At 44.7% G+C, this 261892-nt stretch overlaps 3 protein-coding genes and 2 long non-coding RNA genes across 5 annotated transcripts; 2 read left to right on the top strand and 3 right to left on the bottom strand.

Annotated features, from left to right (window-relative positions):
• Positions 1-20879: 20879 nt before the first annotated feature.
• Positions 20880-171007, bottom strand: LOC135317031 (uncharacterized). Its single transcript, XR_010376177.1, has 5 exons — positions 170719-171007; positions 169583-169722; positions 62116-62208; positions 61489-61598; positions 20880-22640 (listed from the first exon to the last, which is right to left on the bottom strand). It is a non-coding gene; the product is annotated as an uncharacterized LOC135317031 (long non-coding RNA).
• Positions 69860-99835, top strand: ADAM28 (ADAM metallopeptidase domain 28). Its single transcript, XM_064472582.1, has 24 exons — positions 69860-70040; positions 78900-79000; positions 79644-79720; positions 81605-81683; positions 83444-83520; positions 84572-84767; positions 85219-85281; positions 85675-85746; positions 86303-86472; positions 87234-87318; positions 88535-88665; positions 89471-89648; positions 90179-90268; positions 90720-90915; positions 91605-91707; positions 92280-92436; positions 93095-93175; positions 93778-93856; positions 94777-94867; positions 95213-95312; positions 95596-95661; positions 95985-96062; positions 97024-97086; positions 97175-99835. The coding sequence occupies exons 1-24, from the start codon at positions 69989-69991 to the stop codon at positions 97205-97207; spliced, it is 2418 nt and encodes an 805-aa protein (XP_064328652.1). The 5' UTR covers positions 69860-69988; the 3' UTR covers positions 97208-99835.
• Positions 171008-203875: 32868 nt separating the features above from the next.
• LOC135317090 (uncharacterized) lies at positions 203876-211108 on the bottom strand. The gene is made up of 3 exons (XR_010376201.1): positions 210734-211108; positions 210089-210156; positions 203876-207295 (listed from the first exon to the last, which is right to left on the bottom strand). It is a non-coding gene; the product is annotated as an uncharacterized LOC135317090 (long non-coding RNA).
• Positions 211109-211448: 340 nt separating this feature from the next.
• NEFM (neurofilament medium chain) lies at positions 211449-216311 on the top strand. The gene is made up of 3 exons (XM_064472631.1): positions 211449-212557; positions 212827-212951; positions 214208-216311. Exons 1-3 carry the CDS (start codon positions 211496-211498, stop codon positions 215724-215726), a joined length of 2706 nt encoding a protein of 901 aa, XP_064328701.1. The 5' UTR covers positions 211449-211495; the 3' UTR covers positions 215727-216311.
• A 5649-nt stretch (positions 216312-221960) lies between these two features.
• NEFL (neurofilament light chain) lies at positions 221961-226651 on the bottom strand. Its single transcript, XM_064472640.1, has 4 exons — positions 225508-226651; positions 224841-224965; positions 223589-223908; positions 221961-222549 (listed from the first exon to the last, which is right to left on the bottom strand). The coding sequence occupies exons 1-4, from the start codon at positions 226564-226566 to the stop codon at positions 222371-222373; spliced, it is 1683 nt and encodes a 560-aa protein (XP_064328710.1). The 5' UTR covers positions 226567-226651; the 3' UTR covers positions 221961-222370.
• Positions 226652-261892: the final 35241 nt, after the last annotated feature.

Raw genomic sequence — 261892 nt, 5'->3', positions numbered from 1 at the left:
TCATTTAGGAAGACACAATGCTGAGATTGCTGGAGCTACACTTCCACAAATCCTTCTGGAAATGCAATTCAAAGCCCATTGTGGTCAAGGCCCCATCCACTGAAGGCCACTCTCTTCAGCCAGCCCCGCGTTAGCCCAGAGGTGCAACGAGAATCTGAACCGGCGCTCCGTTAAAGGGCTTTAAAGCCCCAAGTGGCACCTTGTTTCCTGACCTCTATTCATCCTGATGCTCGCGTGCGTTAAAGCGCTCAGCACCTGCCCAGCCAACCCTGTCCTCCTTAGTGCAGTGCTGGAAACAGGGGCTGTTCTCTGTCGTTGGCAGACCTCGTGGGGAAGCTGTCAGTACAGGCTGTTTCCAATTTCTGCACTTTGTGCAAGACTTTCTACTCCAGTGTATCCAGCTTGGGTTGAGAAGACAGATGTTAGCCACAGAGCCTCCTTTTTGTGGTTTCCTGAATGCTTTGGTTTAAGACTCCTTTTCCTCCTTCCCCCCAATAGATGCAATTTTATTCTGGAGATACAGAAATTTGCAGTGCAAGCTTGTTAAAATACCAGATGGTTTTGGTGGTGATGGTGGCAGAGCCGAACAGATACTTACAGGCTTGACTGAAGTTTTCCCAGCTAAAGCCTGCCACAAATATGCAGTTGCCTTCCTGTGAGAGCGATCTAAACAGGACTGGACGTGTGGATCTGGCCACTGAACGGCCCGGGCAAACAGAGGGCTCATTCACTGGTCAATCACAAACAGGAATAACATCCTTGGTTGCCCACTTCTCATCTGTGTTTACTCTCCAGTTCTCTCGCAGCCATAGGGGAGGTGATGGACAGATCCAAACCTCACTGAAATGAAGAGGAATCATTGCCTGGATTTCACTGGCCTTTGGGTTAGGACACGGTGTTCTTTTTAACCAGCTATTTTATGCTGTTTCCCACCTTAACCTTAAGAATCCAGCACATCCTTAAAAGAGGTTGTTTTCATGAAAATAACAACCCCAAGCTCCAGGTGGGATTTGTCTGTCACGTGGATCTACAGACGTGCCAGGCTTTAGCCATATCCACCCTCACATCACCCAGGCTAAGGCTATGAACGCCCTGCTGCCTGGAATTGCCTCCCAGACAGGCCTGAGGTCAAACCCGCTCCCTAGCCTCATCGCTTACCGGCTGCTCACCTTCGGATCTGGTTCTGGGGTGTCTCAGCTGCTACCCCTGAGTGGAAAAGCCTCAGCAACCCCTGTGCACAGGTCCCCAGATTCTACTTGTGGTCATGAGTAGTTGGAGTGAGCGTTGTCACATCATGTCCTCCTGCAGATTCTCCCAGCTTAGCTCCTCCTAAACATAAAAAGGACGCACAGAGACAGAGTTATGGCAAAGCAAACTGCCAGCAAAGACAGAGACTGTATGGGTCACTGGGTGTGCAGAACCCCACTCCTGTGCTTTCTATTGCCACTAAAATGCAGACACGACCATAGAAACTTGGCAGACAAAGGAGGAGTCCGATGACATATCGTTTGCAACGAGGAGTAGTAATAGTGTAGAACTGAAGAGCATTTCTAACAAAGCAAGCCCTGCAAGGCAACATGATGAAAGCTGTGTCAGGTGAAGCTACAGGCTGGCCTTAGGCATTTTGACTAATGCAAAGGTGAAGACATGTACTTGTCTTTTTGACCCCGTTCCTTTAAGTCCCATCCAGCTGTGCCGATAAAGATGATTTATGGAACATTGCATTACTAATATCACTTACCTCATATTCCAAGAGAAGATACTGGGCTATCTGCAGCCTTTTTTTCATACCTGAGCACTGTATCTCTCAAACAGATGAAGTAATGGGGATGTTGAGGCTGATGGGTATGTGCAGTGGGCAGCGGCTGACTCTGGGAAGTATAGAAAAAGCAGTAATACCAGAGCACAGGCTGCAATTTTGTACTTTGATTCAAAATATTTTATCAAAAACTCAGGAACTGCCTGGAACGAGTAGAGCAAATGAGTTTGTCACCACTTGCACTGCTTAGTAACAGCACTTCAGGAAGATTAGAGGTTTGATCCTCTTTACCATGAAATGCCTTCCATGTTCCTCTGTTTTCAAGAGCTATGTTTTCAGTGATGATGAAACCAAGCATTACTGAGCAAAAGAAAACAGAGTGATTATGGAGCAGGACTGTCTACTCTGGGTCTTGCGCAAGTACGAATAAAATCTGAACATCTGCTACATTAACCCTGACCACTGTGCAGGCACTTTAAATGAGACAGACGTCACGTCTTGCTCGAGCACTGCGATACGTACGATGAACTGAGCGTAGGATGAAAGACATCAGACAACTCTGACTCCTCAACACAAGTGAGGTGGGCCAGAAAGGCCTGTTTAATTCTTTTGTATTAAACATCAAGCGAAGTGCCACTTATATATCACACTGACAGAAATTAATTACAGCTTCCTCCAGCATGATCATAAAAGAATCTAAATCACAACAAGGTCCCATCTTACAAAGCGACTTTATGTTCCACGTGTGATGTTACAAATTACTTCAAGTGACAGTATGTCAAAGTGGTAATTAATTTGATGAGTTTAAATTACATTCTATAGAGGAAGAAACCATGTTCTTACACATCAGAAATTTTTATATACTATCTCCTATGGGAAAAGCCTCATATAAAAAGAAACCTAGTCGTGTCTGGCTTTTATTATTTATTGAACAATGCTCCATTGATTCACAGATCCTCTCCAGACAGCTCATAAACAAGGCCTGTAGTGCAAAGTTTAGACAAGGACAAAGATTTCTGAACTCTTAAGCATAACACAAAGCTCTGTGATTACCCACACCGGAAGGAATGGACAGAGCTGGAATTTATAAGAGAGAAATACAAGAAACGCAAAGACACTTTGCTGAAGAAAGTCAGATTTCTATGAAAACTGCAGTTTCGTGTTTTTTTCCCCTCTGTAGCACGCTTTTGGGTACACTTGTTCCAGAAGTATTTCTACTGAACTCATTAACTACTAGTTCCTCCAAAACTTCTTGCCCCAAGGAACACCCAGCAGATTTATTTTGGGCAAGCACACATTTTTCTCAGGCCTTTGGTTGAAAGATTTACCTACTTAAAATGCATACTAACGAGGAAAGTTTCGTGTAGTTTGGGATTTACTAGTTTGTATAAAAAAAGGCCATGGTTAGAGCAAAAGGCTACCTAGACCACCATCCTGTTTCACTGCGGCCTGTGGTGCTGCCGAAAGTTTAAAATGGTATTTATTTCCACCAGAGCGTCTCCCCGGCAGCTCGAAGGAAAGCAAAGTGTGGACACGCCAAAGCCAATGTCATCGAAGGCATCTTAAAATCACACCCTTGCTTGCCTGGGTGCGTGGTGGGGGCTGGCTGCACCTCCCTTTCTCAAAGGGGCCTTAAGAAGATAACTGTCCCAAGTTGGTGCTCATATCTGGGGCTCCCACACTTGCCATATAGAATCTCTTAAATCGGCTCAGTTGCTTGGAAGCCAGTCCAGCTCCTAAACCCAATGGAACAACTTCAGTGGCAGTCACCTCTCCTTCTATCCAGCTGTTAAATCGTTTAAAGGCAGCTAAAGCTACATTCAATTCGCTCCCATTACCGTCACTTCCCATGTAAGCAACTGCTGAAGCTCGCTCCCTTCCCAGTGAAAGGAGAGGTGGGGTCCGTGGGATCATGTTCTCAGCAGAGAATCTCAGTATTAAAACATCATCCACCCTACGAAAAGGGTTGAGAACCCCTTGGCCTCCGTGATCCCTGAAGGAGCGTTTCCAGGGCTGTCAGAGGGGCTCCCTCTGTTATTGCAGGCAGTCCTGTCCTACCCTGGCTCTCGTTCTTGTTGATGATTGTCATTTCTAATCTTTTGGCAACACACACAGTCAAAAAAAAAAAAACAACAAACCCAACAGAAAAACTGTTCCTCTGAGTTGGCTGCATCTCAGCTTCCTGGCTTGAGGGATGAACTGCTCTGCCCCAGATCCAGCTCTTCTTAATATCCAAAATATGCTGCAAGAAAGGTCATTGGAAGGGAGTGGGCTAATTCAAGGCACAATTGTATCACACTTAAAAAATCCTGAGCCTGATGAACCTATTTTCCACCTGATGAGCAGTACCCTGAGGTTGGGCAAGTATTCCAGTCCTACGGAGGATTCAATACAGAGACCTCATAAGCTTAATGACATTTAATTCACATGTCACAATTAAGACTTAATATTCGGTTTTTTTCTAGGCCACTGATATTTTCTGCCTTGCTTTCTGTTCCAGCCTGGGTTTTTCACCCTCTGGTGTCACCTAGAGACGTGCTCAGCTGGCACGAACGAACACACGCCCGCTGACTCTCACGGCGTTACCCACCACGAGACCCTGGCTGACAAACACGGCTCGTTGAAATGGAAGCTCCTGCCTGACGGACACAAGGCGCACAGGGACTGAGAGGAATTCGGTTTAATTACTTTGTTGCATAAGTTTCCTACTTCTGGTCTGGGCTTCTAATCAGAAGCAAATACATTCCTTTTGAAATCTCAGTAGTTCCTGTGAAATCCAGAAGGTGATGCCTGTATATGACACTGAGAAGTCTGGTGTCATCTTCATTTTCAGACCAGCCAAAGTTATACCTGTACATGCTGGGCTATGAAAGATACACTTAGAATCAGCAGGAACTTCGCTTCATGCCCCGACAGATCCAGAAGAGACTTTTTTAAAGCCTTCAGGCCCACAGATTTCTTTCATATCAAGTAATAGCGTCAGTGTGTGATGATATTTGAACCCAGAGCATCTATTTCATTTCCTTTCAAATGCAAAATGGATTGTGGTCGTATCTCTAATTGATGCAATTATAAAAACTTCCTAGTTATCCATTGGTTTAGCATTATTGTGCCTCCCTTTGGAAATGGTTTCAGTTACATTTCCATCACTTGATTCAGAATATTCTGGTTTCTCAGCTAAAACTATAACATTGAATCCTACCAGAGTCTCTAGAATTCACATTAGCATCTGGGTTGTGTTTGGGTTTTGGCTTTCCTTAATAGAATAGCAAATAGCAGCTGGGAGGAGAAAGAAAATCATTGGGATTCATCTCTTGCTTCAAGACAATGAAGTTACATAATAAAATAGGAGAAACCCGTGTGATTTAGCAGGCAAGTTGAGAGAAGTGGAAAATCAGTTTTGCTGCTAAAAACTGTGCAGAAGGCCAGAGGCAGATACAACAAACACAGCAGCGCATGTGGTGTCACGCCTTTGGGTCCACTCGCTGACTTAGGCCTATGGACGTACATCAGCCAAAGATCTCCCCCATCGTTGCTGACTCGTTGTTACTGATTGAAGCTGAGACGCATCCCTCGCTTTTCCTACTCGTGACATGGGCCATGGCACCGTGTCCAGGCCCCTTTTCTCCCTCACCAAGGACAGCCTCTCTCTGTCTCTCCTGTCCCATGCAGATTTGGCGAGAGCCCCAGTAAAGGGATCAACACCAAGGGGAGGAGGAGGGAGAAATTCCTCTGCTGTAGCAAGAAGATATTTTCCAGTTTGGGAAACACTATCCTTTCTGGAGAAAACTGTTGTCCAATAGAGACTATAAAGACACTTGTAAATCCCAGAGCAGAGAACTCAACCATGAGCTTATTATTTTTAAGAAGCCGTGGATGGCCTCTTATGGCTCCTGCCTAATATTATCCCTAGGAGGATCATCTTCCATCATGTGGGATTAAAACTGGAGGGTTTTTATGCTGCAGCAACATAAATACCTAGGACACAACTAGAATGGGTATATGTTTTCTATCCTCACATCTACTAATTTGTCTTAGTAGGAAACAACTTCCACTGAGACCGGAAACTGAGCGTTTGGGTTTTCTTAAGATTTTCTTTCAAAAGGCAAAAAAAGCAGATCACAGAAACCAAATATTTAAGAGGAATACTGTCAGCTGCACTCCTTTAAAATTCAAGAAGGAGAACTATGTCCCTATAGTTAAAACAGACAGCCAGCACACAGCAATTGTGAGCTGAAACACCAACACCGGGAAAACAGGACGTCCCGGCAGCCTTTGACGAATGCAAGGTCCAAAACCCCACCGAACAGCCTTCCCCGGACCACAGTCTGAGGAGGGAGATGGGGATTCCTGCCGGAGAACAAGTCGCGTTGGCACCGCGCAGAGAAATGCAAGTCTTTAATTTGGGGGACCGGGCGTATGGCAGTTACCGCACGTGGGGGACACTAAAACCTAATCTGTTAACCATACGCTTGGCGACAGCCCCGGTGAGAATGTTCGGAGCCTGTGTGTAGGTATGAGCGAGTGCGTGTGGTCTTTGCCTCCCATCCAGAGGTGACTGCGACACCTCCAACCAGAAACACTTCTCTCCCAACAAGGGGAATTTGCCACCTACCAGCTCCCGTTTTCTGCTCCTCTTCAGAGCGTTTGTTGCTCTCTTTGTGGAGTTTAAGTTGCAAAGTTTGTATTTGCCCAGCTACTTTGATGCCCGGAGGTGTAATCCTTCTTGGAGCGGTATCCATGGCAAAATTCCAGTTCCTTTAGGTGAAATATGTATTTATGCAGGGAGCTTAAATGAATCGTTTAAAGCTACAAGAAAAGGAGTTAATTAGGACATACAGGGCTTGTGTTGACTAGCTGGTTTTAATCCTTTCAGTGTAGAAAGGATAATACGTAATGGGAATTTTTCATTTAGTTTTTTAAAGCTTTGAAAAATGTTAGAATAGTGATGCTATTAGTGCCATTCCACCGTCCAAAAAGAAAAAAAAAAGTCATCTCCATTTCTACTGCTAAAATAAAACAATCTGCTGCTGGAACGAAGCTATATTTAGGGGCATAATCTGTTATAAGGACTTAAGCTAACATCTAACAAAGGAGTCTGGGAAGGAAATTCCCTGAAGGTAGGTTATTTTGGAGCTGCTCGCTGCAGAACATGCTTTCTTTCAAGGCATCTGGTACCAGCCATTACAGGGGAGAGCTCACGAGAGCAATTGGACTAATGAAGCAGTGTGGCCCTTTCTCTCTTCTATTTAAATGTTTAGCTGCCTGGGCAGACCTTGAGAGACTGAAGGACTTTGCTCATGTGCATCACACTCTAAGATGAAGGTTTGTTTAGCTCACACGTGAAGCTGCTGCGTGGCTTGAGCGTGCCTGGCGCTTGTTATCAAGCCTCTATCATGCTAAATGTCCTGCAGCACCAAACTTTCCATGGAAGGCTTTTGCGACTGAACCTTTCTCATGCACTGAACCCAGTGCCCTCCCCAGAAGAATGGCTTTTATGGGCACTGCTCCTTTCACCTTCAGGACTGTGCATCTGGAGATATAGCAAGTTAAGAATTTCCTTATTGCATATTAATGCCCTTTAATGTGCTTTGAACCTTTCCATTTTAATTACATTAGTTGCCATTCTATTTAAAGTCCCTACAATCTGGTTACTCTTATTCAAATCAGGTTTCCGATTCTCCACACTTAGCTGATGTTTTTCCGCTTTGCTAAATGCGGAGCTCTTTTTCCTGCGACCTTAAAATCAGCATTAGCACCTTGCAAAGGACAAACAGGAAAAGACGACCCCCCGCTTCTTTGCAACCACAGGACCCGATCTTATTCCCGCTCAAGCAAAGCAGGCGAGCAAACAATTTTTCCCTCCTACATTTTTCTAATTTTCATTTTTTCCTGCTATGCAGTCACCCTTCCGAATGGGTGAAACTGAGGCAAGGGTAGGTCAATAAGCGGGTGGGAGCTAGCACAGCCATCTATCCGTGCCTCAGTTTCCCAGCGGCAGCACCTAAGATTACGGATCACTGGAGTTTTATCCTGCTGCTCTAACGGTGAAGCTGTATTGGACTTGGTAGAAGAAAATGCAATTAAATAGGATCAGCTGCAATTAAGCAGGATCAAAATAGTTCCCCTCCCTTTTAAACAAGCAAATTAAGCGCAAATTTCTTGCATGTGCCCATTTATCAGCTGTTTCTATGGTAACACTTGTTTTTCTTAATACTGTGTCTCATTTGTATCATGGTAACACCCTGTAATCCTGGTCCCATTGTCCTGGGTTTAGTGGAAATGTGCATAAGAAACAGCCCTTTAGTCTAAAGATCTTACTGTCTACTTACAGACTTTGACATTGGTTAACTTAAACTGATACAAAATTACAATGGTCACTATTATTTTGGTTGCAGCGGCTTATCCCAGCATAGGCTAAATATGCTCCTTCCTGGCTTGAACTGAACTGAAACAAATTTGATTGAAGTTGAAGAATCAATGTTTACTCAGCAATTTGCAACCCTTTAGCTAAACTAGTTTAAAATCACAACTTCAATAAACCACTTTAAATCCCTTGAGTGGAGTGAGGCTATTCCTCACTGTCAGGAACTTTGTGGGTTTTTGTATTGAAATGCCTCTTTTGGTGTTAATTCCAGCAGTCATAAGACCCTGTTATTTTTACCTGGATGCAGCTAAAAAATATCTGCCACTGAAGGGCTGCACCATCCTCTCCGATCTGCTCATTCCCACAGCATTCCAGTTACATTTTCCTGCTCTTTGTTACAAACCTTGCCTTTGTTGCAGGCTGCTGGGGCTGTTTTGTGGCGTGTGGGGAATGCCCCGAGATGCTGCAGAGCCGTCTCCGCCGGGAGCTGTCGCACGGCTGCGTACGGGCTGCGTGTCGCCGACTCTCGTGGTTGATCCTGTCCGGTCACCGTGAAGGGAAAACTACCTGCCCCCTGAAAAAAAGAGGATTTTGCATGGAGGAAAAGTGTCTGCTGAACTACTATTCTTCTTTCTCTTTCAGAGGCAAAAGGATGTCAAAGGATCTCTGCAGAACTCTTGTAAAGCTGGGCTGTCGTTCTTTGGAAATACGGGTCCTACTGACTCGCCCACCCAGCCCGCAAGCCAGAGCGGCAACCACTGCCTCCAAGATGACCTTCCCTGAAAATCTCTCAGACCCCTTGAAACACACAGGGATACCTGCCTATGTCCTAAGGACGCACCTCGTTAATGCTTAAAGGTGTCTAATCTGCTCTACACCTCCTGAAGATTAACGGAGGATTGAAGGCCACGTCCATTGATGTTTCCTGTTAGCATCTCTCAGTGAAATTAATATCACAACAAAGACTACACGGATGCTTTCAAATGACAATTAATTATATTCAGAGACCAGAAATAGCAACGTGCTATTTCTACTGTAGGCTGCCTTTGATCTGCTCGAGCGCACGCACAGAAGTTTGAGAAGTCTCTGACAAGCAACCTGCACCTACAAACTTCTCATGAGAGGGGTTGAGCGTCTCCTAGCAAAGTCCAGAGACCGGTTTTGCAGCCTAAGACTGCCTGCGTGGGTAAAGATTTGCAGAATCAGGCCCTTCGTGGCCTCTGCTCCCTGCTTAATTTGCTGTTATTTGTTTAGCTCCTGTGCAACAGAGGTTTCCTTAGCAACCGCTGGATCCTTTTACAAGTCATTGTTAATGACACGCATTGACGTCGGCTGTGTGCGAGGATGCTAAAAAGGATGGCACCCAATAAAACATAACCTTGGTGATTACCCAGTTTCCTTAAGTAAACACCGCTATTCCATCAGGACCTTGCTAGAGGGACTTCTCTTTTGAACAATAATGTATGTTGCCTTTAGCATTACCAACGGGAGCCTTTTTAAAGCTTGCAAAGGTCAATAGGAAAATCTCTTGTCCTTTTCTCTTTGTGCCTAATGCCAACACTTACTGGCATGGGTCTGGCCAGGAGAGAGGCAATTGCTCTCTAGACCTTCTTGCTTCTAAAGACTGAGATCCAATTTCCTGCGCAGAGAAAATATCACTTTGTTGTTACGTGGTGGGAGGCAGCGGCGCTCCGGGCCCCGCTCTCGGCGTTCCCCACACACTTCCCGCCTGACGGCCTGCGAATCGGGCAGGCTCGGGCTCCCCAGAGCGGGGACGCCGGCTGCTCCCCGTTACAAAGCAAGCAAAACCGGGGGCTCCTTGCCTCTGCAGATCCTCTGCGCTGAAGAAGCTGCAGAGAAGAGATCAGGTGCAGAATAAAGCTCCCCGACAGGGTGAAAACCGTAAAGTTTTCTTTGCTGGCAGCGTCCCCCCTCCAACCCCACATAACATCTGGTACTGAAGAAAGGATGGGACATGATTAACTAATTTTATTACTGAGTTCGTTAATGCTTTTCTGAAGAGACTGGCCAGAGGCAAAGGAAAAGGTGGCTCAGAGCCACTGTCCGACATGGATTAATAGGAGCTTGTGCATGTAGCTGATTTCTGTGGGAGAAGTGGGTAGAGTACTCTACGGTGAGTTCATGTGGCCAGTACTAGACTCTCACTGGTACCGGAGCGAGCTAGTTTAAAGCTTGCCTGCATCTGTTTTATTCATCTAGAATGCTGACAGGCCCTGAAATGGAATTTGGAGGTTTTCCCATGGAAAATTATGACTTTGCATCAAAACCTGATTATTTTCCAGTTTGTGATTATTATTATTTTACAAAAAGTTGACGCTATTTGTTTGCAGATAAAACTGGATTTGCTGTTTTCTGGTGAAAATATGAAAAAAATTGAGGCAAACATGCTTTCTGTGAATGTTTTCAATTTAGTTTGAAAACTCAAGTTTATATAAGAAAATGAGAGGAGAAAGTTTCAAAAGAATTTTCTACCAGTCCCAAAGCCTAAACATCTCTGGTTTAGCACATTACGTGGGTGGGGTACAGCTTGATTTGAAACCGGATCCAGGTTAGGAGACCGGGCTGCGCCTCTCTTTTCACTTTCCCCCCTAAATCTAGGGGTGCGCAGATCTGGGGCTTGGTTCAGGCTTACCTCAGAAGGAATTTCATCCACGGGCTAATTACATGCAACATCCTCTCGCTTTTCCCTCCAAATTCAACAGAATTTTGGATTCAGTGGGAAGGAGGTTTTAGCTGTTATCTCAATAAAGTCTTGGTAAGCTGCACACTAACACCAGGCTTGGGTAGGTAAGGAAGGTAGTGGAGAGACGGGCTCTAACTTATCCGAGCTGAGAATCTCACCAGCATCCCTGGTGATTAATGGCTAAAACCCAGCTCAAACCCAGCAGCATTTGTCTTAATTTCAAGTTCGGGAATACCAAACGATGCTAAAACTGGAGAAGGACAGTGACTGTAACCTCAAAATGAGAGCAGCGCTCTTGAACAAAATTTGCAATTGCAATCAGATTTTATCTTGGGCTGCAATTATTTTCAGATGAGTGGTAACCACTAATACTGCAAGGACCAACAACATTCCCTTCTAATTCTTAACTACCCAGTGTATAGTTTTAGCATTTCCAATTATTTTTTGAAAGCGACCAAAAAATTCATAAAGAACAAAAGAGATTTTATTGGCTTGGGAAAAATTACACGGGCCAAACCAGTTCTTACGTCCAGGCAGCGCCTTTCTGCTGCCACAGCGCAAGTTGCCTAAAGCCGGCATTACCTGGTACCGCCCAAATGCTGCACAGTGTCCATCAAGCAAGTACAGGCGAAACGGCCCAGAAACAAGCATTCCTCTGGCTATACGTGGGTGTGCTGATCGCACAAGGAGCTTTTGAGGCGCTAGGATAGAAGAGAAGTTGGTCTGGATGAGTTGGCCTGCTCTTGCACCGCAGGTAAAGATTCAAGTATGTCTGCAGAAATGCAGGAAAGCCTAGAACCGAGAGGCAGGAAAAGCCTGTAATGAATCCATTATTTACTTTTCTTTTTTTCTTGTTTTCCATTTTTTCTTTGCTTGCCCCCACAGAGAAGAGACCTAAGTTCTACTTGCAGTTTTGCCTCATGACGTTGGATATGGCCTTTCACTGCTCTGTCTTAGTTTCCCATGTATAAAGTGGGGATATTCATAGCAGCAGGGTCAGAAGGGAGCTCCAGGTCAACTTCCAGTACCCTCTTCCAAGACGGGAGCAGTTTTGTCCATGTCATTTCCAAAAGCAGTTTTTGTTAGGCCTGTTCATAAGGACTGCCTGGGCTGGAAATTGCTCTTGAAAAACAATAAATTCTCTGTAAACCTATATGAAGTTCACACTCTTTTGAAAACTCGGTTTCTTTATCGCCAGGATGTTTTTCCTAGTATTTAACCTGAGTCACTCTTGCTGCAGCATAAACCTGCCCCTTCTCGCTTTGTGCACTGTGGCTTTGCTGAACAAAGCTCTGGCCTTACCAAACGAAGGTCTATAGCAGCAATTTGTTTAAGGACTTTAAATGCAATGTCAAACACCTTGAAAAGTACTTGTAGGAAGCAGTATCGAAGTATTATCATTACTATTATTATTTTTTCATCAAAAGGCAGCTTTCTCTAAAAACATTCCAAGGGTACGCGAACAAACAACATGCCAAATTTAAGGGATTTGAGCGCGCTGCTCCCAGAACTGGCAAACAAAAGCCATTCAGCGTCAGAGCAGGATGTGATTAGAGACCGATGGCATCTCTATGACCACAAACTTAATGGGACCTTTAGCTCTCACTGTGGAGCAAAGCTACCCACGACGATGAATTCCGATTTCTTCTACCTTGCAGCGTCAGAGCAATTTTTGAGCAGGTTAGTGCCTTGTCGTTAACCTCTGGCAGGAAATAGGCCGCCAGGCTCAGGGACAGAGCGTGGACAATTTCTACTCTAGTTATAAGGCAGCAGTTTTCATGAGTGCTAACCACTCTGTACAGTGTGAAGCGATGGAGAAACAGGTTCTTTTGGAGATAAGTCACTGGTAAAGCTTCTTTGAGTTACTGCTCAGTGTGATACAAAAGAGGACTACATGGCTGTGCTCTAAACCCCTAAATCCCTTGCTCTTACCCACGGGTTTAAAAGCACACACTTTCCACTGTCTAGAAGTTATAAGGAAATAAAAAATAGGGTGCTATTTCAGTCAAAACATGTAAATAAGCACATAAAGTTGATAGTAACCAAGCTTAGCAGCTGAATATCTCGTGAAAATCCTGCTCATGGCTTTCTAGTCCTGCATTAGCTGTTGGTGATCATATTCTGTAAAACATACACAGCGGCGAAACCGCGCCTGGCTAATCTGCCCAAGCAATCTTGCCCCTCTCTCGCTCAAGGGGATTTTATGAGAATTTTCTTTGGATTCTTAGAGAAGACCCTTAAAAGGATGTATAAAAAGGCTGTTAGAAAATTCACTGTTTAGTTGTAATAATAAACACAACTTTAGGGAAGAGTCATAAAAATGTTTAGCCAAAATAATGATTGACAATGTGTGTGTGCATGGGGGGAAGTAGGGTAAACATCCATTACAGTATTTGTTATTTGGAGAGATGTTAGCTGGAACAGTTTCAGACCAAAATATCTGAAGAAGCAAGATTCTTTCTAGGCAGGATGTTTATAACAACTCTGGGCCTGACGGCTGTGTCCACTGCCCATCCCTCCGTCTGTATACACCCATGCTTTGTTTTCTGTCGCCACTACTGCGTCACCCTCCTGGTGCCTCGCCGCATCATCCCCTTATTCTTTTTCCTCCCCTTCTTAATCAGTCTCTAATTAAAATCCTGCTGCTTTCTCAGTGCACACAGTCCCCCAGTTCCCAGCCCCGGCTATTTGTTGGCAGGCCCGACAAACCAAGCACTGCAGCCCCATGCCATTTAGACCTGCCCCCGTACCTTGCGGTCTCTCTCCTCCTCTATCTTTCCTCCTCCTTTTTTGACCCTTCCATTACCATACTCATCTTTGACCTCTCTCCACCTCCCCCACTATTTTCTACCCTTTCCATGTTTTCACTCTCCTCAGACTCGTTCCACAGTTGCTCCGTGCCGCAGACCCTGCCTGCTTCAGCTTCTGCACTCTCCTTCACCTCAGCCCTTTTACCCCTCTGCCTCCTGTTTCATGACTGGATATGAAAACACTGGAGCCTGGTATCCAAAACAGATCAATGAGAAGAGACAGAAATCCCACTCAAATAGACTAACCCGAATGGACTTCCCAGCTGACTGCTGAGAAAGTGCATCTGAGCTGTTGACTCAGCCCCCACCCCCGCCTTGCTCTTTCCTGGGGGCCTGGGAGCCGGCGCAGGGGGGGACGCTGGCCCAGAGCCATGCCAGCAACTTGTTCGAATTAAAGTCTCATCCATTTACTTTGGTTACTCCGCTCCTGGCTCCCGGAGGCGAGGGAGGGGATGCACACAGAAAGGCAGCGATGCTTTGCTTTGCTAGCCTTTGCCTTCTGATTTATTTTCTTTATTTTTTTGTCCCTTTAAACTCTTGTTTTAAAGAAAGGCCTCATGTGTCATTTGGGACCTGGCACGGCTCTTGGACAGGGAGGCAGGATGGGAAGAAGGCTGCACTGGAAAGGAAGAAAAGGGCTCTGATTCAGCAGAGCAGGTCTATTACTCAAAGGGCTCCCACTCTTTGAAAGGGCAGGCTTTTACAATGTTATCATTATTACAAATGAGGCGAGCGAAGGAAATCACTGACATGATAAAGACGGGAATGAAAACAGACAGAAGAACACAGGCAGCAGAGAAACCTTGCTGCAGCACCTCTGGCAAAAGTCCTTGACTTAGGCAGAAGGTCTGGGATCCCAGAACTTCAGAATATGAACCATCCCCATAGCCCGTAACGCCCTCCCAGCCTGGCAGAGCCCCCCTGCAGAGGTACCCCCACGCTTGGCTCCGAGAGCTGCCGCTGTGGGACACGAGGGCCAACCTGGAACATCGGCTGACCCTCCCGACACAAGGGCAGGGGGAGTGTTTTGCCTCTAAGAGATGCCCCGGCAACTTCTTCAGCCCTCTGCTTAGGGACCTTGTGATTCGGGAGCTTAATAAATCTGAGCATGTTAACGTGATTAAAAGAAGCTGCAAGGCTGAAGCGGCAGCGAAGAGGGAGATGTGAACAATGCGCTGGTTGATTAATGCTGTGATGAAGTGGGGAGATGGAAGACAGTTTTTCTGGCACCGGCCAAGTCGCAACAAGTGGAAGTTGTGCACATTCTTCTGTCCTCAACTGTGGGGAAAGACCGACCAGCAGCACCGCGTCGAAGAAAGCGTCTGTAGTCGTTTTGGCTGCTCCCAGTGGACCCACAGAGACGCCGGCACAAATCTTTCTTTCTACACGAGTTAATCTCCGCTTCAGTTCCATCTGCCCAATGCGAAAGGGGCCAGGCTCACGTGCTCAGGGGGTTTTAGGTATCTTTTGGAATGGTCTACATCAGGTTAAGCGATGCTACTAAGGGGTAGCTGAAGTTGTTGAAAGCTCAGCTGTCTCTATCGGGTTGATTTTTATCCTTACAAAAAGTGAAAGCAAGCAACATACTCTAAAACTACAAAGTGCTTCACCCAAGGCAGTTTGCAAGTAGGCTAATATTTAGTTCAACGAGCTGATGCACCAGAAACAGTTTCCTTTAAAAAAAAGTCACAATTCCTTGAGATATATTAGAAATTATAGTCTGAAAATATCGTGCACAACCCAAGGTTTTTGTGTCCTCTAAACCTGTACCTTGAAATTTCTCCTTAGTAGCTTATTTAGTTATTTCATTTACTTTCGTTTAAATGAGTTTTGAACGTATTTTTAAGGAAGTGTATTATCCTTATCCTAAATATCTGTAATTGGTTTACAGAAAAATGCTTGAGATTTCTCATCAGTTATGCACATAATTACCGGTCTTAGAGAAAATTGAGAGTTTAGTTCCTTTGTAAGACAGTAACATGCAAAAGGGGAAAAAAATAAGGGAAAGCAGAGATCATTTGGAATTAATTAGAGTCTGGCACAATGCAAAATATTCCATAAAATTAACCTGGGAACTGAAAACAGCAACTACTGATCTGCAATGTTACTGAACCTGAAAATCTAGTTTGCTTACGAACCACTGTAAAATTCCACTGTCTTCATCATCAGACGTTATTTACATGGAAAAAAAAAAGGCTATTACGGGGGTTTGGTCGTCCAGCTCCACGTCACAAGTTCTAGGCTCTGGCTCTTTAGTCGTTTCCAGTTACTTCTCCCCTCTGTTCCCCAACATCCCTCTACGATAAATTACATTAACTGCAATATTTGTTTGAACTTCTGTACGAAACCTGGAACGCCTTTCTGCGGCGCAATCGCTAACCGGGCTTCACCCAGTTCGTCCCTCCAGATGCTGTGCTACACCTCCCACCCTCTCAGTGCTGAGTTTAGTACAACATACTTTAAGATGCCCGATGGGGTTCATCAAAACCATGAGAGAAATGTCCAGTGCCTAAGAAACTGCCCTCAGCCAGAGGAGCATTATGTACCTGTGTCCCTAATACAGGCATTTCGCTTCAGAGCCTAAGAGTTATTAACATGGAACTTGAGCAACATTATTAAAGGACTCTTCTGAGGTACGGCCGGCAGAATATTGGGTGTAGGAGAAGATTGAACTCGGCTGGGTACATAGCCCCCACAAGGAGCTGGGATCCTGGTTATCTTTCCAAATATTGCCCTTGGGGCTTTTTTCTTTCTCATGTTTTTTATGTTTGTAGAGCACCGGACGAACATCTTTCTGACACTTTCAGTATTTTATTTCAACTTGCCGGCAGAAGCGTTCTGTGAGCTGTACCAGCGCACCATTAATTTCTGGGAATCACAGGAAGTTTTATGTCACAGACACTTCTTAATTCCCTTTTGCTTTTCTGACCTTCTGAGCAGCTTTGCCATTAGAGGAACAAGAGAGGGCTTTCAAGCAAAACCATTGCTTAACGCCCTCTCGTTATTTTTTCGAAGATAATTACCATCGGTAGTCAATATTTAACAACCTGACACAGCCTGAATGTGTCCAAAAGCTTACCATATCCACAAGAAGGTGGTATTAAAACCAGTTTCCATATAGGCTCAAAAGAACCAAATTCAGCCAACTTAACCTAGCATGAGGATTTTCTTTGAGGCCATATGAAAATCTTATTTCTGAATCTTTGGGGTTTTACTCTGCTAAAGGGGAGTTTGCCACCTCTGCTGGGGATCTGCGAAAGGACCAACGCTGAGGTCCAACCCAACCTCAAATGTCCTATAAGCATTCCAGCCCTCTCTTTATTTGTAAGAGTTAATTAACCATGTATTACAGTATTTATGTGTTACAGGATTCAGGCGCAGACATTTTACTGCGTGTTTGCCTAGCGCTGTCCCGCTGCAGTACTGGGCCTTGTTAGCATCACTGCAATAAAACTAAATAATTAGTAAAGCCTGTAATAATGGAAAAGCATCATTCAAAACAGCCTCTAAACAAGACAGTGGTTGAACAATTTAGACTCTCCAGTCGTCTAATGTATACCACAGAGCCTAGTGACTGGAGCCAGATTTATTAGTCTTCGAATGACAGTCCGTAAGTGAAGATGGTTAAAAAGCAAGAAACCATTGCGATAGTCACCGCAGCTTAGGGAAGATGACCTATGAATCACTTTGTGGGAAGTCCACACTGGTTCCCTAATAAAAATGTACATTGAAATAGCTAAACAGAAGGCCGGTTGTCTAGGCTAGTTCTACTGCAAGAGTTTCATAATGAATTCAAGCCTGACGTTCCCCTGTTACATGTTGACATGAATGATAGCTTTGATGGTAAGTACGGAGCGAGGAAGCGAAGCGGCTCCAACGTCGGGTGGGCAGCATGCCTTCCGTGGAACGGTTTGCAGCGGCCTGTGCAGACAGCGGTTCGAAAGCGTGGTTAGAGTCCTGCGGTCTTTAGTCAGGCAACGTTCAATAATGACGCTGCCATTAATAATATTTGGTCGTCTTTTTTTCCAACAGGCCGATAAAACCTGACTACTTCTACATCCCTCACATTCTGTCCCCACTCAGATTTTGTTGCTCTCCAAGCTCATAACCTGAGCTGACCGAAAACCCATTTGAGACTCCAAACTTCTACTTTATAGAGGTATATGCACCCGTTTCTTCTGCACTTCTGTTTCAGAGCATTGCGTGGAGACTTGGGGGATCTGGGTTGTCACCCATGATTTTTGGCAAGCGACTTCCTCATCTTCTGCCTGTTTTTCTATTTGTGGAAAGGAACTAATAATTCTTCCTCTGTCATACTACTTCCCTGGCCTATTTAGGTTTCTTGGAGAAGAGTAGGCTCTCGCAAATTGTTTATGCAGTGCCTAGCGTGAGTGAGCCAAGATCTTGACTGGGACCTATAGAATGTACCATAAATATATACAACAAGCTTACTCCAACTATATTCTACATCTGCTCTTTAAGGGCTCAGCCTTCATCTTCAGTGCGGATTTTATTCTGGTAAAGACAAGCATAAGCAAATGTATGCAAATAAACTTGTTATGTGCAATAAAATTTGACATCCTCAAACATCCTACGGCCATCGTATGCATGTTACTGAAGGACAGCTGCTATTTGTTCAGCTTCTTTTCCTCATCCTCGAGAAAAAGGCATATCGGCTTGATCTATGGGTTATGAGAAAAAATGCTCCCATCAGTTCCGAGGTTTACAGAAAAGAAAGAAAAAGTGAGCTTTTCTCTAACTAGTATTTGAGCTGTCACAGCTACAATATAAGAAAATGCCAACAACAGGCAAATACATTTATAAATAAAAATACCCTTTCAGTTAAAAAGGTGTATTTTTATGTTTGACTGTGAAGACAGAGATAGACAGCTACACGTACAGAAATAGAGAGACAAAGACATAACGATGTGCGCATGTTCGTGGTTGTATCTATCTGTCAAGGTTACATACCTATGAGCATTTTTATAGGAAATTTGCAGCTCCTCTCCAACCCCAAAGGTATGCACGTGGTAGGAAGTGGATCATTTTTTTGTTTGGGAAGGGGGGGTTAAACATGAAAGGACGTGTTTCCTTGCATGTTCCTCATGCCACATGAGCGGCCAACAATGACAGTCAACAACATGTCCAAGTTGTTATTTGAGATATTTTCTAAACCACAAAATAAGTGGATTACTAACCAAAAAATCACAACTCCTGCCAAAGCACATTTTTAAAAAACACAAAATGAAAAAAAGAAAAAAGAATCAAGTAGATTTAACCCATGGAAAAAAAAAAAGAGGAAAAAAAGAAAGAATAAAATAAGTGTAGAGCAATTGAGAGAGAGGTTAATCTGGTGGGTAAATTAAGGTGTCAGGAAGAGCAATTTTTCTTCCCTGCTCTGCCAGAGGATTCACAAACCGAGTCAACTAAACTCTCCAGTGCTTCCCTTTTACCATCTCTGAAACAGGGACGGGAGAACTTTGCAACCTCACAGTGCTGCTTTAGGTCTTAATTTGCCTGAAGCAAACTGAGCCTCACAATCTGGATGGTAAACTCTTCAACCACTCAGTGCTTGAGCAACACCAGGAAGATAAGGAGGTAAATGTGTTCTTGGGTTGTAATTAGCAAGATTAAGGAAAGAGGGGTAACAGTTATTCTGGGTTACATAACAGTACTAGTATTAAAGAAATACTGGCTTGATTCTCAGCCGGTGGAAAGGATGCTGTGTCGCTGCCAACAGAGCTGTGCTGGTTTATACCAAAAGCAGTACTTCCCTTCACGAGCAGTAGCATCGATCTTAAAGTTATTTCCAGTGTAAGGGCTGACCGGTGCAAGGGAATCGGAGTCCAGCTGGTTGTATTATAGTAGCTATTGGGAAATATTTTATACCCAGGTTATGGTTCATTGCCTATATTTTAAAGAACTGTGATTAGCTTGGCCTCCAAAGTTTGTTCATGTTAATTCCTAACATGTTTCATATTACTTTAACCGTGAAATATGAAATATGGCCATATGTGTTGTTCAGTAAAATTCTTCAGCGACTAGTTCATGCCACGTGCCCCTCCATCAGCTGGGTTCGGGTGGGATGTCAGTCAGAGCTGCTAATTCGCAGTAACTCGAAAGGGATAACACTGACGCTCACACAATGTCACTCTTGCCTCGATTTTCTATGAATTCCATGCTGTGATCCAGATTTGATGATTTTAAAAGGCCATTTCTCGTCTCTGACATCTATGATCCTCTGACATTTAAACAAAAGGCAATCATCCCACGACTTCAGTTATGAACAACTGGAACCTTGCCATTCACAATATTACCCTCATCTTTCCACTGACGCGGTAAAGACTGCCTGCGTGCTTGAAAGGAGTGTCTAAGCAGGATAAATCCATAGTGCTGATCAGTAAAAAGTGAGGCACAGCTTCAGCCAAAGGCTAACACAGGAACGGCACAGTTGCTTCATCTACAGCTTGTGGCCGATAATCATTAGAGCCAACTGCAGACTGTTAGAAATAGTTTGTAAAAATCAAAACTCTTAGTGGGAAGCGGTCAGCTAGGGACAATATCCTCCTTCTAAACAAGTGTGGAAAAGCAGGCTATTATTTACACCAAAGTGCATTTAAACTTTCATCATATGCAAGAGCTCCACTGGGGGGAGTGGGCTGGGCGTTAAAATAACCCCCAGATTAGAACATCAAAACCCACCTATACAAAGAGAGAGACAGACCTTCCAAAATTACTCCAGCAAAGTAATGAACAAATTATTCAGCACTCAACTTTTTGCCTCACCTTTGGAAGAGGAAAGAACTTCTACAGCTTTGCAACTCTCCTAGGACCAAACAACTGCCTTCTGCTTTTGCCACTACCACCAGCAGTACTGCCCCAGTGCTCGCCGAGTTCCCAGAACGCCCGTGTCAGAGGGGATGAGACGGTGGAGATGGACTCCATAGATCCAATTCCTCATGCAGTGGATGGTGATTCATGTGCAGATTATCCAGCTATGAGCTAAGCCTGCTCGTGGTGCTTGGGGACACGGTTTAGTGGTGGACTTGGCAGTGTTAGGTTAACGATTGCACTCGAAGATCTTAAAGGTCTTTTCCAACCTAAACGATTCTATGATTCTATAACTGTTCTCTCTCCCTGGGGTACTCCCCTCCCTTATCCCAAGAGATCTGCTATGCCCACGATTATTTCTGTTCTGAATTGTAATTTGTCAAAAAGGAGAACAAAAGACACAGCAGGTCACTCGCAGAAAGGAAGGAATATATTGTCATCATCAAACAATCAAGAATAATGAAAAAGGTCATAAAAACATACATAAGGCCAACAGTTCAGCTAGTGGAAGTAACGGAGCTCCACTGGCAACACTGGTTCATAAACTTTAACTGCATGATGCACTTAGACACCACTTGAAGCAGTGGACAGCAATTTGCAGACGAACAATCTGTGAATAGAAATAGACGAAAAACAAATCCCAAAGCCCAGCCAAATCTAGCAGATACATTACTTTCAGTGCATGGTTTTCTGTGATTTATTCCCCAGCCTCTAGTTGATGAAATACTCCTTTTCAATACGTTCTTATTTTCCTCTTTATTGCACAACTGTTTCAAAGTATTGCAAAGCTCCAAGGACTGCTAGGGCTACTGGCTAGATTTAGTTATTAAACTGTTCCCTGAGTCCTACATCATTAAACTGACAACTCCAGATGGCACAGACCAAATGCCATTCACTTCAGCTGCCTGCTCCGTGGCCTACAGGGAGGTCCTACAGAACCAGCGTAGGGACTGCAAAATGCAAGTGTCTGGTGTTTTATTGGCACCTTAGCCAGCACGAAGACATCAGTGGCCCCTCTTCTCTACCCCCCTCTTTCCCCGTGGGTTCCCTCGGGATCAGCAGTGGAGCAAAACAGCGTCAGGTGCCATCAATGTCCTCACCACTGGTTTTCGAGGCCTGGCATGCCTGTTCGCTGAAAGCCAAATCTCGAGGCATTTAGTCTTACAAACCCTTCCACTCCCATCCTCCACCCCTTCTGCTGAGGGTTTTCCATATGTAAGAGCTAAGATATGAAGGAGAGAGGACTTGAGAAGTTGGCTCCGGACGCACGGAGAATTCTTGTCTCCAGGACTGTCAGCACTAACATGCACTCATTATTATTTTGATGTTGAATATTTTTCCAAGCCAAATTGCTGCTTTCAAAGCTGACTAAAAGTTCTTCCCTGGGATGAATTTGTCCCCATTTATTTATTGCATAACCAGCCCTCGAAAAAAATTCAGAAAGGTTGAGTGTGAGGCAGGCTTGTGCCGCTTACACACATGGGATATTCCCTTTATATTAGTCACTGAACAGATGTGTCTTGTCATATGATGCATGAAATAGCATTGGAAAGAAAAAGCAAATTAACTCATCCCTCTAAATTGGAGAAGTTCCATGAGAATTTGCTCACCCAGGCATCAGCTCTACCTATTTATCCTTTATCATTAAGAACACAGAGGCAGAAAAGAAATAGCCGATGAACCTATTAAAGCGTAGCTGTCCCTTCCAAGCAAGACATCAGTTGGATTTCATTTGGAAATCAGGCTAAAGCGTTTCTTTTTTGTGAAAAAGTTCTTGTGACGGTAGTTATTTCAGTTCCCTTTTTCAGTCTCGGAAATGATTTTGGGAGGTGGCAAGTTAAATTTAGGTATTTCTTTCCCTGGGTGGTGCCGATACACAGGAAAGCTGTAAAAGAGGTAGAAGGAGTAACCAGAGCACTGCAGTTTTACAGCACTTAGCCTGCCGTCCTCTAGTTTAGTAAGAGTAACAGAAGCATCAAACCCCCATATTTTGCAGGACAGATGAAACTCATACGTTGCAAAAGCCGTTCGTTGATAGCTGTCCAAGCTCTGCCTTAACATTTCCCTTCAGACCGCGCATGACGTATATCGCCCTGGTGTTTCAGTTGGCGGTGCGGGATCCCTCTAACCTTCTTCGGGCTGAGCGTTCAGAGAGATTGGTTGTGATTCCTGGCAGAAATGAAAATGAGAAACAGCTCCTAGTTAGTCTGGTGAAGTTGTTTAAATCCATAATGCAAACCAAGAGAGAGACTGTTTTTATTTGCAAGCAGTTCTGTTGAACAGGAACAGCAGGGTAACCCCCTGACAGAAGACAAGTGTTGGTGCTACTATTAGAAGCTGAAGAGTTGAAATGCTAATTCGATTTCCACTGATGGAAAAACACAGGAGCCGTAATAAATGCAATACAGATCTAAGTAAGTCTACAGAGTGCTGGTTACGATACCGGCGTCTAGATCATTGGTGGGAGCCATAGTTTTATTTCATATGTAAAAACACAAGAGTGCCCTGTGTTTGAGAGCAGCCATAAGCACACATGGCAACTCACTTCAGAGGCAGCTGGGGCTCAGATCCAGCCCTGACTCACCCAGTGCGTGCTCTTCATTGCAAGTGGAAGAAACTTCGCAGGACCAACCAATTCTTCAGATGCGATTTATCTAGAAAGAATGAAGGGAGCACCACACCTTACAAAAGGAGTTTGGTGTTGAATCTGCAGATCACAATCTCTTTAAAATCGTGGAGAAATTCTCCTCCCCATGTCGCGCTTCCGTGTGCCCCCTCGCAAACGCAACGCTCTTTGTCATTAAGCCACTACAACTGCACTCCGCTTAAAAACGTGCAATGTTTCCTATTACGTGTAAAACCTCAACAAATGCCTTTTGTTGGAGGTCTTTCGGTTATTTTCTTCTCCCTAATGAAACAAGAATGTCCTGCTTGCTAGGCAGCATCCTTTCCTTTCTGAGAATTCAGGCTGTAATAGATTTCCATTTAAAAATTACAGATTCATATAACAGCCTGGCTGGGACAGCGTGCATTTACCATGTCTCCTTCAGGTTAAAAACTTAGGAAATCTGGCTTTCAGCACATATGAGAACATAATGGAAAACATTTTTATTACGTTTCTGCTCTGGTTTCAAATCTTTTCTTAATTTAACTTCCTTGTCTGAAAAACACAATTTTTGAATTTTCTGGTTTCAGTTTTTCAAACCGAACAGAGATTTCTTGTTCCAGAACTTGAGTAATTTACTTGAGAAATGTTAATTTCCACTAAAACAAATTTGTAAAACTTTTACTGTTAAATCAAAGCAAGATATAGCAAAATGCTTGAAATATAGCGTTTCAAGTGCCCAATCCACACTTTTTAATTTCAGTTTTTTTCCCTTTTTTCCTTTCAAATGGCCAATTTATGAGCTGCTGCTTTTTTGTCCCAGAGAAGAATATAAGTGTTGAAATCATGAAGGAGTGGGAAAACTGTGACCTACAAATTAGAGGTCATTTATTGAGGGTAGCCCTTCCTTTCTACACCCCAATATTTCTCCCTCTTACATCAGAGCAAAATAATTATCCTTCAAAACCTGCTACACTCTGGAGAGTGCGAGGTGCAGCCCTAAACCTGCGCACTGGAGACATGGCTGTGGACCAGAGTCAGCTTATGCCGCTCTTTGAAATCTTTAAATAAGCTGATGCAGACCCAGGCTCCCCTGAAGCACGACGCAGGGGCCCATCTGGCCTTCATAGTTTGAGATTAAAATGGGTTGGAACAGTTCTCCAAGGCCAAGTCTTTTATATGGCATGAGCAAAAAATGACCGACCCGTTTTGGGTGGCGCTGGATGGAAGAATAAAGATTCTGGCAAAATGTCCTTTTAACAATGAAGGACAGCCGCTGACAGCCGTTTACAGCCCTGGCTGTGCATGCCTGCATGCAAGCTGATTTTTTTGTAAGCTGGAAGTGCTTTGGGACTGAAAGAATTTGTCAGAAATGGAAGACAGATCTGAGTCTAGTCTATTGGTTCTTCCTATCCTACTGTACCCTGAAGCATACGGCTGATCCGCGGGTGGCAGGTGAACAGGATTTCAGGTCCCAAAGCTGTTTCTGAATTTTTTTGCTAGGAATTGCTCTCTGGCCTTGCTTATCCTGACCAGAAACAAGACTGACTTAACCAGCATCACTACCATGGATCCAGGCGGAATCAGAATCGAGAACCTTTATCCTAACATATTTAATGCTGAAACACAAGCTCCCATTAGCCTTGGTGGAAACAAGACGGGAGACCTAGTTTTTACCCTTGTGTCTTCGGTGCTGTATGCTTTGTCCCTCGCTACCCAGCTGAAGCATCCTCCAACACAGTTAAAGCCAGGCTAAGTGCAAGATATCAGTCATATCACATATAACTCCAGATTTATGAAAGCTTATCTATTTATTCTAAACAAACTCTTCTGTCAAGATAATTAGTCAGAGCATCCATCTCCTTATCGGCTGAAGGTGAAAATATACCTTTAGTAGTTTGTAACTCAATAACCCCAAAATCTTAGATGAGTTTCAGTGGGCCAGCTTTTCTGCTGGCGCAAGTCACCATCACATCATCATCCTATGGGGAGAATTTGTTCCAGATTCCCTTAATTACCTTCTTCTGCCTTCTTGCTCGTCCAGTAACGATGCCCCAATCACGTCTGCCTGGTGCAGTAGCATGACAGACCTGTGGCTGTTCTGTATCACTGGAGACATTACACTCCAGGCTTTGCACAGAATACAGATAATGCACTGGTCTTATTTCTTATTCTAGGGTGGATGGTTGGTGTAATTGAAGAATAGATTTATACAGAAGACAGTAAAATCCACTGCAGATAGCCGGATGCTGCTGCTGATAATTGCCAGGTGTATAAGAACTGCAGAACTACAGGGCTGCCTGGAGCAAGAAACACGAATTGGTTACTTGCGGGGCAGACCGCTCGCAAGGGCCGCGGGGCTGTAAGCTGGCGTGCATAAAGCAACAAACCCCATAGAAATGACCCTCACTGTAAGCCAGAGATTATTCAGTTTTCAGAGGGAACACAAACCCCCCTCAAGTTCTGGGAACAGTCCCACCGCTGTCCCTCAAGCGAGTGATCAGAGCACACAGACGACTAATTCTCCTTGAACTCTCAAGGACAGCTTGCTCAGCAAAACGATAGACTCCGCTAGGTCACGGTAACCAACAGGCCGGAGCTCGAAGGCTGCCTGTGTCTGTAAGTGCAGCCACAAGAAGAATTTCTCAATGGAAAGACGCTCATGTGAGTGAGCTGTATTAACGAGTCTGCAACTGATTAACCGTGTGACTTCATTTCACCACACTCGTTCCTCTCCCGTGTTGTACCTATCTCGCAAACCAGAGTGCTCCCTCTCTTGTTACATAATGCCTTCTGCGGCAGGGGTTTTGTTTTTCCTGGGAACTCTAGAAGAGATTTATAAACAATAATAAAGTGGAAGAAATGTGTTTTGAATAGCTTGGTGTTTTGTCACATGCAAATTCCTAAATAACGTGGTGGTAAATAATTATGTATATATGTTTGTTTACATACGCTGACTTCAAAGCAATTCACAATTAATTTAGCTAAACTTTCCAGCAACTGATTTATACTCGCTGGCTTTTCTTAAATTTGTTTGGGAAATCTCAATCTATTTTTTGTGGTTAAGTGTTCATTTAAGCTCTTTTCTTCCACTGGCACTAATTAGTACCCTGGTCATTAGTCCTACGTGAGACATAGAACAAAAAAAATGAAGACTGAGGACTTGCTTCAACATTAATGCATTCCAAGTTTGCGGTGTAAGGCATCTTGCCTCCCCGTGGGTTCCTACCATATTGTGTAGCTCAGAAATGGATACCAACAGCCCTTACGTGCTCAGTGACTGGTTGGTGCAGGGAATCCTTGGAAAGCGAGATAGGAATTCGGGCTGCATTGCAGCCAACAGAGCAACGTATGGATGAATCAAACTGTGAAGTTTCAAGCCTAAAGGTCACCGCTCGAACACACCGTTAGGCCATGGCAGTAAACCGTTCCCCTTCTTTGTACGAGCAGATAACTCTGGCCATGTGGCTACACCCATCGACTTTCACCTCAAGAGTTGCCTTCACCTCCTACTTCCTCTCTGTGACTCCCTAACTCATCATTTCAAAGGACTGCTCAAATTTCCCAGCCTTGAGCTATAGCCAGACCAGTCAGGTGTAGGATGATCTTGGACTAGACTTGTTTCTCCAGCCCAAGCTGGTGCGAAACAATTCACCACCGGGAAAAAGATGGAGAGCAGCCCGGTCCTTTCCCAGCACAGACGGATTGGCTGGAGCGGGCAGCAAAACGGGGGCAGAGGCCAGAGCTCTGCACCATGAATTCCCCGGGACCATATGTCAGAGCAGCTCCGAGGCCATTTTAACTATATACGCAGAACCCGTGAGCATTAACAAAGGTTCTGGTGGCAATGAGGTGATGTGGGGCTGAGGTAAACCCACAGAGTTTGGTCCTGGACTATATTCCTTTTAAAAATAGGAGGAGGTTACAAAACATAACAATCACAGAAGCTTCTTTTCCTCCCATCCCCACTTCTGGTATGAATAATCGTGTGGCAAGATAAGTGGGCGAAGTATTACAAGATGACGTTTCTGTTGACCGTGATTATAAACAACAACAGAAAAGAAATGTAAGACCTCTTGGTTAATTTTTCCCATTATAAAACCACTTGGTATTTCAAATGAATCTGCCAGGGAAATGCTTGTTTTAAAGTTCCACTGATGTAGCTACAAATCATCTCATTTGTAAATGTTGGTTATTGGTGGTGGGAAGGGGACGCAGAGGAGGGAGAGATGATCTTGTTTACTTTATGGGCTGCACATCCAGCCTGGCCGAGGGCTCTAGAGCAGTGGTTTTCTTGCCGAGACACTGGCTCCTTACATGTGAGATGCACACTGGGGCAGGGTCCCACCGGGGGAGAGAGGATGCCGTCTCCAGCATGCATTACGACTGCGATTCTCAAGCCCTGGCATGTACAAGCCTGCAGTGGTATCTGTGTGAATTTGCTGTTCACTGCTGCTGCTGCTCAAGAGATGAAAACACACATTAGCCTTAATAGCACTCTGGGAATATTTAATCCCAGGAGAGGTGAAGGGATAGGACCATGTATTTATTTGTTTTAGGCTTTTTTAAAATGCCTATGGTAAAAAACATCTGGACTGTTGAATAGAGACAGCCAGACACAGCCTGAAATGGGCTTGAGATACCAGCCATTCTCATAACCCACAGAGAAACGGGCAAAAGAAAATCTGATCCACAAACAACAATTAACAAAGGACATCGGTTAAAATGACCTAGAACTGGCTGATCTGCTGGGGAAGACGCACGCCTAGAGCTCCATTACACTAACTGTACTTTTTAATATGCTGGGGCATATGGTGTCTTTAAAATGGACACCAATTTTCTTACCCTGTATCCAGAGGCAATACTATAAAAGAGGCTTGGCAGATTTCAGATAACTCCTCATGTCTCCACTACTTCAGCCGAACAATTCCTGGGTCTGCAGTGTAAAAGAGAGCTAACAGCTGTTTTGATGTGGTCAAGATGAAATTCTGTGTATTGAATTCAAACCTGCAATGAGGTGTTTAAGGGCACAGAAGAGGATGTTCTGCTTGGGAATGCAGGAACTTGAAGTCTGCCAGAAATAAGCTACCATTCATCTGCATTAGAGGTTCTGATTCAAAATGGAGCTTTTCCAAGCTCCATGTTTAAGCAGCAGTCAGGCTAAGATGTTTGTCCCAGACAACATGATGTTTTCTTTTCCCTTCTCCTCTTGATAATGTATCCAGCATCAAGACAGACAGGGGAATTCAACCAATGCCATCCAGTAATCCTGACTAATACTATTCTCTCATTACTAGGCAATGGGAAAAGTCAGAGAGACCTTGAGGTTTCAGTCTCAGACCAAACTCAGAAATTGGACAAGGATTAAAACCAAATCCAGTTATGGAAATAGTCCAGGACTCATTCATTAACTACCACTAGATCGGAGTATGCTTTATGGGTGCAATTATTATCTTTGTGGAGGGCCAACAAAGGACTGAAATCACATCTAGCTCCTAACACACAGCCCTTATATGCCCTGCGTTTGCAGAAGGGATGGGTGAAGGGCAGGAGGGCAGAAGTGTAAACACAAGTTTCAGAGGAGTAAATAGGTTCTGCAGGCTTGAAACCCTGGGAGCTTTCCGCTGGGGTGTCTGGTTTTCATATTCAGGCCTGCTTGGATTGCATGCCTATAGCTCATTAGCTGCCTTGTGGATCAAGTTAAAAAGCATATTGTTTTCAGAGCAAACTATAAAATTAGTGATGTCGTATAAAAGGAAATCACTCAAACTGGACCTCTGTCCTTGACGTCCTATCTGTAAAGAGAATGTTGCCTTTTGCAAACCCAAAGCAAGCACTGAGAAGGGAAGGAAGTCCCTTTAATCCTCAGTCCAGGCAACTGGACAAATTAAAAATGGCAAATAATCTGACAGCTTTGTTTTAAGGATCTTAAACGTCAGGCACTGCCTGGTCCTTTAATCAATGGCATTTTGAAGTAATGAGTTCTATGGGATTAAAACCTGACTCTTACACTTCGTTCCCTTTGGACTGAACGTGCTTGTAACCGAAGTACTCACACATTGTCCCTACCATAAACCACAAAATCACACAGAAGACACCCCGTTGGACAGAAAACCTGACTCCTGCTTACGACACTCCTCTGGACCTCAGAGGTACCTCAGCACAGCAGGTGACCAGTCAAGGTCATCCTGGGAGACCTAATGTACTACTGGGTACTGTCGCACACTCTTAGCAGTGTTTGCTGGACGAATACCTCTAAGCCACAGAGAAGAGTTCAGCTATAATTCAGATTATTATTCAGACACTGGAGAGGAGAGCATGTGCCCAAAGGACACCTGTGAATTTTCATATGCTCTGCTGTAACGGGATCCACTGATTTGCTTAAGATACAGCAATGCTTACATAGCCTCAAGCATAAAACAGGTCTTCATTTTAAGAGGTCCTAGATTAACAGGAGGTTCATGGCATGACAGATGGCAGAGGACAGGAGTCTTCAGAGGCAAAGCATGGACATTTTCGGAAAATGGAGTGATTCAAGGTGGATGCTTTAGCCTGACATTAGATAATCTTTCCCAATGTAACAGAAATTTTTCAGTCACAGTTAATCCACAGTGACTGCAAAGATCCTCAGCTGACAAACGACGCCCTGAGGACATACCTTTGTTGCTGCAGACCAAGAAGACTCAATGCAAAAGGGTGACTGATGGGTTATACAGGCTAGGAGTTTGAATATTCATCTCGGATGCAAATGGTGTAGGTTCAAGCTCCTCGTGTATTTCAGGCAAAAGAGGGATGTGGTTTTTCTACATCCCAGGTGATCTAGGCCCTGAGCTATTTTTATTTTGGAACCCCTCTCAGTTTTTTCCATAAAATACATCAGAAGTTCTCAGTTTCATCCTGTTGCAACACAGAATAAGTTTGAAATCTTAAAAAATTTTGCAGACCAGGAAAGCTATTTCCTCCCCAGCTCTATTTCTAGATGTGCTCTGTGTATCCAGATAGAAATCTGGAAGGGGGATCTCAGCACAACAGCTCTAAGTCTGGTTATATTCAGACAAGTGGCACTGTTTAGGGCCATTCATACTTATTTTTCAGTAATTCCAGATCCCCTTGGTTTAGTTTACAAAACAGATAGCAATTTCATCACATCCTCCTCGTCAGAGCAAGCATTGCTCAAGCAGAACAGCCATCCTTCCATCTCTATTGTTACTAAATGAGAGCGTTTGATGATCAAAACTTTGCTGACGCTGTTTGTCAGAGAGGCATGAACTAGAACAGCCTTGGGGGGTTCTCTCTCAAGCGAAGCTGGCTTTGCAGGGCTGGTGGGAGAGAAAGCTTCTTTTGAGAAGAAAGGCCTTGACCTTGCAAATACAGAAGCGTGCAAGTAGCTCTTCTCCTAGAGCCAGCCAGCCAGCTGTTGGGCTGAGACCACTGTCCATCAGACCGAACACCAGTGCACAAGTGTTTCCTTGTGTTTTTCTGTCTGCTTGTATCCGTCTGCCATCCATTGTTGTAGCTAAACTCCCTGGCGTGGAGGCCACTGCCTTGATTTATGTTCGTAAAGTACATAGTGCATTGAATTCATGCTCTGCAGTGGGGACTAGCAAAGGCAGCCACTGTATAAACCAAATACCGATGCAGTGGGCATCCTACAGAAATTCGCAGTACTACTCACATAAGTAAAGCTCCCGATGCACTCTGAGTGTTGGAGCAGGGACTGAAACATAAAGCAGCAACAGAGAGCAGGCAGTGGTGTCTCCTGAGAAGGTGCCATTTTTGTGCCATTGCTTCCTGTTAGGCTCCTGCCGACCATTCACAGACTTTCAAAGTTGATGGTCCAGCTCACTTTCTTTCCTTTTGGAGGCAGAGAGTATGCCTCCAAATTCTGTTGCTGTAATGCCACTGGGAAAAAGCTGGGAAATAAATACTTGTCTAAGTATAGTAGATAAGATGTAACAGTTAGGCAAGACGTAGGACAGATCAACGACCAGATTTCTTGGAAAGGTTTACCAGCTCTCAAAAGTGTACAGATAGCCCCAGACTGAAGGAAGGAACTGCCTTACTGATTTTTTTTCTCCGATTTTGGCACAGCCCCAGTATTCTTTCTCTAGTACTCTTGGAAAGGCACATGAAGACCTAAAGCCCGAATGCCATTCTTCAGATTGAACCACCTGGGCACAGCACTTCTGCTCTCTTGGCTGAGTCAGCAACCAGCACCTTTGTGAGCTCTGTTGGTGAGGTGTGTTATGATGGGCTCCGATTCCTTCTACATGCTTGAATTGGGACACTGTACTTTAAAACCAGAACAGTATATATCCCACACATTGACCTCAGTTCTAACAGAAGCCCTACCAGATCATCAGAAAGCTGATTTTTTGTTTTTTAGAAATGGAGGGAAAAAAGAGACAAAGACAACGCATATATTTCAGCATTTGGTTCTGATCCTGCAAGAGGTACACGTGCTTTAAATTAATCCCGGTAAATACACGGCACAATTCATTTAGCAAAGGTAAGGACACGGAGAAACATCTCCAGTTCTACAGGATGCCAAGTCCTGCCTCCAGAAGCAAGAGAAAGATTCGAGAAAGGGCTGCAGTGCACATTTAGTGAACGAAGCTCAAACAGCCACTGGAAGCCGGATACCCGTGTACGTTACTGAGTATTTACAGCCCTCATACGACTGAGCCCAAGGTACCGCGACAAGGGCCGACGATCCCACAAAGGTAGAGGGAGATTTGCCACCTCACGAAATTTCAAACCCCCGATTTATCAGCAGCGTATGTTAGGAATCACGCTGCCGCGCAGCGTTAATTTCAAACAAGTGGTGTGTTCACTTTTGGTTTGTGATTATTTTTAGCCCCTTGGGCTCTTTTTAGGTTTCAATTAAATGTCACTAGGTAATTAGCTAACAGATAAAGTCAGCTGTTAGGGCCAGTAAATGAAAAAAACATATGTTAGATCCTGAATGAATGGAAAGCTTTCTCCTTGGCAGATACTTTTCAGGGACTTTTTTTTTTTAAGGTCAACTTTTTCTGCTCCTATTATAGGAGAAGAGCTTTGAAAACATAAATTAATTTTATGATGTATCTTCTCCGCTCCTTCCATATTCATGGGGAAGAAACACGCATATGCAAGTGTATGTAAAAGCGATCACAATAGCTCTACACCAAAACTTTTTTTTTACCCTTAAGTAAATGTTTAAAAAGTTCCAGAGCTGAACAACTCCAAAATCAAATTTACAACTTCCCTTCCTCAAAGCCAAAGGAAGCGGGGAATTCTTTAAAGGCTCTGTTTGACAGAGTAGAATATTTCAGCTTGTTTTAGGACATATTACAGGAGGTAATTTTGACTGCAAATTATTTCAGCCATACTTTATATTACAGTTGCACGTATAAGTGGTTTGCAGAAGGTTAATAACCGAAGATGAGCCCGTTAAAGACAACAATATGCATCGCATGTTAAGAACACATCCCTTCAAGATGTTATTAACGATCATAAACACATTGCTGAAAGCTTTGCTAGTAGGCGTAGGTAATTAATTGCCTTATGGGATTAAGCCTTTAAAAGTAGTTGATCAATTGTCAGCATTCCTTTAACTCTATAAGCTCTCTGTAAGTCGAACCTCAATACTGAGCGTTACCAGGCTCTAGATGACAAATATCCACTGTAAGCATTGAGCCTGCAGAGGCTCACAAGGGTACAGCATTAATTGCTGTATTTTTGTAACTCAAAATAGCAGAGCTATGATAGCCACGTTAAAGCCTGTGGCTGGATGCCGTACTAAGGCGATGCGGCACGGGAGCATCCATTTCCCGTGGAATGCAATCAAGTGCAATCAGAGAACGCGAGCAAGCTTCCCTGAAGCAACACACACGAATCAAGGTTTGCAGATATATAATCCACCAAAAACACAAAGCAGGAAAGCCATTATTTAGAACTATTTAAGCCTGTGAAACCAGTACGTAACTGTACAGCGCACCTTTTTCTTTGGTAGCAAACACAGTCAATTCCTAGCGGGTAGAATATAAAGGGCATAAAACCAGAAATAATGTTTGAACACAACATTCTCCTAGGCCTGCTGGCAAATGTGGGATCAGATGTTTGGCTGGTTCTGGCAAGGATTTCTACTCCTACAGCCATAGCTTTAGTAAATCTCATACCACCCCTTTTTATCGCATTCAGGCCTCTCTTAGGTTCTCAGCCTTCTTCTCTGGCCCAGGGCTCTTAAAACTGTGGCTTGAGTGAAGGCCTCAATAGCCTCTCATTTGATCTGAGATGATGGAGTAGAGCAGCAAAAGCTACAAGGAATCATCCAGCTCTTGGGAAGCAGAGCAAAATCCATCTTTAAATCACGTATCACCTCACGCTGCAAAGCTTTCCAGGAGAAGCCTAATAGTGTCCCATGAAAAGCTCTGACTTGGGAAACCGGCTCTGAGCGATCCCACACTAGCCAGGTTTCAACAGAACTGGGACCTTCATGGAGGAGGCTTTGTCCGTCCCTAACTCTATGACAGTTTGCTCCTTTGAAGGACACAACATAAGCTCCCGGACTAAAGCTTGCCTCTCATGACTCCCAGGAACTGGGCCCTAACTGCACAGTCGGATTCCTCAAGAGTTGGCGTCTTCGATAAGAAACACGTACATTTAAGAATAGCACTGAACGCTGGGGCTCAGCTATGTGGTTTAGGTCTTACTGTGATGATAAATCACTGTCTGAGCTTCACAAGTGTCACTGATCAGTGAAAGCAGATGGAGGACACAAAACCAGCCGACCGAGGACCAATTACAGAGGGAAGGAGAACCCGTTGGTCTCCAAAGAAGGTCAGGCAATTCTGGAGAGGAGTTTAGTACAGGGATTTTTTTAGTCTGCAGTGCGTTAGTTATTAAGAAATTGGTTCACAAATTTACACGTGGCCTCATTACACTGGAAAAAAATTTAAATACTCAGATCTTTTTGCAAGTGCGTGTAAAAATATTCTACCACCTACAGCGAAGAAAGCTAAGACAGCAGTAGATTTAAAATAAACAAGACAGTGCGAGAACATCTCGCAGACTGCTGTCTTTGTTCCAACTACATGTCTCTATCTGAAATAGCCACTGTTATTAGCCAAAGCCATTGCAAATAAAAGGGAAGTTTTATAGCCACACTAATAAATGCTGAACAAATTTTACTGTCTCTCTTTAAGGTTTGTGATAAATTATAGCGCGTAGAGCCCACGACTGGGAATGAGAACCGTGACTTCTCTCAGATACGTGCTACCTCACCCATCTGTACAAACAGTTGCGACAACATTTGCACTCTCAGCAACTTTGCAGACCTCGGGACTGAGTGCACCTGACGCGTCTGAATCACTCGCAGTTATTAAGCCATGCTGCATCCATTAATGATGGAGAAGAGAGGGGCTGACGCTCAGCTAGTAAAACAGCTGCAGGGAGGGCCACAGAAGCAGCGGAGGTCAAACCACGGTGCTTCCTGCATACGGCTCCAATTAACGAACAGGGACACCTACAGCTACTCGGGCTGAAGGCAGGTTAGCAGATGTCCTTCCCGTACAGCTCGGCTCGTTCGTAAGCGAGGAAAGGAAGGTGGGAGAAGGAGCACTGACCTTGCGCTGGCTGTCCCAGGCAGTAAACTGTGGCCATTCGAAAGCAGCTCTGCAGTGAGTCGAGACGACCATGCAGTGAGGTAGGAACGCTAATGGAGAGACAGAGGAAAGGAAGGACCCACGCCAGTGCCCCAAGATAAGCTGTTGCTGCTCATACAGTAAAGCCTCGAGCCATTGCTTACAGCAAGCAGGACTTCTGAATCTTGGGCCATATGAAGCTCTCTCAATTTAAGACAGTAAGCCAAAACACTCTCAGCGTCAGCGATGTTTTATCCCATTCAAGCCTAAAGAGTCAACATCTGTTCAGAGGCTGCCTTTGTCCCCTGGGTATACTGCTAGTTTTAAGGAAATTAATACCGTGGCTGTCTGGCGAGCAGAACATATACAGTGTGTCAAGGGAATATTGTTTAATTCCAGCTAATGCGTTGGGTTGGTGTTTTTTAGTGTTAACATGGTGTTAAATGGTTGGGTCATTCAGACTGGCTGCCTAAAACACATCTTGGTAGAGTATCAGATCCCACATAGATCCTCTTCACTATATGCCATTACATCAACATGAGCTTGTTCCAGTTAGAGCTGTCAAAAAGACGGGAACGCAGTCAATGGATAAACTGAGGAGGAAAAGACAATCATGTGACTTCACTGGTGATCTCACTTAGCCCTTTCAAATGACAGTGAAAGCAAGCTACGGATTTTATCTCAGCCACAGGGATCAAAAATAATGTCATACTTTGCATGTTGAGACCTTCTGAAAGGGTAACAGAGAAACCAATTACTTCCATAGACTTTGGCTTCCGGGGTAATAGGCCGGTGAGGGAGAATCTGATTTCATAATTAGAGCTGGTTCTAATAACGGATGTGGGACTACATATTGTATCGCCTTCCTTTAAATCTCTGCATTTTGGAAGAGGGAGAATTAACACTTCCTTACATGGTCTCCTGCGTCCAGCCCTGCAAACGCACAAACTGAACTTCCAAAACACCGAATCTGTGCTTTCACTAGGGAACAGCAAGGGCATCTCTGTAAAACTGCGTCAGGTAACTTACATTCACATCCAGAGGTAAAAACTTTGCAAAAAAAAGGGGTTTAATAAGTGTTAGCTCATTGATTTCAAGGGTACTGGGATTCAGGGGCATGCTGCTGCTTTCTCCAGAACAATTCCAGCGAGAAGGGCACAGGTTTCAAAACCCTCCTCAGTTTCAGGAAAGGAAACCCTTTTTATATATCTTCATTGCTCCTGAAAGAAGGGGGATTCATGCAGATATTAATAGCAGTTACAGCTTGGCGATCAAAACTAACTTCAGATTATGTTAAAAAACATTACTCTAATTCCTCAAATGTCTGACTGTAGAAATTTCCTGGCAGTGTAAGCAGCAATCATTACATACACATTTACAGTAAATCTGTGCCTGCTCTAGTCCTAATCTAAAACTGATGGGTAGAATTATTTTTAGTTTAACCTTGGTATTTTGCTAAAAGGAATGCAAATGTCATTGCTAAAGGAGAAAAGGAAAAAGAGAGAGAGACAGAAATAACAACTTGGTGGAAAATTAAAGCACAGAGTTGACTATGACCCCAGCAATTAGACGTACACAGGTAATTGATCTTTAGTTGCCTGGGTTCTAATGTCAGAAAAGTGACATTTTTGACTCTCCCGTAACGAAGCCTTGGTGCGGGTAATGTTCCAGCAGCCCAGATAGGAATCACCAAGGTAGACGTTTAAAGCAAACTGCATTTTCTTTATCTAGATTTAAAATCTACTACTAGAGTACTATTATTTTATTTATTTCCTTCCTCCCTTCCACCCAGATACTTGCTGCGTGGATAAGCATTTGCTTCCAGTTCCAGCACAGAAGCGACCAAGTTCATTTTGCTTCCACGAGGGAAGCCGGCAACAGCAAATCCATATCCTAGACTGTTATGAACATCAGCACTGATTCCAGTATCAGGCCAGTATATATATGCATTCATACTCTCCTGGGTTCAGTAGTCTTTTTCCTCTTGTCTTGCTCCATACAGGGCTAACAGACTAGATGCCCCCATTGCTTTTTGTCTTTTGTGCTCATTCACACCAGTGTAGCAGGATTCAAATGCACTTTCCTCATATCTATTTTGTGCTGGTAATAAAGAGTGAATTTTGTCTTCAGGCATAGTACGAAGTGCAGGCAACAGCTATTTTGTACAGCCAGGCGTAACCATGAAAATTCTCTTCTAGATTTCCTTTTTCAACATCTGTAACCAGCCACAGAAATACCCCACTGTTTAACATGGATTTAGACAGATAAATCAGTACATTAACTTGAAGTTATAAGTCAAAGCTATAGCACAAGTCACTGAGCCACATCCAAAACCAAGGGAAATTTTGTGTCCAGTTCTGGGCCCCCCAGTTCAAGAAGGGCAGGGAACCGCTGGAGCAAGGCCAGCGCAGAGCTGCCAAGGGGATCAGGGGCTGGAGCATCTCCCTTGTGAGGAAAGGCTGAGAGACCTGGGCTTGTTCAGCCTGGAGAAGAGAAGGCTGAGGGGGATCTCATCAGTGCTTATCAATATCTGAAGGGTGGGTGTCAGGAGGATGGGGCCGGGCTCTTTTCAGCGGTGCCCAACACCAGGCCAAGGGGCCACGGGCACAAGCTGGAACACGGGAAGCTCCCCCTGAACATGAGGAAAAACCCCTTCCCTGTGCGGGTGCCAGAGCAGGGGCACAGGCTGCCCAGAGGGGCTGTGGGGTCCCTTCCCTGGAGACATTCACCCCCCGCCTGGACGCGGCCCTGTGCCCCTGCTCTGGGGGTGCCTGCTCCAGCGGGGGTGGGACGGGGTGATCTCCAGGGGTCCCTCCCAGCCCCCACCAGTCTGGGATTCTGTGAAATTCCAAGTCTGAACATTAACCTGACCTAACCATGCATCTCCCCTGTGCCGAGTGTGGGACTGGAGACCTGCACAGGTCCTTCCCACCTGAACTCTCTGTGATTCTTAAGCTGAGGATGCTCTAGGGCACTTGATAACCTTTGAGTTGTAAAAAAAAAAAAAAGAAAAGCTTTGGTCTTGCATTAGCGTTCTCTGCTCACCACCACCCCACTCCCAAATTTCACCAAAAAACCCCAAAACAAACATTTTTTCCCTTAATTTAAAATGTCTCTTTTTTTCCAAGGGAAATCTAATAAAAAACATGTTTCGTTGACTGAACAGAATACTCTGGTGTGTAAACAATGAAGATTCTTGTGTGAAAGTCAATTTTGTCCAGCTTCTAGGAATTCCACAGGGATAAAATTAGAACGACCTGTACGCAGACTCGGAGGGATGAATCCTGAAGTCAGTGTTAGCAACAGCCACCACAGAACTGGAACCACAGCAATTTCCCCGTGCTTTTCTTCCTCCCAGACTCAAAGGTCTGACAGTCGCTCACAAGCTACATCACAGACTGGTCTGCTCTCAGAGGTGCAATGGTTATAATACCTACCAGCCGTCAGCCGCGATGCCGACCGAGCCTGCCTGGCCACGTCTGAGGACGGAGCCTGTGTGCATAATTCACTCTATTACCAGAACAGCTTTGAACGTACAAATGAAGTGAACGGCTTTCCTAATCATTGCTCCTCATTTTGTCTTACGTTAACGCCGTGTTATTGATGGGCACACTACGGTATTCTGCTTTTTCATGGCATCAGCTCCGCTGAATGAAATGGCAACGCTCTGCTCTTGCTGTCGCTATCGAGGATGGCTGTAACACTTTGAAGCAATGCTCATGCTCCGAGCATTTCCCACTCTTTTCACCCTTTTACTTTGGTTTCTGCCCATTTCCTTTGGGTTTTTTTTTTTTCTCCTTCCTACTGCCTGTGTAGGATAGTATATCCCTCCCCAGTTTCCTCTCTGTCACTTCCTCGACAAACCTCCACAGCTACGTTTTCGAGACTATTAGTTTAGATGAGACCACATGTCCTGCTTTTCAGCTGGTGAAAATCCGGTTGTGCTGGCTTCACTGGAGCAACGCTGATTTACGTGGGTTGATGATCTGGCTGTATATATTAAGTGTATATTTATCCACGATGTTTTCAGCCTTCCATTCCTCATTCATTCAAACTCAGCTGGCTCTTTCAGGTTGGTAATAGCGTTCGTCTCCCTTCTGCGTTGTGTCTCTCGCAAATGAGCCAGCTGGAAAGCGCACCATCCGCTGTGCAGAAAGATTATGCTCCAAGGTTATACATTGCAGCGTGATGGGTGAGTTCCTGAAGGCTTCAGAGTGCAGGATCAGACCAGTTGACAACAAAAAATATCACAGAAACCTGGTTGCTAAAGCACAGCAAGAATATCTGTTCTGTGAGAGAAGTGCTGGACAGAGACACAGAAATAAGCTTTTGCATCTGTTTGAGCTCTACATATAGGGGCAGGGATGAGATAGCCACATGCAGAGGCTTCTAATTAACGTGTTTGATCTCCAGACTCCAGCTGTGAATTCTCCTTCCTTAATTCTCCAACTGGGAAATTGCTGCAGCACACTGCAAATTTTAGCAAAGAATCTGTCCCGGATCTAGATATAATGATTTTGGCCATTTCTTTGACAAGTAGGAAGAGGGCCCCCTTCCCAGACATGGGACCTCTGGATCATAAGCCATAAACTCTCTCTCTTGCCCCATTAATGCACCTCCTCTATCCATATGCAGGAAGTTTACTGAAAACAGGAGACCAAAGGAATAACCACAAGAGTACCCACAATCATTTAAACGTCATTTGTTTCGGTAGAGTAAAAGTGCCCACTCCCATCCTAAGCTCGACATCTTCTCAGCTAACAGAAATCGGGGATGTCTATTAACCTCTAAGCTGTGCAAATTTAGTTAGCCGAGGAATTGCCCCCTTGAGTCTTGAAAATCGAGGCCTTCTCTATTCCAGCTCTTTCATATTTCATATAAGTGGATACCACATTACCCACCGGAGATCCACAAGAGCTCTTCTTCGGTGTATTGCGCTTGACAATTACCTATGTAAGCTACATTTGATCTGCCTCTAAATTTTGTTTTCCTATGCAGAAGGCTAGATCTCTTCCCCAGCTCATTTCATAATTTTGAATCCCAATTCATCCCCATCCTCTGGGAAGAATGCATTTTTTGCAATACCTATGTTGTAACTTTCTAGAGCACATGCTTCCAATTTGAGCATTATTTTCCAAAGCTCCTAGCACTTAACCACAAAAGTTCTTCATTTATTTTCCTTTTTATTCTCCATTTAATCCATCCTCTTATTTTATGCTTTGGATCATCTTTATATCTTACATTATGGCCTCTAGTATAAAAGCTTTTTGTTTTAACTAAGTACTTAAAACCCACAGAGGAGTATAAAAATTATACTGGGGGATTTAGACAGAACTACCCTTTCCTCTCCTCATTTACTTCCCATTTTTCACCCCCTCCCAATCCCAAATTCTAAAGCAGAAGGGACACTTCAGAAGAGCTCTAACAGTTTTAAACCAGCATTTGAAGGGGGAAAAACTGTACCAGAATCTAGGTGCTGCCACTAATTTTCTGAGTGACTTTGGCTAAGTCATCTTCCCTGTGCTTCAATGTCCTTTGGGAATGGGAATGCTTTGTCCTTGTCAGTCAAATACACTGGGTTGGGTGGCAAAGAACCTTAGGCAAGAGATTCTTTACTCCTCAAAGTTACAAGGACCCCCCTATTAGTGTAGGCAGATTAGGGGCTGCCAGGGTGGATAATGTATAACAAGACGTTTTTCTCTGGCCTGAGAAGAGCACGTCTTGAGACATGAGGTTAAAGAAACCTTGCAGTATGAATGCCACGCTAGCTATACCAGCTCTGCAGCTAAGTTTAATGCGCAACAGGGGCCCAGGTCAGATGCACAGGGGAAGAGGGAAAGCCTGAGGACCCATGAGCCAAGGCCTCCCCAACATATGATGGGAAACCAGAAGCTTACCTCTCTGTGTCTCCCTCCCTCACCCGTAACGCTGCAAACATCCAAGCTTCCTGAGACCAGCCTACCCCTTCCAGCACACGAATGGGAACCCCATTTCTGAAAGCTCTGCCGGCACCTGTGAACACGACCCCTAAGATTCAGCCAATTGCTTTCCCTGTGTAACTGCAACTCAAATCTCTTCTTCAGCTGTGACCAGTTTAGGGCCAATTCTTGAGCGATTGAGGACTACAGGCATTTTGCCATCAACCAAAAGCTGGCTTTGATATTCTTTACCATCCATACTGCTCACCCTAGGGACGGTAAATGAATAATTGTCAGTTGATCTGAAAGCTGGGCCAGGCGCTCTCTCTGTGGTGTATTTGCTTAAAGGGGATGGGACAGCTTAGGAGCAGCAAGCACAGGGTTTTACTTCAGCTGTCCTGCAGCAATTTCTACCTGTCCTAAATGATGGAGCAATTTCTAGCCCCTTCACGCAAGGGTTTATAATTAGGGGCAAAGCAGGAAAGCAGCAATGCTTCACATGGCTCTCTGTAGTGCCCAGGAAGCACAGAATGACTCTACAAGAGTGTACGATACCCCAGATTTTTTGGCTTACTGCACTGTCCAGTATCTAGGCCTGGGCTAGTCCTACAGTCAGCGCACGGTGATAGTACCTAGTCAATCCCAAAGCAAAGGCGGGATAGAGCCCGTTTTCTTGCTCTAGCACATGGAAGACTGCACAGTTTCAGAACTGCAGTTAACTAGTTATTTCAGGCATGGACACACCTTGCTAATCCTTAAACTGGGAAAAAAGCCTGTGCGGCTCCAATGTGGCTCCCCAACCAAACACGTCTTGCGGGACCACGGCTCTACAGAGTGAGTACGAAATTAATCTTGGTCGTATTTGTGCCTTCAGGGGACAGGGCGTTCTCATTTCCATACACAGCAGTGCAAGTGTTTGCTGCTTCTTTGGGGGGAGAAAAAAAAATAAGGGAAAACAAAAAACAGAACAATAAAGCAAATGAATTACAGCATACTTTAGCAGGCTTCAAATAACAAACATGACCCCATTTGTATGAATATGATTCCATCTCCAAGTTTGTAAGTATTTCCCTGGTATGTAAATCATAACAAGATGGAGACTCCTGGACCTGTGGATTTACGATGAAACCTGCATTCAGCTACTCCGCAGTTTAAGACGTGATTTCAGCACTGGCACTTGTACCAGCTTTAGCTTCCAGCTGAGGTATCTGTGCATAACCAATCTTTTAAGAGGCATGGGCCTGAAGGTAACATTTCCCTGAAACTTTCTGGTACAAAACAGTCGTTTGGACAAATCAATGAACAGCCTGGCCAAAAGATTCTCAAATCCCTCCTCCTCTTACACAAGCTCTTTCTTTTAAAGCTTGTCACTTTATCTGTTGTCATAGTAAAGACTCAAAGTTACAAGCTCTGAGTCAGACAGCTTATTAATAACAAGTGAAGGACAGCACAGCACAGATTTCATTAGGCAGACTTCATTTAGCAAACAAAGTAAGATGCCAGGGTCCCAGAGGGCGTATCCAGACCATGCTGGAGAATACAGTATTCCCCCTCCACCGCCACAGGCACGCTCAGATCAGACCAGAGCAACGTCTGACTGCAGAGAGCACAGGAATGGACGTTACACTGGCGCAGAAGTCCCTATGCTCAGGCTGGAAATTAGCTGCAGACCAGCCCTAACTGGTACTGTTGCGGTGTCAACCACAGCATAGAAGAGCTTTCAATAGGGAGATGCTACCTGAAAGCAAAATAAACTGCTTCTACTAAATTAGAAAAAGATGTCCAACCAAACTGCACAGAAGCCTGAATATACCTTTTTCTTGCTCACAGTCAGAGGGGGTGGCTTCTGGGACTCAAGGCACAAGAATTACTAAGCAGAGTTTACTCCAGGCCAAGGCTACAAACAGAATCAGTATAAAGTGTACCTAGCAGGGCCTCAGCACGTTAGAAAGTTTGGCCTTCACTGAGATGCCCCAAAGGACCTACATTTTCCTAAAAAACATTGTCTTAACTCCCACTGGGACTGTTAAAAAAATCCATGGAACAGTGCTGGTGTCAGGCTGGAATATAAACAGCTCCAAGGCAAAGCCACCACTGACATGATCTTGACAAGCGGTCCTGGCTTATGACAGTCTGTAGGATTACGACACGTGGGGAAGGGACGGGGCCTTGCAGACTGAAGTCCTCTTCAGTCGCAGCTGAGGTGCATCGTCTACAGCAAGTCAGCACGGTGGAAAGCGGTCCTGCGTCGGCCGTCACTGAATTGGTACCATCTAGTTCATGGCATTTTCCATGAAGCCACTGACTGCCATCAGTGGGGATGTGTTTTAGACAGGCATTTTTTACACCTGCAGCAACAGGGACCTGCTTGGTAGCCCCACCCTTCAGCTTTGCGCTGCTATCCTGGTCTCCGCTGTTTTGCCAAAGCCAGCCCGTCACAGCAGTACAAAGCTAGGCAAACACTTCTGCTCCTTGCAAGTCTCACGATCAATTACTGTGAACTATACCATGTATTTAATAAAATCTTGGCCCTGTTGTTACCAGAATCCATCCTGCCACTCACACAAGAACTTGGGGGTAGACGAGCAGGATTCATCTTGCACTGTTTTGTCAGGGATTTAATCTCTGGATTCAATGCATTAGATAGAGCAAAGACGCAGGCTATCCGTAATTTTAAAGCCCGATGACCTTTAACGATGAGAAATACTGAGAGGAAAAACGTGAACCCTGACAAATTCATAACTACAGCACAGCGGAAAGGAACGTATTCTTTTAACATATGAAAAAACATCATGCATGACACGTCTATTTTCTTTTCAGTCCCATAGCTGTTATGAATTATATACCGCGTAGTCAGTCGTTGTTTGTTCTTGTGCCTTTTTGTGTCTGTGGGTACTCTGGCTGTTCTAAAATGTTCTTTATCGTTGATCGTGTAATTGTATGAAACACCGCTTGTTTTGCCTCTCCAGAATCCTGCTGTAGCACTGCGTTCCTGTACTACTGGCACGCTGTCGGCGAGAGCTCAGAGATAGGGTTTTGCTGTTAACCAGCATCATCCACACAACAAGCACAAAGCCCTTTATCATCCAACTTGAAGAAAAATGGCATTTTGAATTAGCTCCTACTAGCATTACATACGCAGGTCAGGGAGAAGAGATGTTATAAATATTCCTCATAGCCCTCCAGATTACTTACAAAGGAAACAATCAGGTTTGCCAACTTCCAGTCCCCAACTCCAGCCACCTCTGTTATGGGGACAGCAAACAGCAATGGGTCGTTACTGGCATGATGGCTGTGGACTGGCAGGGTGTGTTGTCTGTTGGTGCTATCGCTTTGGGATGCGGATAAAAGGAACCAGGCTGCAGCCCTCAGTGAGCTGAGAAAGGTCACTTCATCCTGAAAGCAAAAGCAAATGTGTGCGCCACCTTATCTCCAAGTGCAATCACAAAACAACATCAGATGTCAGCAAAGAGCTCAAAAACTCATGGAATCTAGCAAATAATAATAAAAAAAGAATTCCTTTTAATATGGAAAAGTTACCCCCAGTGTCTCTAATGAAGCTAAAGATGAAGAAATCCCATCCTTCCATGAAATTTGCCAGCATATTCATAAAACACTGTTTATTTTTAGTCAGTTGAAAGCTTTCTTTTCTTTATATTTTCCTCATTCAGCAGCAGGCCACATACCAAAGCTGAGGTTTTGTTTAGAGGGAAAAATAAAAACAAGCCACAGGAAGAGGTTCACAGATCCCAGGCTACTTTCCGTGCAAGGGCACTGCCTCCGACACAGCCCTCCTGCAGCCGCCCAGCGAAGGGCCCGGCCTCCTTAAAGAGGGGTTTCTTTTGCTCCTAAAGATCCCTGTTGCCTCCCGCGTCCCCAGGCCCTGCGACGGTGGAGGGTCTGCGATAAGGGTTGCAGGAAACCAGCCCGCGGTGGTTGCAAACGTTGATGGGGCTTTTTATCCGGATGGGCCGGGGGCTGGAGCACGAGAAGGAGACGAGAGCGAGTCCCAGCCCTCCCCACTTCAGTGCGGGAGCGTGGCAAACATGCAGGAGGCATTTCTTTCCAGTGGGTCTGCTGCTGCTCAGGTCAGAGACAGAACTGGTCTCCTCGTGAGAGCCCGCCATCGTTAAAAGTGGGTATCGCGGCTTGGAGGTGTATCTCAGCATGACGCTTTTTTCCCTGAATACTTTTAGATAATCTCCCAGATAAGTCTGAGTTCCCTTCGAGATGCTCTATGAGGCTTCATGGGTATATTTAGAAGTTGCCATTGGCTTTTGCTCCTTTTCATATTTGAACATCTGATGAAGACACTGAAGACAAAGGTGGTTTGGTTTTTTTTTCTTTCCTGAGAGCAATGTATTTGGCTCCCTCCTGTGGGCACCGGCATTGCTGATCTCCCAAAGCATCTGATTTAAACAAGACAATAATACCAGCTAATGCTACAGCTGAACCCACCCTTCCCCTGAAAGAGTCCTGCGCTCACTTGGCCAACAAAGATTTTCCCAAGATTAAGCATTCCCCGCAATGCCATAGAAATGTCCAAATGGCACACAGCTGTTTTGAGACAAGAACTGTGCAGGAATGAACTCTTCTGTTTAAAGTATATGAGAGGTGGCTTGATGCTATATTCCCTATTCCCTGGGTGAATGCAGGTAAGCAGTTTAGTGGCTTCAGATTTTATTATACAGTCTTCTATCACCACTCTGCGTGAGTCCAGCTCGGTACCTTCCAGGATTATTTCCTGTTCAGGATCCAACTACTGAATGGAATAAACTCAGGAAGTTTTAACTCTGTTTGTTAGCTGTTCTTAATAATCGCTTAAACAAACAAACAAAAAAACCAACAACCCAGGAACATGAGCAAATTTTTCTGAACTCAGCCTGGATATTCTCAATGTGGGTCCAAACCAACACCACCAGCTCAGCTGGGAAAGGGAGCTCCTCTCCCCAGAACTAGCAACTGAAGTTTCTGTTCTGTTCTTTCTACAAAAACATCCCACAGAGCAAAAACTCTAGGCCACTGCAAGGCTAATGTATCATGAAAACCATAGAAAAACAACAACTTAATACTGTCTCTGTATTGCTTAATCCTTAAAAATGTTTTGGGTGGTTTTTTTTTTTTTTGTTTGGTCTTTTTTCCCCGGGATTAGTTGCTTGAGCTGTTTTAGTTGCCAGCTAATTTCTTTGCAAGCACAAAAATAATAAGTATGCAGGTAACAGCATTTGCCATGTGATTTAGTCCGCTCGCCCTCGGGCTTCTCTGGAGAGCTCCCTCCAAACCTCATCCCTTTTCTTGTATGTCAGTAATTTGTTATAGGAGACTTAGTGTGCCCAGTTCCAGATTCCTGGTTTCTATAGCGACAGGGGGATTTGGGGTGCATATGAGGTATAATCGGTATTGTTTTACAGAAGATTTCGCTTAGAACAGTTGCCAAGACGTAAATAGCTAACGCCATTTGAGGTTCTAGGATGTTTGAATGAGTCTGGGAAATTCAGCTCCTATGGAGAGCCTCAACCTTGTGGAACTGAAACAGCATTTCATGGAGGTTTTCTGTGACATTCTGGATAGCATAAACTATCTTTGCCTGGGCAGCTAAGTCTCACCTGAGCAGCCTTTCCCTGAGCGAGCTGGGAGGACTGGCCCAAGATTTTTGTTCACGAAAAGCTGAGATGCTTCATCTGCCTGTGGGGGAGCTCAGGAAGGAGGGAAGTGGGGACCTATTTTCCTCTTGCAAGTTTTCCCAGGCCATGCCTCCATAGCACTGTGACACTCGACGAAACAGCAGTCTGGAGTGGTTTCTGGGGAAGAAATGAGGGCTGACTCTGAAAGCTCAGTAATTTTTCTTCCCTGCTCACTAGCTTCCTCTCACAAACCGGGACTGAAGTCACGACTTGCAACACGTAGCTGTTTTCATATGGATAAATGCTTTATCAACTTTCTGCTGGAAAAGCTCTGCTTACTGCAGGATTCTCAGAACAAGACCTGCAGAGGGACCAGCCTCAACTGGGAACTCGGAAGATGGAAAATGCCGAGATCGCTCTCGAGCTGCAGCACTGCTACGGCACTCAACATCACCGCGAGCACAGCCCAACAGGCTCCCGAGGGGCACAAAAGCCTCGCCCCTAACATATCTACATCACGCCACTGGAAACCAGCTCCAGGGGAGCACGTTTGCAGCCATTTACACTGCTCTGATTCCCTGTAAAACCTGGTCCCTGCAGCAGTCAGGAAGTTTTTTTATCCCTTCCTTAAAAAAGTGGGGTTTTGCTCCTGAGATGGGGAACAGAGAACAGCAAGTACCCAGAGAGAAGAGGCAGAAGAGCCTGAGCAGCTCTGGAAATGCAGAGAAGGACCAACTCCAGGTGAACGCCGCAGCTGAGAGGGGTCCTGGCACCCCGCAAGCTGGGAAGGCTCCTGGGGGACTGTGGTCCAGGCCGGGAGTATTACTGCTGCCCTCTCCCGTTCCTTCACTGCCAAAACAAGCCTGAGTGTGCCTGGATTAGCCTCTCAGATTACCAACGCCAGACCAGCGCCTCGCTGCAACGCCACCACCCACGCCCGCATCATTCCTCTTATAACACAACACCCAGGAATCAACAGCACAGTCTGATTGCTGTGATTTTATGAGGGTAGGAGGCTCACCTGCCTCTACCTCAGACCCCTCAGAGAGGGGAAGGAAAGCAGGTCCTTCAAGCCTCCAGTCTTGCCTAACAGTCCAGTAAGGCTTTGTGTCTCCAGGGCTGTCCTGCCATGCTGAAGCGCCCATGCTCTGCTCTGCACAGCTCTAGGTCCCGCTTTAAACTCACGGACAGTTCAGGGAATCAGATCTGGAGTGAACCTGGGTCTCCCAGACAAGCTGGGAGACGTCTGCTCCTTATGACACTCAGGCAGTCCCTCCTATTGCATTCCCTCCCATTTAAATGGAAATGAGATGAGACAATACTGATCGCTATAAAATAACAAGTGAAGCAGAAAGCCAGACCGCCCTGCCCTGTTGCGAAGTTAATGCTTTGCCAATTCATCAGTCACCTGGGTTGTTAATTATTGACCTGTTGCTGCAAAGACACCTACTGTACAGCTACAACACAGCCAGACGTCTCCCGTGACCTTCACCCCCACGAAGGCCAAGGCTTCCCGTGCAGTTCTCTTGTGTCCGAGCAGAGCAACCACGGCAGCTTTCCTGGGCGCTGCCCCGGCAGCCCCGCTCGGACGCTGCGCTCGGGCAGCCCGGGCCAGGGGGTTAACCACTTCAAACAATGGAGCCTGGCATCACTTGGCCGGACACATGACGAATGAGTAATTCACGAGTTCACGCAGGTAGTGATTTACAGTCTGGATTTGAGCTGGAATATTGCTAGAGGGGGAGTGTGGAGCTTTCAAGTAAAGAGCCGAGTGACTCACTTTCTCGGTATTTGTTTTCTTGCACTGCCTTTGCTCCCCATGCCTCATGCACGATCTCGCAACCAAGCCTTGCTCTCCAGTAAAACAGCTGAACTTTCCCTTACACCAGATCAGTAGTTTTAAAATTAATCAGCAAGCCTCAGTCACACTGCGGGTCACAAGTGCCTCTTTGTGCAGGTATAATCAGGTAGCACCACAGCAAACACTGCGGGCAATATCCCTGGGGCACTCGCACTGATTTCAACAGCCTTGTGCCGCTGATGCCAGCCAAGGATCTGCCCCTCCACAGGAGCCGTTCTTTCATGTGGATGGGGTGGGGAGAAGCAGCAGAACAGAATATGAATTCAAGTGTGCTGGGTGTATAAGAATCGGTAAGAGCATGATCTCCACTCCCTTGATTTAAAACTAGCACTTGAAAAATAAGCAAGAGAGAAGTCACAAAAATGCCCCTCCTGAAAACCTAGAGCTCCTGACCAGAAGCTGGTTCCTTCCAACGATGCTTGACATTACAAGAGCTCACAAAGATACCCTGAAGTACAAGGACCTCACCGGCCACAGATTCGCCTGGGATGGCTTTTGTCTCCGTGGCAGAAGAGTACATTGACAACACAACCATGTTTCAGGTAGTTGTTGGCATCTGGAATGAGGGCCACAGTGCTACATCCTTAGTTTCTAGTATCTGTGTCTGACCCCACAGCAATTTTCCCAGGAATACAATTCTCAAGCCTCTGTTCTCTTTGAAACAAGAAGTCAGAAGGCCCCATGCAATAATGCAAACGGTAGCTCGGTACCCTTCACTTTTAGGTGTATCATTATAATAATGAGCAGCCAAAGTTACACCTATTTGTTTTACACAGAACTATCAAGAGTCACTTAAGAATAACTGAATAAGTTTATAGAAATTCTTATCTATGAACACTGGTCTCCTGCAGGTTCTTTTGAAGAGATTGTGTTCTCATCGAAGCCAGTGTCTGGGGAAGGGAGAGCAGACTGAATATGAAATGGAAGCAGACTTTCTCCAGATGTGGCAGACGCAGCTTCCAGTTCTTGCTGGAAACTGAAGCTATTTCGGAACATCATTCTTTATTTATGGCATTTATTATTTATTGCCTTTATCTTGCATGTGTAGAGCAAGCAGAAAATCTCCTCCAAATGCACCACACTCCAGTGAGCTCTGGATGGCAGCAACACACAGCATAGGAGCATTGGCCCCAGTGCTGCAGGTGTTTCCCATCCTTTGCCCGAGTGCCAGGACAGGTACCCCAGCATGAGTGCAGCTGAGAGACGGCTTCGTCTTGCCTCTGTGATTCCTGATGGCTTTGGCACTTCCTGAACAACCTGTCTAGCATCATGAGGAATGGCATCTAGAGGGGCAACGGAGAGCCTGTTTTTCCCCTGCTCTGCAAATCTACTGGAAAAACAAGTCCACTCATGAACTTTGCACATGCACTATCAAAAGCAGTCATGTACCCAGCCTTCACACCCCAGCTGCACAGGCATGATCGCCCAAAAAAGAGCTTTTCAAGCCACCTCTAAGAGTACAAGCTCCAAGTCTCACCTTCCAACCACATCACCCGTCCCTAACCTGTCAAATAAAACTGAACGCTGGCATGCACAGGTCTTGTACTGTAATCACACAGCTAACTGCTCAACAGGAATAGTCTCTGCTTTAATACCTTTCATTCCTCAAGGGAGTTGAACCAAATCTGGCTAATATAGAGTTTGACTTTAAGTGTGCTTTCCACACATGTTTTTCAAACGTAGTTCAACAGCGGTTCCTGGGAATGCTTATAGAGCATGGGATTATAAGCACTCAGCAGTTCCCTATCTGGCTCTGGTCACAAACATCAGGTAATAAAACTGAATAAGAAATGACATAATAGTAGTGCCTCCAGTGAGGATAAACTCCTGTTACACTGTGATAAAGTTTATATCAAAGCTCTCTGATACGCTTAGGTTGCTTGAAGGTAAAACCCACTCTCCATGAAACTATTTAAGCTCTGCTCTTATGTAACAGTCAAAATTTTGCCCTTAGCAAATGAATCCATCTCTCCCTGCTTGAAATATGTTAATGAGAAGTGACCTTTTGAGAGTGCTTTAAATCTCCCTTAGTAATGTGAAACCCAGGAGCACACTGGGAAGTTAAGAACAAACTTATCTAACATCAATTGTACTTGCTTAGTTTCCAAAAAGCAGCTGGTTCCAAGTTGTCACAGCAATCGGACTGGAAGGGCCCGCGGTGCTTGGGCTTCTTTTTTTTTTTTGACAGAACTGATGCACTTGTCTCTAAACCTGAGGGCACAAATACCACTTTCAGAGTGAGTCATCTTGGAGTAAACAGAAATGTTGCTACAGACCTGAGTAGGCGCTATCACGTTTTGTTTTGCAGGAGTTTTATAGATAATGCTCAAAAGTCTTAGGAAAAGCTTTGAGAGAGTCTCTCTTGCATCTTCCTTCTCCTCCCTCATCCTTCCTCTCTCCTGCCTATTCTATTTCGAGTAGTCACAGAGCATTTCCTGGTGTTGCCTTTTTATCCTCTCAGCCTTGCAATTGGTAGAGCTTAGTGTACTCTTGCACTTGTGGAGTTTAGCGTCAGAAATTCTGATAGGTAAGAGTGAGGTGTGAATGTAAATGTGCTTCTGGGAAACCACCAGAAAAAAAATAATAAGCAAGAGTTAAAAAACTGGCATCCGTTGAGAACTAAGGATACAATTGAGTGCAATTAATGCTGGCAAACATCAAGGACGGTATTTTCTGCATCAAGAACACAGCACAGACGAAGAGTCAGCAGAAGACCTGTGCTTCTTATTGAAGGACAGGAGGATGGCAAGAAGAGAATTGTACATACCGTACCTCTTTCCTGCTACCCTAACAGGAAAATATGGTGTAGCTGTAAGATACCCAAAATGAGGAAACAAGAGACAATTGCCTAAGATGTAGGGAGGGTAAAGTAAACAAGGTTCTTCTTGTCCTGATAACTGCTGACTTCAAAAAGGTATTAAAAGACCTATTCAAAACCCAATTCACTGTCACCATTCAGGAGGAACACAGCAGATGGAATGGGGATGCAGGAGCTGGCATCCCTTGCTCTCCATGCTGCCGCGACCAATCCTGCCCGGACTACTCGGGCATGCACATATGGGTGGTTTTGACTCTGTAGGTATGAGAAGGCGGATAGATACGACTTAGAAAAGTCAAGTAAAATATATGTCTCCTTTCCTTTCCATCAGGTCTTTCACTGAATTTTTCAGACATGAATTCCTACACATTTATTTGGGTTGAGTGCTTTGATGACGCAAATATAGAGTCATTGGCTTGTAACAACTGAACGGCGTTAGTCAGCGATGCGAAACCTGGCAAAGCAGAGACCGACAGGCTGCTCAGCAATAAATCCTTATCTTAAGCACTTTTAAAAAAAATGTTTAGAGCTACGGAGAGCAGGGGACTGGCTTTGTTCACACTCTTCAATCACTTCTGCATCTTACTCTCCACTTTCCCTCTGTTTTTCTTTGTCGTGGTACATACCGAACAAAATCACATATGAAAGGAAAGTTGCAATCCGGAGACCCTTCCAAACTCTCAAAATATTTTAGAGGGTAGACTGTGGTTTTGCAAAACTGTTCTCTGAAGTGCTTGAGTACCGTTGAAATTCCCGAACGACAACAGTTTCTGAGGGTAACATTTCTGACAGTGTGGTGTGACTGAAAAGCCTAAAATTCTAGTGCCACTTTGGGGAAAGAGAAGGATGATGTGGCCTCTGAATCAACCATAAAAGTTCCCCTTCTTCCCTCCCCCTCAGTCAGTACAACCTGGTTTGCACTTCCTTGGCGTTAGGCACTGCGTTCCCAGGGACTCTTTGAGGAACATGAGCCTAAAAGCTTTACCAAGGTGTGTGAGCCTACACGGCAGACTGAGTCCAGAGTCCAGTTAGAGACCTTGGTGCTACCTTTAACCTCATCAGCTTGGATACCAACAGAAACCAAACCCTCAGGGAGCCTGGAGCATGATCTGTGCCCATCTTCACTCCCAAATCCCGCCTGGTACTTGCCTCTGGATTCCATCACCAATGCCAGCCCTGGCGCACCCGCAGTCCATCCCCAGCCCTGTCAATAGCACTGTTAACACCTCCAGTAAATAGCTTTGCTCTTCTGTTTTCCACCTTGTGAAATACATCTAACAATATTTATGCAGCTTTTCAAAACGCTTGGACAGGCTTATGCAATTAATCACAAAGGTACTTTTACTAAACTACTAATTCAAGAAGCGCAGCGTGAGCATTCTGGTGTTACAGCAAGAGCAAGCATGTCCTTAAAAGGTGCAGTGTGGTAACAAAGGCTCACATTTGGAGTCTTCTGGGTAGAACAGCAAGTTTGGTCCTCAGCTGATTGCTCTTGGCTAAAAAACCCGGTCCCATGAGTGAGTAGTTCAGAAGTGCTCACCGAAAATTATCACAGGATGGGGGATTAAACATACATTCCTGAACAGAAGAAGAAAATCCTTTTTCTTTTCTTTTTTGTCCTAGAAATTAGAGCTTTCTGTAGCAAGATGGTGAATACCTTCTCCGCGTGCACATGCAAGGAAACCTGCTTGGCTCCGTGCACCTACAAGCACAGGCGCGTGTCCCCCCGCATGTCCCCAAAGCCCACTCACGCTGCACCCCCTGTAACGCGGTATGGCAGCGGCTGTTACCGATGCAGAGCGAAGGAGGACATGACTGCAATTCACGGCCACTTTATTTCCTCTTGCAGAGTGGTGCAGAAAGGCTGGGTTCGTATGAGAAGCGGAGAGCTGTGTGAATGAGTAAGCGAGGAAACGCGTGTTCATGTACACATCATTGCGTGTGAGCGAGAAGTTGGAAGGAAGTGCTCAGGAAACGCATCCCAGCCAAAAATTTGCCTATTTGCCTATAAAAATATGCCTATTTGCCCAGGAACCGCTGTTACCATACAGGCAGGTGTATCTCTGGGCAGTGTTTATGAGGACAAGTCAGCAAGCACAGGCTACCAAACTGTAACAAGAAGCTCTTCTACGGCTTCACCCCCTACACTCGTTCCACCTGTTGTCTACAGCTTTGGAAGAATAAAGTGTCTCGGCTTACTTTAAAAGGGAACGTGGGGATTAAACTGGAGTTTAAGATTTTTCACAGAAAGAATGACAGATTCATTGTATTGACCTCTATGGCAAGACTTTAATTTCCTGCCAGCACCTTTTGAAGGGAATATGGATCAAATGAGACTCTAACAAGTGCAAACAACAATGACGTGCCAGAGATCTTGTAGGCTAAACTTTTTGCAAATGCTGATATTGTAGAAATTTGCTTTCATGACATTCATTGACAGGGCAGATTTTCTGAAATGTGCTAAATAGATTTCAAATTTTTAAAATAACATCTTCTAAGGGTCAGATTTGCTCTAATTCGGATAGGGAGATACATGGCAGCTGTGGACATGTTGTAAGCTATGTTCCATGCCCAGAATAATTTCCCATCAAATTTCATTTAGACAGGGCAATTTACTGAACAAATTGCAGAATAAACAGACCTGTTTGGAGAATCTGTTATCTTGGCAATTGTCTTAGTGACCTGGCTCTTAATTTCTTCCTCCCATCAGAAGCTGGCTGCCAGTCCGAGGGGTTTTTGTCAATGAGAATTGACAGTAAAACCTACCCTGCAGTGAAAGAGAGGCCTCTAGAACAGCTACAGGTCTGGCGGGCTCCGTGTACTGCCTGTCTGCTGTCCCATGCCACCTTCAGAGGGCCACAGAAATGATCCGAGGCCGGGCTGGGAGAGCTGGGGTTGTTCAGCTGGAGAAGAGAAGGCTGCGGGGAGACCTTATTGTGGCCTCCCAGTGCTTAAAGGGAGACCATTGGAAAGATGAGCGGAATCTCTTTAGCAAGGCCTGTTGTGACAGGTCAAGGGGTGATGGTTTTGAACTAAAGGAGGGGAGATTTAGACTGGATACAAGGAAAAAAATTTTTACAGCGAGGGTGGTGACACACTGGCCCAGGTTGCCCAGAGAGGTGGTCAATGCCCCATCCCTGGAAACACTCAAGGCCAGGCTGGACGGGGCTCTGAGCAACCTGATCGAGTTGAAAATGTCCCTGCTCACTGCAGGGGGTTGGACTAGATGGGCTCTAAAGGTCCCTTCCCACCCAAACCATCCTGTGAGTCTATGATCTGTACCTGGTGCTTGCCCTTACACCGCACACTCGTGGGCAGGGATGGCCTCGCAGGTCAGAGAGGGCGTCCTGCAGCACCCCCCGGGGTGCCAGTCCCAGCTTCCAAGATGGCAAGTGGGTGAAGATGATTAATACTGCAAAACAAGCCATGATCTGCAGGGCATTTTTCTGCCCTAACCAGCTTAAAAAGGACAAGGAGCAGAGGATCTCACTCCAGAGATGTTCCTGCTTTGTCTATGGGGCACCCTGCCATCTATTTACTATCCAAATATCACCGCGAGTGCAAGATTTTCTCACACACTTCACAGGAAATCTTTTGTTTAAATTTCGCTGCTGTTAATTGAGATACTGAACGCAGCATTTCGCACGGTGCGTTAGAGTATCTGTTCTTCTAAGAGGAGGACTATCCAGGATGAAGATGGGTTGCCAGAGTACAGGATTACATAGAATTAGACAGCAACAACAACAAAAAGCATATTATGTGAGATTAGAAGTAGATGACTAGCTGTGGGCTCTCCCCCCTGCCCAGCCCCTGTATGTTCTTGCATGGTCAAAGAATAATGGCATAAAAAAGTCAACTCTTAATTCAGCTTGGAACTGCTCCCTTGAAGCAGCAACGTCCTGCGAGCTCTGGTCCGAACCAGACAGACACCGAGGCAGGAGCTGTCGACTGCACCAACCTCCTCCTACCGCACCAACCTCCTCCCGCCGCGCCAACCTCCTCCCGCCGCGCCAACCTCCTCCTACAGAACCAACCTCCTCCCGCCATGCCAACCTCCTCCCGCCGCGCCAACCTCCTCCCACCACGCCAACCTCCTCCTACAGAACCAACCTCCTCCCGCCGCGCCAACCTCCTCCCGCCGCGCCAACCTCCTCCCACCACGCCAACCTCCTCCCACCACGCCAACCTCCTCCTACAGAACCAACCTCCTCCCGCCGCGCCAACCTCCTCCCACCACGCCAACCTCCTCCTACCGCGCCAACCACCTCCCAAAGCACCAACCTCCTCCCACCGCACCAACCTCCTCCCACCGCACCAACCTCCTCCCGCCGCACCAACCTCCTCCCGCCGCGCCAACCTCCTCCCGCCGCGCCAACCTCCTCCCACCGCGCCAACCTCCTCCCGCCGCACCAACCTCCTCCCACCGCACCAACCTCCTCCTACCACGCCAACCTCCTCCTGCCGCGCCAACCTGCTCCTACCGCACAAACCTCCTCCCGCCGCGCCAACCTCCTCCCGCCGCACCAACCTCCTCCTACAGCACCAACCTCCTCCCGCCGCACCAACCTCCTCCTGCCGCGCCAACCTGCTCCTACCGCACCAACCTCCTGCCGCCGCACCAACCTCCTCCCGCCGCAACAACCTCCTCCCGTCGCGCCAACCTCCTCCTGCCGCGCCAACCTCCTCCTACAGAACCAACCTCCTCCCGCCGTGCCAACCTCCTCCCGCCGCGTCAACCTCCTCCTACCGCACCAACCTCCTCCTACAGCACCAACCTCCTCCTACCGCGCCAACCACCTCCCACAGCACCAACCTCCTCCCGCCGCACCAACCTCCTCCCGCCGCGCCAACCTCCTCCCGCCGCGCCAACCTCCTCCCGCCGCACCAACCTCCTCCTGCCGCGCCAACCTGCTCCTACCGCACCAACCTCCTCCCGCCGCGCCAACCTCCTCCCGCCGCACCAACCTCCTCGCGCCGCACCAACCTCCTCCTGCCGCGCCAACCTGCTCCTACCGCACCAACCTCCTCCTACAGCACCAACCGCCTCCCACCGCGCCAACCTCCTCCCACCGCGCCAACCTCCTCCCACGGCGCCAACCTCCTCCCACCGCGCCAACCTCCTCCCGCCGCGCCAACCTCCTCCCGCCGCGCCAACCTCCTCCTGCTGCGCCAACCTCCTCCTGCCACGCCAACCTCCTCCCACCGCACCAACCTCCTCCCGCCGCACCAACCTCCTCCTACAGCACCAACCGCCTCCCACCGCACCAACCTCCTCCTACAGCACCAACCGCCTCCCACCGCACCAACCTCCTCCCACCGCACCAACCTCCTCCGGCCGCACCAACCTCCTCCCGCCGCGCCAACCTCCTCCTGCCGCACCAACCTCCTCCTACCGCACCAACCTCCTCCTACAGCACCAACCTCATCCTGCCGCACCAACCTCCTCCTACCGCGCCAACCTCCTCCCACCACGCCAACCTCCTCCTACCATGCCAACCTCCTCCTACAGCACCAACCGCCTCCCACCACACCAACCTCCTCCTACAGCACCAACCGCCTCCCACCGCACCAACCTCCTCCTACCGCGCCAACCTCCTCCCGCCGCGCCAACCTCCTCCCACCGCACCAACCTCCTCCTACCGTACCAACCGCCTCCCACCGCACCAACCTCCTCCTACAGCACCAACCGCCTCCCACTGCACCAACCTCCTCCTACAGCACCAACCGCCTCCCACCGCACCACCCTCCTCCTACAGCACCAACCGCCTCCTACCGCACCAACCTCCTCCTACTGCGCCAACCGCCTCCCACCATACCAACCTCCTCCTACCGTACCAACCGCCTCCCACCGCACCAACCTCCTCCTACAGCACCAACCTCCTCCCGCCGCACCAACCTCCTCCTACAGCACCAACCGCCTCCTACCGCACCAACCTCCTCCTACAGCGCCAACCGCCTCCCACCACACCAACCTCCTCCTACAGCACCAACCGCCTCCCACCGCACCAACCTCCTCCTACCGCGCCAACCTCCTCCTACAGCACCAACCTCATCCTGCCGCACCAACCTCCTCCCACTGCACCAACCTCCTCCTACCGCGCCAACCTCCTCCCACCACGCCAACCTCCTCCTACCATGCCAACCTCCTCCTACAGCACCAACCGCCTCCCACCACACCAACCTCCTCCTACAGCACCAACCGCCTCCCACCGCACCAACCTCCTCCTACCGCGCCAACCTCCTCCTACCGCACCAACCTCCTCCCACCGCACCAACCTCCTCCTACCGTACCAACCGCCTCCCACCGCACCAACCTCCTCCTGCCGCACCAACCTCCTCCTACAGCACCAACCGCCTCCCACTGCACCAACCTCCTCCTACAGAACCAACCGCCTCCCACCGCACCACCCTCCTCCTACAGCACCAACTGCCTCCTACCGCACCAACCTCCTCCTACTGCGCCAACCGCCTCCCACCACACCAACCTCCTCCTACCGTACCAACCGCCTCCCACCGCACCAACCTCCTCCTACAGCACCAACCTCCTCCCACTGCACCAACCTCCTCCTACAGCACCAACCGCCTCCCACCGCACCAACCTCCTCCTACAGCACCAACCGCCTCCTACCGCACCAACCTCCTCCTACCGCGCCAACCGCCTCCCACCACACCAACCTCCTCCTACAGCACCAACCGCCTCCCACCGCGCCAACCTCCTCCTACCGTACCAACCGCCTCCCACCGCGCCAACCTCCTCCCACCGCGCCAACCTCCTCCCGCCGCACCAACCTCCTCCTGCCGCACCAACCTCCTCCCACCGCGCCAACCTCCTCCTACAGCACCAACCGCCTCCCACCGCGCCAACCTCCTCCCGCCGCGCCAACCTCCTCCCGCCGCGCCAACCTCCTCCCGCCACGCCAACCTCCTCCCGCCGCACCAACCTCCTCCTGCCGCGCCAACCTGCTCCCACCGCACCAACCTCCTCCTACCGCACCAACCTCCTCCCACAGCACCAACCTCCTCCTACAGCACCAACCTCCTCCCACCACACCAACCTCCTCCTACCGCACCAACCTCCTCCTGCCGCACCAACCTCCTCCCGCCGCACCAACCTCCTCCTACCGCACCAACCTCCTCCCACCGCACCAACCTCCTCCTACCGCACCAACCTCCTCCTACAGCACCAACCTCCTCCCGCCGCACCAACCTCCTCCCGCCGCACCAACCTCCTCCTACCGCGCCAACCGCCTCCTACCGCGCCAACCTCCTCCTATAGCACCAACCGCCTCCCACCACACCAACCTCCTCCTACAGCACCAACTGCCTCCCACCGCACCAACCTCCTCCTACCGCGCCAACCTCCTCCTACCGTACCAACCGCCTCCCACCGCACCAACCTCCTCCTACAGCACCAACCGCCTCCCACCGCACCAACCTCCTCCTACAGCACCAACCGCCTCCCACCGCACCAACCTCCTCCTACAGCACCAACCGCCTCCTACCACACCAACCTCCTCCTACTGCGCCAACCTCCTCCCACCACGCCAACCTCCTCCTACAGCACCAACCTCCTCCTGCCGCGCCAACCTCCTCCTGCCGCACCAACCTCCTCCTACCGCACCAACCGCCTCCTGCCGCACCAACCTCCTCCCACCGCACCAACCTCCTCCTACAGCACCAACCGCCTCCCGCCACACCAACTGCCTCCTACCACCACACCAACCTGCTCCCGCCGCACCAACCTGCTCCCTCCGCACCAACCGCCTCGTAGCAGTAATTAAAAAACCTCCAAAAAGTAGAAACCAGAGACTTTTAGAGAGGCATATGTGAACTACATATCTGGCCTTCACAGAAAGAAATGGGAGGACGGGTGCTTAAAAATCCTAGGATCTTTTCAAAATATGGGTCTAAATCACCCGGGGAAGACCCTATCTTTTCCATGAGCCACTTTGCTTTACTCCCCCCAGCTCTTCCACTCTGACCCCTCTTCAGGTGTCGAGCTGGGTTTTTTTTTCTTTTCAAATGCAATATTAATGAAAGGGTATATATACTAATTAAGTTAGGTCATAGAAGTTATTTGTCTAGTAGAGAGGCAGAATCCATTCCAATTCAATAAAACATAATTTCATTTTATAGTTTTTCCACTTTTATTCATGCCCCTATTGGACTCATCCTAGAATCTTTTGTAAAATTGGGTGTCTTTAGTATGAATAAACATTATAAAATTTTCTTATTCAATTTGTTACTCCGTTCTATAGCTGACAAGAGTCCTTAAAAGTTCCAGTGTTCATTTAGTAAAATACTTGGGCAACTGTATCCCAAATATTTTACCCCTGAAATCTTGTAATGTTTCTTTCTCATGAATTTTGTTTTACTCTTTCATGGCACTGGTGAGCTTGGAAATACTGCAAAATCAGCCTTTCTTCGGGCGTTCTGGGACATTTTGCACAGAACTATCCAAGGCCAGGATGCTCAGAAGAAAACAAGATCTTTTAAAAAATGTTTTCCTGAAGCTTTATGAAACTTCAAAAAAAAAAAAAAGTCTGGCTCCAGATTAGTATCTTAGCAAGCTTCAAGGTTACTGTGCCCTTCCCTAATTTTTACGATTGAAAACAAAAAGAGGAAAAAAAAGCCCCATTAATTTTCCTAGGCATCAGATCAGAGCTCAAAAATATCTACCAGACTTATTTTAAGAAAGGAACTTGGAAATGTGTAACTAAACCCACTAGAGAAATTGCCACACACACAAAAGCAGTGATTACATGGGGTATTGACTTAAAGATTTTGTAATCTCCTCTGCGCCTGTGCACGTTCTTCTCCTCTCTTATCTACATGCAGACACACAAATCAAGACTGCAAACGCTCACATAATGAAGACGCAGATGAGGGGACACGTGTTTAAACGCACTGCAGAATTTAAGGGTTTTTTTAGTTCGTTTTAATATTTTTTCCTGCGTTTGCGCACAGGAGTCGAAGCCCACGGCTCTACACCCGAAGGATACGATACCAGCACGAATGACACACGGGCTGCCTGTGAAAGATGAGCGCTGGATGTTCTTCCCCGGCTGCACGAAGCCATTAAATGCCTCAGGTTAGGGACAGTGGTGCCCGCAGCTGGTGGCACACAGGGAACAGGTATAACAACTCTTGTGCAAAGTGCATGGGTCTTTCTCCCACTACTTCTTTAAAGTGATGCAAATTTAAAGCCATCGCCCTGTTTGAATGGAGTTGAGGCAGTGGAAAAGGAATTGCTGAGGTTCTGTCTCTCATTTATATTAACGTCTTTATGCCTGTATTTGAATGGTATTAGCAAATACCTAAGTATCTCTGCCACTATTTGCTAACCTAAGTAATTGCTAACAGCACATTAATATAGTGCAGGGATTTGGGGAAGCTTTACTGATACTATCAGTGCTGTCAGAGCCTCAAATAAATGAGGTGAGCAAGAGTGGCAGCTTACAAAAAGTCAACCCAAGCCAAGAGCTGTAATAGCACAAGGAAAGACCACGACAAGAGCCACTCTACGGCAACAGCCGCTCAGCGTTAACCTTGGAACTACCGCCGTTGTGAACACAAAGTATTTCAGACAGTGCCGATGAGCTGCGCTAAGCTGGAGCGCACATTACTGCTGTTTGCTATCTTCCCTCTGAAATATTATACCAAGTCTGTTCTTTAAAAATAGTTTTCATTGTTTTCTGAGGATTAAAACACCAACAATAACAGGAAAGCGTGGATTAGCAACTCAAAATAGTCAGCTAATAAATGTGCGGTATTCTGTAAAAAAATTGACTAACTTTCAATTAAATGCATTTGGAAGTTTGTTTTACTTGATTTAATTTTCAGAATTTTACCTTTTGCAGGTAATAATTTGAAAGGACCTTTTCTATTTAATGTACCTGTGTACGTTTGCGTTGGCACTCAGCAAATGTACTCTTTAAACAGGATGGTTAAAAACTTCTCCTGTACAAATGTAATTTTAAAGCAGTCTTTACTTTGCCTCCAATTAAAATACTCAAACAGGCCAAAAGTCACACGGAAACCAGGAAAAGACGGTAAATAAGTTTTGGCTGAATGACATCAATTTAAGCCTGGCTGTGTTCCAACTCAGAAAGAAAAATAAATGCAAGTCAGTAAGTTTTGAATTAGCTAATGTTTACAGGCTGAGTGTGGACAGGTTAGGACAGCGGGCTGACCTGTTGCTTCCATTTGGAGATGCGGCTGTGGAGAGCGAACGCAAGAGTTTGCCAACCTGCCAGGCCCCAGCCACCGAAAGTGCCATTCACAGGGTTGGCTCCTGCCTCTTGTAGCCCTCCTGTGTCTCCTGTCCTGGCAGCTTTAGAGCAACAACCTACCTACTCTATGGCAGATGCAGTTTTTCTTCCAGATACCCAACTCCCTTATCCCTCCTTCACCAGTTTGCCCCACCTTAGTGGATTAAAACCCTGATGCAGAAAAATATATCTGCAGTAAGAGGCACACCTTAGAGCAGGATGAAACTAGAAGGCACTCTCTGTATGGGAATCACAGCCAGTTCCCTATCATATGACTTCATGGGGCAGGTACTTACCTGGGACAGACGAAACTCAAGAGGTCTGGTGTTTGTCTTGTAGTCTCACTTTTTTTTTCTGGCTGATTTGGATCTGGAAACGTTCCAGCACCGTATGGCCACAGGCTTATCTGATTGAAGACAACAGTGCGTGGAGTGAGCAAACAGCCACACTGGGCCTTGCCTTTGTTCCTTCTCTTCTATGCTCAGTGCCTGTCCTTCTCACGGAGCACGTGGAGGGTGGCTGGAGAAACACGATCCACACAAAAGTGCCTGATCACAAGATGAGGGAAGCTGGTAGGCAGGGATCACTTTGTACAGACCTGTATTTTAGGTCCGGAAACTCCCTTTTTAGACCTGACCCCTCCATGACCAAAGCACCGCAGCTCTGCTCGTTTATACCCAGTCAAGGACTATTTGGAATTCTTTTTTTTTTTTTAACTTTAGAAAGAGCTTACTCCGAGCTATTCAGAAGCAACACAGCATCGTTAGTGGAGGCTCTAGGCTACTTTGCTGCTGAGAAGACTGAGACTTAAAAGATCTGAAATCGGTTCTTTATGTCACTAGACTTCCTATGAGACTCCTTAGTCCCAAACTCTCCAAAGCGCTACTTCTGTAAAGCAGGATTAAATACATGCTTTAATTCACCTTTTGTCTTTTGATGACTTGCAGTCTCTTTGGAAAAGCGAATGGCTCAGATCAGGACTGCCAACTCCAAGCATTCAAAACCATCAGCCAGGCCTAAAAAAATAACAGAGAGACCAGGAGATTAAAAAAAAACAAACACCAAACCAATGCATTTGGAGTTCTTTTTATTTGCTTTCTCAGTTTTACATTGCTCAGGTTCATGTTTTCAAGCATTTCTCTAGATCCCTGAGACCTAGAAAACTGCTTTCCTTTTAATTAAAAGAATAATAACAGAAAGCTGAGACTGAACTATTCACATGACTCCAGGGATCAAGACTTTAGGGAAAGCAGTAAGTGTACTGAGACTCATCACGAAACCACATGAGCTGGCAGGCGCTCTGTGCCTCATGACTACCAGGAGCAGGCCCCAGCAAACACAGCCATTTATCATTTCTAGCTTGCTATTGTTAGAAGTGGCTCTCCCGTCTCAGAAGAAAGATGCATCTTCATATATCACAGAAGGCTTCCAGCACTGTCCTCACCGCTTGCACTGAGGAGCAATGGTTTTCAGGCCCCTAGTTTGCTGTGGCTCCAGTGGAGTCATCCCAGTGCAAATACCATTGAGGGGGCACATTGGACCATTCAGTACCAGGATTGGAAGTAAGACCCTTCACACATCCCACCCAAAGGGACCAGAAATCACCAGGACGGTACAGCACTTCAACTTGATGATCCTAGAGGTCTTTTCTAACCTTAATGATTCTATGATTCTGTGCTCATACCTAAGAAAACGCTCAGGTACTGCTTGAGAGCAGCTGAAGTATGCAGAGCAGTTTAGGTAAGTAAAATGATGTGATATGAATAAGTGCCAAGGCAGAAGAGATATCTATTTTGAAGGAAAAAGTGTAGTTGAATCCACTGATCTATCCTGTCACACTGACTCGCAGCTGCCTATTGTCAGCAATGCTGAATAAGCACTTTCAAGGCCCGTTTAATGAAGACAACATGAGAAGCAACGAAACACGTTCAAGCATCGCAATTCCCTGTAGCCGAAGTATCCAAAGATGCTCCAGCTCATCAGTGGGGTGTGTGGTTTTTTGTTTTTTGCTTTTCTCATAGTTGCTTACATCAAAACAATATAAAAAACCAAGATGACCAACATCTTGCCCTGAGTCCAAACACTGTCCGTATTCTCTCACAAGGTGTGACAGCTCACTGCAAAGCTGCAGCTCAGTTTCACACAATCCCGAAGATACAGGTCTGGTCCAGAAGGTTGCCACCAGGCTGGATGGACACCTGCAGCAAACCACCCAATTTGCACATCCCAGCTTTCCCTACCTGTAAGATGGGGAAACATTGACCTCATTGACAAAGTGTTTTACGACCTACTGATGAAAAGCATTATATAAAAGAAAGGTACGATTAGACTGTTAAGGTCTGATTCTTATCTATAAGAAGGAGGTGTAAGAGGGTCTTAACTGCATTTGCACCTGCGCAATGGCCCTTTGATCTTGAAAGGATAGTGTCAAAGAATATCGGGGCCACTTGCAGCCATGTCTGTTGCTTCAGAGCCCGGCTTAAAAGAAGATTAGTAAAGCCACAGATCATTTTAGAAGGCTGCAGTTCAGAGGGAGTGGGGAGAATTGTCTCCTCACCCTTGTGGGTAGCGACCATCTCCGAGAGGACGGCTTTTCCGAAGGCTCCAGAGCTAACCGAGGGAATAGCAGAAAGCCACTGCTGCTGTTCTCATAGGCTGAGACTCACAAGTAGCTGGAAGCAAAAGGAGGAAGTGGTTAACATAGGAAAGAAAAGGCAAACGTTACTTTGGAATCATACATCACAGCAAGCATTTCCATGAGGAAGTCAGCAGAAGACGACACACAGCTCCTTCTCACCAGCCTCCCTTCTCGGTGGTCTCTTAAGAGCGTGCACATATGGCTATTATTAGTTATCACAAGGTAAGGTACAGCGTAAACCTGCCGCTCACTCCCTCCTCAGCTACCCCTGCACACACGCTTTCATCTCAGCGTGAAAGAATGTGCCCGTTCGCTGCAGGTCAAGGTCTCTCCCTGTGCAATAAAACATGCCTGTGGGGTTTGCTGCAGAGCACCTGCCATGCACTTATTTCCACACATCTGTTCTCTTTGTTTGGACTAAGCGGGTTGGGAAATGGCTTCAGCTACCCTGCATTCGTGTGAAGCGGGGACACATCTAACTGCTCACTGTTATGCTGCTGAGGTCACGGAGAACGGGATAATTTCAAAAGGTCATTAATGTGTTTGATTTTTGACTGCTTTATATCCTTTGAAGACGTTTCTCATATTCATCAGGAGAATACAAAATCTACATGTTGGAGGTCGGAGCAGTCTAAAGGTGTTTTGGGGGCAGTTCTCTGAAAGGATCAAGGCCTGAAAAAGCTAAAGGCAGCTACTGAAACTGAACAGCAAACCCCACATGTCTTTTGAGACAGTAGACGGGGCCAAGAAGATGTCTTAGGCTAGAGAGGAGCTGCAGCTGCTATAAAAGCCAAGGCTGTTTATAATATGAAGTCTTTATCACATAAGGATGTTAACTGGGGTGAAAAGAGGCTGCTGTGCTAGACATGGCTCCCTGATGTAGACACAATTGTACTTGTAGGGCTTGTTTTACTCAAGCAGAAGGTACCTTTACTCTGCTGGTCCAAAGCACAGCTTGGCTGGTGGATAGCTCTGTCCACACTGGGAGCTCTTTGTCAGTAACTACATCAAGTTCCCTATGCCAGGAAAAATCTCCTGCTGCAGAGGTAGCTCAGGTCGGACAGTTGCTTCTTTGTTCATATTCTTGCCTCAAGCAAAGAGGTAAGATGGCTCAGTAAAATGTTCTCTATGTTCTCTACGTGTGTGGGAAGCAATTGGAGTCCTTTAGACTGGAGACACCATGACAGGTCATCCAGGTAAAATAGCTCTGCTTCCCCTTTCTTGTTTGCCAGAGAAAAGCTGCCTGTCTTGCCAGCTCTCCCCGAACTCCCCATGAGGGAAAGGACTTGAGCTGAAAGGCCTGATTGTGGCAGAGCCGGCAGGACAGCAGGCAGGGCAGGCAGGTGCGAGACCTTCCATGGGCAATGCGGGGGTGAAGGAGGGTGAGGACGGGCAGAGACGAAGCTCAGTTCATGGAGGTCTAAGGTGTCGAACCATTCTTGTCGTGCACAGACATCACCTTGCACAGCTCTAACACAGCCTAGTAGGTCTCCCCAGAGCCTTGGGTGGTGCCTCCTTCCTCCTAAAAGCCAGCTCTAAGAATTGAGACACTCTTTGCCCTCATGCACAGCAAGCAGAGCCCCGGATGGATGCCAGCCAGCAAAGAATCGTGTTAGATACCACGTCGCGGTAATCCATACAGGATTCCTCTGGCCCTTGGCAAAATTGAGCCACACCTCGCCTACAAACAACACAACAAACAACACCTTGAAAAAACAGGAACTAAGACCACAGTGCTTAATTCACAATGATCTGCATTGTCACTCGTGGTGTACAGATGGAGAACATTAAACACCTCGTACGTGTGCACACAATTGCACAACACGTGGCACAGCCAGCATCGGGGCTGCATGTTTTCTGAGAAGCATTAACCTTCAAAAAGTCACCCTAAATCATGTTAAGAAGTTAAGAGAAGCTAGTGGTTCTTGAGATATATATCGACTATACTTTCAATTAACTACCTACTGCCTGCATTAGCTTGCTACTGTATATATGACATCACATTGGTGCCGGAGAATTAAGCAAAATGCAACTCACAAAGAGGGATGTAGAAGGAAGATGAAGTAATCATTTTTTGTCTTATATTTTGAAGAAAAGGGAAGTAAAGAAGGAAGCAACATACTTGTAACATACCGTATATGTCTATAATCTTCTCCAAGGCAAAAAGGGTGACAGAAATGTAAAAAGTTTGTAATGAGGTTTCATTAGTCAGAATCAGATGACAGTCTGTGATTTGATTAGAGCCACATCAAAAATAACTCAGCTGGTGCTAAATCAGTTTCGATCACAGTTTAGGCGAAGAAATTCTACTTTATATCAAACCCTGGCAACACAAAAGTAGCCAAGTGCTGCACATAAGCTGAGGGGCAGGTAACTAATAGCTAGAAGGGAGGTAACTTTTCCAAACACTCTGAACAGGTCTAAAGCATCCGCCTGATTATATCCTTCCACAGAAACCCAGGAAATCAGGAGGACAAAACTTTGAAGACAGATAGCTGAGGAAAAGAAGCCTAATTCACTTTGGGAATGTGTGAGACAACAGAGGCAAGCGCAAGAAAAAGCTTTATGTAAAGAGTAGGTTTTAAAGAGGAACTGTTGAGCTGATCCAAGGGCCCTGGAAAGCAATAGAAGGTCTTCTGTTGACTTCAATGGGTTTTGGATCAGCTCTGGAAATGGAGGGGAAGGGCCTGGGGCTGGCACGGAGAGGCAGGCTGTGGGGAGACTGGAATGCAGCTGCGAATAGACGGAGGAAGCAAACAGGAGCGTAGGCCTGGAACGCAGATGCAAAAGCCACATGGTTTGGTTTGTATGTCAGAGAAAAATAACCTGCAGGCTGGCTTGGGTTAAAGCTTGGGGAAAAGAAAATGGAGGTCAGCGGAAGGCAGGTTACTATTTGAGCTGAACCAACAGACCTGTGGTTGGTTTGATGGCAGCTGCATGTGAAATAGCCCATTCCTCCCCTGAACGTGCTCCCAGGAGGAACAGGATGCAGTCGCTGTGCTGACACTGTCCCAGGGTTAGATGGGGGAAAGCAGAAGAGGACAAATGGACATGGAAGTTATTAAATGTTGAGACAAACTGGTCATCCAGTTTTACCACCACCCGCCCCCAAGTATGAAAACTTCTGTCTCAGACATTGCACAATTGTTAAGGGGTTTCAAAAAGTCAGAAGCAGCTTTCCTGTCAGCTGAGACCTCACAGATACCTCTTTGACCACCTCTGGGGGAAGAAGCTACAAACATGCTGTTACAGAATCAGTGAAGCAAGGGCAAAACCATCAAATGCTTCCCAGCTCACAAAAGGAAATGACATCCAATTCCCTTTCAAGTCTCCCCAAGACCTTCACCACATCCCATTCCCTTCTTAACGCCAGCTCTTTGTTGGGGTCTTGTGTCTACTCATAAGTAACTCCCTTACATACTGTTTGAAAGTACACCTTATTAAGTACATTAGCTTGGGAGATTGGTGGGGTCGTACATGGTTTTGAAGTGCGTCACGCAGAGAGAGTGAGCTGAGATAAATGCTTGGATAGCAGCCACTCATTTTTAAAACCAGTTGTTCGCAGTTATTTTTCTTATTTATTTTTGTAATGCAAAGATGTAGTCCAAGAATGCACTGCTTATTTCCCTTCATGTAGCATTTAAAATACTAAATTGTCTACCTTTTAGGCTAAGCTTTACCTTTACAGAACTAAAAAGACACCGACATAAATTAAATGACCCAGCTCCCCTCTGATGCTCGCTTTGACTGAAATGAACACCTCGACAGGGACACATCCAAATCCTTCACAACTACGCTTCATGAATTCTTTGCCTGAAGTGCTCTTTCATAACCTGGGATGGCAACACAGTTTGGCGTGGTATGTGACTTTTCTTACAGAAAATAAGCTCGCTCTGTCTCCAAGCTATAACGTCCCAAAGAAGTTGCTACCAAGAAGCATTCCTGTCCCAGGAGCGTCAGGTTGCAGCTCTGGCCTGGGAAGGCTCAGCTCCCAAGGCACGCAGCGAGACAGAAGGACCATCTAGAAAGGTGCCCTTTATCAGAGCACAGTGCTAGCTAAAATTAGTGGTGTTACGATAGCAGGTGGGAGATTAATATTGATCCAGGTTATGATAACGTTGCTGCAGCTCACCAGGACTCCTGGGCTCCAGTCCTGCAGCTGAGAAGAGGTTTGAGGGTAGTTACCAGGACCCTGGCAGACAGATGCCCTTTTCCTCTCTCAGGCACTCTTCCCGCCACTAAATCCTGCTCCAGGGGCTCTCAAACACTTGCAGACACCGTTCAAGCCCACCATTACTCATGAAGAACGCAGTGTTTGCACTAGCACATCTTGGAGCAGGCTTGGAGGCCAGACAATATGTCTGGTCTACACTTAGTCCTATGAAGAAGTATTTTACACTTCCATATCCCCTGTAAAAACATCTTGCTTCTACCAAAGCAGAGCACGCTCTTCAACGGACCAGAATAAATTATTTGTAAAATGCAAATGCTGGAGGAAGACCCGAGCGCTAAACGTCCAGAAAAGCTGCACGTAGGGTTTGCATGTGCCTCCAGCCCGGCGTCTCTCAGAGCAACTGAAGCCAAAGCAACATGCCTGGGCTGCCCTGCTCTCACAGGGGACGAGATGAAGTTATTCTGCACTCAGCCTCCATCACGTACCCCACCGCGAAGCGGCGCGAAGGGATGTGAAGCTCTCCTGCTTCTGTTCAGCAGCGGTTTACGTCCGTTTTAAAATCGCTTTGCCTCACTGTAAATGGCTAAACAAAATAAGGACACACAGATGATCAGGCTCATCGTAGAATCGAGTTTTACTATTACGTTACCAGTTCTGCGCCGAAGCTGATCATTGCAATCATATTGCACAAAAGTTGTTTTTAATTAGTACCATTTCTATCCTTAAAGAAAGCTCAGAGCCCATTTGTTGGTAGCTCCCCATCTGTCCCAGATGTCTGGAGATTCAGCAAAATCTAAGGGGAAGGTATTTACAATTTCAGCACTGAATGTTCAATTGACTCAAAGTTTCAAATTATTCAATTGTTCAAATTGTTCAAGATTCCAACGTCCAAAAAATCAGAACTTTTCAACACACACCTGAGACTTGAGGGAGAAATATTCATCCAATAAAACTTGTATTAGAAGTGTAAACTTTTGTTACTTAGTTATGGCAGTGAGATTTCCCCTGTAGAATTACATAGATATATTTATTTATGAATGCAATACATTTTTGTATATATATATATATATACTGGATAATATGTATTGCTAATGTAAACATATATTCCTATACTACAGTACAGAGCACAATCCAGTCTAGTTCTATGTACTCCATCATACCTGTTCCAACATATGAGAAGTTCAACCCCCTCAAAGCGGTTCTATATGGGTAGCTGAGGCCCCCAGAAGCAGACAGTATTCTTTTCTTACAACTGGCTAAGTCAGTGCGATAAGCTTCTAGCATAGATTTTTAGAGTATTATTAGACAGATACCACCTTGATTGCTCATTTGTCTGCAGCCCCTTTTATCACATCATCACATGAAACCTCAAGCAAACATTACTAATATAGATGGAAGGGGCAGAAAAGGACCTACCCAGTGTTTATATTCTAGATATGATTCACAGATTCAGAATTACATGTACATTTACCCGCTCTCTAAACCCTTCCCTTCTGTACGGATTAAAGGGTAATCAGCAAGAACTGAAAGACACATTTAGCACCAGCCGTGAGTATGTGTTTTACCTTAAAGCTCTTGAAAATTTTCCCATTCCTGGAGCCACTGGTGGTTCCCACTGTTTCTCTTGTAGCTTTTCACCAGCCAGACTATGAAAACAAAACATTAGGGCCAGTCCAATCTCCCTCATTATTTATTTATTTATTTCTATTTTTCCTGATGAACAGTTTTTCAAAGAAGCAATCAATATATCACAATTCGTGTGACATTAACTAACCCGCAGGAACTTCCGCTTGCTGTAACAGACTGTGACTTCAAAATTGTGCAACACCTTTAGCAAACACTTCCTCATATAGGAACAAGAATAAAGTTGAACAACTCACTCGCTCTCGTTCACTGCCCCAGAGAGGACTGCTCAAAGCCGCGGCAGCCTGGGAACCCGGCTTGGCCAGACCACGGAGACCACTGCTAGACAAGCGCAACTGAGATGGCTTACGCACTTCTTCTTTCTGTTGTTTTGCTACATTTTCTCCAACAAGGTATGGCTTTTTTATTTTATTTTATCCTTTATCAGTGGTTGCTATGGATAACTTTATACAGCTTTTATGGATTTTTAATCATTAACATGTAGATAATACTGAAGAACAGTAAATTAAAGCCATTGAAAAAAATGGTATTGCTGAAGTTAGGGATGTTTGCTGTTTTCTCTTTCTGTTCCAAGCCATTATCTAAACTTCTCTAGTTAGAGAATTATTTACTTGTCTGAAAACTGGCCATAGATCGCCTGAAGACCCAGAACCGGTCACTTTTGTGAGCCAGCAGGAAAGTACTTCCCCTGCAAGTGAGCTGATAATTTATCCAGTTGGGACAACTTATTACACTGACAGCATTTTGGCCATAAAAGAAAAGACTTTTATTTGAATTCAATTAATGACATTACCTGAATAAAAATAGGCAGCACCCTTATGATCTGTGTGATACTTCAGGTCATAAGTGTTCACATGGCTTAACCTTAACAGACCACGCTTTTTTTTCCACGTGCATTGTTTCTTTCAATTCCCATAAACCAGGAACAGATTTTTTCAGAGCTTGGCATGCACGAGCATGTTTTATATACCAGGTTTTATATACCTAATCAGACGTGCAGTTTGTATTCGGGCAGGTATCTTTATGATTTCATTAGTTGTACAGAATAACCGGAAATGTGCACAGCACTAATGCTTAAGGTGTTACAAGTATTCTTTCTTGACAAAACCAAACCTTCGTTGTCAGCGAAATCCCCACCAACAATTTTTCTTCCTGGTTTAGGCTCTTGAAAAAGTACATAACTATTTGTTCCTTATTAGCACTTTTTTCTAGCTGTTGTATGAGGCCAAGGAATTTCTTTTCTCCTTAAAGCCACTGACTCAAGACAATGCCTGAAGCAAGACAAAGACAATATACTGCATTGATTAAAAAAAACTACCTCTAAGAAACAATTTGTTCCAGAACAAAACTAACCCGTTTTCCTCGAAATGCTGTTTGTATCACACTGCAGGAAAAGGGAAAGCTTAGTTCTGAGTCTCGATTCAAATCTAGCCTAAGCTTGAACCACCTGGGCTACAGCTGACACTGTAAAGAGTCAGCAACAGGGAGTGGATAAATAAAATCAGAGCAGAGAACTCTGTTTGAGAGGTCTACGATATTGCTGTGATCGTTACCTAAGAACATACTTTAAGCTCATGGAAAGGCTAAACCTGCCAAGCAAAAGATTTTTTAAAAGTAAACATGATTAATTGCTTAAAATATAAAGCATCACTGCAAATCACAGACACAGACTTGCACTTGGTATTTGCAAACAGCATGTGCTCGGGTAGTTACTGTGCGTTGTGTAACGGCTCAGCTGATGTCAGGTAACATCTTAGGGCTCATTACCATTATACCAGCACGCCTTTCTCTGCAGCGCTCAGCTTTGTCAAGATGCCACCAAGTTTATTCTGCAATTATTTTTGGAAGGCGTTTAATCAAATGAAGCAGTTATGAAGAATTAATCTGTTTATTTTACTGGAACAATTTGCATGAGGATGTGCTCTGTTGTTCCAGATATAGAAAATTACAGTACTTGGATGCCCCACTGTAGCTTCTTCTACGGGAGAACTTATCTTGGGCCGCATATCTCCGGGACACAGGGCTCTACCCACCCTGGGGACAGTGATGCACAGACATCAATATGATGGATACAAAATGTCCGTTTATTTAGCTGCGTCACACGCTTATATAGCTCTTGCGCTACCTGTTCCTGCCACTCCTATGGGGAGGAGTCTATCTTTCCGTCACATCCCGTAATCTTCCGGTCGCCGATCCCTGTCTATTCCCCTACATCTCCCCCTCCCCATGCTACTAAAATTCTACAAAGCTACTTGCGTAAGCGAATACATATTGCGGTCAGGTCTATATTCATGTAACTCTCGCAGGCGCTCTTTGATTTGTCTTATAACACAGCATAACAATGGTAGCCCACAAGTAACCATGGTTACTACACACAACAAGATCCCCCCAGTTATTACTATCCAGTTCCAGTTTATATCTCTCTTTTGCTGCCCTTTCCCAGTGTCGCTCTCGTTGCAATATTGCTTGCGATCTTGTCAAGGAGCTCATTTCTTTTCCCAATGGTACAGCTAGCATGAGGATCCATGTCAGCAGACCCTGCAAAGAGACAACTCAGAAAGGGATTATTCACTGCACATCCTTGCACAGTTCTGCTTTCACACACTTTGCAGGCACCCATTCTATGCGCCCTTCATTCTCAACCGCGGCGTAGCCCCTCCCCAGGCATCTCAGTTTCCATCCTCTCTCCCATTGCTCACTGCCTGGGAACCTTACTCGTACCTGTGGATAGCGCTCGCCGGCTTGAGCTTTGCCAAAGTGCTTCTCCACTGCTGTAACTTGCTCCTGCCCGCGTATAAAATGATTAAGCGAATATAATGCACGCATTAAAATAGTTTGCTGAGCTGCTACGGGTATAGTTCCCTTATACCCCTCCCCCTCCCCAAGCTGTATTATTTTTGCTTTCAAGGTGCGATGAGCGCGTTCTACTATTGCCTGCCCTGTGCTATTGTAAGCAATGCCGTGTTTCAATACAATATTCCAAGCCTTACACCATTCTTGGGTATTTCGAGCGCGAAAGCATGGGCCATTATCTGTTTTTATCTCGGTAGGCTTTCCAAGCCACGCCATCACCGTGGTCCAATGCGTAGTCAAGTGCGTTGCGGTCTGCTTCCGATGTTGAGTAGCCATGATGACTCCACTATAAGTATCAATTGTAACTGCCAGGTGCTTTCCGGGGGCCAACTGTGGGCATTCAGTAAAGTCAGTCTGCCAGATGGAATTTGCTTCCAGTCCTCGAGGGTTGACTCCTGCCTCCCACAATGGCGAGTGCTGACAGTAAGGACAGGTGGCTACTACTTCTCTCGCTGCTCTTATTGAGATGCTACACTCCTTTGCCAAGGCTTTAGCACCCAGGTGCAGTTGTTCATGCAGTTTCTTTGCCTCTGCCAAGGTCCAGACTCCCGCGGCTGCCTCATCAGCCATGCGATTCCCCTCAATCAGTGGTCCAGGCCCTGTCTGATGACTGCGAATGTGAATTACTGTCACCGTTGCTCCTCGCTGTGATAAAGCAATCTCTAGCATCAAGGCAATTTCCGTGTGCGGTACACCCTCTCGTTTCATGGACATGACTAACTTATACACATATAAGGAGTCTGTGCACACATTTATATGCCGACCTATATCCTTTTGCAGGGCCATCTCTAGCGCTTTCGCCTCCAGCCACTGCACACTTCTACCTTGCTCCTCATACGTCTGTCGCATCCAACTATTCTCTTCCTTCCACACTACCGCTGCTCTGTTTGTCTTTGAGGAAGCATCTGTGAAATATGTTGGTCCTGGGTGAGGGGTATCCAAAACTCTACTATCCACACTCAAATCTACCACTTTGGCTGTTTCGGCCCACCTCTGTACCGTGCCTGTGAGTATTTTCCCTGGGTATGAGTATACTGCCAATTGGATATCTTCTTCACTCTCTACCACCTTCTGCCACTTCTCCCCATTCCACGGCACTGTCAGCTTATCCGGCTCTTTCCCAAAAATTACCTTGCTTTCCCGTCGCAGACGCCAAATCATTCCCCCGGCTACCTTAACTTTTGTGGAGAATGCATCCTTGGGAACCTTCTGATATACCCATCGCAGTGGTTTTTCCTCCCCTGCTCGTATTTGATATAGCAATCCTAACCCTCCACAGGCGGTCAGAACCCAACCCGCAATTAATTCCTCCTGGGGGTCCCACCGCCATACTCCTTCCTTTTGCATTCGACGTTCTATCATCTGCAACTGCTGGACTGCCTCAGCGTCTAAACTCCTGGGCTCCCATGGGTCGGTCCCTTTCAGCAACGCATAGAAAGGTTGCATCTCCTCACCGGTGACGCGCACGAATGTCCGCAACCACTGCAGTGCTCCTACCAGCTTCTGGACATCGTGTAAATTTTTAACCTTAGGTGTAAGTTTAATAGGCTGAGCTCGTATGGAATCCCCTTCTATTCTAGCACCCAGAAATCCACACACTGGTCCTCGCTGTACTTTTGCCTCAGCTATCTTGAGGCCCTGTTCCGCAAGGCCCCTTTGGGTGTCTGAAAAGACTTGTTCACACAGCGCCTCGGTGGGCGCAGCTATGAGGACGTCATCCATGTAGTGGATCATGTAGATTCTCTCCTGATACTGCTGCCTTACTCGCTGCAGTGCAGAAGCCACATACCTCTGGCAGATCGCTGGAGAGTTTTTCATCCCCTGCGGAAGTACTGTCCACTGCCATCTACTACCTGGGTCTGCGCGGTTCACCGCGGGCAGAGTAAAGGCAAATCTCTTTCTATCATCTGGATGTAGCGGAATGCTGAAGAAGCAGTCTTTGATATCTAAAACAATGACTCGCCATCCTTTCGGGACAGCACTCAGATCTGGTAGGCCAGGTTGGAGAGGCCCCATGTCCTCCATTTGCTGATTTACTGCTCTAAGGTCATGCAGCATCCTCCATTGGTTTTTATCTTTCTTTCTTATAGCAAATATAGGGGTGTTCCACGGGCTCATCGAGGGCTCTAAGTGCCCTGCTTCGTGCTCTCGTTTTACTATAGCTCTTACAGCCTCTGTTTTCTCTGTTGTCAGGGGCCACTGCTCCACCCAGACGGGCTGTTCGGTTTTCCACACTAACTTGTGCTGATGAAGCCTCTCTGAGGCAGTGGCCCTTATGATAAATTTTTCAACCCGATCCCCATCTGGGCAAGGGCGTCTCGCCCTAACAAGGGGCTTGCTACCCCATCTGCTACTAGTATGGTCACTACAGCCGTGAGGAGCTTCCCTGCATCCTCGTCCATGACTTCGAGTTTCACAGGGCAAGTACTTGTTCTCGTCTGTTGTTCTCCTCCTACCCCTATTATACGTTTTCCCATGGCGAGGGGCCAAGTTGATGGCCACCGTTTGAGTGACATTATGGTGACATCTGCCCCGGTATCCACTAACATTCCCAGGCATATTCGTGCTGGGTAACTCGGTTCTTGCGGGGTAATCATCACTGCTGCCATGGGTCTCTCATCACAGCCTATGACCAAGGCCACGCGGGGGCTGTAACCTGCAAATCTTGCCCCCCTGCGTGACGGTTCACTCCCTCTTGGCTCGCTACGGTGGGCCAAGCTCCTGGCGTTGGCACCGTGATGGGGGTCATTTGACTCATAGGAGGCACGAATCCCCCTATCTTCGCCCTCCCTTGGCCGTTTCCCGGCCTCGTAGTTGGACAATCTCTTGCCAGGTGTCCTGGCTTCCCACACACCCAGCACCTCCCTACTGGGCGTGCTCCTCCTCCATTACGTCCTCCCCTTTCCGCTAGCGGGCACCCAGCTTTAAAGTGCCCTCGCCGGCCACACAAGTGACATATCGGCCCCACCCCGGCTGCTTGCACCATCACCCTTTCTTCACTTCCACAGTCAGTGTTCTGGCAGACGTGCGCTCCCGCACCGCCATGCTGGTTCAACGCCTCCTGGCGCAAGACATGCCTGATGGTTTCACCCAATGATGCCCCCACCGCCAGGGTGCGGAGGATATCCTGTGTTTGCGGATTTGCCTGACTTCGGAGGCAATCCATAAGGACTGCCTCCCTGGCTGCTGATGGCAAGTCTGATTCCATAATAGCTTTTTGCAACCTATCACAAAACGTTGTAAATGGCTCTGCTAGACCTTGCTGTATCTTTTGCCAAGGTTCTGCTTTTTTCTCATACCTGCCCACTTCACTATACGCTTTGCGGGAACTCTCCGTTACCGCTTGTAGCTCCCTGCCCCTTAATTCTGCTGCTTGCAACTGCGAGGTTTCCAGCCCACGACTTCTGCCAGTGAGCCGGTCAAGGGTGGTCCCCCGCAGCGGGTGGCTCGGAATTGCCACCGCTTGCTGTACAAGGGCATGGCAAGCACTGTGCATTGCCTCCTTCCAAAGTATGTACATTGTGGGAGCTAATATTGCTTTCGCCAACTGCTTAGCATCAGAGGGGGTCAATGGCGCTGCATGCGCAGCGTCCAGCAGCAATCTTACTCCTTCATCTTTCAGCCCCTTTTCTTTAATTTCTTGCCATAAAGTTCGCACTAGTTTGGCATCTATCGGCGTCCACTCCACTCCTCCTCCTGGAGCTAATCGGACAGGGAAGATCCCGGGCATCTCTATCCTTACTCCATCGAGGCTACAATCTCTAACTATCAGCCGCCAGTTAGGTAACTCAACTGATTGTCGCTGGGGTGCACCCCTCGTTAAAAATCCTGGCTGCAGCCGAGCTACTTCCCCTAGTGCGCGCATAAACTGCCGCAGCTGCCGCAGCACTTCCTCCGGAGACCCCTCCGGAGCTGCAGCGTCCCGGACCTCCCCTGTTGACGGTCCCTCTCCTCCCTCCTTCTGATTGGTCCTCCGAGTCCCTGCTGTTTTATGCGTCTTTTTTGCGCGCCGCTGGCAAGCTGCTCTCTCTTCCCACATATGGGCATCGGTTTCTCCCCCAATTTCTGATTCGCTGCTACTCGAAGTTGTTCTATACTCCCCCTGCCCTCCCCTCCACGCATCCCAATCCCCCTCCTCGTCCGACTCCCATCTCAAGGGTTGCCCCGGGAGCCAGTCTCGAGGGTCGGGCAGAGGGCTGTGCCGCTGCCGGCGCTGCTTCCGGCGCTGGTCATCTTCCTCCTTCCGCTTCGTCACTCCCGCTGCGTCTGCTGCCACGTCACCCTCCCCGCGCGCGGCCTCCCGCGCCCGTACCAAATCATCCCAGGGGTATGGGGGGGGCGTTCCAAGGGTCCTGCTGGCTCAACAGGGAACACCGCTACTTCCCGATCCACCTCTTTGGGAGCCTCAGACTGAGTCGCTGGCCAGGCTACTCCGTCCGAACTCTCCCCTTCTTTTCCATCCCCCGCGATGCTTGCCCCTGTCTGCGTCCCCACCGCCCCTCCTGGGTCTCTTTCCGGGCTACTGTCGCCCGTAACACCGTGCAGGCACCGCCGCGCCTGCCGCCACGTCTCCTGATCATCCCGAGCTTTCAATAGTAATCCGTGTATTTTTCCCCAGACCTGTATGTAGTGGGGTTTCCCCATCATAGCCCTTTCGGCTAACTCCTCTTTAATCCTCACCCACTTATCCGTATCAAATATGTCTGCGGGACCTCGTATGAGCCCCTGCGTAATCATCCATTGGATGGCCTTTGAGGTAGGCGTCTTCGATATCGAAGTACCATATTCCTTCCCCAATCCCTTCAGTACCTTCACGACTGAATCCATGGCGCGCCCGCCGACCTGCGGCTCCCCGTCCCGCCCCTGCGTGCCCCAAGCTCTCTTTCCCCCCGGCGAACCTGCCAAGCCTCCCCGCTAATCACGTCGGGGTCACCACTTGTAGCTTCTTCTACGGGAGAACTTATCTTGGGCCGCATATCTCCGGGACACAGGGCTCTACCCACCCTGGGGACAGTGATGCACAGACATCAATATGATGGATACAAAATGTCCGTTTATTTAGCTGCGTCACACGCTTATATAGCTCTTGCGCTACCTGTTCCTGCCACTCCTATGGGGAGGAGTCTATCTTTCCGTCACATCCCGTAATCTTCCGGTCGCCGATCCCTGTCTATTCCCCTACACCCCACTCCCGTAAAAATCTGGCCTTGAGGCAGACAATTAAAATGGGAGTTGCACCCTCCCTTTGTTGTTTGTGGTTTGGGCTTTTTTTCCAAATACAGGCTCTTGTGCTTGGTGCTGAGCCCTCAAGAATTTGCCAATTCAGATGAAATGACCTTTTGTAGGAGATTAAAGAGCTTTGGAGGAATATAAAAGCTGCTGTTGCTTTATTGGAGACTAACACATCCCTCGTAGGACCCTGTTTCCCCAAATGCTGTGCACCAGCTGCTATTATTAACTTTGGATGATGCAACGGGTGCTGACCACCCCTGCAAGTCAGGCCGCAAATTGACTTTTGTCAAGGTTCACCCAGGCTCAGAAGCAGAAAAGAAAAAGAAACACTTTTCATCAGCACTGTATCTCCTCCACAAGCTCCTCATAGCCACTGCAGAGACACAACACACCTTACGAGTAAGACGAGTAAAAAGGGCTTTGCGAGTCAAGGAATCATATGGATTCCTTACCACCTTCAAGGTTTTCCTACTTTATCGTCTAGCTCCTATTATTTCACGTAGCCTTGTTCAAACACCTTCTTCAGTCCTTCTGCTCTCACAAGTACGTAACCACCCTCGGTCTGATTCAATAGGTAAGAGTGTGTCTATTAAAGTACCCTCACAGGTATTTACCTGGGAAGACCAGCTGGAAAGCTTTCTAAGGCAGAAATCCAGGCTTGTTCTAGACTTGTGGTGAATTGTATAAGTTTATTTGCTTACCCAGAGGCAGTCTTAACTTGTATGTAGTCATGTGATAAGGTTTGGAGATCACTAATGTCACAGAACCGTGTGATTTAATTCATGTCATCCGCAAAACGCGAAGGCATGGGCTGCACCTCGCACAGCTGCCCTAGCGCATTGGTGCTCGAAACCTCTGACTGGTGCCGGGGAAAGAAATCCAAAGCGAATTGCATAAAATATTTTGACACCTGGAAATAGCCAGGTACGTGACCTCATCTGAAATCCAGCCTGTAACAAACCTCGTGCTAGGTCACGGCATGGGAGTGACTGCTTAGCAGCCCAGACGAGCACATGCCAGGGCCGGTGCAGAGAATACATGAGACACAAGTGGTGCAACAGATCAATGACTGAACAGCCCAAAAGAATCAGTCCTGACAGACACGAAATACGGTGTTTAGTAAGTTAATACTGTGTTTTCATAAATATACATCTGTCTCTCCCTAGGGATCACGAGCAAGAAATTACCTGGAGTTGAGCAGTATGAGATAGTTTATGCACGGAAACTGCACACAGTACATAAAAGAGATGTAGAAAGAAACAATGAGGTATTGAAAGACATAACTTCATGTTTGGGTTTTTTTTGCTGGGAGATGGGGAAGGTTTTCTGGAGTCAGAGTACCCTTGGTTTTCGAGGGTAAGAGAATTTGGAGCCAGACGCTTGATCTTGCAAAATGAAATGAAAGAGAAAACCTGGAAGAGTGATCCCAGGCCTGGTAGAGGCAGGCTGTGAGGCGTGCTCAGTGGCACCTCTGGGCCCTCAGCGGGTCTTCTGTACTCGTAGCTCTGCAGAGATGTACGTCTTGATGCTACTCGGATTTTGAATAACCTATAGACATTTTAATTCAAAGTAAATTAAATCAAATGCTTATAACTAAGCATGCTCTTTCATACTTCAATATTTCATACTTTCATACTTCATATTTCAATTTAAGCATCCGCTTCAGCACTTTCCCAAATGTGCAGGGTATGTGCTTATGGTTCTAGAAATACATTTGCAAAGTTAAATTTGTTCCTCTAATTAAAAAATATCAAACAGAGTGACCTCCTGCTTGTTCTGTAAGTGCCAGAGTACTTATTTTTGATGGGAAGAGGAGGAAAAGAATGCAGTTGGCAAGTCAGTAGCAGCCGGCTCATAGTGAGGCCAGGAATTGTAACAGTCCATATTCTAACACTTAAATCTGTTTACAGACAAAATACGATGACACAATGGAGTATGGAATCAAAGCCAATGGAGAGGAAGTCATACTGCACCTACAAAAAAATAAGTAGGTTCAATTCAACCTTTTTCTTGAGCTTTATTCCTCCCTGTAAATGGCTCTGTAGGGCACTCGGGGTACAAAGACACAGGACTCAGGCTCCTGTAAGACAGAAGTATTTGGGCAAATACCACTTTCCAATGACAGAAGAGGGGAGAGAAAGCACCGTGTCACTATTTTGGTAATGTGAAATAGCTACAGAGGCGTGTGACACTACCACGGTGGAATGACTTGCCTATACTGCTAACTCTCTTCTCCCATTTATTTCCTAAATGGCTAAATCCACCCAAAATTTAATGCTTGCATATTATTTCACAAGTTTTCTGTGCCCGTGGATAGTCTATGGGTTACAATCAGTTCTTCGATGCTGGTAGAAACTACAGAGAAGAGCAAGAGAAATATCCATGAAATGGGGCGCTCGGTCTTGGCCCCTTACGCTTTTCAAAAACGGAAAATAGCGATAAGAAATGCAATAACCCTTAATAATTTGGCCAGCACTCGCTACATTAACACTACTGTTGTTGGACTTTGAGTAGTCTAATACTAACTGGCAGTGACAAAATGCTTTATGGGAACTGAAAGCAAGGAGAGCTCACCTCAGCTGAAGAGATTAGTGGCATTTAAACAGGCCATGCAGAGGGTACAGAGAAGCAGCGGGCTTTGTTGCAGAGCAAAGAGTACAAAGAAAAGCCCAAAACTGTACAGAGCAACACAGATAAAGCACAGCTGTGATATTCTGCTCGCTGGCTTCACCATAATATTTAACACGGGATCAAACAAGTCTGCTTTAACAGGTACTTTTCTAATGGCTGTGTAAATACAATCGTACTATAATCAGTTCATGTTTAATATAGTCTATAATTAACTGTTTGCCCCTGTTTTAGTCTAATCTAAATATTTGGAGGTGGGGAAGGGAAATTATATTGTATTAAATCCCACTCTTTTAAAAAAAAAAAAATTGGATTGTGGCCATCTGGGGTTGTTGCGCAAACAGAAGTGAACGTAGGCTTGCTTTGCTGCTAGCTTTACTAAGACTACAGCCCTGGCTTGAAGTTCAACATCTGCTTAGTGCTCTGCTGCATAGGAGCCCGAGTGCGCAGAGCCTTGCAGGATCTGGCCTTCCGCAGCAAATCACAAATGTGCATGCTAGTAAGATACCCAAAGGTACCTTTCACAGTGGTGGAAGAAACACAGTCATTTGTTCCATAGTCACGATGTCCTTCTCTGAAGGTTCAGGAACACGTATGTGTCCAAAAATAGCATTTTATGTAGACAGAGAAGAAAAAACAAGTTCCGATAGAATGATTACAAAGATGAGAACTTGCACTAGTGAAGTTATAATAAAGCCGTGAGCAAAAGAATTGGACAAATATATGTTAGCGTGATCTTGGCACATGACCTCTGAGTGTGTGCACGTGTACGCGCACGTGTATGCACGGGCACACGTGAAACCGATGAGGCGGCTGTTCCACTGACCCAGATCTTTCCTGTTTGCAGTCAGTGGGGGTGAGCTGGGAAGGGAACAGAACGGTACCACTTCACGCACACCGTGGAGTGGTGGATACGTCTGCACAAAGTGGAGGTCAAAAAAGGATCAATACTGCATGTGTAATTATACGTTTACTTTTCAGATCTACTAAGAGATTAGTTGATGCCAATGAAATATGTAGACTTGAATGGCTTACTTGTTTTAAAAACATCCCTTTGTTTGAATAAAGATTACGAACAGGCAGAATTCCCCACCCAGTAGCTTTGCCTCCCTATTTTTTTCGATACTAATAATAACCTGAGCAATCATTTGAATTCCCTACATACTTTGCGTGTTATGCAATTGCCTCATTTTTAGATGACTACAATTTATTTTGAATAATAATTGCCCTTGACTCTTTGCAGGCACCTATTAGCTAGCGACTACACTGAAACAGTTTATTCTGATGACGGTCGACAAATAACAACAAGTCCTCACATCAAGGTAATAAAAAAAGGTTTCCTTCCCTCGTACTTGCAGTCTCGAGGAGGTCCGTGTGAGATTCGTGGGTCCATGAAATAATACAACATATCAGGCAGAAAGAAAAGATTTAAAATCTTTTAAAAGGTTTTAAAAGGTTTTAAATCTTTTAAAAGGTTCTAAGCACCATAATTTAGCATGCCTCCGGAGGGACAGGGAAGATGTGACCCGTGACTTTGGCAGAGCTACACTGATTTACACCTTTTGAGAACCAGATGACTACTTTTCACCTTAGAGGCTGATGAACACGTCCTCTGAGCTGAGTTTCTGTCTTTTGTCAGGAAAGGGAGTGGAGCCAGGGCCATTCCAGCGCCTTCTACCTTCTGACTTTGCCTGTTCTGTGCAGCTCCCCAGCTTGCTTTTACAGCCTAATCTCAGTGAGATCATAGATTCAGATAAAGACACATTTCCTCACTGGCTCACATTACCACCCACGCTCACAGCAAATGCACTGCAGGTTACCCCAGGTGGTTTCTCTGAGCCATGACAAATCAGTTATTCAGATCCAGACACAAACGAAGTCACTGTAGAAGTTATTTTTTAATTAACTGCATACTCAAGGGTCTTATCTTCAACAAAGCTCTCACCTGAAGCCCTCTGTCCAATGTCACGCTGTGTGTTTTAAAACACGTAATTTGGAATACGAAGCCTAATATTCTTTGTCTGGAGGGATTAGCAGGAACAGCAGGATTGGGAGTGAAATAAATGTGCATAAAGAATTCTGGGTTGGGGTTTTTTTTGTGGAAAAAGATGCCATTTCTGATTGCTCCCATTACTTTCACTCCCCGAGCGGATCCTGTGAAAAGCAAATAGCACTTACGCCTGGTTAAAGACGATCTCAAAGGGGCCTGCCTGTACAGCCTGCTGAATAAGGAATTCCTACACTGTGGATACTTTATTATCATCTTTGGTGGTGTTTCTCTTGTATCCTCAAAAGATGGAGAGCAATTCTCCACCTCCTTCTCTAGTAATTTTCCCTTTGTTGGTGTCTTTTTCACTGTGAGAAAGTTGGCATGTTGTGATGGAAGGAAGACAAATAAACAATCAAGTGAAGCCAAACATGAGGCAAGAAAAGGCACAGTGCATGCAGGTTTGAATACTGTCATAGACCTCTCAAGAAATCTATTAAGGAAATGCTACGGGTAAAATTTTCCACAATACCTCGGTGACTTTGAAGTCTCTTTGAACACAGAAGTGTTCATTAGACCTCAGATCCTTAAGTCAATTAAGTCATGAAAATTTTTCCCCTAATCATATGTCTTAATATAATACAGGCTTTTTAATCTCATTGAAGTTAAAGCATTTAATTGTTGGGTTAATATAAAGGGTGTTTCCCTGAAATTTGCCCACAATAAAATAATTCGGCATGGACCTTAGCTCAGCAGAGCACATCAGTATACGCTTAATTCTGAGCGGCAAATATGCATATTCTTATTTTCATGTACTCTTTGTATTGACCACAGCACACCGCGATTGGGCTTGTCACGATCTGCATCACCCTGCGCTGAAGGCAATGGCAGCACCGCAGCAAACGGGGAGACGGTCAGCAGCTCTCCTCATCATAAGAATCTCCTCTAACGGGAGATTGCCTCAGACAGCAGGGTTTGCAGTAGCTTGTAGCCAGAACTGTAGCTATGTCTCCTGAAATCACCGGGTCTAGGCCAACTCCTTGCAGCCAGCGAGACGTGGCCTCGTTTGACAATGTATTCTTTCCTTCTGAACAGGATCACTGTTACTATCAAGGTTACGTTCGGAATGATGCTGATTCCACAGCAAGCATCAGCACCTGCAGTGGTTTACGGTAAGACAGACGTTTAGTTCCCAAATGGTACCAATGGCAGAATATTCGTACTCTTTCAGGATAAATTTTCCAATTTGAATAGAACCAGGATATAAATAAGTGGTGTTATCTTTTATTCATGCTTACAAAGAGCCTAATTTACAGGAAAAAAAAGGGGGGGGGGGGGGGAAGAAAGGAGAAAAAAGGTACCTTTCTACTCCAGTTTCAGAGTTCATAAACTGGAAGCTAAAGGAACAACTATATCAATAAATTTGTATGACTAATTCCATATTAGATCAGGTCATAAGTCACAGCATTTGGTGGGGCTTACAGCAAACGCTTGGGGTTGATGCTAAGCTGTAGGAAGCTCCGCTGACGCTTCAGGAGAAGGCTATGGTATTTTCAGTGCTGCAGCAGTTACAGGGTCAGAAAGTTCAAGCTGTTGCATGAAAAGCTCGGTTAAAAGAACCTGCTCGTTTGCTATCACTGAAGACACAGTGGCACAGCATTAAATGGCAAGAGGGGGGCTGCTAAGTCTGAGAAGCTGCAGCACAACATTTTCCCAATGGTTAGCGGGGTTTTGCCAAAAACGCAGACTTTCTTTGTGAACACTTCTTGCCCAGCCTGCAAGTTTACATGTTAACACAAAATGCTTATTTTGACGTTTGCTGCTCAAAATGATTCAAAACTCTTAATCCTTTCAGTAGTTCAGCTTTTCATCTCAATTAAAGATGAAAACATCTTTGAATTCCCCACTGAACTGAAATTCACTTTTCAATCACCTCTGTTAGCCCAAAACCCCAAAATTTAAATCTGATTCCTAAACCAGTTTCTTTTTGACTGACAGTCTCCTACTCAGAGACCTCACCTGACCAGCCGGATCTTCCGACTGACTCAGCAGCTTTGATTTCTGCCTTTGAATTGTTGTACACTCTGCTTGCATGCTGACAAACTGCTCCATCGCATCAGGGTGTGCAACGGTCTGTACGCTTGGGCTAAATGCTCTTAGAGATAATGTTGCTGTCTTAGCTCAGTCCTGTGGATTTAAAAGATGACACTCTAATTTTCGTAGTGGATATTTTGAGACCCGTGGTCAGAAGTACCTTATTGAACCCTTGGGAACTTCAGATAGAGACGAACATGCGGTCTATAAGTATGAGAAACTCGAACAAAAGTCCATAAAAACCTGTGGTGTTATCAATAATACCTGGGAAGAGGATACAGACGACCCCTTAAATGACATCTTCAGATCCAGCAACAGTCCAGAAGTAAGTACATGCTTAAACAACAGTCCAGTAAGTACATGTCAGAAAAGAAATTGAGGCCGTAGGAGAACCCTGTGAGTAGCGTAAGTCCCGCTTTGCCCGGTGGCACCTCCAGAAAAGAAGCGATCACAAACAGTGAAGCATAATTCGGTCTTAAAACCCAGTGCAAAATCTCACAGATCTGAGATTTCAGAGTCACCAGCTTAGTAGAGCTGTCCTGCATGTGCTAATAGGTGCTCACATGCACCTTTAAACATGTAAACCCTCCTTATATCTAGCCCACCTTTCATCATTTTAATATCTAGCCCACCTTTCATCATCTTAAAACAAAGCAGTCCCATTCTAAATGACTTGGCTAAAGAAATACCCTTGTTAACTAACGCATGGGTTTGAAATTGCAGAGGTTGAGCCTGAAACAGGCCTTAGAAGTCATTTAAATGTATCTTTTCCTCAGATAAAGGCATACCTGAAAGCAAAAAAGTATCTGGAACTTTACGTAGTTGCAGACAATGCTTTGGTGAGTACCGAAATGACGGCTTCTCATTTGACCAGCTAAAGGTGAGCTTTCCAAAGTAGGTCCTACTCATACCCCTGGGCTCCTGCGACAACTGCAGCGCTGCACTGTCTCTCACCGCTGACTTGGGCTGGGCGTAGGATTTCCTAATGTCGATTGATTTTGGAAATCCCACCTGTAGCTAATGGGGATTCAGAAACCACCACACAGGGCCCGTCTTCTTTAAAAGGGCCTGATCTTGAAATACGTTCTCTGATAAAACAGTACATTGAAAAAATAATAATGAGGAGAACAGGAATGGCATGGTTTGCAAAGCAATCTTCTGTGGGATAGTTCTTTTCTGATAAATCACTTTTCCGCTCTCCTTTTCCTTACATACTATATTTACTTTTTTAGTATAAGAAGTATAAGGAAGATGTTAAAACTGTAAGACAAAGGATATTTGGAATGGTCAATTACATCAACACGGTAAGAGCGACTACAGCAAAGTGAAATCAAAGTTATTTACCATTTCCTTCTTCTGCAAACTTAATGAATTTTCATTACTGCATGTAGAATGAAAACTGAACTTCAGTGTAATTCATGAAACAAATTTAACACATCTGCCCATATTATCCTGTTCTTTGTCCGCAGATAAGAGATTTCTATAAATTAAATTGTTGTCAAAGGAAGATTTATACTTTATTTCTTTAACAGCTGTTGAAGGGAAGGACTGAAATCCTTCAAAAAGAATGAACTGATTTTCCATTCTTGCTTTCTTTCGCAAGTCAGATTTCTTCCGAAATATTGCTGGAATTTTCAAGTATTTTAAAATCATTTTTATAATTGGTTTAAATCTGGGCGGAAATAAGATTTCATGTTGTGTTTTGTCTTTTCAATTCGAAGTGTGGAAAAGCTTAAATTCAGGTCTGGAGTGGACTATACTGAGAGTGACAAAAGCGAACCAGTTACCAGGATAAGTGTTTGTTTCCACAGTCTTCGTAACGTACTTTGGTTTTACAGCAACGCTCTCTCTCTGCTGCAGGTTTATAAGGCCATAAATATCTACGTGGCTTTAATTGGCCTCGAAATCTGGACAGATGGTGATAAATGCCTCCTGAGTCATGCTGCGGGATTCACCCTGGACAGTTTCTCAAAGTGGCGTGTATCTGATTTATTAAAGAGGAAGAGAAATGACAATGCTCAGCTAATCACGTGCGTACCAGCCTGTGTCCTATTTGCTTTCCAAGTATGTTAAAGGAATCTGTTGTTTAAAAATTGGTCACCAACCCATCAGAGACGCTGTCTATACTGAACTGGATTTCATGCTTTCCAATACCAGATTGCACTAATTCTAGGACAAAAAGATAAATGCATGCTCTTGTTTCTTGCTTTTATTTTCTTGGTGGAGCACGATTACCTGCTAGGACATCGTAGCTAACCTTCCTGTCCAAATCCCTGCAAAACCAGGCAACGCAGACTTTTGCTACACCTCAGTCCCTGCTTTTCCCTGCTCTGGTCACAGGACAGTTACGCGTCCCGAAGACTGCAGCACAGTCTAACAACCTAAGGAGCCACGACATGAAGTTTAACAGCTGGGAAATGCATGTTGCCAAACTAAACCGGCACTCACTTCACTGTTCTGGCTCACGTTCAATGGCCCTGATTCATCCAAGCACTTTGCTGCATTTACAGCACTTCATCAAGCTCTTTACACTCAAACAGATGCTTTAAGTCTGAAGAACAGCAACACAATTTAAGTAAAAATTTAAAATGAAAAGTGTATTCAATTGTTTTCTGATTCACCGTGATCTTAAGCATGTCCTCAAATATTGTATTAAGTCAGGGATGCAAACCAGAGCTGGAAACGAGCACATGCTCAAAGCCTTCAGCCAGGCTGAGAAAGCAGAATTCACTTCAGATCTGCTTCCCGGTCACATCATTGCATTTCACTCTGCCTTTCTTCTTCCTTACAGAGGCTACGACTTTGAGGGGTCGACGATTGGATTAGCCTTTCTAAAATCCATATGCAGTGATGTATATTCTGCAGGTATTATTGAGGTCTGACCTATTTTTATTTTATTTTTTTAAAGGCTTTTCTATGTTTTTTACTCAACCAGCAAAGAACATTTATGAAAATTACCGGGTGTACGACACTTTCAGTTCTCTGTCTGGTTCATATCATTATTTTATTAGACTGTAGAAATTCACAGTCAGAGATTTTAGTTTAAATGAAGCGCAGAAGGTAAAGAAAGCATACCCGAAGCATGGTATCTGTGTTATCCAAATGCCAACATCAAACTCGGACACCTGCGTTTGGAATACAGGCCCCAGGAGAGTCAAGGGAGAGAAATATGTGATTTTGTGCCTCTACCTTAAGGTTCCCTGTTTTGAACAGGGAATTGGTTCTGACTGTCATAATGCACATCATCAGTTTAACCACTCAATTAGACCTGCCTAAACTTCAGCCTAAGCAGGAACATCTAAAACTTTACCAACAACGCCAGGAACTCAGCTGCTGCACCCAGCTTCAGAGGCCAGGCTTGTTGGTAAGAGGAATAACCCACACGAAATTCCAGCTTTCCCACACCACAGGAAATCCTAGGAAGATCATAAAACCAGAATGCTTTTCAATGGGCAGGGATGCACTTTGTAGCAGCACGATTTGCAACGCCGTGCTGGAAGAGCACGACCAGTACACTGGGAGTCGTGCTCTGTGCGTCTCCACTGCTACCTGCTCTTTATACACCTGGGCTTCGCTCAAAAGAGCAGGACTTTTCCCTTCCTCCCTCCCACCAAGCAGCGCAAAGCACCAAGCTAAGAGTGCAGCACCTGCCTTTCCCTCCTGGGCACGCACAGCACCCTACGCCATCGTTACCTCGGTGTAATGAGTAGTAATCATATCGCACCCGCGTAATCACCCTAAGCACAGAGACAGCTATCCGGAGAGAGGATTAAGAATTTCAGATGTTCAGTTCCCCTTAGCACTCGGTCGTTACTTGGCAGCCTAACTTCCTCATGGTTATTTAAAAATTAATTCTACCCATTTACTCATGTTCGCTTGTGATATCAACTCATTGCTGTTATAATATCATCCAGCATAAACTGTGGAATAGACGCAGGCATGGATTGAATGACATAGCTCGATCCTTATGTAGCAGCGAGGATAATTTCACCTGAAGAAAAATCATCCTATTTCTTAGCCACATGGCTTCTCTGATGTTCCTACTTGCTCTAAAATACTCATAGAAGTAACAGCCTGTTCTTATCTCTGCAGGACCATAACAGAAACGAAATTGCAGTTGCAGCCACCATGGCGCATGAGATGGGACACAACCTCGGCATGAGCCATGACACCAAAGCCTGCGCATGCAGTGGTAAAGTTTGCATCATGACAGACACTGTCAGGTACGAGTTTGGACAAAAAGGCGAGGGTGTTAATGCACGGGGTGGTTAACGATGGGCTTTGAGTAAGCTGCCAGTTTCCAAAATGGAGTAGTAATTATTTTTGTTCTCTGAGATTATTCCATTCAAATTATCAAAAAGTAGAGAAAAATGAAGACATTCTAGGCCCTTGCAAGATATTCCCAGGCGGATACAGCCTCCCTCCCCCAAAACACCCCAAACCAACCCAAATCTTCCATCACTTTTGGATAACATTAGCTTTTCATGTGTGCTGGGGGCCTTCACAGTAAACCATAATTTCTTCCTTACAATGACAAGAGCATGAAACTGCAGCGGTGTCTCAGACAACAGAGCTTCCCCAAAATTTACCAAAGGCTTATTTTTGTTCTCTGCTCTAAAGATACCTCCTATGAAAACTGCACAAAGTGCTTTCACCTTCAGTATCACCCATTAGATAGGCCTTTAGGTCAATTTTCCTCTCTAGATGAACACCCTGAGCCTCTGCTGAACAGCTCCCTGGAAAACTCCTAATACCTGGAGCATCCGGGCACAAATTGTGTAGACCAGGCTTAAATCTTTGAGATGGGGGATTTATTATATGCAGTGTTTACATTGTTTCCACTTTTTTTTTTCCTCTGCTATAAGTAGGAGATGGCCATTGTATTTATTAATATATATCTCTCTTTGGGAAAATGGTTGCACCCATTGGTTTGGGGGAAAGTCACTTGATTAATTTCTCTTATAAAGGGTATTGCTTCTCCTCGCCTATGCCGATCCTAACGCAAATCCTCCTGCTTTCCCAATACAGTTCTATCATCCCCGAGAAATTCAGCTCTTGCAGCCTCCAAAGTTTCGAGAAGTACATGCTGAGCGACATGCCAAAATGCTTAACAAACATCCCAGACATAAACAGCATCGTAGCTCCTCCATCCTGTGGAAATGGCTTTGTGGAAAAAGGAGAGGAATGCGACTGTGGTACTCCTGAGGTATCTGCATAACCGGGGATAAAATAATACTTGGAAGAGGCAAAGAGCTTTTTTCGGGCTGTACAGTAGTTGGCTTCCATTAGTTTCTGAGGCGGTCAGTTCACAACTAGCTGAAATACTTCCGTAGAAACTGTGGGCATCAAATTGCTGATCTGCAATGTAGTCATCCCTATAAAGCACACGCCAAATGGTGGGAAAGATGACTGCATGGTTTGTCATGCAGACGGAGGAACTGAGAATGGGGAAAAACCATACGTACACAACTATCTCACAGCAGAAATAAGCATGCTCCCCGCGCAACTTCTATCAGCATTTTCATAATCAAACACGCTGCATGTTCTTTATGCACTTACTCACAAAGGCTGGCATGGCTTCTAGTGCAAACGGTTTGCAGAGCAGCAAAGCGCAGGTCCAGGACATCCTTCCCACCCTCGATACCCAAGTACAGGGTGGGTCGCTGAGAAGGCGCTAGAGAGGGGCCCAAACCCTGCAGCAGCGCACCGGAGCTCTGACGGCTGGTTCTGTCACAGGAGTGCACAAACGACTGCTGCGACCCCCAGACGTGCAAACTGACGGCAGGTTCCATGTGCGCACACGGAGAGTGCTGTGAAAACTGCCAAGTAAGACTCCCTTTAATCTCCAGCTTCTTATATTTCCCAGGGTGGTTTTGGTTTCTTTTGGTTTTTGCCTGTGAGAAACCAGCAACAGACCTTCCAAAAGAACCAATCCCCTTTACTTGCAGTTACTGACATAGTACTGCAACAACAAGCGCGCTTTGTCCATCCCAAACTGCACCACAACTATCAAATCACTAACTTTTCAACATCCTGGAGAAATAAGCATTTTAATTACCCATTTTCTCCTCGAAAGAAAAGCTGAGGCACAACCAGGCAAAAATCTCATCAACTGACATAACCAGCTTTGCATTAGATACGATCTGGCCCCTCATGCAACTTGTACAGCGAGGATGAGATTTGTCTCCCCTAATTTTAGCCCTCTAGTTCAGTGTGGTTTTCAAACGGCATGGAAGAGTGGTGTGTTAACTGTGGCATTGCCTTCCTCCCGCATCAGTATAAAAAACCAGGAGCTATTTGCCGAGCCGTTAAGCACGACTGTGACCTGGCCGAGATGTGCACCGGCTTATCTGCACATTGCCCAGCGGATCGATTCCGTATGAACGGACATCCCTGCAACTACGGCGAAGGCTATTGCTACATGGGAAGTTGTCCCACCCGAGCAAAGCAGTGCAAAGCTGCTTTTGGACCTCGTGAGTACAAGTTGGCACTGAAAAAAATCAAATTGCCCAGGTCAAAGGAGAGAGGCAGAGGCAGGCTTTGTCTGCCAGCAAGTCATCAAAGACCTTTCATAAATCAGGAACAGCATGTCTATATAAATGAGTTTCAGTTTGTAGCATGCACTTTATTATTTTTATAATTGATACTGTAAGAGACTATAATCATGTGAGCTGAAGCCCAGAGCATACGATACAGTGTGCTTCTAGAGAAATGGGAAGTGGTAAGCCCGTTTCTCTTGCACGATGTTTTTAAGATAAGTTTGGAATGGAGCTGGGTGACTACTCCTTGCTTCATAAGAAGAGGAAATGTCTATATTCTAAATTAATGTCTAAATTTAGCATGTCTTTTACATTTCTGAAGGTCTGTGGTGGCTCACCCTCTCCCCGGTCCTAAACCATGCCCAGTTCTAACTATGCCCCTTCTCTTAGGCAAGGTCTATAGGTTTGTACTAGATAAAGAGAGAACACACAGGGTAGGTTCCGGTCTGTGGACACAATAACATTGCAGAATTAATGCATGAAGTGCCAGAGAGAGTAGTTTAAGCCCATGGGTAACTTCACTGGGAAAGGCCATTTCCTAACCAGGTAAAGGAAATTGAGTACTATTAGTTTTCACAGACAGAGAACCTAAACTAATCCCATTGCATTTTCCTCTTTCACAGAGGCTACTGAGAGTGCAGCTTCCTGTTACCGGATGAACGAGAAAGGGGTGTATTATGGATACTGCAGACGAGACAGAGGTAGTCACGTCCCGTGTAAAAAAAAGTAAGCACTGTGTTACAGAATTTGCTGGGATTTGGGAAGAGAGACCATCCTTATGCAAATGAAGAGACAGCAGCAAAGAGCGCTGTTTTTGATGGCATATATGCCCATGTGTCCCTTCTTTTTGTTCAGTTCGAATGTTTGGGTAAAGACAATTCTGAGAAAACCAGTTTCCAAATCATGAGATCCATCTGAGAAAGAGCAAGTGTGTACATATATACATGCGGGCCTGCTTCTGAGGATGGCTGCGTGTGCGTGTGTGGCTAAGTACAGAGAAGGGATTTTTGGACAGGGAACCCTGAACCTCAGGCGAGCATCAGAAGCTCAGGACGGATCAGTTAAATACTCATTTCTACAAAGTATTGTGGGCTCCCTAATAAGCTCAAGAGGAATTAAGAACCTGCCACCTTCTGCTCACAAACTGACCTGAAAACACCACAAACCAAAATTCCTTTCTGCAGCTGTTTCTTTAGAGTTCCTCTATGGACACAACAAATTCAAGCTGGAGGAGAGACCAGCTCAGATAGTTTTGTTGTGCCATGTCGTTGTTCTAGCACCTCTTGTTCTCCTTCCAGAGACATAATGTGCGGGAAGTTGTTCTGTACTGGGGGGAACGAGATGCCTCGGGATGGGAGCCTGGTGGCTTTTCAGTCTTGCAAAGCAAGCTTTCCTAGAAATGGAGAAGCAGACCCAGGGATGATTCTTGATGGAACAAAGTGCGGGAATGGGATGGTTAGTAAAGAAAAGTTTTTCTCCTTATTTTTTTTTCTGCTCTTTCAGTCTGGCTTCCATCATTAGCTCTTTTATGAGACAAGAAAGATTTTAACCAGGGAAGACCAAGGTGGGCACTAAACTTCTGCTGATCTGGTTTGCCATACCTTCTGCCTTACATCTATTGCAAAGCAGCAGCAAAGCGAACAGGAACTGCTACCATTCCAACTTCCTTATGCTTGACTGTCGTCTTATTTTTCAGTGACACAAATATATGTGGCAGCAGAAACATACCTTTGTATGAAGGTTTAAAAACTTATATATCTATTACTATTTTAAATTATTTCCATCATGGATGTGTTAGGCATCACTGAGCGCTACGCCTCATCTCTTTGCTCTATATTTCTCCTTGGGGGGGGTGCAGGGAGGATGAAGGATTGAAGAGGCGTGGAAAGCAGTGACGTCTGTCCATCTTTGTCACTCGCCTTTACTGCAAAACAGCCAAAGGTTGAATGAAGAATTATATCTACATACCAAACTCCTAACGTAGGTTTATGCGATCTGCAGACCTCTTTCTATACCTCCTTTTACTCTTCATCACTTTACACAACAATGTGCAAGCTCTGCGTGTTTGGAAAGCTATCGATCACTTTGGTAACCTTTGCCCTGTGCGTTGCAGGTGTGCATCAGTGGAGAATGTGTTTATGCTGAACATGTCTTTAGATCAACCAACTGCTCTGCCAAGTGTACTGGACATGCTGTAAGAGATGAACATTTGATGCTATTAACTTAACAAAAACCCCAAGAGAATTGTGCATATCAGCTACAGGCCTTATTGATGATAGTATTTAAGTCTTTGGGACAGGAATTTGCAAAAGCCGTGGAGTTAGGAGCTTCCTACATTTTTAGGAAAGCAAACCTAACCTGATACAACATCAATATTTTTGCCAAGGAGGTCACAGGAGATGATCATGATTCTGAGTCTGGCCCTGCCTCTCAGCCACGGTATCACAGCTATCCTCTTTCAGGTCACCTTCTGTTTTGGGAAGATAACTGTGCTCATCTGACCTGAGCGGTCAGAGACGTACAGATGTAAAGAGCAACTCCCCTGCTCTGTGCCTTGTACCGTAGCTTTCACTGCAGAAACACCTGCAAAAGGCACACGATAGCAGGCGGTCAGGCCTATCCTTTACTGCTACTCTCTGTGCTAAATTTTTCGTCCAAGTGAAATGAGAGGGCGTTTCCAGACCTAGCTTTGATAAGCTTACCAGGACCCTGATCCAGAGCCACTGAAGTTTTATGACATCACAGCTTCACTCATATTTCCAACCTGAAGATATTCCTGGCTTTGTGCTTCCTTAGGTGTGTGACCACGAGTTGCAATGCCAGTGTGAAGAAGGATGGGCACCACCAACCTGTGGCAGCTCAACAGCAGTTACCAGTAAGTGCTGCATGGTCACCCACTGAGTACTGGAATCCGTGGGCTGAAATGAGCTGCTTTAACTCCACTGAAAGAGCCCTAACTTGCGCCAGGTGCCAGACCGTCCCATTGCAAATACTGCGTATCTAGGTCTCCGAATTCCACGCATCTTTAAGTCGCTGCAGCTTGTATGAATGACTAGAGCAAGCTCTTCTTCTTTCCAACCCGACAGAAGCGATACACCCGAGAGATTATTTAGAGTAGCAGGCTTTTCCTTTCTCCATCCTGAGATAACAAGCACACCATATTAGCTCACTGTCAAATTTGAGTGGAGGCAAACTCCCAGAGGTTTTGCTGTGAGGGAGACGGGCAAGTTCATTTCTTTATCATCTGCATGGAGCTGGCCTTTAACTGCTCTGCCTCTGAGGGAAAATACTTGCTGTACAGATTTCCGTGTGTTTGGGAGAAAGAAATTATAAGCCTTTGTTATTAAATATTTTTGCTCCCTCTCCACACTCACTAGAACACTGTCAGCTCTCAACATTATGGCTTGGTTTAGGCTTTAAAATAGCTTTATTGAAGGAAAACTGTGAAGCCTTAGTTGATACAATGCCTGTGCCCAGTTTTGGGTAACACCCTTGGAGAAAGAGGAGAGGAATGACAATGAAATGATCCTTGAGGATGGATGGTAAGGGCTAGGTTTGCTTAGCCCAAGGACAGGGCAGGCAATAACCAGTCTTCAAATATTGCAAAAATGGCAGGAATATATTCCTTTCCATCACCATTTCTGGCAGGACAAGCAGCCACAAACTTGAGCAATAGCGACGAAAATAGGGTCTTGCCTTGATAAAAAAGTTGCTTTGCCAGTGGTTGTGATGGGAAACCACTCAGTAATAGTGGATCTTTTAAGCAACAGCAACTTGCGTTCTCTCACCCTACAGGCTTCGCTATTGTTGCCGGAGTGCTGGTTGTCCTCGCTGTCACAGCAGCTGCAGCAGTGTTACTTATCCGCTTCCGAGTATTCAAGAAGAGGTAAAATGCTTGCCCCCATTGAGGAAAAATCCAACCTAAAGCCAAGCAACTTCTGGATAAGTTTTAAGCTGGGGTTTTCAAAGCGGGTGGAATGAAAGCCAAGGAAGTTGGTCCATGACCTTTGTTGAGCTGTTTCAGAAAACCCATAGATGAGAACAGACTTAAGACTTGAAACTAGCTCTCAAGATTGATCCTAAATTATTAAAATAAGGGGGGAAAAGAAAGGAATAAAGAAAGGACTTGGCTATATAACACACCAACAGGAGTAAGGCAGACATTAAACTTCAGCAGGTTTTTTTACTTCAGTCAGGGTAAGATTTACAGTTATATGTAATATTTGCACAGCTGCCAGACCAGAAGGGGACCTGGAGCCACAAACCAAGTCTTTGTGGATCAAGAACAAAGGCACAGAGAACACCACGGCCTGGCTGGACCTGACCAGAAGGTAAGAGTGGGGAGGTGCTGGGTCAGCTGAAGTTTCCCTGGGACTGTGACCGAGGGGTTGAAACATCAAAACTCATCAGCCAAAGTGCTCTACACTTCCAGGAGGGCTTCAAAATGCTTGTCTAGGGCTGAGAGGAGAGTGCTGTGAATCCCAGCATGATGAGGGAGTAGGGAAAGCACATGGCACTAGGACCCCAAGTAATCTGCCTGCAGCTTCTTAGGGGCATGTAAAGATAATACACAAGATAAGGGCTCCACCCAATTTAACCGTTCCCTGTTTTCAGCTGAATGACAAGAAACTTCTCCTTCCCGTGCCTCCACCGCAGGAGAACAAACCACAGCTCCAGAGCGTAAGTACTTCTAGAGAATTTCGTTGCTTTCATGTTGGCTTTAGGGAAGAGAGCACTTTCCAGTTCCCGCTGTGCTGGACCACAATGACAATCTGATTCCAAAGGCTGGGGAAATCACTGCACTCCCGATAAGGCCCTGCATGTTCTCTCAGGGCCAGATAGCATAAAGCAACCCTGCTTCTGAAATGAATATATCCTTTTACCCCTATTAATGCACTTTTTATATAGACCACAAGCCTGCACCTTCCCACAGGAAGGTGTGGAGGCACACATATGCAATATGTATATAGGGTCAATATGTTTTACATTCTCTTCTTTTACAGCCTGTTGTAAGGCCAAAAGGTCCCCCACCTCCTGTTCCTGCCACCAAACCAGCCTCCTCTCACACAGAACAGATTTTTGTAAGTATAACCCTGCAACTTTTCCCATCTTTCATCTGAGTTGCAAATGACTATCAGCTGCCAATTATTATTTTCAGTTTCTGACTACGATTAAAAAAAAACAACAGACATTCAAACCACATATTTTTTAGGGTAGGAGCCATGTAATCCTAAACTGTACAAGATACTCTTAATCTGTGCCAAGGAGTCCTGCACCCATGACAAGCACATCTCATTAGCCATAGCACATGGAGCCCAAACCAACAGGCATTTCAGGTGCAAACACAATGCAAATGAAGAGCACTTTGCTACTGCAGACAGCTGCAATGGGCCCTGTATTGTGGAGATCTGGTAGTCCTCCCTAAAGATGCCACCTGTGAGGGGTTCTCCATCAATGTGTGCACATACATATATATTTTTTTTTAATTCTTAAAAAAATTGGAAACCAGAAGAATACAAGTATTTGCCATTAATAAACCCAAAGCATCCTACTTAAATGAAAATATCTCCCTCAGATATTCACCATCTCGGCATTTGAGCCCCTGCCCACCTGATACAAGGCTGTAAAAACCTTCACACTAACAACCTGATGGCATAGTACTGCCTGTGTAAAGAATGATGGATCAGGACTAAATAAGAAGATTTTAAAACCCCACATATCAGCTTGATTATAAACACACATGCGCCTTGAGCTTTACCTTCCTAAGCAGTCTATTGGAGCATGGATACTTGAGATACCGATGCATTTACACATTGAGAATAGCTCACTGGTCTTCTGAAACAGGAGGTCTATACCCCTTCCTGTTTGTATTATTGTGTCTTCTTGTATGTGAACAGAATTATCTAATGCACCCCTAGTTTTTCCACTGGGAGAATGCTGTAGCAAATATATGAGATAACAGTAGCGGCTGAGCTCTGAGGGGGTTCTGCAGCTGCTCAGACAGGGAAGGCTAATGACATTTAAACTACATTTTTGTTACAGGCACCAGAGAGAAAACCTGCTCATCTCCCAGTTCCCAAAGGCAGACCTCCACCTCCACCAAAGGTAACCCGAGTTCAAATGCCGACAGCAATTCTTTAGTTTGTTGAAACTGCACCAGGCACACTGATTTGTTGAACTCTTTTTCACATAGGCTTTAAAACCTCCGGTTAATCCCAGAGTGTGAAGCTTCTGAAGAAGGGCTGATCAAGATACCTGAAATTTTCAGGGACAATTTGTTTGTCCCCTGATTCCTCCACTTTTGGCAAAGGCAACCAAGATAGTCTTCCTGTTCTCTTTAAAAAAAGAACAACTGATTGACAGCTGCTTTAAAAGAAAAAGGCTGGATTTCAAACAGCGAGGAACTCTTCGGTGATGACATCAAGCTACTGTCCAAAAGGAAACGAAGCAGAATCGCTACTTGCACTGAGGTGTAGACCAGGAGTAAGTGATGAAGGCTGCTTAACACATCCTAACTCCGAGGCCACTGCTGAAGGATGTGGCCGCACTGGGATGCCCTGCATCTATACCGCTTTTCTGGGTACAGACCTGAGAAGATCAGGGAAAGTATGGCTACTGTATATTTGTAAATTGTAAACTTTTTCTACATTCGTGGCTCTTTGCCAGCCCTCTCTTCAGCAACAGACCAGATCTCCTCCTTCATGTGCAAGCTGCAAGTTCTGGAAAAAGAAAAAAAACCTTCCTGCCCTTTGGAGCAAAGTTTGTGTCCTCAAGGCCTGAACTAGCCTTGGAATAATCAGATCACACACTGGAAATGCATCAATTCTGGAAAGATCCTTCTGGATCAGACCCTGTCATTAATCCTTAGATTACCTGCTAAACAAGATTCCTCTGTTGAGTAGGTAGAACTGGAGATACGCTCAAAAGCAAAGCACACAGGAGTCAAACCACTTGCTGCTTGCAAGCGCTCCCAGAGCTCTGGCTGTGCCAGTTTAGGAGAGCTCCAGCTGCCATCATTGCCCTCAGACAGAAAAATTTAGAAAAGCACAGTCAACAAAATCCTTAATCATTTATTTCATTTGCCCCTCAGCTCCAGAAATAATCCGAGTCTTTCTCCCTTCCAGGATATACACACCTTGGTGTTTTCATTTAATTGCTCTTGCACCGGGGCGTGTTATTGTAAAGTTGCTAATGAGAACTAGGCTGGGCACAGGGGTTTGTTATTGTGGGACAGCATCGCAGCGTGAGGCTTAGCACGCGGGTTTACTACTGAGGGGTTCTTCATTCGTTCTGGCCTGCTGGCATCAGTGTTGTTGACACTATCGGCCTGCTGGCGTAGATCTGCATGATACTGTTGGCATTGATGTTAATGATACTGTGAGGGTGCTGGCACTGATGCTATTGTTAGCGTTGGCACCGATATTGTTCATGCGATCAGCATTAATATTTTAAGCTAAAGCACACAGAAGTGTTTTTCAAGGAACAAAAATTTTACCAGAAAAAAAAAAAAGGAAAAAGGAAAAAAGAGAAACAAAATCGTCCTGAACCCAAAGTACTCAAGATTTTATAGAGGTTCCAGTTTGAACTGGATTTGAGTTTGGACCAGGATCAAAATTAGAACACAGATCCAAACCGATTACGCTGTGACTCAGGAAGGCAGTTTCCAGCCCTTGGGCACAGTGGCTTTGCTCAAGAAGACCACATGGCTGCCAAACTACCAAAACAAGCTCTGGGGCCTCGGGCCAGCGTTGTGCGTACTAACCTCTACCTGTACTTGGTGCTGGCCAGGGCCTGTTTAGAACTTTTTTGAAAAGCCCAACCCTCAGAGGGCCTGAAACCTTCTACTCAGGCTCACGAACCAGCTCACACTTACTGAAATCCTGGTCCACGTAATCTTGTTCGGATACTGAACACATAACTGCACAGTTACTTTTCAAACGCGGAGCCTTGTCATTTACAGTGACCGTTACTGCAGCTGCGTGCTGCAGATCCATCATCTCCCATACAGAAATGCATATTAAAAAACCCCAATTTCTTCTTTTGGCCTAGGTTTGCTTTGAGGTTGCCAATCGAGTACTGTACGCTCTGCAAAACACAGATGTGATGTAATTACAGTCTTCAGTTTGAGGAGTGAGGTGGGTTTTTTGTTTTAGGAGAGATTTTATTGGAAGAGCATAGCTTTCTTCCACTTTGGATAATTACTTCTTTATTTGAGCCAGTGTCGGGATTTAACCCCAGCCAGTGACTGAGCCCCCCGCGGCCGTTTGCTCACTCCCCACAGTGGGATGGGGGAGAGAATTGGAAGGGTAAAAGTAAGAAAACTTGTGGGCTGAGATAAGAACAGTTTAGTAATTGAAGTAAAATAAAATAGTAGTAATAATAATAGAATATACAGAGCAAGTGATGTACGATGCAATTGCTCCCCACCCCTCCAGCTGATGCCCAGCCAGTCCCCAAGCACTTGCCCCCCAACCAGCTTTCCCCCAGCTCTATGCGCTGAGCATGACCCATGCGGTGTGGGACATCCCTGGGGCCAGTTGGGGTCACTGTCCCGGCCGTGCCCCCCCAGCCCCTCGCTGGTGGGGTGGGGTGAGGGGCAGAAGAGGCCTTGGCTTTGTGCATGAAACCATCCCTGGGTTATCAGCACTGCTTCCAGCACCAATCCAAACACAGCCCCGCACCAGCTACTGTGATAAAATTAACTCTCTCCCAGCCAAAACCAGTACAGCCAGAAATGTATTTTAATCTATCTGTATTTGATTATGGTGCAAAGATTCAGAAATTATTTTTTATGAACTGTAATTAACATATTTACAAATATTTCTATATTAGAAGTGTTCTGTTTAAACTGGAAGTAGTTGGTTTGTTTTTTAGAGATCATCATTTGCACATGAAACACATGACAATAGTGTAAAGTGGAATCATTTATAAGGTTGCCAACTCCCTGAAGCTCCTGGTTTGGGCCAAAAAGGTCATTCACAGGTATTGCCAAACCCTGCCAAGTCAGTCAGTAAAGCTGAATTAAATTTATAATACAGATTGACAAAACACTACATCACAATTTTTCTGCCACCTTAAAATCTGTTCCTTTATGGTTTCCAACCTTTCCCACCTTGTGAGCACTCAAGAATTTTCCATGGATACAGAGATTTGAAACAAGCTGAAGTCTGGAGAATTCCTGCTTCTTAATTAACTTTCTAAGATTCAACTCCCAAACCATGGGGCTTGGGCTCACTTTCTCCTGCAGAAAACCAGCGGTTCTGTTTGACCTGTCTAGGCTCAAACCTCCTTAATAACTGAACACTTTCAGTAAGCAAAGCCTGCACCCCAGCGCCCAAGCAGCGCGAGAGTGCTGTACTGAGACCGAGCATCCATCTGCAGCAGCGACTTGCAGTAGAAACTTAAGAAAAGTATATAAGAGCACACAGCAGTTTATGACTTAGAGCTTTTCTTGGCCCCAGCATGCAGAGGAGAGGTGATGGCATCTCCTGCGATGAAGCACATGTTCTGTCATTCCAGCTGGGCCTTGCACAAAAGGGCTCGTCTGTAGGTACAACCCATCGTTCCGTTATGCAAACGTGACATCTACTGTTAAAATGCCTCTATTGCAGGAGGAAAGCAAACCCAAGAAAACTAAAGACATCTTCAGCATCCCAATTGTCAAGACCCTGCAGCATGCAGCCCCAGAGGGGTAATACATCATCAGATGCATTTCCCTCCACAGCCTCATGCTTTTCACCGAATTGCAATAGTTTGATCCAGCATGACTTGCCACACGCACGGTCCAGCAGAGCAGCAAGGCCACCTGCTGGCATCACATAGTTAAATACAGAAGGGATTTTGGCACAGTGCAGTCACCACCAGTGAACTGACACTGACTGAATTTGCATTTGCTATGCAGGAGCCATGTGCCAGACCCTTGTCTTGCTCCTGGCCCAAAAGCAACGCAGTTTACAACTGTTTTTGGGGTGGTTTCTTTTTAGTACGAGTGAGCAGTTGCTCCTCCATCTCCCTTTACCCCATGGGAAAACAAAAATGTCTTTTTTTTTTTATTTGCTTCTTTTCAATCTCTGAATTTACCACCCTCTTCCATCCCTCTTTTCCCTCCCTCCATCTGCCTCTGAGGGATGGTGCTACCAAGAGAGCAAACCTTTTCCTCTTTGCACCCCCAAACCAATCTTCACTGTGAACAGTTTTGGGGTGTTCTTGAAAATAAGGCACACACCCGACCATCACAACAGACCAGTTTCCTCAGTAGTTCCTACCTGTCCCTCTGAACCGTCCACTTTGCTGTGCAGATTCAACACTGGCCATTAGAGGGCAATGGGGCATGGAAAAGAAGTTTCTCTCGCTTGCTATCGGATGACTGCCATCACCTCGAATGCATCAATTCTGAATTTACTGCATCCTCTGACCTTGGGCTATAGATTCAGGAGACATTAACAAGGACTCCATCAGCCAGGAAGAGTGGGGAGATTGGAGCACATTCAGATTTTCAGACACAGAGGCACCAGAAAGCTAATAAATAGGCCAAAGCCAACCCTTCAATTATGACACAATAGGCAGTACATGCTTGAAGCTCTACACAGCAAGAGGCAGTTCTAATTGATTCAGGTTTTACTGACCAGAAAACAAAATGTTTTCTACCAGCCCTTACTAAAATTAATAATAAATGTCACTTGTAACTTGAAATTAAGAATTTTCTTCCCCTTTTGCTTCCTTATGCGAGTAGATCTTTCGTAGCCTCGTAGTACTGCATAAATCATTACCATCTTAACAAATAAGTGAATAAAAGGCCACAGGTTGAACCCGCTGATGTGCAAATCAGTGAAAATTCATGGAAATATTGAAGATTTCCTAGCTGACAGACCCTAAGAATTCAGACCTTACTGTCTGTCTACCACCCAAGTGGGCCTAATGGCTCTCCAGCACTACAAAACAAATGGCTCCAACCATGACGGCCTTTGCCACCGGCTGATAATATCACTAAACGTGAACCTCAGCCATCAGCTACTTAGTGTTATTTACCAGTGGCTGAGAAGTGCCAGTCTTTAATCATCAGTTTATTGATAACTTCCCGAGTACGGCACTGCTGGATGCTTCTAATCTTCCTCTGGTGCCGAGGAAATGGGAGGCCCTGGGAAGAGAGCAGGGGTGTCTGCCAGGCTGCCAGCAATTGCCCTGGCCCCCGGATGACTTTAAAGCAATCTTCAGAAAAGTGGCACAGAAATGAACAGGCTGTTACTGACATTAGATCCATAAATAATTCCACATAATGCATGTCCCCAGCCTTTAGAAGGTCTAGGGAAAAAAAAAGTAGAGGCTGAAATATTGATCGATGTGTCTGCAAGAGCTATTAAAAAAGGCAAAGCAGTTTCCATGGGATTGGTCTAAGCCACTGCGCCCAGGTCCACACGGAAACCTTGGTCACACGCCTGACAAAACAGATCTGAGTGCACAGCACTAAGCAACAGGATAAATGAAAAGAATAACACAGCTTCAGCAGGACTTCAGCAAGGGAGGCATCTCCCTTCAGCAGTCACAAATCATTGAGAAAGACTGGAGAACCTCCCTAGCAAGCCTCAGTACAGGTGAGGACAGAGCTCAGGCGCGCTTACTCTGTGCTGCGGATACAGAACAGATCTCTCTCTTACATCTGTTCATGCATGGAGAGAGAAACGAGCTGCTCTCTGCCATACACTGAAGCTATATTTTCATGTCCTTAAGTGCACTGGAGTAATGCATTTTCCATGTTACTTTTTGCAGCTATCACTGAGAGACGTGTCCCTGAATCCCATTGGTGGATGCATCCCGTTAAAGTGCTCCAGTGAATTGCTAAACATGTTTTATAAATTAGCTCATCTAAAAATCCCTGCTCCCAACCCCATTCTGTGATGAGGCTTCATAACCCAAGAGAGGAGTTGAACAGAGGAGAAAAAAAACCCCAAAACCACAGCGTAGTCTCGCAGTCAACATACTTGAAATAGATGAACATGATTCACCCCCTTCAGAGACGCCGATGGAGCACCTACATGCTTTGCTGCAGGCGTCTAACTCTGGTACAAGTCCACCCCTCTCCATTCTCTGCTTATGCTGCCTTCGCTCCCAACAGACACACCTGAGAAAAGCAAGAAAATTCCCACTGCCTAGGTGACATTGCTCATGCAGCTTTGAGCCAGATTTCAAGGCAACACTCCGTCTTTGATCCTCAGACAGCACTACGGGATTGACTCCCACAGCAGTGGTCAGATTTCTTGGCACTTGGCAGCTGCAATCAAGGGTTGGCTTTTCAGAAGTTTAGCATCTTACACACACCCTGCACATTAAGCTCACTCACCTAGAAATTCAATTCCAGCCTTAAGTTCCTTGTGCTTCAGCTTTCATGTTCAAAATAAGGACACTGGCTCCTCTTTCCTCTCCCCATCCGCCTCATCTCTCAGAACTCAGAGGCCCTCACTCACCTCTGCTGGCTGCGGAGGGGATGCCCAACCCCATTTTTGGGCTGAGCCCATTGGGATCACTTATCTAACCTCCATGTGGTTTGTACCTGTGTGGATCCCCACTCTCTTTTTTTGTGCGTTTATAGCAGCCCACACAAAGGGGGCTGTGCTGGTCTTTTCTAGGCTTTAATAGCAAGAATGACTTGCAGTAACAACACTAAAGCACATACTAAAATCCTCTGACGCTGCCACCTCTCTTAACACACAATCTACTGACACACCGCTCTGCTGGGATTGATTTGTGTTTGACAGTCCCAATGCTGAAGCCCTGCAAAGGAAAAAAAAGTCACCCTGCACAGGTCCAAATACACTGCAGCAGCCCAACACCCAGAAAACGGGAGAGGGAGAAACCGCCGTGGGACCCTGGGCGTGACTCATCCGGCAATCACCGGACCTCCGGATAACTGTAATTTGCTGTGAATTTTTCATGCTAGAATCAGCTGTGTGCTGCAGGCACATAGCTGAATGGAAAATAAACCTGAAATATTAATGACCCACTGCAGAGTGCAGGCAGGAAGAGATCTACAAATGAGGACAGGGAACCTTAGATGGCCGTGTGGAACTGCTCCCTTTTGGTCCAAAACACAGGTGGATTAAAACGAACAGGCGCAGTCCCAGAGGCACTGGGAAGGAGAAGCGCTGGATTCCAGGTTTTGGGGTGTCAGCAGCTGGTCTGCGTACCATGCTGGGAACCCGGGTTAGCTAAACCTTCCAGCTTGTCACTGGAGCTTCTTGGCCTGGATTAGCACACCGCGTGCCAAAAGTAGTCTCCTGCCTAACCGCAGGTCTGAGCAGCACAAGTCACAAGGTGGCCAAAGCCCACAGGAAATGAGAAGGGGAGCGGGATCTAATTGTGCACTTATCGCTATACCTCGGCAGCTGTCTAGACGTTATAAACCAGCAGACAGACTTCCCCCTCTCACTGATAAGACCTGACCCAAAACTCTTCAAACTTAACCAGAGCGGAAACACAAGATCTCTGTCAGAAATGAGCAAGAGCTCTAATTCATAACAACATCTTGTTTTTTGTTTCCCTTGACTGATTACGTTACTAATTTCACACCTATTCCTTATTCATGTCACCATTTCCTTGCCTTAAAAGCCATCCTGACATAGGGTTAGAGTCATTTACTTAATCACTGCCATCATTATGAATGCTGCAATCAAAAGAATAGTGCCTTCTCATTACTTATTTAAAATGTGCTAAGCAGCATAGATGTTTGTGAGATATATGCCAAATTATGCCCAACAGAAGGGGTGGGGGGAAGCAGTTACATATATGCATCTTCTGAGCATCTACCCCACGACATGTAGGAGTAGCACAGAAAACTCCAATGTTAGTTTAAAAAATTCATGGGCCAGCCAGCAGTTGCCTCTGTACACCAGAAATAAACCTGTTAGAAAGTGTGACTAGGAATGAAAATAAGTGGCAACATTCAGCCTGCTGAGCTTACGCATCATGTCTTGTTAGGGAAGCCATGATGCGATCCTGGGCAGCGGAAACTGTCTCAAAGTTGCACAGCATCATTCACTTGGATTGATTTTGACATGTTTAGCAAACTGTACTTATGCGAGCCGTATCTCAGGAGCTGCAGTAGAAGGCAGATAGTGGGAGGTTTTGCAAAAGCTGGGGATTTGGACCACCCTTGCTCTGTAAAGTGAGAGCTGCCGGTGCTCGACCCTGCTGTGAAGAGTGGGTGGTGCCATGGGTCCTGTCACTGTGAATCTCGGAGGAAAGAAAACCCCAGCTGGCAATGCTAACGCTGCTCATTTTCCAGCGAGCTGTGGCTGTTGCTAAGGGCAGATCCCATCCCCTTCAGCCAGGGTTTGCCTTGCAAATCCACCCAATTTTGGAGCAGGTCTAATTTAAGACCTTGACTTGACCCATCTTCCTACCTGGAAGTGGTAGCTGCCGACAGGTAATTGGCACCTGTCTGTTCTCTGGCAAATTTTCCTCTCCCTGTGCAGGATTCAACCTTTGACCGCTCTCTGGAGCCCACAGACCAGGCTGTGCCCTCCCCACACACAAGTGAATTTTAAACTGACACACTGCGATACAGGAATCGTTGACCTGGAACAGCACAGGGCTCCCTGCGAGCTGCAGTGTTCCCCACAGTGGGGTGGCAGGAGACAGCCCCAGCTGCGCAGGCTGCTGTGCTGCTCCCCAGCTCCCCGCCGCAGCCGGGCAAGGGCCTCCTCTCCCTCCCCAGCTCCGCTGGAGGGGCCTCGTCCTCCTCGCAGCCGGTGGGACCCGCCTGCCAGGCACCAGCTCAGCCCAGCTCACCCAAGGGCGAGAACACACCGAGACACGCTTGGTGCTGTCTCTGCTCGTGGAACAAAGCAAGAAGTACTGCTCTTATTATTTTTAAGTATTACTCTGTTCTGGGGAGTGCTGTGTATCCTCAGGGTTTGAAAGACTCAAAGGTGCTTTGTGTATTCATGTGGAATATGTATTAATATTTATGTATGAATAGGTGTAGACTGAACAGAATGCTGTGTTCATCCATAGAATACTTTGATACATGAAGGTAAAGGCTGCTGCGCGTGTTAACTGCAACAAACGTGTATAACTGCTATAGAGGCACACGTGCCTATAGAAAGCATGTGGAACTGCACATGATAGCACAGCACACTGCCATCTCTATGTAGAGAGAGATTAATTTAGAAAATATTTAACGTAACACGGAATCTTCATTTCAGAATGTTTTTATAGTTTTGGGTCAACCTTATTTCTTTATCACATGTATTATTCAAGATGTTCATTCCTCCTTTACAGCCAGCTACTGTTCCTTCCAGCCAATCCTTTGAATTCTGGCCAGTGTGTTTTGCATACGATGTTTTTAAAACCCCTTCAACAGAATTTGTTTTAAATTATTCTGTATTTGATTTCTCTGAAAAACAAAAATCTATAATCAATTCTAAACCTGCTGAGTAACTGAAGTAATCGGTACATTTAAGAGAATGGTCAGGAGGTTTTCTTTACTTATTTTCCCGATGCATTGGCTCACTATATTCAGCTGGACAAAACTTACTCCATCTTGTAGTATTTCTGAAATTAATTTTTTTCCAGTGAAAAAATGGTCCTTTTTTCAACATGATTTTTGAGGCATTTTTCAACTGTTGCAGACTTTCTCTGTTTTGAAGGGAGAATAAGACCAGTTTTATTCCCAGTTTCCCAGGGTCCTGTATTTCCCTCTCCTTGGTGTCTATATTTCTGCTTTATCATTCTTTTATACAAAGAAAAGAAAAGGAAGGAGAAGGGAGCAGAGAAAAAATAGAACAAAATGACCTCTTTCCCTCCTCCCCCAAATGATCACTTTTCACTAGATCAGTTGGAAAACTCTAAATATTTTTATGGTGAAGTTTTAAAAAACTACATTTCTTAAGTCTTTTCCAACCAGATCTAGAAACTCTCTAGCACGGGTCTGGTTTGGCATTATGAACAGGTCAGGGAGGAAAAACTGATCTGGTGTTAAGCCACGAACCCACTAGTGGAAAACCCGCGCTGGGTGTCCATCTCTGCCCCACGTTACCGGGACTCCAGTGACACCAGTGCCCTTGAATCTTAATGTGTGCTTAGTTTTAAGCACATACTTGATCTTATAAGAAAGTCTTGTCATTCTCTATAGCATCATTGCTATCACTTCTCTTACATTTTTTTGCTTATCTTACAGAGCACCTTCAGCTGCGACTGTACCCTGCCAAGCCCATGGTCTTCCTCACAGCCAGGAAGGCTCCATCAGAAGTGGAATAAGCCATACCCAGACACACCATTATCTCCAGAGCCACCACGAACAGGCAGAGAACATGAGGGAAAACAGAAGCATTTTGGTACACATCAACATACGACTTCAACCGTAACCAGAAATACTTGCAGTGTTATTCTTGTTTCTTCCCTGGCAGTATCTGCAGCCCGGTTTGATCCCTGCTGAAGTCAGTGGCCACGTTTCCATAGATTTAACGTGCCCTTCACAAACCCTCTCTGCCCCAACCAAAGCATTCATCCTGTTTTCTGTTTTTACTGTAACACTAAAATTTCATTGTCTGACTGAGCCTGTGTCGAACTGCCTGATGGACAATAAATATAATCACACTTAAGTTAATGGGCAGGACACCAAACCCCAAAGCTTTTATTTTCATTAAACATCATTAGATGTGGCATGTCTTTTATCAAATCTGTCTCCGATAGTCACTTTATTAAAAAGTCCATCAACCCCAGACTGCATAATGTAATCTGCAAGGACAGAGTGAATTTATATTAAATGCATTAGCAGGTGGGGGCACAGACTCTTGATAAAAACATATTCGACAACCCTCTTTAGAAAGGATCTTGAAAGGATGTGCAAAAGGAAGAGAAATTAATAATACACACACACTTTGAATTGTTTTGCAAACAGTAAGAAGAAATGACCTATTTTAGCTAAAAAAAAAAAAAGCAAACTATAAAGTCTTCCAAAACCCAAATCAAAGGTATTTAGATGAACATGGTAGCTAAACACGCAGATGTCTCTGAATGTCTGACCACAGTACACAGGTTATAAGCAGCTTCCAATTGTGCAAACTACCAGGCATCGACAGGCACAATCCAGGATGCCAAGGGTTTCTCAGGATGGCTACACGAGTTACACAAAACGATCATTGCACTGAAAATTCGCTTACCCTCACCATGCTACGCTAGCTTTAGGAGCTGTGGTTGGGGCATACGAAACATGAGAAGTTTTGTTTACCTTAGACTATACTCATGTTTTGAGCGTTTCATTTCAGGACATATAAAGGCACAGTTTTCAAGGCTGCCTGTACTCCGATGGCACTGATCTGAAACACTTTGGCTGGGGTTAAGGGTGTTCAGGCAATAGAAACTCCTCCTGAATGATGCAGCTCATTTTCTACACACCTTTGTGACTCCAAAAAGCTGAAACCTGACTTCTTGCAGCTTTAGACTGCCTAGGTCTGCATGATTGTTAGTCTGTTCACATACAGAGCGAAAGCCAGGAGAGAGAGCAGGAGAATCTGACCTTCTACTCCTGAACTCCCATAGGCAGCAGCAGACTCTTGGCTGTGAGATTTTAAGACTAGACCAAAGCTTTATTTATTTCCCTGTGCAGCTTTAAATTCTGCACCTTTGTGTTCAGTTTAAAAGCCTTGGGTGCAGGTAAGGTAACATCTCTTTGCAAGCACCCCATCTAACCCCAGCTTGGAAGAGAACACGAGCTGCAACATCCTGAGCGCAGCTTCTTTCTCTGCACAAGCCAGCTTGTCATCTTCCACTCACGCTGATGGTAGGTTTTGCCAGGAGGCAGCTCTGCCTCACACGTAAACCTTGTGAGACCTCAGTCCATCACGCTGGTGCCACGAATCAGTGGAGCACATCACTCCCAAAGCGAGGGAGCTCAGGCTGTGCTGCAAAGAGCTCTCCTGCAAAGAGCCCCTGAGGCTTTAGCAGGAAGGAAGCTCTCTGCACGCGGATGTCACCCAAATGGTATCAAGACTGACCTTTAGGCAAGCTGGACTCGCCACCGCTCCAACTTTTCAGCATTTGACCGATCCAGCAACCTCAGGAACTTCAGTAGCTGATGACCGCTCCAACGAGTGCAGGGAGATGTGATCTCGCCCTGCACTGAGCTCCACACGGGCTGGATATCAACCTGAAAGTCACAGCTGCACCGCTATAACTCATGTCTAAGAAGCAAAACCACATCTTTGTGTTAAAATGATAAAGAATAAACTTCCAGCACAGAGCTGGTCTGTACTTAGATGACTTGGTGCCTGGGCTAAAGAGCTTGCATCTGCCTGAGTTTGCCCACATCTGACACAGGCAAAGGTTGGCCTGTCCATACACTTCAGCATGCTGAAGTGCAGCGTTTGCTCCGTGAGCCACTGATTGCGCTTGTGACTATAGACGGGTTGTCAGGAAGATATCTCCATTCAAAAAATGCAATTAAATGGCATCAATCTCTTTTCACCAGTGACTTACTTTGTATTGTCGAATATTTTAGTTAAAAAGAAAATATGAGATAGATTTTGCTACAGAATTACATTGTATTTCCTTCTTTGGCAAAAAGCAACCCCCTCATCTTTCCCTGTCAGTTTGCCAAAAAAAAAAATAATCCAAACCCAGCAACTCAAGAATTCAAAGCACACTCATGTCACAGTTTTTAATCTTTGAAAAATCAGGTTTGTAAGTGGATAAGGATAATCTGTGCCAACTTTGATTTACCTGACAAGCCATTTGCTGTTTAAAAACAGGAATGTTTTCACAGGAACCTGTGAACCAACCCTCTTTAGGGAGCCCTTGCTGACTAACACAGCAGCACACAAGGCTGTTCCTTGGTCTGAGGAGGAGAGACAGCTCCTCATGCAAGACACAAGTACGACCCCATAGCACACAGAAAACTTGCTGGACTGCGTAAGGAGGGATGTCTCCCTTTGGTTAAGACTAACCTTTGCAGTCTGCTGTGCATGGCCTCTTAGGAAGGATGCTCTTATCTAGAGAATACGGTTCCTGTCCCACCATGAAAATTCAATTAAAACAGTATCACAAGGATATTATCACAAAACTTTCAGATCTTCAACTTATTCCACTCGAAGAAATAAAACACCCCAGCATTGCCTTTCTCAGTCACACGTGACAGCAACGTGGGCTTCTTCACACACAAGCTGGAACCTAATCGAGACCGCAAGCTCTAGAAATTAAGCGATGATTTAGTGAGAAAAAACTATCAAAACCCATTTTAGTCCTAAACTGTTATGTCCTATGAACACCAGTGGAAACTGGCTGTGTGAAGAGAGGAGTAGAAACTACTGTGCATCCTGGCAGATTGAGTTACGAAAGAACACCTCAAAAATGGAATAGCATGTGCTGAAGAAATCAGACTATTGCTCACTTCTGCATTGTCTGAGGAGTTCATGGGATTTACAAACCACTTTGAAAACATTAACTAATCCTCCAAATATGCCTGCACAGTCAGCATGTCAGAGTTTAGTGTTGCAGCCTTCCAGATGGGGAAAGCGAGGCAGCAACTTCATGCAATCTTTCCAAAATTGCGAGAGAAGCAGCTGTCACAGACAAAATGGGAGCTTGTTAAAACCCAGGTTTGTATAACTTTGCCCTGTGCAGCCTGAGGAAGCAACCTTTCACTGCCAATTAAACCTGTGCTCCCCAGACCATCTCCTCTCCTCTTCCATATAATACAGTCCCAAATTCTTGGTCCTTTGGCCCATGGGAAATAAGGGACTATTCCCAAATCTACCCACCTGGTAAGAGCAGGAAGGCTGCTATTTGCTGTCGCTCACTTTCTGGGTTTGATTTAGGGTTATTAACATTAGCCTCTGAGAAAAAAACCCTTTCGTTTGCGAGAAAGAAGTGCCAAGTTGGGAATTTGCCTGGTGTTGTGTTCACCTTGGAGGACACAACAAGAGGGTGCGTTTCAGTAAGGTCAGCTCTTTGGAGAAATGCTGAACTGCACAGTAGCAGTGGCGTGACCTTTCGGGCCATCAGTTAAATAACCTCAAGCTGCCCATACTGTCACTTAAGGGGGTCATTTTCTGTGACATCAGCTTTCGAACAAGGTATTGGTGGTATTTCCTTGTCTGGAAAAAAAAAAAAAGAACTCAGGTCTCACTGTAGAGTTGATCCAAAAATGACATAAAATCAGTAGAAAAGACTGCAGTAGATTTTTGATTGGACTCTGACAGAGCAACAGAACGAGTATTGTTTTCTAATCAGTTACCCTAGGGAGCTGCTAGCATTCATTTATTTTGTATGATATTAGTAAGATATTAGTAAGTGATCTTAACTGCAGGCATTAGTAAATATTATGAGTTTAATAATGATGTATTTAAATTAAACTCCAAAACGTGTGCCTTTTTGATCCGCAGCATGCTCTTGCAACAGAAGCCTTGTAAGTAAGTAAACACGTGTAAAACTCAAGCTGTAAATATGGCCATATGGACAGAAGGGAAGAGCGCTCTGCAGCGCACGCGGAGGTACTGTGCCGTTGTGCGGAACCCCGAGGCATCATCGCAGTTAGAGCTAAGCTAAGGGTGTCACGCTGCAGGGAGCCAGCCTCAGAGGTTTTAACAATAAGTGCAAAAGCACCCTCTTGGTGACCTCTCTTTGTCAATGCGCTTCAGGACGGGCTTAGTTCACAAAGCTACGTACATGCTTAAGTGCTCTGCTGACGACAGAAAGATGGCCAAGCATGAGGCCAGCTTTAGCTGCAGTTCCCTGTTTATTACAGTCTTCATTCAGACTGGCAATCATCCCCAGGAACAGCCTTACAGCCTGCACAGGACTAGATCCTCTCAAAGACAGCCCAGTGTCAAATCAGCAGCAGGTCTCGCTGATGTAGCCTGCATCATTTCTGAGGGCCTCCGACTAAATGAAACTCCTGCTGTTATTCAAATCTAGGACTGCACATGCCAACTGTATTTTTGCATAACAGGACTCACTTGACTACAGAATCTATTTCGCAGCTTGCATAACCTTACTACATTAGTGCCTGATTTGATGTGACTTCCTTCCACCTTCTCACTGATTACATTGTCAGAGAGAGGAGTATGAGTAGCTGAAGAATCCTGGGATGAGGGAGTTGCTCCAGCAAAATCAGTCAGATCAGGGACACCTGAAAACAGAGGTTTCACAGGCAGCCTTACACCTCTCTCTTGGCAGATGTTTCAACTTCTACAGAAATAACACATCAGTCACAGGAGGAAAGAAAGGGCTCCAAACAGGTGGTTTATAAGTATAAGGTTTGTCAGTGTAGATCGAGCCTCAGTCCTCGAAGGAGGTTGTAGCCAAAAATACTATAAAGTTCAGGTCATCCAGAGAGAAATATTAAATCCAGTAGGTTAGAAACCTGTGCAAAGCCGTGCATGGGGATAGCGAGGGATCATTCCAGTGCAAAGAACTACTTAATTTCCTGAAGCATCCAGTCATCATATATAGCGTGACTGATCACACTCAGGAAAACAAGTACATTTAATTTCACACAGCAATGAATCCCACAGATTCACTACACAGTATTTAAAATACAGCCCTTTGTCTGACATGATGTTCCACCCACGCATCTCAGTGACATTCTGTCGTGTTGCTGTCAGCGTGTCGGTAAGGTGGGAGCCGCTACCTCGAGCAAATTACCCAGCCTGGGACGTTGCCACGTGCAATGGCCAAGCCCTGCGTCCCTGGAAGCTGCGAGGAGCCCTGCTGCAGGCAGCGATGGAGTAACACGCTGACAAGGCAAAATCCTCTTCCAGTTCCTGATCGTTTTGCAGCCAGCACACCTGGGTTTGAATTCCACGCAGCAGTCCAAACTTAAAATCTTTGTATTATTTTAATTCCAGGTATGTTCATTATTTAAAATAAATGTCCATTCTGCAAGCAGCACTTGATCTCTACAGTACCTTGAGGCAAATCTCAGCAGAAGGACAACCGATGCCTAATAAATCCTACACATCAACAACTTCAGTTTTGGCAAAGCCAGAGATGTTAAAGTGCAGATATATTGGAGCTAATTCTCAGTAGTTCAGTGAGATGAGGAGAGAGAATAATTGCTATTATCCTACAAGTACGTCTGTAACAAATAGGCTGAGTGTACATCCTATAAATCTTAATAGGAAGGTTTATCGCTAATGAAATGCCTGCTGCAGAAGGGGCACGCATACACCTTAGGCTGCTCCGGGTCTGAGATCAAATGTCCCCTCCTTAAATCCAACACCTTAAGCCTCTTTATTAATGTCTCAAAATAACATGATTGATGAGGGCCCTTCCACAACAGGTATTGGAAACCACTGAGAACAGCGGCTGCTTCATTTCAAAGAATTAATCTTTCTGAAATTTATCATGTTAGGTGTCAGAGCTGGAGATGTTTCTGCTGCTCAAAGGTTGCGTGGTTCGCCCTCTGTTCCCTCTCAGAAAACAGTTTCACCTTTTAAACGGGATTTTTTTATAAGAAAGAGTGATGCAGAACAAATAGGACAAAAGCGTTTCTTGTCATATAATTCAGGACTTGAAGTGAAATCTCTGATTATTTCACAAGATTATACGAGTATTATAATTTAATAAACAAAAAGTAGGTTCCAGATAACCAAGCAACCCCTTAAGACCATCTAAGATAATTTTCTTTTCAAGGCACCCAGGGAGAGACAGGATCTCAAGGCAATCTTGTCCTTCCTATATGCAGTAAAAGAATAAAAAAAGGGGGGGGGGGGGGGGGAACCTACAATGTGACCTCAAGGTACACACCTCTTATGTTAACCTCAGTATCTGCTTTATTTTCAGAAAGGCTGACTCTGCAGAAACCTTTGTTGAAACATTCCCAGAGGGTATTGTAGATTACACTGGGACAGCTGAAGTGTCCCGCTGCCAAGACAAGCAATTAAGAAAAACTAACAGAAAGAAGGGGAAAAGCAGCATCAAGAAACTTTGTGTCAAGGTTAAAAATAATGGATGGATTAAATGGAACTACACTCCAATTACTTCATTTAGAGAATTTATGGTATTTGATTTCACAGTGCAGAATGATAAATGAAGAATTACACAGATAAACACAGCAGGCTTATTTTCCCATAATATTTGTTTTGTTTTACACATTAATCACAAGCACGTGGACACTTCAGCTGACAAATGGAAGCCTTTCCCAACAGTTCTATTTAAAAGACCCGCTTAATTGGCAGCAATTTAACTGCAAACCTCTTTCGATTTTAAAAGCCACTTGCTGCTTTGCTTACAGCATAAAGGCAACCTGTAGTATATGAATGGTCTGGAATTGCTTCCCCTGACCCATAAAAGCCTGCTGGCCTCTTATTAGACAGTGAGATCTCATTTCCCCCCACCCAAAATGGGCACCTGAGTCCCATGAGCAGTGCCTCCGGGCAGAGAGTGCAGCCTGCACAGCCTGATGGACAGGGAACGCATCTATTCACCATGGCAGCACAGGGTAATAAAACAAAAGGCCCTTGTGTCTCTACAGCAGACAGCCTGTGTGACTGGAAATAAGTCACTTAGTGGATTATATGCTCTTTTCCTTGTCTGTGAAATGAGAAATACCCCAGCCACCTTCACTCGCCCTCTGACAGAGGTGAGAAGGGCTTTACGGATGTTGGGGTTGTAAATGCAAAGCACCGGTTGCAAATATTGTTCAGTTCCCTGAAACTGCTTGACGGCACGACTCCTTTTTAATCCTGGCTGCCTCTTCCATGAACACGCCCTTTTCCTTGGGCTCCCTCGTTCTCTCCCTCCAACCACATCCTAACCTTGAAAACTGACGGAGGCCAGTTTAGTTTTGAATTGAAACTTCTGAAGTCGATGTAGTATCTTGGCATAGATTCAGTGTCTGATGAGCCAGTACCCTCAGATACTCCTCATCTCATTGCATTTCTCCCACTACGTCTTGCAAGGCAGAGGGATAGCGATGCTCCAGCTAACTGATGGCATCAGCATTTGTCCCTCACACCAACAGGACAAATGATATCATATTTTCACGGTCTGACCTCCCTAAACTACTTACTATTCTCAAATACAGCATTTTCTTCTCCCAGAAGAGGCAGAGAGGGGAGAAACCTACTGATGCCAAACCATGCATTAATGTAAAATACTCTGCTTTATAAACAGAAGATACAGATGTAAATTAATTCTGAATAATATATCATAAATAATGGATTTTTCTTCCCTGAATTTTCTTTCTTCTGCATTGCAGTTGAATCCTTGCTAGAACCCATTACATTGCTGCCTGCAACTCCAGGCAGCCCATTCCAGCTGTTCATTTAATTAATGATATTCTCAATGGGATCTAGAAAAAATGCATTTTAATTAGAGGTCAATTGTGAACAACCAAGTATTAATTCTGAAAAATACACAAAAATATTTTAAGTTCAGGAATCGTCTATACTATATATTCCCAAAAGCTTAAGAACAGTGAGGTCTACAGGACAAAAAACAAAAATAAAAAAAAAAAAATCAGCATTTGCCTTCTAAAAGCTCTTCTGTAAGTAGGGACTGACCATCGCTGCCCCTCTGCGCAGGGCTGGCGGTCCTACCGAGTGAAAGTGCTCTGCAGCAACCGTACGGACTAATCTCACAGACACAATTCCAAAATGAGTCTCCGTGTGTTCATTAAATCTTTACACACTGAGTCTCTACATAAATAGTTCCTCCTAGATTAGACTTCTTTCCTGTTTCATCCTTCATGCGCACATCATATTTACATCAATATTTACTATTCTGGAAATAAATGCTCATGAGGATTATACTAAAAGCCACAATACTAAAGACATTGAAAGGCATGGAAAAATACGTGGGAGAAAACAAACATGGAAGGCTGGTTATGACAAGAGTTTGGATTGTATAAAAGGTGATATTGGGTAAAAATTTAAAGACTGAAATTTATTTTTAAGATTATTTTGGTTTTTAATTTTCAATGTGGATCTGTATATATTGTGAAAGTATGCTTTTATGTCTCTGTGTGTATATATATATACACACAAAATACTCAATTATATATACAATGCTATAAAGATACTATCACCTATTTTCCAGTAAACTGGGAAATTGGTCAGGCGAATTAGGTGATCCCATTGCACCCCTGGCTCTGCCTTTTACCAGCCCCACCTACCCTTGGCTTGCCTTTGTGCCCCCAAAGGCGATGGCCACCTTTACCTTCTCCTTAGCGTACCCAGACACACTGGGATGAGAAACGCTATACGCGGTTTATCTTGCGTAGTTGCAGTGCAAAAACAGATTTATCAAATACACCTTAAATAGGAGCATAGCCTCTATTATTAACAAAACCCCCAGTCCCCCCCTCAGTTATTTCCAGACAATTCACAAACTACGAGAAATACAAATGGGGGTCAAGCACTAGCACCGGACGGACACTGTCACGTCTTCCCTGCATGCACGTGAGATGCGGAGCCAAGGAGCCCTCAGGTGCCAAATTTCTGTCTCCCTGACCAGGGTAAAGCAAACCAGACAGAAGAGCCTCGGTCTTCCGTCTCCTTCACCGTTTATACTGGCACCACACCTAGAGGAGGCTGGCAAGGGACTGCACAAAGCTATTCTACCGACTCACAGAGAGCGAGAGTCGCTGCCATGCAGAAGTCAAGCTGATGAGGGAGCTGACCTTTCTCCTCCCCACTCGAGGGGCAAAGAGCTCAAACAAACCTCAATTAGCACAAAGCGATGCCCGTGCTGCTGACAGAGCAGTGACGCTGTACAGCCTTGCAAAGACAGGGTGATAGCACACACTGAACTCAGCAGAACACCAACGCAGGGGTCCCCTTCTGCCCCGCGTCACCAGAAAACAGATCTGCTTTGGCAGCCAGCACACACGCTCGACACTGAGACGCTCAGGTATCGATGGCCCAACTGTCTGTCTCCTGCAGATGCTTCTGGACTTGCAGCTGCCCTTTGGTTTTTATTTTTTAAATGGATGTTTTCTGTCAGACATGCTAATGGTTTATGCTGGGGTCAAACCACTACTGGACTTCCCTGTCAAATTGTTCCAAGCTGTCTTGCCATCAGCTCGGGCAAATACACAGGAGCAGGAGAGTGTTCAGTGTTAAATCAACATATCATTGATTATCTGGGTGGTTTTTATCATTTTCCTCTTGATACATGACAAAATGGGCTGTCATAGATGTCGGTATCTTCAGCAAAAATATCTGCAATAGAGGACCAGGTCACTGAACGAGGGCTTGGGTTACCAGATTCAGCCCTAGATTTTCAATCCTTACATTTGCATTACTAGGCGCTTTGGCCCAGCACCGACACAGATAAGAGACAGGCTCCCTTTAAGGTCAGTGAGAAGCGTCCTGGTAAGTTTGCGGGACAGGATGCATGGCCAAAAAATGCATAAGCAAGTTGTAGGAGATACTTTCTAGTGCCTTTCCTCTGGGAGACTGCGACACCCTTCGCTCAGTGCCAACTACCTCACACTCACCTGTCGCAGCACACGGCAAAACCCACATCTTCGCCTACCCAGTTATGACCAGCTCCTGCGCTCCAAGCCTTAGTTCCAAAGTAACTGAGCCAAAATGCTTCAAGTCTCACTGGTTTTCTGTGAAACAGAGTTGCTTAAACTATATGTTAAGATGAAGCAGCGCTGGACAGACCGAGCAGGGTGAGAACTCATCCTTTCGGAGCAGGTTTTGGCAAGCAACTCGCAGGAGCAGAGCTTTGCGAGGCAAAGCAGATGGAATCCAGCAAGTCTAATTTCACCTTACCGATTTTCTGCGAAGGGTGGTATAGGTGGGGAAGAATAAGAGGTACTAATTTAATTCACAAAACACGATCGAAAATTATCCTTCGAATGTTTTGTCTTTCGTAGAGAACAAGATAGTAATTCACTGCAATTGATGATACTGGGAAACTTAAGGAACCTGTTCTGACAGCTAGAACCATTCTACCAATTCATTAGAGTTTGTCTGAACCCGGATCCAGATAAGGGAATACTGCCTGGGTGGCCGGTTTCCTTTCAGGTTGACAGATTGAATGAAAGAATTTAAATACCAGGTTCTGTTTTTACTGATTATTTGGTTTAACATTCAAATTTACTCTCACTGGGCTCTTTAGAGAAAGGAGGCAATTTTAGATTATATTCTATAAGCAATAAAAGATTATTTACTTGTCTATTTTTCTAAACTGCTTTAAATACATTAATGCGGTACAACTGGATAATACTAGACACATTTGTAAAGTGAGGGAATGTCACCTGAAGGGTAACAGCAGTAAATTTGCTATATGGGCCACATCAAGAAACTTAGAAAATCTTTGCCGTCTCCCAAATAAGCGTCTCTAAATCAGTAGGAGTCAAGAGAAATAAACTCCATTTATTGAGCTAGAACTATCTGAAAATATTAGTTATCTCAGTCCATAAATGACAAGCCAGCAAGGTGAAAGCCACATACAACCACACTGACAGCTATTTTCTCTCTCAGACACAGGAACCTCTAGTCTTTAAAACAAACCTATGCGAGATACGACACAGCAATGACTTTTACTCCAAAGCTTCATGCAGCTACCCACTCTATTTGCATGAAGTTAAACGATGGAACTTCACTACTATGACTGCAGAGATGTCTATGTATTGAACTACGCTTTAGACCAGCAGGAAACCAAATCCGCATGTTGCAGCACATTAGCAGCACAGCACACAGCTTTGGCCTACTTTTGGGTAATCTTGACAAGCTCTTGAAGGTTGAAGAGAACTGTGTTAGACAGAAGGTCCAGCCTTATGTACAAGAAGAGATGAATAATAAGTATTGGCACTGTGGCAAGAGAAAGTCTCTGTTGCAGGAACTAAACAGTTGCATATCGCAATGTTGTCAAATACATTAAGTTACTCCGTAAAAGTTCTCTCACTTGTGAGCAATCTGGCAATTTGTTAAAATTACCACGCAAAGTTGACCTAACACATGTTCAGGCTGTGAAATCACATATACCTCCCCTCTTTAAATTTAATTCTTATAAAGCAATTTCACTACAAATTCAATTAATCCTACTGGCTAAATATCAACCTGGGAGTCCCTGCCACATGAAGAGAGGAGTATTTCACTAGGCAAGCTAGGGCTTCGGCTAGTGTTGGCTCTGAGTATGTCTTCGTTACAGTACCACGTAGCAACAACCCATTTCTAACAAAGTTATAGCAGTGATCAGAAACCACTGCACTCTGGAGAAGCTACATGTGTCTAATAAGTTTGTGCTTTCAAAGCTAGCTCAGCTATCCCTGCTTGGCTGCACTGCATATTGTGCTGCGCAGGCAATAGCCCCTCTGTCAGCAGAGATGCAGGAAAAACAACCACCCCTGCTAGGAAGGGGAGACTGAGCCTCCAAGATGAGTTGAGCCATTGGGACAAGCAGATGCAACTCTGTTGAAGACAACGGTAGCAGGCCTGCAAATATCAGCGGGGGATTTTGTCACTATGTTGGCTTTTTTTGGTTTTGTTAAAAGATGGAGCAGTTTCCCTACTGGGGCAAAAGTACATGAAAGACAGGTTTTCTTTGCAGAAACAAGTAGCACGTTTTGAAGATGTGGGTGAATTAGACAACTTTCCATAGCATTTTTTCATTACAAAAAGAGTTGAAAACATCCTCTGCAGTGAACATTTAAACTGAGTGGGTTATGAGACAGCTTGCTCCCTACTACAAATGAAGTCCTCTAAATTGGAAGGTTACTCAGCTAAAATATCAGTTTAATTCAGGGGTATGGCTTGCAATTTTTATGCACAGCCCTGCTTCTTGGAGAGATACTGCAGCAAAATATCAGGCATAGATAGATATCAATTGATTAATGCTCTGCTTCTGCAGCTAATTTTAGCATATGGTAAACTGTGGCAAATACATTAGGGATATTTATGAAACAAAGCATTACAAACAAAGGCTTAGTGTATTTACAGAGTAAACAGTACATGGCGTGGGGAAAGCAGCCTGTCAGGCACTGAAAGAGGCAGGTAGGTTAGCACAAAGTTACTCAATAGCAATGCTGAAAATCAAATTATAGCCAGAAATGAAAGCAGTTCTATTCCTAGCAGAAACTGCTGCATAAATGTACTTCCGCGTTCAGATCTGCAATCAATTTTTTTCACTTTTTATTCTAGTACCTCTTTGGCCACCCCAAGAACATTTCCCATTCTCACCCGTGCCAGCAGTTCTCTTCTCATGACTTCAAGACAGACCAGCCCACAGTCTTTTATTTTTTTCATTATTAGAAAGTGCTATCTTGAGTTCAAACTCTTCTTTCCAATGCTTCTTACTGATGCTTGGATTTCATTACAAGTATTTACATCAAACAATAATCCTAAATTATACCTCCTACTTCCCAGCAGTTCTGGGGCAACTAACACTCACGCAAGATCATTTTTCCCTCTGATCTTGCCAGATTTTCAATGTGCACACATTTAACAATAGGACAGCAGTCCATTAGGGATGGAGTTAAAACGACTGCCATTAGTTATTTATTGATTTATTATACAGAGTAGCAGGGTGTGAGAAATAGACTTTTTGCTTTTCACTGGCCCATAAAATTGCAGTAATAATCTAAAACAACATTGCTTGAAGCTTTTATATGTTCCTCAGCTATTCTGAAGCAGAGAATCTTCCCCATCTCATTTTGTCAATGAGCAGTTTAAAAGACGGTGTATTCATTTGTTATCCACTTAACAGCTGCCAATGCTGAGTAAGAATATACATGAATATATATGTATCCTAAAATGACCAGAGAAATCACTCCCGCTATCAGAGGCAACGCAGGGCACAACTGAAAAGATTACTAAGACTACCTCCTACTATTGAATTACATTTGTCATTACTCACCACTAAAGAGCCTGTCACTTTTTAATATTAATACAAGAAACCCGACTTCAATGCTGGTTGAAATCTGTGCCACTGACAAACTAAATGAAAGCTCCTTTATTATTTACCTTTATTATTTCAAGATCCTTTCTTAAACAACCACTTCAGGTGTTGCCTCACCTATCCTGTCAAAGTTTATTCATTGCTATTTTTCATCTCTGTTAGCCCAGGGGAGTTTTAAAATCATGCCCTAGTGAAAACATCATTATTAGACATCCCCAGTACTTAACATGCATTTTATGGGCCATGAAAGTTGCATAAAGCAGTACAAGCAAAATTAATGTTGAACATGTTGATAACGTGGCTATGAAGAACATCAAACACTTAATCATGCGATTAATAATTATACCAAGCACATCATAAGATAGCACAGCATTTATAATATCTCCCTGAACTAAATGCAGATCTCCCCTGTGTTCACTGTTTTTATCTTCCAAGACTTTAAGAGAAAATTCTTCCCCGTGCAGAGGGTTCACGCAATGCCCACGGGCCCCCGAGTCTCACTTTTTCATCTGCATTCACTGGGGTCCCCAGTCCATCTCAAGAGCTTTTTTCAGCACCAGTTCCTCCCCAGCCCAATTCTGTTGAAGTCAAAGCTTTCCCAATTCAGACAAACCAAGGAGCTGGGCATCTAGGGAGCACGGAAGCACTGAAAGTTTGCAGCAGAGCACCTCAGCGCACACAACTAAGCCAGCTGCAGTCATGAAGTACCACCTTACGGCCCTCCACAAAGCTTATCCTGAAATAAGCCAGATAATTCAACTGGAGGCGAGGATACAAGATCTCGCAAGATCATGTCTGCGCAGGTTTTGTAGGCTGCCTCAGCTGCAACAAGTGTCCCCATAAAACAAAACACGAAAATCTCATGCAGATGGGCAGCAATGCCTCCTCCCCAGGCTTACAAACTAAACTGATTTTGTTAAGCATAACAGGTCCATGGTTTTACAAAATATCTAATACTGGCTTGCATCCCGAGTTACCTAGACTCCCCTTGGGTCCTGAACGAGTCCTGATGGAAGCTCCAATTTCAAAATGCAAAGTTAACTGGACTGAGCAGCAGGTCACACGTGCTCATACAGTCACTTGAGGAAGAAAATGGTCATTCAGTACATTATTAGAGTGCCCCAAAGATAAACTTGCTCAGGACACAAAGGAATTCAACAGATTCTGAGGTAGCCAATTCATTAAGTATTCCTGGAGGTTTTCCAAGTTTATCAGAAAAAAAAAAAGTGAGGACAAGCTCATTCAAAGACAAACCCTGGCTGAAGTTTAAGATGTTATCATCATTTACTTCCTTAATGAGACAATATTTGTCTGGAAAGAACACAAAATTCCAGGCAGCCTGAATTTCTCTGCAAGTGGCTTTTAAATCAGTCACTGTAACAAGAGACTGAATGTCAGTGTTCAGTGAACCCTCTGGGCAGCCCTTGCATGTACACAGTGCGCCGGGCCTGGAGCTGTAGAAATCGGCCTGACCTCAAGCACACTGCTTTACCCTCCTGGAGGCTGGGTTTCACAGCCTTGGCTCTCCACTACATTGCATTGGTATAATTCGGAGTCATGCCTGCCGAGCCCAACGATCGTGAGAGCAGCTAGACCCATCTTGACCAATAAAAATATGAGAATTCAGCCAGAAGGGGAGGAGGGGAAGGAAATCATTAACTCAGCTATTCAGTTAATAGTTAAGGGAGCTCAGCCACAGCACAGTGGTTCTTGCCTACCCATATTCAAGAGAAATCATTCCCAATACTTCATTACAGATGGATCATTACATTACACATTACATGTATCATGTGTGGATTCCAGCTGGCATTTAACCTCGCTGAAATACCTATATCCCTTCACATTGCCTTTTTCCAACCTTTTTTTTTTTTTTGATGCAGTAGGTTTGCTTTTGATCTTTGATTTTGTTGAGATTCAAATTAATCCACTGGGCTCCAATCTAAAAGACAGCATTAAGACAAATGTAATTGTGTGCACAGACAGTTCAAGGATCAGAAACCATGTAATCTTGTTACATTAACTTTACAAGGTCAAGGGCTGATAATCATTAAACCAAAAGTCCTAGACCAGACAACCCCAGATCTACCCCCGATCATTTCATGGACTTTGGCTCTGACTTTTAAACAGGTAATGTATTGAGTTTAGTGTTGGTTAAGGCTCACATAGGCTCACATTGGTTTGCCTTCAACATGACAACCAAAGTATTTAAGTGGCAGTGCTGTTTTAAGATGATTTGATATTGCCCTTGAATCTACAATGCAGAGGCCAGACTTTACATCAGCTGCTTCAGTGGAACACGCTTCTTACGAACACTGCATTGCTGAAATCAGAGTGTAACCACAAATTAATGGCACTTCCAAAGCAATCCGCCACCCTGAGACACTGCTGTTGTGTGACTAAATCTTTAGAATCACAGAAAGGTTCGAAAAGACCTCTAGGATCATCAAGTCCAACACCCCCAGGCCTCTTAAACCATGCCCCCAAGTGCCACGGCTATATATTGTTTGAACCCCCCCAGGGATGGTGACTCCCCCACCTCTCTGGGCAGCCTGTGCCAGGGCCCAACTGCTCTTGCAGGAAAGACATTTTCCCTCATCTCCAACCTAAACCTGCCCTGACGCAGTTTGAGGCCGTTTCCTCTCGTCCTGCCACTGGTGACTTGGGAGCAGAGACCAGCCCCCCCCTCACTCCAGCCCCTCTCAGGCAGCTGCAGAGAGCGAGAAGGGCTCCCCTCAGCCCCCTCTTCTCCAGGCTAAACCCCCCCAGCCGCCCCTCAGCACACTTGTGCTCCAGACCCTGCCCCAGCCCCTCTGCCCTTCTCTGGACACGCTCCAGCACCTCAAGGCTCTTCTTGTCCCGAGGGGCCCAAACCTGAGCCCAGCATTCGAGGTGAAGTAACAAGCCCCAGCCTCTCCCTGCACCCTGTGCTGCTCAGGGCTTGAACCTTTTCCTTTCAACCCTCTACCTGCTCAGTCCAGCAGCTGTCTGGGGCAGGCACATGTCTGCACAGTGACCAGTGTACCTGGGGTCCTGCTGCTTGCTATTTATTCTGGCCTGACTGTAAAAGCATTAGCTCTACTAGAGTTAGCAGAGCTACCTGATAAGGGACTAACCCCAGAGAGAAATATTTTCTTCCAAACTGAATTATTTTCTGCTCTAAAAATGCAAATAAATTATATGCTCAAACTCTTCCTGGTTGAAATAAGAAAACAAGAAACCCCCACTCTCTTCTATTGAGTGACAGAAGCAATAGCAGCCCCAGCTGGATGCTGTCATTGAGCATAACTTCCCTCCTTCCACTGCAGAGCATCAGGGCAGCTTATTAGGAATATGGCCAGGACGGCCACATTACCTGATGTGCTACTCTGCTCACCTTCTGGATTCATCTACCAGCCCTCAGGGTCTGGGGCACCTTACTGTCCTTCAGATTGTGTGTGAGCACATCTAGCTGCCTGTAGTGTTGTCAGGGTTTGGGGCTTTCCTAATTGCATTCTGTCGGTAGAGGTGATCTCTAGGCCAAAGAAAGAAGAGTCTTACGGATTTCAGGGTCATTTTTTTATTGTAAAACTCTTCCTGTTCTTATTAAACAGTTCTTGAAATCAAATGAGTAAAGTCTGGAGTTGGGAGCTGGAGGACAGCGCTAAAATCTTGCACAGAATCTGGGATTCCTTTGGCATAATTGCCAGTTCTAGGCTCTGTGGTTGTCTTCGCTTTGTTTGTAGTGAGCAAGCTCTGGGTATAAAAGCCGTTTTTTTCTTCTCTCTGCTAGCTCACTCAGCTCTAGATTTAGTTATAATTCCAAATACGAACTTAAGAGGGAGGCTGAGTACATAAAAAACCTCAAAGATCCTGGGATGAGATGGTTGCTAATTCCCATCTGTGTACCATGTATGCTCAGAACACATCTGCAAACTAGGAGCACTGCCTTCAAATGGTTTTGAAATGTCAATCTTCAATTCCTGCTGCACCTTGGCTTTGCCAAATACAACTCACAGGGGCAAAACCGACTAAATTAATGTTCCATTATTGTCAGGGAAGCATCGACTGACCTGCCAGAGCTTGGGAAGGGCTCATACGAACGAGTTCTGTGCCTTGGAACATAGAAGCAGCTTAGCAGAGGGTATAATTGTAGCTGCAGCACACTAATTGGGAGAAAATTACCCATTACTAGTTAATAATATAATCAGGTCCTTAATGCTGTATCTGTCCGTATGGTATCTTCTTCAGGCATATTCAGCCCAATGGCATTTAACACTGCAAACTGCTTTGCATGCTTTGCATTCATAAGAGGAAGGTGCTTTAATTAATGAAGTTTCAGAATACGAAATGGAAAAAGAATTAATAGCAACACAGCAATAAAAGCAAATACAAACACTTCCCAGCATGGCTCAAAGCCCCAGGTGAGTCCAGGCACTTTAGTCTAATTGCATCTATTAAGCAGGTGCTGCAAAATTACATAATCTGTATTCATTGTAGGTCAAATTCACCAAAAGCCTGGGAGCCCCGTGACTCTTAAGTCATGGTGTGAAGCCTTAAAGGGCAAAACTAAAAGATAGGGATTGTTGCAAGGATCACCAGTTTTACCACCTTTCTACCTCTCCTCAGCGGCGAGACACATTCACCTGTATGCAGGATTAATGGCTTCATTTTCAAGTCTCATGTGTTTGGCACTATGCAGCTACCCGTGCTTCGCACACGCATGATTAGTCAGGAGATGCAGAGGAACCACGTTGCTGTTCTGCAGTTGTTGCACAGCAACTGACACAGCCTTGTCATGCTGCTAGCTCAGATTCCTGCCTCATCCTCATCCCAAAACTATCTCTTTCCCTCTCCTAGTACCCTGATCTGACACAGCTACACTTCCATTCAGAAGTAACACTTACACTGATGCCCTTGCCCTTGTGCAAGCTTTCCCAGACCAGTTATTGCTATCAAGTTATGCAGCTAACCCTTACATTTCAATATAGGAATCTCAGTTTTTTTCTGGAGGACTCAAAGTCATTAAAGACAGATTTCCTGTTTGATCTAGGTATGCATACATCTACACTACATCAATGTGGCAACTTTTGCTCTCCTGCATTTCCATTACTGGCATGTAATGTGCAACGCGCTGCAAGAAAAATATGCTAATGCAAGTCTCTTACAGACAATCATGTCCAAGGCTTTTATTCCCCCCTCCCTGGATCCATAATCAGAAAAAAAGAGGTTGGAAGAAAAGTATTAGCATAATTTTTACTGATCTTTAACTGCCATCTTTTTCATGTCATAATGGAATTTCCAGAAGAGGGAAAAAAAGGAAGAATAAAGTTAGCGTATTGCATTTATAAAAGCAGAGAAACTTAAAAATATTTGTCTTATAGGACAGAAAGGTTATGCTTTTTAGAAGGATACTTAACATTTTTTTTACTCTGTCCTTCCATGGAGCTCTCTATTCCAATATACTTCAGGACTTAGAATTACGTCCCAATTTGCTCTCTAAATGTCATTTTTACTGCATTCAAGCACTGGAAGCTGTTCAATTCAGGAAAATAATAAAAGAAAGTACTTATAGTCATCTCTAGCAGAAGATAAAGTCTGCAACTGAGTGCTCAAAGACAGACCGTTTTGCCCACGGGAAGCTAATGGGACTCTGCAGGGGAACAAAGGTTCCCCTGGACAGTAATCCAAGCACGTCACCATTCGAGTGGCAGAAAGGCACTGGCCTGGCCTGGCCTTTGATTAAGAAACAGCCGTCCCATCTGGCTTTGATTTATTATTTATCCCGTCATCAGCATCGCAGCATTTCTCGCTGCAGCTTAAATCTGGCTCTGCTATTGTGCATCTAGCAGCAGGAAAGGATACCGGAATACCTCCCTAGATAATCAGTACTGCTAAAATACAACAGATTAAGCCATACTTGTTTCCCAGACTGACAGGAAGAAGTCACCCAGGTTTTCCTGGATGGTCTGGGCACGAGCATGCTTAAGTTTGCTGCACCCAGATTCAGGCACACCCGTATTTAAGGTCACCAGAAATGCAGACATCTCGTGCAGCTTATTGAAAGGACACAGGTATTCATCAGGTGAGACGTGTGGGTGGTCGGCTACAATCAAGACTTTCTGTACTGGAAAATAATGGTTTGTGATTAGGAGGGAAACGTTACCTAGACTGTGCAAAAGCTCCCTGTGAAAAAGTGGATTTTCTTCTAACAGGGAGTGTGACTTGGGCACTAGATGTGACCTGTACTTCCAGAACCTCCACTGATCTGCATCATGACCCTGAGCAAATCCCACTTCTTTCTGCATCAGCTCCCTTCCTTTCCCAGTCTCTGCTGGGAGCTCTACTTAAGCCATAAGCTCTCAGGCATAATGCCTCTACCTTAGTCCATTTTTTGATGGCCCACAGTGAAAGTATAACACGAGTTCCTATTCTATAGAGAATATAGAAATCTTTAAGGTTTCTATCTCACTTCAAAACAAGTTGCTAGGGAACACGAATATTCCCTGCTGCTTTAACAACATCCTGAGGGATAAATTTTCTCCCAAGGTACAATGTGCTAAATTAAGGTTAATTCCAGTGAATTACACTGATGTATAATTGGTCTTAGAATTGGGGAGCTCGAGTTTAGTTTTACCCTAGGATACATCAGGCATAAATCCACTGAGGCCAGCATAATTAGAGTTTTGTAAAAATAGCGCAAGGATGTACAAGTCAGTGCCTGAGGTTGTGAAAATCCCAGGAAATTGGAGAATTCGGAACTATGTCTTAGTACACAGATCTCAAGGGGAAAAAATTAAAATGCAGGCAGGGCCTGCTTGGCAGACAGGGGACAGCAGCAATAAGTGGCATTTTGGTATAGATTTGCCAATTCAGGGCAAGTTCATTTATAGAAGTAGACAGAGCAATTCTGTGAAGCTGGTGGAGTAGCTCTCAATAGAGAGCAAGGAAACCGAGCGCTGGATCTGGCCACCGGTTCTGCTGCTGAGAGCTCTGATCAGATAACACAGTTTCATTTTTCTGCTCTGCATCATCATCAGCTTTCAGCTTCCTTCCTCTTCCATCCCTCTGTGAGGCTTCTGAATTCCAGTCAATACTGCATTAGCAAATATACATTATTAGATTATATACATCCTCTACACACGAGGCAGGGGAGGCTTTTCTGTTGTAGAGAATGGCATTCTGACAAGACTGTCTGTAGAGGCATTTTAACATTTCTTAGAATTGCCATTTGAGAATAATTTTTTCCTAGTACAAAGAGGCGGAGGAAAGAAAAACAACTGCAGCACTGTTGATTGTGGGCATAATCTGCAGGCTGATGTCAGATCTGCTCATGCTGACCTAGATGTCCCAGTGGACTCTCTAATTCACGCTGCAGATACTGCAGAGATATGGGTGGGGTTTTCTATATGGGGAAAAAAAAATATCTGCTGTAGGATGAAGAGATTTAAAGATATAACCACACCACTGCCCAGTCAGAGAGCTCCGGGGTCTGCTGTGCCTTTGAAGAAATTTGTTACACTTGTATTACACAGATTAATTTGAAAAATCATTCTAGAGACTGCTTTTTTACTTCTGTTTCATATAGTTCAAATTGGTAGCATTTAGCAAACAAGAAATACAACAGAGCATGCAAACCTGGTGTAGCAATGCCATACATTCACCATTCACCTTCTGCTACAAGCTGAAGAAACAGAACCCAACCTCACTACAGTGCCTTCCATTTTCACGCATTTTTAGTAGGGTTTTTTGTTTGTTTTAAAACAGATGAGGCTTATGCAACCATGCTGTGTGTGACCATAACCCTAAAGCTGGCAGGTCACCCTGTCAGACACTGAAGTCTATGCTCCCTAAAATATCCTAGGCCAGGACTGGCAACTTATGATTAACCCGCAATTTTTCTCATGTTATTGGCTTAAAATCTTTCTGTACTTGGGGATATGGAAATCCATGGAGCACTCAGTTCCTCGAGTGCAAAGCACCCCTGGGTCCTCCCCGTTGCAGGAGCATTGCTCTCCTGCCATCTTGCCTGGATTCTCCGTGGGCCCAACTGCACAGGTTAATCGCCACACCTCAAACCCCAGACTCTTTAGATCAAAACTAATTGTGAGTCCGTTAAATCCATTGACCAGTTGGCAGGTTTGGCAAAAGGTGCTTATTCCTACAAGTTTTCAACTTGATTTTGGGCAGAGATGAAAGATCATATGCCTACGCTGAGAGACTGGCCACAGGCACAAGCGCAACCCGTATGAGATGTTGCAGAGCCTGCATAAAGGCACAGCCAGGAACACAACGGGAGGGAAACGGCCTTCCTTAGCTAACCAAAAACTTGCATTTTTTTCATGTAGTAATGAACATGTTTCCCAAAGCGTCCTATGAAAGCTGAACACAAGTTCTAGATTCCTTCAGCAGACTGGCATACCTCTTCAGGCCCTTCAGAATAATAACCCCAAACCCTCAAACAACCTCAGTCTTGCTTAAGCTTAACTACTCAGCAAAAACCCTGCCTGACACTCAGTCCTCAGGTGCTGAGCCACAGTCAGTGTTATCTAGAGCAATTATTGGAACATAAAACTAGGTGCACTTCTACACTGCATAAATATTCCTGAGATTGATCACAGGTGAGCGTCAAATTTAATCTCACAAAATTCAAACTTCTTCACAAAGCTAAAATTGATTTGTGAGCAACTTCTCAATATTTTTTTTGCCTTGTCAATATTATTTGCTAGTCTTAAAAGTTCTTCCCCTTCCAATACCTGGACAGGGTATTTGTATCCCTTTTTATCCTCAAATTTCCTGGGTTAAGTAAGCAGGGACTTGACTAGCACAGTTTAAGATTTAAGCTTTCCATAGAATAGGATCTCCATTCCTATGATTTACCTCAGAGTCCTTTTCTGAACCTTCTCCTCTTGGTCTGTGGAGTGAAGTGAAAGCAGCATACCATGAATACCAGTGGCTGCAGGGCACGACCCAGAATTTGTCATCACAAAGTCCCACCAGTTTCAAAAGGCACTGAATGAAGCTCTTGGAACCCTCTAGAAACTCGACTGCCAGACACAAAGACATTGCCAGTAAAGATATGAGAAGGTAAGCCCTTCTTATTTGGGCAATAGCAAGTTCCCCTTTCTCATTCCCTGGACTGATGTTCTGGTCAGGACTGTGTCTCTCCTTTGACTTTTCCACTGGCACTACACACCATGGAACCAGCAGTGATTACACCAATGCAAAGCAGAAATACAGCGCTGCCTTCAGAATAGCAGCAGCCAGCACTGAGCCGGGGTTTCATTTTACCAGACAAACAGAATATTACTCGCTGACACTCAGGACTGATCCGAGCCCACAAGAATTCCTTGGCAGGACTGTGCAGTGCTAATAACTGTGCGGTGCTAATTATAACAACTAATGGGCTGACACCACACTGCCTTTGTGTTCAAATTAAATTCTACCTCCACGTTGGTCTTTAGCGCATAAAAATGGCATGCGCCATTGAAAACACAATGGTATAGTTTATTGTGATAGAGGCTTTTTCTTCTTCCACTGCAGAAAAGAGATCCTGCTGGAGTACTGCAGGTACAGAACACGGTCAGAATAAACCAAGCTGTTTGTCCAGCCTGTTCACTTTCTGCCATCAGACTAGGAGATTAAAAAAAGCAGAGCTTAGCCATTATTGCAGTTAATGCAGCTGAAGTGATCACTCGCTGCCTCTAGGATTGAACAGGGTTATTTGTGATGTCTGGGTATCCAGAGCCTTATGGAGTGTTGTTTCATTCCTTTATAGCTAAATAATGGTAATAAAAAAACCTACCTCATGTTTGTTGTAAAGTAGCTGATCACTGATTTTGTGTGTGTGAAAAAACTGGGCAGACAGATGAAAAACAGTATGCTTGCTTTTTTTCCCTAGGTGCAGCTAAACCCCGCTTTGCCAAGAGAAATTATTTTTAAAAATTGCAATGCAATGTCCCAATCATCCCCATGTTCTATCCAGTGTGCAAATTACCATCAAAAACATATGGTAGGAACAGATGGGAGGGAACTTCCTGTAAGCCACAGGAGAGAGAGGGGAAAAAAACCAAAGGATAAAAAAATGAAAACCACTTATTGACAATTTACACTTACAACCTGCTTAAAAAGAAAGATATAGGGAGTGGGCAAGACGGCATCCATGTATGGATGTGCAAGCAGAAGTTACAGTTGTGTATGAGACAGGAGGGTGGACAGACTCAGTGAACAGTGCAGTGAAACCCAGTCACAGGCAGACTGGAATTTGATCTTGCACGACGCAGAAGACTTGGGGATTTCGCTGTCTTCACTAGAAGCAGAGCTCTCATACCTGCAGCCTTAACTTCTACTAAAGCAGCTGACATAATTCTTATACTAACGTAATCAGCTGCCTCCCACCATTGTATTTTCCACCTTAGGTTGCTTTTGCTGGACCTAAACTTCAGTTGCGTAAAAAATATTGGGCTCATCTTGACAGATGTCTCATCCCTTCTGTTGGCTAACGTTGTAAAAATTGCAAAGCATGAGACTGCGGATCTGATAGCCCAAAACTGGTCACGGAACAAACTAAATTATGCAAGATCTCAGGCAAGCCCCTCCACGCTCTGGACAGGACAAGTGCCAGATCTCAAGGACACAGTCTAGGACCACTTCTCACTCTCCAGGAGGTTTTATAATGATCTCAGGGAGTGGGAAGGAGCAAAAACTGATGTAACGAGAAAGAAGGTGACTTACCCAAGTGCTAGCGTTGGGAATGAACACAAGATACCCTTATATCTGAAGTCACACTGCTCTAATCATCGAGTTATAGTGCCTCCGATTCATTTACTCGTGCACCCAAATTAGCAAAACAGCATTGGATCCAAGGACTGACATATTACTTAACAATAAGTGCATCTTATAAATAGGTATTCTAAAGATACGTGCATGACAGACTCCCTCCCTCAATCTTACCACAAGGGAAAATAAGGTTTAAGATCATCTACCCAGGAGCCTTTCCGTGTATTGTGTCTTCATTTTGGCAGCTCTCATCCAAGAGCGCATTACATCATCTGGCTGGATCCTTTCGCCGTCAGTATGGGAGCAAGCATCCCATAGATCTGGAAGTCTGCAATAGCTCTTAACAGTGCCTCTGAATATGCAGTCTGTTCCCTCAGACTAAAATTAATAGCCTTATTGGCAGGATGACTCAGGGAGCTGTAGTTAGGCTTGTCTCGTCTCCCTGCATTTGCAATGAGATTTCCCTGATTTATTTTATCTGCAGTAATTAAGGCAGCCTTCTCCCTCACTACCACTACACTGTGAAGATTTAAAAATAACACAAGAAACAGCAGTAGGCTAGACAAACGGATCAGCAAGAAAATTGCTCTCTGGGCAGTTAAAATTCCACCTTAATATACATAGAGCAATTTCTGCGGCTTAGGAGCCCTCCTTGCCTTTGAAAGAGCACAGCAAAGCTCGGTATGCTGGGGCAAGGAGGCTGGCTAGAGCCCAGCCCTGCAAGTGGAACTAGCCCCAAGCAGCACTGCTTTTATTTTGGGGTAGCAGTCCTCAGTGTCATGTTAGACAAGGCTGCTGTGCCAGCAGTACCAAAGACTGAGCCCTTTATGCAACAATTGCAATATCAACAAGAAAGCTGCAAGGTGTCTTCTGCAAAGAGATACTCATAGGTTGTCAATTCTGCAGTATTACTAGAGTTTTGTCCTTGCAGGGGAAGAGTCGCTCCCTCTGAGGCAGCTTGATGCTGGGAAACCAGAGTTGCCACTGCAGCAGCTGCTGATTTGCTTTGTGCTTTGGGGAAAATCCCTTTCTCACCCTTGCAGCCCTGCCTGGAATACGAAACGCAGCACTAGCGTGACCAAGCTGCCTGCCTCCCCCGCACACACACCCATTCAGAATAAGGCTGCTCAGGTGCAGTTTCCACTGCCCAGAGCCTTATTAGGAGGAACGTGCTTCAGCTTAGACCAGCCCGGAGACAAAATGGGCTCCCCTCCACAGACTTCTAAGAACAACGACGGAAGGTAAAACAGTGCAAGATCCCCAACCAAAGAGCACTGCAGTTGTGCTAAATTTTACGCTGTGCTTAATCCCAGCAGTAAATTTAACCCCCCACATGCTTTCTGGGCCACAGAACCATACGCAATTCAGCGATGGTCTCACAGCCCCAAGGCGATACATTATAGATGATCCTGCTGCACCGAAGCTTTGGCAAAGCTCTGCAGGGCTGGATCCCATGAGGAAGAACAGGCATGCTTCTGCCTATTTTGCCTTGGAGATGGGCTCATATAGCCTTTTCCCCATTAGTTCCTGCCTTCCGTTACTTTCTTGACTCTAAAAACTATTTCAGGCACTTAACAACTCGGCTAATTATGGGAAAGAACCACATCGCAATCTCTTGTGCTAATGAAGGATTTTGTAATTTTCTGGAACTCTGCTGTGAATGCTGCAGTATCCACTGCCTGTCTAGTATATAAAAAAAAAAACGTCTTCCTGGATAAGTACTGACTGAAACATGCACCTGCTTAATGCTGCTAGTCAAGGTCAGGCAGACTGTAATAAAAGTATAATCACCAGGAACTAAACAATAAGTACAAAATGGAACACCGTAGACTCACAAATAACATTGCCTCTTACACTCTGCTCTGCCTGACTGATATTTCATATCCCAGAATAAAACATATTCAGTTCTCCAAGGGAAAACGGCACTTAGAATGCTTGCCTTAATTTTCATACTGACTTCACAGATATATCCAAAGTGTCTCCAGGAAATAAAAGATTTATAAGGTTCATTGCAAACTCCTCCAGTCTGTGGAACTGATTCTTCACTGCTCTGCAGCTTGTGTTGTCGTTTACACCAAAGCAATGTGCCATTCCACTAATTCAGTTCCCCTCTGCTCCCTCCCTACACGGGCTGAACAATTTGTAGATTAGAAGGACAGCGGCGGCGGCACCTCCTGACTCCGTCGGCTTCACCACAGCAGTTTCGATTTTTAACAACCTTTTGACTCTCCATGTTCCCTTCAAAGATGCACACCCCATTTATGTGACAGACGCGGCTGAAAGCCTGCATGCAGCAAGTCAGAGGAGAGACAGCTTCACACCGTTTCCACTTGTCCTGACTCAGCACCAAGCACTTTTCGCTCCATTTATTGGGCATAGCACTGAAGTGCAGTTTTAAGTACTGTATTAGCTACATTGGCCATCAGTTCTCTCGCTTCAAGGCAGAGTTGTCAGGAAGGAAATGCCCACCTTAATAGAATGACATACAAAAAGTGATAGTCAGTGCCTGAAGGTCTGTGTGTCTCCAAATCAGAAGCAGCAAGCCGGGTGCCCAAGTGGGGTTTGACCCTGGCTTGATCGTTCCTCTGTGGCCAGAATGGTTCTGTCTGTCTACACATGGAGCCATACCAGAATTCAAAGCCCGCGCTTCTATTCTAAACACTCGCTGCGCCCCTACAGCAGAAAGCAATTGGGAACTAAAATAGGAACTGCATAATAAATAGCTGAGTGAAATTATTTCAATAAAAGGGTTCATAACAAAGAGCTCTGGGTTGTATTTCATTAGTCATCAACTAAATATGGATTAAAGTAGTGGCAAACTAAAGGTTGCCCAGTATGCCATCAAGCAATCTCACAGGCTGCTAGAGGATTATTGTTATTATTATCCTTTCATTACAGTAATTAGTTTGATACATAGAATAATTCAATATCTGCACGTGGAAGTTAAGTGCCTGCTTTTACTATTTCTCCTCTTCTCTCTTGCTCTACAGGTAGCTCTACTTGTTAATTTATAGATTAAGAAGTCCAAAATTATCACAATGCATTTTGTCCAGAAAACTGTTTGATTTGCAGTACGTCTCTCAGATGATTTGCCATCTTTTAGAAACACAGATTCAGCTACAACGTTTCCTAACCGCTAAAGCTGTTGCCTCTGGCAGCTTCCCATCCCTACCACATCAGCAGAGCCCAGATAACACCAAGAATTTGGTCACCCAGAGCCACAGGAATTAAAGCCAGCAGAGATGGAGAGGGGGAGGGAGCAGGGGATACAGGTGCTTAAAGACTTGGAGCGTGCATTTTCAGTGAAACAACATGAATATACCGAGGTCACTTCTAGTTTATTACTTTCCATCAGAAAATACTCCTCTGCTGGTACAAACTGACGAAAGCCCCTTGTGTTCCGTGGAGCTATACTATTGACGCCAGTCAAAGTTACACTTGTCTATATTTAGCCACTACAAGACGCAAAAGTAGTAGGTAAGGGAGCTAGGAGATTTATACCCAGCCATCTGCAAAGCATCATGCAATTTTTATAACATCGATCCAAAGCTCTGAGTTCCCTTTAGTACCCTTCCCCCAAGCTCAAAATTCTTCCAGGCTTTATAGTCTTTTTAATTTGTACACTGCAAAAGCACAAATGCTTTCCATGAAAGTTGTACCACATGGATTAACATTTCCTAAGATCACTAATGATGACGTGAAGCATGGCCCCAAACTCAAGGGAACAACAGCCTCGAGTCCTTATTTCCAATTCCCATTACAAACCTTAATTTAGTTTCCTGGAATCTTTTTCTTCCTCCCAACCCTGATGAATAGCAGGACTTAGCCCACTTACTGAAAAATATGTCACTGTAGCTCATGCCACTCTGAAACCTCTGATGGCAGCATTAATCTCTGTATGCACAGGAGAGAGATCTGATGATGAACTAATCTGCTGAAAAGTGAAGCAGACACACTGGGCTGTGAAAAGGTACCCCTTAAATCAATGGAATTATGGGGCCAGATCTTGAGACCTAGGGATACCTTTCAAATCCCATTGACTTAAAAGGCATTTGAAGGCACTCTGCACTTTTTAAGAGTAGCTTTATGAAAGGCCGATGGGTAATAAACAAGTAACTCCCCGCTGCCAGTGCTGTGGAGTTCACATAGCAATGCTCTGTTTAAATAAGAATTATGCACTAGCCAGAAGTTAATGGTTGGTATATAGAGCTTAGGACCATGCCTGCATTATTTTATCCAAATACAACATTAGTGTTAATTGGCATAGCTGCACTGACTTCAGTTGTACAGTGCCAATTAACCCCAGCTGATGTTCTGGCACCCACATGCTGGGATCCAAGCAGGTGAAAGAAATAAGAGTTAGGGTTGTCTGATCCGCATTTGAAAATACACCTTTCAGTTTAAGACTTTGGACCTGTAAAAATAGAGGTTTGTGGGACAAAATGACTTTGAAGTAATTGAAAGGGAAGATTTGTGCCTCCAATTTAGACTCATGCATTTGAAAAACAGCCTTGTTTATATTTGGGACTAAAGTAAATCAAGGGAAAGTTATTCATGGCATTTTGTTTTGTTTCTTTTCCCCAGCCAAATGAAATTAAACCTAAAAGTCATATTTATTTACAGTATATGCTTATCTACAATATCTATTTATTATAACAATTGCATCAGAGCTTATAGAGCAACAAATCTAGCACATTATTAAAGCCTACAGGTTGGCAATTTCCATAAGCAAATACCATACCAACACACACTGCAGTGACATTCATCTGGGTTGTCACTAGACTCAAACTAGAAGGACCCCTATGTATCGCCAGCCTTCACAAAAGCCGATGAGAGAGGAAGCCTGTAAAACAGAACACAAAAGATAGAGCTCCAGCAGCGCTGCTGGGTAAAGTGCAATATCATGGCCCCCATTAAGAAATACCTGCTGGTTTGTTTCTTATCTGTCTGAAAATAGACGCTTTGGGGATTGGGTAGCTAGCAGAAATCCCCTTTGACCGTTCAGTCCATACCATGCCTGAAAAAGCTGTCTTTCTGGGGGTACTGATGAATGACTTTTTTGAAAAGTGGGCATCAGATCATCTCAGAGAGACTACTAGGAGGCTGTTAAGGACATACTGGAAACATGAAAACCGCACCCCAAACTGTCAGCCATAAATAGAGTGAAATCCTATTTTGCAGAACGCTGGGCACCACAGGGAGGGGGGCGAGTGCCGAGGTCGGGTGCTTACATTCCACAACAACCAGATGAGGGAGGAAGTATTGTTACGCTTAGAATACAGAGGGGGAAATGGAACACACGAGACAACAGATAAAAAAGGATTTAAGTACTAAAAGCTCACTGAATTTCCTTTAGATTACTCTGAAAAATTCTTGGCTACTGATTTAAAGTCTAGGCAAGCTCAAGGCTGAACAAAACACAAACTTACATTTGCGCCGATACCCAGTATTTGCCTCTACCTCACACAGTACAATTCAGACATGATCCTGGACTACGAAGCATGGCTGATTACGATGTTACTGAATTTTCTTTGCCATTTACCTCTTAAATAAAGCTGTTTGTTACACAGCCTTGCCAAATAGCTTCACATACGTTTTGTCTCTTCTGGTGGGATGTATGCCAGAGTTTATCTTACATGGTATTCAAAAAACCTAAAGCGAACAGACTGCATTTGAAACGCAAAACAAAGCCAGATTAAGCCTTGATTTCTTTCCTTTAAGATACGGTTTGCCCTACAGGCCACTAATTCACTGCGAATTGCAGCTACATACGGTGTTGTGTGAGCCATCCAGTAAGAACCCTCACAGCAGTGCATTTGAACCGAGCCTCTGCTTGCTCTGTTTCAGAGCACCTCCAGGAATCCATGATTTTAATCCCCTAATGTAACTGCTGTCACATTTTACCAGTAAATTTGATTGATTGCATTTGTTTTGCTTCAATGAGCTCTCAGATGTGATAAAGAGATCTAAAAAGACTAACTAAACATTTATAATTCATTCAGAGCATACACACATACCTAGTACCTGCAGGGCTATGCAGTTTTGGAAATGCACACAGAGAAATCGATACACAGAATTAAGATTCACAACCTATGCAGACCTTCACATATGATCACAGTAAGAAAAAAACGCTACAATTACTTCCTCTTGAAATAGACTGGAGGATCAGGATCCATTTCTTAAATACATGCTGATTGCTGTCAGATGCTGCTTCCCTGTTAGACTCAGGTGAGCATGAGGGAGTTTCCACATGTGGCATCCTCCAATTTCGTGCCCGTCTTTGACCACAATTAGAGCTTTTTATCAAGAAAAACACAGACCTGCAGTGGGGAAATAGATATATTATTCCTAGGTGAAAATATCAGTAAAGGATTCAACAGTGGGCTTTAGGGCAGATCTCTACAGCAGTAGTTAGCACACACACACAAAAAATTCACAAATAAGTCGGTTAATTTATGGCAGCATACGCAACTTTCCCTTCTTTATGGTAATTTAATCAATACAGAAACATTTGAACAATTTTTTCAATGATCAGGTCATCAGCAGAATGCCCATGAACAGCCACCTGGCATTTATTTTATCAAAAGGAAATAGCTATTATTAAAAAAAAAAATATAGTACATGACAGATCCTTACGGCGCCAGAACTAAACGAGAATGATTGAGTACGTATGGGCATAGAGGGCAACTGCTAGAAGGAGATAATTAGGTATTGCGGCACTCTAATCTGGGGGGAGTCCATTTTCCTTCTCCACGGAGGAGCAGCCTCCATTGCTCATCAAATTAGTAAATTCCATTAAGTATTTCCAACTGCTGGTGAACTAGTAACGATGAGACTTATCAAAGATAGCCCGTTTTCTCCAAGACAGCCAGGATCAGTCAGATGAGCACCAGCTAACCTGCTTTTCTGCAACGTCCCCAGTTTGCCAGCCCCCTGAGTTCCTGCATCTGTCTCAGGGTTACGGCCACATGGCACACGCTCTGCCCCATTTCTTCTTTACTAGTACAAATACAGACACTGGCACAGATACACTTGCACAGGTGAAAATCACAAGGCAATCTTCAGGACAACCACCATGCCAGGCTCCCTCCCTATGTCTCTCCTATCAGTAAGCAAAAGGGAGTTTCCTCCCCAGTGAAAGAAAATGAGCTACCGCACATCTACTGCGGGATAAGTATGTGCACAGAATAGCTGACACTACAGATTTACCCCACATAACCTGCTCATGCACATAAGCCCGAAGCCCTTGAGGCCCACGAAGATAATGCATTAACGTATGGGAGTCTTGTTAGGAGCCTGCGGCTGGGACACATGCCCCTATCAATTATACATCCCCAGCGCCGAGCAGGCACCAGATGCAGAGGTTTCTCAAGTGTCCGTGCTGAGCATCCGCACACAGATTTGCTGCCTACAGGGGACAGAAGCCCAGCGCAGCGTTTTCTACCTGAGCAATTTTACTTCACCTATGCAAACATGCCCTGCTGCTGTAAAACATAAATATTTTACTGCATAAATGAGTCAGAGCTCTAGGAAGAGGCAGTCACGCAATATGTCAGAGCCACTTAATCCAGACAGGCCTGCCTTTACCCTAGGAAACCCTGCTTGCTTTTTAAGTGTCAAAGTTTGATTTTTCAATGTATTTGCATATTTTCTCAAGTTTGACTTGTGTAACCTGAGCCCTTAAGTTAAGCGAACTTTAAGAGACAAACCCCACCAGATGTGTTGTCCACGCGTGCAGCCCTCATTGCCAGCGAGCTGGGATACCCCACAGTAACAAAGGGATTAGGGGTTCAGGGAAGAGCTACTTGCATTCTACAGATGAGGAACTGGCACAAGAAAATGATGAAGGGAAAACCAAGGCCCAGAATAAGCCAAAGTCATCACTGATTCAGCTACAGAGCCAAGAACATAGACTTGGCAAGAAGAACCAGATCTATACTAGGAGGAGACCTTCCAAGTCAAATTTCCATTTGCGTTATTAATAAAAAAAAAAAGCCCTCTTAGCAAACAACTAGAAGAAAAATTCATTCCATCCTCTAGCAGAGTAAAATCTAATCAAGTTACACAAGGTGACATCTCCAAAAGCCAAGCATTTGATTACGAGGATGGGTGTTTAATTAAAAGGGCTGTGTACTGCATCCGTAAAGCTGCAGCTCGAGGAAGAAGCTTCTGATTAGATCTCTGTGGTCAAAATAACCTTTGCTGACATCTCTTCCAGGGCAAGCAGAAACAGGTCCATCACGGAAATAGTGGGAAAGGGCAGTGCATTTAGGAATCTCTTAGCCTCGGTTCCGCTTGTAAAGCCTTGGAAATCTCCTCTCATAAACCAAGTTAAGTAAGCAAGTGGGCAGTATCTGGTTTTGTTTGTTTGGGTTTTTCATTCATAAGCAACATGGAGTGTCCTATAGTAACGCCTGTAATTATAACCCCCAGATGTCCAGGGCTTAAGATGATATTAACTACTGTACTGGTGTTGGGGTTTAACCCCAACCGACAACTCAGCCCCACATAGCTGCTTGCTCACTCCCCGCTGGTGGGATGGGGGAGAGAATTGGAAGAATAAAAGTGAGAAAACTCATGGGTTAAGATAAAAACAGTTTAATAGGTAAAGCAGAAGCCACGCACGAACACAGGAAAACAAGAAATTCCTTCACTGCTTCCCCTCAGCAGGCAGGCATTCAGGCATCCCTAGGAAAGAAGGGCCCCATCATGCCTAATAGTGACTTGGGAAGACAAACACCACCACTCTGTACATCCCCCCTTCCTCCTCCTTCCCGCAGCTCTATGCGCTGAGCATGACCCATGCGGTGTGGGACATCCCTGGGGCCAGCTGGGGTCACTGTCCCGGCCGTGCCCCCCCAGCCCCTCGCTGGTGGGGTGGGGTGAGGGGCAGAAAAGGCCTTGGCTCTGTGCATGGAACCATCCCTGGGTTATCAGCACTGCTTCCAGCACCAATCCAAACACAGCCCGATAGCAGCCACTATGAAGAAAATTAACTCTATCCCGGCCAAACCCAGCACATTTTTCACCCCTGGTGGCCCATACAGGCATCAAACCCACTACCTTGGCATTAGCACAAACCTCAAAACCTGTCTGTACCTGCCGTTCCCTTCTCACGTTCAATGTTTCTTTCACCTCTGATGATGCTCACAAAGGCAACTGTCTTACACCATCACAGTGCGGCGATACCCACAGGCCAGAAGATAGCATGATGGAGGGAGGCAAATATTAAACTCAAAAGCAGCAAGCAATGAAGCCATGAAAACACAGGTTTATGATGCTGTTATTTCACGCCACCGTGCATCTAACGCTCCTAGAAAAAGTGCTATAGTTTTATAAGATAGGGAATAATTATGGCAAAGACATCTTACTGTTTCCAACTCAGAAGAAGGAGAACCAGACCTATTTTATACTCCCACACACAGCGAGCTCCTTGCCTGAGCAGGGGAAGATGACAAACTCACCAGGACTGTGAGCTTGCCCCTACTTGGGCAGTTGGCAAGTACCTTTGCCATGGCCCCGGCAGTGCCTTGTCAGCATAAAAGGACACAGAAAAGAGGACAAAGCAAAGGATGGGAGGCACCTAGCAACAACAGCATTAGGACAAGGTTTGCGCAGGTCTGCCTGCTGTGGATGGGTATCTGATCCCTCAGGGTAAGAAATCAAAGGCAGCCAAATGTGGCACCAGCCATATTCCTGTCAGCTATAGAAAGTCATGTGCTTTAATCAGACTTCCCAAAAGATTACTTTTCCATAGGAGAACTGCAAACCTTTTGATCAAAAAAAAAAAAAAAGCAATAACAGTCCTAAGGAAAAAGCTGGGAGCTAACTCAGCTATACATCATCTGTGACATCTTGACCTAAATAAGACGTCCCCTGTAGAGTTAACGAGGATATAATTTTATCATGTACAGAGACACAAAAGTGAGGCTTTCAGAGATCCAGAAATGACTGTCCCCAGGCTAGGCTGATGCTAATGCAGGAAGCATTCTTCATTGACTGTATTATTTTAGATAACACTGAGCTTCAGTGATGAACCCCCCCAAACATTGAGACTAAAGGCAACATTTCATCTGGAAGTAAACTACCAGAATATTTTTCAATCAGAAATGAGTGTTAACCAGGATAGCAGAATTCATCCTTCATCCTTATTCACAGGGCTGCTGGGTCCTTTAGAAGCGGACAAAGCAAGCAGCTTCTGGCTGCCCCTGGAGAGCGGGGCAGTGACGGTGCCCGTGCTCGGCACGGGTGAGGCCAGTTTTGGACCCCTCGGGACAAGGACATTGAGCGGCTGGAGCGTGTCCAGAGAAGGGCAGAGGGGCTGGGGCAGGGTCTGGAGCACAAGTGTGCTGGGGGGCGGCTGAGGGGGCTGGGGGGGTTTAGCCTGGAGAAGAGGGGGCTGAGGGGAGCCCTTCTCGCTCTCTGCAGCTGCCTGAGAGGGGCTGGAGTGAGGGGGGGGCTGGTCTCTGCTCCCAAGTCACCAGTGACAGGACGAGAGGAACCAGCCTCAAACTGCATCAGGGGAGGTTTAGGTTGGGTATGAGAGAAAATGTCTTTCCTGCAAGAACAGTCGGGCACTGGCACAGGCTGCCCAGAGAAGTGGGGGAGTCACCGTCCCTGGGGGGTTCAAACAATGTGCAGCCGTGGCACTTGGGGGCATGGTTTAAGAGGCCTGGGGTGGTGGGTTGATGGTTGGACTTGATGATCCTAGAGGTCTTTTCCAACCTTAATGATTCTGTGATTCTAAGAGCCCCATGTAGTTACTGCTACAACACAGCCCTGACATCACGTCGGCATACCACGGTACAGCACGCGCTCAGCAGGCTCCCAGCTTTACCATACACGCTCCTCTATGATCTCAAGTGAGCACTAGACCTGTGAAGTGGAAATAATAATCCTGCTTTGGTAAGCAATTTGGGACCTTCTGATCTTAGCTGAGGCAGGAGTGCCTACAGTTAGAAGTAAAAATTACTTTCTTGACGTGTTTTTATTTCAAATAACAAAGAGAAAAATATCCTGATTCTTAACAAACAATACTCTTTAATATTTTAAAAGTAAAAGTTGATCAAAATGACACATTTTGAAAAATGAGTGGTGGAAGCAACTTTTGATAAAAAAATACTTTGAAATGAAATTTCGATTCAACTCTAGCTGAAGCTTTCATATTCTAAAGTTACTGAAGCAACAAGCCCCAAAATAGCGGTGTGGGAAGCACAGCAGTGAACCCCCAGAGCAGTTCCTGCTGTCTGCTTCACAATCTCAATTAAAGACCTTGCCCCAGGACTTCAGGAGCTGGTACTCTGAGTACTTTCACATACACAGTTTACAGGATTAAATAATAAGATTAATGGACATGTCTTTGTCTAGGAAAATGTAATCTGCAACATTGACTGAAACAAGCAATAACAGCATTTTTGCAAGCACGCAAAGTAAAATGCAATTAGAAAGTAATTGGCTGTAGTTCAAAATTAATAATTGTTTGAATGAACACATTATAAATACAATGTCTAATCAAATCCAAAGGACATTATTTAGCATGAAAAGTAACTACAGAAACATCTTTGAAAGCATTAATATTTTGCAGCAGCCTGACTCAGACTATGAAGCTAATCTTTGTCTCAAAATTCCAATTTTTTTTTAATACATGGGGGTGTTGTGGGTTGTTTGCTTTGTCTTTCTTTAAAGATAATTAGACAGAATTGCTTAGGTCTCATCAGTTGTACCCAAGCGGAAATTATATAAATTTTGAAAACAACATTTTCTTTCATTACAGCTCTTGATCCTAACAGCGGTTTAAATGAAGACAAAGGAAAAGAAACCAAGGAGAAGGAAGTGAAGAAGGTTTTGTTCACATTCTGTTTTCTTCTCACGTTTCAGGCATTGCTTAGAACAGCACAGGGACCTGCCTTGGACTTACTTCACAGTTGAAGCTTTCCTGGCAAACAGCTGATTACATGAAGGAAGTGCAGCTGGAAGAGGGCACGAAACGTGCTTCTGGAGAGACAAGGGTGAAGGTGCCACTGGGATATCAAGTAGGTCTGCTAACGCTGGCTTGATTCGAGTGGGAGATCCGAGGTGGGTGAGGGCATGTGATACCTCTGACCAAATCACCAGGGCTGACCCCTCACCAGGCAGACTGGCAGAGAATCACCCAGCAGAGAAAAAAGATACAGCATTCCCAGGCTGCACTGCATGTACGACAGATAACGACCCTTTGCTTCTATTATTATCACGCCTTTGCTTTGTAGAGATGAAAGTGCAGCCTTTGCATTTAGTGTGTCCAAGCCTTTTCCCTGAATTGGGACTCTCAGGGGTGGTCGGGTGGGGCTCACTCATTTAATGGAAAACAAAATCACAGCACAATTAGCACAATACCTTGCAGCCGCAAATACTAAGAGAAACATCTCTGCATGAAATCTGAAAAATCCTTGTAATTACTAATGCATCTTTACTATTTGCTAATGATGACAGGATCTCTTCTGGAAAGACAATTTATTCCGCCAACTATACATTAAGGCACCGAGAAGAGCAAAATGCCATGTCATCGCTTTTCAGTCACGCATATGAAGGTGAAATTGGAGCATAAACCTGAATGGTGATACACTCCCTGTGTTCCACCCCATATATTCTGAACTGCAGGACCCCCATTCCCGCTCAACCCTCGTCACCAAATCTCTCTCTAGAGGCATTGCTTGTGACCTTAAACTCTGTAAGCTCTATTATCCAAAGGTCAGCAAATCTAACTGATATTTCATCATACACTGAGACACTGTAGATTCTAATCATAATTTGAGGAGAGTGATTTTTCATTTTTCAAATGATGCAATGAAATAAATCAGCGAGCATGTCTCTGCAGTGAAAAAATACTATAATTTAGCTGTTTCTATAAATCCTACTTTAATTCTCTTAAGTGACTCATCCTAACTGGGAGCACCCATGGATCTCATCTTCCCAAATCACTCTGGTGTTTTCAGAAATCCTCAAAACAAAAAGGATAAGTCACTTGTCTAAATCCATCTCCTACTCTTCTGCAGGCTTCCACTATGATCACAAGCACAGCAAGCCATGTCTTCACCACAGGGCATTGCTGCAGCTGAGATATTTGGTATCCCATGCCTCCAAATCAGGGTACGGGAGGCAGCACGACCTGCCCTTGCCTTACACAAGACTTGCACTTCACAACACAACCCTGCACTGACAGAGGGAGGAGGCAGCGCCTGCAGCATTGAAGGAGCGCAGCGCCAACCCCAAGGGAGGAGGTGGCAGCAGTGGGGAACAGGACAGCTATTTGGAGGAAGGATGCAGAATTTAGCAGGCAATGCAGGAGCAAGCTGTGATTTTTTTTGGAAAGTTTATTTAAATTAGATTTAACTATCTCTATCTCGGTTCTGAAGCTGGGCAGTCATTTGATACCCAGAAGGAGGAAATTGTGTTTTAACCATCTAATTACAATGAGTGGAGAAGTCACGCAATTAATTTAAGAGAAAATGCAAAGCAGATTTACCACCGGATGTCCTATGTAGCCATTAGCATCCCAGAACAATATTTAGTTAAAGGAGTTTAATAAAGGCTAATGCCATGATTAATGCACATGTAGCCTGCCTTTCGGCTGTGCTGGGATAAAGAAACAGTTTATAGATCATATAACAAATCACCTCTTAAAGACACAGCAACATGCATTACTTCACAAAATACCGTAGGGTGACTCTGCTTTTCTTCTTATTCTGCAATTCTGCTTCTGCAGCTTTAGCTCCTCATGCATTTTTAAAAGCTTCCGTCCTTCTCCTTCTGTGCTCCACATGTCTCCAAAATTACTTTCCAAATGCAGTTAACAAGTGTGTTAATTAAATTATGATTTCAGATAGTTTTTGAATATTTGTTCAGATATATAAAACCAGAAGGTTGCATGTGGCCCCTAAACTATCACCTCTAGTCTCTTTGCACTGCTTTCACTTTCCCAAGTCTCACAAAACATGAGCCAGAACAATTCATTTTCAGGAGGTGTAAACTGGTGCTATCCTGCAGCATAGTAGAACTGTACTCGCTTCTGCCAGCTGAAGCCTGACCGCTAAACCCACTGAAGAAAAACAGGAGGCTTCCACATGCATCAAGTCCCAGCTTCATTTGTTGCGTACCAGCAGCTACCCTGCCCTTGAACGCTTAACGCGGGATGCAAGTCTCTGCAGCTTGGCACACGAGAACAGAATTTCACTAAGTATTTCCCCTTTTGACCCGGGCACAGGAAGCGTATCCCCCTCTCTACTCTCCTTAGTCATATTAGCAAAGGCAGAATCTAATCTTCTGCCTGCCCTGTGGCAAAGCATGCCAAAATCCTGTTATTAAAAAAAGCAAAGAGAAGGGACATAAAGGCAGCTTTACATATTTCATTTACAATGCGATGTGCTGAATATGGAAGAATCACAGATACTACTCCAAGGCACAAGCGAGTTGTATTACACTGACCGTCGCAGAGCAAAGAAAGGAAACAAGAAGCTCCAGCCTCTTTATTCCAAGCCAACATCAGTCCATGCTTCAGACTTGTTTTACCTTACTGTGAAATCATTCACAGCCCTAAGGATCTTTAATTTCTCCTTCTAATTTATGATGCTGGCTGCAAAAGCAGAAATGTACAAAAGTGTTCAAATACTATAATAGCTACTGCTATGTTGACTTTAAACAGGGTCAATTTTCCTGCCACACCCACGGCAGCCTCCTTTGGGGATAAGAGGGATAGTTTCCTTCAGGGTCTGAAGGTAGGAAATCTTTTTTTGCTAAAGATAATCCAGGTCCTGAAGTGCAACAGTTACAATCTGCAGGCACTAAAAAAAATTATCATTGTTTGGAAATAGCTCCTATTTGCTCACCTAACTTCAGATACTTTTCCACTCTTCAAGTAGTTTCCTGTATTGCAAAAGAAAATCTGGCCAGCTTAACTTGGGCACATACTTCGGTTCTTTGGGTTTCAGTGGGACAAAGTTAAGCACAGGCTTATTTGATTCAGCCAGCTCTCAAAGCTGTGTAATTTCCCTCTGTAGCTACTGTTGGGAGAATGACTCATGCAAGAAGAAAACTAATTTTCCCATGTCTTCATTTCTTCTAGTTTGATATGAAAGGTTTTTCTCTTTAATTAAGGAAAAAAGAGCGTTTTACAGCTGTCTTGCAAGATCACATTGCTCTTATGTACTCACCTTTGATTTTTTTTTTCTTTGACAGAAGAAACAAGAGAATATTCAGGATTAAGTTACATCCTTTTTTACTCACACACTCAAGGCTTAAGAACAATTAATCAGTCTACAACCATGCTTAGGAAAGATTACAAAGAACTGGACAAACATTAATGAATTTTGCTTTACAGCAGTGCTGGATTACCTGGGAAAGAGGAAAAAAAAGAAAAAAATAGTTTATTCAAGAGCACAGTGCATATAAAAATGAGGTCTCTCAACCTAAGATTTGTATCAAGAGTGCCCTTCCCTGCTGCTCAGGCATCAGATGTTACTGGTGCTCAAAACACACAGCTGGAGCCAGACCAACCTCCATATAGCCATCTCCCTGCAGATCTGAGTTTCAGCTGCACGTACCCAACGAGCTGCCTGACCCTGTGAACGGATAGGCATCCTTCTGAAAATACAGAGACATTAAAGGCTTGCCTTTTTCCTTGGTTATTAACCATGTGGGAGGGTCAGTGTATAACCGGTTTATTGATTTATAGGAGTTTCAGCACAGCTCCGAGGAAGCTGTGAGCCAGCTGTGTTCTCCTCCACTTCTGTGCTGTGCAAGCCTTTATTGGAGCAAATTAAATACCACCCCTGCTGTAACGTACAGGCTGCTGTGCTTGCACAACCGTTGATTCTTGGCCAATACCCATGGCTTGGCCTGGCAAGAATAAAGGCAAGATCTGCGACAGCGTCAGCTGAACAGCCAGGGCTTTATAGCTAGGGGCAAAACCAAGTCATACCCCCTGTGATTTGGAAAGAGAAAGGGACTTCAAAAACGCCCACACCAGTGCGTTATACATTCGCTCTTTGCCAGGCTCTTGTCCTTCACAAACCACAGCTGAAAAAAGCATGAGTGCACACTATATGCCCTGAATAAAGGCATTAAGCACATGCTTACCTTTAAGCAAATGAGTAGTCCCAATGAAATGGTTTCACTTAAATCAATGACTCCTAATACAATGGTCTAGTTTTCATTACTCTCACTCATTATTGTATGTAATGTGGTTAAAATCCCAAACAAAACAATGAGCTTCTGCATCATTGTGCTGATAAGAACTGTCACCATTAATCCCAAACGGTCCTCATGAAAAATAGATATAATCTTTGATGCTGGTCTTGCATGCCGGTCAGAGCGCCGTTTTAAGGCTGTGGGAGAATTCTGTATTTCAGTAGGGTTTTGTGCAGGACCACAGTTTTCACAGTGGTGCTGTGGGAGATGTGCACAGAGCTAGCTTGTCTGCGCAAGGCAGCATTTCACCCTCACCATACCTGGAGTGTCTGCCAGCCTCCATTCACACCCAGGACTACAGACAACACAAGACCTCAAATGTTTATAGGCTGAAGAAACTAGAACACAAGAGGAGAAAATAAGAGACTACACAGCATGTCAGGGTGAGGCCGGGAGCTGAACTTAGGTTCTAGCTCCCAATTTTCTGCACACGCTTGAAAGCCTGTGTTTGACACCTGTTACATATAACAAAACACAGTCAGTAAAAACAAAAAGGTAGTTCTGTGTTTCACAGAAATAACTAATCCTGGTGGGTTTCGTCTACATTATCACTGTTTTTCCTGAAAGTAGCATTTTTCTGAGCCCATTTATAAAAATATTTATGGCCTTTCTCAGCCATTCTCTTGAGAATTCCTAAGACTGTGACATTGGCATTTATTAACTATTTAAAGAGTTCACTTCAGCTTTGTATTTTGAGTGAATAAGCATTTTTATCCAAGAAAAAAATAAGCCATGGGAGCAGTCTCACTGCCACAGCTTGGCTCCCTGGTTAGGCAGCCACTGGACTAGCAGCGAGGCTCTACGTTACACGAGCCATTGGTGATAAGAAACAGGTACTGTTCATCATCAGTTACTGACTAACAGTCTGTTGGTGATGTGATAACAGATCAGTTATAGCACCTCTTCCTGCACTGCCATCTCCGTATTGCACATTTTGAGCTTTGTAAGCTTGGAGAAGCTGCCCAGAACCTTGTCTGCTCTCTCCAGGTCTAGCACCAGGCTGCAGCTTGAACATCAGTTCCTGCTGAAAGGCATCTGATGTATGGAATTAGTTTCTTGGCCTCACTCCAGTCTTGGAATGGTAAATGCTTTAATCCACAAAAGCCACTACAATAATTGGCACCTTTGTGTTGGTGGAGAGCACATCGACCAAGCTAAGTCACCTCCTTTTTTCCCTCCTAAAGGTCATCCAGAAAAAGAGCTGCTGGGGAACAGCCTGGGAGAACAGCACAGGGGACCTTGCTCCCTGCCTGCACCCAGCTGGAGAACGGAGGTATTGCCAGCCCAAAACCCTTCATCCACCTTCCCCCGTTTTCCCTTGTCCAGCCATGTCTGCTCTTCAGGCACCCCAAACACAGGGGAAAGATGTAGCTCTCAGGCATCTTCTATACACTAAATTACAAACTGCCATTGGTTTAAAGCTGACTGACACCAAAACAATGCTGAAGCACAAGCATTCAGCAGAACTTGAGTTGTCTCTGCTTTTTGAGGTTACCGTGCAGTTTGCATGTAGGGCTATCTCTTGTTGCTATTATTTATAGTAGCTGTACAAGGACATTGTGGGCAGTTACTGCAGGAAATTATCAATATTTCCTCCAGTCTTCTAATAAACCCTCCTCATCTCATGCACACGCACACGCTCCCTGCTGTGCTGAGTTTTTGCAGTGACAATAGCCTCAATTAGCTGCAGCAGTGCCCCATACTTTTTTTTTGGTTGATGCATTGATCCCAGCAGAATTCTGGTAAAACAAGAATGATTCCATTTATGGATAATAAGTAGCCAGTTAAAGATGAGCCCTTTTTTTTTGCCTCCAGCAAAGATATCTGTTCCTAGATAGTGGCCTGATTCAATATATAGAGTGGCTCTGTGATAGGCCCCTGTAGGCTGATAGCAAAAAATCAATCCCGTTATCTAGCTTGTGATGCTACTTTGCATCATTTCACCCTATCAAAACACTACTATTTCAGCTGAATATTCATGGATGCTTCGCTCCATGTGTAATATACTCCATTGTCAACTGAAAAGGTATAACCCTCTCACCAGAAAGCAAATGCGTTTCTGTTTCAGGAAGGAAGGCTACAGATACTAAGAGCAGCACGCACTTTGGCAAGATATCATACAAGCCCACGGAGCTTAGCCTTCAGGCAGTGCCAGCTGCTGAATGAGAAACCAGACGCAGCGCTCCCTGCCTGGGAGGCCATAAGGTGAGAAGCAAATGTCAGAGCAATCTCCCCAAAGCCAGATCTGAACGCCTGCTGGTTGCGTGGGGAATCTATATCTAGAGCTCAACAATGAGCTCAGGTGCTCATGTTTAAGGTCCAGCATACCCTTCGGGTGCCTGCTAAAGACAAAATTTCATCTGGCCACTTTTGCAAACCAGGAGGCAAAATGTAACACTCAGTATATCCAGCGTGGGATTGTACCTCAGAACTTATTCAATATCACATGGAGATGTAACACTCTTTGACAGGACAAAAAATAAGCTTTTTGTGAAAACCTAGCAGAGAAATTACTGTGACAAACCACATCAGGGAAAAAAATCTTCTGTGGAATATAATTGCATTCTTTGCATTAGGATGAAAGCCTACTTCCAAGCAATGAACTATCTGCTTTGATAGCAGAGTCAGAAGCAGAAATTGTCTAGTGACAAAAATTATTTAATACAAGGAGCAAATTTCTGTGTCTCTCCTGCTAACAACGCACATATGCAGTAAGTGGCAGTCATGAGACCGATGTAAACCTGTTGAAGAATCAGCGAGTAAAATTTTTAAAAGCTCTTCGGTCACTTGGTACTGCAAGAACAATACTCAAAGCTATTTTGTAGCAGGTTGGGCCTTTATAAAAGTTAGGGAAGAAATTTCGCATTTACCAAGGCAAACACACACAGACAGACAGCTTCTGAGTCAGAAGTATGCTTTATGTTACTGTAGAGCAGGTAAGGTTGTGTGAAACAACCTAGCTTAACATGCTTTAGATAAACATACTTTAGAGCTGAAGCCTCACTGGATGGCATCAAAACTTTAAAGAGTAGATTTCCAAAGATGCAGGGAGAGTTTAAACATTTTCCACCAAAAGCCAATGAAGTCAGGGAGAAATTAAAAAATAAAAGTTCTTACAAGTACCACTACGTACCAAGGGAGAACAGAGCAGCACAATGGGACCTGAGGCAAACGTGCCTTCAAAAAACCCCTTTTGTCCCTACATGACAGGGGTAGATTTATAGTGAAATAACTCATGAAAACTTTATCCCTTGTCTGATGCAAAGGCCTGGTCTTATTGAAGAGACTACCTACAAAGAAAGCAAGAGGCAGCCTTACCCATAGCCCTGCTTTTAGTGTATGAGTGCTTAGCCCAGCCATGGGCATACCCACTGAAGAGCCCGTGCACAGCCAGAGACACTGGAACAACACACAGGGTCACAAAAATGGTGCTCAAGTCAGAGCAGCTATTTTATAACTTTCAGATATTTCGTTGCATCAGGGTTTGTTCAGCAGCGTAGTATGAAATCAGCAAGAAGAGGTTTTCATTTTATTTCTGAGCATGGAAGGACATGGGAGTTATCCTGTACTAATCAACCCCAACCTACACATAACAGGTTTTTTTACATGATTTTCAAAGAATCCAATTTGTTTTCCAGAAAATAAGCCCGTTTGTGATAGTTAATAGGTATTGTTTTGTCAGCTCTCAAATGCATGCGAGATTTAGCTGGGCAAAATGCCAAGTACTGATGCTTCCACGCAAAGTCATCTATTTAGCACAGCGATGAAGAACTTACTGATGCTCCTGAACTTTGCTTTTTTTTTTTTTTAATTGTTATATTTGTGGGGGGTTTTGGGGGTTGTTTTTTTTTTTTAATCAATTTCTCAAGTCTGTCTCTGTTCTTCCTCCAGATTCATGACAGAAAACTGAACTCTGTTCACAATGTGTAAAACTGGTGTGACAGATTGGAGTAGCAGAACGGTGGAATTGCCATTTGGAGCTGTAAAGTAACATTTATTTTCAGCTGACTCCGACCTTTCCGTAGTTAAGCCTTCCTTCCTCTGTTTTTAATACACAGTGCTGAGCTTTTACCATCAATAATGCAAAAGGTGTGAATAAAGCAGAAACTGGCAAAGAATGGCCAAAAAGTAATTAAGTAAATCTGCAGATTTACGGCACCTCTGCCACTCACACATCACCTTTTACAACCACTTCATTGTAATAGGCCAAAATATATTAAAAAATTGTTCTCAAGTATAGTTTAGTGAGAAGAGGTGCTGAAGCTGGACAAAGCAAGCCTGAGATTAAGGGTAATTAGGACAAGCAGAAAAGACAAAGTGGAGAGACTGGAGTTTCACTCAAGATCTTTTCCAAATCCATTTTAAGAAATGGTGGAACAACTTGCAGAGCAGTTTGCAATCAACATCGTCTCCCATATGTCCTTATCAGGGTTCAACAACTATGCTGTTATGAGAGCAAGAGCTTCTATTCATAAATATCACCACTAAGAGGGATTATTATGAGCATCTAGTTACTAAGATCACATCTTTTCAGCCTCTAGAGAGATCAAAACATCCATTTCAGTTCAGACAGCTCAGGAACGAAGCTGATCTTCGCAGAAGGAAAAGCACCAGAACTCAACAACTCTTGTAGGTTAGGTCCCTTTTGGAAATTAATTCTAAAAAAACCCACATATTAGCAAAGTCTCCTTCAAAATTGTTCTTGGCTGAATTATTCTGGTTTAAATTCAAATAGATTATTTGTTCAGATCTATTCTGAAATAACTCTTCTGTCAGATTCACATCCCAACTTGCTCCAGGATAACCCCTTTATAACAAGCTCTTGGAACATTTCTTTAGCAAAAATGCACATGCTTTGCATTCAAATATAGTAAATTATATTCTTTTCCTACAACACAAGTAAAATTCTCCCCCAATATGAAGATTCAAGATCTTCACTGGATCCACAGCACTGGATGGCATGTATATAAAGCAGTTTTCCATAAGAGCTATGCACATGAAGTAGTCCCTGCCCTTTCTTAACTCAGATTCTCCCCTAACAATGCTTTCATAAACCTTCAGAACTTCCACATTTCTCATCAGGAAGCAGTGTAATCTTCATTAAGAAAGGGGTGTGCTACTTTCTACAGCAAAGTCATGTTTCCTCCAAAGCCACTGCTAAGTAATTAATAACAACTGTGTGTATCAGGGAAGAAGGCTAAAATATTTCAATTAACTATATTACTTGAAAAAAAAATCTTGCGTGAATGAAGAAATTTCTACGCTGAGCCAATTCTGCCAATGCAGCAGATTTCTGCATTCCTCACCCTTACAAGCAATTATCTGATTGCAATGCCCTTGGCTTGACCGTTGCTTTTCTCTGCTTAGTGTTGGACAATGACCAAACTCCTCAGCCCAGTGCTACGCAGCCCCTCGTTGCCTGTGTGCCTATTATGATTCCCTGTAGCCACGGCTTGATGTACAGTCACCACAGATCCAGGATGCTTGCCCTAGAGACTTGAACTGCTGTCCTAAAACAAGACAACAGCAAAGGTGAAACTGATAAAAAGAAAAACTATGATAACTCAGCAGGATCCTGAAGATGTAGCTGTAAAAATGGATAGCAAAGCCGTTCAGATTTACATCAGTCACACAGGTTTTAGAGTGGACATGACCCCTACCCGCCTCAGGAATAGAATAGAGAAGCATCAGGAAGCAGCTTTTCCTGAGAGCAAGTCGTTGCACAGATATTCCTGAAAGGACTTTTTCCACTTTTTGCTGAAGCAGCAGATAGTGACCACAGTCAGAGAAGGGTATTGGACTAACTGAATCACCGCTTTGATCAATATGGTAATTCCTATCTGGCTACTCACTTTACCCAAGGTGAGTGCTAATGGGTCCACACAGCATTTTTTGATATCTTGGAAGTGACAGATATCATGGTTCATCAATTCAGTAATTTTATCAGGAGTGCCAGTGAAACAAATGCTTTCAAGAACAAACAGCCATCTGCTGTCTGTCAAGAAATTATCTAAATGTAAAACACGACTAAAATGAAATAGATTTTTTTTAAAATCTGCCTTAAATTTTATACCTCCTTGCACAATGACCTAGATTTGTAGTATAAAGAAAAAAAATACATACGCATAGTACCAATTGACCTAAGTATGTCCATTTCTACTCCCAACAGAAAAAGGTATATGTATTTGGACAATGAGCATACAACATTTCTGCTGGAATAACTAATTGAAAATTTCAGTGGAAGTAGAGAAGTTAAAGAGACACTCGTACGATTAAGGAGTTGCAGGATTTGGCTCAGATTGTAAGGGACTGATTTACAGCTGATTAAAGCCAATAGAAATATTTCATATGCCTATAGTGGCGTTCAAATGGACTGTCAAAGCAGCCTCCTTTACTGAGATAGGCCAGACACTTTCCCATAATTTTGTCATCTCTTTAGACTAATGAGGGATGATGCTGAAAAGGAATTAATATTTCTCTTGCCACTTTGATTCCTAATTATTGAGAGTTGTGCCAGGTTTATACATGGGAGCAGAGCAGGAAGCATAGTACCTGTATCTTTATTAAAAATGGTATTGAATTCAGCCATTTTGTACTGAAGATGTTCATCCATGTTTATGGAACATTAAGAATATATATATGAAGGGATACCATACGATTAGTCCTGAAGTGCAGTACCGAGTAACCATATTCTATACATAAATATATAAATATGTATGTGCCTGCATATTGCATGCTACACTGAAGCTGCAGCACCAGAGTCAGCATACTATACAACACAAACAGCATATTTGGACACTTTATTGGAAAACACTTCTCTTAAGGGATGGGAGATAATGGGACATGATGTGGGAATAAGGCTTTGGGAAGCCTGTATTGATTCAGCCTGGCTATCTCCAGGAGCTATCCATGTAATCTTATTACTGCATTAAGAGCTACATTCTTTTTTGCATTGGGATAAGTCTACATACGTTACGGAAGTCATGTGGGAGACAGAGAAAGTCTATGGTATATTATAATGTGCTTAGACCTTAATGTTCCAGAAGATGATTAGCTACAGTCACTCATTCTCATTAACAAGGGAATTTATGACAGTATCTTCTTTGAATCATGCCACCCTTTCCTCATCTCCCTCAGGCTCACCATTATCATTTTACAACACTTTCTGCATCATCTTTAGATTTCAGTTGCTGAAGCTAACTGGATGGGAGGGAACCTAAGATCATGCTTTGACATATCAGAGGAAATGACAGCCGGGAAAATAAGTCACATAACAGGGAGGAGAAGGAAAAAAAACCAAATGAAGTTTAAGACTACTATCTTTTCAGCCACAAGCAGAGTTCAGTAGGTACAAACAGGAACCTCCAGACAATCATATGAGATTTTATACTGACTGACTTAGAATAGATTTTAGTGGAATATACATCTTTTCTGGCATCTAAGAAGGAATGCACCATATCATTCCAAATGCCCTTAGATCTCCTTCCAAATTAGGACCTGTACAAATACAGCCTTTTCATTTTTGCCCTGTAGCTAGAGACCAACTAGATACACAGAGATGTCTACGAACTGCAGAACACTGTTTCCCAGTTCCCTCTGAATGGCCATTACGTTCCAGACATGATAATTGAAGTTTAAATCAAACTCAACATAAAATAGTCCCAGAGTGTTATAAGGACCTCCTGGAGGTGTTGGGGGGGAAAGCAGCTTGGAACAGTGCTAATAAAATGCTTTGGGCATAACATTACCTTCATTGTGCCCTTGAAGGTCACTGGCTATCACTCATGAGCATAGCTTCTGTTCCCATTAACTAAATTCTATTCCTCAGGCCAGATGACTACAGATTATCACCTTGCAGAGCAAACTTTGGCCCGATTTCTACTTCCTTCAGCTTTTTTATCTCCCAGGGGAATTTTCGCTGCCTACCCCTCGAGGCTGTGCAAATAAGCTCCAAAACATGTGGCAGAAACCCCATAATATTCTCTCACCTTCCAATGAGAAATGTTTCGCTGATGGCAGCTTGCCTCAGCTGAGAAACCTTTGCAAATTACTATTTCAACCCTCAGGAAATCTCTGATCCCGAGTGTTTCACCACATCGCTTAATAAAAGCATCTTCCTGACAAGAAAATAGAATACCAATATCTACAATTTTACTGGATTATCTGAAATCTCCAAAATTTAGCTAGGGTCAGAGATTTATCCCATTTTCACAAGGAAGTAGTGACAGACTGGGAAAAAACTGTTGCCATAGTTATTTAAAGATTCCCTGAACAGCTCCTTTTCTATACAGTAAATGAAAACTCAGTGTAGAGACATGACTGAATATCTCCAAGAGAGTTTTAAAAGATGCTAAACAACAGTTAAAGTTTAACCAACCATCCCATTTATAATCTGCTTTTGCTTCACCAATAGTTAAGGTCGGTGCAGGGATGCTGACTTGGTGCTTTTTTCCAGAGAATAATGTTGCTAACTTTAAGAAAACAAGAGGGCAGATTAATTCGTCACACCTCTTAATTCCACTATAGAGTTTTTCAGTTATACACCTATGACGCAGGGCTGAAAACAAATGCAGAATCAGCAGAGAAAGAGGCTTGGATGTAAAATGCATGTTGAGGGTGTTGTACAGAGGCTTGTACACTGAAGTACAAGTCTGGTTTTGGGATTGCTACAAAAACAAATGGGAAATCATTAACAATGGGCTGAAAGGGCAGTGTCTATTTCACATAGGATGAAGATGGATTATATTTTATGGGCACAAAGGAAAAAACATATGGGTTCAGTTTGAAAGGCTCTATTTATTCTAAGGGAAGAGAAGAAGAAAAAAACAAACCCCAAACCACCACAAAACAAAGAGCCAGAGCAAGAATCTTCTTGAAATAGCACAGTATAAATCCTGGGGACAACACACTGCACCAATTCTGCCTCGCACAAGGTAGCTGTCCTGGAGGAAGGAGCTTGCATGGAAGCGCTGTACAGTGCCACAGCACCCCAACACGTGGATAACATGAGCAGACCACACTGTTGAGGGCTTTTCGACTCACTGCCCTGCCCAGATGAGCAAGCAGAGCACAAAGATCCACTACATAGTAAGCAGAGGACCATTTTGACCATGAGGATATTGATCCCTGTTACTGGTACTCTACCAAAGCAGACCTAGTTTGTCATCTAGGGGATGACAGAGACAGCAGAGCCTTGGGTAGTTCCTCACAGCCTACTTGCACCTCTTTCCTAGCACCCCTTTCTCAGCATCTAAAAACCGCATTTCTACTTCCAGCTCTTTCTACACCCAGCACAATGTGCTGTGAGAAGGATTGATAGAGTGCCATCTACTGTTACAATTTGAACTCTTCCTGCAGTTAAAGCAAACTGAGAAATAAAACTAAAATCAGGAAGCGCCCCAAAGCAAGAATCAGCTGGGCTGGGCAAGGTCCAGAAACGCATGCCACAGGCAGCTCAGCACACAGGTGATGGCATTCTCTCACCACCTCGAGTGCACATGAGGTAACAGCCGAGGAAGACTATCTTTTGTGGCAGGGACTAAAAAACAGAAATGAGTAAGTGGGGTGCTGGTTTGTGGTAGGAAAAGGGAAGCTCTGGGCAAAGAATCTGTTTCCCAAACCCAGCCTATTTAGGGTTTCTTTCAGCATGAAGTTTCCCAGGCCTCACCACTGAGGTTGCCCCATCTGAGAGGTACCGTCCTTGCCCAGGTAAAGGGCTAAAGCTTGTACTGGGTGGGAGTGGTACAGGTGGCTCGGAGTCAAAGACACACTTGTCAAACTCAGAAAGCAGAAGTCAAACTAGGAACGGGTCTCAGAACTGCCCAGATCACCAGTCCTTCATTACCTGAGCAGCTCTGTCCATCACTTGAGTGCACCTCTCACTGAGATGGAAAGAGGGACAGAGGTACGAGACAAGCTCAAACTAGAAAGATCCATTCCCTAATATACATCAAGGCACCGATACACCTCCAAAAGCCTAAACAGGTGACGCACATTTGATATAGTTTTCATACATACATGGGTAAGTTTCCAATGGGTTAAACAGTGCCCTTATCTTCCAGAAGCATGCCATGTCAGAAACAACAGCAGAGCACATAGTCAGGTATTGTGCAGACAGCCCAAGACAGACCACTTGTACAACAGCTGCTTATGCCGTTTTGGTGCTCTGAGACTAGACAAAGCTTGTATAATTCCCATCCACTGTCTGGTCCCTTGCATTACCTCCTTTGCTCCCACTTAGGGACAAGACAGAGGAGCAGTTTAGTCATAAACAGTTAAGCACTTAGAGCAATGATGAGCCATATCGCCAAAAATGGACACCTTGGCCCAACATGAACCGCTTTCAGCATAAGAAGGGATTAGAAGCCATGCATGAAGACACTGTTCTCCTCCGATTCCTATTAAAGCTGCTTCACATCTCACTCAAATGTGCTCCATTTAATCAAATGGGAGGTAAATTATACTCTGCTGCCAGCCTCAATCTGAAAATTATTTACGTGGCAAGATACACAGCTAAGGCTCTGAATATAAGAGGTCACAATTTTAATTGCCATATCTATGTGCTGACAAAATGCTTATTTCCTGACATTATTCTGAGGAAAACAGAATTATTTGCTAAGTATGAGAGAATCCATGCCAGCGGGACTTTCAACATCCTCCTTCTACCAGACCTCACTCTTTCTGTAAGAGGAGAGAAAAAGCAGCGTTACGGTTCCCAGAGCTTTGAGAAGTATAACTGGGAATTTGGCTTTAATTCTGTGTATTGATTTGTGCATTAGTATGCCATTATCTCCACAATATACGATAGTTGAAATCTAGACAAAGTTCAAATTTATTGCTGGGGTTTTTTTTTTATCTTGTTAAATCACTCTTATTGTTTCTTCCATCTCCAGAGATACCTAATGAACAACCTTCAAGTCAGTCATTAAGTCTTCCAGTCAGGAAAAATGTTAACTGTGCAAAAAGCAGATTTTTTTTTAATATCATAATGTTATAAATCTTAATAGCCTTAAACGGTTTTGATCTTCAGGGTCCTTTGCCATTAATTTCAGATTGGCTTTGAAATGCTCAGGAGTTCTGAAGATCAAGAAGCTGCACATGTAAGGAAGCCATGGGATGTTTTCATGGGAAGGATCACTTATTCCTAAAGTAGCATTTTGGAAATACCACTGTCATGATTGACCAGCAACACACAAGAAAAGTATTCAGACTTAAAATCCAAAAAGGAAGTTTCAAAGGCTTCACAGTATAAGTAGAGAAGTATCAACATCAGGACTGATTTACACCACCTTAGGACATGCCCCCTAGTATTTTAGGTACAGATCATATGTAATTGTTTCTAAGTCACCCTAGACATTGAATATGGCACTTCGGTTCTGCGCTTTCTGCAGGTTCTAGTAAGTGAGCCTAATTCATTACAGGTTCATCTAACTGCAGATTACTCAGCCTTCGGCAAAGGGAAACAATATCGTTTCGGGCCGTTCTTTGATATCAGTCTTTCCTACCTCTACAGCCTCCGGTATGATTTTGGTCATTTCTTTTTAAGTAAATCTGTCTTTAGACTAAATGCAGCGAACTTTCTGAAAGGACACTGAGTTTTGCAAGAGGCAGAAAAAGTGTATTAGATGGATTGCGACTGTCAGCTGAAGGCTTTTCTACTCCAGTTCAAGGTTTCTGTTGAATAGCAAAAGCCTTCAATAAACCTTGGATCAAGAGCTCACATATGCATCTAGGTATATCATCAGTTATTTCACTGAATTTACAAAACCACATAGGAAACTAATTCCTGCAGCCTTTACTGGCAAGTCTAAGTACCATTATCATTTGGCACCTTTAAAAAAACAGGACTGTCTCTGTTGATTTCCTCATCTAGAGTTGCTGAAGTGCTTTACAGGTGACCTCAAACGGCCATGAAATAGTCCATTTATTCAGATAAATGGATCCAAAGAGCAGCACAAGATTCACATGCAAGACACCTGTCAAAAGCCTGCCCATTCCTCCTCCAGTTTGACAGGGGTTTCTGATCACAGACATATCCCTTATGATAAACACTACCTGGGAGGTCAGGAAAAATGCCAGTCACGTCCATGAACCTCAAATATTAGCATAGGCATAGGATTTCTCATTTTATACACCCAGGAGACTTGATTACCATGCCCCTTTGTTTTCATCTCCATTTTTAATCTCTGCTATAAAATAACCAGATTCATAAAATGACCAGGTAAATTCTATACTATGACCACCTATAAAAGAAGCATCTTACAAAACAGAGGGAATTTTGCAGTGGGCTGTAACCTGCACAAATTCCAAGGCCCTGGTGATTGTGCCTATACTTGCCTATTTTCCTGACTATAGGTTACAATGCAATCTCAAACAAGCTAGGCCTGAAACGCGAAGCTCAATTCATAAACTGATAAAGTCCCAGCCTGGACTATCTTGTAGTTCAATTCTTTGTTCAACCAGCTCCTAGTTTCCCTGTCACTAAACCCTTAGTCGTGTCTTGGTTAACAACACAAGATCCTTGAGCTCTGTCATTTTACAAGCAATGCTGTTTTAATCCCAGATTTCCACACTAGTTGAATATTCCTCTATTTCACCTAAACTCCCACAGCAGGTCAATGACAGACCAAGATGCAACCCGTTCTTCTGCTCCACATTTGGGATTGCATCACCTTTTAACAGCAAAGCCAAAGTCAACATCCTCTCCAAGCACCTCCCCTCTGCTATTTATAAACAGTCTAATACCTTAATACCTCCCTGTGCATCTCAGTCAAATCCCTGGGATGCCATGACACTGCCTTTGGAACAGCTCTGTGTAGCACTACAGCAATCTGATTTTCTCACATCACACCCCAAGAGCTGCACTGAAACTCTCAGATTTCTATATCCTCATTAAACACCTTGGCAGGGTGGGAAGAAGCAGGTCAGCTACCTAAACACAATTCAACAGCTTCCAGGCTCTCCACGACGCTGAACGGCTAAAGCTACTCAGACCAAGCAGAGCGCTGCACTGTTCGGCGCTACAGTGCCTGAAAGCCTACCAAGGATCAGCTCCTCCTCGTTTTGTACCTGATTCCTCCTCAGTGGGGAACAGCTGGACACACTTTTCTGGTTTATGCAGCACATTGTAATTAGGCATTAACATCTATTAGCAAAATCTAACCCTGATGAGCCAGTGGGCAAAAGTCTTCCCAATTTTACTTCAGCTCCAATATCAACTTCTCTGAACAGTTTTTTCCATATCACTATGTAGTTGAAACAAAGTCTAGGCCTCATCTCTCAGACACTTGAACACAGCCTTGCTGAAGCCCGCGGCATTTGCACTGAGCTCTACCCGGTTCCCACCACAAGCTATGAAGACCTATACACAGAAGCTTTTTCTTTATTGCCTCTTTATTTACCATGCAGTTTTAATATTAGTGCAATGGCATACAAAACACAGCCGGGTCTGCCTGTGCACCAGCATAAATTATAATACAAGATACAGGCTATCAGACAAACCCCGCTTATGATTGTCTACCTCTAACTTTTACCCTAATCCCTGATGCTACAGCTTCATCAATCCCCAGAGCCAACCTACCCTAAAAATCAAGCTTATTTGGGTCCTGCCTCTCAACAACAACACAGAAATAGCTTACGCAAAACAGATGAGAACAAAGCATTCAAGCTGCAGCAGATTTGGGTGCACAGAGGCAGCAAAGATTTGCATTTATCCCTGCAAACCACGTAAAACCTCGATGCACTGGGCATCCCTTCCTTTTCCCCTTATGTGCTGTATCTTAAAAATACTTCTACAGATAAACAGCGTCTCCTTATAGCTATTGTACTTTTCAGACAATCTCAACACGAAAAGTTTTCCTTCAGGTAAAGATGTGCGCCTTTGGTTTTTCTAGAACACAGCAATTCAGCACGAGAAAGTATCAGTTGGCTAACGCCCAGCAATCCAAGAGTTACAGATGAATGCAGCACTCAGTTGGGGCAGGCTGGTGCATCTATGCATCTATGCACAGGCAATCAGAATAGTGCCAAAAAAGGGCTGCACAAACTATTGATGCATTGCAGATAAAATGTAGATCAGCCGAGCTGTTTTGGCAGCAAGCCTGTTGGAGTGGAGAGCAGGAGTTCTGTCTCTGGTGTGGAAACACATATGTTCCTGCTTCTCCTCCCTTCCTTGTCCCACACGGCCAACATTTTTTAAAATACCAAAGATTGGCTTTAGAAAGTACCTGGATACAAGTACCCTATAGCCTTTTTACAGGGCTCAGACTTTTTGGATATTCAATCCAGCTTTCCTATCATATTAATGTAAATATTCCATCTTTAGAAGATATATAATCACTTAATTAGACAACACTCCATTATACCACCTATATAGCAGCTAGTTGTGTACTTCAGGAGACGGCATATCTTTAGCCCTATTGCAGCACAGGAAAACTAAGACAAAGGAATACAAGTGACACTACAGTCCCCTCCAGGGTGCCAGGTCAAACATAGCCTGAACATGCTGTCATTGACTTCAGAGGCAAAATTTGTTGATATTAATAGAAAGAAGGTCACAGGAAACAGCTAAGAGAACAGGTAACACAGCTCACACCAGTTTTTCCTCTGGATCACATTGCCTCCCTAACTAGAGCAAAGCCACTCGGTAAGAAAGTGAATACAAATTTAGCTTCTCCAGCATTGCTTGACTTGAGATGAAGACAACTTCTAGCATCTTTTCAAGCCCTGCTGGCCCTAGGGAATATTGCTGCAACTCCACAGCACCTGGCACGAGCAAGCAGCTTAGCGTGAAGTCATGTTTGACTTACGCTTTTATAAATCAGGCTGAAGCAGTCTTATTCATACTGCTTCGGCTCAGGGTAATTTCTTTCTGAATGCACTTTGCTTCCCTAACATGCAGACCTGAGTAGAGCTTGAAAATTTAATTTCAAGGGCTTCTCTGCGTTCTTTCTACCCCAATGGATCCAAATATTCAAAATACTGTTACTTTCAAAGGACAGTGCTGTCCATCAAGACTCTAGACTCAGTCCTGAGCATAGTGGAGAGGTTCTAGAGCTGCTGAAATGTTTCATATTACTATATTACCGTTAGCTTTTTCTTCTTTACTTACCACTCATGCTTCTTATGTGTTTTTTACTACTTGTTCAGACAAAAAAACACATGAAACCTCAGTAGTCTTGCAAGATTTCAAGTTTAAGATAATTAATTTTTCCCTAGAAAACATCAATGTTCCCTACTGTTCGCGAATTAATTCAGTCAAATTCTGAATCCAGACCCACACCTAGAGGTCAACTCTGCATTTCGTATGTAGCACCACAACGCACTGAAACAAAACTGATGATCTGAAAATAGACATCCTTTTAATTTGTAGCCAGAAATGTTTTCTCAGAGAAAGAAACCGTACCTAGTCTCCTCACTTTATACTTGCTTTCTTGCCTTATGAAAGCAAATGAGAAAGACTGAGAATTTGAGAAAACCAGATCTACCATTTAAAAAAAAAAATCCCTTCCATTTTGTGACATTTGTCAGAGCTATTGTTTCATATGATCCGCAAACTCACAACTAGAGGCACTCAGATTTCAAAGATTACTGTGAGTAACTGGCAAATTCTGAATTTGGCAACGTGTGATGGTGGGGAGGTTTTTTGCCTAGTGTTTAGATCTCACATTCTGCAGCACAAGTTAATAATGACAGCAGAAGAAATGTTCACTAGCACTTTTTGATTTGTTCAAATTCTGAGCTCTATTTTGCATGCAGAGGATTTATAGCAATTGACTCATCCTGCTATAATACCCCAAGCTCAGCGGTAGCCTTGACTCATTAAAACCTTCAGGATTCAGCTCCTGCTCCTCCCCATGCTACCACAAATGCTCTGCTCCATGGATTTGATTCTATTTGTGTGATGTTCTAACTCAAGTTCACTTTGAAAATGTAAAAATTGCAACGTCAACCCTTCTGTCTGCCTTTTCCATGCAATACCTTGTGCCAGATTCCCTTACCTACTGTCATAAAGAGAATTTCGAGCGTTATTTATGTGGATTCCTTGACACCAGCCAACTTGATACAAAGGTTTCTTGCAGTGTTCAAGCCTAGCATGAGCACACAAGACTGAGATCAGATCGAAGGCAAAAGAAACCCCAACACATCAGCAAAATGGGCTTTCTTTGAAATCACTTTAAACTGGCTGAACATCATCTTGCTGTAATGGCAATCAATAAAACCCTATCTCCCAATCCTGGCATCACAGGGTAATAAAATGTAACCAGCAGAGAGATGTAACAGAACTGTAAAGTCATGCTGCTGCAATACGTTAAATTACATAATATTGCTAGTCTAACACAACTTCTCTTTAAAAACTCCCTTTTACCCAAAGGTTGGTTCTATCCATGGCATGAAAAACTTATCTCCTAATTGCGCTGCTCGGACAAGCTTTTCTACACGAGGGTATTTCAGCTGCCAAGTCTTCAGGTGCTCCTGCTACACCAGAGGATGGGCTAGTAACCGCACTGCGGGGGCACTGGGCACTGTGTAGCGCTGAAGACTCAATTCTCATCACAATAAGGCCTTTTTCACTGCTAAACTGCTGAGAAAGGACTCTTGGTCAACAGAAACAATTGCTCTCCCCAAGAAAGGCCAGGCTAAACAGGTCAGAGAATTACAGGTGTGGTGGGTGGGACGAGTGGAAGATTATGAGGTCCATTTTACAGATAAAAAAAGTAGACTAAAGCCCACAGCAATTAAACTACATTGGCTCTGAACTGCCACTGATCTCCTGAGTTTGATAACCAAAGAGTTCATGCCCCAAAATATAAAACTCTCTAGGCACCGCAATCTCATTGAAAGCCATGGAAGACAGAAATCTCTCTGGGACAGTTTTATACATCTAGATTTAAGTTGCTCAGGATCACAAAGGAAGTTTCTAGCAGAGCTGATACCTGATGCTTAATTCCAGTGCTGCCTGTTTTAGGGATTTGATGTATATTTGATGTACATTTGATGATGTACATTTGCTTTTGTATCCTAAAATCCCAATTCCTGATGATGTCTGGAAAAAAGGAATAAAAGTCTAGCCTTCATTATTGGACTTCAGTTCTGTACGAAGACTCAAGTCATCTGATGTACAGTGCACATTAGGGAAATTTGCCATTTATCCCTGGGAAACAGCAACACGAATACTGCTAGAAAATGGATACTTAGAAGACTTAGAGGAACAAAGGCAGTAAGGCAGGAGTTAAACCAATTTTTCAGAAGGCTTTATTAGTTCTGACGTGTCCCTATCCTCCTCTCCATATCTCTGTAGGCTCGTCATCTCGTCTCTGTGACTGCCTTTCAGCCAAGTACAAGCGTACGGCCAACGAGCCATTTCAGCTGTGTGTCACAAGTGTTGTGGGTGCTCAGCTTCCTGCCTGCTCCGTGAACACTCCCCACACTGCAGTAAGTGTCTTTCATACCTGCTGAAAGTTGTGCGCTGCAAACTGGGAACACAGTGAAAAATATGGCAAGAAACAGCGCTGGCTGCAGCTAGTATATGTCCAGTGCCAGAGTAGTTCTTCAAACATGTCCATGAGTCTGTATTTATTCTCCTGGCTACCCAAATTAACCTTCTGTCCTGGAGATGAATCAGCAGTGAAAAGCAGCGCAGCTCCTAACTGAACTTCTGCACTGAGGGCTCAATTGTGACAAGGAGTAGGTGAGAAAGGGGCAAGGGGTAGACAGCTTTGTATTTCATCCAATATTTGCTGGCCAGTGTAGAAACAAAATGTACATGAGACAGCTGCAGTGTGTTGCTGGTATTAATCAGTATTAAATTTCCACTCCCCTGCAGGAGCGGGGAGAAAGCTAGAGAGAACATTGATTATAGTAGACAGATACACCCCATTTTTAAGGATGGCCCAGGAATTGGCTATAAGCTATTGAAATCCAGTACTGGTTCCTTGGAGGAGATGATTCTGACTTTGTAGCAGCTGAGGATTTTCCCCAAAGAGACATATCGGTTGGGAGCAGCTGGTATGTACCTGTGCCTGTTAACACTGCTGGAAATGTGTCTTTAAAATATGCTGTCATGGTTTAGCCCCAGCCAGCAACCAAGCACCACACAACCCCCCTCAATCCCCCTTCCCCCCGCCTGGCGGGCTGGGGAGAGAATCTGAAGAGCAAGAATAAGAAAACTTGTGGGTTAAAAACGGATTATTATTATTAATTAAAATGAAAACAAAGAGAAAGAGAGAAACAAAACCCAGGAAAAACAAGTGATGCAACTGCTCACCACCTGCCAACCGATGCCCAACCTGCCCCGAGCAGTGATTGCTGCCCCCCCAGCCAACTCCCCCCAGTTTATATACTGAGCACAATGCCATACAGTATAGAATATCCCTTTGGCCAGCTGGGGTCAGCTCCCCTGGCTGTGCCCCCCCCCAACTTATTGTGCCCCTGGCAGGGCATGGGAAGCTGAAAAGTCCTTGACCAGTGTAAGCGCTACTTGGCAACAACTAAAACATCCCTGTGTTATCAACATTATTCCCATACTAAATCCAAAACATGGCACTATCTCAGCTACTAGAAAGAAAATAAACTCTATCCCAGCTAAAACCAGGACACATGCCTAGTCAATAACACTGGTTTTGGTTTGATTCAAGCTCTTCTTTACCAGTGACTGAATACACAATACAGAATAAACCCCAGGCTTTTGTGTTAGTCAATATACTACTTTCAGCTCTGACAGAAAGAACAGTTTTCCTCCTCAGATTCTCCCTCACCCCACCAGAAAAACCAGTGCTTTGGTAATTTGCCCAAATTATACAATTTCTGTCATCTTGTTTTATACTTTCTTACAAATGATTTCTGGTTGTTTAGATCACTTTAGAAGAACACGTGCATTTGAGAATGAGAATTTTGAACTACCCATCTCAAGTTATTTCATCAGCTTTTTACCAGCATTAACACATTCTGGCCCAGATCCTCTCAAATGTATTAGGAGACCAAATCAATTTAAGAAGAGGGTATTCTGCTACCTCATGTCCTTCCAACTCCTTCAGGGAAAATGGGATCTGTAAAAAACTTATTGCAGGATTTTTCCACTATCATTTTGTAGATCAAAGGCTCTCCTCTTCCTCATTTTTCTGTGCCTTTTGTATCAAAAGAAGCCTTCCCACACTCAAAAAAAAAGCAAAACTGTTCTGCAGGGCCACATCAGAATTGCTGATAGCCATTCTTAACCACTCTAGCCCTTTGCAAGGCATCTCATTACAGAGCCAGAGGCCAAGCACAAGATCTGGCATTCATAGCCTGAACAGAATTACACACAACATAACACGTACAATCGTAACAACGTATTGACCACTGCTAGTAGTCAGTGAAGCTACTCAAGCCCACTTAGCTCAGCTCCACATTCTCTACCTGATGCGTTGAGGCAACCTATTCTCCCAGTACGTGTTTAAGCCCTTAGTTCTCTGTTCCCTGATCACACGAGGACATGGGGTTATTTTTCATTTTTAAAGGGCTTTGATAAACTCTGTATGGTAAGCCTCAAAACACCTGCATGGTTAGGCAGACAGGTCGTGAGGTCCCTGTTCAATATTGCACTTGCATATTGCTAAAACTTTTTGCCCAAAGAAATGTCCAAGGTAAACTTTCTTGGCAGGGAAAATATTCTGTGTGCTAGTGAGAAAAATAATTCTAAAAGGAGTTGCTCAGCCACCCAAAATACAATATTAAAAGGAAAACAGACCAAATTACAGCATAGCAATATGACTACACTACTTAAAATATATTCAATTGTGCTTTCAGGATAATAGCCACAAGAAATAAAAACACCCAAGTTCCCTTAATTCTGTTTTAGGCCAACGCCTTTTCACAAAGTACATCCCTATAAAACCAGTGGTAAATGCAGTGAAGCTGATCCTGCAACACAGCCTACAAAATATCTATCGATGCAGTCTGAAGTGTGCCCCAAGGAGATGAAACTACCATTACCCTGCATTGCGCTGAGCTGAAATCCTTCAGAACAAAGGATTACACCAAAGGACCGAGGTTCATTGTGGGAAACCCACCCTTTGTCTGTCATATAACCACCCTGTCCACTGGTTTTCCCTTTCTGAAACACAATTATTGTCACGTATCACACAAGAGGCATAATGAATATTCATAGAGCTCGCTCAGACCTCTGGTGAAGCAGTTATTGCTGTATCATAATCAGTTTTGCAATTCCCTGGAGCAAAGATGGAATTTCAGATCATGCTAATAATCAACCTTAAAAAGCCTTGTCCAGCCCTATTGGGAAATGGTGCATTTCCACTGTGCTGAAACATGATGGATTCAGATCGCATTTAAATTGTCGCAGCTCATGTGTGATTCCCAGTTTCTACAGTAGGAGTGAGAAGAATCAACCCCACAGATACAGCTAATTATAAGACTAAATAAGTGAATTTCACATTAAAGTCTGAGCAAGCCTCTGTTTTACAGTTCACAATGTACAGATAAGAATTCCTGCCACAAGAACCAGGAGGAAAAATACATCACACCATCCCCATCTTATTATTACTTCAGTCTTTTCAGCCTGTGATGACAGCTTAGAGGTATCTCCACTTCTTGTTAACTAGAACTTTGGCTAACATTTGAGAAAAACCATAGGAGCTATCAGGTAGATATTCATCTGACACAAACTGGTGGTGCTCTCTCTGCCAGTGGACCAGTCACACCAGTCGTGGATTACCTCCTGGCATCAACACAAGTACTCTCCAGGGCAGGAGGCCCCCAAATGATGCTTTAGGTAGCGTCAAGTAGTAAATCTAACAAAGGGGATGATAGGCTAACCTGCTAGACATGCCCACATTGAAACCATCCTCCCCACAAAAAGGATCTGAAGTCACAGATATTGTATGCTTACAGGGGCACAGCTGTTCCCTTTCACAGCTTCACCCTCCTATGCACAGATTAACCTGCTCCTGCTCTCCTGACAGACAGGCAGCCAGCTCAGGATAGCAATTGCATGGATACCTTTTGCAATACCCCAAAAATACCTCTTGCTGAGCCAAACAGGGCATGGTGCAAAAGCATTGCCAGTTTGGCCAACTTACACACATTATGTGATTTAGGACTGTCTAATTTTGATGTTCCGACTTCAGATGCCTTTGAAAACTCAATAGATTAACAGAAATAAGTCAACACTAGCTGAAGACCTCCCTTCCTCACTGCCTGCTTCATAAAATTGAATGACAGAGGCAAAGCGAGAGGTGAGGAAGAAGAGATGGCACCTGCCTGTTGAGTAGCCCCATAAATGCTCCTGGTTGCTCTGATCAGACTTGGAGTCAAGCAGCTCTGTTTGGAAGGAAGTCCTCTGCTCAGCAGAGACCAGTGAGTCAGAAGCGTAGGCTGTGCTGCCTTAGCAAAACTGAGCTCTGAGGAGAATAACAATGGGCTTTCACTCATCTTCCTTCCTGTACCTAATTAGAGCATCAAAGGAAAACCCACTGTGCCTGCATCCCTGCCCTTCTCCCATTACCCCTCAGGCCAGACACCTGCTTAGTGCTGTTCTGCACAAGACGCCACCTGCAGAATTATTTCATTACTTTTTTAGACAACTGATACATATCCCTCCAGGACCAGAATACTCCTAACAACTGAATGTCTCGAAACACCCTCCAGGGGTTAGCTGTAGCAGTGAGAGTAAATAAACTCGATAGACAGGGAGTGAGATAGTGCCTTATGCCACTGGGTCCCCGAGAACATCATCAAGTTGCAGTTCACAACAGCCAGGAAAAGAGCACACACTTACGTTCCAGCTGCAGACAGGCAGTGGGAAGGCTGGAAGAGTGTTTTCCCCCATCTCACCTCTCTGTATCCAGTCTGCTCACAAGTCACCACTCCAGTAACATCCGCAGGGGTAAAGCCAGCTCTTTTCAGAGAGCTTTCATACTGGGGAACAAATGGAAACCCAGTGAGGTTGGACTTATGCTAGGCCCTTGAAGAGACTATAGCTTACACTCTTCTGCCTCTAGGCAACCAGTAATGCAATCAAAGTAATTACATCAAAGCAGGGAGGATAGACGCTGCTATCCATTTTCAAGCGTTTTCTGTTCACACAAAGAAGAACATTCAGGGAAAAGGCTAGTTCTTCAAAGCTGACCCAAGGTATGACCAAAAGGAAGTCAGGTCAAACAAATTAGGACAGTCCTCCTCCCCTATCTTATTTCCTTGTTTAGAAATTAAGGGGCAATTAAAGCCTTAAATAGCTCTTTATTAATCCCAGGGGGACGGGTGGGGCTGTTGAAATCACTGGGCCCCAATGCAGATAAATTAATTTATGGCAGCTGAGGCTCTGGCCCTTGGTTACTGTAGTTCCTAAAACACTCAAAACAGATAAGCTGGCTGTATTGTAACTTGTCTTCAAAATGACAAACCTGTTTCCCCCGCAAAATGAAATGAATCCAGGAAGATCAATCAGCAGAACATTTTCTATCAAACCAGTAACACCTTCTATGTAGTGTATCTGGCTGCAGCCATCTTTGAATAAATTACCAACCTGGATCTTAAATGCAATGTCTGCCTTTCAGTCCATTTAATTAAAGGCATGGTATATTTTTTAAGCTAGTCAAAAGTGATTTTGACAGCTCTAGTAACGAATGCTTTCCAGATGGAGGCATGCCTTACCAGTTATAAATAGAGCAGCCTCATCGGGGTGGGCAACACAGAGCCAGGGGCCTGATGAAGAGTTTTTCTTAACTATCATCTTGCCTGGAATCATACCCAAGGTAACGCTGTTTTATTAAAGACAACAAAAGTGCTGGAGTCCCAGAGACAGAGTAGGGACGAGGCAGCGCACAGCTCTCCCGCTCACTGCCACCTCCCCAGCAGCTCTGCCAGGCCCGGCTCTAGCAGACCCTGACCTGCTCAACGCCTCAGAACACCTACCGTAAGGCTTTCAAACACACCGCCGCCCGCAGACCAACACCCGGGCCGGCAGCGGGGTCTGCCGGGCCCCCGTGAGGAGAGGCCGGGGCCGGGTGCGGCCGGTTCGGGGCCGGCCCTGCCGCAGGCCGCAGCCGAGCCCGGCAGCGATGGCGGCGGCGGCTCTGCGAGGGCGCGAAGGGCTGCCGGGAGGTGCGAGGGAAGAAGTGTGAGGGGAAAAGCGTGAGGAGCAGCCCTGGGAATAGCGGGGTGAGAGAAGGGGGTGCTCCGGGCGCCAGCGTGCCCTTGGCAATGTTGCAGTCCCTGGAGAGGAGCAGGGAAAGCTGAGGAGGAGGAGGGAGAGGCAGAGAGGGGCTGTACGAGCTGGCTGCAGCCGCCCTCCCTGTTAGGGAAGAAACAAAGTCAAGCCTGAAAGGTGGAGGGGAAGGTATTTTAGTGTGTGTCTTTGCTTCTCACCGTCTCCAAATCTATTTTAACTAGCAATAAAGTACATTAATAAATAAAGTGGAGTGTTGTACCTGTGGCGGTGATCTGTCAGTGATCTTCCTGTCTTGATCTCAATCTGCAAGTTTTTTCATCTTATTTTCTCCCCTCCTCCTGTCGCTGGCACGCAGTCCTCAGCGGCAAGCATAAGACTGCAGCGACCCTTCATCTCACACCTTGCCTTCCTCTGTGTTCCCCGTTCGCTATCTGGCACTAGGTAAGGTCTCTAGGAAAATCTTTCATGTGATTATTGGATTGCAAAACCCTTTGGCTGAGAACATTGCAGCTGACTTGATCAGTTTAACGTCCACATCAATTTCAAAACAAACTTAAAAGCACATTAATCCTCTTGTATCATGGATTTTTTTGCAAGCTGCCAGCTCCAATACCTTGTTTATATGAGGCCTTTGCTAATTTATCCCAGATAGGAAAAAAAACCCCATCGAATTTCATAGGTGGTAAAACACACATCAATCTGTTTTACTTTTGTTATTAAAAAAACCCCCAAACTCCTAGACATTTCACGATCACAGAAATTAGATAAATTATCTCTATTTCCCCATATCTTTAGAAGCAACACTGGGCATACAAATGAAGGAAGCTTTAAGATATTTATTTCTAGTAAGAGATTTTTTTTCTAATACTCTTAATTACAAAAGCATTTATGTCATCAGCTTTGCTGGATCTTTAGATCCTATGGTTGGGGTGGCTCATCCCAACTCACCTCCTATACCCAGATCTCAGGGACTACAAGTTGCTCTCATGAGCTTCAATTTAAGATGGAACTAAACCCTGAAATATGAGATTTACTATTCTTTCCAAAGCATTTCTCAAACCTCACTATAGCAGTCTAGATACATAATTTCATTTCCTCTGGTCCAGCCTATCCCTGCTTTGAATCTATGTAACAAAAAATATTCCAGTCCCCTTTCCAGATCCCATCCAGTCTTCATATACTCCTCTACTTCTGAGTAAAATTTCTGAGGACAGATGTATTGCTTTTGAAATGCACAACTATGCACCAGTGACATACACCTTTAAAGCATCTGTTCCTGCTGAAGCTGATCCTGGAGTCCTAACAGAAGGTTTTTAATCTCCACCCACAACTTCTTAAAATATTTAATTTGAATGTTACTGCTGGCAAAGAGTTCTTTGAAAAGTTACATCCCGTTTTGGTGCCTGATAAGGCTCAAATCTTTTGAAAAACTAGCCCTGGTGAAGAAAGTTTGAAAACAAATTTGGCTCTTCATGCATAATCTAACTCTTATTGAAGCATTCAACACCTCAGTGACACCAAGACCTGGCCATGGTGGAGAAGGTAGCAGTCCCCTGCTGTGGATGTGCGGAATATCTGTCACATCAAGTCAAGGCTTTGTCCTCTTGATGGTGTTTTTTTGCCTGTATGTTTTTCATAGGCTTTATATTTAGTCTCCCTCTACTTCATGCCTGACTTGCTCTGATATTTTTAGACACTCTTACACAGATAACCTGGGAGAAAAACGCAAAGGAAGAGGTTAAAAAAAAGGTTCATTTAACAGTGCCCTTAAAATCCTTGAATTCTACCCAGGGAGGAACAAATAAGGTAAATGCATTAGGGCTTTGCTGGTGAGAGATACCGCCCAGTCTTTTATAACAAAATGTTGTAATAAAACTATAACATTGGGAAATAATTTGCCTTAAGGTTCATGTATTTCAACTGCTTCAATAAGCAATTGAGTTTAGGTGGGTGAAGTTTTATGGCTCTAATAAGAAAAACTAGTTTTCTAGCACTGCTAAGCACTGGAGACTTGCATTAGCTTTTTATAAAGAACATAAACATTGTAAAAATCTTTGCACCAAATTCTACACAGGAAAAAAAGAGGCTTCCAATAGATGTGCTTTAAAATGGCCTGTTTGTGGGATTTTGATATAATTTATTTACGTTTTAGTTATACTTTCAGGTTAGGTATAAAAAAGAATCTCTAGGCTTTCCAAGAAAGCCTAACATCATATTTTTCTAGATCTCTTTTTCTGTATTTCCATACCTTTTATCCTCAAAATTCCTCATATAGCCGTGAGACCCCCAACGAGACCAGGATCCCACTAGGACAGAGTCAGCTGTGCAGATACTGCACTGTGTGAGTGTCCGACTCCACGTGACCAGAAAAGACAATGATAGAACTACCGGCTACTAAGGGGAAAAGCCAAAGCTGGTCCTACTACAGTGATTTTGGCTTGTGTATAGGGTTTTCTTAAAGAAGTCATTTATCCCAGTCTGCATAACACCACAAACTTCAGAGAGCCCAGTTCTGAACAGAAGGGAAAAACCAGCAGGTCCTGAACTGGTATCAATCGCTGTGCTGCTGGTTGCAGTGCTGCTGGATTTGCACCAGCTGCACATGCACAAACCAGCATCCCTCAGCAGAGCTCCCCCAGTCTGTGGCTGCTGAGCGGCAGCCCCTCAATGCCCCACTTCTCTCCCCAGAGCACACCACCATTCAAGATAGATGTTAGGGTACACAGGAGCTACCAGCGTGAGCATGTCTGAGTGTGCACTGGGGAAACTGGCTGCAAGGGCGAGGAGAAGCACCAGTTATCAGTCACTTACCTCTCTCTTGCAGGCATTAATAATGCTAACAGGGTTGATGGCTTTCTGCCTGTCCACTAGCAGCTAAGTGGAGAGGTATCAGAAAATCTAGGTCATAAATAACCTTTACTTATGCCTTTTCTTTAAGACTATTTGAACAGGACATACTGGTATACTCCTTTATCTGGGGAACTATACCTGTGAAAAAATATAGTTCCTGTAAAGTCTCTGGAATATCAGCTTTACTTCTTTACAAAATGAGGACGCCTGATTCTTCTTACTTTATTCTCTGGTTAAAAGGACACCAGTTTTTATTAAGGCTGCACAAGTTGGGACAGTGTAAGTTTGCAGGAAAACAGCTGACGATTTGAAATTCTAGTAGTTTCTTAAGAACAATTCAACTGCAGCACAAATATCACTCAGTTTTTCAGTGTTGAGTAATGCTGGTTGTTTTATCTGGCTTCAATAGATATGCCGGCACTGTAAGAATAAACAGCCAGAACAGGCATTCCTGCCTTAGCAGGACTTTGAAAACTTCTAGCTGTTTTCAATCATTTATATTTCAGCAGCAATTAGGTTTCCAGATCCACTCAAAATTATCTGGCAATTATCTGGCATATTAGCACAATTATAGTTTTAATGTCCATACACCAAACATCAGTTTAAAAAGTGGGATTTCTAGCACTAAATCTTCCAGATTTGTAGAACTCAATCTTCAGGATAGACTCCACTATTGAGAAAGAAAAAAAAAAAAATTCAGTCATAAAGCAAGAGTTAAGTTTTATTCCTTTAAAATTTCAGGCTCAACACAATTACTCATGTCAGATAATATTAGTGTCTTTAGGACTTGTTTTTGTGATAGCTTTTTTCAGCTTACGTTGGTATTTTCCTTTTTCTGACAAATATTTGGTCTTTTGTGCACATTTAAAGTTACAGGTTGCTAGAAAAAAGCAAAGCAAGATTTATTCCTACCTGTGCCACCAGTTTTCTCTACAGCACTCCATGGCACTTACAGAAACTATTCACCATTATCAGTATACTGTAACAGCCTCAAAATTGGTAGTAAATAGGGTGTTTAGGACCAGCATTAGCAAATGCTGCAGTGGTTTTGCAGAGGGTGATATACAGGAAACATTAAGCATGTTCAGCTGGTAAAGCATCATGACTACTGACACCACACCAAAACCCGGGAGCTCTAGATCTGGCCCTTGGGTCAGGCTTATAAGCATAACCACATCAACAAGCATGAATTAAGCACAGCTCCAGTGCAACATATGGTGTTACTTCAGACACGAGGCAGCAAACACTGTTATACCCCAGGGCAAGGAAGAAGGAATAGACGTTTTTTACAGAGGAAAAATCTGTGAAACTCAAACGCCTCCTCTGGCGGCTGCCATCTTGCTGGAGCAAACACACCGGCTCAGGCTTTAAGCTTTAGCTAAAAGCATGGTCTAGTCCTGCTTGTTTAAAATTTGCAGCAGTCTGTTTTCTGTCTTCATCCTCCTTTTCTGCCATTCTGTATGCACACTGCTGACTTTTACCTTGTTACATTACTCTATATTCAGTCTTGCAGTTTCCTCCCTCCGTAAACTCCTACAAATCACATTCTGCTTTCTCAACCAGAGCTATACTTAGCAACAGACACAGGGTTTTTCTTCATCTCATGGTTCAAAAGGTTTATTTTTCCTTCCTATGAATTGTATCCTGGCTCTGAAGATTTATCAGGCCTGAGTCACCCATAACACACTTATCACATTGCTGCGTTCTCTGCAAAGACACTCAGGGTAATAGCAGTCCAGCCCATACATAGCTTTGGTGATAACTCTTCAAGCAGCAGAATATTAGTGTCTGTGTCGGCATCCGCTGGAAAACAATTGCAAAATACTTGTGACTTCACAGGAGTACAAATACGAATCCTTCACTAGTGTTACTTGCTCAGCACCTTTTTTTTGTTTTTCTCCTGTTAATCTAATAGCCTTTGGTGTTAATCTTGTGTTGCCAAGACAGGAAACACTCATGTATTTAGAACGCTCATTTTTGGCATTTCTTCTGAGTGCCAGCTCCCAGAGGCACCATTTGCCTCTTATCACTGTAAATAATTTTCTGCTCCTCACCGTTCCTTTCAAGGACTTTTATTTCCCCTGCATCAGACACAGATCAATCTAGTGGCAGCTAATGTCTGGTTATAGGAAAGTCTGATATTGAAAGCCTTGAAGTGACTTGTAAAAAACACCCTGTTCTTTCTCCTCTGTTTCTTGCCCACCAGCACTCAACCTTCCACTCCAGACAATAACTCCACTCTGGTTTTCTCCTACCGCGGACAGGCCGTTTCAGTTCGTACCCTACTTGAGTAGCAGCAAGGTAGCACTTGGGTTTGTTCCACTGTCACTAAAGTGGTCAAGCATGTGATTTTCATGCATGCAGCACTACCCAGAAGTTCAGCTAAGCTGGGACAGCACTACATACTGCATCTTTACATAGATATCGATCACTTTTGGGGAAGAGCAATAATTTTACTATGCTAAATTGAGGTTGTTCGCCCCTAATTGCCTTCCTCTCTGAAGTTTGCTCCACTGACCTCCCCAGCTCCCCCTCCTGCTCAGTCAGAAACGGCTTCCTTTGCAAAACAAATAGATAGCTTTTGTGACAACGTTTATAATTTTAAAAAACCTAATTTCATTGCTTCTTTGATTGAAAATACAGTTGCATTTCTATTACCCCTTCCATCTGTCAAAGGCCATTAGCTGGAAATTTCATCATAATTCCTTGCATAGTTCATGAAATTAATTTCTTTTTATGGTCCTGCAGCCTGAACATTTCTATTGTAGTTATGCAAGACAAAGAAAAACCATTTTAAATAATCTCTTTCCTATCTCACTGCAAGAGAATGCAGTTCTGCTACATCCATTCCTTTTGCCTCCTGAACACTCCCAGTTTACTGGAGCTATAAGTGAGTTTTGCAGTCAGGTCTCTGTTTTTGCTGGAACAGTGTAGAGCCCAGACTCCAAACAGCAGGTCCCACACAGCTTGTGATTTAAATAACCTACCAGCTCTTTCCCAGGGGTATGGATTATACTACCACGGTCCTTAGGTCCTAGAAGCTTTGCCTCACCTGTCAGTACCCCAAATTCTCAGGAATAAGAGGGTCTGGATGACCAATTCTAGCATTTCCTCAAAGCTAGATTTCTAGTAAATGCTGTGCACTGCTCCTAAAAGCCCCGTGAGTTATATGTAACCAAGAATGAACACACTCTTATTTTTGCTGATTCCTAAGCAGGTCTCATCTAGACACATCAGAAAACTCCTGGGCCCCTTAAATAACACTTCAGCCCCCAAATATTTTTAAATGGAAATACCTAACCACTGAGAAAGAGTTTTAAATTGTTACACCAATTACAGCAAGTGTAGGGGTAACATCTCTGAAGGAAAACTAAGCTATTTAACAAGAAAAATCAATAGTACTTCCTGCCTTGCTTTGCTATCTCATTTACTTTGCTGTAATTTTCTCGAGCACTACCAGCCCAGTCACTTTTAATCAGATTTCCAGGCTGAAGCACTCCAGGAGTTTAACTTGGAAGCCAAGGTTATCTTAAACAATGCACAGTTCCACGGCTGCTTCGGCATTGTTCAATGACTACTCCAGTGACGCGCGTCGCTTGCCGTACACAGCAAAGGCAGTCTTGCCAGTCCCTGCAAAAGTGGTTCCAGCTCCGAGAACCTGTATGTGCTATACACGTGAGATACCTCAGACATCAGGTTGTTCCATTCGATTATAGCGTGCAAGTAAACAGGTAATGAGGCAGGACACGAGGATTTTGCTCTGGTTGAGCCAGTTCTTTAAGATGAGGAAGCAGAAAGGTCACCCTCGCGGTGCTCTCAGCAGATGCGCAGTCATCTATGTGCTTTTCCCTTTCCTCTGCAACCCCGTGGAAGATGCGGTACAGCGTACAGAAGCACCGTCGCTGGAAGCTTCCCCAAGACACCTTCTCCCCTTGGGTTTTTGCATTAGCGGAGTGGTGGCACCGAGTGTTTTCAGAGAGAATCTGAAATAGAACATTGTTATTAAGGACACCAGAGCTTTTGAATAAAACTTAAGACATCAGGATCTGTGTGAACTAACTACAGTTCCTGCAATTCATATATTTTACAGAAGAATTCTGCCTGCCAGGTGCCTGATATGTTTTTAGAACTTGGTTTCACATAGCAGAGGCTGAAAACAGTCACCAGACTTCAAGAAGGGTTTTTCCAGTAGTGAGAGCTTCTCTGAAGACTTCAGTACATGCTGAATTCCATACACTAAGATTTCTTCAATCTGCTCAAGTATTAAAAATACAATATCCAAGGCTGCTCCAGTTTATTTTCCAGCTGAGAGCTTTCAGAGGCTCATTGTTTCTGCGTGTGGTTTTATGGGAGTGTTTGGAGTTGCATGGTTGTGAGCAGGCTTTGATGGCTTTTGGTGCTATTACTGTCCTGTTCTGAGGCTATTACAGTGGCCAGAGACAAACAAGATATATGGACCATGCCAGTCCCCACATCCCTGTACAGAAGTTTAGAAAGCCACTCCCCTGTTTGGTTTAAATCACTGAGTTCACATGGCCCCTGATTAGAGTGACAGGTAGGAGGAATTGAAGGAAGAAATCAAAATAGGGTCTAACCCCACCCCAGTGTTGCAGCTTAGAATCCTCTAGTTCTTATCTCCACCTCCAGAAGTCGTAGTAGTGTCCAGATGAGTGACCTGTTTCAATTCTTCTTTACCTGCACAGTACCTGTTAAATTCTACATTGTCTCGCTGACACCTCTGGATGACAGCAACGTGAACTCCCTTGAACAGCTCACGCCTGACATTGTTAGCAGATTTGCTAAGTGGCAAGGGACAGGGCTATTTGTCATGCAGAGTTTACTTCTGTTCTTTTATTATTGACATGTTATCTGCTTGCCACGGTGAAGCATCGTTCAGAAATGCATTTAATATACATGCCTTGACTTGCCCTTCTTGCTCTTTCCTAGAAGAATTTTCCTGCTGCCTAGTATTTTCCTGCTGCTTATACATGCCACTCACAGTTCTTGCAGAAGGGAAGATCAAATCCATCCAGAAACAAAGCAACTCCATATTGCCTTCTGGCAGTATGGATTTATTCCATCAAATACTTATTTCTATGTCAACACTCAAGCCCACATGAGACCCTGCTTCAGTCTGAGTTGTCCAGGACATCTTGGCCATATTTGAAGTTTCTGATTGACAAGATTAAGATTTGCACTAGAAATTTGAGTGCCCATAATGTGTAGGGAAGCATGAAGCAGTCACCATTTGGACTAGAGTGTCTGGGACTTTGAAGGCTTCATTTTTACCTTGGCATAAACTAAAAGCTACATGTTTTAGCTACACTTTAGCTACTACTAATTAGAAATACACTGCAGCACAAAAATACAATTACTATAATGGACTGTATTACATTACCTGTCCCGTCTTTGGTGTTAACAGGTTTTTCCAGAAGAGTAGGCATTGCTGAGTCTCTTGCAGAGATCAAGGACTATGTATCTCCTCAAGTTATTTCTGAAGTTACATGTTCTGAGACTCCAGAATGCTCAAAACTGCATAGTATTTCCTATTTTGACAAGGGGAAAAGCTGCAGTTGCACAAATAACCTTTGAAAAATGGTGCAATAATGAATTAGCCTGGATTGGCTCCCGTATTCTGCATTTGACCTCAGTTTGTAGGTAGAGGACAGAAGATAACGAAATCACTAATAGCATCCAGATACACAGCACTACTTGAGATAAACATCACAACAGAATGCTTCTGTTTGCCTCAAAATTAATTCATTCCTTACCTAACAAACTAGGAAACAGTCCTGTCTCAAGGCTTATCCCTTAGACTGCTGACTGAAGAGTTTCTGTTTTTCCACATGCCATTAACATAAGTATATAAAGCTCTTTCCTGGGGGAAGAAGCATTTGTTTGCTGAGAAGTAGCAGAAACAGCCAGAAAAGATCAATTTTACACTTCAGGATTTATAAATGAAGTAAAGAAATCCTTCCTGAAGGCCATGTCAAATGAAGACATCAACTGTAAGTCAGTTGAAGCAAGCCACAAACTAAAAATAGACTGCCTTATGAATTGGTATGTTTGAGAGTTCAACTGTCACTGCAGGCGCCAGATGTGACATACACTGTCATGAGGAAAGAATAAACCAAGGCTGCAGTTCCATTCATTGTTCTGAACAATAATGCAGCAGCCTAATTTGATGTATATTTGATTTGCTAATGAGAAAGGTCTGGTCCGTCAAGTGAGACAAATCCTATTGATGCTTGAATTTTGAACAGTACGTGCCTTAGGCCAAGCACCGATGCCCAAGCTAGGGCAGATCAGTGTTCAGACGTACAAAGCATTTTCACCTGACTGCAGCCTTTGCAGATCCATGAAGGTAGGTGCCCAAGCATGGCTAGATCGCTAGTGTTAATTTACCACCTTTTTCTTAGGCTGGAGGTTCATCTGAGAACCAAGACCAGCAACTATACATGAACATTTCGCATACAGCGAGTCAAGCAAACAGAGAAACACCTCATCCATCCTTTGAATCCATCCATCCATCAGTATAATCAGGAAGACAAACTGATGGATGATCCAGAAATAAAAAACCCCATCTTTTATCAGCTTGCCTCAAGCTTGATATTTTTAGCTTTTTTTCATAGCTACTAATCTTTCCTGACAAGAAGCTTTTGATCAACTGCTTAGACAACAGAAAGCCCTAATTTGCAGTACCAGCAGTAAAGCTGTCTGTTCTGGAGAACCAATGCTTCCAAACACTCCTGTACGATATCCTTGCTGAGATGGTGATAAAGGAAGGGCTGGCTTGTGAAATTCCCTTAGCTTGCCTTGCTAAAGGGCCACATCCATCAGTTGTGATCACAGTTGTGGCTTTTTAACTTTGAACTAGTGCTAAGCATAATTAAGGATGGAAATCAATGCAAGTTATCCTGCTAGCATGAAATAAAGTTACTTTTCAGCAAGCTCCCCTAGAACAATAGCATGCATGGACAGAGCAGGGGCAAAAGTAATTTGGATACTGTAAACAAAATATTATTTACCACCAGACCCTCAGCTGATACCATCTCGGACCACCCTGCCAAGCTGAAGCGCAGAAACAAATTATCATTGCAGCAAGGCAATCCCTGAGCTCTTGGCTTCAAAAAAAATCCCACCTTTCATCCCCCGCCCGAAAATACTTGAAAGATTTATGAAGCAGTCTCCTGAAGATTCTCTTAAACTGAAGAAATGGGGTAAATCTCTGGATAGACAGGTTGCTTGTGTGTGCCAAGCATCTGTTTAGGGATCATTTATTTTTAGATGACTGCTAGTCCCAGGCAGGACCCATTTTAGATCACACTGCGAATAACCACCTCTAATCTCCCATGGCTACTTTTTAATATCTTTCCAGGATATTGAGCAGGAAGCCATGTCAATCGCTCCTGCAATAAGTTAGTGCACGAAGATACGGAGCAGGTAGAAAGAAAGCATTATCAGATAAATTAGAGCAACTTCATTCAACCTTCAGGACATCTCACCTGAGGTGAGCACCAGGGGCTGAGAATATAAGGCATCATCACAAAGGTATCAGCAGTCTTAAACTTCACAGCCGCTCTGTCAGGGCAACAGCAAGCCAAAGCTCGAGGAAAGCTTGGGTTCAGCCTCAAACCCAGTGACTTTATACTTACGCAGATCTTGCTTTGTCACCCCTCATTTACTGAAGCCTGATCAGACTGTGATTACATTACCACATTTCAGAGGTTTACGGCTCCCACCACCCCAGCACGGCGAGCCTCCGTTTGCAGGCTGATAGCCCACAGCAATGCAAGTGAGATAAAGCCAACCTCCTTCTCAACAAGCTGCACCGTGCGCACATGGAAGTCACCATCTCTCAGGAAAAGGGCAGAAGCTCATTAAAATATGCTAACAAGGTCTTCTGACTTCAGCTTTAATCTAGGAAGGAAGTTGCTTCTGTTTTCTCAGTTTCCCTTAGAGTTAGTTGCTCCTGCCTGGGAAAGTATTTGATTGATTATAGTATCTTTCTTCCACCATCTTTTAATTTCTTAATGTTTGATTTCTGTCTTCGTAAAGAGAGAAAAGCCAAGTTAAAACAGACAGCAAGCATTTCCCCTGTGACCTATGAAAGAAAGCTTAATTAACACTTTGAAATCCCTCACATATCTCAAAATCTCTCAGCACTCATGGGTAGGCTGCTGCTCACAGCTGCCTTAAACACAGGCTTGTGAGTTGATTGTTACAGCTGAAATTAGTATTAATGTGTCTGTTAGTAAGAGCATCCCAATCCCCCTTATAACTAAGCCAGCACTGTCAGCACATTTACTAGGGCTAATGCAGTTAGAAGCAGAGGAAGTCTTGGGCCAGGAAAGCAAAATAAAAACAGAAGTCTCTGGGTTTTGGCATAAAATCAGAATTGGTGGCGATCAATTTTTGGGCCCTTAAGAAGCCCATGCCCCCAGCATTTGGCAGGATGAGTTATTACACAAGCTCTTAAGCCCATAGCTCCATTATCCCCTCTCCTCCTGCTACAAAAAAATCAGAGATGACCATTAGCTGCTACCTGGGCACTGCTTGTTTCTAAGCCTTGCCCTTGATGATAACCCCCAAGGTTATGAGTATCACCAAACTAGAGATCAGGCTAAACATTGGAAGCTAGACTTCAAAATTTACACTTCAAAATTTTACAAATTTTACAAAATTTTACAAATGAAGCTAGACTTCAAAATTTTACAAAAATTAGCCACAGATTACCCAGAGTCACTAACTCACCCAAACAGCCCAAGGCACAAAGGCAGCTCCTTCCTTGCCAGCAAAACCCTCAGGGACACTTCACAGTTAGTGCCTCCGACACTGCACAGCGCTGCCTAAAAATATAGGCTGCTTTAAGGCAACGTAGCTATTCTCAGGCAACAAACACAGAGAATGACCTTAGAAACAGCTTGACCACTCTCACAGATTGTGCGGTGTCCTCAAAAAACCCCAGAGCTCCTGAGGCCACAAAACCAAACAAGCCCCCACCTCTGCCGGGGATTAAATACCCCGAGGGCAAGGTGTGGCTGAGCGAGATTGGCGGGGAGGGGGGGTGCCGGCAATGTAGGGCCGGGCAAGAATAAATGCAGGTGGTGATGTAGGATGGGTCAGGTGTATCTGTCCTGGCGCCGGGATGGGGCCAAACATTCAGGTGCTAAAAATTGTATGGTTCATTTGAAGATGGGGTTGCAGTTTTTATCCTGAAAGGATTATGAAAGTAAACCATAAAGAATATCAAGTACTTTATAGGAACACTTTTAAATTGCTTTAAAATATAAGTGTCCTTTATATATCTTAGAGTCAAAATTGAAATTTTGATCCTGGAGCAGGTTTTTTATCAAGGCCAGAAGTTCATCTATGATCTGAACCTCCTCAGAAGCGAGCTTTGTTCTCTTTGCCATCTCTAACCACTTTTTTTAAAGCTTTCATGGCTCAGTCAAAACACATTGTATTTTAAGCCAGACCAAACAAGAGAGGAGATAGAAAAAGCTACATTCAGGAAGTGGCATTCATACAAATAAGTAAACAGAGGAGACTGCAGCTGACTTTCTGTTTTATTTCCTTTTGATTAGTTTAGAAAACAAAATAAACACAGTATGTACAAAGCAATACAGGCTTTGTAAATCTCTTTTCATTCCAACGGTGTATAGCAAAGTGTGTCCCATTTTCCTTTGTTATACTGCATCCTCATGGACTTAAAACTTGGATACAATAAACAAATCTACTCAGAACTGAAACCTGAATCTTGGCAGACAGGAAAGATCAGTTTAATATTAAAATGAAGGATTTTGGCTTGCTGGAAGAAGAGCAGTGCAGACAGAATAGGAGCGTCTTTAGCTTGATTTGCATTTCAACAGTCCTGAAATGAAATGTTTTCAAAGTTGCCTTTTCCAGATGATGATTATCATGAATTCATCATGGAATAGATATCCAAGGCTTCTCCCCAGAGTTAGGATGAGTCTGAGTCTGTAAAGAGACTGAAATTCAACTGAAAGACACCTGGAATAATGAATTAAGTGCAAGGAGCACTTGAGGCTTTCTGGCAATTTCACATTCCTGTTCAGGGGGTGGCTGACCCGGCCCTACGCTGACCCCATAGTGCATTAAAAGCCCACCAAGGACTAGAGTTTTGTCTCCAACAGCCAGAAAAGTGCATCTTCACAGGCAGCCCCCAACTCTCTGCATCCCTTCTGCTTTTCGCCCTGTTCATTTCTCCGTTTCATCTCCAGAAAAAGGTTTGAGCCTCATCCCCCTTGCCAGATAAATCCATTTCTTAGAAAGTCCCTGGGCTCTCATTCCAGCTTTCCAGTTGAATTTGTGTGGGTTGAAACCAGGTTCTTCAGATTATTCTAGCTTCTGGTCTTTCTGTGACTCGCAGATTTGTCCATCATAAGAATGGCTGTTGGGCGATGAACGGTATTAATAGAAGCAAATGATTTTACAAGTTTCAAAAAGTGCCATAAATCTAACCCTCGGAGCTAAATTTTCATAGCAGTCACAGCACAGTTACAGCTGGGAACGCGACTGTAAAAATGAACCCTCTTTCCTCAATGGGTTTCTTCACAGAGGATGAAATTAATACCAGCATCTCTCAGCAGAGAGCTTGAGTGAGGTTCTGTAACACGCGGCCCTTAAATTGCGGCCGGGGTCCTGATCACCCCTGTTCGACAGCCCCTGTTGTTTCTGGGCTCACGCTGTGGTTGGTGCTCTGCAAGCGCAGACCAACCTCTGGCCGCTCATCACCTGCAAACACAGACCCACGAACAAGCTCCTGATGGTGACGCCTTACTGCCGGCCAGCGCTAGTCCGTGTGGGTTTTCTTACGCTTCGGTGCCTTGTGCGAAAAGAGAAGCAATTTGCCTCTCTTTTATGGTATAACCCCCCAAATTACCACCAGGAAAAGGCCCACCACAGGCAGCTGCAGCCCCTGAGCACGGCCTGAGCCGCCGGCAGGCTCAGAGAAAGGGCCGCACGGAAATTAAGTGGCAGCGTGGGTCAGCACACGCATCACTAGCACTGCACAGGGATTGTTCTGCAGACACTTCAGCAAGAAATAACAGCTTGGATTTTTGTCTCCTGAACAGGAGCGACACTCTGGTGTCTAACCCTTGATGCTTCTACTTACAACTCAATTTTCAAGATGTCTTGTGTGTACCAAAATACATCCAACTGCTTTTTATTCGTCGCCTGAATTCAACACATCAGACAAGTCAAGAGCTGGGAAATAAATTGCTGAAACATCCTTGCAGCTTGAAAGCTGTAGCATTTTTACGTTCAACTTCATTTCATGGAGACAATAAATACTTTCCTCTTCCCATCAATCCTCTGTTGAAAAGCGAAGCTGATGCTCCATTAATCACTAGTGTGATGGTTAGTCCTCGGGAAAGCTAACAGTTCTCTCCCTGTTATAATCACTGAAACATCAGGGGACAAATGGCTAATTGGGAGGTTTTTACCAAATAGTAGAAACCGCTAAGCGGCTGGCTGCCAACTACAACTCTAATTCCACCTGAAAGTGGTGTTGTTCGCAAAGCTGGTTTTGAACAGCAAAGAATTTGAACTAACAAATTAAGAAATAGGAATTCAGTAGGAGACTGGCTGGGCGAGGAGCCTGGTCTGGAAATCACAGCCTCCCGCAGCCTGGCTACGGCTTCCAGCAAGTTAGCGCTGCTGACGGGAGTTTCCTCGGCTCCTGGTCCCAGAATGTTTTCCAGGTGGGGTGGAGTGCTTGCGGACAGAACGGCTGACGCGCAGGAAGGGGATCTGCCTTCCCCAAGGTCAGAGAAGGAGCAGAGGATGCCCAGGCACCTGCAGCAGATGCCAAGTACGATTAGGGCTTTTCCTTACTTCAGGACGGGCGCTGAATTACTCCAGGCACCTGTTTTGAATAAGTGATTTCCTTTTGCTCTCGCGTGATGAGCAGAACGAGTACAACCACGCGGGGCTCCTGGGAAGGTGCAGGGAGATGGCTTCAGCACACGCTTTTGCCGTGTTCAAGACCGAGCAGAATTGCAAGGGATTTTTGTTTAGTTTTGTTGGAAGTGCCGTCTTTGAGGCCAGATCGCCCTGGTGGCATTTACTCTTTGCCCTTCGTTTTGGTTATTCTGTGACTGAGCAGTTCTCTACCAGCCATGAGTCTCATGGGGACCCACGGATGCTCCCGAATTTGTACAACACCAGTTTGGGATTTGAGACATTTGGAACACCCCCACCCCCACCCCCCACAAGATGCCGTTTGCTCCATGTAGGAACTTTCCCTGTTCTGCCACATGCTGACATTTCTTACGCTCCAGATTTTCAGCACAGCGTTTTTTGTCACTTTGCTTCAAAAGAGCTCGTATCCCAGTGGCGCTAAATGCGGGCGGTTTGGGAAGCTTTGTCATCAGAAATGCTCAGAAAACAGCACAGAAAACCCCGCTGTCGACTGATGCAGCAAGAGGGACAAGTGGGAAACCTGTGTCGCCTTCAGAGACGTCCCGCTCAGTGTCACCTGCTCCCCCAGCTGCAGGCAAGCGCGGGTCCACCCTCATCTGCTTATTTTCTGGCTTTACAAAAACCAAAAAGCAGCGCAGCAAGCTGCAGTTTGACCTTCAAGATTCCACTGTGGTTGGGACCGAGGTGAACAGTTACTTTGATTGAACGTCAGTCTTTCCCATTAGGTTTTCCACGCGAGGCACGCACAGACTAAGCAATTCTTGTCTATAGAGTTCAAGGTGCCTCTGACCCGCCTTCTTTCTTACAAAATCAGAGGTATTTTTGCACACAAAAGAAAATAAGGAACACAAAGCCTGACTCAAACACTTTCTAATCTCTTTATTCCTATACCGGTTGGAACCCATTGCCTGTAGAAAACAGACCGGTAAGAGGCCCCTTTCTGTTGGAAGCCTAAAATGCAAAGCTGCAGATGAACAGGTTTCATACATTTTTCTCCTTTTTTTTTATGTGTGATATGGAAAAAATAGATGCAGGCTCCAAAGTACAGATCACATTTTTTCATGATAGGTATGAACTCGCTGCACTTTTATACTCACTTTCTGTTCCTGACAGCAATCCCTGTATTTTCAACAACCAGAGCCAAAATTAGGCTGTACGTTTTGCAAACGCATTTATTTTGTCGTGCTGTGTATGCTCCCCATGCTGAAGGCTGAATCCAGCTTGCATTAATATTTATGAAAAATCTCATACTGATGTCAGAAATACCTGGACCAAGCACTGGGTTTCTTGACAGAAGAGGTTTGCATTTATGTGACCTCAATAATAGGAAGTGTATTATAGTGTTTACGCCACATCATACACGAATAGAAATACAGGATTCCTCTGTGCAGCTGCACATACCTGAGCCTGTCTAATGAAAAGGAATATTAAAATATGAACATCATTTCTGGTGATTAACATTTAGAACCAAGTAAAAATTTAGATTACCAAAGGATATGGATTTAATATGTAAAGTTGGCAGTTAATTTAACTTGGCAGAAAGCTGTATGAGAACCGCGACTGGCATTTGAAATCTTTTACCTTGACTTATTTCTTTTACGTTCTTACAAGGCATGAATCTATGAAGCAAAATTTTAAAACAGAAAAGTCATTTAGGAGGAACTTTAATGCTTTATTTTAAATGGGTTTTGTAATAATAAAAAAGAAAACACATTTTGAACAGAAAATTTGGAACGTTTCACCCTGTGTGTTTTATTCATTTATTTTTATCTACATGGGCTTTCAGGGAAGCTGAGGTTTCTGGGAGCAAGCAGCTCTCCAGAAAAACTAGCGAACACGGAGATGATGTCTGGGAAGAAAGCATCCCATAAAAACCCCTGTGTGATTTTTTAAAAAAACATGTTCTAAGCGGGAAATGTGAGGTTTAAGTCAAACTAGACTATTTTAAAAGCCAGTGGATGAAACCAGCCACGGTAAATGCCTCTGGGTGCAGTGTTGCCTCCACTGCAGTGCTTTGGAGTGGCAGGAAAATGCCCCCCCTGAAAAATTTCCTTAGGGCCGTGAAAGCCAGGCGCAGGTGGCTGTGGTCGCAGGCCACGCCGTCCCCCAGCAGCCACGGTGCGTACCGCTGGGCGGCACCGGCCAGCCGACCCAGGCGCCGGGCAAAGGGGGGACCCGCTACCAGCTCCCCAGGGCAGCCCCCGCCGCTCGCCCTGCCCTGGGAGCCAGCGGCAATTCCCAAATTCGGCTGACTCCCCCGGACGTGAGCGTGGGAGGAGGCTCGAGTGCCTGATCAATATTCTTAGTCATAGCTGGGTTATTTAATTATCTGGGGATGGGCTTGGTTTAAACCAGATTTTCCAACTCAGGCTATTAAAAAGCTTTTCCTATAAATATCCCTGCTGCACATGAAGACCCAGGGGAGGGTCCCTGCACTCTCATAATCTAATTTGTGGGAGTGGGAGTCGAGCAAAGAAATGCATCTGAGCAGGAAGCTTTTCAGCCTGAAAGCCACCTTGAACCCCCCCTACACTCAAAAGGCTCCATTTAGCCCCAGCCTGCAGAGAAGGTGCCTCCTTTTCCAGGCTCCTCCAGGCCAGGCGCCGCCGGTGAGCGTGAGAGCGGCGATCCATCTCCCCTCGGGAATGTGGCCCCCAGTATGGGGTTGCCTGGAAGGCTGTCAAGAGCCACTTTGGCTAATTGCAATCCTGGCTTAAAAGCATTGAGGGTGCAAAGCAACAGCAGCCTAATGCAGGACCAAAGGTTAATGCACAATTACACGAAAGCATTTAATCTTACAGAAAAGGAAAGGTGCATTTATTTATTTATTTGCTTGGTTTTGTCCCTTTAAAAGGAAAAATCTGCTCCACGAGCAAGTAACAGCACATGAAAATGGAAACACCCCCTTTCTCCCAAGCTCCTGTGTTCCCTGGCAGATGCCTCTGCTCTTTCTGCAGTGTCCTTGGTGGCGTTAGAGCCGCGTCTCCCATCGCAGGGCACGCTGATGCAGCCCGGAGCAGACGTTGCCTCACCAGGCTGTGCCCCATGCCCGGGGGGTCCCTGCGGAGCCCAGCGCTCCCGTCAGGCCCTGTCCCTGGACAGCATACAAAAAAAAAAAGCAAATGGCAATCAGCTAGCAGGTTGCAGCACAGAAGAGACTGAACTATTTTGATTAATGAGAGCTGATGCACATCCAGCCCCACTTTCTCACTGAGTGATGCACAATAAAGAAAACTCCCTGCCAACGACATGTCGGGGCAGGAGGGGGAGTGAGAATAATACATCAACTCAGCAGCAAGATTCAGAAAGGGCAGCACACCTAAAGAGCAGGCGAGACCTTTAATAACAGAGATTTTTTTCCTGTGCAGGAGGTTTTTTGCTTTCGTGACAGCCAACGCCAGGAAGGCGGCAGGGAGCCGAGGGAAGTTTGCTCCTGGGTGAGATCTGATGGATGATGAACAATGCTGGCTGCAGCCAGCGGCTCTTTTGGGGGCCTGCCACCAGCTGGGCAGTGACGTCTGAGCTGCAGCTCCTAAGTAGCAGCTTGGCTGCTGCTCTCCTTAAGGAGTTTATGTGTGCAGAGCCTGATCCAAAAATTAAGACTCACCGAGACTGGCAGCTCACAGAATTTGGTCCATGTGGGCTTGTTCTTCCCCTGACATAAAACTGGGAAGTCCTTGGAACTGTAATTGATTTGCAAACCAAAGTTGATTTGCACCAGCTAAGCATCTGCTACCTCCAGCAGATCTGCCTTCAGAGGAACTGGTCAAATTTATGCTTTCAGGGAATCTGACCCTAAATACATTGGGGGTTTCTGAGGTGGCAGTCGTTCCCTGGTATCAGGGCACCGGTCCGCCTCCTGCATTCATCTTAAACCTCACCTGCTGAGCCCATCTGCTCCAGACATCAAGATCAATATTGTCAGTGAATAGCATTGAGATTTGCAGACAAAACCGTGCAGTCAATCAAAAAGTTTGCAGGATTGGTTTTTCCCCACCCCTTGGCTGCTGAAGCGCCCGGAGGGTGTTAGCGATGGCTAAAAGCACTGACCTCTCACTTCTGCACAGCTGTTGTTACAGTGTGAGTAGCCTTACTCACCTCCCAGAGGGCCAGGGAGCCGTATCGCATCAAGGCACTGCCTTGGCAGCGCTGGGCGGGGGGACCCAGGAGTTGGAGGTGGGAGGAACGGCTTTCTCAGACCTCTCGAGATCAGTTTTTAGTAAAAGATGGCACCCAGGGGTACAGCCAGGGCGAACCTTCTCTGACCAAAAAAGCGGCGAAGTTTGAAGAACAGAAAATTCCACGTGGTGCTCAGCACCTGCTGGGAAAGGAGATGCAGATGGTACAAGCCGGGCTGTTGAAGTGAGACAGAAACCCTCTGTTGCCTTGAATTCAATCTTGCGCCTGTTTCATCCTCTGCCCTCACTCACCGGTCATTGATTTGTGCCCCAGAGTTTGTCTGAGCCGCTGCCAGCCCTGGAGCCTTCCCGCAGCCGCGTTTTTGTTGCGGTCAGCGTGCTGCGGATGACTAAGATATTTCTGATTAATGGGAGGGGGTAGAGTCTGCCCAAGAAAGCAATAAAACACTGAGCCAGGAAAGCAAGTTTTGGCCTGACACATGCTGTAATATTTCAAGTGGTGATAATCTACAGGAATGTGATATACTGTAAACCTGTGATGGGCTGTGTAGGGAACTCATAAAAGCAAGTAGGATTCAGTGCCTTCCAGGTCATCTGGGCTCCAACACTCTCTAATGCATCCCTCCTCCTGGTAACTCTAAGGAGAGAATTACTGTTACCCTCATTTTACAGGCAGAGATTTTAGGTTTATCCCAAAGAACATGTTGAACAAAACAGAGAAGGAAACCTCAGTCTCCTTAACCGGAGCTTGGTGTCCTAAAGACTGAGCTGTCCACCTTTCGACAGGTGCCTGCAGAGAAAGCAGAAGGTGAGCAAGCCGTGAGCAACCTTTACACCCTCTTCTGCATCTCCTTTGACCCTTCACATCCAAACCACGAGCAGCAGATCGCAGGGCTGGAGGGAAGATGCCTTCCCAGACACAAGGTCTGGTACACCGGCTGCATTCCCTGGTGAGCAGGGCCACCAAAGCCCGCAGGGCGAGCAGGGACCGGCACCGAGACCGAGGCTCTGCAGGATGGGGAGCAATGTTCCCGAATCCCCATTTCGTGACTGATGTAACAGAGCTAAAGCAGAGCTGCCTTCAGGCAAAACACAGCACTTAGTGGCTCGAAGTCCACTGGGTCTGATCCTCATCTACAGTAGCGTCATTTTACACCTGCCGTCGTGTCTGATGACTTTGAAGATCTTGCCAGAAATAAGAAAAATCCAATAGACGCTGTTCGTACATACATATCTCATCCTGTCTTTTCCCCATATCTGAAATGAATATTACCCAGCTGAAAGCCAGAGGTTGAATTCCCCTTGAAGATCTTGGCGGGCACCATGCTTGCCATTAGTGAAACATCGCTTTTACCAATAGATTTCTCATCAAGACCCTCCCTGCGATGCCGTATCGATCGCCGAGCAGGCGGAGGGGCCGGGGAACACCTGCGCTCCTCGTCTCGCTTCCCGCAGCCTCGGAGCCTTTATTAGGATGTATGGGAGAGGCTGTTGGTAAGTGATGTCCGGGAGCCAGGCGGGCCCTTGGCTAATCACACCGGGTGTCTATAAAGCTGTTTTAGCAGCACAGCTGCCATCTCCCCGGACGGTGACCGCCAAACAGCGAGGCTGTTCCTGCAGGGGGGGAAAGGGGGAGATCAGCTGGGCTCTTTTCCTCTGCGGTGCTGTTAGTGGGTCGTTTTCTATCAGGGCATGAGGCTGAGGGCACACGGGGCAGTGTTTCCCAATGGGCAGTCACTGAAACAAAGGAGGCTTCTGCAGTTTCAGATGGAAGAAGGAACTGAACCAGTTTGCTTTAAAAAAAAAGAAAAGAAAAACGACACGCTTTTGTGGATAGTCTTGTTCTAGAGGTGCAAAAGATAACAGCAGAGCCATTACGCCCACACAGAAACGCACAAGCCACCAACATCCGCCAATGGGAACAGACTGCCCACTATCTACTGCAGAATGACTGTGATTTCATCTGTCTTTATTTTTAGGCTCTCAGTTTGCAACAACTCAGAGAGAGACAAGACGACTGCTGGAAGGGGAGCACTTGGGGTTTTCTAAAATGCAGACCTCTTTGATAGCCACGAAAGGCACCCGCCCGATCTTAGCAGCCACCTTTGCCCAGACCCAGGTAAAAAACTTGATGCTGGACATCTCTTTTAACCTCCGAGCTCCGCTCTGAGCCCAGGGGGCACCCAACACTGCTCCAGGTCCGAAAAAATAGCAAAATGAATCAACAAGGAAGAGCAGGGTGACTCTGTCATCTATATATAGCCCATAAGTGGTGCCAAGCCAAATGTAGGTTACTATAACATGTGAATCATCCTGCTTTGAAGAGCAAGGATGAAAATAAGGGATGTGAGAAGGGGGTGGGGGTAGAAGTGGTTATAAAATCCTGCCTTGATTGACTACAAGTTGTGGTTTGCCAACAGCCTCTAGACAGGAGTATGTAGCATGTGATGTGCCTGTCCCCACTATGTTGGAGAGAATCTGCCTGTAATTCCCAAGCAATGTGCCAGCAAAGTACTGTAAACATGCCAGCACTGACAAAAGAAATCAGAACAGCTTATCTGGTTGAATATCTATGCCTGATTCCCTGTAAAACAGATGGAAGTGTTTCCTACTGGGCAGGGCATAAGACTCATAAGGCTCATTTCTTTCCTAATTCTCATTCTTCTTTTACCTCCATCTCTGTGTCTGTGAAAGGGCTTAAAGACAGTGACCCCCCCACTTTAAAATCTCTTTGAGACTGAGTAATGAAAAGCGCTATAGAAGGAGGTAAGTTCCACGAGTAGGGAGTGTCAGTGGGTACCAGCAATGCTCAGAAACAGATCCAGAAATTAAGAGCAACTTGGTATTTTAGTTAAATGTGCTCCACTGCAAAGGGGCAGCACCCGCCAGGGACCTCCTGCAGGTCTCAATGCCACGATGCGATGCATGAGGGAGTCTGTTCTCTTCCAGATGTTTTACGACCCACGTGCCAACGAGGTGATGCGGTGGGTTACTGTGACTGTTCCTGGGAGTCTGGGGCTAGCAGTCCCTGCCCTTGGTGCTTTCTTAATTGTCATAGTCAGTAACACGTAAATGCGTGTGCTTTCTCCCCGCTCCTCTAAGCGTGATGTTTTTCACACGTAGCAGTAGCAGAAAAATCCCCTGAGCTTTGAGCACCGCTATAAAGGTAGGAGAGAAAGACAGCATACAGGGTTAGCAAAAATAGTGGTGATAAACAGAGAGAAGAGTTTCTTACAGGGAGGCAGGAAAGAAGGCAAGACATTTTAGTGCTAATGTGCCACAGCAATATAGTATAGAAGCAGAAGAAAAGATCCCTGCATGAGCAAGTAACATCCCACACCAGAAGCATCACTGAGTTTTCAGAGAGGTAAACCAGAAAGGCCTGCCCCTTCCCTGCAAGAAAACATGCGCTGAAAAGAAACCGAGAGGCAGAAACTAGGACACAAGCTTCTCCTCAGTAACACCTCGTCTGTGGAGGAGAAAGGGTAGAGCAGAGCCTCGCTAACAGGCGGGGGCCACCCGGCTCCCGGTGCCATGCGGTCCCTGTCGCATCCCTCCCCCTCACGGCGCTGCTGTGAGCTCTCTCCTGCTTGGGCAGCGCGGGGCTCTCCGGTCCCGCGGCCGGGTCATCGCCTGCCGCTGGGACGCGGCCACGTCGCTCGCGCAGGGCACGCTGGAGCGCGGCCCACAGAGCGTCACTGGCTTAAAGCTCTGCCCGCGGATTTTGGGGTTCTTTGTTGCCAGAGTCTCCCTAACACAGGCTGAAGAGATGTGCCAGGAGAAAGGACAGGCTGTATCCGGGAGAAGAGAAAAAAGAGAAAGAGGGAACACATTTGGGCGAAAAACACCCTCTGGAAGTGAGGGGTAGTTCATACTTTTCAATCGCTGCCCTGTTTCAGGAGCGCTGTTGAAATAAGCTACTCCTGGAGACAGTGAAAGAGGTTTTTGCTCCTCAGGGGACTCCAAGATGTAGGACTGCTGCAAACCTTGTGGCTTTTGGCATTTTTCTTGATAGCTACCCAACAACTTTCCATGCTCCAACCTTTAGGGATCAATCACCCACTCTAACGCTTAAGGTAATTCTATTCCTGCTTACATCAAGGGAGGTATGCCATTAGTGCTGCCAGGTCCAAGGACTTAATCAGCATTTGCTCTGCAAAACTGAAGTCATGTAATGCAGCTTGTGCTAAATCTGAACTATATTAATCCCGTCTCAAGCTTTGGTCTTTGGGGTCATTGGAGAAGGGGACTGTAAAATGCTAATGGTTGGAAACCTAACGGGAACCTCCAACGTAAAGGCAAAAGGTCTGAGGAGTCTGATTCAGCCACCAGAAAAAAAGAAGACCTTCATTGTTATTCACATTGCCTGCTTTTCCTGGACTTCTTCAGCCTTTAATTATTTGTCTCACACGTTAATTTCCATACGTATTGGTAGCAGCTCACCAATCCGGCCTGATCTTCCTCTGTGTTTGGAAGACTCCGCACCTCGAAGTAAGGAAGTGCCTTTTCCCCAGTGGCTTGTCTGAGGAAGGGAGGAAGAAACGCCATCTTGGGGTCTGCAATGCAGTAGCAGAGTAATAAAAGCTCTTTCGGGCACATCATGTGTGTGAAGGACCAGCTCTCCGTACCTGTTCTTCAATTTAAAAAAAATCCCAAACCTCTTCAGCCTTCCATAAATCAATAGGAACCCTTGCTTGCCAGCATACAGTCCCTTGAGCAAGGGTACAAATGATTAGCACCTGAGTTTGTTTTTTTCTAAAATTATATGAAATGAAAGGGTTGAAGAATTCAATACAACAAAAAATGCCCATTCTTCATAATTTTCTCATAAAGTTCTCTGCCCATTTTGCTTTTGAAAAAACCATTAGCCCTACACATTAGGCAGCAAACTGTAATGTAATGAAATGTTTGCCATAGAAGGGAAATAGTCTGGAATACAGATGGTAAATATTCATGGAAAGCTGCTAGCCATGAAATATTTGGTGGAGTATTCATAAATTTATACCCAAGGAATACAAATCAAGCGAAGTAATAAGTATTTGTGCAGTCTAGCTGGAAGTATTTCGTGACGCAGACACACAGATCTTTCCCTCTGTGTCTTGTTACCAGAGAAGAATTATTCCGTATCCCTAAATAACTGCCGACACCCGGCCAGCAAGGGCGGCAGTCCTGCAGAGGGGCTACAATACAGTCACTCTGAGGAGCTCTAACACCGCCACGCATGGGAAAATTATGTTTCCAGCCTAAGGACTGCTGTAACGAACCACGGCTAGTGCCGCATCAGAGATTGCCAGCCCCAAGAGCATCCCCATCTGCCATCTGAGCCAGAGGGAAGGCTCCTCTCCCTTGATCCTTCCATAGACGGAGTCCTTGGGGGACCGCGCTTAGGGAAAGCGGCACAACCAGCACTGCCAGAAGGGCACGAACCGATGAGTACTTGCAATCAATGCAAGCTCATTTTCCTAGTTCCTTCCTCACAGCTGTTGGTTACTACCTCTTCCCTGACATTTCATACCCTCTACAGGACTCCTCTTCGTTTTTATTTTCGTTATTCTGGCTCTGATCATCTTTGCTGCTGGATTTCAACGCACAAGAAGATTAAAAATTTTCGCCGTATCAGCCTAATGACACTGCCAGGCAGACAGAGCACCCCTCATTTGTCAGGATGTTAAAAAAATCAGGCCACAACATTTCCCAGGCTCCACAAGCTTCTAAAGAACAAGGTTTCTCCGTAGATAAAACGCATAAAATAACTGCATCGTAGTTCATATGTCTAGTCCTCAGAGCTTAAAACTTCACGTCTTTAAAAAAAAATCTATTTTTGTATCTGTCTTTTAGATCATGTTCTTTGCACTACATATAAATGCTATCCATCAACATTAATTATGCTTCAAGCCCATTATCACTTAGACATCCATTATCATCCAGAACATCCTCCACACCTCTCTTTTCACCGTCTTCTGATTCACAGATGTCTTTAAGATGTGCAGGGGCACCACTCAGCTGTTCAGTTCAGGAGTTTTTCACAGTTTCCTGAGGATAAAATGTATCAAATCCCCTCCTGTAATCAGGAATTTAAGAATATGCCCCCCCAGCCCACCTCTGCACGCAGCTGCCTTTCTTCTGAAATCAACATCTCCCTGTAAGCTCCGTGTTCACAAACTGCACATCAAGGATTTCCCAGTTTCTCTCTAGTTTTCTGAAGGTGGAACATAAAAAAAGCCTCGAAAGCAGTCTAGTGGAGAGCACGCTGATGAAACGAATACTTGGACATGTTTAATTCATCAAGCAGTAGCTGAAATTTTTGGAAGCAGAAGCTCCAGCGCAGACTCTCTTGCTGACTCACACGAGTCCGGCTTAAGAGCATTTCAGGCTTATATCTGCAGAGGCACGAACGGGAGAGGAGTGACCCCAAATCCATCCACAGTGACAGCAACACTCAAAGCTATAGAAAGGAGTCAGGTGGGTTTCTTGCTGTTGGGGGCGTCCCTTGACCTGAACCTTGGTTCAGGTCCTATTTCCTATTCCCCCTCTACAAATAAAACTTGTTTTTTATGTTAATCATAAATTGCTTTAAAATGGCCTGATAAAAAGAGGTGTCTTCAGGTAGGGGGAGTAGGGCACTCAAACCCTCCCAGAAAGCAAGCTCCGCTGACACATCACATGTGGGGGTATAAAGTCATACCTCCCAGCTGGACCTGTTGGGCAAAGCCTCAGGTCAAGCCTGAAGCCTGAAGCCCATCTGTCCTGGCCACCACGGCAGGATGCCCTCCTCCCGCCAGAATGCATTTCTATTTCATTAACTTCTCTGGGTCTTGGTTTTATGCAGAGCGATCCTTTTGCCAGCACGTTTTAATCCTGCTTTTCAACCGGCCGTGTTAAGCACCCAATTTGCTCAGAAATCACCCAGCCTGAACAAAAGGCAATAAACCCTTCCAGAGCACTCCGCCGAGGTAGCACAATTACCTGTAGCGACTGGAAATGACTCTGTGAGAAAAAATTGCTCTGAAAAGGGAACTATGTTGGGAGAGTCTAATAAAGGTGGAAAAACCAGAAATGAGGCCCCACCTGCTGAAGAACAGGAGGGAATAAGCAAAGCCCGAGGGTGAACAGCGGGATCCCTACGCAGTGTCCAGGGCACGGACGCTGGGTGCTGGTTGGACTCGGTCAAGTCACTTAACCTCTGAGATTTCCATCAAGTGCACGAGTTTTTGGATGTGCGGCTAAGGGAAGTGTCTCAGCTGTGAAATGCATCTCTAATCACACCGGCTCGTAAGGGAGCTTTTCTAGCAACTCTGCCACTTAAACATCCTAAAGGACAGATAAAAATTATCACAGTATTCAGGGAGAGAAATGTGCTGCTCTGCTGCGTAAGGAAAGGAAGGAGAAAGGAAGGCAATTCTTCTAAAAAATTCCCAAGACCTTGGTGTACTGTCAAGCCACCGCTGTTTTGCTGAAGGGACCGGCAGCCTCTCGCGCACCGCAGGAGCGTGGTGGCTTGCCACGGAAGGCAGAGCGGCTCCAGATGCGGGACGCGGTGGTGAAGCTGGCGCTGGTGCCCACGGCACGAGAGCGCACCCAGCTCGGGGGGCTGTTACCGCCCCCGCCTCTTTTGTCAATGCTGACCTCACACGCGTTATTTATTTAGAAAGGAAGATTTTAAGAGCACATACGTTTTTGCCTTGACCGCCAGAACCTATTGACTGCTGCTCTGTAAGAGAAATTAGGCTCCATTTATGCTTATGGAATATCCCTCTTCTAGTGCAGAACAGCATTTGGAGGTTGTAGGGAGCCCCTACACACAGAGTTATCACACAGAGCTGCTCCAAATGAACCCGCCTCCATTCCTTTCCATATTGCTTTCCAAACATCTTCATCCTAATTAAAAGGCATTTTTCACTAGTACGCAAGGATGTTAAAAACTGCAAATGAAGACAAGATCTGGCACGTCGAACGTTTCCTTTCTATGTTTGAAGGAGGTAATGCAGTTCCTGTGGGTGAAAAATAACAATTTGAAAAGAATCCAACCCTTTCTGCAGAAGGAAAGAAAAAAAAAGCGGTTCTTGGCATTCACATTTTAACACTAAGAGTGGCTGTTCTCAGCCTTAGCCTCCAACGTCTGTGTCGATAAACGGGATCTCTCAGCACGACTCCCCTCGAAGGCAGCGGTGGATATCGCTGCGGGGCAGGCGGTCCCGACACCGCAGCCCTGCGCCCGGGGCAGCACCCACAGCCCAGGGACTGCTGAGGCTGCAGCTGGAGAGGACCACAGCTGCATCAAGGACAGAGGCAACGTTTAAAATGCTGCCAGCCATCACCTTTTTCTCTTTTATTAATGGTAAAAAATATGGGATTAAGGAAAGCACCAAGAACTATCATGGAAGAGGATGGGGATTCCTCCAGGCAATAAATAAATAATATTATCTATTTCTATAAACAGGATTCAGTGCAAAAAAGAAGTTGTAGAAGCATGTTGGAGCAAACTGGGACCTGGAGGCAGCAGACACACACTTTGGGTGTGAAACCAACCAACCTGACCAGCGCAAAATGCTTCTTTTGGAAAGGGCAAAATGCTTTGGCGTTAATCCCAGAGTTATTTCTCCTTGTGACCAGCCTGCATCAGGACGAAGTAGCAGAGAAGCCAGACGACTGATGAGAATCATCAGCTCTTCATTATAGCTTTTCATCTTGACAGAAAATTTCATATTGCATCTTTCATTTTAATGACCTATTCAAACAATTACCTGAAAGAATTAAAATCAGGGACTAGGAGGAGTGCTTTTGGCTTATGATGGAAACGCACTGAAAACTCAAGCCAACAAATTTGTTCCTCCCCTTCTTACAAAAGTTTCCAAAACCACTAAACTCACGGTGAGAACTTTCTTTTAATATTGCTATAATTAGGTTTAGCAAAGAGGTGGAGAACATTAAGATCTAAAAAAAGCACCACACAAGAGTAAACAAATTACTTTGTTGGATGCTGCGTGGTGGAGTTATTAACTCAGCAGCCTCAGGGGCAGCGATGCACTGCTGGGAATGCGGAGTAACAGAGCAGCAATTTCTTGGGGCCGGCTTGAAGCTATACCCAAACTGTACTTGAACTATAGATGCGGTTCTACAAGCAAGTTATGCAAAAGGCAGCACCTCCGATGCTCCAGTCAGTGTGAGGGCGCAATATTGGAGAGGTGATAGAGAAAGGAAAAGTGCTAGGGTTGTGAATGTGCCTAATAAATCCAATAATATTTTAAATATTTACTTTTTTTTCTTTTAATATTGCCTACAGCAGCCTTAGCTGGACAGCGTAGCTACCTACGCCTTTCTAGCACACGTAGCGGTCAGACCACGTGGCTGCTTTGATCCGAGACATCTCAGTCCCCAGAGAAAGGAGGGATGAGCGAGCAGAGGGGAACCAGAAGGCCGTTCCCCCTGCGCCATCACCCTGGGCACGGATGTCTCGATGAACTCGGCAGGAATTCTGCATACGAAATGATGGCAGGTTACGGCCCATAGAATTTGATCCTAATAACACCACGCTAAGTTATCCTTGGCTTATTGAAAGGCATTTAATCACCGGAATGGACACCAGCACGGCAGCCGGGTCTGCAAACCCCACCCAGAGAGGGCAAAACTGACTTTGTGGTGGGGGATCAAGATGAGACCAAGCTACAACTTAAACCAGAGAATTTCATACATGAGTTGTTCTCATTACTGAGAGATTGTGAAAAACCCCTCCCTTTTATCTGGTAATTCCACCGGTGGATCTCACGTGCATTGCAACAAAGATGGTTTCATTACTTTCATTATCTCCGTATTCATTAGGCAGGAACAGAAGCACAGCGAGATGAAATGCTGCAGCCACGGCTCCCCGGTGAACACGTGGCAGAGGTGGAAAGAGGGGCCACATCCAGAGACCACGCAAACCATGCTGCCTCGTTACTGGATTAAGGGTTTTACTAACAAGAACTACAGTTGTTGAAATAAGAGCTGCTCGTTGGAAAAGTTCAAAGTCCCACAGGAGAAAAAGCAGGCTCAGTCCCTCTGCACCGTGCACATAAAAATATGCCACGGATTGCGTTTATGTTATACAAATAACCATCGTACCGCGGTGGAAGGAAGTGCACAATGAGGCCAAACTACAGCCGACGGCGGTGTGCAGGTACCACTTCCCCCAGCAGACAAAACAGATGGAAGATGAGACTAATCTGTGCGTGCACAACCAGAAGGCGTTTCCTTCCACCTTCAGCCGATGGGGAAGGGTGGCTCTGGGTGCCGGTGCAGTGCTGCAGGCCATAAAACCGGCCATAGGTTGCTATACGTGACAGGGCAGAGCTTGCCCTGGGCTGGCGCCTCCAGTGCTGCCACCACCATTTATCTGTGGGGCTCAGGTAGGCTCCCCGCACCCCACGCCCACCCCACGGCACGACTGTGCTCGGAGCGGGCGGGTCAGGCCCCCACGCGCGTGCGGCGAGCGGGCACTCGGCCTCCTCGGTGCCAGATGAGTAGTGAGTGGGAGCGTGGAGCGAGTGGCGGCGTTAGGGAGCGTGATCTGATGGGGAGAAAAGGGCTGCGACAGAAAATATGGGGAAGCAAGCTGGGGGAGGCAGAGTATGTGGTATGTCCAGGGTAAGGTCCTCATCCAAACCTGGCTTAAAAAGGAACGTTATTTTCCTTTCCTTCTCATTAGGGGCTAACCAGGGCATGGCTTTTCCCCTTGCATCATGGACTCGCCAGGCTCCCACGCTCCTGGAAGAAGCCGCCTGGGCAGGAGGCTGCTCTCATTTGCACCGGTGCCGCTGACGTTAGCAGCCAGCCCCTGGGAGTTTGTTCTCTTTCTGCTGCAGTTCTGCAGCGTGTCACTCCTGGCAAGGGCATAAATTTACTCCTGACTTTCCTTGGGATGATCAGAAACAGTCTATTGTGATCCTCAGTGCCAAAGGCAGGTCCATCGGTGACTGCTCTTTTGCACAGCGCAATGTATCGCGTCCCTTCCTGAAGGGTACGTTATCGCTCGCTCTGGGATTTTATATTAATGCCTCTAACAAAATAGTGTGTAAAGACCGTGTGCCCCAAATGACAGTGATAGCAGAATAGAAAATTTCATTTAGAAAAACCTTTTGAACAGGAGGGAAAGCTAGTTAAGGACGCTGATTTATGGCAGTGACAGATCTGCCGTATCAGAGGTGGGTTTTGTTGATGGAAAGGATCATTAAAATCCCAGGGAAATCTTGCTAGCCACCCGAGCCTGACCTTACGGAAACTCCCATTGAATTCCGTTCGAAGGACAAGCTGTGTAAGGCCGCCCGGCCCGTGCCCGCTGTCCGGCTGCTCGGGCAATCAATACCCCGCTGAGGCCAAACCAGGGGAGCCGGTGGTCCAGGGAGAGCTGTGGATGAGAAAAGGCGAGGAACGTTGCCATGGTCAGGCTCGATGGAGTTTTCCATAAACTGGGATCGCAGCGTGATCTCTGCTTCATGTTATGAAATTATAACTGCTGGACACAGCTAAAATGGGACATGATTATTATTTATGGGGCACTAGGAGGGAACGGCAGCATCTACAGAACGGATGTTGTTTGTGCCATTGATAGGAGAGGACATTGCATTGAAATAGGAAAAAAATCAATATCAAAAACAGCGTGAGTCACTGGAAGAGGTTTGTTGCAATCTTGGCTGCTGGCACGATGATGGAGAGGTCACCGCAAGGCAGAGGCATCAGGGAAATGGATGCATTGATGTAGAGGGAGCAGACTATGGCATATCAGAAGAAATGAGATTATTAGATAAAGCTTCCTCTCGTTCTCCACAAACATTGAATAATTCCCATTGGCTCTTTTAGAAAATTGGGTTAAGAGATCAATCGGGGGAGTTTTGTTTGCTTTATCTTTTAATTCTGAAACCTACAGACTTTACAATTGCCAAAATTTCAGAAACAACCTGCACTGTCAAGGCAAGGAGCATTTCAGATGATGATGCAGAATATTCTGACCTTGAAAATTACAGCTGATAACTTTTAAATTCTTTTCTCAAAGTGATTTCTGAGTGCATTTAATTGACACGGAGTCAGTTGATGGGACAAGATGTCAATCTGAAGCTTGGAAATTTGAAAAAGGAAAAAAAAAGAAAATTCCACCAAGTTTGCATGGCGCGGTCTTGCAGCATCACTGCGACCACAGCGTTACTGAAGGTCACTTGAGTTCCTGTACATTGATACCTGTTCTGTCCCTGTAGCTCCTTCTCACGCTCACCTTTGATGGGGGTAAGAAAGCTGCGTGGCGAACATGCTGATAGAGGATCAGCTAGACAAATGCTTACAAAGCAGAAACGGTGGAGTCTCAAAGCAATGAGATGCCTACAGGACTGCAATGAATATAATTGTTCCAAGGAATATAGAATTACATTTTATACTGGCAAATTTAGAAAAACATATTTTTGATGACCTTTCCTTCCATTCCAAATGGAAAACAAGCTCCTGTCTTGCCACAAACTTAGAGAGTCACTGGTATAATCAAATGTACAGCTGTCCAGAACACTCATTGATTTAAAAAAAAAAAAAAGCGCATTAAAAATTACCTTTGTTCTTTCCATTTTTAAATCACATTATGGAATCTTTTCAGAACTGCCACAGGCAGCTCCCTATAAACATCTCTCTTCTACTTTCTCCCTGTGGGATGGATGGCCTCCCTAGCCTAGCCTGTGTGCGTGTTCTGTACACTCCAGCTTTTATTTGCTATAACCTGACACCACTACTTTTAAACTTGTTTAAAAACTTTGGAATTTTACTCCAGCTGAGGACCTTGAGACAAAAGGAAGACTTACAGCTCCTGCTTAATTAAGACTTCAAAGGAGCTGTATATATTTTTTACAGTAAAATGCATTTGCAAAGTGTATTACTAAAGGCATTGATTTTTTTACTGTGAGTGTTTACATGATTCAATTTGATTTGTATTTATTGCTTCCCTCCTAATCAGCTTATAGTTATTTCTATTAAGAATGCTCTTTAGATGTTACAAGATTGGAGAAATTGAACGGACATTCCAGCCAAAAGCAGCGCAGGTTTCTGTATGTAGCTTTAAAAACATAAGGAATGCCTTGCAAAGCAAGCCCATCCCCGTAATTCCTTATCCAATTCTAGCAGAGGTCATGAGCTCGGGACGCAGAGTCCACATTTCTATCACAAAAGCATCAGGGCAATTGTCGCAGACCACGGGCGCTTTTGGGGATGAGGCAGTCAAACACGGACTCTGTTGTTGCATTTTGCGGCTGCGTATAAGAAAGTTGGTCCGGTTGCTACAAAGAGCGAGCTGTATTCAACCAAGGCCCTCGTGCCATTGTACGTTTGCAGCCTAATGTGGGGTTCTCATCCGGCAATATTTGATAAGCTGTTGGAAGAACATTTGAATCTTGCATTTGTTTAGGAAAAAAGCTGAAGCAGGTCATGGCAAGGAGTCCTGAGAGATGAAACGCCACCACGCTGTCGCAAATCAAAGAACAGCAGAATGACTGGGTTGCCCGGGCTCCTTTGAGCTCCTTGGCTAAAGTGATGTAATTCACATCAGGAAATCCTTAGGTTTTTCACCCATAAAGCCTTCGCATGAGGTAAGTCCTCCAAGCAGGACTACTTCAATATTCCCCCTTCCCTTAAATTTGCTGTAAAACTTTCTTACCTGAAAAACTTCTTCAGCTCTGTTCAACGTTTACAGTAGAGACCCACATCAGAAAAATAAACTATCTTTATGTACAGCATCTAAATAATAACAGATCCCTCAGAGGTCTCGGTAGCCTTCTGCAAGGTAGGCTCTTCCTTTAGCACTAATTAAAAAGAAAAAGCAGGAGTCATTGCAGCTATGTAGAGCCGTCACTGAGCTACAGCCTTTCATTGGCTCTCTCCACACAAATCAATTAAACATCCAGCATGAGAGCAATTAACCTAGATACCAGTTAGACTAGCAGGGATGACGTGTTTCCTTGCATCAGGCCTTTTATTTTAGAAATCAGAATAAACCATATTTAAGTGCACTTTTTTGCCTCAGTTTAAAACAAGTCAATAAAAGACAGAACAGCCAAATGTCGCAGGGAAGAAGCAGGGCGCAGGTGTTCCTTCGTGAGCGGTAAGGACTGAAGTAAAGCTGAGAGGAGAGGCAGGGTGACAGTAAACACAGGAGATAAACACAAATGCATATGGAGGAGCCAAGCCCACAAACAAATCAGTAGCAGCTGCCATGTATCATCTAGTAACTGCCTGCAGAGTTAGGTCCATGCATTTATAAGCATAAATCCTTGTAGATTATAGGGTTTATTCCCAGCTAGAGCAAATGTAGCCATCTCTCTGAAATCAGTGGAGCCACACTGATTTGTATTTGCTTTCAGTTTGCCCAGGAGCTCCCCACCTCGAGCCTAGACACCGCAAGAGTGCTCAGCCCACTTACACGATCAGCAGTTTTGCTGTGTTAAAATCTACTGGTTTCAGGTTGCGTCAGGCCCAGGATACTCTCAGCAAGCTAGTCCAGAGAGGAGGCGTTTTGAAAAACCGATCCCAAACGTAGGGGTGGTTTGCTCGTCAGCCCTGTGGTGAAAACAGCAGGCAGGGTTTCTCGGCAAGATCTGTGCGGCCACTGGATGGAAACATGGGACTTCTACCCCAATAACGCCTCTAACCGCTGGTGTGACGTATGCGTTGCAATAACCAACCTCAAAGCTGGCTGTTGCTGCGGCTAACTTTCTCTGATTTCCAGCCTGCAGTAATTTTTCTCCATCTTTAGTGGGAAGGAGCACTCTAGAAATAGTTTTGCCCTACAGCAGTGCTGTCATACACTACGTGCAACTCCAGGAAAAGTGGTCATAAAAGGAAGCATTGTGGCCGCTTTTCAAAGTTACATTTTTAGAAAGAGAGGGCTAGGGAAAAAAACCGCTCAAAACGAGGTAGGAAGAGCTATTTTTGATCACTTTATCACTAAAGGATTGCTATCCTGGCCTGTGCTATTTTCTGGATGGCAACTTTCAGGGTAGTTCAGTTTGAAACATCAGACAATACACGTAGGAAAAATGACCAGTGAGCCATAAAGCCAAGCAGAGCATAGAAGCATCAAAGGAACAAAGCCATGTTACTTCCTTTGCTTTTCATCTAAACCAATGAAATCTGAGTTTTTCTTTGCCTGGGCTGTGGCTCAGAGCTGATCCTTTGCAGCGCCTGGTCTTATTGTGTGCCTGAATCGGCCAGTTCTACAAAAGGCAGAATTGGGTGATTTAATACCTTGGGTACAGACACATTTTGCACAAGAGACCAGAAACCTGAAATCAGCCGTCTCCTGTCCATTGATTAGAGAACATCAGCATAGCATCCCATCGCACTCCTCTGCCACCCCGCTAATCCTGTAATTCAAAGGTAGGACCACAGGTTACCGCAGGCTGCGGTTCCTCAGCAGCGTACAGCTCCCGTTAGAGCTACGGCTTTTAGAAGATGTCACACGTGACATTCAGTACGTAGTTCAGCATAGGATCAAGAAACCCTGGTTTGAATTCTAACCAAACAGGCAATGCAATTTAAGCTAATGGACCTCAGCTGTGACTTCCAGACCCAATGCTATTCCAACCCCAGGCACATCCCTCTAACTCTACAGCAATACCCTGACTCACCCCCCACCAACTCCAGTTCTCTCTGACAAATTAATTTGCAATAACCCACTGAAACTAGTTCTAAAACACATAAACTCTGCCAACGTATCTCTGTTATGAGCCCTTTTTTCAATCCAGGGATAAATTAGTACTTTCTGTCTCATCAAAGGCAGTGTTGGGCATTCACCGCGGCTGAATATCCATCCGAAGCATCGGGGCACTCTCCACACCGGTGTCGCTGCACCTGGACCTAGTATAGGACCATAGCACCACAGTCCTCCCAGTCAGCTCGTGAGTTATCACAGCCTGGCTAAAGCTGGCTGTGATGAAATGGTACCACTAGGGTTGAAGGACGGTAACAGTAACAGAAAGGCACTACGCGTCGCTACGATTGAAGTCCTTAGAGCAGTCTTACACCTGCTACATTTTTTTCGGTATTTTCTGAAACGTGGGCGAGGATCCAACCCCAACACTGCACCCAAACCCGTTCACATCACTCTGGCATTATAGCAGGGCTGTAGCATCGCCGGTGCATCTCTGCTCAACTGATGATATAGAAGAATAGCACCAGAAAGGAAACTGAGGCTCAGGCTCTTCACCGAAGCTCGCTCCTTTTCTTGAGTAGGTGCGAGTTTGCTTCTGACTCTCTTGCATCAACCTTCACCTCCAAACCCTTTCTGCCAAAAAAAAAAAGCTGTTCTAGGCAGTCTTATTTCTGCTTTGTCAGGTTTTGGCTTCTCTGATACGGGAATCTACACAGCAATTTTCTGGTAGGAACCAAGTTTTCCAGTATCTATCTAAGGTACATGGCCATCGCTTCAGAAATGTTGTCGTTAAGAAGGGTCACAGTTCGTTTGTGTGCTGCATCTGCTTTTCACGTAGCAAGTTCATCGCACATCTACAGTTAATTGGTCAAAGAGCAGCTTAAAGAAGCAGTGGAACTGAGTTCAACATCCAGCCTAAGTGGCACGGACAGGGCTTTTGCTGGCCAAGGACCCGATATAGTGCTTGAATGTATTTGTGGTAAACTGAGGACGTGAATAGCTGTCATGGAGATGGAGGCACAAGATCTCCCTTTCCCTCTTACCCAAGAGAATGTCATTATCCCATATAATGCCAGAGAAAGCGGCAGTGATTTATAGTGGGATCTGAAACTTTTCTTGAATATCTTTCTATTATTAATCATAAGACTCTAGACTAAGCCCTTCACTGGAGTAATTCAGCACTGCTGGTCCTTTGTGGATTCACACAAGCAAAGAATTGGCCCTTGGAAACAGGGCACGAGGTGGCCATGAAAGAGAACATTGCATTACAGACATTATAAAATCAGCGTGCAATGCAGTGTTTTAAAAATGCAGGGAAAACACAGCTGAAAAATGTAGGTGGTACAGTAAATGTTTAGCTTTTTAAAGTTGGTAAATGACTGAAGTACGCTTGGAGCTGTGAAATCAGTCTTGGAGGAAACGTAGGTCTGTCCGTTTCTCTTGCAGCAAATAAATCAGGGAAAGTGAACAGCAGCAATGAGCTCAGGCACGATCTGTAGGAATTTGCAAGACATTTTTGTTCGCTGGTAAACTGAATGCAAATGCTGCTTTAGGGCTGTGCTTTCAGAAATTTATTATCTTCAAACGCATGAAGAAAATAATATAAGTGTCTGGAAATGTTTGATTTAAGGTCCTGAACTATGACCACGGGCTGAATGGGAACGATGAAAGGCAGGATGTGTTAGGCAAATGTTATTGTGTTGCTGTTCTCCCTTCAGAAAGTCCAGTCTAGAACAGAAAGAAAATGAACATGGAAATTTTTCAAAGCACAAGTGTTGCCCAGGAGGACCGTTGTATTTTACACTGTGGCATGCCATCAGAAAGCCCGCGTCGCTGCGTTAGCCAGGCTGCCCGGCCTCGCCAGTGCTCCCCGCTGGCCTGAGACAGAGGGAGGTGAAATGCCCACAGCTCAGTCCCCTCCCCTCCGCTCCCTCCCCTTCCCTTCGTTGTACCAGCTGTGTCCCCAAACGATGCTGAAGAGCATGTGTGAACGATCATAACTCACCATTAAACCCCCCCCATAGAATCTGATATTTCAAATCTCAAGATCCTGAATAAATTTAAAAAGAGAAACAGAAAAAGTAAATCCTTTAAAAGTTCCGCTTCCCGTGAAGGTGGTCGCCAGCCCTGCGCACTCGGGTGACGGCCCAATCCTGCCCACTCGTGGGCGTGCTGGCCGCGCCAAGAGGCTTCCTTAGGCACTAAGGTCCTAAAGCCTCTTTCAGGAAGCATCCAACACCATGCAGGCCCAGCCCTTAATGCAAAGTGTTTTCTTCCATATGTGCCACTTTATAAATATTACTGGGACGTGTCCTCAGCCGGACTGAAATGTCTGCCTCTGCTCTCCTGACTCTGCTGGAATGAGACCAGGTTACGCCAGCTGATTATCTGGGCCATTATTTATTATAAGTTTACCGTGACCAAATAAGGGTCTAGGACGTCAAGGTCTTCAGCTGACATAAATCGGTATCGCTTCCTTGGCTTGGAGAGTCACGCCAGTTTACATTACTCGGGTGTGGAACATAACAAGTGGACCAGATTCTGACTTCCTTACTTTATTTCTCTCTGACAAAATTCCTTCTGATGTTACTGTTTGCCCTCCTTGCATGGATTTCACTAAGACCTATCCAGGCTTAAATTGCTTAAGCTTAAGCTTAAATCAGGTTTCAATAGTTCCAACCAATTGCGTTGTATCATCTGTGCAGTTGCCTTCATTCCACTGCCTCTCTATAACATAAAAAGCCTGACCCCAAAAAACTCTTTTCTTCTACTCATCCGATTCTATAATTTTTTAAAAGATGCTCAAGTTAATTCATTATAATTGGGTATATTTTACACTCCTCTATCTGGGAGCAGCCAGGCTGCTTTGCAACTCCACCTTCTGTATTTTCTTTCCCTTTTTTTTTCCTTAAGGGAGCTGCAGAACTCAGTCTCACCCTCCCATAGCATTTCTTCAACGCAGGTTTGCCTGTAATTGTCTGTAATCCAGATTAAACTCAACGCTGCTGCTTTTCGATTCCGTGGGAATGCCTGTTCCTTCCCTTCTGCTTCAAAGCCCGAGACATCAGGTTGCAGTTTGCTCCGCAGTAGCAATGCTTGTTTGTTAAACTTTGAGGCAAAAAAAGTTCTCTATAAGCAGAAATACTAGCCTGCATTTCAAATCTCCGAAGTGGGTAGTGGTAGAAGGGAAACAGGGATTAGTTGCTCATCAGAAATAAGGCAACCTTTCAGACTGATTTCCCTGACTCATTCTAACCTTCAGATCACCTTGAGGATAACATAGCAGGAGTTCTGGCCACCTGCATCTGACTCCACATCAGGAACGAACATTAAAAGAATGTATTTTAAATTAAAACAACGTATTTTATTTCAGAACCGTTTCTGTACCTGCTTGTAAATGCCTCTCAGAATGCGAACTTCTCATCTAAATATCCTGATTTTTAAGGCAACCAATATGTGTCATGAAAATGATTGTATTCTATAAAAGTTTGCATTGCTTGAATTTCAATATTAAATAAATAAGTCAAACGCTGTCACTGCCTGCCTGTAAAGCAACGCTTTCTTTTGCATACTGGGTACATGGGTTTAAAACAAGCCATGCATGAGGGTATTTAACGAAAGGGAGCTCTATTACAAAGTTCAGCGTGCCCCTCCTTACTTGCTGTTCAACACCATTCGCTTGCTTTCAGAAGATTAGAAGGATGATAAAAGCTCCTGAGTACCTCTGGTAACCACAGGTTTTCTTTTACAGTAAGCTTTCCATACGTATAAAACCATGACCTGTTCCACCCCCACCCCCACCCCCCCCCAAGTCGTTACTTAACCAGGAGAAAAGCAGTAGCAAACCAGTAAACCGGATGGTAACGTATCTTTTTCCCTAAAAGGAAACACAATGCAATGCTGTGATAGACAGTAATTTTGTTTTGACTTCCAATTGAATCCAAAGGGATGCTTTTTGCCTACAGAGAAAACTTTTAGCAAAATTAATGGAACAGATTTAGAATCTGTGATTGCTTCAGTTACGATAAAACCTTTTCTCCATGTTTATCATGTGAAGCTCCAGCGAGGTGAACCAGGGGATCTAACTGCCTGTGCTTGCAAGTACAGCAGATACCTTGGATAATTCCGACTTCTCCGCTGACTGCAGTGCTGCAGTCCTATGACAGCATCATATTAATGAGCCAGCGGAGGTACGATGTTCCATGTGGTTTGCAAAGTTTAACCCTGTCCCTCAGACTTCTCTAACTCCCCACAGTGAAGACATGGCAGCAGCAAACCCAGGAACTGCGCCCGTCCCGGGTTAAAGGCAAGAAGGCAATTTTTGAGAAGGATTTTGCCCAGTAACAAGATCAGCTACTTAAAAATTCACAGGCTGCTGAGCACAGGCAGGCACACATTTTCAGCACCCTTCTGAACGAGGAGTTAAAATCTCCCCCCCCACCAGCATTCCTCCGCTTTGCGATGGGAGCCGTAGCAGGGCTTTTTCTAGCACCAGCGATTTTTTGTTTCTTTGCAGCTTACTGTGTAGCTGTAATCCATCCGGGAGGAGTTCGAAGTCTGGCTGGCAGCTAGTCACTGCAGTGCAACCCCTACAAAGTACATTGTACCATGTAAACACGGTTTTTAACAAGGTTTCAAAGAAGGAGAATTTATTTCTAAGCAATGCACCAAGATTAAAATGTGCGGGTGGGAGGAAAAGAGAGGAAGAAAGGGAGGGGAAGAACAACCAGGATTGATGATTTTGGATGCCGGGGGGGGTCTTCCAAACTCTCGTTTCCTGCCCGGCTGCTCCGGCGCTGCGGCGGCCGCATCCAGCCTCCCCCCGCAGATCCCCCGTCCTCCGCCCCGGGCGCGGCGAAGCCTTTGCAGGGAGCTCTCCCTGCCGCAGAGCGGCCCGGGGAACCCTCCCAGCCGCGCTCCTCTGCCCGCCTTTGACCTTCAAATGTCAGGCCCCGCCTGGGGAAGGGGGATGCGGGCGCTGGGCGGGGCGGGGGGCTGCATGCTGGGACCCCTCTGCCCCCCGCTCGCCCCGGGACTGCGCGGGGCGCCCCGCGCCCGGCGGGAGCTGCCCGTGGTGCTGCAGCCGCCGGTGCCGCCCCCGCCCCAGCCCCGCCCCGGCGCCGACCCCCGCCCCGGCGCCGACCCCCGCCCCGGCGCCGACCCTACCCTCGGGCTCCGCCGGCCGCTGCTCCGCCGCCCCCCGCAGCGGCCCGGTGCTGGCACCGCGCTGCGCTCCGCCATGGCCGCTGCGGGAGGGGGCGGGCGGGGGCGGGGGAGAGAGAAAAGAGAGACAAGGAAATAAAGAAAAAATAAAGAAAAGGAAAAGAAAGAATAAAATAAAGAAAATAAAGGAAAGAGGAAAAATTAGAAACGGGAAAAAAAGCAAAAATAAATTAAAGGATAAGAAAGAAAGAAAAGATAAAGAAAAAGGCGAAAGCAAGAAAGCAAGAAAGCAAGAAAGCAAGAAAGAAAGAAAGAAAGAAAGAAAGAAAGAAAAAAGAAGGAGGGAGAAGGCCTAGGGAAGGGGGGAGAAAGGAGCAAGGGTCGAGAGGGAAGGAGCAGGGGAAAGGGGGAGCGGGGCAAGGGGGAAGGGGGTGGGAAGGGGGGAAGGAGGAGCGGGGGCAAGGGACAAGGGACAAGGGGGAAGGGGGGCGAAGCCAGGGGAAGGAGGAATGAAGGGGCGTCCGGGGGGAGGGGGGCATGAGGGGCCGGGGGGCCGGGGAGGGGGGGTCGGGCAGGCGGGGCCGGGGCCCGGGGCAGGAGCGGGAGGCGGGGCCGGGCAGGCGGGCGCGGGGCAGGGCCGGGGGGGAGGCCGCCCCCCGCACACGTGTGCGGGGCCGCCCCGCTGCCGCCCGGCGGGGCTATATAAGGGGCGGCGGCGGCCGGAGTAGCGCCGCGCCGCCGCCCGCCACCCCCGAGTGCTCCACCATGAGCTACACCATGGAGCCCCTGGGCAACCCCTCGTACCGGCGGGTGACCGAGACCCGGGCCACCTACAGCCGGGCCAGCGCCTCCCCGTCCAGCGGCTTCCGCTCGCAGTCCTGGTCCCGGGGCTCCGGCAGCACCGTCTCCTCCTCCTACAAGCGCCCCAACCTGGGGGTGCCCCGGGCCGCCTACGGCTCCACGGTGCTGAGCTCCGCCGAGAGCCTGGACGTGAGCCAGTCCTCGCTGCTGAACGGCGCGGCGGAGCTGAAGCTGAGCCGCTCCAACGAGAAGGAGCAGCTGCAGGGGCTGAACGATCGTTTCGCCGGTTACATCGAGAAGGTGCATTACCTGGAGCAGCAGAACAAGGAGATCGAGGCGGAGCTGGCGGCGCTGCGGCAGAAACACGCCGGGCGGGCGCAGCTGAGCGATGCCTACGAGCAGGAGCTGCGGGAGCTGCGCGGGGCCCTGGAGCAGGTGAGCCACGAGAAGGCGCAGATCCAGCTGGATTCGGAGCACATCGAGGAGGACATCCAGCGCCTGCGGGAGCGCTTCGAGGACGAGGCGCGGCTGCGCGATGAGACGGAGGCCACCATCCGCGCCCTGCGCAAGGAGATGGAGGAGGCCTCGCTGATGCGGGCGGAGCTGGACAAGAAGGTGCAGTCGCTGCAGGACGAGGTGGCTTTTCTGCGGGGCAACCACGAGGAGGAGGTGGCCGAGCTGCTGGCGCAGCTGCAGGCGTCCCACGCCACCGTGGAGAGGAAGGACTACCTGAAGACCGACCTGACCACGGCGCTGAAGGAGATCCGCGCCCAGCTGGAGTGCCAGTCCGACCACAACATGCACCAGGCCGAGGAGTGGTTCAAGTGCCGCTACGCCAAGCTGACGGAGGCCGCCGAGCAGAACAAGGAGGCCATCCGCTCCGCCAAGGAGGAGATCGCCGAGTACCGCCGCCAGCTGCAGTCCAAGAGCATCGAGCTGGAGTCGGTGCGTGGCACCAAGGAGTCGCTGGAACGGCAGCTCAGCGACATCGAGGAGCGCCACAACAACGACCTCAGCACCTACCAGGTAGCGGGGAGGTGTCCCGGGCCCCGCCGAGCCCGCTGGGTGCGGGGGGGCGCGGTGCCGGGGTACCGGCTCCGCGGGAGGGATGCTGCGGGGCGCGCAGGGGGAGCGGGAGGTGTCGGGGAGGGCGGTGGGAGCCGCTGGGTCCTGCCCTGAGCCTGGCGCTGCCTCCCAGGGCAGCGGAGAGAGTTTCTGAAAGTCCCCCTTGAGAAGTTTCCCTGCGCGAAGCGTGTGTGTCTGTGTCACAGAGGTTTTCTGCTTCTCCGTTGCAGGACACGATTCATCAGCTGGAGAACGAGCTTAGAGGAACAAAGTGGGAAATGGCACGTCACTTGAGGGAATACCAGGACCTCCTCAATGTCAAGATGGCCCTGGATATTGAGATTGCTGCATACAGGTACAGTAGGATCATTGCAGACATGTCTGGAATATTAATAGCACTGCAGATGCTGCTGGCTTGGGAAGCTTTCCCACAGATAAGAAATACCCGCATGCAGTGAACACGAGTAAAATTAGAGCTTGGCTAAATTAAGTGTTTCAAAATCTACACGGACCACAGAGCGTTTGCAGTGAGAACCCAGGGCTCGTTAGGGACGGGCTCTCTGGCAATCGGTGGCAAAGCTCCCAGCGAGCTCAGTGGGCACAGGATAGCGTGACTCAGTGCAGAGGCACCCCGGTGCCGCATTCTGCCCTTGTTTACAACAGCAGAAGATGCAGCAAAAGACAAGTTTATTTTTAATTCGTGTTTACTCTGCTTTGCATATGCCTAGCAAGCGGTGCTTGTCACTTGAGTTCCCTTTTATCACTTGAAAGAGACAGTGTACTTGCTTGATCATGGTTTGAAGCAGGGAGTGCTAACCTGCTTGTCACAAACACTTTTGCTTTTCTTGCTCAACTTTCCTTTAAAGGCATCCACTCTAATCTGGAGCAGGAACGTTGCTTGCTATTGCCATCACCTGGCAGTTTTTTTTAGTCTTCTTCTGATCACTTAGAACTCTCAGCGGAGAACTGCTTTTTCTGGGTCACAGGCTTAGATGAAAAACATGCGTTTGAATATAGGGAAAGTAAAACCAAAAAACCCCATCTGCAGATCTGCTTAAATTCCTGAGGTTGTTCAGACAAACACACAGACACCCCAGGGTCTATAGCTGCTTGCTGCCAAAGTTAGCTGAACAAAGGTCCCATCTGTTTTCATGGTGGATGCCTGAACTGTTGAACTAGGAACCATGCTCTAATTGGCTTTGAATGCCTCAGCCACAATATTTGATTTGGGTCTGTTGGCTGTGTCAAATTCTCAGTTTGCCCAAGCCGTAGCGCATCCCATGAAGCTAATGGCTTTGCCATACTCAGTGCTGACTTGTGCCCTAATGAAGTTTTTGACTTTAAGGATAAAATTCAACTGATCAGCTGAAGGTGTTACACTTGCCACATGCAAACCAAGCTAAAAGCTGTTTGCTGAATATGAATTTTGCAAAAGAGCTGATTCAAGGAAAGCTGAACTGGGGCTGTGAGCAATGGATTGTGCTGATCAGCTCTAGCATATTCCACATACAAACTGGTTTCATCCTGCTGACAGGGAAATATTCTAATAGCTGTCCTTTACATTGGGTTTCTATGCTCATTATTTTTTTTTCCTCCTCCTGATTCCCTTAGGAAGCTACTGGAGGGCGAAGAGACAAGATTCAGTGCCTTCTCTGGAAGCATTACTGGACCCATCTTCACACACAGACAACCATCTGTCACAATAGCATCCACTAAAATTCAGAAAACAAAAATCGAACCACCAAAGCTGAAGGTCCAGCACAAGTTTGTAGAAGAAATCATTGAAGAGACAAAGGTAGAAGATGAAAAGTCTGAAATGGAAGATGCCCTCGCAGCTGTGGCAGAAGAAATGGAAGCCAAGGCCCAGCAAGAACAGGAGGAAGAAAAAGCAGAAGAAGCTGCTGCAGAGGAAGAAACTGTCTCTGAAAAGGCAGCTGCACCTGAGGAAGAAGAGAAGGAGGAAGAGGAAGCTGAGGAGGAGGAAGCTGCAAAATCTGATGCTGCAGAAGAAGGAGGTTCTGAAAAAGAAGAAATAGAGGAAAAAGAAGGGGAGGAGGCTGAGGAAGAGGGGGAAGAAGCTGAGGCCAAGGGCAAACCTGAAGAAGTAGCGGCAAAGGTAGAGAAGGTCAAAACACCTCCCTCAAAGTCACCCCCTAAATCTCCCCCTAAATCCCCTGTAACGGAGCCGGCCAAGGCTGTCCAGAAAGAAGCAGCTGCAGAACCAGGAAAAGAACAGAAGGTGGAGAAAGGTGCTGAGAAAGCAGCCAAGGAGGAGGAGAAAGCGGCATCCCCAGAGAAGCCAGCGACACCAAAGGTAACCTCTCCAGACAAGGCAGCAGCCCCGGAGAAGCCTGCCACCCCGGAGAAAGCAGTGACCCCGGAGAAGCCGGCGACCCCGGAGAAGCCAGCGACCCCGGAGAAGCCGGCGACCCCGGAGAAGCCCCGCTCTCCGGAGAAGCCCCGCTCTCCGGAGAAGCCAGCAACTCCAGAGAAGCCCCGCTCTCCGGAGAAGCCAGCGACCCCGGAGAAGCCCCGCTCTCCGGAGAAGCCAGCGACCCCGGAGAAGCCCCGCTCTCCGGAGAAGCCAGCGACCCCGGAGAAGCCCCGCTCTCCGGAGAAGCCAGCGACCCCGGAGAAGCCCCGCTCTCCGGAGAAGCCAGCGACCCCGGAGAAGCCCCGCTCTCCGGAGAAGCCAGCCTCCCCGGTCAAAGATGAAAAGGCTGTGGTGGAGGAGACCATCACTGTCAAAAAGGTAACAAAAATTAGTGCAGAGGTAGAGAAGGATGCCAGGAAAGAAGACATTGCAGTGAATGGTGAGGTGGAGGAGAAAAAGGAAGAGGAGGAATCCAAAGAGAAGGAGGCTGAGGAGGAAGACAAGGGAGTTGTCACCAATGGCCTAGATGTGAGCCCAATTGATGATAAGGGTGAGAAAATTGTAGTAACCAAAAAAGCAGAGAAAATCACTGGTGAAGGTGGGGACAGTACAACCACGTATATCACAAAGTCAGTGACAGTCACTCAGAAGGTAGAGGAACATGAAGAAAGCTTTGAGGAGAAATTAGTGTCCACCAAGAAAGTGGAGAAAGTTACTTCACATGCTGTAGTAAAAGAGATTAAAGAGACCGAATAAAATAAATCATAGCTAAATTAAAAAAAAAAAAATTAAAGAGCTTGGGTCGGTGCAAAAGGTTAAGCCATATGACAGCTGCAAAATGCATGTGAGTGACGGCTTCAAAGCAGAACGGGTTCTCTCATGGAGGCTCCAGACACACAGTATTTTACTTTTTTGTGCAATATAGGGGAGGGGGGGGGAATGCATGCAGGCTCAAGATGTACTCCCTCCACAGAGCTTGGGGCTCTACAAAAATAATACTAATAATAGTGCATGAGACGAAATGTGCAAAGGAAGCTTTTGAATTTCCTGAGCTGTTGGAGGGACATATCTGAGGAATGACTTAAGATGTATTATGCAAAGAACCAACTGAGCCAAAAACAAACAGAAAACAGTAATAGAATATTCATGAGAACCAGAACTCTCCTAGCCTTAAAAAAAAAAAAAAGCTACTTATAAATAATTATGTTTACCTCACTGGTGCAATTAGGGTGGACTTTTGCTCATGGGAGAACCTAGTTGACATGCACAGTACGCAACCTTTTGTTGTTTGATGTAAAACAGTCACAGCAGTTCTTGCTCAATAAAGGTCAATACTGAAAACATGACTTGTCTGGTGACTTTCTTTCCCCACTCAGATCCTTCCCTGAAGTTGGGTACACTGTCCTGAACGGGAGCACAGTTGCATGGGTTGAAAAGTTGCTTGAGTTTTTCCTCAGTGTTCTCATTTAGAAAAGGGGTTTGAATTGGGTATGATGAATGAATTTCCTGTAACACAACACAAATACTTGAGCTGGTTTAAGCAAATATTTAAAAAGCCATATCCCAGGCTTTCTAGAGAAAAGAGGGATCTGCTGAATTCTGCTGCCTGGCCTTTAGGTGTTTAGAGGGGTTGCAACTGTTTTTGCTGGCAACGGGAAGGTCTCTAAGCCATGTGCTGCTAACATCACTTACCTGAGCGGTCCTGCCTGCCCCAAGTATAAGAGCGTTAAACTCTGCTGCCAGTATAATATTCCTCCCTGCGCACCAGTCTCAACATGTAAAGACAGCCTCAAAGATGTGGCAATTTCCAGATCCTTCCTTCATTTTCCTGTGAAGATAGCCTCTCCATGAGCCACAACTGGTCATGGTCTCTCCTATGACACTTACTTTGTCACTGAAGAGTGCAAAGACCCATTAAGAAATTGCATGTGTTCATCAAAATGGGGTAGCTTCTCTTTTTTTTCTTTTTTCCCCCTCATGCTTTAGTTATACGGGAACATCCTTACAAACTCTGTCTCAAATGATCAATGGGTGTAATCTGCCTCTGTACACAAAGCTCCAAAATTGAGGGCAAATAAATTCCTGGAAAAAGACAACTGTCCCAGAAATGGTACTGGTATTGTGTATCAAAAATATTCCTAACCTCATTTTTTAGATATTTGTCCACTTGAAAACAGCTGTAGAAATGAGACCCTGCTGGAGTCTGCACTGAGGCTACGTAGGGCTCAGATTATACCTGGTCAGACTGACAGATAAAGCCAAATTAAAGCATTTTCTTGATTTCCAGTTGAAAGGTCTCCTGTGGCCCATGTCTACTGCCACTTCCAGGTTGGCTTTATTAAGGAGAAAGCCAATTAAAGGGCCCTCTAAAATCCCACTACATGGAAAATAAATGGAGACAAATGGCACAAAGGGAAAAAGAGGAGGGCCCCAACTCTGATCCAGGGAACTAACATGTCTTATTATGGGATTAATATTGAGTTTGCTTCTATCACGTTTCAAAAGGAAACTGAAGAATGCTGCTACTGCCTTACCTCCCGTAACGAGCAAAGACAGGCAAATCACTCTTAAGCCTGGGTTCAGTACGTGCACTGTCCTGAAATCTGTTGGCTAATTGAGGGTCTGATCAAAATCTATGATTTGCATATGCCTTCCAATTCTTTACCCTATCAATAATTGAAGATCAAGTAGTTTTTAATTGAAAGGGTTCTGCACGTTTTTCACTCGAGAAATTGTAAAAAGTCCACGGCAGATAAGCCTTTCAAATACATCTGAATGTCTTTGTGTAGCAAAGTAATGGATGTTTCTCCTGCTGATATCAATAATGGAAATCTGTGCTCAACAGCTTGCTGGGTGAGTGACATTTAATTAAAGCAGAGTTAGGAAATTAAATGGCAGCTTCTGTGTGGCGCGCTTATTTGTGAAAGTTACATGTGTATGCGACATAAAAACAGCTATACCTTTACGAATAAGAAGTAGCCCAGTCACACTCGCCTATTGTCACCAAGCGTTTGCACCAAGTTATGTTAAAATACAGAAATGGCCATTGGTCTGTGAGCATTGAAGCTCTTTTTCTCTTGGGTCTAGTCAAAATTTTCAAGAGAACACCACCACTAAAACAAAAAACTAAACCAGGGACCAATATTTAACCTAAAACGTTCTGTTTATGCGCTTCCAACTAAATTTTAGAATCTCCTAAAATGTCACAGCTGCAAAACCAGTGGGCTACCACCCCTCAGCAGAGAAAGTCAGGCATCGTCAGCATCAAGATGAAGAAGGGTCACCTTGTACAGTGAATTAAACGTCAACGGCAGCGGGAGACTCAAGGACACATAGTTAACGTGGGCTCACACCGGTGCAGGTGGGATCCCACACTGGCTTGCGCTTTTGCACGTTACACTTTCTTTTCAGTTCTGGTAGGACACAGGTACAAGGACCCAGAGATTATCATCTGTGTTGGTTCGGATCTGCTTGCGCAGCGGCCGCCCAACCAGGATTGCAGCTGCTTGCACGAGGGGGCTGGAGCAACGCTCCTGCCCAGGGTGCGTCGGCTGTCCTGAATGGTTTTGGGAAGTGGCAGCACAGCCTGGTGGGAGGTGAACTCCTGGGCTACCCCCTGGCACGGTATATTTGCAAAATATCCTCATTTTCCTCCCCTTTCCCACCCAAAGCGTACTGCACCCTTTCCTTGTTACCCACAACTGCATTTTTCCCCCTCTGCTCTAACACACAACATAAATTTGTGAGTTTAGTCTATTTCCCACTGCAAATGTTTCCATCAAATCCTAAGAGAAATAAGCAACTGGTTAACATTTTTCTAAATATTTATAAAACTATAAGAACTGATTAATATTTAATGTTGCCAAGAGGTTTTGTCTACTGACATCTGCAATCAAACAGTTTCAAAAGATAGCATAATTCCAGGGCAGAGATGCATAAATAGTATGTTATTTGCCTGTTCTGCACCAATTATTTCTTCAGACTCTGCATAACCAGTGAAGGGATTAATTACTTTCAGACACAGAAGTTCATGAATCAATACCAAAGACTCTACGAAGGGAAAAACAATAATTAAAGGAAGTTACTGCGAAGATTTATGCATCTTCTTTAAGGTGGGCTATCGAGACCACCATGACTTCAGGAGCTGGAGGGCTCTAGAACGGGATCTTTTTACCATCCTGGCTTGTGGGGATGCTACGACTAAGAGATTTTCAGCATCCCAGAACTAACTTCCAGGTGGAGGCAAACTGGGAAGTGTTACACAACACAAATAGGTTGCATTTGCCGGGGAGCTGAGTCAGGCACTAGAATTTTCTCCAGGCACGGGTCTGTGCTTTTCCCATACACATGTGGGCTTTCTTCCTTCTCTGTTCAGGATTAAACTACGCCTAACTTAGCTAGGAAGGCAGCAAATGATGAATTGTCAATTTTTTAGTTCCTAGAAGGCCAATTCCTAGAATCTGGATATCATATCTGCACAACTTTGCCTCTTGCCGAGTGGAAGGCGAGTGCATATGTGCATCTCAAGAAAAGCGTTCAGGACGTCCTTGCATTTGTCTTCCCTGTGATGAGATCTCGGCCTGATGCAGACCCCGTCTGCCCAAACAGCAAGAGAAAACTCAGGGACACGCTCGTGGCTTTACTTGCAGCTGCAACTTGGGTTAAAGTTTCTATCGTGTCTCCCTCTGCCTGCTTTTACTGCATTGCGTCAAAGCGAGCTCCTGGATTTTCAAAGGTACCACAAGGGCTGCCAGCAGGATCCCCACAACCCTAAGAGCATCTCAGCACGTAAATGCACGCTTCCATCCTCCCTCCCACCCATTTACCTTAGCAGCAAGGCAGGCCTGGGGGTGACAAACCGGCCTGGACGGTCACTGCAGCGTGTCACTCTGCAGCTCATCGCCATGGCTGTGACTCACACATATCCTGCAGGGTCGTGAAACCTCTCCTCTAGCTGCAATACATTAAAAATAACGTAAGGAGTGGGGATCGGACTGAGGTACACGGCAAGGAGAAATGTGTTTGCTGGTGCGTCTCTGAACGTGCTGGTTTGAGAGCATCCCTAGCAGCCTGGTTGCGACGCTTTGGAGAGCTGCAAACTGCATGGCTTGCCCGAAGTGAAAGGGATAAAGTGGACTGAACAGAGGAGTTTATCTGCAAAAAGGACATGAAAGATGGAGCAAAATCAGGTATTGAAAAGTTAAAAGGAGCTCAGAGTGCTTGGAGAAAGGTGGAATGGGGGCAGTGGTTTTACTACGTGCCAATCCCTTGAACAGTGGTTTGGCTTTAAGGGCTGTGATGGTTTCAAAGCTGGTGCATAACATGTTTTTTGCTGTGCAGGAGCAGAAACTCCCTCCCAGCTGCGGTGCCACGCTAAGCATTTTCTGACAGGGCACTTAGGTGTATTTCCAAGTCCATCTCTTCAACTCAATATTCTGCTGTGTTTAAACTAGGGTATCGCAAACCACAAGGAGCAGGTCTCCTGCAATCCCATCAATAGCTTTTAAACACGCTGAGCAAACAGCACAGTCGCGTCTCCGGTCCGTGGCACTGCAAGCACCCCCCACCACTGCTTTCCTGGAGATAGGAAATAAAATCTGCTTTGTAAGGATAAGTCTGCATAAACACGCATAGAAAAATCTGTATTAAAAGCAGAAGGGAAATGTGAAAAGAAAGACTTAAAAGGGAGTGGCTAAAGAAAGGGAAAATTAATTTACTTGTCTTCTGGTTCTCAGAAGCGTCACAACCCCCAGGAAAGTAGTGGGGCAGGGTCAGAATAAGCATTTGGAAATAATACTAGAACTCTCTGAACAAGGGTTACTGGAATTATTCCGTAAGAATACAAGCTGTTTCCCAAATAGTTTTACCAAAACCTTTTCTTTCTCTTGCTGTTTTTCCTGGGAATGTGGAAGGAAAGAGTAAGTCCTTACCTCATCCATCATCATCTTTATAACTCTTTCAACACTGAAAAGGGAGGTGCTTTTGGAGCACCACTGAAATTTGTATAAAAAGACACTTCCTTTCTCTCTGAACGTAGCCATCGAGGAGGAATGATGCAAACCAACTGCTACCATGAAGTCAGCATACAAAATTAAACATTACCCCAAAATCCTATGCAAAGATCCAACTAGCTAAATATGACTGAAAAGTTTCAGTGCAGCCATGTAATTCCTGTTTTAACATGGGTTTCGTTTATTTAAAATGGTCTAATTTGCAGCATTAGCCTAGTACTTGCCCTTCACACAAGGTTTAATTTTATGCATCGACTTTAGCTAATTGCACATAAATAGGCTCAGACCACAGGACACTGACATTGCCAGGCTTTGCTGCTGATTGAGCTGTCCCTATCTTGCACCCAATCACCAATTAAACCTATCTTTAGCTCACACTCAAAACCTAAAAAAGGCCGTGACAAAGTCTCAGAAGAAAATGAGCCTCTTCAGTCCGTAGTGGATCAGCTTAAAGACAGCACCCTGGAAAGGCAGCTCATTCAAGCAGCAGAGAGAACTCCCAACATTGTCCTTCCCTCTAGCACCTCACCTCATTTTTTTTTAAGGGACATACAAACATTGCTCCAAATCTCAGCTCCACCTGCAGTCACTCCTCCCTTTCATCACAGGTCTGTCAGACACTGAACAACCTCCTATCAGTATCTGACAGCCATGTTCGCATTTTGCTTCTGTATTGGTTTGTTAATCTCTCTCCTTTTTCCAAAGAGGAGCTTGTGCGCGCACGCCAGCCCAGCGAGGCCCCTCACAAAGCAAACAGCACATTTGGACACCGGTGTATTTTTACCATTGTTAAGATTTCAGTGTGAAATTTTACAGCCCTATCAAGCAATTCTTCGCCCACCTATTAGTCCCCCAAGCATATCAGCTAGAGACAGAAACCAGTATCCCGCATCCTGTTACACTGGCTTGGAAGACGAGTGGGATACACCACTTCATCAACCTTTTAAGTGCGTTAGTGACACACGACACAAGGCATCTGTGTAAGCATTTCTGTAACTTTATTGACTAGCTTTATTGCACATACTTATTGAAGCCTCCATTATTTTACCGACCCAAGGTTTCCATGATTATTTTAAATGCAAGTTAAAGATAACTTTCATTCCCATGACTTATTTCCCCCCCCCCCATTTTAAATTTTAAGGTTCTGAATCACCCAAGAAAGACATAACCCCTGAATTCATACGTGTAGACCATGCGGCATCCAGGGAGCAAGCCAGTGGGTGCTCTGCAAGCATACTGATACTCTGCACAGAGAGAAACATCATAGATCATTAACTTTAAACCTCAGTGGTCACTGAATTAAATATGTGAGACTGCAATTTTAGCTCAGTCAATCATCATTTAAACTGTTGACCCGACGAGAAAGCTAGACTGCCTAAAAAAAAAATATCAAGCCTTCTTCTTCACTTCACTCTCTTCCTTTCCTGCTGCTTCTTTCTCCTTCTTCTCCTCCTCACCAGTTTCCTCAGCAGTTTCCTGAGACTCCTCCCCTTCTTCAGCTGCTGCCTCTTCCCCTTCTCCCTCCTCTTCCTCAGCCTCTTTGGCTTCTTCAGATTCTTCCTTAGCACCTTCAAGAGACAAAAAGAAATATTTCACATCTCTGTACTGTTGCTAAACCCAGTTTGATGGGAGCCAGCATGCCTGCACCCTTCAGCCCCCCGCATTTGGGTGGCAGCTAGCTAAACCTGATGGGCCCAGCAACTGATTTGGCACGAAAGCAGGGACATTTATCTAGGACTCGCAAGGGAGAACAACAAAAACTAAACAACCAACTCATCCTAGATTTCAGAGGGAGTGAAACACTTCATAGGTCTTTTCAAAATCATGGCCTTGAAAAATAGTGACAGTGGCCTCATTCAAAGGCTTGAGTTCAAACAGGAATCCTGCCACTGCTCTCCAATCGGCTCTTTAGCTATCATTTCATTATAATTAATTTTTGCACTAATAAACTCCTACAATAATTCAATGGTAACCAATGCATTTCAGATCCTTTTAGAGCTATGCAGCTGAGGTTGGGGAAAATCAACCCTGCATAACATTCCTTTTACATTTTCTTTAAGATGGAGTTTGGCAAATAAATTATGGGGTAGCAAGGAAGCAGCATATGCCTTGAACAACAAAGCTCCCTAGACCCCAGGCAATAGCTATTGCTAGGCACTCAACCCAACAGTTACATCCACAGACATCAGCTGATATTCCCATTATCACCGGATGCTCTCTGGGAATTAGTATTTAGCTCAGGATGCCCTTGTTTCTTGCTTTTGAGGGTGCCTGAAGTACTGTTTGCTGCCAAATCAGTATAACATTACATGCTGTTAGAATATTATAATTCTTGTTTTTGGGAACTTGAATGGAAAAACACTCAGTGATTTCCAAAGGAATATAGTCAGTCCTATAATCTGCCTGACATTGAATATTTACTTCAACTTCTATTCAATATTCAGGCTTTCCTGCTTAAATGCTGTGTACTTAATCCCACGATCCTTTGCTCATGCGAGTGGGCGATGAGAGAGGTCTCATCGTTAGACTTAGTCATCAGGATTTCTGGGTTTTACCCCATATGAGCAAGGTGAAGAAAGAGAGGGATTTGAAAGTAACTGTAAATACCTTCCTCCTCTTCTTCAGCCTCTTCACCTCCTGCTTCTTCCTCACCTTCCTCCTTCTCTTCCTCCTCACCTTCTTCTGCAGGGGCTGCCTTGGCTTCTCCCGCTTTAGCAGCCTCAATTGTTTCCTCTATTTCAATCTGCTCTTCCTGCACATGACTGGAGTAGTACATGGGGAAGGAACGGGTTGTCATCAAGTAGGAGCTGGACTGGAGACCACTGTAGGCAGATCTGCCAAAAGTCGGAGCCGTCTGGGTGTAGCCACTGGTGATGCTGCCAACACTAGTGAAACTGAGCCGGGTCTCTTCACCTTCCAGCAGCTTCCTAGCAGGGAAAAAGCAAACAGAAATGACTTAGTTACAGTGCAGCAGTATTCAGCAGATTCAGCTATGGACCTAGATGCTATTGTGCTTTGAGAAGCACAAGACCTAGAGACGGCCTACTTAGGCGTGCAAAAACTAGCCTGTAATGAGTCACTACGTGGCAATGCTACCCTACCTTCTTGGAATAACTTAAAAGTTTGAGGTGTGCATTACCAGTGAATTAGTACTTTTCCTTGTTCAAAGGCATAATGGGGAAAACCCCTCTAGGATTAGGTCCCTGTAGCAGGTGAAGTTAAGACATATTTTGGTGCCCTGTAAGGTTGCAGAGAACAACGCAGATGTGACAATTTCACATTATGTTTAGCTATTAAGCCAGGTTTATAGCCATTTTCTCAGTATTCCCCCTTGTGGCATTCACAGAAACTGTTTCGGCATTTGCCATTTCTAACGGTACCTGGGACAAAAACATTAAAAAGCTATTTAGCAGCAGTTCTGCTGCAAAGTATTTGCTTTGCAGGAGATTGCTTCTGTGAGTGAAGCAAAGCCTGTTCTTAAAAGCACGTAAGGGACTTCCAGTTTTGAGAACACCGCCATCTGTATTAAGAAGTTCCACTGATACAAGATCTCTTCACTCTAAGTACAGAACAGGTATTTTTATCTGTACAGATGGAGAACCAAGATCATATATTGCTGAGCTAGGAGTCCCATATGCATATACATACTGTTGTACTCACTGAAGACTTTGCTTCAAGCAAGTATTTCACTTCAAAAGCACTGCTTCTTCCAATAGCAAGGCAATGGAGAAGACCTGATTAAACTCTGACATCTGTGAAAATTTCTGCTGCACGAACAATAGGTAAATTGAATTCTCTTGAAGAGAGAATGGGAATCTGATCCGAGTCCTGACTTACTAAAACATTCCCCCCACCATACCTATATGCTGCAATTTCGATGTCCAGGGCCATTTTCACATTGAGCAGATCTTGATATTCCTTCAAGTACCGAGCCATTTCACTCTTCGTGGTTCTCAGCTCGTTCTCTAGTTTGTTGATGGTATCCTGGTGGAAGTAACAACATTGACAGCGTAAAATTATTAGTTTTCCCACGTCTAGCAAGAACACCTTGCAAGGAATTTCCCCAATCCTATTAACTCAATCTCGCCCTAGCGGACAAGCACGCAGCCCCAACTCCACCCACAGCCAGAAGGGCACCACTTACTAAAGCCCCCTTCCCTGGCAGCGCTCTCCCACCCTGCACCTACACCCTACTATGCCATCCCTATTTAATGTTAGGGGAGCAATTTTCTGCTCTCCAAGGACTAGAGCATGCATGAAATTTGTGTACCCATTTTGGCAGACAGGAATTAGTACATGCATTCAGGCAGATACGCTAAAGCCTCTACGTGCTTTTTCTAGCTTCAGCTTAAGGATAGCTTTGTTGTAGCGATACAGGCGAGGCTTTATCGACATGTAGATAGGATGCGCGATGCATCGTTCGGCTCCGGCGCGTTTTGCAGCACGGCTTGTTGGCACCCCATCGCTTAGACGTGCGATACAGCTCTAGCGCGAGCCGCAAGCGGTGCCCCCGGCCCCCGCCATACCTGCAGGGCGGAGATGTCGGCGCTCTGCTTCTCTTCCAGCTCCTGCAGCTGCTTCTCCAGCGCCTCGTTCATCCCGCGGGTGGCCTCGATCTCCAGCGTCTTGGCCTTGAGCAGGCGGCGGCTCTCGGAGACCTCGTCCTTGGCGGCGCGGACGGCGTCGGTGTTCTTGGCGGCGCTCTCGCTGAGGACGGTGAAGCGGCTGCGGAACCACTCCTCGGCGTTCTGCATGTTGCGCGCCGCCAGCTTCTCGTACTGGGCGCGGATGTCACGCAGGGCGGCGGAGAGGTCGGGTTTAGCCGACACGTCCATCTCCACGGAGAGGTGCGCGTACTGGATCTGCGCCTGCAGCTCCGCCAGCTCCTCTTCGTGCACTTTCTTGAGGAAGGCCAGCTCGTCCAGCAGGCTATCCACCCGCTTCTCCAGCTCCGCCCGCGCCAGCGCCGCCTCGTCCGCGCCCTTGCGCACCTCCAGCAGCCGCGCCTCCGCGTCCTCCCGGCTCAGCACCTCCTCCTCGTACCGCGCCTGCAGTCCGCGGAGCGTCTCCTCCAGGCTCTCCCGCTCGCCCTGCAGCGCCTGCTTCTCGCTCGTCGCCTCCTCGGCGGCCAGGCGCAGCTCGCGGATCTCCTGCTCGTAAAGGGCGCGGAAGCGGGAGGGCTCGGCGTGCTTCTGCCGCAGCACCAGCAGCTCGGCCTCCAGCACCTTGTTCTGCTGCTCCAGCTCATGCACCCGCTCGATGAAACAGGCGAAGCGATCGTTGAGGTCCTGCAGCTGCGCCCGCTCCTGGCTGCGGATGGACTTGAGGTCGTTACTGATGGCGGCTACCTGGCTCAGGTCGAGGCTGTCCACCGAGTGCAGGAGGGAGCCCGAGGCGCTGGAGGTGGCGTAACTGCGGCGCACCGACACCGAGGAGACGGGCGCCGACAGGCTGGAGTACGCCGAGCGCCCGGAGCTGTAGCCGCCGCCACCGCTGCTGCGCATCGCCGAGACATGGAGCCGCGGGCTCTCGGTGTAGCGCCGCTTGTACGAGGGGAAGAACGGGTCGTAGCCGTACGAGCTCATGGCGGCGGACGGGGGACCGGCAGCGGCTCTGCGGAACAACGCCGCCCCACCGCCCCTATTTATCGGCGGGGAGGGCGGGCGGACACCGCCGCCGGGCGGGGCCGGGGCGGGGCGGAGCGGAGCGACGCGCTGAGGGACGGCCCGTTCCGCGCCTCGCCGAGCTCCGCCGGGGGCCGGGCTCCGGGCTCCGGGCTCCGGGCTCCGGGCTCTCGGCTCTCTGGTGTGTCGGTCCGGCGTGGGCCCGGCTCTGGTCCGCCTCACATCGCCTGAGGCGATGGTCTCCCCTCAGGCCGACCTGGGCCCCGCCTCAGGCCTAGGTGGGGCCCGCCCCGCCTCAGGCCTAGCGGGTGCCCCCCAACCTGCCAGGGTCGTGCCTAACACCCCTTCTTTCCTCATCCTCCGCTTCCCCACAAGCCACCCGCACAGAAACCCTGGGGAGGTTGTTGCAAACCCCACGTTGTGGTTGGGGCCCTGGGGAGGCCCGGTGCCTCAGTGAGGCTGTGCTGCACCCTGAAACCCCACAGACCACATGCATCATACTGTTTTTTTCCCTTCAATTTGCAGTTTTCATAAGGTGTGTGCGCTCTTCGAGCTCCTGCTGTCCTCACCATGTCCTTTGTTACGAGTGGTTCCTAGTACCAAGGTAATTACATGAATGAAGAAACAAGTACGGGGTGTGGTTTGCAGTCCTAGGAGAACACATTAATATCTGGTTATCTAGCTTTGCTCCATCTTGATTCCCTGAGATTCTCTAGAGGTAACTTGAGACTTGGCCCATAGGGACTGAATATTTATTCCTGTGTAATCTGGCTAATACAGAGACTACAGCTGGGCAGCTGCATTGCAGCTACCTCTGACCCACATTCTCAGCCACTGGTTGATTAAAACAAAACAGTATTTCTGTAGTAGAGATTTATCAGAAGGAAGCTAGGAATATATTGAGCGCAGACTTCACTGGACGCTTAAAAAGGCAATGATAACTTGTCGCTCTGAGTCAGAAGGGCAAATATATTACAAAACGAACTCTTCAAAGTTGTCTTGAGGAAGGAATAAACATAGACGTGGGTTGGGGGACGTTTTCTGAGAGAGAGAGATACCACAAAAATGCTGAGTAGCTTCCTAAAGAAAGGGGAAAGAATAATATGCATAAGTTAATCTGTATGCCTGTCACTAATTGCAATGGTATTGAAGTATTTCTGGCGCAAAGATACGTTTGCTTAATACCAGTCGTCTACTGAAGGTAGAGCTGGGTTGATGTAATCATGTTTCCTACTACCTTCTAGTGATCTCAAACAGAACACCTGTTGTGTGGTGTCATTTCTGTACGTTTCAGGGTACTTGAGTATAAGGAATACTAAGCTGTGAAGGGCAGCGGCCTATCAAAGGTACAAAGCTGCAGCCTCTTCCCATCTGAGCGCATGCTATATGGAATGAACTGTACTAAGAGCTAGTAAATGCTTATGTGTCACTGTATCACACTAGAGCTGATGAGAGGTTTTATTCTGCAAATTTAAAGCATCCCCATGAAGATCAATGGAATTGCTTTCCATTTACAAGCACTGCAAGTGCAGCTTCTACTCAAGATTTGATTCAAAATTTGTGATTTAAATTTCAGTAGCGGTTGCATTCATGCATGTTAGAACAGCTATCCATTATTCAGACATTGAATATGCAAAGTACAGCAGCACAGGCATGGTTTTATGTGCTAATACATTTTAGCTTTAACAGAGATTGGTTTTGGCTTTTGCCCAGAAGAGGTAGCTTGTGTAGCTTGCAGACCACCCGTGGAAGAAATGAGCAATATAGACATTATAGCAGATGGAAAGATTCGCAGCGGGCTTGGTCAGAGATAAAGTGAGCTTCTAAACACAATTGTCTGGGATACTCAACTAATGCAAACCAGCATACCTTGTTTCATGCCAAGGGATTTATGCTAATCTCCCCTGCCTTTGATTTGAGCATAAGATTTAATTATTAATGGTGTCAGTTATTATGCCATGTATTAATAAAGGAATATAGCTCAGCTTCTAAAAATCACTTTGTATCCCAGGAAAATAAGGTTTGTAACTGTAGGCTTTTAATATTCTTTCTCATATTTTTTTCGAGAGGGAAAATGAGTGGAAAACCGCTTCACCCTCTGCCAGCAGTGTGTGCCAGGAAGATGGGGAAGTGTCTCTGCGGACAGCCCTGCAGTGTTGAGTTTCAGTGTGACTCAGAGGTAAGGATGAAGCTTTGTTACTGTGAGGGAAAGCAAGCTACTGCTGAAGGCATCCTGCTTCAGAAACTTGTATTTCCAGGTATAGGGTAGTGCTGACCCTGATTTTCCCATTCTCTTTTCTTCCCTTTTGTTGCTTTTTGCCATAATGCAGAGTATCATCTAGCCCTTTGATACGCTATTGTTAGAAAAAAATCATTGAAGTAATAGCAAACAGAAGAACAGGATAAAGACTGGCTTCCAACTAAGATGAAATGGTCTGTGCCATTTGTCTCATCTTTGTTTAAGACCATGTTGAAAAAAGCAGGCAGCCAGTCACTAGAGATAGCTGAGTCACCCAGCAGCTTAGCATTATGTCCCTTTCTGTCTGCTGAAGCTAAAGCTGTTCTTCTGCTGTTTTAATTAGGTGTGAGTCTCATGACTTCATCTAAGAAAGAATCCCAAGGCCAGGTTCACCCCTTGAAAGCCTCCCCTAGGTTGGCTGACCTAAATAATGCAAATTACCATAATGAATGATACAGAAATAACAGTAATGACATGATAAAATGGCAGCTATGCAGTCACATACTACTGCTGCCTAAGCAAAAGCAAGCAACTCCATGGCAATACGTTCCTGTTTGTACGTTTTCCTCTGCCGCATGCAATGTAATGAACATGTACTCTGTCTAGGAATGGCATTTCCTCAAGGAAGAGTTTAGGTCTAAGCCCTGTGCTAGGGCCTCACTGGGCACCAAGTTGTTACCCGAACGCAACCAGAGTCAGTAAAAATTCCCCTATGCTGCAAAGCACTTGGGCACTGAAGCCCAGTGGGGTTTCCTTTTCCCCCGTCCCCATCCCAGAATGGTTTCTCTAGCAGAAAGTATAGCAGGTGTGTTTGGTGTTGAGGTGGAAGGCAAAATGAAGTCTTCGTTGTCTGCTCCTGGTCTTATTTCAGAAGTGTAAAAAGAGCTGTACCTGCTGAGTTTGCATTTGCACAGAGATTGAGCAGTCCTAAATCAGAAAAGCGAAAGCATTGTTTGTGCTTGGTTTTTTTTGTTTTTATTGTTTCGACTCTATACAGGCACAGCTCTGAGAGGGTGGGGAATCGGGCACTCCTGCTATTGGAAAAGTTACATTGCTCTGATGTGTTGTGCAATGTCATATTTTTTATGCGATATATAAAATGAGATGGCAAGAGCTGATCTATGCATGGCACCTATACTCACAAAACAGGCAGCTGAGAGATACAATACATAGTAAAGTATGACTAAGCAATTTCCTTTCCCGGTGTTCTGTAATTATTAATAGATTTAGTGCAAATTCAAAAATCAACGTATTTGCATTCAGTGGCACCATGTTTTATGGACTGATTGATTTTTATTTATTAATAAGATTGATCAGAGCAGTTCTGAAGGAGGAAGGGGAGAGCTGGAACAGGTCCATTGTAGCAGTCTGCTTTGTGCCAATATTTAGTGCTATGGGAATGCAATATAGCATGCCTACGGCCGGGCTGTCCCTATAGGTGTGTGTATTGATCTTACCACAGAGAGGTGTGTTACGAAAACTGAAAAAAAGAGTTCTCACTGAAGCTTTTGGGAACTGTATTAGAGAAAAGTCTGGTTCACGACTTTGAAGTTGCCCTACGATGCTTTCTGTGTTTATAGCTACTTCTTTCTTTAAAACTTCTAGGAGGGGGGGAAACCCTGAAGAACTCTCTTTGGGGCTTATTTTTATCTGTGCTAGAATTCCTGCATCTGTCTGGGCTGCCTTTAAGTTTTGACCCTATGTTGAATGCACTTGAATATTGCTGTTGTATGTCACTAGTACTCTGCCTATTGGAAATATTTTGGAAGTCACAAGCAGGAGTAATGGGTCCCATTGTCTTTCCCTTGTCCTGAAGTTAGGAACCCAGACCTTATGTATATGTCTAAAATTAAATCAAAATCCCTGAATGATTTGAATTGAAATGTGGAAATGAAAATAGCCTGTTCTACTTAGATTGTCATAATCCTGCTGCATTTTTCTTTTATGAATTGGAATGGATCCTATGTTTTAGGGAGTCTGCTTCCTGTAGCCCAAACGGCCCTTTTAATATGAGACAACAATACCCTGAATTGTCAAAGCCTATGTGGAAGGTTGTCTGCAATGACTGAGATACAGTATCGGGAAGACACAAAAGAAATGCTAATAAGTATTTAATTTATTTCTTTTGAACAGCTCTTTACTTTGTTTGAGCCATATATAGTAAGTGCCTGAGCAGCTTTCATTATTGTATTATTGCTTACACCAATTCTGTTTTGCTGTGCACAGTAACATTAATTTGCTCACTGTGAGTTGTTCTGTCTCTTGATTACAAGAGCTAGAGGAAACAGCCAGCCATTTCTTTCATCTGAGCTCTATCAATGAATGCTTAATTAGAAGATTCATTAGCTTTGTTTACTCTTTGGATCAGGACTCCAAGCTGGGCCGCAAAATCTGATGGCAGGTTCCTCCTTGCAGTTTCAAGGGTTAGTAGTTCATAACTCCCAGAATAAATTAAATACATGTGCTGCTTTTGTTTGATTCCAGCAATTAAACATAAACAAAAAGGTTCTTGGACAAATAAGACAGAATTCCCCTACCTCGCCAGCTGCAGAGCGGTGTACGTGGTTTGCGAAAGCCCACTCAGCCCCTTTTGCAAGAGATCATTTACTCATTTGCAAAGTCTCATTGCTTTGAATGGGTCTTCTGCCAATGTGAGAAGTAAGGGGCTGGACTCAAGGGACTGAGGGCCACATCAGAAGCTTGTTGTAAGTTGGCACTGGGCTGGAGGCTTCCCTGAAGTCCTGCAGCTTAAGGCTACCTGACGATCTGAGCTTCATCTTTTCCTTTTGTCTTGTCGTGAGTGATCTTACCTGTCTTAAAGCTGTCATCTGAAAAGTGGTATTTTATGATGCCATAAAACACAAAAGGATAATTGTGACAGTTCTCAGCTGAATTAGCTTCTGATGACTTGCAACAGAGATTCCTTCCCCCCGCCTCCGCATGATTTGGTGAGTTATAGAACACAATTCCTGTTCTTTATTCATTAGTGTTAACTCATCAATCTTGATGTTTGTAACATCCAGTTTACACTGGATTGTGAAAGATTGGAATCAGTCAGTTGGATCTTAAGGTACATCACATTGCAATTGATAGGCATATTGTGTGGCATCCCATGCCAGTAACATGCTGGGGTTGGAAGAAAGCAGTAGAATCAATGTCTGTCTTTTTACCTTGCTGGCATTTGTAACCTCGAACATGTTTTTTTTTCCCCTTCCAGTGGCTTATCTAAGTCCCTCCTTATATATTTTTTATTTTTGTCTTGGAAACCTTCACCACATTAAAAAGTTCTTCACAATGTGGTTGTAATAGTTTTCAATCTTCAGTGTTTCTGAGTTACCTGATTCCTTCTCAAAATAATATTAAATTGAAGTGAATGCAGTTGTTTCAGCTGACTTAAAGCAGAGTGCTCTGCCTACATATCTAATACATACCAAGCATAATGATTCAAGTGGAATTTTCACGTGTCTCTAAATGCCCAGTTCTCTTTGAATCCCAAATGAATTTGGACACAAAACTCCTTCAAACTCCCTTGAAAAATTACAGCTTGTTACAGCTGTTTTTGCCGAAAAAGATGAGTTGCATGCCTTGGCTCATGCGTGCGTCTTCATCTGTAGGGGCAGCTGGGTATGTACGCCTACAGATCTTCATAGCCCTGTGCCATTTTGGGGTGTTTTCTGCTTAGGGTCTGTACTCATGCATGTTAAGTAACGGACTTGGCTGGAGACCTGAGACATTCTCATCAGTACAGTGAACTACCGGAACGTTAAGGAACAAAGACAAAGTGAACCCTCAGTGTTGGTATGCCCCAGAGAGTTGCTCTGGGAAACCAGCTCTATGACTGCTGCAAAGTTTTAAATGCTCAGTGAAAATAACTATGTATATGTAGTTTTGTTTGAGGGATGTCTGCTGTAAGAACACGTGCTTGAGCAACTGTAGATGATAATAATAGGAGAAATTTAATATCCCTCATATTTTTGAAGGAGGCAAGCAGTGTGAATATTTCCCTGTTTTCCTATTTCTGCTGACCACATATTGGCTGTGCCTGCTGAAGTTAGTTCTGTTGGTGATACAGTGAAAGGAGAAGGCATTTACAATACAGTTGAGAGCATATGAAAGGCTCATAATGCAGTCAGAGACTCTGTTTCCTTCCAAAACCTTTCCACTATGAATGACAATGAAGATAAAATGTGGGTCAAAAAGATTTATTTGTGGATTGCATGCACAATTAAAAGGCAGAGAGATCTTGTATCTGTGGTCTTCAGGGAACTTAAGCTTAGCCTGAACTCCCGATTACCAGCATATGTTCTTCCTTTCGCAGAATCTGGATGAATAATTGAGGAATACTTTCCCTATAACTCAATTATTCTTTAAACCTTTGAGAGATTTTTCTCCTTGCTGCGTATGCAGCAATAAAATTTATGTGCTGTGTTACACAAAGCCACTGCTACCTTTTAGTACGTGCATAATCTTCCCTCATGCACATGTGCAAGCATTTCTTAGCAAGATAGAAGCATCCCATTATTTAATAGTGTGGCATGTACTGCTGACCATAAAACACAGAAGAAGAGTGAGCAATAAAGCTGTCTGACTGTTGTACTGCAGTGTGGTGACTGGCTAAGTTTCACAGCGGCGAGCCGAAGTTGCTCAGCTCTGCAGTATATGAATAAAAATTACTAAACTTCTGCAGCCAGTGCACCTAAATTCCTATATCAGATCTTCCTGCATGCATCAGATTCTTGGTATTATATTTGGGTATTAAGGATGATAGTCAAGGATTTATGCATATGTGGGATAGAATACCAAATGCAGCCTATCACTCTGGTTTTACGCTAATATAATTTAATGGAAACATTTGCAGAGGTCTGCAGGGGTTTAATCTCTGGCACTACTCCTCCTAGAGAGAAAATGGCTTTGCACCACTCTCACGCGTAGATCCAATTATAAATTATACAGCCTGACTGAGAGGCTCTCATGGCATATGTTAGCCGTGAGGATTCAAGTGTTGATACTACTAATAAGGGCAGATGAGAAGTTGTTGTTTTTTCTTTTTATTTGTGCATTTTTTGAGGGAAATAGAAATATTTCACTTCTATTAAAATTGCTGTCAGGGTTTTTTTTGTGTGTGTGTGGGGTTTTTTCCCCTTCTTTTTGAGTGTGGGGGAGTGAAAAGGGAATTGCTCAAAACTGGAACCCTGAAACTTTGAGTCATGAGGAGATCTTGTAGTCTTTCATTGCTAAGTAATAAAGATTTAATTTTTCAGGGTTTGGAGTTTTGACAAGTAATAAAAGGATTTAATTTTTTAGGGTTGGAGTTTTGACAAATGCTCAGGTTTTTGTCTTATGTTACTACATCTGAACAGCTATAATGTTATGGGACAGCCATCACCTTGTATGATTATGAAGCCTAAAATGTAGTTAGTCTCATAGTGTGGGAGAATCAGCTCAGCCTGGGAATAGCCTCTGTTTTGCTGTTAGTAGTGAGAACATGATACGTGTTTCAGGGAGCCCTGTGCAGGTGCTAAGCAATGCCTTCTGCCGTCAGGCCTTCCATGGTCCCTGCCACAGAAGGCAAGGCTCGGTTTGATCAGGATCTATCATACTCACTCTTTTAAAATTTCTACTATGCTGATGATAAGCTCTTACCCCTTTCTGTGACTAGTGGTGAAAACTTAAATGGTGAGCTAAATTCAGCTGTTCCAGACATTTTGTTTGTATCTTCTAAGCATTTGCAAAATGTTTACATGAATAAGTCTTTACTGATTCTTTTCAGTTGGCTTAATCATCATAATCATATTTTTCTTGTTTGTTAAATGTACATTCATTAACTCTTTTCACAATCTTACCCTCGGTCTAATCCTATTCCCAGGGTGTGTTTCCCCTGTACTTAACTGATGCCAATAGGACTTTGCAGTCTATGTTTTTCTGGAGATCTGGACCTCAAGGACTCTCAGTTTTAGTATTTTCAGGACATGCATTGTCACTATCTTAGACCCTTTAAAAACCCTCGGGTTAGTAGAAACTTGCAGCATGAATTTGGCTTTAGTATAAGAGAAATGTATTCTTGAAATAACAACCTCCGAAGCACTTAGCATCCATAACTAACCAGCCTCAGCCTGGTTATTTGGCATGGCCAAAAGCTACTCAGTCATTTGTTTTAGTTACTCCAAAGTCTCAAAGGGGTGTTGTGGCTGTTGAGCAGGTGGTTGTTAAGTGTTACCTTCTGAGTGATTGTCTGCTGCCTGTCTGACAGCAGGAACGGGGAAACGTGCACTTATGCTGGCCCCGGGAATTAACCAGCAGGGTTGTGGGAGATTATTTGGTTTACCTAGCTGGTCCATTGCAACTGGGATGAAATTCCTGCAGGAGCTGAAAGGAATGCAGTTTCTAGGCCCCCACAGTAAAAAAAGAGATAAATCTTCAAGGGTCTGCTGATTCACAAACACGACCATCAGAACTGACTAGAAATGGTATTAACTCTGCTTTTCAAGGAGAATAACCCAGCCATTTATTATGAGATAGGATGAAGCACTTGAGATGGTGCTGTAAAGAATAACTCTGAGTAGACAGGGGATTAGGAAAGATGAGGTAGCCAGATACATCCTTTTATTTCTCATTTTCCTGCTTCTGTTGATGGAATCCATAAGAGGATGTTTGTGAAGCTATAATAAGCATATTTCAAATACTGAAGCCAAACATTAAGGGTCATGTTTCACCTTTCAGTACAGTGGTGTGCACTACAGAATAATACAGCTGGGCAGCAGCGTAAAAGCTCTTTGTTTGCAGTGAAGAGTTTTATGGGTGGATTCTCACTGCCTCCTGGGTCGTGCCTGACTGCAGATGGGACGACCTTTGGGAAAGCTGAGGGAGCTCTCTGACCTACAGCACATCAATATCATGGTTATATGTCCTTGAACAATGCTCTTTTTGGTATATGAGTATCAAAATGCTAAAATGGATGGGAACAAGAAATGACCAGAAGACAAGAGATGGTAGCAAAGGGTTCTCAAGTATGTAATTCACTAAACCACCAAGCCAGGAGTGTTTTGTGCCGGTTTGAGTTGCTACACTTGCATCAGTTCATGCATTATAAATCCAACCAAGATTAAGTCTTCCAGTTCTGTGCTTTGAACTGGAATTCCTGGCAGTTTTCAGTTGGTAAAGGATAAAGCCACAGGATAAACCACTGTTAACCTCTTTGTGTTACTGCAGCGCATGCTGCAGCATTAAGGAGAGCATATTGTACCTTTCAGTGACACCTCAGAAATGGTACAAGGAGTTTATATGCCATGTCACTGTGTTTAGAGGAATAATCCTGTGTGCATGAGTTTTTGTCTTCTTGTTGGGAAATGTCTCCTTTATGTTCATGGGCTAGAAAGTCCCCTCATATTTCTCATATGAGAAAAACAGATCTAAATACAGTCCATAGACACAGACCAAAAAAAGGCTGTAACCAGATTTAAGGAAGTCGTCATGCTTTGTGAAATCTTGGGCAAGTCAGGTACTATTTCTGCCTTTAGGATGAGAGGAAATAGCCTCAGGCTGCGTCAGGGGAGGTTTAGATTGGATATTAGGAAAAATGTTGTTACTGCAAGAGTGGTCAGGCACTGGCACAGGCTGCCCAGAGAGGTGGGGGAGTCACCATGCCTGGGGGTGTTCAAAAACACGTAAACGTGGCACTTCAGGGCATGCTTTAGGAGGCCTGGGGGCGTTGGGTTGGGGGTTGGACTTGGGTGATCCTAGAGGTCTTTTCCAACCTTAATGATTCTGTGATTCTGAAATGCATTTGCAGCTCCTTTACTCTGGAAAGCAACAGCGTAGAGGCTGAGTCTTCAATGCCTCGGATTTCTAGCTAACATTTTTCCTTTCCAGCTTTTGCTCACCTAATTACATTGCAAGTGCTTAAGAGCAGGCTCTCTCTCTGAATTTACATGCATACAGTATCTGGCAGATTGATGTGGCTCTACGTGTGGCAATATCAGGAAAAATAAAGCATAGAAGTAGCACTTCTTGATCAGTTAAGACAATGGTTTGTCATCATAAGGAGGAATATGCTTTAAAAGGTTTCAGTGAAGACATTTGTACAAGCTTTTACGTGTACTTGTGCTTTTGAAGCACTGGGAAAAAGATTTCAAGATAACTTTTTATCATTTCAGGGAAAGATACCCTAATTTGTTATACCCATTGCATGCTCAACATGGAAATCAGTTTCATTAATTCATTTTGGTGTTTTACTACAAGAATGGCTACACGCAACTTGTTTCTCACCTTTGTTTTGAGTGGGTACATGAAGATAGCAGAGAGGAAATGGTCACGTTATCCACAACATCTAGGGACACGTGTAACTTTCTGTAAGGCTGGGCTGCTCCTGCTGTTGTATTTATTCTAGTGATTTGTGAGCATGGCAGTGTTCTTGTTTCCACTAATCTGAGTAAAGGAGAAGTGGCACAACCTGGGCTGTTCCAGTGATTAATATGATCTTTAAATCTGGTAACACCTGAAGTTTGGGTTAAGACCAGTAAGTCTGGAGATCAGATTTCCAGTAAACTGATTAGATGCCATGAGTCTGCAGATTTTGCTGAAGAAGGAGAAGCCATTCTGTCAGCTTGCAGCCCTGGAAGCAGCTGCTTCTGCAGCGCTGCGCAGCCGGTAGGAAGAAAATGCCTTTATTTGTAGGCACAGCAGTGTCAGAGAGAGATGAAGGTGCGTTTTTGGGCTGTCTCCTCAAGGTGCATGTGTGTGCGATAGCTGAGGGGGAGGAAAGAGAAAGGGAGGAGTTATTTCTTATAGTAATGCAGCCTGATGAGTAAGACAGGAGATAATTTATTGAGTTCAGTGCCCCCTGAGGTTTGACACTGCTGTGTTCAGAGACAAAAAAAAACCCCAACGCATTGCAGCTTTCATTTAGGCTGGCCAAGATTGTACAACTGCATCTAGGGCTTGCCTTGAGGTGCAGAGTTACTATCCATATAATCTGACCTAAATCACTCCTTCAGGAAGCTTGCCATGCTTCAGAGCAGCCTGCAATGGACTGAGAAATGCTGGGCACAGTGGGAGAGGAAGAGGCTGCAGGAAGGGTTAATTCTGGATTTGCAGTTCCCTGGGGGAAGGCTGCAGTAGTTTGGTGCTCCGAGTACTCCTCCAGCGCCTCCTGCTGGGAATTTGCCTCATGGAGCTCCAATTTAGGGGCACAAGGGAGGGCAGAAAGGGAGCAGAAACTTTTTTCTTCATGGACTTTTCAGGGATGGAGATGGAATCTGCCTGCATGAGGTCTAATTAAGGGCCTAGACTGGTGTGTCAGGGATAGCAACAGGGGCAGGTGCAGGCCAAGGTAAAAACTAGAGCGAAGTTTCTCTGTGCATCCTTAGGGAGGGATGGGACGTGGTAAGGGGGCATTTGACCTTTTGCAAATGGAAGAGAAGGGAGCAAACTCTCTTGCATCAGTCCTTGGTAGTGTCCTCTGCCTGTCACTGCAGGGATGTGATGGTAGGACCCTGCACTGCCTTCCCTGTAGTGGGAATTTATGGATTGATAGAGGCTTGCTAAAAGCAGAGGAGGCAAGGAAGAGGGAGAAGGGGTTGTTTGACTAGCTGCTGTCAAGTGGAGCTTAGAGAAAGCATTACTCAATCTGCCTCTTCCCTCCTCCTGCTGGGAAGCTGCTGCTTCTGCAGCAGGTCCAGCTTCTGGCAAAAGTTCAACACTGCACCAACTTTCAAAGAGAGAGCAGAAGGGAGGGAGAGAGGAGGAGAGTCCCGCATAGAGGAGGAGCTACCATGTCCCAGGCTCCCTCTGGCCAGAAGCCTAACTGCTGCAAGCAAGAAAAGAATCAGAAAGTGCAAGCTTCCCCTTTCCCATTCAGCAGCAATGCCTGCTTTGTATAGTTAATATACAAAGCTTTCATATAGTTAATGAGTTTTCAGTGGCCTTACCGCCTCCAGACCTCACCCCTAGCTAGCTCACTAAGAGCTAGTGTTTGTGGTACGTACTATGTGAAACCCTCCCCCAGGCAGCCAAACCAAGCAGAACATGAGCAAATAGCTGAGGAGCAAAGAAGAGGGGGCTTTGTACCAGCTGTAGGTCTCTTCTCCCTTGCTTCCTTACAGCCTTTGCCAAGCACTAACTTACAAGGCAGCGTTCGTGGACACCAAGTGCTTCTCCCCACCAAGTCCAGATGGTAGGAACTGGGCCCACTTCTGCAGTGGGAGTGGGAAGAGCCCCGTTTCTGACTCTGGTCTGTACGAGGGGATGAAGTTCTCTGCCTGCCCTTGCACATGGAGCGACTCTTGGGTGACTGTCAAAGCAAAGCACAAGATTCCTTTCCCACGCGCACCTTTGTACGTACGTCCTGCAGGAGAGCAGCTTCAGCTGTGTGGGTCTGGGCATGCAGTACTATTTGGCCCTTTTGTTCCTTTTCTGTCCTATGACAGTTATTAAAGTCAGTGGTATATCGCTATGTGATGGGGTGCAGGAGAGGAAGAGGAGTCAGCTGCTCTGCTGATCACCATGAGTAGGAGGTAAATATAGCAGATTAAGAGTTAAAAGCATTTCTGCAGCTCCGAGGGAGTGCGGTGGTCTCTCTGGATTGCATCAAGGCAATGGGAGTAGGGCAGCTTTGCTGATGCTCTCCCTGGAGCCAGGCCCTAGGGAACGGGCTCCACGGGTGCTCTGGGAAGGCAATGGCTGTGGAAGGAGCTGCAGCTCTTGCAGTTATTCGCGAGGAGATTTTTGGGCAGAAGGAGACCAGCGCTGTGTGGGAGGGGGGTCTGGCATGGCTGCAGTGTCTCTCCTGCATCTGTCGCTTGTGGGGAAGGGCAGGCTTTGTGCTGGCAGCCAGGGAAGGGCGGTGGCTGCTGACATGCTCCCCTTTTGCCGCAGAAGGATGCTGAGTCACTCCTGCAGCGCCTGCTCCTGCTTTTGAACTTCCCAGTCTTTCCTTGTCTCCCGCAGTGAAACTGATGGAGACAGCTCAGATGCCTCTTTTCCTCTAGCCTGACTTTTTCCTCTCTCACGCTCTCATTTTTTCCCCTTGCTGGCTCCCAACCAAAAGAAGGCATTGCTTTAAAATGAAAATTTATCGCTGTAGCTACATAAGGTGATGCTGAATCTATTTCTCCTTTGGTAATGGATCTTCCTGCTCTAGAGAGCAGCAATAATATTTGATGAATACAGCGAATGCTGCAGCAATTTTCTTCTTTAAAGGAGCCCTCCTGGGCATTGAATCAGCAGTGATTATCCATCGGGCAGACATTTCTTGGAATCAGGGCTAGGGCTAGGGAAACATGAATTTTTTTGTGCGTTTTGCTGGAATAGGCAGCAATAAAACACTCTGTACTGCTACTTTTCACTGCTGCTGTACAAGCTATTCCTTTAACCTCCTTTTTCCTTGGGGATTGCTGCAGAACACCTCAGTAAAACTCAAAAATAGCCCAGCATGCAGCTTTCGGGAGGATGCTCTGCAGGAAAATAGGAAGGTGACAGATGAATCTCAGTGCAGGAATGTGCTTGTTTCACAGAGGCAGGGGCTTGGGGAGAAACGGGTGCTGACTAAAATGCCGATGGCTGGTGTAGAAAAAAACTTCCATCAACATTTCACCAATGAATCTGCCTTCCTTTGTATTATTACAAAGAGTTGTTAGGACAGCATTTTTTTTTAAGATTATCTCGTACGTCCTATTTTACAATCCTGCCTTTGTTCAGAACTTCTTTATTTAATATTAAAAAGAAAAAACAAAGCCTAACTTTTGCTTTAGAAGCTCTTTTGCCTTCCCCATATTTTAAAGCAGTCTTGAAATTTAATAACGGTGAGCATTATTGCACAGTCATGTCTTCTTTCATTATGATGTGTTATGATGAAGATTCTTAATTAAGTGCTCATGCACAGTTTTTTTTCCAGAACACTTGCAGATTTATACGGTAAACTAAAGATTATATATTAATATACTTTTTATCCTTTTCCTGTAGTGTTTAACCCCATGTACTGTTTACAGCCTGTGATCCAAATTCTGCATGGAATATCTTGTGTTTCTTTGGGTTTTCATGGGTTTTCTTCCCATGGTGATCACACTGTAATTAATTCTAAAATGCATAACATGGTGAAATATATGCAAGAAGAAACATTTTACCATTTAACAAACCATTGAAAACCAGTTCCTCCTCCTTCAAGTTTTAGGACGAAGTAAGGCCAGTAGTGGCCAGTCCCACAATAAATCTGGCTTACTGGCTCTTTCTGGCCTGAAATGTAACTATAGGCTTAAAAATAGCCATGAGACCAGCAGGGTACATTAGCTAGACACGAAAAAGTCTTGATCGTTAGTCCTTGCTGCTGCTAACTCTAGCATTTATTTTAGTGCAGTGGCCACTGCTAGCCAGCCGTCCTTGGCACAGACCTGCTCTAAATCTCATTGAGTCCTAATCTTGACTAGATTGGGAACATGACCTTCAGGGAGAATCTGCCAGGATAAGAACTTGAAAACTTGCTTCTGAGCTCTGAAATTCTAGCTTCTAGTCAGCTGCTGGTCAGATGCAGGAAAAACCTTTTCCTTTTTCTCAGCCTGTGTTCCAGAATCTGCTCACACACTTACTGCTTCCTTTTTCAAATCTCTTTTTAGCTCAGCCCTTCCTAGCTGCACGTCCTTAGGGGTATGCAGATGTTACATAATGAATAAGTTATTTTTCTTGTAGAAAGACAAGAGGGTTAGAGTGGAGGCATGGAGTTAGGAAATCTTTTTTGTCAAGTCCTACAATTTTCATAAAGTTATTTATATAGACAGAAGTACCTATCTGTCTGCCTGCAACATCAGTTACATCAGGCTTCAAGATTTCATTTGAATAGCTTTAAGGGGATTACTCAACTTAATAAGGAGTGTGTGTAGGAAGGCTGCCGGTCTTCCCTTCTCTGTGTGTCTCTGGCTTCCTCCCACACTTACCATCAAAGTCTCTCAGGCTAGTAAACTGCTTTAGAACATTTGGAACTGATGCCTGTGAATCTTCTCTGGTAGCTAATGGGCAGATCATTCCTAATGTGCTTTGTGTAGCTACAAAAGGAATGTTAAAGACCAGGCTCTTGAAACGTAATAGTTTATCAAAGAAACAGAATTAAAGGTTGGAGGAAAATAAAGGGGAAAGGAAGCATCAAGGTTTTCCCAGCGATTTAATTTCAATCTGTGTTTCTATATGTTTGATTGACTAATAATAGAGTAAAACATTGTCTTATTCTGGAGCTTTTAATCTACGGATCTCAAGATGCATCACAAATACTAATCAGTTAGCTTCAAAGGAGGCTTGGATTGTCCTAGCTAAATATTAGTTAAAGAATCTTTAAATGGTACTGGCAATGTTTTCTAAAGATGCTCCTATTGCATTTGTTCATTGTAAAGACCACGGTCACCTAATGGCTTCTCATGAGTTGCTCCAAAATTACACCATGGCAAAATGAAACCAGAATGAGGACATTTTTGTTAGTGTCTTATGTTAATACATGTGATTATTGATTCTGGTTAAGGATCTGATCAGTGTCTTTCCAAATGGAAAATACTAGCTGTGTCTTTCCTGCAGTCTGTCAACATTTGGAATGATTATGTGCAAAATGAAAACTCTTATTTCCCCAGGCTAGTACACCAGATATGTAAACCCATCCTATTAAAGGAGTAATTTACTTAACAAGGCACAAAATTGGCTTGCCATCCCATGAATAATTGGAATAAATATCTGCCATCTGAGCCCCTGCTGCAGCCACTAATACAAACTGAGATTTGCAAGGTTTGGCCACACCGTGTGTTAAAGAGTGCTCGCATGTACGGACTAAACTGCCGTGTGGGCTGGGGAATTACAGATGGGCCTCATCAGAATCCCCAGGCATGCCCTGTGCACTTGTATGGCAAAGCAGGCAGATGTGAACAGGGGCTGAGCAGGAGGTGGAACAGGCCATGTTTATTCTAGCGTCTACCAGCCCAACTTAGAAAAAGCTTTATGTTCTGCTGGGGTCTGAGGATTCTGTGTAACATCCTTCATTGTGGAATGGTATATATGTGACCAGCTTGGGGGGGCGGGGGGTGGGGGTGTTGATATACATACCATTTGACATCCTGACCTTCATACTTCATGGGATCAGAGGTCTGGAAATGGGACAAGAATGTAGACATTACAAGTTTTCATTACACAAAACTTTAATTTCGATAATAAAAAGTAGTTCTGTTTTCCATGAATCAAAAATCCATTATTATGGTCAGGAAGGAAAGAATACAAAATTTAGCTGAGGTATGGGTCACTCCCACCCTAGCTCTTTATCAGGATAATATTGCCTTGTTTAATATCATAACATGTTTAGCACATGGACCTAAGTAACATTTAACCCATGTCTGGATTTCTTCTGGCCCACTTTACCCTGGGAAACATTCATCTCCCTGTATTCTACCACTGCAACCCACACACCAGAGACCCACTCTCTAGGAACTCTGTTTAAAAATGATTCACTGCATGTGTTTAGATCTGACACGTTTAATTACAGTGCTCCATCTGTATGAGATAATGCAGAAGAGCGATTGAGGAGAGTCAGAGAGGTGCTGGGATTCAGACCGGATCGCAGATGTTTTGTGTGGGAAAGCATAGTACAGGTTATCAGTCGGGGAGTTTATAAATGGGCGTCAGGAGGCACGTGGTGATTGAATGGAATTGCTTCATTGGAAAGGAAGGAAGCATGAACTAACAATACAAAGCTAGGGGTCTGTCTATCAGCATGTTAAACAACATTCATTTATTTGTATCTAAGGGTATCTGTACATTATGGATATGACATTTTTATTACCTGCTGCCTTCCTCAGGGCTAAAATTTGAATCTGTGAGCCTCAAAGCCAAAGATGTCAATGTAAGTAGTTTGAGGTAATGAATTTTGTCCCAATGTTGGTCTTACGGAAGATTTATTTCTGTTGTTCAGGCGCTCACTGAACAGGCAGTTTTACAAGTTTGAGTAGCGAGACCAAATCTTCACCTGTCCCACTCAGAAAATCCAAGCGTGAATTTAGGAATTCAAGCGTGTTTTAGGAATAACAGTTGTATTATATCAGGCAGCTTTGCAGACAGCGGCACCCCCCTCACAGGAACGTAAGCATTGCTGCTAGACCTCGTGACCCAGATATGGCAGGATTCTGGCAGACACTTGTACGTTAGTTCTCACAGAATTTGGGTGTTCATTTGGGGCTCTGGCTAAATCTTTCAATTTACTATCATCATAGCAATCAATAAATACAAAGACAGAGACTCAGCGTGATTGTTTTTGTTTTAGACAGGATGTCTCCTGGTGCTTCAAATGTTGCCTTCCATGATGAGATCGTTCCAACCTCGGTGTTCTTCAAGATCTAGCACTTATGTGAGAAGTCACATCGCTGCCCTAATATTGCATCTGAGAAGATTGGTAAGTGCTGCAGCTTTGCTGCTTTTCTTGGTAACATCCTGTGAATTATTTACGCCAGCTCTTTGTTGTCCTGGAGGCTTTGGTAAAGGGAGAAAAATGCCTGAGTATGCAGCTTCGCTTATAGACCACAGTAAAACGGTTTATGAAACAGAGGCATCAGCGGGTAGTAGGGTTGGTTACAAGCTGTTGTAAGGATAGGCTGATCACCTACATGGGTGCCATGTATTAGCTGAAACTGTAGGAAGAGAAAGTTTGCTAGATCCTGTCGTAGTGGGTCTGTTATTACTTGGGTATAACAAGTACATTTTTCTCTTTTATCTCTCTGAATCTGGTGTTACATCGGCAGTATAGCTTGGAAAAAATGTCACCTACATCCCAGCTTAAAGAGATACGTAAGCACGAGCCTGGCTTTAGAAAATAATGTCAAACTGTTAACGAACACTTTTCATCTGAGCACAGGTCAGGTGGCTCCCATTTCGGTGGTGTCTGAACTTGACAGAACTTTAGTGCACGTATCCTCCTTACATGGCTCTAACAGCACACTGTTCCTTGCTTAGCAGTTGGGAACAGCACACATCTTTGTGGACTTTCAGCGAGAGCTAGTCACGTAACATGTCTCTGTGCATTCCTGTGAGTCCCACAGTGCATCTTTTAGCAATTTGGTACTCCTAAAGGTCTTTGTAGTAATGGCTGTAAGTGATTTTCTGAGGATGTCCATGGGAGAGCAGGAACCTGAATTTAGTTCCGTTGTTACCCCAGAAATACTCTGTTCCTGTGGTACATAACTAGTGGTTCTAATAAAAAATGAGAGGAGACAAATGGGTGCATATGTACGTTCATCACATGGGCAAGCTAAGTGCATTTAACTGTTTTTACATGTGTTACTGTACTGAAAGGCAGATGTCATCTTGTCCATCACCCCAAATTCTTCATGTCTTTGCTTATGCACCTTCTATTACTGCCCAGAACAATAGCCCATAATGAAGTAAGTTGCTGAAGAGCATGTAGATTGTATTACATGTGCAGCTGCTGCAACATTTTTAATTCAATTTGTTAAGGGATATAGACATCAGCTCTATTAAATTATCTGCCTATGAGAAATGTGGGATAGGAGGGACCATTAGCAAATGCCATATGCTAACCTCAGCCTTGTCCGCACTATAATATACGTTATGAACAAAGGCATATTCCCATCTGTAGTTACCTCATACGAAAGGGACTTATAGGGTCATCACATCCATTGTTCATGCAGACTAAGGGATGAGGTTTGGGCGAGGGAAAGAGGACACAGACAGATGCAAAGCTGTGTGATGGATATGCCTGATTACAACATGAACAATAGCTGAGGAGAGAGAATCATGCTGAGCTTGCTGCTGTGAATTTACTCAAAATTTAATGAGCCCAATCTGCCACTTTTGCATCCAGCAGGAATTTTGCCATTGATCGGAAAGACAGCAGAATAAGGCCCAATATCAGACATCGGGTAATGTCGTTAGTGCACCGTTTTGCTGCTATTCTTTTTAAGAGATACAAAGCCACCAGTAACAACATTTGCACACGCTCTTGCCACTACTTCACAGCAAGGTAAGTGAGGGTTACATTTTATCCTCTTCTCTAAAATGACTGCCTACAGTTACACCTTGAGAAATACCCATCAGATGTCAAGACTTTCAGTTTGCTTCTCCCACGTAGTGGCCTCATTACTAGTCTACCTTCCTGCCCAGAGAGTGAAACAACCAAAGGATTCTGAGGCTGCTGTATCTAGTCCGTACCTTCCAAAAGCTGGGAATAAAATCCGGAATTTTTTACCAGCAGATCACTGTTGTAGCTATTCGATTATACTGTTTCTTTCGAAAGGTTTTTATTGGATTGTTTCAGTCCAGTTTAGACTAATTCTTTTCAGACCTCCTTATCTTGCATTTATTTTAAGAGATATTCAGTATCTCACATTATGGTTTCCTGGCTTAGGGCTAGACTCTAGTGTACCTCCATAGTAGAAATAATATATGATGTCAAGAAGGAAGCTGTCTAGGACATAATTACTCGCAGTCTTTCTAGTAACTTGGAGTCATCTTTAAGGTTAAATTTCAATCTAGGTAGTCATGAAAGCCAATCTCATTAGTAGTCTTTGTGCACAGAAGTCATCTTTGACATTAGATTATTGCTGCTTTTCCCCCTATCAGTTTTTGCTGGTGATCATTGATTAAGCATGCTGCTCCAGGCACAAATAAATAAATAAATAAATGAATAGAACCACGTCCTGCAGTCCTGCAGCTAATCAATGGGCTGGTCTTTAAAAGTCTGCGGATCACATTACGAGGGCAACTGCTATTGCGGGGTCAGCAGATGTGGCTGCAAGCTGGGATTTTGCATGCAAATGTGATTTACAAATAAAACAGTGTCTCCCTGCACCTCAGCTCTCTGGTTTCAAAAAATGCCCTGTTCACTCATTCTTTTGCTAGAATGTGTTTCTTTAAAAACCTTTTTATGTGATGAGGCACGTGCAACTGGACATTTGTTTCAGCTTTTCTTACTATTTTGTTTTTTGCACAAAGCAAAAAGAATTTCACATCAGAAAAGCCTGCTTTAGCCCATCTTCACTGATCAATATCATTGGACACAGTGCCCTAATATACAGCAGCGAAGCAATTAACTCTCATTATTTTGCCCGATTCCCACCCTGAAGGGACCAGGCGGAAGCAGTGTTGACTCATTGCAGTTGTAATGGAGATGAGCAATTCAGTGGACCTTTTAACATGCAATAATCGTGATTTCTTTCCTTTCATTTGATGTGCAAAAGTGCACGTTTTATTTTTGTCAATATGTCTCTCTTTTGTCACTCTTTGGCATTCTTAATGTGGCATTTTGACATTTTAAGGGCTATTCTTAAGGGTCCTTCCACTGTTAAGATGATACTAAAAAGCTGAGAATGAAATAAACAGATTTGTGGAAGTTTTACAGGAGGAATGGTACAAGCACAGATCCCCACAATGTTTTAAATTGATAAGGTGAGTAAATAATGAAAGAAGTTTTGCCCAAAATATGCCATAAGGAAGACCAATGTGAACCTGGCTGTTATTTTCGGTTATCCATTAACTGATGCTGCTGTCCTTCCTTATAATTCCATCTAATAGTGTAGTGTCCATGTAAGAAAGCAGACTCCAATACTGGCTGTGATCTCACCCAGAAGTGTTTAAATCCCTCTTTATGAGCATTTTGTCCTAATATGTTACCATATCCTAAAGTAGCTAAAGGAAGTGGGACTCTTTTTATTGATTTTTATGGACTTTTAATTAGGTCCTCATACAAACCTGCCTGAATCTGATAGACATACTGGGAGCTTTGTCAACAATTCTGCCCAGTTCAGAAGAATATTTACATCCTTGAGTTCTTAAGTCAGCAGGAGACTTGCTGTGGAACAGGGGACATCTCTGTGCACGCCCATCCTCCTATGGAGGCGTCATAAATGCTTAGAAAGTTCTTAGCTGTCATGCCAGTGCTTTTAAGTCAGTAACACAGCAGTGGCTGAGGTCTACAGACATTAAAATAACCCTGTGTTCTAAATATCAGTTTATTAAATACTGTGTTTCAGTGCTCGGTGATGCTTATTTCTGCATACCTGAGTGTCCTTACTTACTCTCTTTTCCACAGCTAAATAATTCCTAGTTTACTCTTTCAAATTTATAACAAATGTGTTCTTTTGAAATGCAAAACATTGGCAGAAACTGTTGTGTGGAGAGAATTCTGAGTAGAGTCAGTAGCTGTGATGAATCTTAATTTTAATAACAGGTGGGTTAACAAACATGAAAGGAGAAGCTTTTGAGGAAGAGAGGGTTGTCTCTTTCTCACCAGGCTGCTACTGCTATACTCCTTCTCAGTCACAACTGCTTTGAACCCTCATCTTCCAGTATGCATTACATTTCAGCCTGAGCTTTTTACAGATCAGTGATTTTTAAATGATGCGATAGCTGACCATAGACCACAGGACCACTGTAAGTAAGGTTATAAAATGTTACATGAAAAATCAAGAATCATCCTATAGGACTCAAATTTTTAGTACCAAGTCACCATGGGCCAAATCCTGCTTATTTTACTTTTATTTTAGCCAAAGGGTGTTTTGTAAGGGTAGGTTCAAGAGAGATTTCGCCTTTTGTTTCACAAGATCACTTCTGTCTAGCCTAGCTGTTATGGCAGAAGTGCCAGTGTCTGTGAGCTGTCTAGCGATCCACAGCGACAGCAGAACACGGCACTGTTGTGTGTTGGCAGACAACAGCAAACAAATTGACCTTACGTATCACACGTGTCAATAAACCAAGCAACTCTATTCTTTTGAAAATAACTGCTCTCTCTTTCTCTCTCTCCTGCTTCCTCCCCTCTCCCTGCCCCCCCCCCCCCGCTTTTTTTTTAGCAGGTAGAACCAATGGTGTGTAATGTAGACATTTCAGTTTTGATTTAGATAGTCTTCATGTACCAAGCTAAAATCTTCCAGTTTTGAGTGCTTATTTGGAGGACAAGAAGCCAAGGGCTGCTGTATGCATTGCCAGGTTCTGAGGCCAATAGTCCAGTAGTGGTTTAGTACATCACCGAATGTTGGGGTACCTTAGAGCAGAATCCTTTGCCTTTAGATGTCCTTTATTCCTCTACAAAAGACTTACAGAAAAGAAGGTGATTTTTCTTTGTGCAATGCAGATCTACTCTTTCTCAACCACATTTTCTGTTTGCAATACTTGTCCTATATACTATGTACTCCTTTCTGTACCAGTCACCTCAGCGCACTAGGTGACCTCTTCCTGAACAGCTCCCATTTTCAACTGAAATACAGGATGTCATGCAATTTCTCTGGGATTTTTTTTGTTTTGTTTTTAGAACAAGGATAAGTAAGGAAGAGGCTAAAATGCCTAAGAGCCTGCATATCTGAGACTTCAGGAGTTCAGCATTGAAAGGCATCTACAAAACATTATTCCGAAAGTACTAGGCAGACAACGTACCTAGTGAGTAGGATCAGGGCTGTCTGGAGTCCTTCTTTAATTCCAGTACCTTTGTGCTTCTTGCTAACATGATTTACAGCACCTGAAATGAATTAGTACCTGAGCTTCACTGGTCTTGAAAGAACACCTATGCATCATCTTACTTTGACAGAGCAGCTAATCACATTGAGGAGAATTAACAGATGTGTAGTCATAAATTCTGGCATTTAAACTTCAGATCAGGATTGGAGGTGAAAAACTGGGTTGGGAGCCAAGTAGATGCTGTAGCTTGCAAAATACATCCTAGGTATTTAGGCAGAAATCTGGAAATCACAAGGTCAAAGTGTGCAGAAGTTGCTTTTAACTGAGATGATCAATAGGTCCTGCCCTAATCACTTGTTTGCGCTCCCAAAGCTTATTAAAGAAACCGGAAATATTGATCTCTAGGTCTCTTTCCTCCTAACATTAGATCTGTGCTCAGATAGACCCCTTTCCCGTTCAGTGTGCTACTGAAGTGACTAGATTTTCCAGTGTTCAGTCCCACAGCATTCTCATACTGGATGCCCAGAGGTGAAATACCTACTAATGGAAGTCATCTTTCCAAGTATCCAGTCAACAACTGAAATGGAACAAAATAAGAATCTCAAGCAGAGATTAGGGATGCTATTTTTATAGTGTCAATAGTAGGAAGAAACCGATTTCTAGTCCAGTTAGCTTATTGAGTCTGGCCTAGAGGGGAAGCACCAGTAACAGAGAGCCTTTGAGGAAGGAATAAAACAAGATAAAAGAAACATAACCTTATCTTTGCTTTCTTCTCTTAAATCACTAAATGTAATGCCATGTATCATCAGCTGCAGTGAATTGGGAGAGCTCTACAGAAGTCTTATTTTTACCACCTTGAAGATCTGGGGCAAAACACTGGTTCTGACCCTAAGTTTACACTGGTCCATATCAAGAAACTCCCTGCAAACACGGTTGAACCCTCAGTTAGTCTGGACCATGATTTTTCTGTCTGTAGATTGTAAAGGATCTGTACATGCAAAAGTAATTGTGTATGTGTGGCCTGGATTGCAAGTTCTCAAGTGCTCAAGGAGCCCTCTTACTTTGTTTCCTTACTATTCCAGCCTATAACATCATCCTATACCCAGTGGTCTCTGTTACTAGACAAGGGGTTTGCTTTCGTCAGCACAGTTATTGAGAAAGGGATCTGTAAATATAGGTATAAAAACTGTACAGCAGTCTTTTATGACATGGACTGCTTTGAATCTCTCTCTCATAAATATAAAATATCTTTATACCCACCAGTGATTCCACTGGCTTGACTGAATCATTGCTAAATCACCTGAGTGTAAAAGGAGAATCAGACCTTAGCTTCTGCTTAGCAGAAGCCACTGTACTTCATTTTCATTCTGACTGAAGCAAGAAGGATTCAGTGCTTCAGCTGTCAGCAGTGAGACAGTAGACATCGCCCTTGGAGCTGCTACAGAGAAGCAAGAGCACTGAAAAGCTACTGACAGATTTTTATTTCTGTTAATGGGAGGTTTAGGCATTGATGTGAATACAAAAGAATATAGTTTCCTCCCCTAGGTACGTCTGCCTGGCTTATGGATAAGGGCTCAATGTCACTCTTGTTTGCATTTTCACAGGACATCTGTTTTTCTCCTTTCCTCTGTAACTGGACACTTTCTGAAAGGAATGTTTCACTGCTTTCCTCCACACTGTACCATTCTTTTCTTGAGTTTCTTTTCTTTCCCATAGCCTCGGGCAATTAGACTGTTAACATAGTTACTTGTGATGAGGGATGGGAGGAAGGCAGAAATCTAGGCTCTGAAACAGAACAGCAAGCCATACGATTCTGCAGTGTATCCCCCTTGTCCATACTGCATCGTCATTAATACAGTCCCATAGGTTTCTCACCGCGTGCTCTCAGGCTCGGAATCTGGGCTGCCCTTCACAGGGGAGTAAGGATAATGCTGGTTCGGCTCTTCCCAAACTCAAGTAGGTCTAACCTCTGGGACTGCTCTAATTTATTGTCTGCAGCAGCTTTCTTGCGAGCCAGTGACAGACAATCTAGAATAGGTGAACTACAAAATATTTTGTCCGGGTTTCCTCAGACTCTTGCACAGTAGCTTTATTCAATGGTGAGGAAGAACAGCAATCAAATATCTGTGTGTAACAGACTGATTTGTTTAGTAATCTGACGCAGACAAAATTTTAATCTTGGAAAGAAATTCAGATCAGTTGTGAAATTAAGTCAAAGTCGTTCCTTTAAAAAAATATTTCTCTGCTTTAGCTTCAGGAGAGTTCCACTTTTGCTTCATTCTTCTGACTGCAAGCGTTTACTGAAGTTGACCTGGATTTACAGATAGTTGATTTTCCAACAGAAGTTTAATCAGAGCCTGTAAGAGAATTTGTGTGGAACCTGTGCCTCGGTTTACCATATACCCTGACGGGTTTGGGAAAACTGCACTGTCATGCTTACCTTGTATTGGATCTTTGCAATGAATATCCAGGAATTACGATTCTCAGGCAGGCATTTGCAAACCCTGGTCTCTGCGGCAAACACTTCCTATGTGGAAAACAGCAAACCAAAATATTCTTTGCACATATACATGCACATATATATTGAAACTTTGTTTTGAGGAAGGAGGATATGTATAGTGAGTACAGATCACTTGCATCCTATGTTTCTAGCTTAAACACTGCACAATTTGATGTCTGCTTTTTTGAGGCAGTTTGCTCTAAAAAGAGTTAAGCTTTGTGTTTGTCGACAGCATTGCAGCAAAGGGGATGAAGTAAGCTTGAAGGGCAGAAATGATGTACTGCATCTTTAACAGGGTGTGTCCAATCCACTTGCTGCAGTCTCTGCTGCAGTGAGGTTTAAATTGGGCTCTGACTGTCTGTCTTGTTAACCCTCCTTATTTAATGATAACTGGAGATGGCACTGTGGCTGAATACGATCACTAGTATGGCTGTTGATCTGAAACCGACAATTAGCCCATGAAGGATGGGAAACTTTGTACAGCACATACCCCCAGCTTGGGCACCCCGGCTCGACTTGGTCCAGAAAAACTTTTTCACTGCTGCTGGTTCTTTAATGAGTTAAAAGGTTCTGTTGTATATGAAAAGGAGCTAGCCAGAGATTTCAGCGCTCTCTAGCATGTTACCCTGTTAGTAACTCCACATAGTCATCAAACATTTTCTGCAGCAGTTTCTGAATGTTGCTGAACCAATTTGGCACTTACAAGGAGATTATTAGGCTGTTGAATTTTCTTGAGATTTTTAACAGTCCCTTAAACTCATTTTACACATAGCCGTAAAAGATGCTGGCTTTTAGAAGTACTGAGAAGCAGTTTTCGGGGGATTAAAAGACAGAAGTGATTTTGAAATTGTTACTCTGCCTTCACAACTGCAGCGCTAGCTATACTGTGCTGGGCGGTCATCGGTGGTGTACTGCTTTAGTTAGACAAAGCTTTCCACAGCCTCCTGAGTGCTTGTTCTCTTTACATAAAAACATCTATCCCTAACAGAAATATATTTAAATCTTGTGAATTTGTGTATTACGAACTGGTAGGTAGTGCTTGCAGGTATTTTATGTAAAAAGACGACTTTCCTAGCCTGCCTTGTAATTTATGACTACTCTGACACACAGTGCTGCTGTAAGAAGGGTTCCAATGTCACCAAAGGTACTTGCTGTTTCATGCTCAGATCTCATCTCTTTTTAATTGAGGTTTTGATCATAACATGCATCCAAGGCTTGATCTTTCTTCTAAGAAATTGAAGCAGTGGCAGATGTTTTGTTAACCTAAATCCAAAGGTAATATTTAACCAAAACAAAACTATAATTTAGGGTATCAGTCTAATAGCAACTTGCACATTCTTACAGATTCACGCTGCTAGTTCGTTTGTATGCATGGGCTCCTGCAGAATATGTGGCATCCAGATAAAACTGACCAGGCTTCCTGCTAATATTAAGGGCTGATTGCAAGATCAGCCTCGGTAATTATAACATGGCAGACATAATTTCTTCTTGTCTGTGACTCGTTCACTGTACTTTTGGCACTGGGAATGAGATTAGTTGTTCAGTTTCCTCTGATGTCGTGAGAATCCACAATTCTAAATCCTGTGGAGACTTCAGAGGAGATTGCAGAAAACCGTAAGTGGGTAGCATTTCACTTAGAATTATACACCACGTATATTTTTAAAGAAAGTGTGGAGCCAGACTTCAAAGCTCGTTGAAGGATGTTACAGAGCAAACCATTTTAGACGACACTTTGCATCAACTGTATGAACAGTGAAATGCTGCTGATTCATCTGTACCTTTACTTACGTGAACTCTAGTGCCACCAAGTGCCAGTCCGCAGTAAGAAAAGCAGCCCTGCCTGACTGACACCAACTTCCAATGATCTTTTCCAGGGAATGCTGTGATCTGCAGCAGGTGGGATCAGAGCTAAAATAATCTCTGAAACACAGAAATATGAAGGCTTGAAGTTGGGATTTACAGCATGGATTCTTCCAGAGCCTTAAAACTTATTGCAACTTAGCTATTAATAACAGATTTAGCCACATTCTCAGCTTAAATTTGTTGACTGAAATGATAGAAACAATGATTCAGTAATTAATATACCAGATATAGATCCTACAGGACAGTTTAGACCAAAAAATTATCAGATGCTTTGTTCGTGATCATGTCCTTTTCCTCACATGCCAGAGATTCAGCAGAATTGTGAAGGTGGCCTGAAAGGCAACATGAGGTTGCTGGGCTGGATTTTGCATGCAGGGAAAGAGCTGGAAAGGACCTTATTCTGTTGGCCTCTGAAATGCTAGTTCTGCAGGTAGCAGAAAAAGGACAGGAAAGGAGGGAGGTTGCTGGTATTAAATTGTGGCAGCCTTAAAGCAGTGGTAGATGGGACAATACATCATAAGAGTGCATTAATCTTACGTAACCCTAGAGAAGCAAGCTCGCCAGAACCGACATGAATGTCAGAGTGTCAGCTGACAGAGCTGGGACATTTTTAGGTATATACTCTTCTTGATTCTCAAGTGGACTGTATCTGCCAGGACTCTCTGTGCTGGTATTTTTTTTTCTGTACCACTCAAGGTGATCCAGGTTTGTCCTGCATTCCTTCTGCTGTGTTATGAGAAGGGAATAGTGCCTGGTTTTTAGAGCTCAGGTGATATAAACTCTTGCTGTTCTCTTCTCTAGTAGAGCTTTACTGAATTGGCTGTATTTATCAAGAGTTGGGTCTATTTTTAGTCCTTGATTTATTTTGAGCAAAAATTTGGAAGATTTTATATTGGCTAATTATGCTGTACTACTACAGCAGTACTGTTAATAAGACTGGAATACTTGTATAAGAAATTAAACCTATTGACTGCAATATGAGTACATAGCCTTGAGTCTTTTGCAGGAGATCCCTCTCAGAACAGGGACTCCAGCCCAGTGAAGAGTTGTTCCCTACAGGGTATTTTCTCATCACTGCTTGCATGTGAAACTAACTGACGTTTCCGCAGTAGGCAAAAAATGGAAGTAACCAAGTGATAGATGAGCTCTATGAATTTTCCTTTTCTATCTTAGAAGAAAGAATGCAGAGTCCCTGAGCCCAGGCAAGACGATAGTGCGCCTCACCGAGAGATCAGCCTGTTCCCTGCAGCGCTCCAGCAAACGTTTCCATGTTCGCAGGGCTGGGGATGGCTTCATCAAATTGCAGATCAAGTCTGCTTCTGCTTTCCCTCCCAGGAAACAATACATTGCAGTGCCACCTATGAATCAGTCATCCCATCTGGTACTCCCTGCAACCAGAGAGCTGAATCACCAGATTGAAAAGAATCAGAGCTGGTCCCTTAATTGATGGATTTGTATCTTACGATGTGAGAAACACTGAAAGGCCTGAGCGGTGTCAGCATGTCATTGAAGGCAACAGAGTGGTGCTGATTTACAGCAGCTGGGATCCAGCATTCTCATTTGCTTTCTAATGCAGACCTTGGACTAGTAATTACAGGTTACACACGAGCACGCATAAGAAATGCACATATTTTCTCTTAGGACACAAGGCTCCATCCTTTTTGTGCAGTTTTGTGGGTCTTTTCCCATTTCTTAAGTAGTTTAAGTGTGTCTCGAACTTTTATCTCAAGACTGAACTAACATTCCAGGCTAAAGGCTGTCATCCCTCTCTTTCTGCTACTGCATAGGCTTATAGAAGAATGGGCGCCTGATTCTGGAATCCTGCCGTGCTTAATCCTCCACCCTGAAAGCTGGTGTTGGATCAAGCACTTTGGCTTACTCTGGTTAGTCTTTGATGTCAGTAAAGCAATAATATAACCGAGTCTTCCTGCCTTTCTTGCAGTGCAGTTTTGATGAAGAAATTAGTTAATGTTTTTAGACTGCTATGTTAGGGATAAGTATTACTTGGGCTGAATCACTTGGGCAGGGTGTTGACAATTTGTTCCCTTTGGATGTCTATACTAAACTCACTAATTCAAGTCCAGAGGAATAGGAGGACAGAGGGAAGCTTTTTCTTACCTGCTACAGAAAGTTACCAGTTGCCAGCAAGTAATTTTATTTTCTTCTGCTTGGTTGGTTGGTTCTGCTTTGCTACAGGCAGTGCATATATTTCTAAATGCCTGGCAACAGTGATCTGACGTCAGTCTGGGCATGCTCCTGAGCAACAGAAATAGAGTGCCTTGTCGACGTGTTTTACTTGTGAGCGAGCTACATTATGCTGTTGCAGGGATAGACGGTGTCTTAGACCTCCTGGCTGCACAGAGGAGTGAAAACATGATGCATGGCCTGGCTAGAGAGGGGGGTTATAAACAGTGGTTGGTGGTACCTGCTACGTGCTGAGGGCATGGATCTGAGCAAGGCAATAGCTGTTTCCCTACAGGAACAAGTGACTGTCACCTGATGACAACTCCTGTGCACAGGCAAAGTGGCAGAGCCACTGTCTTCCATAGGGCAAAATGCTATTCCATGAGAGGCAGTGGTTCCCAGTTCCTGTAGGACCTGTGGAACAATCTACTGTAGTGAGTTACCACTCAGCCGGTTGGCAGTATCTCGTCTCAGTGACTCCTGGTTCTTCTGGGCTCCTGCAGTTACTCAGAATATGAAGTTTTACTAAAAAAAGCCCTCTATGACATCTTCAAAATCAAATGGGGTTGGCATAGTATACAGAGGGAAGCCTGCAGAGGGTATTTGTTACATTGCTATGAACTTTGTCTTCATGTGGATTTTAAAAATCCAATGGCCACTTAATCACTTTTAAAATTTTGGACTGCCGCTTACGGCTTTGAAAAGTGAAGATGTTTTGAGTTGTAGTTCATGCGTGCATCTATAGGGAATCCTTACAGAGCATGACTCCACAAATGCACTTTTTGTTCTCACACAGCAAATACTGAGAGCATAACTGATTGACAGTTTGATCTCATTTTATGTCTCTGTGCTGGAGGAGATAGCTTTTCATGTAGAAGAAGAATAAATCTGTTCTTGTTTGCTGTTGATTTTGCTGCAGAAATGTTTGGGTCAGGCAAGGACTTCAGTAGAAATAACTGTGCGGAAACTGAAATACTGCATGTGAACTCCTCAGCTGTGCAAATTGCTCCTTCTTCGTGGATTTATGTGGAGCTGCTTTTCTTTTGCTGCTGCCAAGGAACCAGCCCATTGGTCCCAAATTTCACAAACTCTGCTGTAGCCTTGCCATAAGATGGCCCAGGGCTGTTACATTCCGCAGTGAAGAGCGCTCTCTCCTACCAGAGGCTGGGCTCCTCCTTGCTGAGTCTGGGCTAGCGCTGCTCTTTTCCATGCTGATCTCTTAGTGGCATCTACTGTTTAACACATGTAATAGCATCTTCTCGCAGACGTTTGGGGCCGCAGTAACCTTGAGGACTTACACTGAGATAAAGCATTTGTGGATCTCTCTTTATGCAGAATATCCACTCCCGCGAGGGCTGTAGGCTTAGACCTTTAAAAAGAAGACATTTCTAATACCCTTCTTCTCCCTACATCCCAGTGCTCGCTTTTGGTTTTGGTATTTAGTGAGTCTTTTCTTAAACTTTGATACGTTTGTCATTAATTCTCACTCTTAGGGATTTAGGATCTCCACAGCCTGCAGTGCTAATCTCTATTTCCCCATAGCAGAGATTTTTCCCTCCCAGTACAGTCGTAAAAGTTTTGCTTTTCTGGAGAGATGAAACAATCTAAAGGATTCTTTGCTAGAACAAAGCTCGTGGTATAGGAGCACCCAAGGCAACGAGGAGGGTGTCTCTGAATGTTACATGCAGAAAGTCTGTGTTCAAGCCTGTATCCCTTTTGTGAGTCTGTGTGGGAAAGGGAGAGGAAGAAGGTGGTACATGTAACAGCCGGGAGAAGCAGGCTGTCGGTTAAAAGATATCTTAAGGGTCAACGCCAGAGGTCTTCAAACCCCTGGACTATACTGCTCATAGGTGTTTAGTATTTTTCCACACCATTCCTGCAAGCGGGGAGAACCAAGCATACTTTGCTTCCTTTTTTCTCTTATTTGGTCCCCTTTATAAAAGAAAAAAGCCCCACATTCGGTATATTATATCACGTGACTGATGCACTGCACAGAGCCAGCGTACTCTCTTGAAGGTCTACACAGGCAAGAGATGTGCAAAACTCCGAATGTCGTCTAAACTTTTATTTCTAGAATGGAGGGGGTTTCCCAGGAGAAGTATTCTACCTCTGGAGGATCAAAACTGAATGAGCCATTACAATAAATTTCCTTCAAAAATTAAAGCCTTTTTGAAGCAAGAGAGAATTGACTTATCCAGAGGACCCTGAAAGCTCTGAAGATGGTCTCTTATCAGCAGTACTGCATGCCTCAGGCAGTACCCTAGAAAAAGTGATTATTGTATTGCTACTGTTTCTCAATTTTGGTTCTCCATCTTGCGAATATGTCTCTTCCCTCTTTTTCAATGGGAGAAAAGGGAAATAAGAAGGTTGAAAAAAATTAGAAAGATAAAACTTATAAAAAGAGTCAGTATTAGATAAATGGAGAAATTCTTAGGGCTGTGAATGTATCGTTTTTGTGCTTTATTCCTATGCAAATGGAACTGAGTCATAAGAAGAATACGGTCTTTTTTTTATTATTCTAAAGTGTGCATCATGTAAAGAAACTTCATGCTTGTTCACAGCATTTCCTATAAAGATCTCTAAGCTGCTTATGCAAATAAATCAAGCCCTGTAAGTAAATATAGGAGCTTTGTCTTTAGTGAGGATGCAAGGAATGTGCTGCATCCAGAACCCTCAAGTAGCAGATCAGTGCCTCTGAGGAGTTGCATGTAACCATTAGTTGCTTGCAAAAAAATAAAGCACATCCATGTCTTTATAACTTAGGTCCATACTAAGTGGAGATTAGTCGGAGCCACAAAATATGTATCTGGGTATTAAGTTGGGTGACTTCTTGGGTGCCTTTATTGTTTGTGATTAGGTCTGGAAACTGCAGCATTTAGTTTTAGCTTGAGCTCATTGGTTCTAAAACATTGGTTTGATTTTTCTTTTTATCAGCACTGATTTATTATTTGAGAAATAATTACATATGACAGTAGAGACAAGCAGGCATCAAACCCCTGCAAGATCAGAGTCAGATCCTTCCACTGTTGCTGCTCTCCGTCCATCTGAATCTACATCTCCCATCACCAGCCGTATGTTTGTGACTTTTGTAAGGAAGCAACCTCTGAAGTAAGGCAAAACCAGTTACTGATTTTTATAAAATGCATCTGAACTCCTTAGTTAAAAACACTCTACTCCTGTGTATAACAGGCTTCCAACTTAAATAGGTGTTTTTAGCTTTCTGGTATCCTAACTGCCAAAATCAGAGCCTTGATTTTGTAGTAATACTTTTCATAGAGACTTCCCAGGAGCAGAGGAAGAAAAAGAGTACTGCTTTTAAAAAAGGAATTATTGATTGCAGTCTGCCGAAGACAACTCCTAAGAATGATTGGAAGCTCATTTCCAGCCTTGCAAATTTTGATGAGATCTGCCCACACTACCCCCTGCTGAGGACACTTTCGGGAACAAGCTCTTCAGACATTAAAGATGTAAGAGGTACTTTAAATATAAAATAGTCAATATCCCTGATTCAGCTGTGATGGATAGATACCACAGGCATTGCAAGAGGGCTTCTCATAATAGGCACTTTGGAATTAGCCAGTGATTCTTAATGAAAATGCCTGCCAGCACTTCCTCCTTTTAATCTTTCACATGATCTCGAAAAGGAGGGAGGAGCAGGCTTACTGGCACAAAAGTAAAATATAAATTGGGAGTTTGCAAATCTCCTGGTACCTGTTGTTTTATTGCAGTTGTGCTGTGGCGGCTCCAGTTGACGGTTCTGGCCTGTGTGACAGCAGAGAAGCAGGAATAAGAAACAGATCAGAAAACTCAACCTGCATTCATACTGGTGTAAATAAGCAGAGTTTCTAAGAAATTAAACTACTGGCTAGAGCTAAGTGTATCCTTCATTGATCAATGCTACTTGCAGTTCATGCTGTTACACAAAGGATTTTGCTGAAATCTTCATCTTATCAGTCTGAGCATTACTACCGACATCGTCTCTCAGCTCCTCAAGTGTTGGCCAAACACCTTTCTATCTGTTTTTAGTGCTGAAACAAACTTTCATCGCAGCTTTCCTTGCCGTTCCATGTGTTGTAAATATAGAGTAATTATGTATTCAGTAATCTTTTCCTTTATCCTTTGGTCTTTTGCAATGAAATGTCTCTTACGGGTAGGTGAAGAATGCCACAATAGCAGCAATAACAAAGTTTATTCTTTTATCACAAAATGAACCAAGCTGTCTTTCATCTCACTGATTATAAAACCGGTTTAATTTTCCATAGTAAATGGGAACAATATAACATAATAAGCCCCACAGTACGTTGGCATTGAAATTAAGTATTTTATCAGCAATACATTTCTACAAAACATTAATCTCCACAATAATAATTCAATCAGATAGCACAAGGGGGGCCAGGCATATTCACGGTGTGAATGGTGCCATAAAACAGATACTGCCCTGGGGACACTTTTTTGCTGTTCCAAATCCAGCAGAATTCTATGCTTCCTTTTCACAGTTCCAAACCATTCATGGAGCTGCTATATGCAACTACTTACATAGAAAACAATATCAGAAAGTGTGTTAATATGGCTTTTAATATAGTTAGGAACAAGGGGCCAAAAACATAACCCTGTGACTGTTCAGTTCTGTAGAAATCAACAACTAGATGAAAGAAAAGCCATCAGTATTATGGCCTTTTCACAGACAAATACCACTTTGAGAAAGAGGAGTTTAAAACAGCCCACCAGTTGTGAAAGTGATCTTTCTTGAATTTATAAATAGAGTTCTTCCTCCAGCATCAAATGCTCCTTTAATAAAATAGCAAAAGAATAAAATGCAATGATTAAAACAGGGTGGGGGAATTTGGAATCCCTAGGTTATGCCTCAGGCTCTGAAACTTTCTTTAACATAAAGATTGAAAAAAATGGGATTTTTTGCTTTTCCCTTCACAGCAATTAGCCGTGGAATACAGTTCTAAACAGCAGTGCCACCTCAACGGTTCTTCCTTTATGAGTTCGAGTGTCCTTTTAAAAACCAGTGAAATCAGTTCCTTTAAGGCCATTTTCTGTATTTTTCTGGGCCTGATCTTTAGGCTGGTTTCCTGTGAAGAATGGAGAAGAAATGACTTCAGTATTTTTGAAGGAAGGGTTGCTTACTGCTTGCTTTTCATCATTCTTAATTTGTAAAGCTCAAGTCAGTAGCTGAGGGAGTTTTAAATAACCCAGAGCTTATTAGATACAAGACTCAGACACATAGAGATTTCCTTCCCTCGTGGTCTAGTGATGAGCTGGTAATGGTCATTTCTTGCGGAGGGTTCTGCTCTATTTCAGTCATCTACTAAAGAGATCATGTGTTTGCCCCTCTGGCAACGGATCAGAACCTCAGTCAACGTAAATCGTCGTAGAAGCACTGACATTGATGGAGAACTGCTCATTTACAGCACCTGACAATGTGTATCATGCTCTTTCCTTCAATCTGCTGACTTTGCTTACGTCATTTACGGCAGGCTTCGTTTGGGTAGTTCATACCTCATCAGATCAGTTGTTGACACGACAAGGTAACAGATCTTTATCTTACTTCACAGATTTTGTAATAAAAGCTTGAAGTACTAAAGGTCTATTTTTGTCAAACTTTTCCATTCTTTTAATCCCTAGAAATAGTCACAAATTCCAGTCCAGCAATTTTGATAATGAGATTTTACCCAAGGCCATTGACTTGCAAAACCTTTCATCAGACATGCAGCAGTCTTTCAGACAAAGGAAATTGCAAGATAACCTCTGCCTATGCCTTCTGCTGACCTTTTTAAAAGAAGCTCAAAAGCAAGATAAAACAATTTAATATCCAGCTGTTGGGAAAGGTCTTGGCGTCACGTCTTGAAGTACATCAGCCAGACGATCTCCACCTGAAATGAATGTCACAACCCTTTTTGACATTACTGAGACCAACATTTGGTGCATGAAATGTGAAAAGCAAGCAAAACAATTTCTTTCAATGAGGCTGTGCTGATTTACATCAACTGAGGATGGTGACTGCTGAATGAGCTACCAATATGAATAATAAAGTCTGGCTTCCAGCAGTTATTCATTCATGAGCTAAAGACTTGAGT

This window comes from Phalacrocorax carbo, chromosome 24 (assembly GCF_963921805.1).
Source record: "Phalacrocorax carbo chromosome 24, bPhaCar2.1, whole genome shotgun sequence".
NCBI lineage: Eukaryota > Metazoa > Chordata > Aves > Suliformes > Phalacrocoracidae > Phalacrocorax > Phalacrocorax carbo.
This window is presented reverse-complemented; position numbering and strand designations above follow the sequence as displayed.

Coding starts and splice junctions, on each gene's coding strand:
- ADAM28 (XM_064472582.1), top strand. CDS start 69,989: ATGGCTTACGCACTTCTTCTTTCTGTTGTTTTGCTACATTTTCTCCAA. Junction 83,521..84,571: donor AGCACCTGCAGTGGTTTACG/GTAAGACAGACG, acceptor TAATTTTCGTAG/TGGATATTTTGAGACCCGTG. Junction 90,916..91,604: donor CAAAGCTGCTTTTGGACCTC/GTGAGTACAAGT, acceptor CCTCTTTCACAG/AGGCTACTGAGAGTGCAGCT.
- NEFM (XM_064472631.1), top strand. CDS start 211,496: ATGAGCTACACCATGGAGCCCCTGGGCAACCCCTCGTACCGGCGGGTG. Junction 212,558..212,826: donor ACGACCTCAGCACCTACCAG/GTAGCGGGGAGG, acceptor TCTCCGTTGCAG/GACACGATTCATCAGCTGGA. Junction 212,952..214,207: donor ATTGAGATTGCTGCATACAG/GTACAGTAGGAT, acceptor TGATTCCCTTAG/GAAGCTACTGGAGGGCGAAG.
- NEFL (XM_064472640.1), bottom strand. CDS start 226,566: ATGAGCTCGTACGGCTACGACCCGTTCTTCCCCTCGTACAAGCGGCGC. Junction 223,909..224,840: donor ATCGAAATTGCAGCATATAG/GTATGGTGGGGG, acceptor TTTCCCTGCTAG/GAAGCTGCTGGAAGGTGAAG. Junction 222,550..223,588: donor GGCTGAAGAAGAGGAGGAAG/GTATTTACAGTT, acceptor TGTCTCTTGAAG/GTGCTAAGGAAGAATCTGAA.